The 275,372-nt window shown below is 45.2% G+C and overlaps 4 protein-coding genes across 11 annotated transcripts; 1 reads left to right on the top strand and 3 right to left on the bottom strand.

Moving 5' to 3' along the window:
• The first annotated feature begins 3,706 nt into the window (after positions 1-3,706).
• Positions 3,707-146,398, top strand: LOC140717373 (laminin subunit beta-3-like). Of its 2 annotated transcripts, none has more exons than XM_073030890.1 (23): positions 3,707-8,041; positions 99,259-99,337; positions 101,403-101,566; positions 108,836-108,962; positions 112,042-112,115; positions 114,258-114,443; positions 114,949-115,012; positions 117,438-117,637; positions 119,526-119,646; positions 120,981-121,169; positions 122,561-122,722; positions 125,124-125,320; positions 126,957-127,065; positions 129,936-130,305; positions 132,957-133,126; positions 133,916-134,124; positions 134,703-134,891; positions 135,967-136,111; positions 138,081-138,288; positions 139,467-139,608; positions 141,076-141,252; positions 144,403-144,553; positions 145,946-146,398. In XM_073030890.1, the coding sequence occupies exons 2-23, from the start codon at positions 99,313-99,315 to the stop codon at positions 146,083-146,085; spliced, it is 3,519 nt and encodes a 1,172-aa protein (XP_072886991.1). In that variant the 5' UTR covers positions 3,707-8,041; positions 99,259-99,312; the 3' UTR covers positions 146,086-146,398. The 2 variants fall into 2 exon arrangements, with proteins under 2 accessions (XP_072886991.1, XP_072886990.1); XM_073030889.1 differs by lacking the exon at positions 3,707-8,041 and adding an exon at positions 98,824-98,917.
• On the bottom strand, positions 7,976-48,669 carry LOC140717374 (TRAF3-interacting JNK-activating modulator-like). 2 transcript variants are annotated; one of them, XM_073030891.1, is made up of 15 exons: positions 47,329-48,669; positions 36,847-36,997; positions 34,418-34,490; positions 33,150-33,174; positions 31,606-31,635; positions 30,761-30,856; positions 29,692-29,763; positions 28,007-28,147; positions 23,936-24,073; positions 22,326-22,470; positions 20,509-20,571; positions 19,036-19,095; positions 18,620-18,732; positions 16,346-16,459; positions 7,976-9,736 (listed from the first exon to the last, which is right to left on the bottom strand). In XM_073030891.1, the coding sequence occupies exons 1-15, from the start codon at positions 47,677-47,679 to the stop codon at positions 9,641-9,643; spliced, it is 1,668 nt and encodes a 555-aa protein (XP_072886992.1). In that variant the 5' UTR covers positions 47,680-48,669; the 3' UTR covers positions 7,976-9,640. The 2 variants fall into 2 exon arrangements, with proteins under 2 accessions (XP_072886992.1, XP_072886993.1); XM_073030892.1 differs by having other exon boundaries at positions 16,310-16,459.
• Positions 137,041-182,308, bottom strand: LOC140717375 (calcium/calmodulin-dependent protein kinase type 1D-like). 4 transcript variants are annotated; one of them, XR_012096524.1, is made up of 13 exons: positions 182,065-182,305; positions 177,581-177,706; positions 176,466-176,540; positions 174,769-174,907; positions 170,495-170,618; positions 169,415-169,490; positions 167,862-167,974; positions 167,054-167,132; positions 164,525-164,612; positions 161,770-162,176; positions 158,320-158,450; positions 151,281-151,468; positions 137,041-137,175 (listed from the first exon to the last, which is right to left on the bottom strand). XR_012096524.1 is itself a non-coding variant. In XM_073030893.1 (12 exons), the coding sequence occupies exons 1-11, from the start codon at positions 182,148-182,150 to the stop codon at positions 158,360-158,362; spliced, it is 1,404 nt and encodes a 467-aa protein (XP_072886994.1). In that variant the 5' UTR covers positions 182,151-182,305; the 3' UTR covers positions 147,385-151,468; positions 158,320-158,359. The 4 variants fall into 4 exon arrangements, 3 of the variants coding, with proteins under 3 accessions (XP_072886994.1, XP_072886997.1, XP_072886996.1); XM_073030893.1 differs by lacking the exon at positions 137,041-137,175 and having other exon boundaries at positions 147,385-151,468; XM_073030896.1 differs by lacking the exons at positions 137,041-137,175; positions 158,320-158,450 and having other exon boundaries at positions 147,385-151,468; positions 182,065-182,308.
• A 50,107-nt stretch (positions 182,309-232,415) lies between these two features.
• LOC140717377 (uncharacterized) lies at positions 232,416-274,986 on the bottom strand. Of its 3 annotated transcripts, none has more exons than XM_073030900.1 (4): positions 274,945-274,986; positions 262,488-262,663; positions 245,947-246,118; positions 232,416-241,730 (listed from the first exon to the last, which is right to left on the bottom strand). In XM_073030900.1, exons 2-4 carry the CDS (start codon positions 262,554-262,556, stop codon positions 240,484-240,486), a joined length of 1,488 nt encoding a protein of 495 aa, XP_072887001.1. In that variant the 5' UTR covers positions 262,557-262,663; positions 274,945-274,986; the 3' UTR covers positions 232,416-240,483. The 3 variants fall into 3 exon arrangements, with proteins under 3 accessions (XP_072887001.1, XP_072886999.1, XP_072887000.1); XM_073030898.1 differs by lacking the exon at positions 274,945-274,986 and adding an exon at positions 271,056-271,108; XM_073030899.1 differs by lacking the exon at positions 274,945-274,986 and adding an exon at positions 270,976-271,092.
• Positions 274,987-275,372: the final 386 nt, after the last annotated feature.

Consider the following 275,372-nt stretch of genomic DNA (forward strand, 5'->3'; position numbering starts at 1 on the left):
CAGTTCCTCCATCTCCGCTGTATCTGCTCCCAAGATGAGGCTTTCCGTTCCAGGACGTCTCAAATGTACTCTTTCTTTAAGGGTCATGGTTTCCCTTCTGCCGTCATCAATGATGCCCTCACCCACATCTCCTCCATTTCCGGCACTTCAGCCCTCACCCCATCCTCCCGTCACAACAGGGACTGAGTTCCCCTTGTCCTCACCTACCACCCCACCAGCCTCTGTATCCAGCATATTATCCTCCGCATCTTCCGCCACCTTCAATAGGACCCCATCGCTAAGCGCATCTTTCCTTCTCTACCCCTCTCCACTTTCTGCAGGGATCGTTCCCTCCACGACTGCCTGGTCCACACGTCCCTCCCCACAGATCTCCCACCTGGCACTTAACCCTGCAAGCGTAAGTGCTACACCTGTCCCTACACCTCATCTCTTACCACCATTCAGGGCCCAAAACAGTCCTTTCAGGTGAGGCAACACTTCACTTGTGAGTCTGTTGGGGTCATCTATTGCATTCGTGCTCCCGGTACATCTTCCTTTACATCGGCGAGACCCGACGCAGATTGGGGGACCGCTTCGTCGAGCACCTCCGCTCCGTCCGCCACAACAGACAGGATCTCCCAGTCGCCACCCACTTCAACTCTGCTTCACATTCCCATTCGGATATGTCCATACATGGCCTCCTCCACTGCCATGATGAGGCCAAACTCAGGTTGGAGGAGCAACACCTCATATACCGTCTGGGTAGTCTCCAGCCCCTTGGTATGAACATCAAATTCTCCAACTTTCAGTAATTCCCTCCCTCTCCCCCCATCCCAGTTTCACTCTGCCTCCTCCTCCAGCTGCCTATCACCTCTCTCATGACTCTGCCGCCTTCTACTACACATAGTGCTTTCCCTTTACATTCCTTCTTCACCTTTCCTGCCTATCCCCTCCCCCACCCCTTGATCTTTCCTCTGATTGGTTTTTCACCTGGCACCGACCAGCCTGCTCCTTCCCACCCTCCCCCCACCTTCTTTATAGGGCCCATGCCCCCTCCCGCTTCAGTCCTGACAAAGGGTCTCGGCCCGAAACGTTGACTGCTTGTTTCCACAGATGCTGCCCGACCTACTGAGTTCCTCCAGCTTGTACGTGTTCCTTCAGCTGAATGACATCTTCCTGATCACTCTCAGTGTCTTTGGAAATGCAGAATTAGGCTGTTTGGCCCATTGAGTCTGCTCCGCCATTTCATCATGGCTGATCCGATCTCCTGCCTTCTCCTTGTATCCCTTTATGCCCTGACCAATAAAGAATCTATCAACCTCTGTCTTAAATATATAGAAAGACTTGGCCTCCATAGCTGCAAAGAATTCCGCAGGTTCACCATTCATGTCTGAAGAAATTCCTCATTTCCGTTCTGAAAGGAAACCCCTCTATTCTGAGACTGTGTCCTCTGGTTTTCCCCTTTCCCACCATAGGAAATATCCTCTCCACATCCACTCTATTAAGGCCTTTCACCATTTGATAGGTTTCAGTGAGGTCACTCCTCATTCTTCTGAATTCTCGTGAATACAGGCCCAGAGCCATTAAACACTCTTCATTTGGCAGGCCATTCAGATCTGGAATTGGCACATTCTTTCTAAGATAAAGGGCCGAAAACTGCTCACAATACTCCAAGTGAGGTTTCACCAGTGCTTTATAAAGTCTCAACATTACATCTTTGCTTTTATATTCTAGTCCTCTTGAAATAAAAACTAACATCACATTTGCCTTCCTTACCACAGTTTCAACCTGCAAGTTAACCTTTAGGGAATCCTGCAAAGGACTCCCAAATCCCTTTGTGCCTCATTTTTTTTTGCAGTTTCTCTCCATTTAGAAAAGAGTCAATCTTTTCATTTCTTCTACCAAAGTGCATGATCATACACTTCCTGACACTGTATTTCATCTGCCATTTCTTTGCCTTTTCTCCTAATCTGTCTGTCCTGCAGCCTTTCTGCTTCTTCAAAACTACCTGTCCCTCCACCTATCTGCATCATCTGCAAACTTTGCAATAAAGCCATCAATTCCATCATCCAAACATTGACATAAAACGCAAAAAGAATTGGCCCCAACACAGACCCCTGTGAAACACCACTACTCCCAACAGCCAACCAGAAAAGACTCCCTTCATTCCCGCTCTTTGCCTCCTGCCAATCAGTCACTGCTTTGTCCATGCTAGAATCTTTCCTGTAATACCATGGGCTCATAGCTTGTTAAGCAGCCTCATGCATGGCACTTTGCCAGAGGCCTTCTGAAAATTCAATTACACAATGTCACCCGATTCTTGTTTGTCTATCCCACTTGGCGTTTCTTCAAAGAATTTCAACTGATTTGTCAGGCAAGATTTTCCCTTGAGGAAACCATACTGACTATGGCCTATTTTATCATGTGCCTCCTGAGACCTCATCCTTAATAATCGACTCCAACATCTTCCCAAACATTGAGTCCAGATTAACTGGTCTACGGTTGAAGAGTGGAGTGACATTTGTAATTTTCTAGTCTTCCAGAACCTTTCCAGAATCTAGTGATCCTGAAAGGTTATTACTAATACCTCCACAATCTCTTCAGACAACTTTTAGAACACTGGGGCATACACAGCCTGGTCTGGGTGACTTACTTACCTTCAGACCTTTCAGTTTCCTAAGAAACTTCTCTCTAGTAATGGTAACTTCACACACTTCATGACCCCTGACACCTGGAACTTCCACCATACTGCTAATATCTCCCACAGTGAAGACTGATGCAAAATACTTATTCGGTTCATCTACCATTTCCTTGTCCCCATTAGTACCTCTCCGATATCAGTCCAATATCCACTCTTGCCTCTCTTTTTTACTTTATGTATCTGAAACTTTGGTATCCTCTTTAATATTATTGGCTTGCTTACTTTTGTGTTCCATCCTTACCTTCCTGATGACTTCTTAGTTGCTTTCTTTTGGTTTTTAGACCTTCACAACCCTCTAACTTCCCACTAATTTTTGCTCTGTTATATGCCCTCTCTTCAGCTTTTATGTTGGCTTTGACCTCTTGTTAGCTATGGTTGTGTCATCTTTCCTTTAGAATACTTCTTGCTGTTTGGGATGTATATATCCTGTGGCTTCCGAATTACTTCCAGAAATTCCAGCTATTGCTGCTCTGCCATCATCCTTGTCAGTGTTCTTTCCTGATCAATTCGGGCCACTCCTCTCTCATGCCTCTGTAATTCCCTTTACTCCACTGTAATACTGACACAACTGACTTCTGCTTTTCCATCTCAGATTTCAAGGTGAATTCGATCATATTATGACCACTTACCCCTAAGGGTTCTTTACCTTAAACTCTCTAATCAATTCCAGTTACTTGCACAACACCTAATTCAGAATAGCTTATACTCTAGTGGGCTCAACCGTGAGCTGATTTAAAAATCAGATCTAGAATCCTTAAGCATTCTAGAAATTCCTCTCTTGGAATCCAGCACCAACCTGATTTTCCCAATCTAACTGCATATTGAAATCCCCCATGACTACTGTATCACTGCCCTTTTGGCAGGCATTTCCCATCTCCTATTGTAACTTGTAGACCACATCCTTGCTACTGTTCGGGGGTCTGAATTCAACTCCCATCAGGGTCTTTTTACCCTTGCAGTTCCTTAGCTCTATCCACAAAGATTCAACAACTTCTGATCCTATGTCACCTATTTCTAACGATTTGATTTCATTTTTCTACCAACAGAGCAATGCCAATCCCTCTGCCTTCCTGCCTGCCCTTTCAATATAATGTGTATTCTTGGACATTAAGCTCCTAGCTGTAATCTTTTTTTCAGCCATGATTCAGTGATGTCTACAACATCATACCTGCCAATCTGCAACTGTGCTGCAAGTTCATCTACCTTATCCATATACTCAACAAGATGAGTAGAGGAACATGAAACTGAAACTGGGCCTTACTGCCCAAGTTCCTGCCCAAAAACACTACACCATTCATATCCCACACCAGCAAGTTTACCAAAACAAATTTATGGAATAATTAACTAGACACTTGCCATTATCTCAAAATATTGATTTTATTTGCACCTTACAAAAAATGTATTTTACAGCCCAAGTCAGTAAAGCTTGGTGTGAATACTTTAAATCCTTTTGCTGTTTTAACTATGAACAATGTGACATAATCTCAAGACTCTGTGAGTTTAATGATGCACTCTATTAAGTGAGAGTGTACCATAGTCATGAAATTACAGAGTTAGCTGTACAGCATAGAAACTCCGTCTCCATCCCAACTTTTTTTTCCCCATCTAGACGATTCCTAGTTGCCACATTAGAATCATATCCTGCCATGCCTTGCTTATTCAAGCAGAGGGTGGGGAGAGTGTGGGGAACGAGCTGGCAGTGGAAATGGTGGAAGCGGGTTTGATTTCAACACTTAAGAGGAACTTTGATGGGTACATGGATAGGAGGGCTATGTTCCAGTTCAGATCGATGGGACTAGGCAGCATTATAGTTCAGTATGGAATTAAGGGTTATGGGAAAAAGGCAGGTAAATGGAGCTGAGTTTATGGACAGATCATCCATGATCTTATTGAATGGTGGGTGGGGCAGGCTCGATGGGCCAGATGGCCTACTCCTGCTCCTATTTCTTATGTTCTCATTAGAGGGGCCAAAGGGTCTGTTATGTGCTGTAATGTTCTATGAGTCTATGACTCTGCTATGACGGACTCGAAGTGCTGGAGGAACTCAGCGTCTATGGAGGGGAATAAACAGTCAACATTTTGGGCTGAGAGTCATCAGGACTGTGGGTTGCTCAGGATTTGCAGCGTCTGCTGAATCTCTGGTGCTTAGCTTTAACTGTACCTGACTTTCAACTCCTTGGACAGTAAGTTCTAGATACAAATGACTTTCAACTTTACCCCTCAGATCCCTTTAAAACGCCTGACCTTAAAACAAATGTCTTCACGTTTTTAATACCCTTATGATAGGGAAAAGGTCATGGCTAGCTGCCCTATCTAAACCTTTCATCATCATATGTAACTATCTGGTTATTTTTCAGACTCTGTCACAAGTCCAGCCTGTCCATTCTCTTCCCATAACTAAAGTTCTCCAATGTAGGTAGCGTCATGGAGTCATAGAAAAGTACAGTCCAGAAACAGGCCCTTCAGCCCATCTAGTCCATGCCAAACTATTTAAACTGCCTACTCCCAACAACCAGCACTGGGACCAACCCCTACCATCTATGCATCTATCCAAACTTCTCTTAAATGTTGAAATTGAATTTGCATGCACCACTTGAGCTGGCAGCTCATTCCACACTCTCACCACCCTCTGAGTGAAGATGTTTCTCCTCATGTTTCCCTTAAACTTTTCATGTTCTGTATTTTTTCCAGTGCAGTCATATCCTTTCTACAGTAAGGTAATTAGAACCGAACACAGAATCCTAGCCAATGTTTTATAAAGTTGCAATATAACACCACATTAACGTCCTAAATTATGTGCCCTGACTTCTGAAGGCAAACATGCCTTGAGCCCTTTTCATCATCCCACTGAATGTAGTTGCCACTTTCAGGGAACTGTTGACTTGAATTTTCAGACCTCTCTGTTCATGTACATTCCCCAGTGCCCTACCATTTACCGGTTATGTCCTACCTCTATTTGATTTCCCAATGTGCGTCATCATGCACTCATTAGAATTAAATTTCATCTGTCAACAGTCTGCCCTACTTTCCATCTGACTAAATTCTGCTGCAGCAGTCCACAACCTTTCTCACTATTCATAAATTCACCAATTTTGTTTTCTTTTGTGTCATGCACAAGTCAAAGTCACTATATAATATCCAGGTCACTATATAAAGTTAACTTAATGACCACTTTATTAGGTATACCTGTACACCTACTTATCAATGCAAATATCTAATCAGCCAATCATGCGGTAGCAGCTCGATGCATAAAAGCACGCAGACATGGTCAAAAGGTTCAGTTGTTGTTCAGACTAAACAGCAAAATGGGGAAGAAATGTGATCGAAGTGATTTCAATTGTGGAATGATATTTGGTGCCAGATGGGGTGGTTTGAGTATCTCAGGAACTGAAAATACATTGGGGTTTTCACGCACTAAAGTCTCTAGAGTTTACAGAGTATGGTGTGATTAAAAAAAAAATCTAGTGCCCTGACTAGTGAACTGAGTAGCAGTTCTGTGGGCAAAAACACCTTATTAGGTACCTAATAAAGTGGCCACTGAGTGTATATCACAAACAGTAAAGGTCCAAGCATCAGTCCCTGAGATTCATCACTAGTCACAGACTTCTAATTCCTACCCCTACTATCTGCCTCCTGTCACCAAACCAGTTTTGAATCTTAAATGTAAATGTTTGTTCACACTGAAGAGAGTACACATAATGGTTATCAGACCCAAGAACTTTAAAAAAAACTTTCTGCCAGTTAATCATGCAAATTCCATCTGTTCCAAAACAGTCACAAGATATAGGAGCTGAATTAGGCCATTTCTCCCATTGAGTCTGCTCCACCATTTCATCGTAGCTGATCCAATTTTCCCTCCGCCTCAGTCTCTTACCTTCTCCCTGTATCTCTTCATGCCCTGACCAATAAAGTGTCTATCAACACCTGCCTTAAATATATATAAAATCTTGGCCTCGACACCTGCTTGTGGCAATTACCCAAGAAATTTCTCCTCATCTCCATTCTAAAAAGAGGCCCCTCTATTCTGAGGCTGTGTCCTCTGGTCCTAGACTCTCCCACCATAGAAAACATACTTTCTACATCCACTCTATCAAGGCCTTTCAACTTTCGGGAGGTGTCAATTAGGTCATTACAAAAATAACTTTACAAAGAGGTATTGAACTATTGTATGGGACTCCAGTGCAGATGAACCTAGTAATCAAAATGTTCAATTTTTTCCCAATACTTTGCAGCTATTCAGAAGGAAATTCTTATCAAATTGAGTTTGACACCTTGACCGATTCATGGGCCAGGCCTGTGTTCTTGCTAATACTGCCTGCTGCATTGAGCATCAAACAGTTTTTAATTGTTCTGGTCCCAAATGCTTGATACTCACAGTATAATGGTGGGGACCTGGAAGTATTCAGGAGAAAGGTTTTTAAGTTAGCTGGACGTTTTTTGTGGCAAGTACCTACACAGAACATAGAACATTTCATTAAAGGCCTATCGACCCATGATGTTGTGTCAACCTTTTAACCTACTCTTCTCTCCCACCTACAGCACTGTGCAAAAATATTAGGCACATAAATATAGCTAGAGTGCCCAAGACTTTTGCACAGTGCTGTGTTTGTCAACATGGAGTGGAGAGCGAGTTTGTAAATCTGGTGGGAGCAAAGGATGTTGGGAATGGTGAGGGTGGAGCGCCACGGGAAGGGTGCGGGACAGGTAGCAGAGGAGTGACAGAGGCAGGGGGTGGCATGGGTGCGACACACCCAGCCCTGAGACTCCAGGCAAGGTCATTTATTTCCAAACAATTGGTTTATTGATCATTACAGAATGTCTCTCTGGTGCTTCCTGCTCTCTCCCCTCTCCCTTCCCCTTTTCCCAACCATGATACCCCTCTTCCTACTCCCCACTTTCAGTCCACAATAAAGACCCATATCAGAATCAGGTTTATCATCCCTTGCCATGACTTAGACACCCTAGCTATACAGTATATACAGTATGTGCCTAAGACTTTTGCACAGTACTGCAGTCCTCCATTTTTCTATCATTCATGTGCCTATCTAAGAGTCTCTTAAATATCCCTGAAGTATCTGTCTCTACCACCACCCCTTGCAGGGCATTTTACACACTCACCTCTCTGGGTAAAAAAACTTGTCTCTGACATTCCCCCTTATATATTCCTCTAATCACTGTTAAATCATGCGCACATGAATTAGCCATTTCTGCCATGGGAAAAGGTCTCTGTTTGAACATATTTGATTGTTACAGATGCTCATGAGAAAATATATTTTATTCTATGTACAGGGAAGTGTGATAGGACTATGATACCCATTACAAGGTAATTGCCATCTCTGCCAGCCTTCGACATTGGGAAAGGTAAGGAGACTGTATCAGACACTGTTAAGAAAGCTGCATCTGATGATATTCTCTAATGAGAAATCAAATTATACACAACTTACTTACAACATTGACAAAAGTAGGCTTTGTTGTATTCAGTAAGGGGATGTGTCCAACACTGATTCGCTCACTCTTTGGGTTGTGACAATACAGAGGTGATTCTCCCTCTTGACAACTGAATCATTTGTTGTACCAAGTCAGAGTGTGTTTAAGAGTCACACAGGCCACATCAAATAAGGACAGCAGATATTGTTTCCTGAGAGCCTTAGTAAATCCTAACAATCCTAACAATCTCATAGGTTTAGATTTACCCTAACCTAGAGTCCTCGTCACCATCATCATCGTTATGTGCGATGCTGTATGACATGGGTGGTCATGGACTTGATCATGACTGTTCTTGGCAAACTTTTCTACAGGAGTGGTTTGCCATTGCCGTCTTCTGGGTAGCGTCTTTACAAGATGGGTGACCCCAGCCATTATCAATATTCCTCAGAGATTGTCTGCCTGGAGTCAGTGGTCACATAACCAGGACTTGTGATCTGCACCAGCTGCTCATACGACCATCCACCACCTGCTCCCATGGCTTCACGTGACCCTGATCGGGGAGCTAAGCAGGTGCTACACCTTGCCCAAGGGTGACCTACAGGCTAGTGGAGGGAAGAGCTGCCTTATGCTTCCTTTATCAGAAACATATCTCCACTCTGGGTAGATGGAACTCGTCAGCCTGGGAAGGAGTCCATCTGAGAGAGGGAAAACTGATTTCAAACCTCTGCTGCCTTGCGGCCATACCCGCTCATGGGAAAGGCTTCGGGAGTAAACCCTGAGGACAAATCTGGAGCTGGAGTCCCTAAGGCAGTCCGACGTTGCCTTCAACCTCGCTCTGGCAACTCCAGCGATGACACTGGTGCCAAGCTGTATCGGTCCTTGCCCTTCCCTTGGACAACATCGGTGGCATGGCGAGGGGAGACTTGCTGCATGGGCAACTGCTGGTCTTCCATACAACCTTGCCCAGGCCTGCGCCCTGGAGAGGACACTCCAATGGACTTTCCAGGCCCAGATCCATGGTCTCGCGAGACTAACTGATGCCACCATCTCCACTCTGCAACCCATTACCTAGAACAGGTATTCTAAAACATTTGAATTTGCTGGGTTAAGAGTTTAAATACTCCCGCTGTTACATTGATATCTGAACAACAAAGATTGTGAGTTAAGGTCGTGGGCCTGCTGGTTCCTGGCACAATTAATAAAATCCCATGCCCCAGCTGAACTGGACATAAAGTATTTCTTTCTGCTTTGAGGGAATTGGCCGTTGGAGATGCAGCTAATGTGAAATATAGTCATGTGGGTAAATATTTCAGATTTGATCAGATTGTGCTATTCAGCTTAGTATAGCAAGGATGTGCAAATGGTTAGTCTCTTTGGCACCTGACCATTCCCCAATATTCCACATGGCCAGTTCATTTTTTAAAATATTTTAAGATTTAAAAAAAAAATCAGTATTTCTGTTCTAATCGAAATTTGGTGTTCAAAGTCATTTGCAAATCTATGTCAGTGCCAAAATATTTCTCATTGAGTTTCTCAAAGAGGGATTTTGTCCAGATTTGCACAAAGTACAGCAAACCCTGCTACCATTGCTGCCATTAGGAGGAAGGTCACACATCGACAACAGCGCCTCTGGAAAAGAAGAAACAAATTCTCCATTAGTACAGTACCACATAATACATTTGCAGTTAAATACATGTATTTAAGGTGAGAGGGAAGTAAGGTTCTATCTTATTCAACCTTTCCCTAGAACGCGGATCCTCCAGTCCCGACAACATACTTGTAAATTTTCCCTGTACTCTTTCAATCTTACTGATATCTTTTCTATAAGACAGTGACCAGAACTGCACACAATACTCTCTAATGTCTTATACATCTCCAACATAACATTACAACTCCTGCACTCAGTACTCTGAATTATGATAGCCAATGTCCCAAAAGCTCTCTTTATGTTTCTATCTATATGTCATGCTACTTTTAAGGGATTATTGATCGGCATTCCCTGATACTGATGGAATAGGGGATGTGAAGAACTTGTGTGTGAAAATAGACTCACAATAAAAGGCCAGTCATGACTTACAAACCAACTCACAGACACTCTCATCCTGCCTTGGCCACCTTTCATCTTTTATTGCTACTATTTCACACATTTATATGACTGCTTGTTTTATAATAATAGTGCCAGTCTTACAAAAACATGCACCTCGCACTGTATGTCAGCTTTCAGGCCATGCCACTCAGGGGCTCTACTAATATTACCTTGTGACTTTATGTGCTTGATCATAAATACAGTGCCTTGAAAAAGTATTCAGCCCCCAACCCTTGGTTCACATAAATAAGTATTACAAGCAGAGATTTTGATCAATTTAACTGAGAATTTTTATTTGTGAACCACATGGTCCCTTTTTCACAGTAGAGCCCACAAAATCAGGAAAATCATAAAGCATGAAAAATTAAAAATAAAAAATTGGAAATATCAGCAGTTCAAAAGTATTCATCCCCATTCGCTCAGTAATTAGCTGAACGACCTCTCACAGCTATTTCAGCCAGTAGTCTTTTTGGATAAGTCTCTATTAGCTTTGTGCATTGTGATGGAGCAACATTTGCCCATTCCTCCTTGCAAAATTGCCCAAGCTGTGCCAGATTAGTCAGTGTCCAGTGGTAGACAGCAGTCTTGTGGCCTTGCCAGAGATATTTGATTGGGTTAGGGTCTGGAGTCTGACTGGGCTACTCAAGGATATCAATTTTCTTCATCTGAAGCCACTCTATGGTTGAGTTGGCAGTGCACTTTTGGTTATTGTCCTGCTGAAATCTGAACTTCCTCCCCAGTTTAAGCTTTCTGGCGGAAGCTAGCAGGTTTTTATCCAGAATCTCTCTGTATTTACCAGCATTCATCTTCTCATCAATTCTGACCAGATTTCTGTGCCTGCTGCTGAAAAGCATCTCCATAGCATGATGCTATCTCCACCATACTTTACAGTAGGGATGGTGTTACCTGGCTGATGCACAGTATTAGATTTACATCATACATACTGCTTAGTGTGGAGGCCAACAAGTTCCACTTTAGTCTCATACAACCACAAGACCTTCTTCCACATCATTACAGTATCTTGTAAGTGACCTTTTGCAAATCTTTACAGGCAAGGAAATCTTGCTCCATCACATTGTGCGAAGCTATTAGAGATTTATCCAAAAAGTCTTCTGGCTGTAATAGCTGCAAGAGGTGGTTCAAATAATTTCTGATCAAAAGGGAAGAATACTTCTGAACTGCTTAAATTTCAGTTTTTTGAATTTTTAGTTTTTCATGCTTTAAGATTTTCCCTGTTTTTGGAGTTTTCTGAAAAAAAAAGGAATATGATTCACAAATAAAAATGCTCAGTTAAATCCCTGCTTGTAATATTCATCTAGGTTAACAAAGGGTTGGGGGCTGTATACTTTTTTCAAGGCACTGTATACACATAAAACACAGAATAGTACAGCACAGGAACAGGCCCTTTGGCTGACAATGTTGTGCTGAACCAGTTAAATTTGTAATCAACCATCCTAACTAAACTTCTCTGCCTACACAATGCCCATTTTCCTCACGTTCATGTCCCTATCTAAACGCCTCATAAAGGTCTTTAACGTTTCTGTCTATACCACCACCCCAGGCAGTGCAATGCACTGGTGAGGCCTCACGTGGAACATTGTGAGTAGTTTTAAGGCACCTTATCTAAGAGGGGATGTGCTGACATCAGAGAAAGTTCAAAGAAATTTTGCGAGCATGATTCCAGGATTGAGTGGCTTATTGTATGAGGAGTGTTTGATGGATCTGGGCCTGTACTCACTGGAGTTCAAAAGAGTGAGGGGTGGGGGAACCTATCGAATATTGAAAGGCCTTGATGGAGTGGAAGCGGAGAGGTTGCTTGCTATGGTGGAGGAGTCCAAGGCCAGAGGGGACACAACCTCAGAATACAGGGATGTCCATTTAGAACGGAAATGAGAAGAAATTTCTTTAGCCAGAGAGTGGTGAACCTGTGGAATTCACTGTCACAGGCAGCTGTGGGGGCCAAGTCATTGGGTATATTTAACACAGAGGTAGATAAGTTCTTGCTTGGTCAGGGCATGAAGGCATACAGGGAGAAGGCAGGAGATTGGGTCTGAGAGGGAATTGGATCATCCATAATGAAATGGCAGAGCAGACTCGATGGGCCAAATGGCCTAATTCTGCTCCTGTATCTTGTGGTCTTATGTGCTGTGTGTGATTATATATACTGTGTTTTGCACCTTGGCCCCAAGGAACAATGTTCATTTAGCTGTGTTCATGTGTATGGTTGAATGACAATAAACTTGAACAGCAAAGCAAACTTGGAAGGCATGTAAGAAGTAGAAGTGATAGCCCTTACTCCACCAAATCCGCTGATCTTAGAGCCAGTGCTGCTTCTCTGCACTGATTCCATATTCTTTAATACAATTAATATCAGAATCTATCTGGGTTGAGCCTCCACAGAGAATTCCAGAGGTTCACTGCCAGCCAGCTCCATTTTCTCTGTCTTGTGTTTTTACAACCATCAAAGTTTGGAGGGCTTTCCTATTTGTTATTATCTGGATTAGTCAAAACCTACTCAAAATCAGACCCAATAACCCAAACTCCCGGTAAAGTAAGAATCTTTGCACTCTATATTACGTCACTCACTCTCATATTTTGCAGAGACTTTGGAGAAAATGTGATAACCAAAATACCAGAGATGACAAGGACAGCATTTAGAAAGCTGTATAAAGGTTTAGGAAGTATTCATTCGAGCTTCTAAAAAAACACAAATAGTGTGGTCTGATGATTCTTAACATGGAAATGTATTGGTCTATTCAGACGTTAACTGAATTTAATTCTGTTCTGGAAACAACAAAGTCTGACAGGATCAGGCGCATATAATTTTAGATTGGATAGAATTAAAAATACTTGGTGAGAATTGTTGATGCAGATAAAGGCTTTGTCACTTTGACTAGCAATGCTGGAGATGGAGATGTATGAAGTGGAAAAAGAATTTCTTTGACCGATAATGACCTAAAAGTCCACAGAATCTTCCAGCATGAAATAATGCAGTGGGATCCCGATGTACAAAGGCCCTCCATCATTTAACCGAAATACTAACATGCTAATTTATCATTTTTATTTTATTTAATCACAGGTGCAAGAAGCTTTCAGATGAAATCAATGTCAGGGGTTTTACTCCCAATGGTCCAGAGAGTAACATTAGCCAGATCATAGAGTCATACAGCACAGACAGAGGCCCTCCGGCCCAACTCACCCATGTTGCTGTTTCCCACTGAGGTAGTCCCACTTGCCCATGTTTAACCCATAGCCCTCTAAACATCTCCTATTCATTTATTTATCGAGGTGGCTTTTAAAGGCAAAGGGTGGCTTTATCGCCGTTGCTCTCAGAAACCACTGTTTCTGAGAGCAAAGTACAAATATACACCACCCTTTGCATTAAATGAAGGCAGTTTTCATATAAAAGTAGATAAACTCATGGAATATTATCTGTAAAACATGTCCAATTTCAGTTTGTCATACGATAAAATGAAGCTGTTGATGACAAACTATTAATTAGGAGCAGGTGGGTGCATACTATTCAGTATCAGTCACCACAATCCAAACCGTCCGAATCTGTTGCAAGCCAGTGTCCCTCAAACAGAAGTTGTTTAAATGCAGAACTGATGTAATTGGCTCAAAGAGACTCAAACATGAGAAATTCTGCAGATGATGAAAATCCCTTGCAACACACACAAAATGCTGCAGGAACTCAGCAGGTCAGGCAGCATCTATGAAAATGAATCAACAGTCGATGTTTCGGGCTGAGTCCCTTTTTCAGGACTGAAAAGGAAGGGGGAAGATGCCAGAATAAAAAGTTGGGGGGAGGGGTAGGTGAAGCCAGGTAGGTGGGAAAGGTAAAGGGCTCGAGAGGAAGGAATCTAATAAGAAAGGAAGAGGGGACCTAGGGGCAGGTGATAGGCAGGTGAGAAGGTATAAAAGGTCATAGTGGTGAATAGATGAAGGAGGGTGGGAAAATTTGTTTACCAGAAGAAGAAATCAATATTCATGCCATCAGGTTGGAGGCTACCCAGACAGAATATAAGGTGTGGTCTTCCACCCTGATGTTGGCCTCATCTTAGCACAAGAGGAGGCCGTAAACTGAAACATTGGAACGGAAATGGGAATTGGAATTTAAATGAGATCTATTCTGAAATGTTGCAGAAGTAATTTTCATTCCCCGTTTGCAGACTTCCTTGTAGTCTTTGTTCAAGTCGTGTTTTTCTCTAGTAGAAATTATGTATAAGGTACGTTTAGTTTATGTCTTTCTCGTGAATGCTATTTATATGATGCTATGTTCCTGTAATGCTGCTCCTGCCTCAGTAAAGCAGCCAGCATAGCCAAAGACCCCACCCACCCCACATATTTTCTCTTCTCTTCCATTGGGCTGAAGATACAAAAGCCTGAAAGCACCTACCACCAGGCTCAAGGACAGCTTCTATCCTGCTGTTAAAGGACATTTGATCAGTCCCATGATATGACAAAATGGACTCTTGATCCTACAATCTATCTCATCATGAATTTGCATGGCATTGTCTGCCTGCACTGTACTCTGTGTCACTGAAATATTTTATTCCATACTGTTATACTTTTACCTTGTACTACTTGTAATGAATTGATCTGTATGGACAGTATGTATTGTTTTCACTGTACCTCAGTGTACAGTTTGTGACCATCATAAACCTATTTTAAAGTGGTTTTTATATCACACCTGGACATGCGTGTACTTTTGCATCTGTCAGTAAACTTGACCTTGATTTTAAATGCTGTATTATGTGGACTCTGGGTGAAAAATAAATACAAATTGAGTTGGAACTTGATGGGCCAATAAAGATCTGACGGGAACTTGACACAAAGCCATTATCAATCCCTTTAAAATGCAGTGCAGTCTCAAGTTGGTTCTGGTTATGGCTGGCTGAAGTTTCTTCACAGTCTGAGCCCAGAGAAATTTGAGGGCTGGTAAAATGTTTGGTTTTCAACTATGTTACATCAGAGTATCACATTCAAAATGCTGGAGGAACTCAGTGGGTCAGCAGGGGTTCCCAGCCTCTGAGGACCCCTTGTTTAATGGTATAGGTCCATGGCATAAAAAAGGTTGGGTACCCCGATCTATAGGAAGGAACAGTAGCCAACGTTTCGTGCCAAGACTCTTCATTGCAACTCTTGATGGTCCTATTGAAGGTTCTCAGCTGAAAAAATCGGCTCTTTTTTCCTCTCCATAGATGCTGCCTGACCTACTGAGTTCCTCCAGCATTTTATATGTGTTACTCTGGATTTCCAGCATTTGTATAATCTCTTTTGTTGATGTTATTTGCGACAGTGCTTTCCAATGTTTGTAAAAAAAATTTTAAATAAATGTGCTGCTGAGTGTTTAGGGAGAGGTGGCAATAGCATTGGGTTTGTATTGCTCCAGCAAGAGCTACTACACATAGGCTGATCTTTAGAGGGACACACAAGAGGGAAGGAATTAGAAAGAGATACTGGAATGTTGATAGAATGGGAAAAGGGAAAAGAATATCGCAAGACATAGGAACAGAAATAAGGATAATTGTGTCTGTTCCACCATTCCACCATGACTGATTTATTATCCCTCTCAACCCCATTCTCCTGCCTTCTCCCCATAACCCTTGCTGCCCTGACTAACCAAAAACCTTCACCCTCTGCTTTAACTATACCCAATGACTTGGCCTCCATAGCTGTCTGTGGCAATGAATTCCAAAGATTCACCACGCTCTGGCTAAAGCAGGGGTTCCCAACCTGGAGTCCATGGACCCCTCAGTTAATGGTAAGGGTCCATGGCATAAAAAAGTTGAGATCCCCAGTGCTAAAGATTTATCACTTCTAGCACAAGTAGGTTTCTGGGCAGATAGGGTGCTGAATATTGAATGTAATTCCATGCAAACATCTTCAGAGTTTTTCATTTTTAAGTTAGTGAGTTAATTAGAAAGGCATTATTAATTTTTGTTGGGTTAGTTTGTGATTAAAATTGTCAATGATGACAAAAAAAAACATGCTAGTTCATGTAGTGTGCATTATTTATCAACCAATTTCGACAGTGGATTCATGCACATATCTCAGGCCTTGAAGTGGTTGATTAATTGTTAATCTCTGGTATTTGTCTGGCTATTTCTCACCTTGCTCTGAGTCTGGAGCTGCTTTCAGAACCTCACCTGGGAAGGTCTCTTCTGAACTCTTGCTGGCTCGTCCCGGAGGCCCTGCTGGTGTTTGAGGTGGGCCTGGCGCTCATTCTGCACAGCCGCGAGCGCTAAGTGAAGTCCAGTGCACTGGAGGGTTGATGAGGAAAAGAAGATTATACGATTTGAACAATCAACTACATCATAGACACAAGTAGAAGATAGAATTCACAGTTCAGTGCACTGGACAGTGATATCAGCAGAGCCAGTCATTTGGGTTTCTGATAATATTGAAGAAGATTCCAGAAGAGCATCTGAAATGCTTATTCGTAAAAGTTTGGGAGCTGGGATTAATACAGGAGTCGACTCTCAGACTGACATGGATCAGATGGGCTGAATAGCCAGAAGCCTTAATGTTCAGTTCTATGACGTCTAACATCTCACCAGAATGAGCCACACCTCTTCCCAAGAATTCTGCCACAGTTACAAACTCTGGCATCTGCAATGTCCAGCTCATAGGATCTAATCTGACCAATTATTACCCAGTTATCAGCCTAGGCCCAATGATTTTCCTTCCATTATGAGGTCAGAGTTGGGGATGTCCACAATGTTCAATCCCATCTGCATCACCTCAGTGAATTAAGGTCCTCTCCCCCCCCAACATGCCCGCATGCAGCAAGACCTTGATAAGAGACAGCACGCGAGTGTAACACCATTACAGCACCAGCAACCCCAGATTCAATTCCCATCGCTGTCTGAAAGGAGATTGTACGTTCTCCCTGTAACTGTTTTGGTTTCCTCCCACATTCTAAAGACGTACGCATTAGTAGGTTAATTGGTCACATAGGTGTAATTGAGTGGTGCGGTTTCGCTGGGCTAGAAGGGTCTGTTACTATGCTGTATCTTGAAATAGATTAAGTTGCAATTAATTTTCATGCCATCAAAGGTATTAGAGAATGATTATCAGAAAGAGAAAGTCCATATTGTATGACAAGGCTGATCATGATCTTTCCATGACCATGATTGTGCTTGGCAAATGTTTCTACAGAAGTGGTTTGCCATTGCCTTCTTCTAGGCAGTGTCTTTACAAGACGGGTGACCTCAGCCATTATCAATACTCTTCAGAGATTGTCAGCCTGGTGTCAGTGGTCACATAACCAGCACTTGTGATATGCACCAGCTGCTCAAACGACCATTCACCACCTGCTCCCATGGTTTAATGTGACCCTGATCAGGGGACTAAGCAGGTGCTACACCTTGTCCAAGGGTGACCTGCAGGCTAGCGGAGGGGAGGAGTGCCTTACACCTCCTTTGGTAGAGATGTATCTCCACCTTACCACCCAAGCCATATAAATACTGAGATTTAAAGAGCAGGTGGCAGATTGGTTATCCTGCATCAAGTGAAGCCCCTTCTGATATCCCACAGGCACCCTATCACTGACAAGGCACATGTCAGGAGTGTGATGATGAATTCTCCACTTGGCCGAATGACTGCACCTCCAACAAGTCACAAGAAGCTTGGTACTAGCCATGATGCATTAATAATGAGTTAAACTTCTACCACGTAAATCACTTTGCCTTAAACACAGTTGGCCCATCTTTCATGGAATGAGACAGGAGTGAAATATCCTCCTCATTATATGGCATAAAACATAATCAGGTTAAACTCACAAATCAATAAACCAGTTGTTTGGAATCAAATGACCTGCCTGGTGTCTCAAAGCTGGGTGTGCCTCCACCAACGTCATCTACCGCCCCAGCACTCCTTCTGTTCTTCCTCTCCCTCACCTTTCCCAACATCTTTTGCTCCCGCCAGATTTCAAACTCGCTCTCCGCTCCACGTTGACAAATACGGCACTGTGCAAACGTCTTAGGCACCCTAGCTATACATTTTTTAAAAATTGAGATACAGCATGAAGTAGGCCTTCCAGCCGTTTGATCTGCACCACCCAGCTATCCCAGATTTAACCCTAGCTTAATCATAGAACAATTCACAATGACCTATTAACCTACCAACTGGTACACCTTTGGACGGAGGGAGGAAAACGGAGCACCCCTGAGGCAGTCGCAGGGAGAACGTACAAACTCCTTACAGACAGCAGTGGGAATTGAACCTGGGTCGCTGTTACTGTAAAGTGTTGTGCTAACCGCTATGCTACTGTGCTGCTAACAGCAAAATGCTAATTTTCATAGCGTTTCTACCATGTGTAGGTATGCCTATCACACTAATAAACAAGTTTGAGTTTCTAAGGTGTGGGATTATTGATGAAATGTTTCTGTTCAGCATCTGGATAGGTATAATTTTCTCACCTCCTCCTGTTTAGCGTGGAGCTGATGTAATTGCCTTTCCAGTTGCTCATTCAGTTGTCTGATCTCCAGCTGAAGAGTGGCCTCACGCTGTTCCGTCCTGGCATGGAACTCGCCTGCAATGATTCAGAAACAAGAGAAAGTCTGCAGGGTGCTGGAAATCCAGAGCAACACACACAAAATGCTGGAGGAACTCTGCAGGTCAGGCAGCATCTATGGAAAAAAAATAACCATGGGTCCTGATGAAGGGTCTCGGCCCGAAATGTCGACTATTTACTCCTTTCCATAGATGTTGCCCGACCTGCTGAGTTCCTCCAGCATTTTGTGCCTGTTGCAGTGAATCAGAGTCTAGATTTGGAATTGAGAAGCAAAGAACAGCGGTTGAGATACCGGGGAGCTGGTGCAAAGGCTGGACTAACCATTCTGCAGCACAGTTTTCTCCTGCCCTGTGGCCTCAGTGACTTGCTTCTGTAACGTGCCTGCAGTTTGAAGAAAAGGATTAGTGTTGTCTTGGAGCATTTACAGCATGGATACAGCTCTTCAGTCCAATGGAAACACACAAATTCAACTCATTAATAGATTTCAGTTTTATTCCAGACATTTGTTCACCGTGCAAAATGTAACATTCTATAACATTGGCTCCCTGTTCTGTAAGATTATGATATCATTTAACATAGAACATACGCTCTTTTAGCCTACTCCAAGATCAATCTAACCCTTCCCTCACACATCATCTTCATCATTATGCGCTGTATCGTATGACATGGGCGATCATGGGTCTTCCTTCTCTATCCATGACTGAGATGGAAAATGAACAAGCCATGATTAAATGATGCAGCAGACTCAATGGGTCAAATGGCCTAATTCTGCTCCTATATCTTATTGTCTTATAACCATGATTGTTCCTGGCAAATTTTTCTATAGAAGTGGTTTCCCATTGGTTTCTCCTGCACACATGGCCCTCAATTTTCTATCATCTGTGTCTACCTAAAAGTTTCTTAAATGTTCTTAATGTATCTGCCTCTAGCACCACCTGATCCTGATAAAGAAATTCTCATTAACTTTTGCAAAAATTCTCCCAAGAAGTATTCAGATGACACTAACCAACATCCCAACTCCTAATAGTAACCATCAGATATCTCTGAGACCGTCAATCCAGGTCCCAACTAGCGATAAGTAACCCTCATCACCAAGACTAGCATTACAACTCCCAGCTGGCAGTAACCAGCAGTGATCATCGAGCTCACAGAGCAGCATTTGCTGGGCTCCTGAAGTACTGTAGTATCCAAGCTCTGAAATCTTTCCAAAGCAAGGCAAAAATGATCCAAGCCATGCATATTGTGTGTCACTGATATGATGCATTGGGTTGGTGAGTATCACCACAGGGGCCAGTCGCATTCGCATGGAAATTAATTCATCAGAAACCCAATGAATAAAGGGAAAATTGGTCTATCCTCCACCCCATTGTGTCCATCATGGACTGTGTGTATGGATTTAGGTTGGTATGAACATAAAACATAGAGCATTACAGACCCTTCATCCCACAATTTTGTGCCAACCCTCTAACCTACTCTAAGATCAATCTAACCCTTCCTATATAGCCCTCCATTTTTCTATCACCCTTGAGCCTATCTGAGAGCATCTGTGGAGGGAAATGGACACTCAATCTTTCAGGCCACAACCCTTCATCAAGTCCAAAATGTTGACAGATTGTTCCCTTCATAGATGCTGCGGATCACACTGAGCTCCTCCAGCATTTTGTGTGTGTTGCTCAAGATTTCCAGCATCTGCAGAATCTCTTGTGTCTCTGCTAGGTGTTGTGCCCCTTTTTTGGAAGGTTCTGCACATTTACTTGTTGATCACACTACTGTACAGAAGGTACCTGCACTTACTCTGAAGGTTCATTATTGTAGAAGCCATTCTTTGCTGTTGCTCCTCGGCTTTTTGTAGTTCGGCTGCAGGAAAGAACATCAATTGTTATTTACCCCACTCACAGTACAATAGTGTCAGCAGTTGTGTGTGCATTTAATGGTGTCAGTTGTGTGTGTTGTTAATGGTGTCAGCTGAGTGTACATTTTGTGTGTTGTTAACAGCGTCTGTTGTGTGCGCATTTTGTGTGTGTTAATGGTGTCAGGTGTGTGTTTTGTTAATGGTGTCAGGTGTGTGTTGTTAACAGTGTCAGTTATGTGTGCATTTTGTGTGTGTTAATGGTGTCAGGTGTGTGTGTGTTGTTAACAGCGTCTGTTGTGTGCGTATTGTGTGTGAATGGTGTCAGTTGTGTGTGTGAACAGTGTCAGTTATGTGTGCATTTTCTGTGTGTGTTGTTAATGGTGTCAGGTGTGTGTGCATTTTATGCATGTTGTTAACAGTGTCAGCTATCGCACACTGGGCAGCACTCAATGACTCACTAAATCAATAGTGCTGAGGTCAAGAGCTTCAAGTTCCTAAGTGTGAACATCACCAGTAGCCTGTCCTGGTCCAACCACTTCGATGCCACGGTCGAGAAAGCTCACCGATGCCTCTCCTTCCTCAGGAGACTAAAGAAGTATGGCATTTCCCCTCTGTCAATATCTCAGAAGATTTCTCCTGGACCGAGAACACTGATGCATTCAGGAAGAATGCACGCCTGCATTTCTATTATGAATTTGAGATTTGGTATGTCACTAAATTCTCCAGCAAGTTTCTACACTTGAAGTGTGGAGGGCATTCTGACCAGTTGCATTGCCACCTGGTATGGAGACTCCACTGCACAGGATCGCTAGAGACTGCAAAGGGTTTATAGACTCAGCCCACTATTCAGGACATCTTTAAAAAGGGAGGTTCTACTGCAGTTGTACAAGGTCTTGGTGAGACCGCATCTAGAGTATTGTGTGCAGTTTTGGTCCCCTAATCTGAGGAAAGACATTCTTGCCATAGAGGGAGTACAAAGAAGGTTCACCAGATTGATTCCTGGGATGGCAGGACTTTCACATGAAGAAAGACTGGATCGACTAGGCTTATACTCACTGGAATTTAGAAGATTGAGGGGGGATCTTATTGAAACATATAAAATTCTAAAGGGATTGGACAGGCTAGATGCAGGAAGATTGTTTCCGATGTTGGGGAAGTCCAGAATAAGGGGTCACAGTTTAAGGATAAAGGGGAAGCCTTTTAGGACCGAGATGAGGAAAAACTTCTTCACACAGAGAGTGGTGAATCTGTGGAATTCTCTGCCACAGGAAACAGTTGAGGCCAGTTCAGTGGCTATATTTAAGAGGGAGTTAGATATGGCCCTTGTGGCTAAAGGGATCGGGGGTATGGAGAGAAAGCAGGTACAGGGTTCTGAGTTGGATGATCAGCCATGATCATACTGAATGGCGGTGCAGGCTCGAAGGGCCTAATGGCCTATTCCTGCACCTATTTTCTATGTTTCTATGTTTCTATAAGGGTAGCATCAATCACTAAGAACTCTCACCATCCAGGACATGCCCTCTTTTCATTATTACAACCAGGGAGGAGGCTCAGCAGCCTGAACAACAATTGAAAAACATCTTCTTCTCCACCATCAGATTTCGGAACAGTCCATGAACACTAACTTACTAGTCATTTTCTCTGCACTATTTCTGTAATATGACTTTGTGTTGTGCTGCTGACACAAAAGAACAAATTTCATATCATATGTCAGTGATAATAAACCTGATTTTGATGCTGATTCCCAATCCAGGCATACCTCTGCTGATTAGAAGCTGCTTTTGCTTGAGTTCATTGTCTTCTTTCAAGGCTTCGATTTCGTTCAAGAGTTCCTGGGTTTGATTTTCCACGGTCTCCAATTTTCTCTGTAAATTCCTGAGTACCGTACCATCACTTTCTGCCCTCTGGGAAAAACAGTGATGAAGGGGTGAGGGAGAAAGATAAAAGAGTAAATATGAGAGATTCCGCAGATGCTGGAAATCTTGAATAAGACACAAAAAGTGCTAGAGGAACTCAGCAAGTCAGACAATATCTATGGAGGGGAAGAGTCCTGATGATGGGTCTGGGACCTCCAATGAAAAAGTAAGCAATGTTGTACAAGAATCTGGCTAATTATTTTAAAGTAATGTGAAAAGCGAACAAAAGACAATGGAGTAGCAAGCAATGTTCTGGAGCAATTCAGCAGGTCAAGCAGCATCACAGATGCTGAGTTCCTCCAGAATATTGTTGCTCCAGGTTCCAGTATTTCCGTGTCTGGTGTCTCCAAACACAAGGAGATGGCGGCAATCTGAAGTAAAACCAGAAGATGCTCAGGATACCCACCAGGCTGGGTAGCGTCTGTGGAGAATGAAACTGAGATTGATGGCTTTTCATCTTTGGCATATCTAGTTGAAGTGGTCCTTCACAGTTTTGTACTGGGCAGTGAGTTCAGCAATCCTGGGCTGGGAACTGGCCACAAGCAGTATGGATGGTTGTTGGAATCACTCCTGCACCCATCCAGTTACTTCCACTCAATACCACTCCTCCACAGTACCCACGACATCTTCAAGGAGTGGTGCCTCAAAGAGGCAGTGTCCATCATTAAGGACTCCCATCACCCAGGACATGCCCCCGTCTCATTGCTACCATCAGGGAGGAGGTACAGGAGCCCGAAGGCACACACTCAATGATTCAGGAACAGCCTTTCCCCTCTGCCATCAGATTTCTGAATGGACATTGAACCCGTGAACACCACCTCACTACTTTTTTATTTGTATTTTTATCCTACTTATTTATAGTAATTTAACTATTTTTATACTTTATATGTGCATGTACGTGTATACAAAATCAGGAGATTTTTGGACATGAGATTTGTCAGTGATTTTAGAAATGAAGTTACTGAGAAGCACATGAATTAAGAGAAGGATATAGGATATTTCGGGTCAAGATCCTCCATCAGAGGCTCTCAATGGCATTTAAAAAGCATGGGGATGGGCATTTGAATTGGCAAGACTCAATAGCCAGTAGAGCAAGTGGTGGTAAATAGTAGATGGTGCTGTAGGTACAGGTATGGATATGTGGATAATGGCATAGATAGTGGTATGAACATATGGATAATATAGATAGTGGTATGAACATATGGATAATATAGATAGTGGTATGGACATGTGGATTATGGTTTAGATAGTAGTTTTGTCATGTGGACAGTGCTACAGATGATAGAACAGACATGTGGATAGTGGTATAGATATTAGCATGGAAATGTTGGGCCAAAATGCCCTTTTCTGTGCTATACGACTGTATGACAATTTTGTTACTTTTCAATTATGTTTTCTTTAAGTTAGGCATGTTTCAGAGTGAAGGAGTCAGGGTCCACCGACAGAGCGTTACCTGCAGCTTGCTCTCTACGATGTGCAGTCGATCAGTAGTCTGTGAGCACTGGGCTGTCAGTTCAGCACACTCAGCCATTGCCCTGTGATACGATTCTTTCCAGTGGGCAGACTCCTGTTCCACTTCCGTCAGCGATCTCTGCAAACACAAACACTCAGTATTCACCCACCTCTACCAGCCAGTTAGACCACACTCGGAATATTGTGCCCAGTTCTAATTGCCTGATTAAAGGAAGGATGTAGAAACTTTAGAGAGGGTGTAGAGGAGATTTACCAGGATGCAGCCTGGATTACAGAGCATATCACAAGAGGACAGCTTGAGCAAGCTAGGGCTTTTTTCTTTCAAGCAAAGGAAGATGAGAGGAGACTTTATAGAGGTGTACAAGATATTAAGAGGACAGCCAGAGGCTTTTTTCTCAGGGTGGAAATGGCCAATACAAGGGAGCATAATTATTAAAGTGATTGGAGGAAAGTATAGGGGGGATGACAGAGGCTGAATCGCCCTGCTAGGGATGTTGGAGAGGCTCATATGAAAATGGCTTTTAAGAGACTCTTGATAGGCACAAGGATGAAAGAAAATTTGAGGGCTCTGTAGGACGGAAGCATTAGGTTGATCTTGGAGTAGATCTGGTCACCGAATTATAGGAAAGATGTCAACAAAATAGAGAGTACAGAGGAGATTTACTAGAATGTTACTTGGGTTTCAGCACCTAAGTTACAGAGAAAGGCTGAACAAGTTAGGTCTTTATTTTTTGGAGCGTAGAAGGTTGAGGGGGGACTTGTTAGAGGTATTTAAAATTATGATGGGGATAGATAGATTTAACGTGGATAGGCTTTTTCCATTGAGAGTAGGGGAGATTCAAACAAGAGGACATGAGTTGAGAGTTAGGGGGCAAAAGTTTAGTGGTAACACGAGGGGGAACTTCTTTACTTAGAGAGTGGTAGCTGTGTGGAACGAGCTTCCAGTAGAAGTGGTAGAGGCAGGTTCGATATTGTCATTTAAAAAAAATTTGGATAGGCATATGGACAGGAAATGAATGGAGGGTTATGGGCGGAGTGCAGGTCGGTGGGACTAGGTGAGAGTAAGCATTCGGCACGGACTAGAAGGGCTGAGATGGCCTGTTTCCATGCTGTAATTGTTATATGGTTATTACTAGTCGGTATTGTAAGGCCTGTGACGTGCTGTACTTTTCTATGTTCTAAATCTTTTGCTTTAATTAAAATTATCTGAAAATTCAAGCTCATACAGTTCCTTCAGCTTGGTGTGGCATTAGCATGAACTAGTGTTGTTTCTAGTTGCCCCTTTTTTATGCTATTTTGGTCAACTTTGACTGAGGCAGCTTGCAGATAACAAAAGGCACCGCACTAGATTGCACTGAATATGCCAGGGCTTTCCATTTTCGATTTCCTGCTTTGTATTACTTTTTTTGACCATCTTCCATAGATCAAGCCTTTTATTTATGGAAAACAAAAGGTATAACATGTTTTCGTGATCTGTTTTTGGATGATAACATTATGTCCTTCGAACAATTATCTAATAAATATAATTTATCTAAAACCCATTTTTTTAGATATCTACAAGTTAGAAATTTTTTATATAATGAACTAAAGTCTTTTTCGAAAGAATGTCCATTGGACATTACAGAAAGAATTTTAGCTCTTAATCCTTGTCAAAAGGGTCTTGTTGCTATCATTTATAATATGATTATGAATCTACAACCAGATATATCTGAAAAAATTAAGAAGGAATGGCAGGAAGAACTGCATTGCCCTATTTCTACTGAGCAATGGGAAAAAATTTTATTATTGGTAAACTCATCCTCTATATGTGCTAAACATACTCTAATACAATTTAAGGTCGTACACAGAGCTCATATGTCTAAAGATAAACTTGCTCGATTTTACTCGTATGTTAATTCAACCTGTGATAGATGTCATTCTGATATAGCTTCGTTGACTCATATGTTTTGGTCCTGTCCTTGCTTACAAAACTATTGGAAAGATATTTTTAATATTATTTCAAGAGTTTTAAATATTAATCTCCAACCACATCCTTTTACTGCAATTTTTGGCCTACCAATGATAGATAATAAGTGTTTATCCGCTTCATTCCAACGAATGATTGCATTTATTACACTAATGGCTAGAAGATCCATTTTACTGAATTGGAAAGAAGCCAATCCTCCAACAGTATTTCAGTGGTTTTCCCAAACTATTTCCTGTTTAAGTTTAGAAAAAATTAGAAGTGTGGTTTTCGATTCTTCAGTTAAATTTGAGGAAACTTGGAGACCATTTATTCAGCATTTTCATATGAATTAAACGGTCTGATCCTGAACCTTATTGTCACTATCCTGAATTGTGTGGATGGAGGTTGGGAGTCATAGGCACTACTGTATATATATAACATTATGCGATTGCCCATGTTGGTTAGTTTTTTTCTATTTAGTTGTTGTTTTTTTTTTTTGGGGGGGGTTTCTCTTAATCATTTATATTATTATATGAGTTTGAGAGATTCTATGTATGGATCAATATATATTTGAATGTTTATCAATCTATTATGTACTCTCAAATGTCTTGTAACAATATTTTTCTTCTGTTTTTTTTAAAAAACTAATAAAAAGATTTGAAAAGAAAGAAAAAAAATTTGGATAGGCATATGGACAGGAAATGAATGGAGGGTTATGGGCGGAGTGCAGGTCGGTGGGACTAGGTGAGAGTAAGCATTCGGCACGGACTAGAAGGGCTGAGATGGCCTGTTTCCATGCTGTAATTGTTATATGGTTATTACTAGTCGGTATTGTAAGGCCTGTGACGTGCTGTACTTTTCTATGTTCTAAATCTTTTGCTTTAATTAAAATTATCTGAAAATTCAAGCTCATACAGTTCCTTCAGCTTGGTGTGGCATTAGCATGAACTAGTGTTGTTTCTAGTTGCCCCTTTTTTATGCTATTTTGGTCAACTTTGACTGAGGCAGCTTGCAGATAACAAAAGGCACCGCACTAGATTGCACTGAATATGCCAGGGCTTTCCATTTTCGATTTCCTGCTTTGTATTCCGTGTTCTGTCATTCTTATTTTTTCGCTGTCTGTGCGATTTGTTTTTTTGTGTGGGTGGGGGGGGGGGGGGGGTTCCATGGCTTTCTTTGTTTTGTGGCTGTCTGTGGGAAGACGAGTCTCAGGGCTGTCTGCCGCAGACAAGTAATCAGATAGATAATAAATGTACTTTGACTTTAGAGTTGTGCTTTTGAAAAGTAATTTGGCTGCTGACTTTAGCAAATGCAACGTTGATGTGGCTAGTGAGATTCAATTAATTTGCATTGGCTGTTGGTGGAGAGCACTCTGACTGGTGTAGAGCCCCCACTGCACAGGATCGCAGAGGATTGTAGAGTCAGCCAGCTCCATCACAGGCACAACCCTCCCACCATTGAGGATCTTCAAGAGGTGCTATGTCAAGAAGGCAGCATCCATCGTTAAGGACCCCCAGAATCCCGGACATGCCTTTTTCTTATTGCTACTCCCTATGGGAGCCGGGGTGCAGATACTGTACATCTCTACCGAAGCGGGTCCTACCCCCCACTAGCCCGCAGGTCACCCTTGGGCAAGGTGTAGCACCGCCTTAGCCCCCCGATCAGGGTGACATGAAACCATGGGAGCAGGTGGTGGATATAATGATGATGCTGTTGACAATCAGGGAGGAGGTACAGGAGCCTGCAGACGTACATACACTCAGTGTTTTAGGTACAGCTTCTTCCCTTCTGCTAACAGATTTTGGTACAGTCCATAAATCCACGAAGACTCCCTTGTTATTGATTCTTTTTTGTTTGCAGTTTGTAGGAGTTTTAGTCTTTGCACCATACTATTGCTGCAAAACAACAAATTCCATGCTGGATAAGTCGGTGATGATAAACCTGACTCTGAGTCTAACGTGCAGGTGATTTTTCATCACGGTAGGAAATGCTTGCTCCTCTGTTGCAAGCTGAGCTCGGTCTGACTGCGGCTCTCTTTGCTGGGCCTTTCTCAGCATCACCAGCTGTACCTGAGCCCTCTACACCTGCCAGCTCTGTGCCACTCACCTTCACATTGTCCAGGCTTCGTTCCGCTGTACTTTTCTCCTCGATCGCTCTCTGGAGCGATTCCTTGGCCATGTTCTCATACTTGAGTTTCTGTTCCTGCATTTCGATCATGCTTTCCTTGACACTGTCTCTTGAGTGATTCTGTTGGAGAAAGACAGAGGTGTTCCATGTAGCACCAGAGAGGAGAAGTTTCAATGGATGGACGGGAAACAGACATTGTGAACACTGAAGGCCATTCATTTAGTCACTGGTCACCAGCACCATTGCTAAATTGTTGCTTATACTTACTAATTACACTATCTGAGTTATAGGGGAAGGTTGAATAGGTTAGGACTTTATTCCCTGGAATGTTGGAGATTGAGGGGAGATTGGACAGAGGTGTACAAAATTATGAGGGGTATAGATGGTGTAAATGCAAGCAGGCTTTTCCCACTGAGATTAGGTGAGACTAGAGCTCGAGGTCATAGGTTCAGGGTGAAGGGTGAAATATTTAAGGGGAAACTTCTTCACTCAGACGGTGGTGAGAGAGTGGAATGCGCTGCCAGTGAAAGTGGTGGACGTGGGTTCGATTTCAACATATAAGAGAAGTTCGGATAGATACGTAGACTGGGAGGGGGTAGTTTGTAGGGCTATGGTCCAGGTTGTAGGTTGATGGGATGAGGCAGAATAACAGTTCAGGGGGACTTAGATGAGCCAAAGGGCCTAGTTCTGTGCTGTATTGTTCCATGACATTCAGCCCATTAAATCCAAACTAGTCACCAGAAAAGCAATGGCTCTGACCCTTTGCCCTTCCCTTTCCCCTGTAAGCCTGTGATGTGCGTCCATAGACTCCCCCTTCTTCCTTTGGCACCTTCCTATGTGAAGGCTTAACTTTACAGGGGCCAACTAACTTTGAGATGTGGGAGGAAACCAGAGCACCCAGTGAAATCTCACACGGAGACAGGGTTAGAAAAGGACCTCGAAACTTACAAAACACAAACACAATCATAGAAAATGTAGACTCATGGAATTTGTTAGTTCTTTGATCTACATTCAGTCATGAGGTCTTATAAAAATAAAACAATATACAATATACTGAAGTATGGAATGATCTGATGATATACAGATATCATCCCTGTATCTTGGTACATGTGACAATAATAAACCAATATTCATTTCTTCTGAATAAAATCTACAGCTTGACAGTTGAACTCTCTACATTCACAGTTTGCTGTTAGTCTCATTTTATCCCTCTGTTGCATAGCGTCATAGAAAAGTACAAAAGTAGGCCCGTTAGCCCATCTAGTCCATGGTAAACCTGCACCAGGACCATAGCCCTCCATATCCCTACCATTCAAGCACCTGTCCAAACTTGTCTTAAATATTGAAATGAAGCTCGTATGGACCACTTGTGCTGCCAGCTCGTTCCACACTCTCATGACCTGAATGAAGAGGTTCCCCCTCATGTTCCCCTTAAATTTTTCATCTTTCACCCTTAACCCATGACCTTTGGTTGTAGTCTCAGTGGAAAAAGCCTGCTTGCATTTACCCTATCTGTCCCATTGTGCGTGATTTCCCATCGTTGTGGGAAACTGCACATTTTTTTTTGTTTTTATTTCCGGCTGTAGGGTACAACATTTCACACGCACACACTTTACACTCAACAACCTTAAAGAATGATCTTATTGAACAATGAATTCCCCTACCTGTGCCCAGGTGTGTAACTGAGTCTCCAGTGACTGCAGTTTGCAGCGCAACGAATCATCATTCAGTTGTACCTGAAATGAGGATTTACAGGTGAGCATAGACCAAGCGAAGCAGAGTGTGATGTCCAGCCCTGGGGAATTAATCTCAGCTACAGGCTGTGAGGATTCTGTCAGTGTTTACACCAGCATTGTAACAATGGGATGGGATTCCAGCAGAAATGCAACCCAGATTTTGGAGGTTGACATGGATTCAGTCTGATACTTGTGACACAGTGATTATCCATGGACCATCTACAGACCATCTTCAGATCATCTACAGACCACCTCAGACCATCTACAGACCATCCACACATCACCCACAGATCATCCACAGACCATCTATACACCATTCATGCACCATCTATGGACTATCCACAGACAATCCATGGCCCATCCACACATCATCCATAGACCAGCCAAAGACCATCCACAGACCATCCATGTACCATCAATGGACCCCTTATCTAAGAAAGGATTTGCTGACATTGGAGAAGGTTCAGAGGAGGTTCACAAGAATGAGTCCAGGATTGAAAGGCTTATCATATAAACATCATATGTTTGATGGCTCTGGCCCTGTATTAACAGGAATTCAGAAGAATGAGGGAGCGATTTCATTGAAACCTATCGAATGGTGAAAGGCCTCGATAGAGTGGATGTGGAGAGGATGCTTCCTATGGTGGCAGAGTCTAAGATCAGAAGACACAGCCTCATATTAGAGAGATGTCCATTTAGAACAGAGATGAGGAATTTCTTTGACCAAGGAGTGGTGAATCTGTGGAATTCAGATAGATGTGTTAGGACAAGTCATTGGGTATATGTAAATTGGAAGTTGGTAGGTTCTCGATTAGAAAGGGCATCAAAGATTACAGGGAGAAGGCAGGAGAATGGGGTTGCAACGGATAATAAATCAGCCATGGTGAAATGACAGAGCAGGTTCAGATGGACTGAATGGCCTAATTCTGATCCTATGCCTTATGGTCTTATGAGTCTTGGTTCGACAAGCAGCAAATGGCAACCACGTTATTCCTACCTTCCAGGATTTCTCTGCAGCCTGCAGGACCGTGGCAAGCAGCTGCTGGAGGACTGCCATCTTCTGTTTCAGCATCACCTCACGGTGCAGAGCTTCCTACGGGGGGGGGGGGGGGGGGGGGAGAGATGCCCGAGAGTCAGTACGAGCCCTCCAGCTCAATAATCAAACCGCATTGCATTTCAAACACACTTGATTACATCGAGCTACACCTTCAAACAGAGATCTACTAAATTAAAGAATTCACTCATAGTTGAAGATAGTTAAGTTTAGTTGTCCTTCAACTATACATGAATACAGCCAAATGAAACGGTGTTACTCCAGAGCCAAGGTGCAACACACAGTACCAACACAGTCATACACAGCTCAGAGCTCATATAGCACATATAAGATAGCAGTGAAGTACAGTCACACCAAAAAATGTAGTTCAGGACCCTGAGTCAATGAACGTTGCAGAAATCTGCACTCGAACACAATGCAGCTGGTCTTCTGCCCAGCCAACACTAGGGGGCAGCACTGACTCCTGCTTGAACCCCGTGCCACACCTTAGCTGATGGAGCACACCGACTCTGCTGCCTCCCTCCTAGGTGGCTGTAAACAGGCGACACCACGGTTTGAGGCCTAATCCTCTCTACGACGGAGGCCACACCTGCTTCCTCACTGTCCACCAATGAATCGGTGAATCAGACTTGCAGCATACCACATTAACAATGTCCAACAGGGTCTTGCAATCACAAAAAAAGTGACTAAAGCGATTACTCGCTGTTAGACATGTCAGCATTTACATTTTTAATGATATTATATCCAACTTTGCATTGCATTTCAGAGTTAGATTGCAGACGAATTACCTTCAGATACTCTGAGAGTTGCTGGATCTCCTGAAAAACATAAAATGCAGGAATTTCATGAAGGAGACAAAATTAAATTTTGATCTAAACCCATCAAGACCACACTGCTGGCAAGACTTCACCCCTAGTTTCCAACTAGGACCATGCGCTCTCCCATCCATCCACCTGAGAACTCACACCAGATAGTGTTCAGTTTGTCCCTCTAGCAACCAAAGTTGAGAAGTTTAATTTCCTCAGTTGTGTCTGCCACTTACAGTAGTTATTGGTGACTGGAGTGGCTTTATCCACTCACAGGTTATGAGGGTTGAGCCCAGTTGCTTCCGAACTGAGGATGGCCCCTTACCGAGGGCGGAGACGAGCCAACACTGAGTTTGGATGTGGACCTAGACAGAGACACAGACCAGGACAGGACTGCAGATCTATTTCCCTATGAGCCAGTGGATTTTTACAACAATGCAGAGGGACACATGCGACACTGGAGGAATTCAACGGGTCAGGGGGCATCTTTGGAAGAAGATGGACAATTGATGTTTCAGGTGGAGATTCTTCAGGACTGGAAGCACAGCTGGTATAAAGAGCTGGAGAGATGGGGCGGAGCGAGAGCTGGAAGGTGATGGGTGGATCAAGAGGGGTTGTGATAGGCAGATGAGGAAATGAAAGTATCAGATTAGTGTCAGAAGCTGGAAGGTGATGGGTGAATCAAGAGGGGTTGTGATAGGCAGATGAGGAAATGAAAGTATCAGATTAGTGTCAGAAGCTGGGAGGTGATGGGTGGATCTGGGGAAGAGGAGATGATAGGCAGATGAGGAAGTGAGAGTGTCAGATTAGTGTTTGAAGCTGGGAGATGATGGGTGGATCCAGGGGAGGTAGGGTGATAACGTTTCTGCCTCTACCACCACGCCTGACAGTGCATTCCATGCACCCACCACTCTGTGTAAAAAGAAACTTACCTCCAACAGTTGTCCCAGGGTGGAAATGGCTAATACCAGGGGGAATGTCAGAGGCAAGTTCTTTACACAGAGAGTGGTGGGTGCGTGGAACATACCGCCAGCACTGGTGGAAGACATAGATAAACTTGGGACATTTAAGAGACTCTTAGACAGGCATGTGGATGATTTAAAAATGGAGGATTATGTAGGAGGGAAGGGTTAGTTTGATCTTAGAGTAAGTTAAAAGGTCAGCACAACAATCTGAACCAAATGGCTTGAACTGTTCTGTAGTGTCCTACGTTCTAACATCTCCCCTAAACCTTCCTCCATTTAAATGGACGTCCTCTGGTTTTTGTCATTGATGCCCTGGGAAAAATCTCTGGCTGTCCACTCTGTCTATGCCTCTTATAATCTTATACACCTCTGTCAAGTTGTCTGTCATCCTCCTTTGCTCCAAAGAAAAAAGCCCCAGCTCGATCAACCTTTCCACATATCAGAGAGTGGGTGAAATATGCTCACTCTGTACCCGCAGTGACACCCAAAGCACAGGCACGTCACTGCAGCAGACAGAGATACCAAGCCCCATGGGCAACGACTGATGCAAATTTTCCTCACCTGATCCAGAACCGCAACTCCACATCTGTGAAGAAAAATACGACAAGAGCATTAAAGATGGGCAGAGAGTGAGTCACAGTACATGGTACACTGGCCCTGCAGGGAATGCTAAGCTGTAGACTGTGTACCAATATCAGCTACACATCAGGACCCTCTGTTAGGGTGCCGTCCCAACATAAACGGCATCCTGTTTCTGCATTCAGTTTTGTTGTTGAGATACATCCGAGGATGTGCTGGGACACATCATCAGCGATATAGCCTGGGGTCGGGTAGTTCAGCATCAGATACCCTTGCCCAGGCGACCCAGCAGGGAGACAGGCCCTGGCTTGTGTTAACGGGTCACACCTCTTGATCTAGACTTCCAGAGCCATCTGGAGGCTCGCTCTGCAGCCTGTGTGATGGTCCTCCGGCTCTTTTCTTTACAGCCCACGCAATGCCAAGGAGAGGGTAGTATTTACTACCTCAGTGTACATAAGTTATCTGCCCAAGTGGCACACAAACTTAGACTTTATACGGTAGCTCAAACTCAAAGTCAGGTTTGCGTAAATCCCTACATGCACAGTTGCAATGAAAAACTTACTTGTGGCAGCATCATAGGCATACAGTATTATAAAGTCAGCATTCACCAGAAAATCATAAATTGCACACACTCTTTACAAGAAAGAACACAATTAGAACAACATGAATTTAACTTTGATGAAATGTGGACATTGCGATTAGGTTCAAGAATGAAATGGCTGAAGGGAAGTAGCTGTTCTTGAACGTTGTGGTGTGGGACTTCACGCCTCAGTACCTCCTTCCTGACGGGAGCTGAGGGAAGATGGCATGGCCTGGATGCTGGGGTTCTGTGATGGTGGATGTTCCATCTTGAGGTGGGGATGGATGTATCGGGATGATCTTGGTACTGGTGACAATAATCAGCCCCTATGACCAGAATCTGACCTGCCTGGAGGTGCATTAATGGGGTGAGGGGGGGGGGGGCATCACGGGAGAGTAGTGAGTAGTGTAACATCTTAGAGCACCAGGGATGGGGGGGGGGGGGGTTCGATTCCCGCCACTGTCTGTAAGGAATTTGTACATTCTCCCTGTGACCGTGTGGATTTCCACAGAATGCTCTGGCTTCCCCTCACATTCCAAAGTCGTACAGGTTAGAGCTAGTTAGTTGTGGGCATGTTCCGTTGCTTTCTGAGGTGTTTTAACTGGAATACGTACTGGACACGAGGTAAATTAGCTGAGATCCAGCCCAAAATGGGGGAGTCGGTACTTACTCTGTCTGCTGGCTTGCTTCCTTCTGGGACACATTTCCGAATCCATCGCTGCCCGCTGGTGGAACCTGGGTTGCTGTTCACAAATGAAGTGAGAGACGGCGGTTCAGAGATGCACCCCCTTTCTGAAGATTCAGGTACAACAATCCCAACAGCTCATGTCGTGTCCCACACCAACCCAAACATCTACTCAATACCCCCCTCTCCCCCAGACCTCATTAAAACCTCCTCAATCCCCCACTCCCCAAACCTCTTCATCATCTCCTCAATCCCTCCCACTTCCCCAGACCTCATCAAAACCTCCTCAATCCCCCCACTCCCCAAACCTCCTCATCATCTCCTCAATCCCCTTCACTCCCCCAAACCTCCTCACCATCTCCTCAATCCCCCCCACTCCTCCAGACCTCATCAAAACCTCCTCAATCCCCCCACTCCCCCAGACCTCATCAAAGTCTTCTCAATCCCCCCATTCCCCCAAACATCCTCATCATCTCCTCAATCCCCCCTCCTCCAGACCTCATCAAAACCTCCTCAATCCCCCCACTCCCCAAATCTCCTCATCATCTCCTCAATCCCCCTCTCTCCCCAAACCTCATCAAAACCTCCTCAATCCCCCCACTCCCCAAACCTCCTCATCAAAGTCTTCTCAATCCCCCCTCACTCCCCCAAACATCCTCATCATCTCCTCAATCCCCCAAACCTCACTATCATCTCCTGAATCCCCCTCACTGCTGACCAACCCCCTCTTCATCTCCTCATTCCCCTACCCCTCATTCCCCCTTTCCCCATCATTTATCCCTCAGTACCACATCACCTTCCGTTACTTCCTTGCTCCCTGACACTCCATCATCTCTTCATCCGTCATTGCCCCTCCCTCACTCCCCTCTCACACAGGGGGTGGAGATTCAGAACCACCCCACACATTGACTGGAGTAGATCCAAGGCTGACAGATGTCTGTCAATGGGGGAGGTTGGTTACGGAGTGATCTAGGTCTCCTTTACTGATGGAACCGATCTGAGGAACGGAGTGAGATCATCCTGTTCCCGTGTTGCCGCTCTCAGGGCCTAACAGGTGGAAGTTAAAGACAGAAGTTCGGGAAGCATTGTGTCTGATGGCAGGGTCCCTGTCTGTTTTGATTTTCCTTTGTTCTATCAACACTTAATACAACGATCATGAAGCAACAAGCTCTGTGCCTCTGTCCTGACTTCTGAGAGAACCTTGGATTAAAAACGGCAGAATCCAACAGTGGGCTGGGATGCCCTCACCATGGCAGCGTGGTTGTGCCCATCTCTGTAACTGTGACTGTCCTTGTTAGGACAGGTCCCGTAACGAGATGTTGTGATTCTGTTGCCTCTTGGGTTTGATGGTAACACTAAGATAAATCAGAGAAGGCCACACGCCACCAAACCACGTTGCCACTTGGTATCTGCGTGCACTATGGCATTATTAATATGCAAAGTACAAATTCCTGATCTTCTAGACATAAATCTGTTCATTGATCAATAACAGAATGTAGCATTATAAAATAAATAATAATCGGACCCCCATCGCCCAGAACATGCCTTGTTCTCATTGCTCTCTTCAGGAAGGAGGTACACAAGCCTGAAGACACACACTCAACAATTCAGGAACAGCGTCTTCTCCGCTGCCATTCAATTTTAGAAAACCTAGCACATTTATTTCTCAACATATTCCCCTCCTACATTTACACACTTAGTCCAGTGGTCATGGAGCATACGGATCCTGGACCTCCAGAAAGTGGAGTTAATAACTCATCAGGGGTGATTGATAAGTTCCCGAGATGAGTTATTAACTTCAAACTTTCTGCACAATCACTCAAAGAGTTGACCTGCATGTGCATGTAACAAGAGCTGTATAAGTCATCTCCTTCTCCCCTAGGCCACGAACTTATCAGTCACCCCTGCTGTGTACACTTCCTGGAGGTCCAAGATCCGTATGCTCCACGACCATGCTGGAGAAACTCAAGCAACACTGGGATACAAGTCCTGATGAAGGCTCTCGGCCCAAAATGTTTATTCCTCTCCATGGACGTTCGCCTGTCCTCCAGCATTTTAGTGTGTGCTAGTCAGGACATCAACACCCTCCAACCTGAGGTCCAGCCTTCTACCCGTCACTACAGACAACGACCAAACCCCGAACATATACCTGCTTCACACACAAAATGCACCGGAGAAGGTCATGGACCGGCACGTTGGAACTGGAATGGGAATCAGAATTACAATGTTTGGTCAACTGGAAGTCCCACTTGAGGCTGATGATGCGGAGGTGCTCAATGAAGCTGTCCCCAAGCTTACAATGGGTCTCACCAATGCAGAAGAGGCTGCATCAGAAGCCCCGGACACAATAGACAACCCCAGCAGATTCACTGGTGAAGTGCCGCCTGACTAGCTTTACTGCTTCCAACTCTCACCTTTATCTCTTTTGGAGACCTTCTTAATGATGGCATCAGTCTGGTTGAGTGTGTTAGTAAGGAAAGTGAGAGTCGAGTCTTTTGCTCCCCTCTGACTGAGCTGGCTACTCAGTGACAAGCCACCATTAGTGAACCCGAACTGTGGAGAGACCTGAAGAGTGAGAGAGAGAGGCAGAGAGTGAAATCACTTGTATTGTCCGGTAGCAATTAAACTGGACCGAACGTGACTGAACATGGTGGCTTGCTATGTTAGCACTAGAATATGTGATGATACTTGTGGGCTGCCCCCAGCACATCCTTAGGTATTTCACTATGTTTTTCAATGTTCATTTGTTCATTATGTGCTGTGTCGTATGTCGTGGCTGATCATGGTCTTTCGATGACCCTGATTATTTTTAGCCAATCTTTCTACTGAAGTGGTTTGGCATTGCCTTCTTCCAGGCAGTGTCTTTACAAGACAGGTGAGACCAGCCATTATCTTCAGAGATTGTCTGTCTGGTGTCAGTGGTCACAGAACCAGGACTTGTGATATGCACCAGCTGTTCATACAACCATCCACCACCTGCTCCCATGGATCGGGGGCTAAGCAGGTGCTACACCTTGCCCAAGGGGGACCTTCAGGCTGGCAGAGGGAAGGAGCACCTTACACTTCCTTTGGTAGAGATATATCTCCACCTTGACACCCTGCTTTCAATGTATATATGATACATACATGAATTTGAATCAGATGGTCAGGACCCTTTGTCAAGACTGGAAAGGGAGGAGGAGGAGCAAAAATAAGAAAAGGGGTGGAGAGAGGAAGGACTAGAAGCTGGTAGGTGATAGGTGGAACCAGGTGAGGGGGAAAGATGGTGGGTGGGGGAGGGGGGATGAAGTAAGAAGCTGGGACATGGCCTAATTCTGCTCCTATGTCTTATGGTCTTATGATAGGTGGAAGAGGACTAAAGAAGACGGAATTCGATAGGACAGGACAGTGGACCACGAGGGAAAGTGAAGGAGGAAGGGCTCCAGAGGGAGGTGATGGGCAGGTGAGGAGAAAAGAGGGGTGAGAGGTGGGGTACCAGAATGGAGAATGGAAAAAGAGAGAAGGGAGGAAGGTTGGGGGGAATAAGTAACCGGAAGAGACTTGACTTGACTTGACACAACTGGCTGAGGCTCTGAAGGAATTTCCTGGGTACCATTTACACTAGAAATGCCTGTTAAATGCCTGGGGTTTGTTACGCTGACCTGTTGCTCCTGTATCTTTTTTCCGCACCGACTCAATACTGGTGTAAATCTCAATGGAAGTAAGCTTCTGTTGTTCAGACAGAATGTGGGCATGACTGGCAGAGACAACTTTCGCTATCAAATCTCTAATGCCTTCAGAAGCTGTCTTGCCTTCTAACCATTGACAGCACAGCTGAGAGTGAACCACTGCATTGCCACAGAGACTAACATGTGTCAGGAGGTGTACTCCTTTCCTGGGACAGGCCTTACAAAATAACCTGTCACAATAGAATTACCAGAGAACTACAACAGAGTAAACACTCAGCAAACAACAAAACACTAGAGGAACTCAACATACAGACAGCATGTGTGGAGGGAAATGAACAGTCAACATCAGCTAGCACAACCTCAGAGTACAAGGACAGAGATGAGGAGGAATTTCTTTAGCCAAAGGGTGGTGAATCTGTGGAATTAATTGTCACAGACAGCCGTGGAGACCATCATTGGATATATTTCAAGAGGAGGTTGATAGGTTCTTGATTAGTCATGGCATGAAAGGGAGAAGGCAGGAGAATGGGGTTGAGAGGGATAATAAATCAGCCGTGATAGAATGGCGGAGCAGACTCAATGGATCAAATGGCCTAATTCTGCTCCTATGTCTAATGGTTATGGTTTTATGAAATGAAAGAGTGGAGATAGAGAGGTGAGGTGTCAAGAGTTGGCAAGCAATGGGTAGATCCAGGTGAGGGGGGAAGTTGATATTTGTATTGCCCTGGTTCATATTTTTACTGTTATGCTGTACGTATTTCATTTTGCTAGTTCTGTAAGAGCTGCTTGTTTTCAGCTTGCTCCATCTCGGCTTGTTTGGGTTACTGTTGAAGATAAGGGAAGATGTGGAATGTGTGCCATCCAATTAGCAGGAGGTTTTCTTGGTGAGGGACAATAAGGTTGGGTTTGTTCTTTTTTGTGTTTGGCGGGAGATGAAGAGAGAAGATGCCAGAGAGAACCAGTCGTAGCAACATATGATCCGGTGGGAGACCCATTTGTTCGAGACAGATTGCAACCGGCGTTCGGAGGGTGGTGTGGGCGTTCACGCTGACAGGGGCCCAGCTTGCGAGTGACAGAGAGGTTCAAGATGAGCTCCAACTTGTGCACATTGGACTGTTCAGTTATAATGTGCCCTTTTCTTTTTGCTATTCTTTACTAACCCTTCAGTTAACTTAAGATTCATAAATGTAATTCCTTTAATTATATGCAATGCACCATCTGTTATTTCATGGCATTAATTTGTAACAGGGTAGCAAGTTACACAGCATCCACACAGACTGGGGTTTGGGATGGGATCGAGAGCGCTTCAATCTCACTACTGGGGGCCGGAGGTTGTCTTCCCTGGGCTTACACAGTCAAGGAAACCAAGGTATTTCATATTCAGCTCCTGCTGGGAATCGGATGTTCAATACATTAAGTAGCTAATGTCCGTGATGAGGCCAAAGGGAAAAAAACTACAACTTGAAAGTGGCTACTCAGGTCGATAAGGTAGGTAGGAAGGCTTATGGAATGCTTACTTTATTAGTTGAGGCATTGAGTTCAAAATCCAAGAGGCCATGTTGCAACTTTATGGAATTTTGGAATTCTGGAATATTGCGTACAGTTCTGGTCGCCCCACTAAAGGAAGGATATTGAGGCTTTGGAGAGGGTGCAGAAGAGGTTTACCAGGATGCTGCCTGATTTAGAGACCACGTGCGATCATTAGAAGCTGGATAAACTTGGATTGCTTTCTCTGGAGCGCCGGAGGCTAAGAGGAGATCTGATAGAAGTTTATAAGATTGTGAGAGGCATAGAAAGAGCAGACAAGGAGTATCTTTTTCTGAGGGTAGAAATGTCTAATAGCAGAGAAGATGCATTGAAGGTGAGAGGGGGTGGGTTCAAAGGGGATGGGAAGGGTAAGGTTTTTTACTCAAAGAGTGGTGGATGTCTGGAATGAGCTGCCTGGTGTGGTGGTAGAGGCAAGTACATTGGAGGCTTTTAAGAGATGTTTAGATTGATGCATGAATATGAGGGAGATGGAGGGATATGGACCTCGTGTAGGTAGGAAGGATTGGTTATTGGGGGTTGTTTAATTTACTTTCTAGCTGGTTCAGCACAACGTTGTGGGCCGAAGGGCCTGTTCTTGTGCTGTACTGTTCCATGTTCTATGTTCTAACTGTAGATGTCAGAATCTGAAATAAAAGCAGAAAAGGTTGAAAGATCTCAACCAGTTGGGCAGCAGCTACGGAAAGAGACACCAGTCAGTGTTTCAGGTCACTGCCTGAGTGTTGCTTTGAGATCCTTGTCCGCTCCTGACCCAGAATGTTAAGGTACTGTTTGAGTGGCTGGGTTGGCCCGTTGGCCTTCGTCAGTCGGGGGACTGAGTATAAACGTTGGGGTGGTATGATGTGGTTATCTAGAACAGTGTTGAGACCTCGATTGGAATATTGTGTTCAATGTAAGAAAGGTGTCCTTCATCTTGAAAGGATGCAAAAAAGATTTACAAGATTTTTGTCAGGGCTTCAGGGACTGAGTTATAGGGTTGGGCAGGATAGGAATTTATTCCTTGGGAGTGTAGGAGACTGAGAACTGGATATATAGAGGCCCCCCCCCCCCCCCGACTTTCCTCTATTACCCACAGTGACCTTTTAACTCTTATCAACTGCCTATCACCTGTCCCTGGGACCCTCCTTCTCCAGCCCTTGACTTTTCCCACACAGCTGGCTGCCTATCATCTTCCAGCTACCCTCCCTCCCCTCTGCCCACCCCACCTTTTTATTCTGGCATCCTTCCCCTTCCTTTTCAGTCCTGAAGAAGGGTCTCAGCCTGAAACGTCGCCCATTTATTCACTTCCATAGATCCTGCCTGACCTCCATCATTTTGTGTGTGTGTTACTACTGTAGAGGCATATAAAGTCATGAGGGGCACATATTGGGTGAATGTGCACTGTTTTTTTCCCCAAAGGTTGGAGAATCAAAAACTCAAGGGCACAGGGGAGAAAGATTTAAAAGGGACTTGAGGGGCAACTTTTTTACACAAAGGGTGATATATATGTGGAGTAAGCTGCCAGAGGAAGTCGTTGAGGCAGATAAAATAATAACTTATTAAAGAGAGTTGGACAGACATTAATTGGACGGGTGCCATGGTAGCGTAGTGGTTAGCACAACACTTTAGAGTACTGGTGACCTGGCTTCTATTCCCACCATTGCTGCCTGTAAGGAGTTTGTACGTACTCCCCATGACCACGTGGGTTTCCTCCGGGTGCTCCGGTTTCCTCCCACAGTCCAAAAATGTACCAGTTGGGGGGTTAATTGGCGATTGTAAATTGTCCCGTGATTAGGCTAGGATTAAATCAGGGATTGCTGGGCAGCGAGGCACAAAGGGTCGGAAGGGTCTGTTCTGTGTTGTATCTCAATCAATCAATCAATAAATAAACAAGCAAATAAATAAACAAACAAATAAATAAATAGACTTTATGTTATGGGCCAACACTGTCAAATATTGTAAGCACGCTACGTTGGTGCTGCAAAGTGTGGTGAATCTTGCTCCCAGCACATCCGTAGGTTGTGTTGGTTTTAACTCAAACAACGCACGTGATAAATAAACAAATTTGAATCTGAAAATTGGGACTCGCTTGGATGGGCACGGACCAGTTGGGCCCAAGGGGCTGATCCCCTGTGATACTGTGAGTTCTTCCTGTATTTTCCGTTTTTGTGTCAGCGCACAGTAGCGAAGTGGTTAGCGCAACGCTTGACAGTACAGGCGACCCGGCTCAATTCCGCCGCTGCCTTGTACATAAGTTTCCTCTGGGTGCTCCAGTTTCCTCCCATGGTCCAAGAACGTACTGGTTGGTAGGTTCATTGGGCTTTGTAAGTTGTCCTGTGATTAGGCTAGGGTTAAATCAGGGGTTGCTGGGTGGCCCAGCTCGAAGGGCCAGAAGGGTTTATTCTGCACTGTATCTCAATAAAATAAAATCAAATATAAAATAATTATTTACTTCACTAATGCCTTCCAGAGAAAGTTTATTGTTTCTGTCTGACCCAGTCTGTGTGTGACTACGGATACAGGTGAATTGCCCGATAACCCATTTGTTTTAAGGGTAACCAGAGGTAGATGCTGACGTGGACCCTCGATACTCATACTGAGACAAAGGTGTGGTTGCCCAGGATGGTGGGCTGCTGGCACGTGGTTCATTCCTTTCATCACCAGCAGCTTAGGAGGACGATGGCACCTAACAGCGACTCCTTTGCTTGCATCTTTGGAAACAGCTCTATTTCCATCTTGGATATCTCTTTATTCTCCTTTCAAGGTTTTTTTGAAGACTCTGACCTGGAGTTGCGCGCTGACTTTGGTTCTTTATGGAAATGGGTCCCGCTCTCGGCCGGCCGCTTTTCGATATGCCGAGGACGCGGCCTGGAAGACCAGCGCACCTTCAGGGTGCCGGATTTTCATGGCTCTGAAGGTGGGCGGATTCGAGGCCAGTGCCACCGCCTGATGTGTCGAGGGAGATGGAAGATCGTAAGCAGTGAGCTGGCTGCTCTCTGTGTGCCCAGAGACCCGAGTTCTTTGGGCACAGAACTTGGAAAAAGCGACGCAACAGACTTCTAACACCATAAACCAGTGAGTTGCTTTGTTACGTCTCCCCACTCGCTGCGAAACGGGGACACCTCTTTTCCTTTATTAGGGATAGAGAGAGCCTGTGGTATGTCAAATACTGGGTGAACGAGTAATCTTTGGGGTACTGCAACTCTGTGTCTTATTGGTGCTTTGCTGCACACTTGAGTGCTCGGGGGGGGTGCCAATGCTTTTTTGCTGGTAGGGGTGGGGGGTGTCATTGTTTTGCTGCTGTTTATGTGTGGGAGGGGGGAGTTGGGGGGACTTTGGGGTTCTAACATTTAACCGTCATTCATTCTTTGGGGCACTCCTCTGTTTTCGTGGATGTTTGTGAAGAAAAAGAATTTCAGGATATATATTGTATACATTTCTCTGACATTAAATGTACCTTTGAAACTATTGAATTACAGCAAGATCACTGACCGAGGAACAAAATACTACCATGTGTTAAAGATCTGGGAGTTCAGAAAGCATCAGAACTAATGCCACAAGCCTGATTTCCCAGTGCTCACTCTACTTCCCTATTCCCATGGCACATGTTGGTCCTTGGCCTCCTCTACTGCTGCGAAGAGCCCTCCTTCAGATGGGAGGAGCAACACCTCATATTCTGTCTGGGTAGCCTCCATCATCACAAGGTTAGGCTCTCTTCTTGCTGCTGTCATTGGGAAGGAAGTACAGGAGCCTCAGGACTCACACCGCCAGGTTCAACAACAGTTACAACCCCTCAACCATCAGGCTCCTGAACCAGAGTGGATAACTTCACATGCTCCATCAGTGAAATGTTCCCACAACCTATGGACTCACATTCAAAGACTCTTCATCTGAGATTTTTGATAGTTATTGTTTATTCATTTATTCTTACTATTTCTTCTTTTTGTATTTGCACTGTTTGTTGTCTTCTGCACACTGATTGAACACCCTAGTTGTGCAGTATTTCATTGATTCTGTTATGGTTATTACTCTATAGATTCATTGTGTATGCCCAGAAGAATCTCAGGGCTCTATATGGTAACATATGCTTTGATAATAAATTTACTTTGAACTTTGAACCTGATAGCATGAACATTGAAATCTCAAACTTCTGGTAATTTCTACCCCCTCCCCCTTCTCTCTCTTCCATTCCCCATTCTGGCTCCCCTCTTATCCCTTCTCTCACCTGCCCATCTCCTCCTGGATCCTCTGCTCCGTCCCTTTCTCCCATGGACGACTCTCCTCTCACATCAGATTCTTTTTTCTTCAGCCCTTTACCTTTTCAACCAGTCACCTCTCAGCTTTCACTTCACTCCCCTCCCCCACCCACACACCTTCCCTCTCACCTGGTCACACCGATCACCTGCCAACTTGTACTCCTTCCCCTCCCTCACCTTCTTATTCTCACTCTTTATCCCTTCCTTTCCAGTCCTGATGAAGGGTCTCGACCCAAAATGTGGACTCTTTATTCCTTTCCATAGATGCTGCCTAACCTGCTGAGTTCCTCCAGCAGTTTGTGTGTATTGCTGTGATAGCTGGTGCCCCGATAATGATCAAAGGACATGAATGTCAAATTTTGCATCGAACATGAGATCACGGGATCACATGAGACACAACAAAAATCTCAGTCTCCTGTTTTCTATTGTTCTTTTCAAAGTTGTAAAGTTAGTTTTCTGCTTGGATGCTAACATGAGAGTGACTTCAACTTTTAGCAGACATCAATCCCTATACAGCGAGCTATCAGGGAGAGCTCAGTGCATCGTAAGATGTCGAGAGAGGCAGTGAGAGGACAGAATCTGAAGGATGCAGACCCAGGAACGTGGTTCCAGAACGTCATCTGTTTCCTGAGGGGATGAGAAGCAATCTCTTTGGCCAGAGGGTAGTGAATCAGTAGAATTTATTGCTACAGAAGGCTGTCATTGGGTATATTTAAAGCAGAATGCCTGAAAGTATATTTAAAGTAGCTTCTTGAATTTTCAGGGCATCAAAGGTTACAGGGAGAAGGCAGGAGAGTGAGGTTGAGCCATGATGAAATGATGGACCAGACTCAATGGGCCAAATGGCCTAATTATCGTCTTATGGAAACTTCCCTCTCATGTAACTGATGGAAGGAATTAGCCATGTTCCACCCTGAGCGGCCACACCAGGATTCAGCTGAGCACACGTGCGCTTGTGAATATGACAATAAGCTTGACCTTGGCTTTGAGTACGTTAGCTGTGGGCCCCACAGTGGCGTAGCGGTTAGTGCGGCACTATTACAGCTCAGGACTTCGGAGTTGGGAGTTCGATCCCTGCGTCCTCTGGAAGGAGTTTCTGCGTTCTCCCCGTGCAACGCGCGGGTTTTCTCCGGGTGCTCTGGGTTCCTCGCACAGTCCAAAGACATGCGCCATTAGTCGGTTAATTGTTCATCGTAAATTGTCCCATGATTTAGGTTAGGGTTAAATCGGGGGTTGCTAGGCAGCATGGCTTGAAGGGTTGAAAGGGCTATTCCATACTATCACTAAATAAATAGATACTGGGCATTTTGAAACCAGGTCACTATTTTAATCCACGGGGCATGACCTACCAAAGACAAACAAGGATTTTAAAATCTCAGCAAGCTTGGGAACCTATGCCCAGCAAAGGGTGTTGAAGATGATTGATCGGAGATTTTTGCCTCTTGTTCCATTTTAATACACCTGCATTAATCTACCAGCTTCACAATGTTAAGTATGACAGGGGAGGGGGGTATCTGTACTATCTAATGGCTCTGTAAGGTCAGTCTCCCTGTGGCTTATTGCTATCATTTGGACTGCCCTCTTGCTTTCTCAAGTTCTGTTTCAAAGTTCAAAGTCAAAGTAATTTTATCATCAAAGTATGCGCATGTCACCACAGACTACCCTTAGATTCATTCTCTTTCAGGCGTTCATAGTAAAAACAAAAAAAAACACAGAACCAATGAAAAACCACACACAAACAACGACATAAAACCAACGTGCAAAAGACAACAAACTGTGCAAATACAAAAATAATAATGAATAAATAAGTAATAAAGAATATTGAGATCATGAGTTGTCGAGTTCTTGAAAGTGAGTCCCTACATTGCAGAATCAGTTCAGTACTGGGGTGAGTGAGGTTATCCATGCTGATTCAGGACCCTGATGGTTGAGAGTATTAGCTGTTCCTGAACCTGGAACTTTGGAAGATTTTCCTGGAACGTCCCAGCATTCACACTTTTCCTGCTTGTGCCCGGGTGTGATGGTGTGAGTACGATAGGTATAAAGATGGCTTTGAATGATGACTCATTCGATCTCTCTCCTTGAGGAGATCAGCCCTAACTAACTTCTATAAAATCAGTGATCCTTGTCTTACAAGGCTTATTTCTCGTAGGGTGACACGGGAGAGAGCCATTGGCCACCAGCAGTACAACTACACTATGTCCACCTTGTACTAAAACAGACCCATTCTTCTTCTGTGTTCGTTCTTGTTAATTATGCGCTTATTTTATACTTTTCCTGTATATGTTTAGTCTCTGATGTTAGGCCTCTGTGAGGCTCCATCTAATATTTTTATTTATTATTGTACTTGTGCACACACTGCACGTTTAATAACAGTAGCTAGACAGGTCTGTGGATAGGAAAGGTCTAGAGACAGACAGGCCAAATGGGACAGGCTTAGAAGGGAAATGGGCTGAAGGGCCTGATTCTGTGCGGTATGACTCTTTGAATCTATATGTGTGTCTGGGAGACTGTGAGCTTTTAGAAATCCTTCCAAAGAGGCTGAGCTATTGACTGTGTAGTAGGCCAGGGTGGGGAGGTTTCTCGTAGAGCTGGTGGGGGGGATCCATGCAGAGAATTGTGGTCTCTGAATCTGTGAACACCAACCCTCTCGTGTTCTGGTTTCTGGACTGTAGTTTGATTGTCTCTTGGTGCTTTTCCTGTTGCCTGCATGGTGGGGGTTTGGGGGCGGGGTCAGTGTTTCTGCCAGCGTGGGTGGGGGTGGGGGTCAATACTTTTTGCTGCTGGTGTGAAGGGAAGGGGGCTTTAGGCTTCGATGTTTCTGTTTGTTGTATGGGGTTTCTTTGTTTTGTGAATGTCTGTGAAGAGGACAAATTTCAGGATGTGTACTAAATAAATACTGTACCTTCAAATCTTCAAAATCTTTGAAGTTCAAAGTAAATTTATTATCAAAGAATGTATATGTTACCATCTACTGTACTTCCTTGAGATTAATTTTCTTTCAGGCATTTACAGGAAGAATTTTAATAAGTATATATAAACAAAACTGACTAACAACCAAAATGCAAAGGAAGACAAACTGTGCTTAAAGAAATGGATAAGTAAGCAGCAAGTAAATAAAACAATTAATACTGACAACAGGAATTGTAAGGAGTCATTGAAAGTGAATGTATGGAATCTGTTCGGAGTAATGGTGAGTGAAGCTACCCACACTGGTTCAGGAGTGAAAACGCTTACTGGTGTGAGCCCTGAGGCCCCTGTATCTCCTTCCTGGAGGGGTCCTTGATGTCGGGTGCTGCTGTCTTGCACTGTTTATTTTTAGATATATTTCTTATTGTAACTTACAGTAATTTATAACTATTGCACTCTCCTGCTGCTGCCAAACTAACAATTTTCACGAGGTGTAAACCTGACTCTGATTCTGATTCAGAAATGCAGACCGTCTTACCTGTGTTACTTTGATTAATGTTGGTGGTGATTGTTCTGGACTCCCAGTGTTGGCTCCTCCTACGCCCTTCCCCCTGCAGGGCGCCACAGCAGGTGTCTTTGTCTTCGCCTCATTATCATCCACCGTCAGGTTCCGCCGCTTCAAGAACTCCTCCTGCCGTGAGCTCTGCTCCGCGCCGCGCCGTTTCGGTGAACTGCGGCATGAGGTGACGTTGTTTCGGCCGAAGAGGCTCTGGCGGTTCTCGTGCCTGCGCTCAAGCTTCTCCTCGTAACTCTCGGTCACCAGCCTCCTCTTCTTGGCTGTGCCCACGCCACCCTGGCTGAGACCCCGCTTTGGAGAAAGACCCGTCATCCTGAGAGGTGGCACTGGCCTGGCAGACCTCCTGGCGCCAACGTCAGTAACAAAGTGTTGTGTCTGCCTGTATCTGTAATTGTAGTGAGCAACGTATCCCAAGGCCCACCACTGTTCCTGCAGGTGAAATTAGATCCAATATTTGCAAATAAAACAAATTAACCAGAGCAATTTCAGGTTACTGACTAAATTAGGGGCACCCAATGGTGATATCCAACAGAAATCATTATTTGGATTAGAAGCTGTTCTGTCGTGCGTAAGTAACTGAGGTTCCACAGCTGATTCAGACCAGTGCGATCAATTGCACACAAAAGCCATTGCTTCCCTTTCCAATGGAATCGTTCACGTGAAGTCATTCAAACCTTTCAGTTACCCCTCTCCCTCACCCCTGGAGGCGCTGCTGTCTGAAGCTCAGGTGTCCAACAGCATCTCAGCATCTCATGCCAGACCATGGAGGGTTAGTTGGGCCTCAGCCACACGTGTCTGCCTGTTGTTTGTAATCCGCACACTGGACAGAGTCGAGGGTAGATCTGGATACAGAGACACTCGGGTGAATGGAGTCAGTCTGTGGATGTTGTTTCCATCCCAGCCTCTCCTCCTGATCCCTACAAACTCCGGGCTGAATTGTCCTGGACAGCTTCAGGCTTCTCCTCAAAGTGGGAGCAACATTCTGCTGAGAAGATAGTTCTAGCTGTGGAGCTTGTCAGGTCTCCGTGCTCACACCACTCTGCAAAGTAAAACAGGAAATATAATTCTTTTTAAAATAAACCACCTCGCTTCTAACCTTTTTCCTGTCTCTCATCCAGCTGACAGTGTGGTTTCTTGCCCGCTCTGACAGTTAGTTCACCGTTAGCCGCTCTGCACAGAGTTGGGCTCCCAGCTGGAAAGCACCTCGGCACCGGGCAGTGGACAATTTCTTCTGTCCGAGCCTTGATGCAGTTGACCGAGTCCAGCTACTACAGTGTGGTGTGTTCTGCAGTTTCACCCTGGTTCTCGTTCCCGCTGACTCTGTTACACCCTTGTAGCAGACTCTATCTCAACCACACACTGCCAGAGATAAGCCAGTCACACCGGATATGGTTTGTCACAGGCCCCCGAGCCCTGTCAGATCTGTATCATTCTTTAGAAGACGGAAAGAATTTGCAGGAGAGCAACAAATGTAAAAACACAAAGAAATTAAAACAGCACACGTCCTCAAAAGAGGCCATATCTTAGACTCACCTCACACCAAACCCTAAATGCTTTATTATTACTTCCAGCCCTTGGGGACTGCCTTGGTTTCGTATCTTAAAACGAGCAGTTGCTTGCAAAATAGATTAAAAAAAAAACTTTTAAAATTAAGTGCAGCGAAGTGTGACGTCACCTTTTTGGTGTGGCTGAGAAAATTACATTTGCAAGAGGAAGAAGACGTTTCTGTTCCTACAGCGGTTCCACTAGGTGAGGGCCTTACAAAGAGCCACTCGAGGAGGTTCTGGTGGCACCTTGGGAAGTAATGCGGGCAACACAGTGGCCAGTTTGTGCACGGTGAGCTCCCTCAGATAGTGAGACCTCATTGGCTTTTATTTCTTTAATAGTCATTTCTCAGAACATGAGCATTGTTGGAAAGGCCAGGGTTTATTATTTATCACTTATTACCATTAGGGAGGTGACCATAAGTCACCATCTTGATGTGAATTAATATTTGTGGTGTTATTCAGTGCTATTGGGAAGGGTTTTGACCTGGATGAAAGACAAGCCTGGCTTCACTTATCACCTTCTTGCTTGTACTGTTTCCCCTCCCTCCCCACCTTCTCATTCTAGCTTCTTTCTCCCTTCCTTTCCAGTCTTGAAGCAGGGTGTTGGCCCGAAACGTTGGCGGTTTATGCATTTCTGTAGATGCCGCCTGAACTGCTGAGTTCCTCCGGCATTTTGTGTGTGTCTGTGTTCAAGTGCCAGTAAACAAGCTCTAAGTCAGGATGTTGTGTGACTCAGAGGGGAACCTGCAGATGGGGGCGGTCCCCTGGGCCTACTGCCCTTGTCCTTCCTGGTAGCAGATGTGGTGGGTCTGGCAGGTATTGTTGGAATAGCCTATAGGAGAAAGACAATGAGTTCCTCCTGCATTTTGTGTGTGTTCCCTTGATTCCAGGATTTGCAGAATTTCTCGTGTTTATGATGCATGTTTTGAAGTATGTGTAACCAATAAAGCTGATCTTTCTCTCTCTTTAGATTGATCTGAAAGTGGACACTTGCACTCTGCTTTTCACAGGTCTTGTCTTATGATATTAAAATCTGTGATGTTTATGATATTGAAGCTCCCCCTCAATTCAGGACAGTAAATCTAGCCCATTTTATCCCTTCCCAATACTATCTTGAAGCTTACAAAATTATGCTTCAAAATGCTCTCCCACTGACATTTTAATGACCTGCCAATGTAAATTCATAAGCATAGTTCCAGAACTACCCCTTGACTAGAATCTATGTACTGGCATCAAAGGCTTCCCTGAATAAACTTAAAATTCCTTTCATACTTAGTGATCCTGGTTATTGGGGAAATTTGAAACCCCCCCTCTAATTTCACAATGTCCATTACGTGCAACTTAGAACACAGAACATAAAAGAGTACATTACAGGAATTCGCTCCTCCATACACAGTTTCCATACCAACACACACAAAATGCTGGTGGAACGCAGCAGGCCAGGCAGCATCTATAGGAAGAAGTACAGTCAACATTTCAGGCCGAGACCCTTCATCAGGACTAACTGAAAGAAAAGATAGTGAGAGATTTGAAAGTGGGAGGGGGAGGGGGAGATCTGAAATGATGGAAGAAGACCGGAGGGGGTGGGGTGAAGCTAAGAGCTGGAAAGGTGATTAGCAAAAGGGATACACAGCTGGAGAAGGGAAAGGACCATGGGACAGGAGGCCTAAGGAGAAAGAAAGGGAGAGTGGAGCACCAGAGGGAGATGGTGAACAGGCAAGGAGTGATAGTGAGAGGGGCAGAGAGAGAGAAAAAAAGGGCGAGAGAAGAAAAAAAACAAAAAGGGGGATAAATAAATAAGGGATGGGGTAAGAAGGGGAGAAGGGGCATTAACAGGAGTTAGAGAAATCAATGTTCATGCCATCAGGTTGGAGGCTACCCAGACGGAATATAAGGTGTTGTTCCTCCAACCTGAGTGTGGCTTTATCTTGACAGTAGAGGAGGCCATAGATAGACATATCAGAATGGGAATGGGACGTGGAATTAAAATGTGTGACCACTGGGAGATCCTGCTTTCTCTGGCAGACAGAGCGTAGGTGTTCAGCCAAACGGTCTCCCAGTCTACGTCAGGTCTCATTCCTTGCCTGTTCTCCATCTCCCTCTGGTGCTCCCCTCCCCCTTACTTTCTCCCTAGGCCTCCCGTCCCACAATCCTTTCCCTTCTCCGGCTCTGTATCACTTTTGCCAATCACCTTTCCGGCTCTCAGCTTCACCCTTCCCTCTCCTGTCTTCCCCCATCACTTACCATCTTTCCTTTCAGTTTGTCCTGATGAAGGGTCTCAGCCCGAAACGTCGACTGTACTTCTTCCTATAGATGCTGCCTGGCCTGCTGCGTTCCACCAGCATTTTGTGTGTGTTGCTGGAATTTCCAGCATCTGCAGATTTCCTTGTGTTTACAATTTCTATAGCCATCCATTCTCTGCGGTCATCACCCCTACTGGAGTACAGGCAGACAACAGCAGATCACCAGTGCCCTCCGTCTCGGGCAACTTTTCTGCTCTTCTAAATAAAGCATTCTTCAGGTGGAGTCCATCTCATGCAAAAGCCAGTACCCATTATAGTACAGCTCTCCATCAATATTCAGTCTAGATCAGAGATTTCTAACCTTCTTATGCTATAGACACTTTTGTCAGCCCGGGGAAGCCTATGAACCCCTTTGTCAGTCCGGTGAAGCCTCTGGGCCTCTTTGTCAGTCCAGTGAAACCTATGGACCCTTTCTCAGAATAATGTCTTTAAATATATAAAATACCTATAATTACAGAAGAAACCATTTATGCAGCCAGACCATTCTGACTGGCTGCATCACTGTCTGCTATAGGGTGAGTGACTACTGCACAAGAGTGAAGCAAATTGCATTGTCCATCATTAAAGATCCCCACCACCCAGGACATGCCCTCTTCATACTGTTACCATCGGAAGGAGGTACAGAAACCTGAAGGCACACAGTCAGTGATTCAGGAACAGCTTCTTCCTCTCTGCCATCAGATTTCTGAATGGACATTAAACCCATTAAACACTACCTCACTACTTTTTTATTTCTGTTTTTTTTGCACTATTATTTTAATAGACTTACTGTAATTCAGTGTTTCCTCTATATTTATTTCTCATTGAACTGCTGCCATAAAGTTAACAAATTTCACAACATATGTCGGTAATATTAAACCTGACTCTCTGATACTGAAATATAGTTATCAAAATATTAAATAAATACAAATTTGTGATATGGTAATATATGTGCTTCTTCATTAACATGTTAAATAACAAGATTATACATTTAAAATATAGGCAAGTTAAAATTAAATTTTATTTTTAAAGACATGTCAGTGTGAAGGCTGTTGTAGCTTAGCTTGATTAGAATATTCAACCGTGGGGTGGTCTTTGACAAAGTGATACACACGTCCTGTTGGACGTCCAATGGCAGGGCTGCCCGTTAGTTGGTCAGCTATGTCGCACGTACGTCTGCAGACAGGAAGGCTGTGATCATGTTCAACCTAGCAACAGGCCTAATACTTTCTTAATTTGAAGTAACGATGATTGTGCTGTAAACAATATTTTGAGAAATCTGTAACATCTGTAATATGTGAAAATATCTGTGATTTCTATTGGTGACAAAGTCACAGGTATGGCTAATACTGCAATGGTTTGTTGTCTGTGTTCATAATGGAAGGAAATGCTAAATTTCAGCTCAAGGTTAGTGAGAGTAAAGATCCAGTATTCAGGGAACATGAATAATCCTCAAAATGATCAACAGGTCAGGCAGTATCTGTGAAGAAAGAAACAGTGGTAAAGTTTCAGGGGCAAGTCCTTTAATCAGAAGTGGATTTATTATATATTTTATACAAATTTAGAAACTTACAGCATGGCCCAACGAGACCATGCCACCCCATGATATCCACAAGAAGTATTAATCAATACACCTTTGCAGTGTGGGAGGAGGTACAGGAGACCAGCGACACACACTCAACATTTTAAGAATAGCTTCTTCCCTTCCACCAACAGACTTCTGACTGGGCCATGATGCTGGGATACATCCTAGGATCCGCTGGGACACATTATCAGTGACGTAACCTGGGGGGGGGGGGGGGGTCATCGAATGTTTCAGATCTTTCAACATCAGACTCCCTCACCCAGGCAATCCAGCCACGGTTGATCAGACCCTGGCTTGTGTCCCAGCAGCATTGGTCCAAGGGTCACACCTCTTGATCCACGGCCATCTGGAGGCTCGCTCAGCAGCCTCTGTGACAGTCCTGACGGCTCTTTCCTTTGCAGCCTCATAATGTCAAGGAGAGGGTAAGTTCTGCAGAGCAAGCAGCCAGCAGAACCTCTACACCCCTCCTCTATAGGCTCACATCTCGCCTTCTACCACTGTCTCTGGCAGTGCTCGACCAGCCCCTGGTAATCAACTTTCTTACACTCAAACGCCTCCTCAATCCAGTCTTCCCAATGCACTGTCAGTTCACCCATGACCCCCTGCTTCGAGGTTTCTGACAGAATAGCCATGTCAGGTCTCAGGGATGAAGATGTGATGAAGTCTGGGAAGATCTTGCCAAGATCGACTTCAGCTGCCAGTCAGACGTTGTGGTGAGCTAGCCTGCTGGTGATCTGGTCTGAGACTGTGGCCGGTCTCCAGCTTTGACAAAGGCTATGGGCTTTCTGGGTTGGCAGAGGTGCCTACTGTTGTTAATAGCTGGGGTGATACTTTCTGCCACATGAACCCCAGAATACTACCTCGCCAGTCCTGACGAAGGGTCTCGGCCCGAAACGTCGACAGTGCTTCTCCCTATAGATGCTGCCTGGCCTGCTGTGTTCCTCCAGCTTTTTGTGTGTGATACTACCTCGCCATTCCACTTTTGCAATATTTATTTATATTATTCTTTATTGTAACTTAAAGTATTTTTAATGTCTTTTGTATTGTACTGCTGCCGCAAACCAACAAGTTATCACAGCAATGTCAGTGATTCAGATTCGGAGGCAGAGTGCAACCATGAGGTGGCGCTGTGGACACAGTCTGGCTCTGGCTCTGCCTGGCTCTGCACCCAGTCAAAGTTAATACATCAAGCGAAGTTTTTAAAAATAAATGGACATTGGCTACTTTAAAATATGAAAGAAGCACTATCAAAAAACTATTTAATACAGGACAACACACACAAAACGCTGGTCAGGCAGCATCTATGGAAAACAGTAACCAGTCGACATTTCGGGCTGAAATCCTTCATTAGGACACTGCAGTACAGGGACAGACTTCTGGTCCCTGACCCTCAAGCCAAATTAAACTAACTTGAAGCAAAGATTACACTAATTGATCTCTTTATGTTTTCATATTTTTATTTTTTAAAGTATTTAAATAAAATATTTAAATTTAAATTTATAATGTATCATTTATATATTAACATAAACAGAGGTTCCACAATCTACAGACTCACTTTCAAGGACTCTTCATCTCATGTTCTCCATATTTATTGTTTGTTTATTTATTATTATTATTGTATTTGCAAGGCTCTTGTGTTTTGCACACTGGTTGTCCATACCGTTGGTGTGGTCTTTCATTGATTCTGTTATGGTTATTGGATTTATTGAGTATGCCCACGAGAAAGGTAAGCTGCTGGTTGTATGTGTGCTTTAATAATAAACTTACTTTATAACTTTGGAAACAAGATTGAATATGAACCAAGCATCGCATGTAGGTAGAGGTCAAGTGAATGGCAGCCCACTCTTTGAGTGACTGCAGTGTGGCAGCGTGCAGGCTCCAGGAATGCATTGGAGCTGGCGTGCATTTCTCTCAGCAGCCACCCTCTGCTGCAAGACAGTGAAGTCCCTCAGTCCAGTCCGTGCGATGCAGGGTCTCTGTTCAGGGACACCACCGGCTGCGGCCCAGTGGGGGCAGAGAGTGGGCCAGCAGGACAATGGGTGTTATAATTTTACATAAACCAGCACGATTATGGGCCATTCTGGCCCAACAAGCCCAGGTAACCAATTAGCCTACTAACCCACACATCTTTGGAACGTGGGAGGAAACCAGAGCCCCAGAGGAAGCCCGGTGCAGTCACGGGGTATTGGAGTGGTCACCCGGAGACAGGCCTTTATTTTGTTTTATTTACAGGTACAATGTGGAACAAACCCTTCCTGAACAACCAGCTACACCACTCAGCAAAGCACCTATCTGACCCGAGGCTAGTCAGGGGACAATCTACAATGACCAATTAACCTACTAACTGGTACATCCTTGCACTGTGGGAGAAAACCCAGAGAAAACCCTCACGGTCACGGGGAGAATGTACAAACTCCTTATAGAAGGCACCGGAATTGAACTCCGAACTGCGACTCCCTGAGCTGTAACAGCGCTGCGCTAACCGCTACATTACTGCGGCACCCCGCCAAATGTGGACAATTAAATCCTCTGAAAGAAAAGCCATTCTTGGCAATACTGATGGTGAAACTTCTTCCCCCTTTTGACCTCACTGTCGACCTCATTATGATCTGCACCTTACGGTGTGCCTGCACGGCGCTTTCTCTGTAGCTGTTACACTCTGGAGATTTGAGATTAGCTTTACCTGTCACAGGCACATCAGAACAATGACCAACACAGTCCAAGAGAGGCCACAAGTGCCCCCACGCTTCTGGAACCAGCATAGCATGCCCACGACTCACTAACCACAGCCTCTATATCTATTGGAATGTGGGAGGACACCCACAAGGCCACAGGGAGAGCATACGGTGCAAACTCCTTACAGACAGAAATGGGAATTGAACCCCAGTTACTGGAGCTGTAAAGCTGATACTATACAATATTTATTCTGTATTGTGTTTTCCCTTGTTCTGTCTCAATGCACTGTGTAGTGATTTGATCTGTATAAACATTGTGCAAAGTTCAAAGCACATTTATTATCCAAGTACGTATACTTTATACAAACTTGAGATTCAGCTCCTCACAGGCAGCCATGATACAAAGAACCCCAATAGAACCCATTTAAAGCAAAAGAAGATTGTCCAACGCCCAACGTGCAGAGAGGAAAAACAGATTGTACAAACGTTAAAGCCAGCAAGCAGCATTCAGAACTGAAGTTCACAACACCAGGCATCATAGCAACCAACTCAGAAGTCCACAGAAGGCCTCAGTCTTAGCACAGAATTGAACAAATCCCGCGAGCATCGAGCCAAACCAGGACAAGCTTTTCCCTGGTTTCAAATCAAATTAACTTCCTCAGATAGATTCAGTGATCAGGGGCAAAAGATCAGATCAGGGGCAGGAGAATGTGACTTGCAAAAGAGGCAGGTGGAGGGAATTCAAAGGAAAATTCGGAAGGAGGCTTGGCCCTTACCCAATAGGAAGGCAGTTCTTGCTCCCTGGTTGGATGAGGAACAGTTTGCACGAACTGTCAGTGACACCAGGACAGAGAGGGGCATTCAGGTGGGGGGGGGGGGGGAGTGAGAAAGGTAGGAGGTAGAGAGAGTAGAGTTGGGGGAAGGACACTGTTCTCTGCAGTAGAGACAGAGAGTCCTGAACGACATGGTGCCTTCTGGTGCTTGGGTTGAGGGCCTCACCTAGGCTGCAGAATAACTTGGGGTGGGTGGGGGAGGATCGGCTTGTGCTGGTGAGTGTAAAGATAAAATAAAGAGTAGCTTTATTTGTCAGATGTACATCGAAACATCGAAATATGCAGTGAACGCCTTGTTGTGTCAATGACCAACACAACCTGAGAAAGTGCAAGGGGCAGCCTACAAATCAGCATGCTGCTGTCGCCGAAGTATCATATGCAGAACTTACTAACCCGTACATCTTTAGAACGTGGGAGGAAAACCAGGCGGTCAAAGGGGTGAATGCACAAACCCTCTACAGACAGCGACAGGAGTTGAACCCTACTCACTGGTACTGTAAAGCGTTACAGAAACAGCTACACTACAGTACCACCCTAACAGGATGGAGACAGAGGTCCGCTCGGGAATTATGAGGGGCTCAGAGCTAAACGGAAAAGCAGAGCCACAAGATGATTACCTCCGGGTTGATACCTGGGGGCACATGCGGATTAGGAGGAACATTTGACGGCTCTGGAGTTTGGGAGAATGAGGAGGAACTTATCGTATATTGAAAGGCTTAGATAGACAGGCATAGAGAGGATGTTCCTATTTACTGGGAGAGTGAAGGACTAGAGGGCACACCTCAACACCCCTTTGGAACAGAGATGAGGAGGAATTTCTTTAGACAGAGGGTGGTGAATCTGTGGAATTCATTTTCAGAGGCAGATGTGGAGGACAAGTCATTGGGTACATCAAAAGCAGAGATCGATAGAGATTGGTCAGGCTGTCACAGGGAGAAGGCAGGAGAATGGGACTGAGAAGGAAAATAAATCAGCTATGATGGAATGGCAGAGCAGACATGATGGGCCAAATGGCCTAATTCTGCTCCTATGTCTAATGGAATTATCTAGTCACTGAACATTTTAATTAACACCATGCCGTGAAGGTCACTCTCTTGCCCAAGATCAGACGACAGACATTGAGCTGCTGTAGTTTTTGATATCGCCTTGATCTTCCTTGCCCTTGTCAGTGCCAGAATTTACCAATCGTTACTGCCAACTTGAAGGGAATTGTACACACAGTGTTACATAAACAGCAAAGGTTGTTGTGGCCGGACTCACGGCCAGTGTTCCAACAGCATAAGTGAACCTCATTCTGTAAAGGTCCAAGTGCTCTCCTGGCTTGGTGCCAGTGACCGCTGTTTCACCAGACGAATGGGCTATGGAAACTTTTTACTCTCACACCACCATTAACCACCCAGTCCTGTGAACTAAAAAAAATGAGAACTGTATTGGGTTGACCCACGAGGAGACATCTGAAAGGCCTAGATGGTGTGGATGTGGGGAGGATGTTTCTTATAGTGGGGGAATCTAGCACTGGAGAGCACAGCCTCAGAATAGAAGGACAACCCTTTAGAACAGAGAAGAGGAGGAATTGCTTTAGCCAGAGGGTGGAATTCATTGCCACAGATAGCTTTGGAGGGCAAGTACTTGAATTCGTGATTAGTAAGGGTGTCAAAGCTTAGGGGAGAATGCTGGGGAATGGGGTTGAGAGGGACAATAAATCAGCCATGATGGAATGGCGGAGCAGACTCGATGGGCCGACTGGCCTAACTCTTCTCTGTCTTATGGTCTAAGACATGTAGCTTCTGGATTTTGACCTTTCCTGAAACTATGACCTCTGCACCCAAGAAGATGGTTGACATGTTTCAAGCATATAAAACCACGAAGTGCAACATGTCACTAAAGATCTGTTTTCTGCATTCCCATTTAGACTTCTTCCCTGCAAATCTTGGTGCTGTCAGTGACGAGCACGGTGAAAGGTTTCACCAGGACATTGTGGTCATGGAGAGATGGTATCAGGACAACTGGATTCCCTCAATGCTGGATGATTATTGTTGGACACTTAAGCGAGAAGCCTCAGACACTGAGTACAAATGAAAATCACCAATGAAACATTTTTTTAGTTTAGTTGAACTATTGCAAAGCATCGCCACCATTTTGCAATTAAATAAAAGTTAAGTGTATTCAATAAAAGTTAGTTTCTTGGTTCTCCAAATTCCCAAGTGATACAAGTCATCTGAAATTGTATTTGTGTTGAGCTTCAAGCGGGCTCTCATATACAAAAGGAAATTCTGAGGAAGCCACACTCTGCTGTGATATCAGTGCAGTAGTTGTGCAGAACATTATCACCATCAGATCCCCAAGCAGATCACCCACCATCCCAACTGGGAGATATATACCATCCTGTTCCATCGCTGGGTGTAAGTTACAGACCCCTCTCTCACCTGACAGTACAGAACAGACAACATAGAATGTCCTGCTCCAAGAACAGGCACTTCATGCCTGTACTGATTATGATGCCAAATTCAAATAATTCCTTCCACTGGCACATGATTCATATCTCTCCACTCTTTACATATCCGTGCATCTGTTGAACAGCCTCTTGAACGCCAGATGATGTTTATTTCCACCACGTCCCCGGCATCAAACTACAGGAACCTATTATTCTTTGCGTAAAAACTTGCCCAACATCCCTTTAAATTCCACCATCCCCCCACTACAGCTTCTCCAGTAGATATGCCCTCAAGTATTCAAACTTTTGAGGTAGTTCCACTCGAAGATGCTCCTCCCACCGGCATTTTCTCAAGAACCAACAGGGGTTAGGAACTTCTTGTCACCACCCACGTCTCATCACGTATGAAGCGCTAGTAGTGTTATACCATTTACATTTTGCACCTTATGATAAATGTCAATCTTCTGGAATATATTTCATTATTTGTTAATTTATTTGTCGTAATATTACTTCATGTGTTTTGTGTGATTAGGTGGAGATATGTTTCTACCAAAGGAGGTGTAAGGCACTCTTTCCCTCCACTAACCTGCAGGTCACCCTTGGGCAAGGGGTAGCACCTGCTTAGACCCCGATCAGGGTCACGTAAAGCCAAGGGAGCAGGTGGGGGATGGTTGTATGAGCAGCTGACGCAGATCACAAGTCCTGGTTATGTGACCACTGACACCAGGCAGACAATCTCTGAAGAGTATTGATAATGACTGGGGTTACCCGTCTTGTAAAGACACTGCCCAGAAGAAGGCAATGGCAGGTCATTTCTACGGAAAAATTTGGGAAGAATAATCATGGTGATAAAGACTGTGATCACCCACATCATACAACATGACACATAATGATGATGACGATGTTGTGTGTGAGTTATATGTACTGTGCTGTGCACCTTGGTCTGGGGTAATGTTTCATTTGGCAGTATACATGTATACAGTTAATTGGCAATACTCTGACTTGACGAGCAATGAATGAGGGCTTTGTCAGTCTTCAACCCAGCCTACAAAATCTGGCAGAATTTGGCTTTTTCAGTCAGAGAACCTTAGGGAAATGATGCAACAATAGTCACTTTAAGGTACAACTAAAATAAAATTGGTAGCAATAACAACTTATGGCCACCCTAATCAGGCTAGGATTTAGCCACCCCACTGAGTCCTGATCACCATCACATCAAAGGCTACTACACAGGTTGAGAAGGCATATGGTGCATTGGCCTTCATCAACCATGGGACTAAGTTCAAAAGCCGAGAGGTAATGTTGCAGCTATGTAGGACCCTGGTCAGACCCCACTTGGAGTACTGTGCTCAGTTCTGGTCGCCTCACTACAGGAAGGACGTGGAAACCATAGAAAGGGTGCAGAGGAGATTTACAAGGATGTTGCCTGGATTGGGGAGCATGCCTTATGAGAATAGATTAAGTGAACTGGGCCTTTTCTCCTTGGAGCGACGGAGGATGAGAGGTGACTTGACAGAGGTGTATAAGATGATGAGAGGCATTGATCGTGTGGATAGTCGGAGGCTTTTTCCCCAAGGTTGAGATGGCTAACACGAGAGGGCACAGGTTTAAGGTGCTTGGATGTAGGTACAGAGGAGATGTCAGGGGTGTTTTTTATGCAGAGAGTGGTGAGTGCATGGAGTGGGCTGCCGGTGACAGTGGTGGAGTTGGATACGATAGGGTCTTTTAAGAGACTACTGGATAGGTACATGGAGCTTAGAAAAATAGAGGACTATGGGTAACCCTAGGTAATTTCTATAGTAAGGACATGTTTGGCACAGGTTTGTGGGCCGAAGGGCCTATATTGTGCCGTAGGTTTTCTATGTTTCTAAAGACTCTTCATCTCAGGTTCTCAATATTTATTGCTTATTTATATTATTTCTTTCTTTTTGTATTTGCACCATTTGTTGTCTTCTGCACTCTGGTTGAACACCAAAGTTGGGCAGTCTTTCATGGATTCTGTTATGGTTATTATTCTATAGGTTTACTGAGGATGCCTACAAGAAAATTAATCTCAAGGTTGTATATGGTGACATACATGTACTTTGATAAAAATTCACTTTGAACCACTGACCAGACCATCCCACTGACATCCTTAAAACAAAAGCACTGAAGATCATTGATATTTATTGCCGGTAAGAGTTCTGTCACTGAAAACAGAAGCAGAGTAGCCTCTTGGCCATTGGCTCAGTGATATTCTGGGTGTCATGGCAGTGTAATGCTTTATGGTGCCAGCTATAAGGTTAGGTTCAATACCCGCTGCTGTCTGCAAGGGGTTTGTACGTTCTCCCCGTGACCGTGTGGGTTTCTTCCGGATGCGCCAGTTCCCTCGCAGTTCCAAAGCCGTGTGGTTAGGGTTACTTATTTATTGAGATAGAGTGCAGAACAGACCCCAGTCCTTCGAGCTACACCGCTGGAAACCCCCATTTACCTCACGAGGCAACTTACAATGACCAATTAACCTACCAACTGCTACGTCTTTGGACTGTGGGAGGAAACCACAGCACCCGGAGGAAACCCACGTGGTGTCTGGGAGAACATACACACTCCTTACAGGCAGCTGCAGGAAGTTGTGAGCTTGGAATAGATAAATCCGAATCCGTGCTGTCTGGCTCTTCTGTTTTCTGCTGAACGGAGGACAGGGTGGAGGGGGCAGTTCTGTGAATGTCTGGTGTGGGTGGGGCCGTTAAAGTCAGGGGAAGGAGGTAAGTGGCACCGGAATATGTTCAATCACGAGGGGGTGAGCAGCCCAATCATTATGTTTCTGATTCCGCCGTGCATTGCATATCTTTACATTTTTTAGCTTCTCATTGGAGCAGTTTTCATCTGAGCTGATGCAAGAGCATGCCAAAGTTTCAAGGAGAGGTTTGCAGATCCGAGAGTAAATGCCAAGCGTTGCGTGTGCCGGTGCTCTGATAAGAACTGGATGAGACATAAGCTTGAGGTTGTCTGTCTGAACTGTGATCTATGAACAGGGTGTTGAACAAAAAGTCAACACAGTCTCGGTGGCCAGTTAGCTTTCCTGCAGCCAGCTGGCTCAGAAAACTTCGACTTTTCCCCATCAGTGGGACTGAGGATGGTCCTCGAAATTCCTCATTGGGGTGAGGGTTTAGGGGAAGGGTAGTCCTCGTTTCTCATTGGGGTGGGGATTTTGGGGGAGAATGGTCCTCATTTCCCCTTGTCAGGGTGGGGGTTGTGGAAAAGATAGTCCTCGTATTTCCTCATCGGGGACGGGTATGGGGGAAGGATAGTTCTCGAATTTCCTCATCGAGGAGGGGGTTTGGGGGATGGGTGGTTCTCGAAATTCCTCACCGGAGAGGGGGTTTGAGGAAAGGACAGTCCTCATTCTCCCTCATCAGGGTGGGGGTTTGGGGGAATGATGATCGTCAGTTTTCCTCACCGGGGCGGAGAGGTAGGATGGTTCACAGATTTCCTCATCCGGGGGGAGGGGGTTGACAGGGGTTGGAGGAAGATTTACCTCTTTCTACCTCATGGGGAGGAGGGAAGAGGATTATCTTCATTCCACTGACTGAACTTCACTGCGACTCCACCTTGTACCTTGCTCCTGAAGAAAGCCTGAAAAGTTTAATATTTTGGGACTGGGAAGTGGGACTGGGACAAGACAGAGCTGAGAACTTCCTGCACTCTCCGCATAGGCGGCATATTTTTTAACCCCTGCAGTTTAATTTAGTCACAACGTGAAACCCTTTGATCACGTACAAGTGTTAAAACTCAGAGCAACACCCTCAATGCTAGAGGGACTCAGCAGGTCAGGCGGCATCCACGGAGGAGAATAAACAGTCGACCAGTCATCAATGCTGGACAGGAAGGGATAAGGCACAAACAATGGAGATTCTGCAGATGCTGGAAATCCAAAGCAACACACACAAAGTGCTGGAGGAACTCAGCAGGCCAGGCAGCATCTAATGAGGCTGGTGGGGTGGTAGGTGAGGACAAGAGGAACCCTATCTCTGGTAGGGTGGAGGGAAGATGGGGTAAGAGCAGGTAAGCACGTGATTGAAGGAAGGGATAAGAAGCCAGATTAAGATGGGGGTAGGGGGAGGAGTACTGACTAACAGGTGATAGGTGAGACCAAGTGAAGTGAGAAGCTGGGCTGGGATAGGTGCAAAAGGTAAAGGGTTGAAGAAGAAATCCATGCTAAAGGCTCTGCACCCTCAAATGGTATTTTCAGCTGACTTAAGCAAACTTTACCCAAATTGTCAACTTTCTGTCCGTCAAATAGTAAGTGTCCTAAAGAAGGGTCTCGGGCCGAAATGTCGACTGTTTATTCATTTCCATAGATGCTGCCTGACCTGCTGAGTTCCTCCAGCATTTTGTCTGTGTTGCTTATTTTCCATTTTGTGTTTGTGTTTATTAAAAAATTATTTCTAGCATTTTTAAAATCAATTTCAGCGCCATTTTCCAATGGGAACCCAAATTGATTTCGCGTTTGCGTGTGAGACCCCCGCGCACTCTGCGTGGTGTAGAAGTTGGTGCAGAGTCTCCTGCCTTCTTCTGACATTTAAACCTCGCAATCCGACATCTCATTATTATTCACGCTCTCTGCCAACTACAGAAAGATGTGGAAAGAACTCTGTAAAGTGCAGAGCACAGCAAATGTTGTTTGTGTAAGTGGGTGGTGAGAACTTAGTGTCTGATTCAGAAGAGTGCTCTAAATTTGGCATTCTTGTCAATAATCAATACCTTGCAATTATTAGACAAATATGTTTCTTCCACCATTCATTTAGACATTTATTATAGTTTAAGTCCCTTGTTAATTTGTATTTTGCTCGTTTGACCACCCACCCCCTGTACTGTCATACAGAAGAAACACAGCAATGAAATTTTTTTTTAAATTGCAGACACTGGAAATTTAAAATTGAATGAAAGAATGCTGGATATGTACAGCAGGTCAGGCAGTATCTGTGGAAGTAAAAAAAAGTGTAAATGGAGAGATAATGAATGGTTTCAAATTGCAGTGAACGTGGTGGAAATCAGACTCTCTCTCCCTCAGTGCCAGAGTCCTGGGACAAGGTTTAATCGACGCAGTGAAGGCTGGACTCTGAAGCTCACGTTATGATGTGTTTCTGGGTTCCTGGTTGATCCTTTTTTGTTGCTATTTAGTGTGATTTTGATCCGGGTGGTCTGGCTCTGTGGCCTGCAGTCAGTGAACAACACAGCACTAGATTGAACTGAGCTGAGCTGAAACTGAATACTCCTAGATTGTTTTGATGACTGAGTCATTTAATGTTTCATATCCTGTGTTTTTCCACTTCTTTTTGACATTTGCACAATTTGTTCACCCCCCGGGGGGGGGGGGGGGTGGTGTTTATCATTGAATGGGTTACAAGGTTTTCTTTGTTTCATGTCCGTGGGAGGATGAATCTCAGGGTTGTATACTGCATACATACTTTGATAATAAATGTTCTTTGGATCATCACTATGAGCTGTGTCATACTACATAGGCAGTCGTGGGCTCATGACTGTGATTGTTCTTGGCAATTCGTCCTCAGAAGTGGTTTGTCATTGCCTTTTTCTGGGCAGCGTCTTTACAAGACGGGTGACCCCAGCCAGAGATTGTCTGCCTGCCATAACCAGGACTTGTGATATACACCAGCTGCTCATACGACCATCCACCCCCTGCTCCCAGGTGGGGTGAGGGGGGGCTAAGCAGGTGCTACACCTTCCCCAAGGGTGACCTGCAGGCTAGTGGAGGGAAGGAGTGTCTTACACCTCCTTCAGTAGGCATAGTTCCACCCTGCCACCCAGTGGTGGAGATGGGCAGGACAGAAGGAAATATCTTTGTTATCAAAGTCCAGGACAGATGGGGGAAGTTGGAGACTAGTTATATTTCCAAAACAAGAGAAAATCTGCAGATGCTGGAAATCCAAGTAACTCACACAAAATGCTGGAGGAACTCAGCAGGCCAGGCAGCATCTATGGGAAAGGGTACAGTTGACGTTTCGGGCTGAGACCCTTCAGCAGTACAGGGGAGAAAAAAGAGGTAAGGTGCCATAGTTAGAAGATGGAGGGGAGGGGAGGGGAGGAAGAAACACAAGGGAGTGATTATCTTTCATTAGTTAGCACAGTGTAGTGGGCAAGGTAAACCCACAGAACAGTGATTCTGCAGAAATCATAAGCCATTTATACCTTGCTAATTTTAGCTTGGATATAAGTAAATCCAACTTTATTGCAGGCCTGGGTATGGCGACTGCTCCACCCTCATCCTCAAGAAATTTGAGAGTGCTGTAGATACAGCTCAGCATGTCACAGAATCCAGCCTCACCACCGCGCACTCTGTCGACTTTGCTCACTGCCTCGGTAAAGCAACCAACATAATCAAAGACTCCCTGCCCCCACTCCATGTAGACTCCCTTGTCCCTTCTCCCATCAGTCAGAAGATACAAGAACCTGAAAGCAGGCACAAGGCTCAATGACAGCTTCTCTCCTGCTGTTAGCAGACACTTAAAGAGATCTCAAGTCAAGTCACTTTTATTGTCATTTCAACCATAACTGCTGGTACAGTACACAGTAAAAACAAAACAATGTTCCTCCAGGACCCTGGTGCTACATGAAACAACACAAAACTACACTAGACTTCAGACTTACATGGGACTACATAAAGTGCACAAAACAGTGCAAGACAGTACAATAATTAATAAACATGACAATAGGCACAGTAAAGGGCAAATTACAATATAATAATAAATGTAAATGTAAACAATGTTTCAGCAGGAATTGAGAAAGAAATGAGCAAAAATTGCAAAGGGAGTGGAGTGGTGTTCAGTTGAGAGAGAGAGAGAGAGTGTGTGTGTGTGTGAGACTAGGCTCTGGGAATTGAGAAGTCTAATGGCTTGGGGGAAGAAACTGTTACACAGTCTGGTCGTGAGAGCCCGAATGCTTCGGTCCCTTTTGCCAGATGGCAGGAGGGAGAAGAGTTTGTACGAGGGGTGCGTGGGGTCTTTCACAATGCTGTTAGCTTTGTGGATGCAGCATGTAGTGTAAATGTCTGTAATGGCGGGAAGAGAGACCCTGATGATCCCTTCAGCTGACCTCACTATCCGCTGCAGGGCCTTACGATCCAAAACAGTGCAATTTCTGAACCAGGCAGTGACGCAGCTGCTCAGGATACTCTCGATACATCCTCTGTAGAATGTGGTGAGGATGGGGGGTGGGAGATGGACTTTTCTCAGCCTTCACAGATCTCTTATGACAAGATCGATTCTTGGCCTCGATCACCTCGTTATGATCTTGCACTCCATTGCTTATCTGCACTGCGCTTTCTCCAGTGCTTTTGCACTTCATTCACTGTATATCATTTTCCCTTATTCCAAGCTCAATGCTCTGTGTAATGAACTGATATTTTATAAACAAACTTCACTGTACCTAGGTAGATGTGAATGATAAATGAATTCCAATAGTTTCTAGGGTGGTGACTGACTGGAACGCAAATTCTAATAGTTTCTGCACAGAATGGTGACTGACTGGAACAGGTCACTAGGGGAGCTGGTGGAAGGAGGTGTGACAGCAACATACAGACACATGAAAAGGCAGGGAATTGGAGGATGCTGCCAATGAGCAGGCAGATGGGAATTAGTTTAGATCAGCATCCTGGTCAGCACAGACATGATGGCCTGAAGAACCTGCTCCTGGGCTGTACTGTTCTGTGTCAACAATATTTAACCAGGACTCTGGCTGCACTTGGGCTGGCTAAAGTGCAAGTTCAAGTTGACCATGGAATTTGTTCCCCGATCAATGTTAATCTCTCAACAGCTAGGAACAAGTTATCTGGCCAGGGGTAGGGTGCTCAGTGCATCTTCTACAGATAGCTCACTTGCTTCCTGAAGCACTCAAAGCAATACTTAAGAACAAACAGCAACAAACATTATGCTGATCTAATTCAATTAGTAATTAAATGTCTGATTAAGCCAATTCTTTCTGCCTAAGCAATGTCCATATTTCACAATTCTCTGTACTTCTATGTGCCTGTCTGAGTCTCTTAAATGCCACTTCTGTACTTGCCTTCACTGCCACCCACTGCTATTATAAACTTACCCCTCATTTCCTTAGAGCTTTTACCCAACCAGTGACCGTTTTCCCAAGTCTAACTATAGTTAATCAAAAGATTTGTCACGTACATCGAAACACAGTGAGAGGCATCATTTCTGTCAAAGACTAACGCAGTCCGATGATAAGCTGGGGGCAGACCGCAGGCCCACGGCTTACTGACCCTAACCCATGCACATTTGTAGTGTGGGAGGAAACTGGGGGGAGCCAGAGGAAGCCCACAGAGGTGGGAATTTGACCCCAATCGGATATCAGTTATCACTCCTGATAACATTACAGTCACTGCTATGTCCCTGTGCTGACCACACTGTAAAGAACCTCACTCCACTCAGTACTTTGGGTGGGGGGGGGCATCACCGTGACTGACTGCAAAATTTTAAATAATACCAGGTGCTCCAGCTTCCAAAGATGTACTGGTTAGTGGGTTCTACTGACCTAGCTTGTACTTCACCCCTCCCTCTGTCCTCCCACCTTCTTACCCCTTCCTAATGAAGGGCCTCAGCCCAAAACGCACTGTTTATTCATTTCCATAGGTGCTGCCTGGCCTGCTGAGTTCCTCCAGCACTTTGTGTGTGTTTCTCTGGATTTCCCACATCTTCAGAATTTCCTGCGTTTCGGGATAGTAGGTTAACTGGTCACATGGGTGTAATGGATGGTATGGCTTGTTGGGCAGGAGGACAGTGACTAAAACTACCTCTAACTAAAATAAAACAAGATCAAATAAATTAGACAGGTTCACATATTTATATCTTATTAAAAATGCCAGTTTATTGAATGCAAAAATGCAAAGTATAAAAAATTGTTTACAGGGTACCAGGATGGTACAACGATACAACTCTGCTGCACAGCAGCAAACTGAAGACTAACCAAAGCTCCTACAAGGAGCAGCTGGCAGATCATTATCCAAGTCTATTGAGGCCGCTCTGCAGCCCAGCTCTCTCCTGCCTCACCAGGAGGTTCATAACGCAGGCTTGCGATACCGCTTTGGGCTCAGCTTCTCCTTGTCGTTCAGCTTCTGCTGGTCCTTGCACTGGGCTTGGGGTGATGGGACTTCCTGCGTCCACTCCTCCGCCTCGCCGGAGGTGAACGGGGAGCACACCGTCTCCACCAGCCCCACCACCACCCCGAAGAATGCCAGCGCCGTGCCAATCGCATAGATCTTCAGCATCTTCCTGTTGGGCCGTTGGCCGAGCATCTCCTGGGCAAAAGGGATCAACTCATTCATCATCTCCATCAGGGTTCTGGAATAAAATGCAAGGACATTGATAATCCTCAAACATCACAAAATTAAAAACCTAGACCTTGTAACTGTCCTAGACTCTGATTTCCAAGCAATGTGAACCCATCAACATTAACTCATTTTTACAACTTTTTGTAACTTATATTTTCACCTTTCACACTGTACTGCTGTAAAACAGTGGAGGCCAGACTCAGGTTCATGGACCAGGAACACAGAGGTACAGGGTGAGGGGACAGAAAGTAACACCTCACAAAGTAACTCCTGTGATATCCACTCCTCCCTCACCAGATACCTCAGAACCAGAGCAAGAGCAGGTCAGCTTGACTGCTCCCACAGCAAGGCGCCACCGAACAAAGGGTGTGCAGTGAGGTGGGATGTTCATCGGCCAAGTCAGCCAGCATTGTCCGAGTAACTGACCCTCTGGACTGGGCTGGAGGCTTGTGATGACAGTCAGCAAGGTACGAGGCATTCAGTTCACCGTTCATACTACCAACTGTCCATCTACACCAGCAATCTCACTTATTCTCCCAACTCCACCCGGCCTTTCCCCTCACTCCGGGAGGTGGGGGGACCCCCGCAGTCACAGAGCGAGAGCCCGCAGACTCCACTCTGACAGCGCCCGGGATGGCGACCGAACACGGGCTGGGCACTGCCCACTGCAAAACGAGGGTGGCCCTTCGGCCCCTCAACCCGTAGGTTCACCATCTCGGGGAGAAAGAAGGTCGGTCCCCAGAACCCGCATGCTGGGATCTTGCTGTGTCACCTGTGCGGCTGAAGCGCGGGGGCGGCGGACAGGTGCCGGCGTGGGGGGGTAGACTCGGCCGAGAGCTCGGGCTCACCTGCTCGATGCCTCTGGCGGACACGGTGCGTCTGCAACTCAGTAACGTTTCGCGCTCCAGAGCATCTTGTCCTTCACGGCCCGGCATCGCTGCTTTTATACCGGGCAGCAGGGTCCGCGTGCCCGCGGCGGGAACGCCCAACCTGACGCAATGCCCGCGCCGCTCGCGCCCGCCCACGCTGGCGCAATGCCCGAGCCTTGTACGTGCACGCTGTCTCGATCCCGCTGCTCCCCTCCCCGGGCTAAGTCCCCACTCTCGCCATCTCCTTCTCTCTCAGGGTCCACTATCCATCCTCCTTCCCTCACCCTCCCCAAACTCTCTCTCCCTCAAGGTCCACCTCCCATCTTCCCTTACCTTCTCCCACAACTCCTTAACCTTCTCACCCTCCCCACTCCTTCCAACTCTCTCTCCCTCAACGTCCACCTCCCATCCTCCCTCACTTACTCGCTGACACTCCCCTCACCCTTTCCCACTCCTCTACTCCCCTCATTCACTCTCAACAATTCCCATTCCCTCCTCCACTCACCCTTCCCCTCCCCATTCCCTCATTTCATCCTCACCCTCCTCCTCTACCCACTATTTCCCTGCCTCTCTCTCCCCCTCCCTCCCCTACCCCATCCTTGTTCTTCCCTCCCCCAATTCTTCCCCCCACTCCCTGTTCTCATTCTCTCTCCTCCCACTCTCCCTCGCTACCCCTCCACTTCCCACATGCCCTGTCCCAGCTCTCCTCCTCCCACTCCTGTTCCCTCACTCCCCATCTCTCTGCCTCCCACTCCCTGTACCTCACTCTCCTCCTCTCCCATTCTCTTCTCTTGCACCACTTCCCTCCAGCATCCCCTCCCCTCCTTCCCTCAGCCCCCACTCCCACTCCCTTGCCCTGTGCCCTCCTGCACCCCACACCTTCCCCCACCCAGGGGAGAGGAGCTTCCACCCCCCCCCCCACCCACACTGAAGTGCGAGACAGTGATGTTGAGGAAGTCCCCGGGTTACAACAGGTCTGTGCCTGAGAACTGACGTTCCCCGAACTGTGGGTGAGGAGGAAGTGAACAGAAACCGTGGTGACGGGACAACGAGCAGGGCCCAGGAAGAGTGCGCCTCACTGACTCGACAAGTGTTTGAATCAGCTGGGCTCCACCCAGCCGCCCCGACTGATGTGGCTTGGGTTGGGGTGGAGAGAGAGAGGCAGGTGGGACTGTCCTGTTCCCACCAGAGAAAAGATACCTGGAGTCTCACAGCAGCCGGAAAACCCCCCTCCTCGTGCTTCCCGATCACTGACCGGTCACCAACACGAAAATTAGATTTATTTGTCACGCGTACATCGAAATATCGAAACGACGACCACAGTCCGAGGATGTGCTGGGGGCAGTCCGCACATGTGCAGGTTTCCAGCACCAACGTAGCAAGCCCACAGCTTGCTCACCCTAACCTGTACTTCTCCGGAATGTGGGAGGAGACCAGAGCACCCTTGAGGAAACCCACACAGTCACAGGGAGAACGTACAAACTCCTTACAGACAGTGGCAGGAATTGAACCCCGGTCAGAAGCTGGGTTTCCTGTAGAGACTGACTCAGCCCCTGACCTCTCCCCCACCCCCCAAACCCACATAGCACAGGTCAAGAGTGTGAATGGGACACTCTCCAGTTATCTGGAAAACACAATGTCAACAGCTCTAATGAAGGTGGATGCCCTCCAAGAAAACCATCTTACTTGATGGGCTATGCTGAACTCAGCGGGCCAGGCAGCATTTATAGAAAAGAGCAGTCGACGTTTCGGGCCAAGCCCCTTCATGAGTTCTGATGAAGGGTCTTGGCCCAAAATATTGACTGTTTACTCTTTTCCACAGATTATGCCTAACCTGCTGAGTTCCTCCAACATTTTGTGTGTGTTGCTTTGGATTTCCAGCATCTGCAAATTTGTGATTCTTAATGGGGACACCCATTTACCACCCTGAACATCCCTCCACCACCAGCGTGCACTGATTGCAGTGTGTACCTTTTACAAAATGTCCCACAGTTACTCTGCCATCTCCTCTCTAACCCACTGCCAAGGACAAGGGGTGTAGGGGAATACCATCACCACGGAAAATGGTGCATAAGTTCCAATCCATCACCATTATCAAAGTTCAAAATGCATTTATGTCACCATATACTACCTTGAGATTCATTTTCTTGCAGCCATTTACAAGAAAATGAAGAAATTATTTATTTCTTTGGTGGAGAGTGGTATTCATTGTTGAGGAAGGCTTTGCCTACAGCCATCAGACTCCTGAACCAGTGTGGATAACTTCACTCCCCAGGGGTTCCCAGCCTTGTTATGCCACGGACCCCAGGTGGGGAACCCCTGGTCAGTCCATCAATAAGGCGAGTGAAATTATCCATGCTAGTTCACGAGCCTGCTGGTTGTGGGCAAAGCCCTCCCCACTACTGAACACATTTACAAGGAGTGCTACCATAAGAAAGCAGAAGCCGTCATTAAGAACCCCCACCATCCAGACTACCCCACCAGTCCTAATGCTGCCATTGGGAAGGAGACACAGGAGCCTTGGGGCCCACACCACCATGTTCAGGAACAGTATTCACCCTACAACCATCAGTGTGGGTAACTTCACTCACTCCAACTCTGAACTGATTCCACAGCCTATGGACTCACAGCCAAGGACTCTACAACTCATGTTCTCAGTATTATTTATTTATCATTTGAACAACCTATCCTCTTTTGGACATTAATTGTTTGTTCAATCTTTATGTGTACTATTTCATAAATTGTATTGTATTTCTGCCGAAGGGTCTCAACCCGAAAAGTCGACTTTACTCTTTTCCGTAGATGCTTGTGTGTTGCTTGGATTTCCAGCATCTGCTGATTTTCTCTTGTTTCTATTGTATTTCTCTGTAAATACCTGAAAGAAAATTAATCTCAGGATTGTATATGATAACATATACATATACTGTACATATAAGCTGTGCAGGAACAACTTCCTCCCCTCTGCCATCTGATTTCTGAATGGGCATTGAACCCATGAACACTACCTCACTACTTGTTTATTTCTATTTTTTGTTCAGTTAATTGAACTATTTACTATATATATACTTACCATTATTCACAGTTTTTTCTCTATTATTATGTATTGCATTGTACTGCTGCCACAAAGACAACACGTTTCATGACATGTGCGGATGATTAAATCTGATTCTGATTTTTTGATAATAAATTTTCTTTGATGTGACTGTGCTGGTTCTCGTCCCTGATTTGGAAACGTTTAATCATTCCATCACCGTCGCTGGGTCGAAGTCCTGGAGCTCCCTCCCAATAGCACTGTGAAGCACATTCAGCAGAAGGACTGTAGCGCTGGGGTGGAGATACGTCTCTACCAAAGGAGGTGTAAGGCACTCCTTCCTTCCACTAGCCTGCAGATCACCCTTGGGCAAGGTGTGGCACCTGCTTAGCACTCCCCCCCCCCCCCCCACCACTGGTCAGGGTCACATGAAGCCATGGGAGCAGGTGGGGCATATCACAAGCCCTGGTTATGCTCCCACTGTTGCCAGGCATTCAGTCTCTGAAGAGTGTTGATAATGGCTGAGGTCAGCCATCTTGTAAAGACAAGATGACAAACCACTTCTGTAGAAAAAATTGCCAAGAACAATCACAGTCATGGAAAGACCATGATTACCGACATCATACAACACGGCATTCCATGAAAAACACTGCACAGGATCGGAAAAAGCTGCAGAAAGTTGTAAACTCAGTCAGCTCCATCAGCATTGAGAACACCTTCAGAAGGCGATGCCTCAACAAGGCAGTATCCAACATTGTTGTGTATTTAATAATTCAATAATATTTGAGTAATCTTGTATATATACATTGCTTGATTAACCATTCTTGTTCCTTTAAATAATTCAATATGGTTTATGTACAAAAATGTGTGAATTTCATACGTCATCACGCTACCACGTGATACGTACGTGCCTCGCCTAAAGTAGAGGCAAAGTTAGACCCACATCTGAGACTCCTGTCTCTTCCTATGAACTAGTTTAATGTTCTGAAGTTACAAAACATACTAATCATTAAGGACCCCCATCACCCAAGACATGTCTGTTTCTCATTGCTAATATAAAGGAGGAGGTACAGGAGCCTGAAGACACACGCTCAATGTTCCAGGAACAAATTCTTCCCCTCCACCATCAGATTTCTAAATTGGCCATGAACCCTTGTTTTCTTTCTTTTTCTTTCTGTTTTTTTACCCTTTGCACTACTTGTTCAATTTAATTTATATATACTCTGTGTGTTTGTGTGTATTTTATCGTTATTTATATTTTTTTAATACAGTGCACTCTACTGCTGCAATACAACATATTTCACAACATATGCCAGTGATACTAAACCTGATTCTGGATTCAGCTTGACAGAAAAAAATATTGAAAACAGTTAAGTTAATTTTTTACTTGCATTTATCCATGAAAATCTGTGAGCAATGTGCCCCTAAGCTTGGTAAACAGTTTAGTCATATAGCCTTTCACAGCACAGAACTGCCACATTCTGTAAATTAGAGCAGTTCCCTGGTACAGTGGCAATCAATACACAATGTCCTTGTTCTTTTCCAAGCTGTGTACGTGAAAGTGTGCCAGTTCATCAGGCAGGAGGGAGGGAGGGAGACAGATGCAGATGTCCTAGACAAGGATAGTTTGTCAAGAATGTCCCTCCTGTTGCTTTACGTGGTAAATACATTCTCCAGAGGCCAAGGGTAGATCTGGTAGAAGTTCACAAGAATATGAGAGGTATCGATAGAGTGGAGGGCTGGTATCTTTTTCCTAGGGTTGTAATGTCTCATATTGATTCCTTGTACAGCCAGGGTGGTAATGGCAACAAGCTTCCACTACCTATTAAATGCTTCCAATGACTTGGGTCTCAAATAGCTTCAGACAACCAAGTCCACACCTGACCTTCATGTGTGGCTTAGCTACTAAGATCAGCAGAACAGTTTCTACTGACGGGAGAAGGGGCAAAAGTGGGTTACTGGCACCTTAAAACCAATTGCTTCAGGCAGATGGACTTATCTGCCATGGTTGGCAGCTCATCTAGAAGGAAATCTCTGACTTCAAAACTCTGCTGCCTTGCAGTGATACTCACTCAGGGGAAAGGCTTTGGGAGTAAACCCCGAGGGAAAAATCTGGAGCTGGAGTGCTTATGACAGTCTTACATGGAGTTCAATGCTGACTGGTGCCAAACTGCATTGGTCTCCATTGTTCATCAGATGCGTGGAGAGGGGCAGCTCGCTACGTGGGCAACAGCTTGCTGTCCATATCATGGCTTACATATCTAGACAGCTAGGACATAACATCCACAGTCAACCCTGACTAACAGAGGACTGAATAACAATGTTTAATATTAGAGAGCATGTACTTAAGGTGGGGGGGGGGGAGTTTTAATTACCCAGTGGGTATCAGGAATACACTGCCAGGGGTGGTAGTGGAGTTGTTGGCACATTATCTAAGAAAAGATGTGCTAGGACATCCCAGAAAAGAGGAAGAATTTCTTCAGCCAGAGGGTGATGAATCTGTGGAATTCATTGCCACAGTTGGCTATGTCATTGGGTATATTTGATAGATTCGTGATTCATAAGGGCATCAAAGGCAGGAGAAAGGGGCTAAGTGGGAAATAAATCAGGCATGATGAAATGGGGGAGCAGACTCAATGGGCTGAATGGCTGAATTCTGCTTCTATTTCTGATGGTCAAGTATGAAAGAGGTGTTAAAGAGGCTCTTAGATAGGCACATGAATTGCAGCGAATGGAGGGATATGGATGGTGTAGATAGAATGAATTAGTTTAGTTAGATATTTCATTGCTAATTCAATGAGTATGGTGGAACATCGTGGGCCTGTTACTGTGCAGTACTCTATTCTGTGCAGTGGGAGGAAGGGGGCAGGGGTGTTGCTGTAGGATCTCCATCTATGTACATCTCAAGTATCAGAAAGCAGGTGGTGACTACCAGCAGATCAAAAGGGGTCTCACTCTCTAGAGATCTCTAGCCAGTGTTCACCTCAAGGGCAGCTGGATAGTTCCAATGCCTAGGGGTCAGGGTTCTCACTCTCTGGACATCCCTAGCCAGTGTTCACCTCAAGTTACTGCTGGGGAGGGAGAGCTCCACTGGCTTCCACAGCATTAGCAGATTCACACTGTGAATTGAGGCCACTTGGTTCATTGAGACTGTACTGACCACATGTAGGAGCCGTCCATCATCCATTACAGTACTGCAGATGCTAGTTGTTCAAATACTTATCTATTAAAGGCAATAGGTGAACCTGCCTCCATTTCCCAGTAATACACCTTGTATGGTAACACCTTTATCTCACAATGTGTACAAAGGAGTTGGAGGAACTCAGCAGTATCCATGGAGAGAAATAAACGGTCGGTGTTTCACAGGGAGACCCTTCATCAGGGCTGGAAAGGAATGGGGCAGATATCAGAATAAGAAGGTGGGTGGGTGGGGGTTGTAGTAAAAAGCTGGGAGAGGATAGGTCAAAGATATAAAGGCCTGAAGCATTATTCCTTCAACCTTTGGACTCAATTTCAAAGACTCTTCATCTCATGTTCTCAATACTTATTGCTTATTTATTGATTATTGTTATTTCTTTCTTTTTGTATTTGCACAGTTGCTGTTAGTCTGTCTTTCATTGATTCTATTGTGTTTCTTTGTATTTTCTCTGAATGCCCGCAGGAAAATGAATCTCAGGGTAGTATATTTTGATAATGAATTTCCTTTGAACTTTGAACTTTTTAAATTTTGTAATCTGATAGGAGAGGAGCGTGGACCATGGGAGAAAGGGAAAGAGGAGGGGAATCAGAGGGAGGTGATGGGAAAGTGAGGAGAAGTGAAGGGGTACAATATTCCTTTATCTCACGCTAGCTTGGGTAGCTTTGCTGATCGATGGCATTCTCTGCGGTGGGACAGATTTGAACCTCCTCTCTATGATCTGCTCAAAAACTTCTCTAAACATTCCTGTCTTCCCCAGAGAGTGGCTCGCAGGACTGGACACAATGGTCCAGCTTTGGCATACTCATCCTCCCCGTCACTGACTGTTCGTGCTGCCTCAGGAAAGCAACTGATATGATCAAATGTTCCACCCATGTACAGAGATAGAGTGAAAGGTTTACGTATGCTATGACAAATCATTCCATACATAACGATAGAAGCTGCTCTTGACCCTGTTGGTACGTGTATTCTGGATTTTGTATCATCTACCCAAGGGCGGGTGGACAGAAGGAAGAATGTTTGGAGAGTAGAGTCCTTGACTATGTTTGTTGTTCTCCCAAGGCACAGGGAAGCGTAGATGAAATGAACGGAGAGCAGATTATTTTTCTGATGCACTCACAACTCGCTGCAGTTTCTTGTGGTCACGGGCACAGTATTTGCCACCCTAAGGAGGGATGCGTGGTGTACCATCTCTGCTGGAACTGCGATGGATCAGCCGGGCTCGTTGTCCGTCAGGTTAGGTTCTGTGAGGAAGGCTGTGGCTGGTCTGACCTGTGAGATCCCTCTCCCAATGTAGACATAGTCAGGGGATTGAGTTCAAGAGCTATGAGGTAAGGGTGCTATGGTAAAACCCTTGTTAGATCACACTTGAAATATTGAATCCAGTTCTAGTCACTTCATTATAGGAAGGATGTGGAAGCTTTAAAGAGGGTGCAGAGGAGACTTACCAGGATTAGAGAGCTTGGCTTAAGAGGAAAGGTTGAGTGGTCTGGGACTTTTCTCTTTGGACTGAAGAGAGATGGGAGGTGACAACGGACATGTAAAGGTGATAAGAGGCATGGATAGAGTGGACAGACAGAACCTTTTACCCAGGGCTACAATGGACAATACCTCACAACATGTATTTAACATGAGTGCAGAACGTTTAGCAGAGATGTCAGAGATAAGTTTTTTACACAGTGTGTAAAATGGGCTGCCAAGGGTGGTGGTAAGAGGCAGATACAATAGAGACATTTAAGAGGCTCTTAGATAGGCACATGGATGAAAGAGAAATGGAGGGTTATGGCTGTGTAGGATTGATCGCGAAGTAGGTTTATATAGGTCAGCACAGCATCATGGGCCAAATGGCCCGCACTGTGTTGTACTGTTCTGAGTTTCAATGTTTCTACCCAGTTATTGGCATTTCAGAATCAACCAGTGAGAAGCTGGGAGGTGATAGGTGGAAATAGTCAAGTGCTGAAGAAGAAGGAATCTGACAGGAAAGTATCTGAGGGGAGAAAGAGAGGAAGAAAGGGCACCAGGGGGAGGTGATGGGCAGCTGAGAAGAAGAAAAACTTGGACGTAAGAGATTCTCAAGATGCTGGAAATCGTGAGCGATACACAAAAAACTGGAGGAACTCAGCAGTTCAGTCAGCCTCTATGCAGGGAAATAAGGGTTGATGTTTTGGGCCGAGACCCTTCCTCAGGACTGGGTTAAAAATTGATTTAAAAACTTGTTTTAAAAAAAAGGACAGATAATTTTGTGTGCCAGTCACAAGGAAGTAACAACTATTCATTGCTACCTGATGTATATCATGTTTTTTTCAGTATTTTATTTTCCTCTGCAGTTTGTTGGAAGCTTCTTGTGGTGGAGTTCCACACAGCCTCCAGCACAAAGTTTACCGCAGTGAAATGCCTGCTACCGTGGCATGTTTGTTCACCATAAACAAACCCTTCACCCCAGCTGGGAGACACAGCCTGCTCTTTGAACCACACTTGTTGTTCCGCACCTGGCAGATGCCCTGGGTCGCACTGCAGGAAGGTTGAAGTATGTGGAAACTGATGGAGGTTTACTGAAATGCTCCCACAAAAAGGGCTTCAGTCCCATCTCTGAGCACGGTAGTCAACAGTCTCAGCACCATGACACCAAATCTATGACATCCACTCCTTGTGCTTTATTGTGGAGTATTGAACAACAGGCATACTAAAAATAACAAAATCAAAATTATCAATAATTAGCAGGAGACACTGAAATAGAAACATAGAAAACCTACAGCACAATACAGGCCCTTCGGCCCATAATGCTGTGCCGAACATGTACGTACTTTAGAAATTACTAGGCTTGCCCATAGCCCTCTATTTTTATAAGATCCATGTACCTATCCAAAAGTCTCTTAAAAGACCCTATTGTATCCACTGCCACCGGCAATCCATTCCACGGCCTCACCACTCCCTGCATAAAAAATTTACCCCTGACATCTCCTCTTTACCTACTTCCAAGCACCTTAAAACTGTGCCCTCTCATGCTAGCCATTAAAGGCCTTTAAAAAAGCCTCTGACTATTCACATGATCAATGCCTCTTGGCATCTAATACACCTCTATCTGGTCATCTCTTATCCTTAGTTGCTCTAAGGAGAAAAGGCCGAGTTCACTCAACCTATTCTGATAAGTCATGCTCCCCAATCCAGGCGATATCCTTGTAAATCTCCTCTGCACTCTTTCTATAGTTTCTACATCCTGTAGGTGGTATTGTACTCAATGAACACAGTTTTTGTACTGTGTCATGTAACACCATGGTCCTGAAAAACATTGTCTCATTTTTACTATGTACTGTACCAGCAGTTATGGTCGAAATGACAATAAAAGTGACTTGACTTGACTTGACTTGAATGAAGAAGGTTGTCAAAAATTGCTAGTGGATCTTGATTTGCTGGGTAAGTGGGCCAAGGAATGGCCTATAGAGCTTAATGAGGGTAAGTTTGAGGTGTTGCACTTTGGAAAGTCACATCCAGATAGGACTTTCACAGAAAATGACAGGGCCCTGATAAACATTGTGGAATGGAGGGACCTTAGCATACAAGTACACAGTGTCCTGAAAGTGGAGTCACTGGTAGGTGGTGAAGAAGGTATTAGGTATGCTGGCCTTCATCAATCAGGGCTTTGAGTATGAAAGTTGGGAGGTCATGGTGCACCTCCAAGAGGACCGCTCTTTGTAGGGTCACCCATGCCAAAAAGGTCAAAGGGTAGAGGCTAGACTAAGAGTGGTCCACCAGTCCTCCAGGTTCAGGGGTTCAACTCAGGGCTAACAACCCTGACTGGTAAAACATAACTGTTACTGAACCAGGAATGAAAAATCCTTCTACGCCTGAGCAGGACGGTATTTCAGAGCCTCCACCTGGGATTTGCATGATTGACAGGAAGGAAAACCAAGAGGAAGCTACTGACATGAGGAAGGAAGCCTTGAACTCCACCAGAGATGGAGGACCTTCATTGCTGCCCTAAACACCGGCGACACAATGGGAAGTAAGTAAGTCATGGTGCAATTGTACACGATATGGTGAGGCTACACTTAGAGCAGGGATACCCAATCTGTTTTATGCCATGGATCAATACCATTAAGCAAGTACCCCAAGTTGGGAACCCCTAATTTAGAGTATTGTGTTTAGGCTTGATCACCTTGGAAAGGTGTTACTAAACTGGAAAAAGTGCAGAAAAGATTTACAAAGATGTTACCAGAACATGAGAGACTGAGTTATAGGGAGATGTTGGACTCTATTCCTTGAAGTGTAGAAGGCTGAGGTGATCTGAAAGAGGTGCATAAAATCATGAGGAGTATAGATCATGCGAATGTACACAGTCTGTTTTCCAGGATTGTGAAATCAAACTAGATGACTTAGGTTTAAGGTGAGGGGGGAAAGATCTAATAGAAAATTCAGGGGCAACTTTTTGCTCAAAGGATGGCATCTACATGGTTGAGACATTAACAACTTTGAAAGACAGTTGGACAGGTATTGGAAAGATATATAGGGTTATAGGCCAAAAGTAGAAAAAAATGGGACTCTGTAAATGGGGCATTTTGGTCAGCATAGACTAGTTGGGATGAAAGGCCTGTTTCTGATCAAATACACTTAGTGTCTGCTTCATTAGGTACATGTGCACACTTGCACGTTTATGTAAATATCTAATTAGCCTATTATTTGACAGTAATTCAATAAGGTTGTTATATCCAGGGGTGGTAATGGGGATAAGCTCTCACTACCTATTAAATGCTCCCAATGGCGTGCACCTCAAATAGCCTCTGACAAGCAAGTCCAACTCCTGGCCTTCACGTGTAGCTTACCTAAACATTTCTTCAGACAGAAGAAGGAGCAAAGGCAGGTTACTAGCACCATAAAACCAGTCGCTTCGGGCAGATGGGGCTTGTCAGCCATGGTTGACAGCTCATCTAGGAGAAGGAATACTCTGATTTCAAACCTCCACTGCTTTGCAGCGACACCCAGTCATTGGGAAGGTTTGGGAGTAAACCCCGAAGGAAAAATCCAGAGCTGGAGTCCCTAAGGCAGTCCTATACTGAGCTCAATGCTGACAGGCAACTCCTGCGATGCCTCTGCTACCAAACTGTATCGGTCTCTGCCGTTCCTTTAGATTAATCAGATGCATGGAAATGGAGAGCTTGCTACACGGGCAACAGCTTGCTCTCCATATCGTACTGTCCGGGCTTGGGTATCTAGACAGCTAGGACCCGATATCCATGGTCAGCTCTGACCGACAGAGGCCCTCTCCTCACCTCACAATGTGTAAACTCATGCAGGCATGGTCAAGAGGTTCAGTTGTTGTTCAGACCAAACATCAAAATGAGGAAGAATGTGAGCTAATAGACTTTGACACTGGAATGATGGTTGGTGGCAGACAGGGTGGTTTGAGTATCTAAGAAACTGCTGATCTCTTGAGATTTTCATACCCAACAAGCTCTAGGACTTGCAGAAAATGGTGCAAAAAACAAAATAAAGCATCCAGTAGTTCTGTGGGCAAAAATGCCCTGTTAATGAGAGAGGCCAGAGGAGATTGGTCAGTCCGGTTCAAACTGACAGGAAGGAATCAGTAACTCAAGGAACTCTGTGTTACAGCAGTGGTGTGCATAAGAGCATCTCTGAATGCACATCACATTGAACCTTGAAGTGGATGGGCTACAGCAGCAGAAGATCACACCAAGCTTCACTCCTGTACGTAATAAAATGGACACTGACTGTATACAGTATCTAAACCTGGTATATAGCATTAGATCTTCTATTTATAAAAGGACCTGCTTCCTGAATTTTTATTTTCAACTTCATATTCTTAGATAGTAGAGATGTATTTAATTTAGTTTTACCACTATATTTGTTCCTAGCCCAGAGAAAGCAGGATTACACATCTCAGTGAAAGTGTGGAGAAGTAGGTGAAAGTTCACACATATCTGAAGTGAAACAAGATCCTACTGTGAATTTCCATTCCCAACTAGTGACAAGTAAATAAACTCATTCACCCCTCATCGCTGACAAACCACCTCTTGCACAACAATGCAGATAAATGTTTTCATCCTGTTTTTCACCTGGTCCTGAGACCCTAGCCTCTTCCACAGAAAACCCCTCCCAAATCCATAGCCAGCAGTTTGGACTTTATCCGAACATTGTTCCAATAACCAGTAAAACACTGATGTCTTTTTACTTTGATGAAGAGAGATTCAGACAACCACACCAGGATTCTGGAAAATTTCTCACACGGATCACTGAATGGAAACAATGGCATCACAAGTGACATTTACTGAGACTGAAAGAATAGAATCAGATCTATTATCACTGCTTTGTATGATATGAAATTTGTCGTTTGGAGGCAACAGTACAAGGCAAAGGCATAAAATTGCTATACTTTGTAAAAGACCATAAGTCTCCCAAGGACCTTCCTAGTATGGCAACTTCACACATTTCTGCCCCCTGACACTTTCGAATTTCCGGCATACTGCTAGTGTCTTCCACTGTGAAGACTGATGTAAAATACTTATTCAGTTCATCCATTATTTCCTTGTTCCCCATTACTACCTCTCCAGCATCATTTTCCAGAGGTCCAATATCTATTCTCACCTCTCTTTTACACTTCATACATCTGATGAAAAAGTAAATAAGTAGTGTAATAAAAAGGGAATAATGAGATGATACACACAAAATACTGCAGGAACTCGTCAGGTCAGGCAGCTTCTATGTAGAGGAATAAACAGTCAAGGTTTCTGAGTCGTCTGAATTCAGCTTTCTGGACGTCGTTGTTGACCAAAATCTCAACTGGTCCTTTGAATGAAGACTTGGGTCAGAATCAGGTTTCATATCACTGGCATATGTTGTGAGATTTGTTGTTTTTACATTGCGATACATAATAATAACAAAACTATAAATTACAATAAGAAATATATATATAGTATATATATATATATATATATAAAATTCAGTAAGTTGTGCAAAAAGAGAGCAAGAAAAAAGAAAGAAGAAATAATGTTGTAGTGTTCATGAGTTTATCGTCCATTAAGGAATCTGATGGCAGTGGAGAAGAAGCTGTTCTTAAAATATTGAGTGTATGTCTTTGGGCTCCCTAATGGTAGCAATGAGAAGAGGGCATGTCCTGGGTGTTGGGGGTCCTTAAGGACGGATTCTGCCTTTTTGAAGAATGGCCTTTTGAAAATGTCCTCGATGCTGGGGAGGCTAGTGCCCATGATGGAAATGGCTGTCTTTGCAACTTTTTCTGATTCTGTGCAGCGGCACCTCCGTATCACTTGGTGATGCAACCAGTTAGAATGCTCTCCACGGTACATCCATAGAACTTTGTGAGTGTCTTTGGTGACATATCAAATCTTCTCAAACTCATAATGAAATATAGCCACTGTCGTGCCTTCTTTGTAATTGTGTCAGTATGTTGGGCCCTGGATAGATCCTCGGAGATGCTGATACCCAGTGAGGTGAGGACAAGAAGAACTCAGATCTTGCTCTGACCAGGACAGAGGAGAGGTGTGGGAATTAGATGAAGTGGGTCAATGGCTGACTATCCCAATGGCAAACTGTGGGATAGGGGAATACCAGCTGAACATTTCACAGCTAATGACAACTTCGCAATGCACCACAAATCAATCATTTGTAAATCTTTTCCACTCTTCATGGCGAAACAGGATTTCAGTCTGTTAACTCTAAACGTGCATTGCTACTGCCTCTGCAATCAAAATGGGTTTGAAAAGTAGAAAATGTCTGGCTTTCACTGTGAACACCAATTCAAACACCTGCCTACCACGTGGGTGTGTGTGATCCCATGGCCTTGTGTTAGAGTCATTATTCCCTCTAATTTGCGGGGGTGCACGGTTGTGCAGTGACTGAAATGCTCCTGTGTACGTACCCTTTGTTGCCGCGCAGCTGGGATTGAACGCAGCTAGAAAAAGTTTACGAAACTTGAAAGATTTCCTTTGTTGTATGTGGTTTTTCAAATTTCATTCTAAATATTCATAGTATACATATTGAACAAAAGAAATTAGTGTTGCGCAGTTTTCAGGCCATGTAAAAATTTCCTCCTCAGAGCAATAGTTGGTCTGCGCAGTTGTAGAAAAAGATAAGTGGGAACGTTGCTTAAAACAGAGAACTGACAAGAGACGTCTTTACCCAAGAGGGTGGGGAGAGTGTGGCACTCTGTCTGCCAGAGAGTGGTTGAGCTGAATGGTGTTGATGTCTTTAAGAGGAGACTGGATGAGCATCCGAAAAAAAATTTGTCTTATGAGCTGGGGCTTTTCTCTTCGAAGTGAAGAAGGATGAGAGGTGACTTGACAGACATGTACAAGATAGAGCTAGTGGAGAACCAGAGACTTCTACCCAGCCATAACTTTAAGGTGATTGGGGGAAAGTATATGGGGGGGGAGGGGAGGTGAGAGGCAGGTTTTTCACTCTGAGAGTGGTGGGTGCATGGAACACTGTGCTGGAAGTGATAGTAAATGTAGATAGATCAGCGGTATTTAAGAAATTTTTAGATAGGCACATGGATGATAGAAAAATGGAGGGCTATATGGGAGGGAGGAGTTAGATTGATCTTCGAGCAGGTTAAACGGTCGGCACAAAATCAAGGGCTGAAGGGCCTGTTCTGTGCTGTAATATTCTGTGGTTCTAAGGGTAACAGAGTGAAGGGAATAGGGGGTTACACCAATACATCTAGATGTGAGGAAAGAGGGGAGGAGACCGAAGTGGAATATAAATGCAAGTACAGACTAGTTGGGCTGAAGGGTCTAGTTCTGTAACCTTGTTGCGATCTTGGGAATACAGTCACAAACCTGGAAACAGAAAGCTCCTACCAGCAGAAATGTGATGCTGGAAACATGCACTGACTTGGCGATCATAACTGAGGTATGATCCTCTCTCTCCCCACAGTGCCACGTCACAAAGTTTGAGGAGAAAGGTCACTTCAAGTGGGACAAGTAACATCAAAACAAGCAACCTGTTTGGAAAAGCTTGATCTGTGGTTCTCGTCTAAAAATAGATTTCAACTTTATCATCAACAGATGTATCCAAGAGAAATGGTCCAGGGTCCCTCTCTGTAAGGTGCCAAATAACACAATGTCAAAGTGAGTTAAGGGCATCTTCATTGCTTTTGCCCCTTAAATCCAGAATCATTTATACCAAATAAATGCAAGTCTTTCTGCAATACTTGTTTAATTTATAAATTATGTTTATATGTACATTCAGTGGTCACTTTATTAGTTACCTCCTGTGTTTAATAAATTGGCTCCTGAGTGTGTGTTTGTGGTATTTTGCTGCTATAGTCGATTCATATCAAGGTTTAATATGTCGTGCATTCAGAGTTGCTCTACTGCACACCACTGTTGTAATGCGTGTCAGCTTGAACCAATCTGGCGGCTCGCCTCTCACCAATCTCACTCACGGCATTTTTGCACTGGGTGTTTTCTTTTTAATTTTTTGCACCATTGTCTGTGAACTCTAGAAGCTGTGGTGTGTAAAAATCCCAGGAGATCAGCATTAACAAGCGTGTATACAGGTGTATTTAATAAAGTGGCCTTTGAGTGTAGATTAATGTATCAAAAAGACAGGTAGGTAGGCAGACGGAGTGGGATGGCTCTGCTGATAAAAATCAAATCCTTAGAAAGAGGTGATATGTTGTGTATAGAGTTAAGAAACTGCAAGGGTAAAAAGACCCTAATGGGAGTTATGTGCAGCTCTCTAAATAGGTAGCCAGAATATGAGATACAAATTACAACAGAAGATAGAAAAGGTATGTAAAAAGGACAATGTAATGTTGTGATACTCATGGGAGATTTCAATATGCAAGTAGATTGGGAAAATCCAGTTGGTTTGGGATCCCAAGTGAGGGAATTTGTAGAATGGCTTTTTAGAGCAACTGGTGACTAGAAGAAAGGCAATTTTGCATTGGGTGTTGTGTAATGAACCAGATTTGATTAGGAAGTTTAAGGTAAAGGAATCCTTAGGAGGCAGTGATTATAATGTGATAGAATTCAGCCTGCAGTTTGAAAGGGAGAAGATAAGGTCAGATGTATTGGTATGTTACATTGGAGTGAAGGGAATTTCAGAAGCATGAGGGAGAAGCTGCCCAATGTTGATTGGAAGGGAACACTAGCAGGGATGATGGCAGAACAGCAATGGCTAGAGATTCTGTGTGTAGTTTGGAAGGCACATTTGGATTTGGATGCATACCAAAGATGAAGAAGTATTTGGAAGGCAAGATGAGGCAACCATGGCTGATAACTGAAGATAAAGACAGCATGAAAGTAAAAGAGGGCATATAATACAGCAAAAATTAGTGGGAAGTTAGAGGATTGGAAAGCTTTTAAAAACCAACAGAGGCAACTAAGAAGAAATGTAGAGAGAAAAGATGAAATCTGAAGGTAAGCTAGCCAAAAAGATTATTTTTTTCAGATATATAAATATCAAAAGAGAGGCACGAGTGGATATTGGACCACTAGAAAATGATGGTGGAGAGGTAGTAAAGGGGGACAACCAAATGGCAGGAGAACATAAAAAGTACTTCTCATCAGTCTTCACTGTGGAAGACACCATGGGTATACCCAAAATTTGAGAGTGTCGCGGGGTAGAAGTGAGTGTAGTTGCTATCACTAAGGAGAAGGTGCTTGGGAAGCTGAATGGTCTGAAGTTCTGGTGAATGAGTCACCTGGAGCAGATGAACTACACCCCAAGATATTGAAAGAGGTAGCTGAAGAGACTGTGGAGACATTAGTAATTATCTTTCAAGAATCAGTAGATTCTGGAATGGTTCTGGAGGACTGGAAAATTGCAAATGTCACTCCACTCTTCAAGAAGGGAGAGAGGCAGAAGAAAGGAAATTATAGGCCACCAGGCCTGACTTCAATGGTTGGAAAGATGTTGGAGTCCATTATTAAGGATGAGGTTTCAAGGTACATGATAAAGCAGGCCAAAGTCAGCAATGTTTACTTAAGGGGAGTTAACAATTCTTTGATGAAATACCAAGCAGATTAGACAAAGGAGAGTCAGTGGATATTGTTTACTTGCATTTTCAGGCCTTTGACAAGGTGCTGTGAGTGAGCCTGCTTAACGAGATTAGAGTCAATGGTGTTACAGGAAGGATACTAACATGGATGGAAGATTGGCTTACTGACAGGGGCAAAGAGATGGAATAAAAGGGGCATTTACTGGTTGCCTGCTGATGATTGGTGCTGTACATCAGGGGTTGGTATTGAGACAGTTTCTTTTCATATTATATGTCAATGATTTGAATGACAGAATTGGTGGCTCTTTGGCCAAGTTTGCATTGGTCAGACTGCACTTGGAGTATTGTGTGAAGTCTTCGTACCTTACCTAAGAAAAGATGTGGTGGCATTGGACAGAGACCAAAGGAGGTTCATGAGAATGATTCAAAGAATGAAAGGGTTAATGTATGGAGAGCATTTGATATCTCTAGACCTGTACTTACTGGAGTTTAGAAGATGAAGGGGATATAATTGAAATCTGTTGAAGATTTAAAGACCTAGATAGAGTGGATGTGGAGAGGGTGTTTCCATTAGTGAGGAAATCTAGGACCAGAGGGCACAGCCTTAGAATATAGTGACACCCATTTAGGACAGAGATGAGAAAGAATTCCTGTAGCTGGAAGATAGTGAATCTGTGGACTTCATTGCTATAGGCAGCTGTAGAGGCCAAGTCATTGGATGTATTTAAAGCTGAAGTTGATAGGTTCTTGATTAGTCAGGGCATCAAAGGTTACAGGGAGAAGGCAGGAGAATGGGGTTCAGAGGGATGATTAATCAGCCATGATGGAATGATGGAGCAAACTTGATGAGTCAAGTGGCCTAATTCTTATGGACTTATGGTCTGATAACACCCTACAGCACCAGCAATCAGAGTTCAATTCCCGCTGCTGACTATAAGGAGTTTGTACACTCTCCCCATGACTGTGTGGATTCCCTCTGGGAGTTCCATGTTCTTCCCACAGTCCAAAGACATATTGGTTAGGGTTAGTGAGCTGTGGTGTGCTAGGTTGGCACAGGACACATGGCGATAGTTGTAGCTTGTCCCTAACACATTCTTAGATTGTGTTGGTCATTGACGCAGAATGATGAGTTGCAATGCATGTTTCGATGTCCTTGTGGTAAATAAAGCTAACCTTTACAAAGCTGGAGAGTCAGGCCTTGCAGGGATGCAAGGGGAGCTCATCTGGGGATTTGACGCTTCACGTGGGCAAGACAAGACAGAATGTACCCCTGCCACTGTCCACCCTACTGAGCAATTGACATTGTACTCAGTCTCAGTCTGTTTGTCCATTTTTGTGTGCAGTTTTTCACTGATTCTATTGTATTTCTCTGTACTGCTGTGAATCATCATCACTACGTGCCCTGTTGTATGATGTGAGCAATCACGGTTTTCCCATGACCATGATTGTTCTTGGCAAATGTTTCTACAGAAGTGGTTTGCCATTGCCTTCTTCTAGGCAGTGTCTTTACAAGACGGGTGACCCCAGCCATTATCAATACTCTTCAGAGATTGTCTGCCTGGTGTCAGTGGTCACATAACCAGGACTTGTGATCTGCACCAGTTGCTCATACGACCATCCACCACCTGCTCCCATGGCTTCACGTGACCCTGATCGGGGGCTAAGCAGGTGCTACACCTTGCCCAATGGTGACCTGCAGGCTAGCAGATGGAAGGAGCACCTTACACCTCCTTTGGTGCAGATACATCTCTATTGTGAATGCCTGCAGGAAAAGGAATCTCAGGGTAGTGTATCCACACTTTGATAATAAGTTTCTTGGAACTCCCATAACAGTGTATCCCTGTCCTGAGTTACTGGATGTAAGGGAATAAACACATTCAGAAAAAAGGTGGCCTGTGATGTCGTGGCATCCACACCAGACTTCGAGGCACATTGTTCTGGGTACACTCCTTACATGCTTTCCATCAGTGCTAGGTTGAGCATTGAGCTAGCAACTTAGCCTTGTAAAAAAAACAGACACAAATGCTAAATGAAATAGCAAGGTTGCTGCCTGATGCACCACAAGGCATGGAGAGGAAGAACAACATTCAGAAAAGTAACTTGCCTGTTCTTGCATAAATATAGAGGAAGTAACTTTGAATGACACAATTTGAATCACGACAGACTTCAACTCTGACACAAATACATTTGTGATACTTTGATTTCAATTTGCCCAGCACCATACTTTCTCATCTGAAACAGGAAGACTGGATCCCCAGTGATTTCTGCAGATTGTTATCTTCTATGAGTTGTTTGCAATCCAGAACAACCTTATCTTTGTCAATCCCAAACCATTCTAACTGATAAGTAGGTACTTTGACCCCCCTCACCTTTCACCTAGTTTCCTCATTTGTAAACTATTTTGAGTCAGGGTGGACAATCACAAAAAAAATTAAGCAACTTGAAGCTTGTATTTCTGTTGCCAAACCCAATTCCAGTAAGTGATATGTGCCTTTATCTAGAGTGCCAGTAAATGTACACTGGGTGAATGTGCAGCCAGTGGCAGACCTTCTCGTCTTTGTGATACTACAGCTACTGCAAACTCTTCGAGGGATGCCCGTCCTGAAGAAATTTAAATCTTTCTGACCCTGTCTCACTGCTCCCCCTCTGTGATTTCTGCTGCCCTCCAACTCTTTGACCATGTGCTCCCTCAGCCATGGTCACACTACCACGGCCATGTATCCTTCCTGGGAACTTGTCTTTGCTGCCATCTTGTGCCACCTGGCTTCCAGATCTGTTTTCAGGGTTCTCGGTTTGGAGTCCTGACGAAGGGTCTCGGCCTGAGATGTCGACTGCTTACACTTGTCCGTGGGTGCTGTCTAGCCTGCTGAGTTCCTCCAGCGATTTGTGTGTGCCATTTCACAAGGTACCTTCTCTAGCTGATAAAGTGGCCAAGGAGTGTATGTTTGTGACCTTCTGCTGCTGTAGCCCACCCACTTCAAGGTTCAAAATGTTGTGCATTCAGAGATGCTCTTCTGCACACCACTGTTGTAACACATGGTTATTTGTCAGTTTGAACCAGTCTGGCTATGCTCCTCTGACCTCTCTCATTAACAAGACGTTTTCACCCACAGAACTACCACCCACTGGATTTTTTGTTTTGTTTATCAGATCATTTTCTGTAAACTCTAGAGACCGTGTGCGTGAAAATCGCCGGAGACCAGCAGTTTCTGAGATACCCAAACCACCCTGCCTGGCACCAACAAACATTCCAGGGTCAAGGTCACTCAGATCACATTTCTTCCCCATTCTGATGTTTGGTCTGAACCACAAGTGAACCCTTTGACCAAGCCTGCATGCTTTTAATGCATCGAGTCGCTGCCACGTGATTGGCTGATTCGATACTTGCATTCACGGGCAGGTGGATAGGTGTACTTGTATCATGGCCACTGATTGTAGAGTCTGTCCAACTACCTCACTGCACTTTGGTTGACGGGCAATACTCAGCCCAATGGAGGAGTCATATGTCAGGTGGAGGCAGCTGGGATCAACCGTCCCTGGGGTAGTAGGCTTCCCCCTCTACGTAAGGGATATATTTATATATTTATTGAGATAGAGTGCAAACTGGGCCCTTCCTGGCCTTCGAGCCATGCCACCCAGCAATCCCATCCCAACTTAATCCTAGCCTAATCCGGGACAATTTATAATATCCAATTGACCTACCAACTGGTACGTCTTTGGACTGTGGGAGGAAACTGGAGCACCCGGAGGAAATCCACGCGGGAGACCATCCAAACTCCTTACAGGCAGCACCAGGAACTGAACCTGTCGCTTGTACTCTAAAGCGTTGTGCTAACCACTATGCTACCCTGCCAGACGTAGGAGTACTTTTAAAAAGTAAATTAGGAGGAAACAGGGGATAATTAAATACTCTGGGCAGATAAGGTAACAAAGCATACACTAAAACCTAAAAGATTCTATAGTACACTAAGAGCAAAAGGATTCCTGGGAAAAGAGTAGATTCCCTTAAGGTAATTGATGTGTGGAGCCGCAGGAAATGGGAGGTTCTGATGTTGTGTGAATTGAGGGGAAGGGAACAGTGTTCTCCTGAAGCATGTCAACAGGGGTTCAATTCCGACACTGGTTTTAAGGAGTTTGTATGTTCTCCCCTTCACCCTATGGGTTTCCTCCAGTGTTCTGGTTTCCTCCCACAGTCCAAAGACGTACGTGTTAGCAGGTTAATTGGTCACACGGGTGTAATAGGGCAGTGCGGATTTGGTAGATTTTCTGGGTTACTGGATATTATTCTGATTAATACCAAAACCCGCCTTTACATTTTTTACATATTAGAAAGTAGTGACACAGTAGTGTAGCAGTTAGGGCCTTGCTGTTACAGCTGGGAGCGTTCCAGAATTCAGGGTTCAATTCTGGCTTCCTCTGTAAGGAGCTTGTACATTCCTCCCCAAGAATATTTGTCTTTCCTCTGGGTGCTCTGGTTTACTCCCACAGTTAGTAGGCTAATTGGTCATTGGTAAATTGTCCTGTGATTATGATTATTACTGCCAATTACACTGCTGGCATTTAGGACAGAAATGAAGGTCCTCCAATTCTGGTGGTGTCCAGGGCTTCCTTCGTCATGGCTGTTGCTTCATCTCGATTTTCACTACTGTCCGTCATACTGTCCCGAATGGAGACTCTGAAAGGCCATTGCACTCAGATACAGAAGGATCCTTCATTGCTGTTTCCATAACAATTTTGTTTCACCAGTCAGGGTTGTTAGCCTTGAGCTGAACCCCCCGCCCCCCCGCCAAACCTGGAGGACCAGTGGACCACTCTTAGTCTGTCCTCTACCCTTTGACCTGTTTGACATGGGTGACCCCACCAAGAGCCAAAGCATAAAGCTCTGACTCCGGCCAGCATAGTTCACTGGGTCATTGAGGCATGCAAGCCTCCAAACCCAATGACAAGGCTGTGGTCCTCTTGAAGGTGTCCTGTGATTAGGATATAGTTAAATAGGTGGGTTTCTGAGTGTATGGCTCGTTGGGCCAGAAGGGCTTGTTCTGTGCTCAATCTCTAAAACAAATAAATAAAAATTATGAACGAATCGCTGTTGGTGATCTTGAGACTCATTAACAACACACACACAAAATTTTCATCAGGACTGGGTCTCAGCACGAAACGTCAACTATTTATTCCTCTTTGTAGATGTTGCCTGACCTGTTGAATTCCTCCAGCATTTTGTGTGTGTTGCTCTGGATTTCCAGCATTTGCACAACCTCTTGTGTTTATTAAGGTAAATGATTCCCCTGGGTGTGACTCGGTGTATCCTCAGATGTTGTGAGAAACAACGGAGAAGATGGTAAACACAAGAGATGCTAGAAATCCAGAATACATCAGAAGAGAACATCCTCACTGTGCATGTTATGTACAAACATGAAAAAGTGTTCTGGGATCATCTGTCTGTCTTCAGCCCATTGCCCCAGCTGGGGCATAGACCCTAACTGCAGCTCTTCAGAGATCCCAGTCCTGGGCCAGTCTTCCAAATTGTCCCAGGTGTAGCCCATTTCACATCTTCTAGGCAAAGATCCTTCCTAACTGAGGGATGAGGTCTATGGAGCTTCTGTTGGCATTTCTGTAGCACTGGGCTTTTACGGGATGGTGTTGCTAGCCCCATGTCCACCCCCATGTCCACCCCTCCTCTTTGGCAGCTGGGCTCGGGACCGTCCATGGCGGAGTTTATAGACAATAGGTGCAGAAGTAGACCATTCGGCCCTTCGAGCCTGCACCACCATTCTGAGATCATGGCTGATCATCTACTATCAATACGCAGTTCCTGTCTTGTCCCCATATCCCTTGATTCCCCTATCCATAAGATACCTATCTAGCTCCTTCTTGAAAGCATCCAGAGAATGGGCCTCCACTGTCTTCCGAGACAGTGCATTCCAGACCCCCACAACTCTCTGGGAGAAGAAGTTTTTCCTTAACTCTGTCCTAAATGACCTACCCCTTATTCTTAAACCATGCCTTCTGGTACTGGACTCTCCCAGCATCTGGAACATATTTCCTGCCTCTATCTTGTCCAATCCCTTAATAATCTTATATGTTGCAATCAGATCCCCTCTCAATCTCCTTAATTCCAGTGTGTACAAGCCCAGTCTCTCTAACCTCTTTGCGTAAGACAATCCGGACATCCCAGGAATTAACCTCGTGAATCTATGCTGCACTTCCTCTACAGCCAGGATGTTCTTCCTTAACCTTGGAGACCAAAACTGTACATAATACTCCAGGTGTGGTCTCACCAGGGCCCTGTACAAATGCAAAAGGATTTCCTTGCTCTTGTACTCAATTCCCTTTGTAATAAAGGCCAACATTCCATTAGCCTTCTTCACTGCCTGCTGCACTTGCTTATTCACCTTCAGTGACTGATGAACAAGGACTCCTAGATCTCTTTGTATTTCTCCCTTACCTAACTCTACACCGTTCAGATAATAATCTGCCTTCCTGTTCTTACTCCCAAAGTGGATAACCTCATACTTATTCACATTAAACGTCATCTGCCAAGTATCTGCCCACTCACCCAGCCTATCCAAGTCACCCTGAATTCTCCTAACATCCTCATCACATGTCACACTGCCACTCAGCTTAGTATCATCGGCAAACTTGCTGATGTTATTCTCAATGCCTTCATCTAAATCGTTGATGTAAATCGTAAACAGCTGTGGTCCCAATACCGAGCCCTGTGGCACCCCACTGGTCACCACCTGCCATTCTGAGAAACACCCATTCACCGCTACCCTTTGCTTTCTATCTGCCAACCAGTTTTCTATCCATGTCAATATCTTCCCCCCAATGCCATGAGCTCTGATTTTACCCACCAATCTCCTATGTGGGACCTTATCAAATGCCTTCTGAAAATCGAGGTACACTACATCCACTGGATCTCCCTTGTCTAACTTCCTGGTTACATCCTTGAAAAACTCCAATAGATTAGTCAAGCATGATTTGCCCTTGGTAAATCCATGCTGGCTCGGCCCCAATCCTATCACTGCTATCTAGATATGCCACTATTTCATCTTTAATAATGGACTCTACCATCTTCCCCACTACTGATGTTAGGCTGACAGGTCGATAGTTCTCTGTTTTCTCCCTCCCTCCTTTCTTAAAAAGTGGGATAACATTAGCCATTCTCCAATCCTCAGGAACTGATCCTGAATCTAAGAAACATTGGAAAAAGTTTAGGTGACTCATGCTTAAGTGACTGGATTTGCAACACTGACTCATCGGTGAGGTGGCTATGTCTGTCAGTCTAGCCTCAATCAGCTGGCGGTAAAGTTCAGCTGCACCATTTCATCTACAGGTCTTGGCAAAACTGAACAGTGAAGAAGTACGCAGGGTGTGAAATACCAGCCCTGGGGGAAGCAAAATTATAAACCAGAGTTGCCAAGGAATTTGAATCAGAATCAGGTTTATTATCACTGACATGTTGTAAACTTCGTTGTTTTGCAGCAGCAGTACAGTGCGAGACGTAATAAAAACATCACTATGTTACAATATCATCATCATTATGTGCCGTTTGTATGACATAGGCAATCAAATGATCGTGATTATGCGCTCGGCAAGTTTTCCTACAGAAGTGGTTTGCCATTGCCTTCTTCTGGGCAGTGTCTTTACAAGACGGGTGACCCCAGCCATTGCCAATACGCTTCAGAGATTGTCTGCCTGGTGTCAGTGGTCGCATAACCAGGACTTGAGATCTGCACCGGCTGCTCATACGACCATCCACCACCTGCTCCCTTGGCTTCATGTGACGTGATCGGGGGGATAAGCAGGTGCTACATCTTGCCCAAGGGGGACCTGAAGGCTAGTGGAGGGAAGGAGTGCCTTACACCTCTTTTGGTAGAAATGTATCTCCACCCTGACACCCAAGTTACAATAAGAAATATATAAAATAAAAAGAAAAGCAAAATAGTGAGCTCACATTAATGGACCATTCAGAAATCTGATAGTGGAGCTGTTCCTAAACTTTGAGTGTGTGATTAGTGATGGCTGCCGGCTTGTTGAGGGATCACCATTTGAAGTCGTCCTTTGCTGGGGGGAGTCTTGAACCCATGATGGCGCTGACAGAGTCCACTGTCCTCCGCAGCCTCTTTCAATCCTGCGCATTGGAGCCTCCACACCAGGCCGTGTTACAACCAGGGAGATTTCCCTCCATCATACATCTGGAGAAATTAGCAAGCGTCTTCGGTGATGCACCAAATCTCCTCAAACTCATAACGAGGTCTCGCCATGGGGATGAAGTGGTGTCGATATTTCAGGCTATTGTGGAGAGCTGCTTAAGGAAAACAGGAGTGAGTGAGACAGTGAAGATTAATTCTGCCTCCCCGTGTTGTGTGTTCAATCTGATCCTCACTCTCTGGACTGAGCCTAAGTTGGCTCAGATGTAGCTGCAGCTCAGCCCCGCATCTTCCATTTTCTTTCCTCTTTGTCTGCTCACTTTCACCAGATTTATCCTGGTCTAAACGGAGGTATTACGCCAGATGAAATCCATTCTTCTAGCAAGCAGATAGCCATATCTTACAAGTATGCTTTCAGGTTTCTGCGGTAACTTTTCCCAGACGGGTTTTAACACCTGACTATTGCCTCATCGAACAGGGAGGGGAGGGTGGCAGCGTGTTTACTTATGAGATAAGTATTAACCTGACCCATATCCGGGGAGCTTGTCTGGACAGATTAATCAGAATGTGATCAGCAGTAAATGATCAAAATGATTCAGATTTGGGCTTATTTATCACACGTGCGTCAAAACAAACAGCGAAATGCTTCGCTAGTGTTAACAACTAACATACTCTAAGGACGCACTGGGGCCAGTCTACAAGTGTTGCCACATATTCAGTGCCAACCTAGTTTACCCACAATGCTTGGCAGAACAACATAATACAACAATGAAACAACTACAGCAAAACAAGACCCATTGCTCCCTCCCAACCAGATCCAGCTAACCGTGGTGCCAATTTTCCTTGCCCAGTCCATATCTCTCCAAGCCCTGCCCCAAGTGCTTCTTAAATGATACTATTGCACCTGATCAGCCACTTCCTCTGGCAGCTCGTTCCCAATACTCACCCTCCTCTGGGTGAAACGCTGTTCCTCAGGTCCTTTCTCAACCTTTCACTTCTCAGCCTAAATCCATGCCCCCCCCCCTGTTTTAGACTCCCTACCCTAGAGAAAATACTGTTACCATCAAACTTAACCCTGCCTCTCATAACTTTAAACCTTTCTATAAGGTTGCTTCTCATTTTTCTACATTCTAAGGAGTAAATTCCTGGTCTGGCCAATCGCTTCCTAAAACTCAGGCTCTCTAGTCCTGGTAACTTCCTCGTTAATCTTTTCTGAACTCTTTTCCAGTTTAAACACATCTTTCCTACAACATGGCAACCAAAACTGTACTCCAAGTGCAGCCTCACCAGCTGCAGCCTAAACTCTCTTTCTTTACCTAATGCTTGGTCTGATAAAGGCCAGTGAGCTAAACACCGTTTTCACCACTCTGTCTACCTGCCACACGGTTTTAAACAAACTTTTTACTTGTATTCCTAGGCCCTTGTGTTCCATTATACGATTTGTTCATAGTACTAATCCTATACTAGTTTGACTTTCCAGGATTGTCACCTCACAATTATCTGTATCGAAATCCATTTCCCATTCCTTGCCCATAACCGATTAAGATCCATTTTCATCTGAAAATTCATCTTTACTTCCGGTGAGGTTTGGTCCGACATGGCTGGAAATCCCAGTGAGGAAGACGGGATAGGGACACACATCCAGTAGAACAGCGCAGAAACAGGCCCCTTGGCCTACCACATCCTTACCAACCATCGTGCCTATCTCAGCTGATCCCATCTGTCCCTGCATGGTCGGGAATCCCTTTGAAATAATAAACTAATTTTAAAAATATAACATTGTTTCCTTTCAGATTATAAACATGTTTATTAGAATCTCAGTTCTAACTAGTTTAGGTAAAGTTGCCCTGGACCCTGTGTTCCGGTGGATTCTGTGCACTTCGACCTCTTGAGGTCAAGTATGCAGATGGCAGAATGGAGCCTAATCTCCCAAAACCCAGTGGAGTGATTGCTTTCTTAGAGTATTGTTTAGGCTGGGTTTGTGGGATGGAGATGAGTTGACCTTGAGTATTCTGTTCAGATCCTGACCTGGGACTGGTCACCTCACTATAGGCAGGCTGTGGAAGCTTTAGAGAGGGTGCTGAGGAGATTTACCAGGATGCTGCCTGGATTAGAGAGCATGGATTATGAGGATGGGTGAGCGAGCTACGGCTCTTCTCTTTGGAGTGAAAGAAGATGAGAGGTGACTTGACAGAGATGTGCTAGAAAAGAGGCATACTGTAGATCAAGTGGACAGGCAGATACGTTCTCCTAGGACAGGCGGCTAATACAAGAGGGCATTATTTTAAGGTGATTGAAGGAAAGTATAGTGGGATATCAGAGATAGTTTTTTTACACAGAGAACAGTGGGTACATGGAATACACAGATGGGGGGGGGGTGTGGTGCAGGCAGATACATTAGAACAGAGAACACTGAAATCTACAGCACATTACAGGCCCTTCAGCCCACAATGTTGTGCTGACCATGTAACTGACTCAGGAAACTGTCTAGAATTTCCCTACTGCATAATCCTCTATTTTTCTAAGCTCCATGTACCTATCTAAGAGTCTCTTAAAAGACCCTATTGTATCTGCCTCTACCATTGTCACCGGCAGTGCATTCCACACACCCACCACTCTCTGTGTGAAAAAATTAACCCCAACATCCCCTTTGTACCTGTTTCCAAACACCTTAAAACTGTGCCCCCTCGTGCAAGCCCCCTGGGAAAAAGCCTCTGACTATCCACAAGATCAATGCCTCTCATCATCTTATACACCTCTATCAAGTCACCTCTCTTCCTCCGTCACTCCAAGGAGAAAAGGCCGAGTTCACTCAACCTATTCTCATAAGGCATGCTCTCCAATCCAGGCAACATCCTTGTAAATCTCCTCTGTACCCTTTCAGTAGGTGCATATAAGAGAGTCTTTCTCTGGTTTTCTCCTCTCTCTCTCTCCCCCACCACTCTTTTTCCAGAGCACCAGATCAGAAAGCTGGATGGACCAAGAAGGAGGTAGATGTCAGGGTCAGTAAAAACAGGCAGGAGGAAAGTAATAGATAGGACTGGATGGATGGTTTGAAGTGTGTGTATTTTAATGGGTAAACATGGAGAGAGGGCATAATTTCACAGGAGATGTGAGGGACAGGTTTTGTACAGAGAGTGGCTGGGTGCCTGGAATGTGCCGTCTTCTCATCTCTCTCTTCTCTTTCCAATCTCTCTGTCTCTATTGCAGACACACATTGATGTACGTATATCAATATAAGGGTCATGTTATACGAATCTTTTATCTGTCTTCCGTCCACTGCTTTCTCTGGGAGAATTTCCCCACTGCTCAGGTTAAACCTCGGCAGTAGTTACCCGTCTACGCCGGCTGTCGGAGCCCCACCTGAGGTGTGTCATCTGTTGTACTTGAGGCTGAGGCGTGCGGATCTGTTGTTACAGGCCTGCCATTCCCGGAACAGAGAGCACATTTAATCCTGAACACACAATCATCAAACACGGCCCAAGCAGCCCCGGTCGGAGCCCTGACGTGAATATTCTGATGCCCGTGTGTTAGCAAGCTGCCTTATCCTCGGCGTTCCTGCTGAGTTCCTTCGTCACCCCGGTCGTCAAACACCCTTCTCTGTAAAGAAAAAACATTTGATCAAAACCCTTTGTTTAAAAGCTCCCCGAGCACTGCTTGGAGTCAAAGTTCAAAGTAAATTTATTATCAAAATACGTATATGTTACCATAAGCTACCTTCCATTCATTTTCTTCAGAATCAGATTTAATATCACCGACATATGTGGTGAAACTTGTTAGTGTTGCTGCAGCAATACATTACAATGCATGCAAATATGGGAATTATCAAACAGTCAAACTAAATAAGTCCTGCGAAAATATAGCAATAAAAAAAGTTTTCACGGGTTCAATGTCCATTCAGGAATCAGATGGCAGAAGGGAAGAAGCAGTTCCTGAATCACTGAGTGTGTGCCTTCAGGCTCCTGTGCCTCCTCTCTGTTGAGAAGAGAGCATGTCCTGGGTGGTGGGGGTCCTAACTGATGGACACCGCCTTTCCGAGGCATCGCTCCTTGAAGATGTCCTGCATACCATGATGGAGTTGACTAAGTTTACAACTCCCTGCAGTTTATTTCGATCCTGAGCGATGTTTCTCCCCACCCCTATACCAGGCGGGATTTTCTTGCAGGCATTTCGAGAGAAGTAAAGAAATGCAATAGAGGTTGGAACAATCTGACGGCCAATGTACAAAAGACTGAGATAGTAATGCTGAAATATAAGCTGTAAAAAGTTCTTGAAAGTGTGGGTGCTAATTAAAAAAACATGAACGCAACGAAACATACGGGAACATTTTAATTATCTTTCTTACAAAAGAAAAGAAACACGCGTGATTTAGTTAATATTTTGGAAAGACCAGAGAGATCTGATCAATGTTTGAGTGTTAGACCCAAGGGTAGGGACAACACAGGGCGTGTGCGTGAATAATCCTGAGACATTCCTTCATCACCGGCAGACTCAGTTCACCTGAGACACTCCCAGACAGGAGAGTCAGTTAAAAACAGGAGCTCGCACATGTAGAGGCAGAGACGGGACTGTGCCAGGTGGGAACACATCACTAGACCGACAACCATTGGAACAGGAGCTTTTACCATCGGTAATGTAGCAGTCAGACTTTCGGGATTAATGGGAGAGTTTTTTTCTGAGTAAACACTTCCCAATAAATTACGGAAAATTCAATTTTCAAAATGTTGTTGACTTGAAGTATCTTATTGGATTGAAAAATTTCAATGATCTGGAAACGTTCAAGAGCACGGAATTGTTCAGTACTTGAAATCAAGAACATACATTCTGACATGACTGTGTCTTGATTTCAGTTGCCAAAGCTGACTTTATTTTTAAAGTAATTCCGTATTTGAAGATGGTTCTCCAAATGTTTGAATGAAGTCCGAATGTTTCTTTAAAAATATTGATGGTTTTGTGTTTTTCTTCTTGCAGGGTGTATACTTTAAGAAGTCTGAGAACTATAAGAAGCCGCCTTTGAGTGTGAAGATGCTGCTGCTGTTCCTGAGCCTGGGTGAGTTTAAAAGCTCAAACGCTGAGCATGAAGTAGACCAATTGTTAAATACGTTGCGCTGTTGTGATTCTATTTCTCGAAAACCTTTATTATGCTTCAACTTGTAAATGAAGATGTCTCAGGAACTCAGGAGTGAATGAGTCTGACAAATGTGTTGGTTTTGAGAGAGTTGTAAAATGAGTCAGCCTCATTATAGGTACTAGCTTCAGAAAGGTGGCGTCCATTATTCGAGTCCCCCACTACCCAGGTCATGCCCTGTTCTCATCAGGAAGGTGGTTCAGGAGCCGGAAGGCACACACTCAACGAATCAAAAAGTAGCTTCTTCCCCTCTGCCATCAGATTTCCGATTGGACATTGAACCCTTAAGTACTAGCTCACCACTTATTTATTCCTGTTTTTGTACTAATTATTAATTTAACTATTTAATGTACATTTATGTACTTATACTAAATTCAGTTTTTTTTCTATATTTATCATGTATTGCATTATACTGCTGCCACAAAATTAGCAAATTTCACAATGATGTTAAATCTGAATCTGATTCTGAAGGTACCTACATCTTACCTGAAGAAGTACTGATACTTTGAGACTATCACCGACATCTATTAACTGATTCTCCCACTAGGTCCCACACCTGACCATTAATGTTCCTCGTAAACTACAAATATAGCAAAGAATGGTGAGAAGATGTTTGAGATCTCAGGCATTCTCCACCATAAAGAGGAATCTGAATTTGAACAGGAATAGTAGAAGTTTCATATAGAGGGAAAACTAAGTAGAAAGGACCGGCCAGGGAGAAGGACAGGTGGCTGTGATACTGGTGACAAACCATTGACCCATTCTGTCAGCAACAGGCAGTAATCTTCTCACATGTTTCACTTCGGTAGGACCAGCCAGGGTAGGACTTACACAGTGAATGGTAGGGCACTGAGGAGTGTCATAGAACAGAGAGATCTAGGAATACAGGTCCATAATTAATTGAAAGTGGCGACACAGGTAGTTAGGATCGTAAAGAAAGCTTTTGGCACATTGGCCATTAAATCAAAGTGCTGAGTACAGGCGATGGGATGTATTGTTGAAGTTGCACAAGACATTGGTAAGGCCTAATTTGGAGTACTGTGTGCAGTTTTGGTCACCTACCTACAGGAAGAATGTAAATAAGATTGAAAGACTATAGAGAAAATTTACAGGAATGTTGCTGGGACTGGATGACCTGAGTTATAAGGAAAGATTGAATAGGTTAGGAATTTATTTCATGGGAAGTAGAAAATTGAGGAGAGATTTGATAGAGATATACAAAATTATGAATGGTATAGATAGGTAAATGCAAGCAGGCTTTTTTCCACTGAGGTCAGGTGGGATTACAACCAGAGGGCATGGGTTAAGGGTGAAAGGTGAAAAGTTTAAGGGGAGCATGAGGGGAAGCTTCTTCACTGCAAGGGTGGTAGGAGTGTGGAATGAGCTGCCAGTGCAAATGATGCATACGAGCTCGATTTCAATACTTTAGACAGGTATATCGATGATGGGGGTATGGATGGCTATGGTGCAGGTCGATGGGACTAGGCAACCTAAATGGTTTGGCATGGACTAAATGGGCCGAGGGGCCTGTTTCTGTGTTGTACTGTTCTATGACTCTATGTACCTGTCTAACTGTCTTTTGCAAGTTAGTATTTTACCTGGCCCAACCACTTCCTCAGGCACTTCAAATTTGGGACACCCTCTGTGTAAAAGAGGTTGCTCCTTGTTCTTATTAAATCTGGTATTATTCAAGGGTGTTTTGTGACTTCAAGTTGGCACAGTGACTATCTTACAGAAAGAAAGATTTGCTTTTTTTTGGTAATTTTTTATTGAAATTCATCATCAAACAAACATTTCCATAAGATGTATTTCAGATACTGTACATATATATATCATATAGACGTGACTTTGCTGGATCTCCCTAAGTATTTCACAGACACAGAAAATTCTCTCACTGTGCTCACTATCGCAAGGCAGCAAATGCCTACACAGCAAGATCCATGCAGACAGCTGGAGTATTGTAAATTTGTTGTTTCTGTGTTGTCAGCATTGGCCAGCTGTGTATCCGCGGAGGGGGACTGCTCCAGACAAGCGTGCTATCCCCAACTCCGAGATCTAACTGTCGGACCAGCCAGTAAACTTCAAGCTTCATCGACGTGTGGCCTCCAAGCATCTGAGAAATACTGCAGTGCAAAGATGTTATATGGGCGGGTAAGTAATGTTAACCAGTCTCGATAACCTGCACACTTTGATCAACCTCGTACCTGTGCTGCCTAATAGTTCACAATGCATTAACTCTGGCTCACTTGACCAAGTTCACCATTGAAATGGCAGATACTGGAAACACTCAGCAAAGAATCAGTATCAGATTTGTTATAGTTGGTGTAGCACGGTACTGTAGTGGTTAGTACAATGCTTTACAGTACCAGTGATCCTCACTGCTGACTGTGAGGAGTTTATACGTTCTCTCCATAACCGCGTGAGTTTCCTCCGGGTGCTCTGGTTTCCTCCCACAGTCCAAAGACCCACCTGTGGTGGGTTAACTAGTCATTGTGAATTGTCCTGTGATTAGGCTAGGATTAAATCGGGGGTTGCTGGGCAATGCAGCTTACTCCGTATCTCAATAGAATAAATAAGTCATTGTACTTTCTTGACAGCCATGTTGCCAAATAGATAAGGCATCTGACTTCAGATCAGAGGGTCGCAGGTTCAAATCCTGCTGCGGTCGCTTTGGGGCGTCGCAGTAGTGTGGAGGTTAGTGCAACGTTATTACAGCTCGGGTTGTTCCAGAGTTCAGAGTTTGCACGTGCTTCAGATGTGTGGGCTTTTTTCCTTCCACATTCAAAAGATGTACCGTCAGTGAATTGGTCATTGTAAATTGTGAGTAGGCTGCTGGGTGATGCGGTTAGTGGGGACAGAAGGGCCTGTTCTGCACTGTGAATAAGTAAATAAGTCATTCAGACATTTGAGAGACAAAGCCTGCTGGAGAAGCTCAGCAGGTCGAGCAGCAGGGGAAAGAAACTGTCGACGTGGTGTTTCAATCTGAAAACCCCTTTCCACCCCAGATACCACTCGACCCCTCGTGTACCTCCAGCTGATCGTGTGTTGCTCCAGATTCCCAATTCCTCTGTGTGGTATCTTGAGTCTGCCTGTGTGGTGTCAAAGTAAATCAGGACGAGTGTCTGTCAGGCGATATTAGAAAGATTAACTTGATTGATCACACGTGCGTCAAAGCATACGGTGAAACGTGTCACTTGTGTAAACAACAACACAGTGGTGGGATGTGTGAGGGGCAGCCCGTAAGCGAGCGCCAACGTAGCATACCCACAACTCACCAACCCTAACCCTTTCTCTGTGGGTTTGGTGAGGAGCTCAGGGTTGGTCTGAACTAAGCAGGGTGCAGAATGGATTATTTTTTAAACCTATTTAGAGACACAGCAGGCTAACAGGCCCTTCTGGCCTAACGAGCCCGCGCCACCCAATTCCACCCTTGTGACCACTTAACCTACTAACCCGTACGTCTCTGGAATGTGGGAGGAAACCAGAGCCCCCGGAGGAAACCCATGAAGGTACAAACTCCGTACGGGCAGCAGCAGTGGCGGAAATTGAGCCCGGGTCGCTGCTGGTGTAATAATGTTGGTCACACTAACTGCTAATGCTGCCACGCCACCCAAATTGTCTTTAAAATATAGATATAAATGATATTGTTTTCTGGTTCAGACTTTGCCCCTCCCCACATGCCAGGCTCCCCGTGAAATAGTTCCTCTCAATCCAATATCCTCAAAATGCAATCGGATCGTTCCTTGAATTCCCACATTCCAGTGTCAACAGACTGACCAGTTCACCCTCTCAGAGCCTGAGTATTACAGTACAGCATCATTAACATCAAAATGTTCACATATAATACTGTCTATACAGCAGTATATGTATCAACTAATATATTCTTCCCTTATGGGAGGAGCTCACTCCAGAAAAGATCTGTGGAATCCTCCGCAATCAGAATGTGTCATGGTGAATCGGGAAGTGAGGAGAGTCTGGCCGGGGTTATTCCACCTGACCCTGGGTTGTGATTCCCCTCCTAGTGCGACTGCTCTGCAAGCACCAGCTCCTCCTCGATCACTGCCTCGCCCGCTTTAATCACCCTCTCCCTCCTGAGTCAACGTCGAGTTACTTATTGGCAGCAGACACTTTGCTGGGACTTCCCGTTTAATCAGACAGGGTGGGTCCCGGTTCAGTTTTCCCTTGTGTTCCATATGGCAGGTTAACCCACAGAATGCTGGAGGAGCTCAGCAGGTCAGGCAGCATCCATAGGAATGAATATACGGTCAATGTTACAGGCTGGAACCCTTCTTCAGGACTGGAAAATGAGGGGGAAGATGCCAGAATAGAGGGGCATCCGTTTAGAATGGAAATGAGGAGGAACTTCTTTATTCAGAGAGTGGTGAATCTGTGGCATTCTTTGCCACAGGCAGGTGTGTGTGTGTGTGTGTGTGTGTGTGTGTGTGTGTGTGTGTGTGTGTGTGTGTGTGTGTGTGTGTGTGTGTGTGTGTGTGTGTGTGAGTGTGTGTGTGAGTGTGTGTGTGAGTGTGTGTGTGAGTGTGTGTGAGAGTGTGTGTGTGAGTGTGTGTGTGAGTGTGTGTGAGTGTGTGTGAGTGTGTGTGAGTGTGTGTGTGTGTGTGTGTGTGTGTGTGGTGTGTGTGTGGTGTGTGTGTGTGTGTGTGTGTGTGTGTGGGGTGTGTGTGTGTGTGGTGTGTGTGTGTGTGTGTATGTGTGTGTGTGTGTGGGGTGTGTGTGTGTGTGGTGTGTGTGTGGGGTGTGTGTGTGTGTGTGTGTGTGTGTGTGTGTGTGTGTGTGTGTGTGTGTGTGTGTGTGTGTGTGTGTGTGTGTGTGTGTGTGTGCTTCTTCATTGGTCAGAACATGAAAAGATTTTGGGGGGTGGGAGTGGTGGTAGAGGGAGGAGGATAGCTAAAAGTTGATGGGTGAGGCCAGGTGGGTTGGAAAGGCAAAGGGCTGGAGGGAACAGAATCTGATCGGAGAAGAGAGTGGACCACAGGAGAAAGGGAAGGAGGAGGGGCACCAGGAGGAGGTGATAGGTGAGAAAAGGCACACTCTACAAGGGCATTTTTGAGCATTGAGATGTTTTTGAGATAATGGAGAAATGCAACCATTCTGAAGCATTGACAAGGAACATGGCAAATTTTGCACTGCTCTGATAAGGATGGTGAACAGTGAACAAAACAGGGTCTGACTCTGATGGGAGCTCTCTAAAATACTGACACAAAAAAACCTGTCAACTAGGGATGTCCAGTGATCCAATACTCTGTGCCAGTGATGTTACCTGAGAAATAAACATTGGCTGTGCGGGAGTATAATGGGGACAGCTCCTGTTTAGTTTGCACTATAGACTTGCCTGATGATACAAAAATGTATTGTAATGCAACAAAGAAGGACTTGATGCTGACAATTTTGGAACTATTAATAATTTGAATAAGTTTTCAGATGAGTTAAAGATGTTCCCAACCTGGGTCCACAGACTTCTCGGTTGATGGTAAGGCTCCATGGCATAAAAAAGGACTGGGAACCACTGATCTATAATATATTTCCATATTATTGATTATATTCAAAACATAAGGGCTTAAGATTAGGCCACTTGGCCTATCAAGTCTGCTCCACCATTTGATCATGGTTGATCCAATTTTCCTCTCGGGCCCGATCTCCTGCCTTCTCCACCTCCCCCCCCCCCCCCCCCCCCCCCCACCACCATCCCTTCATGCCCTGACCAACCAAGAATCTGTCAACCTCTGCCTTAAATATACATAAAGATTTGGCCTCCACAGCTGCCTGTAGCAAAGAATTCCATAAATTCACCATTCTGACTAAAGAAATTCCTCCTAATCTCCATTCTAAAAGGATGCCCCTCTATTCTGAGGCTGTGTCCTCTGGTCTTAGACTGTCCCACCATGCATCCTCTCTACATCCACTCTATCAAGGCCTTTCACCATTTAATAGGTTTCAATTAGGTTTCACCCGTCTTTCTTCAGAATTCTCGTGAATACAGGCCCCAGAGCCATCAAACATTCTTTATGTGTCAAGCTGTTCAAACGTGGCATCCTATTGAAAGGCCTAAATACAGTGAAAGTAGAGAGGATCTTTCCTATAACTGAATCAGAGACACAGCCTCAGAATGGAAGGCATCCAATTAGAACAGAGATGAGGAGGAATTTCTTAGCCAGGGAGTGGTGAATCTGTGGAATCCATTGCCACAGACGGCTGTGGAGGCCAAGTCTTTGGGTATATTTAAAATGGATGTCGATAGATTCTTGATTAGTAAGGATTTCAAAGGATACGGGGAGAAGGCAGGAAAATGGGTTTGAGAGGGATAATAAATCTGTCATGATGGAATGGTGGAACAGGGCCGGTGGGCTGAATAGTCTAATTCTACAAGGTCTTATTTCAATTATTTCAATAATTTAGTTGGGCAGTGCAATAGCATAATGGTTAGCTCAAGGCTTTACAGCACAAGTGATTGGAATTCATTTCCCGTAACTTTCTGTAAGGAGTTTCTATGTTGTCCCTGTGGCCGTGTGGGTTTCCTCAGGGTGCTCCAGTTTCCTCCCACATTCCAAAGATGAGCGTGTTAGGATTAGTAAATTGTAGTCATCCTGTGATGTTGCGCCAGAAGTGTAGTAACACTTGCAGGCTGCCCCCAGTGCAGACTCAGACTGTGTTGGTCAATGATGTAACAGCACATTTCACTGTATGTTGTATGACATCATCATTATGTGCCATGTCATATCACATGGGCAATCATGGTCTTTCCATGAGCATGATTGTTCTTGGCAAATTTTTCTACAGAAGTGGTTGGCCATTGCCTTCTTCTGGGTAGTGTCTTTACAAGACGGGTGACCCCAGTCATTATCAATACTCTTCAGAGATTGTCTACCTGGTGTCAGTGGTCACATAACCAGGACTTGTGATCTGCACCGGCTGCTCATACGACCATCCCCCACCAGCTCCCATGACTTCACATGACCCTGATTGGGGGCTAAGCAGGTGCTACGCCTTGCCCAAGGGTGACCAGCAGGCTATTGGAGGGAAGGAGCACCTTACACCTCCTTTGGTAGAGATGTATCTCCACTTCGCCACTCGGTTAATTGATCATGGTTGTAATAAAGTGGCACTGGCTTGTTTGGTGAGATGGGCCTGTTACAGTGCTGTATCTTGAAAAGGACAATTTCTGAATGGTTAATGAACCTGTGACTTGCTATTTATTGCAATGTACTGCTGCAAAGCATCAAATTTCCAGACATATGCCACTGATATTAAATCTGATTATGAAACATTTTGTCAGTCTGGAAAGCCCCCTTTTTTTTTGCTGAATATTTAGTAGTCCATGGCTTCCCTCAGCCTGCATTTCCTAACTTAAGCTGTGAATCCTGTCATTGCCAACAGGGGAATCAGGGTGATCAGAGATAGTCCCATAATTAGATGTTTAAAGTTTGTGGTTTGAGTTAGCAGCTCATAGTCAGATCAGCTGCATCTATGCAAAGACAGAAAATTCCGACAGCTGCTTCACGGGAGGAGAAGTTGACACAGTTGCTAAACTGTTGGCACTGGATTCACCCAGAAGATCTGCCAAACATTTGCAAAATTAGCTTTGAGCAGCAGAAAGTAAATGATTCTTATGGCCATGACTACATGAGGAGTATTAAGGACATTGCCTCCCAATGATGTGTACTTAGGATAAATCAGTCACGGTTTCATCAGAGCATAATGTTACACAACAGTTGGCATTGGAACCTCAATAACTCAGCTGTCAGGTTATGGTAGAACTAGGGCAAGTTTGGAGAAAGAGATGCTGCTTTGCGTCCATTTTAGTGTTGTAACTTTAAAACACAAAGCCTTGATTGGCCGTATCAGAGAAACCAGAATGAAAATGTAACATGCCTCTTACCAAATGTAAAGGACTTTTACACTGTTAACGACAGTGTTGCTGTACAAGGGGACTTTGGGGTCTAAGTCCACTGCCCCTGAAAGTGGTTATGCAGTTTGATAAGGTGGTAAATTTATTTATTTAGCAATTCAGCACAGAACAGGCCCTTTCAGCCTCACTGCCCCAGCAACACCTGCCAAATCCAATTAACCCTAACCTGATCACGGGACGCTTTACACTGACCAGTTAGCCTGTCTGATATGTCTTTGGACTGTGGGAGGAAACCAGGGGACTGGGGGGAAGCTCCATGCATTCCACGGGGAGTGCAGAGACTCCTCACAGGATGGCACCACCATGCTCTGAGCTGTAATAACATCGCACTAACCGCTACGCTAAGAAGGCATCTTGCATTCCTCCCTTTTCTAGTCGAAGAGCAAGCTGAGTGGAAAACAAGTGATATTTGTTTTAAAACAAAAAGCCCTGATCACTCATTTCAGTGAAGCCCAGACTGGCTGTGTAACAGGCACCAGCAGAAGGTATTTCACCTCTTTGACAGCCTACAAGATATTCGGCTGAGATACTGATCTCACTGACTGATGACTGACAAGGAAACATTCCATATTACATTGATACTGCATCTGAAGTGCCAGTCTTGCCAGTGACATACCCTTTCTGTGAACGAATACATTTGAAACAATCTCCTATGGATGGGAGTGGAACCCAAAGGGATTAGGGGAATTCTCAATGTGACATTGGATGAGGATGGGTTGGCTTTGAACATCCTCTTCAGATCCTGACCTGAAACTGTTCAACTCCTTATAGGAAAGATGCTGCCTGGATTAGAGAGGGTGCAGAGGAGATTTACCAGGATGCTGCCTGGATTAGAGAGGGTGCAGAGGAGATTTACCAGGATGCTGCCTGGATTAGAGAGGGTGCAGAGGAGATTTACCAGGATGCTGCCTGGATTAGAGAGGGTGCAGAGGAGATTTACCAGGATGCTGCCTGGATTAGAGAGCATGTCTTGTGAGGAAAGGTTGAGCAAACTGGGGCTTTTCTCTTTGGAGTGAAGGAGGTTGAAGGGTGACTTGATAGAGGTGTTTAAGATGATAAGAAGCATGGGTAGTGTGAACAGCCAGAGAATTGTTGCCAGGGTTAATACAATATAATGTAAAAGTGATTGTAGGAAAATATAGGGAGGTGTCTTAGGTAGATTTTTTTACAGAGTGAGTGGTAGGTGCACGGAACACATTGCCTGCAGTAGTGGTGTAGACAGATACATTAGGGACATTGAAGAGACCCTTAGATAGGCACATGGATGATAGAAAAATGGAGGGCTATGTGGAAGGGAAGGGTTAAATTAATCAAAGGAGCATGTTAAAAGGTCAACACAACATCTTAGTTCAAAGATTCTGTACTGTACTGTTCTATGAAAAAAAAATTGTGGTTATGTACAGCTGTGAGCCAGAGAACTGAATAATGGGGTTGAATAAAGACATTGGAGGAGGGAGCAGTTGCTTTGTGTTCACGGCGAGTGATTCTTCCCACAGGAATTACTGCAGTGCTGTATCTGTGACTCCAGGAATGAATACAATCCCGTGTACTTCACCAACAGCCACCGTATCACCAACGTCATTCCCTCAGACTCCCTGAGGAGCTGGTGGCAATCAGAAAATGGTAAGATCCAGGAGTGTGGGTGAATGAGGGGAAATCTGATGGAGGTATTCAACATTAGGAGGGGTACAAATAGGGTAAATGCGAGCAGGCTTTTTCCACTGCGGTTGGGGGAGACCAGAGCTAGAAGTTAAAGGTTAAGGGTGAAAGGTGATATATTTAAGCAGAACATGAGAGGGCACTTCTCCTCATGGAGGATGGTGAGAGAGTGTGGAATGCGTTGCCAGCAGAAGTGATGAATATGGGTTCAATTACAACATTTAGGAGAAGTTTGGACAGGTACATAGGTGAGAGTGGTATGGAGAGGTACAGGTCAATGGGAACAGGCAGATTAATAGTTTGGCATGGACTGAACGGGACAGAGGACCCATTTCTCTGCTGTGGAACTCTGACTCTATCAGAATTCCTCTTCTTGAAAATTCCACAGAAAGATGGGTATCCGCTATCTTATAACTGAGCCACCTAAAGAACTTTTGTAAGACGTTTTACTAGACTTCACTCAGTTGTGTTCAGATTTGGTCACCCATCCTCTAGTACCAGGGTTCCCAACTTTTTTTTAAGCCATGGACCCCTACCATTAACCAAGGGGTCCGTAGATCCCAGGTTGGGAACCCCTGCTCTAGCGAGGGTGTCATTGAACTGCAAAGATTGCAGAGAAAATTTACAAGAATACTACCATGACTTGAGGAACTGAGTTATAGAGAGAGGTTAGACAGACTTGGACATTTTTCATTGGCGTGTAGCAGACTGTATCACATCACGAGGGACATAGACAGGGTGAATGCACCCAAGGTTGGGGAATCGACAGCTAGAGGGCATAGGTTTAACATGGGAGTGGAGAGATTTAATAGGAAGAGGGCCAACATTTTTACATGAGGGTTGTATCAACGTGGAGAAGAGTACAGTTATAAAGAACAATCTACCCATCCCTTGTCATTATATTTCGATGTCAATGTAACAGAGTAAAGAGCTCCTCACTTTCCAACACTGGAGCTGTAGTTTTCAGGGGATGGATCTTCGAGTACTGTCTGAATGCGGTGAGGATTTCCACCTGCACTAGCCATTCTGACAATGGTAGATAAAGTTTCTTTCCCTAGGGTGGAGGAATCTGACACTAAAGGATATAGATTTAAGACTTGCTAGGATGCTGCACAGATTTGAGATATTGATTTACAGGAAGAGGTTGAGCAGACTAGGGTTTTATTCCTTAGAGCAAAAGAGAATGAGAGATGATCATATAGCAGTGTCCTATTATTCAAGAAGGGAAATTGGAAAAATCCTGGAAATCCGGTGAGTCTCACGTCAATTGTAGGGAAGCTAATGGAGAGGATTCTTAGGGATAGGATTTATGTGCATTTGGAGAATCATGGATTTGGAGATCTTAGGGACAGTCGACATGATTTTGTAGAGGACAATTCATTTGTTACTAACTGGATTGGGTTTTTGAGGAGATGACAAAAGTGATTGATGAAGGTAGAGCTGTGGACATTGTCTGTGTGGATTTTAGTAAAGTGTCTGACAAGGTCCCTCATGGAACATTCATCCAGCAGATTAAGGTGCATGGGATCCATGGTGAATTGGCTTGTCCATAGAAGACAGGCTAGTGGTCAATGGGACTTATTCTGGCTGGAGGTCTGTGATCAGTGGTGTTCCACAGGGAATACCAGGGCCTCTGTAGTTTGTGATGAACATAAATGACCTGGATGAAGCGGAGATGGGTGGGTTAGTAAGTTTGCAGATTGTAGTGTAGAGGATAGAGTAAAACTCTGGCATAGAATACAATAGGAAATGGGTCATTTGCAGAAACAGGTGGAGTTTAACCTGACCAAATGTGAAATGTTCGCTTTGGTGAATCAAATGTAAAGGGTCAGAATAGAGTTAATGGCAGTGTTGTCCACAGAGGGATCTTTGGGTCCAAGTTCATATCTCCCTCAAAGTGGCTACACAGATGGTAAATAAGGTACATAGCAAGCTTGACTTTATTGGTCAAGGAGTTGAGTTCAAGAGCTTGGCAGGTTTATAAAACTCTAGTTAGGCTGTGTCTGGAGTATTGCGTTCATTTTGGGCCACCCCATTACAGGAAGGATGTCAAGGCTTTAGAGAGGTTTACTGGGGTGTTGCTCTGGATTAGAGGACACTGGCTATAGTGAGAGGTTGTTTGGGTTGTTTTCTCGGAGCAGCAGAGGCTGACGGAGATCTGATAACATTGAGAGGCATAAATAGAGTGGACAGCCAGTACACTTTTTGCAGGGTTGAAATGTCTAATACCAGAGGGCATACATAAGATGTAGGGGCAGAAGGTGAAAGAATGTAAATTCAAAGGAGATGTGAGGGGCAAGATTTTTTTTACACAGTGAGTGCTGAGTGCCTGGAATGTGCTACCAGAAGTGGTGTAGAGGCAGACAGGATAGAGCTGTTTAAGAGGTTCTTAGATGGGCAGATAGATGTACAGGCAATGGGGGAAGATGGGCAATGTGTAAGCAGAAGGGATTAATTTAGCTGTATTGTCCTATATATTGGTGTATAAAATCTGTACCTGATGGGTATAGATGGGATGAATGTACTCACCATTTTCCCCATGGCTGGGGAATGAAGAACTAGAGGCACAGGTTTAAGGTGAGAGGGTAGAGATTTAAGAGAAACTTGAGAGACAACTTCTTCACACAAAGGGTGATATCTCTAAGGAATGAGCTGCCAGAGGAAGTGGTTGAGGCAGGAACAATAAGAACTTAAAAGACTCATGAATTGGAAAGGTTTAGAGCAGGGGTCCATCGACTCCTCAGTTAATGGTCGGGGTCCATGGTGTAAATAAGGTTGGGAAGCCCCCGGTTTAAAGGGATATTGGCCAAACACTGGCAAATGAGATTAGCTTGGATGAGGCATCCTGCTCAGCATGGGCCAGTTGGACCAAAGGGCCATTTCCCCTGCTCTATAACTCTCACAAAAAGGCTAGTCCTAATATCTGGGCACTGGGCAAAGGAAATAACTTCCCTTTATCTACCTTAGTTCCATAGCTTGAAAATTGACAGAATCCTACCAAATGTTTTTGATCTTTTATTCTTCTCTGTCCTTGTGTTTGCAGATCAGGATCAAGTCTTCATACAGTTAGACATGGTTGGGAAGTTCCAACTGAATGAAGTCATGCTCAGATTTAAGGTGAGAGACACCTTTTGAAAAGCAGGTAATTTAGATGATGTTTTCCAGACTGTCTACACCATTTGCTTCCTTCTTGTCCTCAATGGGAGTGCAAACCGGATCAAGGCAAGTACACAAGAGTCGCCAGAGATCCAGCAGATGTAAAAGGGTCCTTACTTACTTGCCATCCCACTGCCAACCTGGACCAAGCAATGTGGGGGGGGGGGGGGGGGGCGGGGGGAAGCTTTGAAATTGGGATTCACCTTATTGTTTACCTGTACTGCTCTTCCTCTGTAGTTGTTACACTTTATTCTGCATTGTTACTCGTTTATCTTGTACTACCACAATGCACCGTGAAATGAATTGATCTGTGTGGGCATTATGCAAGACAGGTTTTTCACTGTATCTGTGACAATAATAATCCAATTCCAGTCTCAGATATTCAAGAATCCTGAGACCTGAGTCACCACTGCCCCATCTTCAAACACAAGAAAATCTGTGGGTGCTGGAAATCCAAAGCAACACACAGAAAATGCTGGAGGAACTCAGCAGGTCAGGAGGCATCTATAGAAAAGAGTAAACAGCCAATGCTTCATATTGAGTCCTGATGAAGGGTCTCAGCCCGAAATGTCGACTGTTTACTCTTTTCCAAAGATGCTGCCTGACTTGCTGAGTTCCTCCAGCATTTTGGATGTGCTAACTGATCTTCAAAGGATATTTCTTCCAGAAATCCAGTAGGATATTATTTTCATGAAAATGGCTAAACACAAAAATACTAACTTCTACTATTTGGATTAATTACTTAGAGAGTGACATGTAAAGATCTTGAACTTTCTGATTTGATTGGAAAGAAATATTATTATTATTAATACAGTGGATTCCAGTTAATTGGGACACATCACGACCAGTACATTTTGACACAATTAAACAGCTATCCCCAACTAGTCAAAGTTCAATGGAAATGGTTTAAAAAGGTATTAGAAAGGCAATCTACCATTTAACTTGAGTGACAAATTTTGTATTTAAATGAAATATGGCACAAACTAGAAAACTACCAGTACTATGAAACTGTATTAGTTCCTAACAGTTATCAATGGAGCAACTTATCCAGTGTACACTGCCGTGTTCTTTTGATTCGCTGTAAATGAACAAAATCAGCGCAGTCGCCTAGTGTAGATTATGGACTGCCTTCAGACAATGCTATCGACAATTATATCCTCTAAATCTTCATTTTTTGTTGTAACATTCAAGACGATTGTTGATACTCTTAAATTCTTTGTAGTTTCTAACTTGCTGAAGTAGTAAAATCATTTCATTTTCACTCCCTGCCATTTCTGGCATCTCCAAGCCTGAATGACAGGAGACCTTTTGTGGGAGAAGTCCGGTGGTATGAACAAGTGTCACAAACTGCCGTCTTCCTAGGTTGCAGTGAATGACCGCAACATCCTCTGTGCCTTGCCGTGCCCTTCGCTCTCCACACAGCGTTACAATAGCGCCTTCCTGCCCATTCGATCTTACTGTGGATCTCATCTGCCCTGCCCTCCGGATCTGACTTTGAATGCTAGGACAGGCATGTCCCGCTAGACCTTTATAGTTAACTAGATCACCGGTGCTTAGCTAAACAATTTGTAATTAGCCAGATGACTTAAAGTCTTTGCAGTTAAGTGGATCTCTTGTAGACCAACCGTAGCTGACTAGAGCACTCGCAGTTAGCAACACTGAACAACAGTACTAGTTGGGGTGTTGGTGTACAGGCAGTGGGAAATTGAACTCTTGTGTTTGATCTTTGTTACTGGAGATTCAGTATCACTGGACGCTGTCACTTAGATCTGGCCCACACCTTCATTGACCTGGTCCAGTTCCATTGCCTTTCTTGGGATCAATGTTTATTTATCATCTATTTGAAGGGTTTGCCAGGTATTGTCACAGGTTTGTGTGTGCAAGGTGGGGGAGGGGTAAAAGGGATGGGGGTAGAGGGATTGTTTAGAATCGTGTATGTGGGGCAGGGATGGCTTTTTGCTTTGGGTCAGGGGTGTTTGGTGGGAGTGATCAGTGTTGGGGTTGGAGGGGGCGGGGGTAATGGCTGACTTTGTTTCTCTTGGGTCACTGCCTCCGCTCTGAGTGATCTTGGATCTGAAACCTCCTCCTTCCCGCTCCCTGCAGTCTCCTCGCCCGGCTGCTATGATGATCGAGCGCTCAGAGGACAACGGCCAGACCTGGAAACCCTACCAGTATTTCGCTGACGACTGTGGCGCCACCTTCCCTCACATCGTGACTGGCCAGCCACGAAGCTTTGATGATGTCCGTTGCCAGGAGCAACCCAGGACAAATGATCCGTCGGATCAGGAGGTACTCATCGAAGCCATCCACACCTCGGTGACCTTACCCTCCTGATAAAGTGTCAGGAAACTGGCTGCTGTTGTACTAACCAGAACGCGTTCAAAGGGGGTGCTAACATCAGAAAGACAGCCTGTAGTTCAATCTGCAACAGAGCAACACCCAGGTCTATTTATTTATTTAGAGAGATGGGGTAGAAAAAGCTCTTCCGGCCCAGTAAGTTGCACCGCGCTGCCCAGTAACGCACCTATTTAACCCTAGCCTAATCCCAGGGCAATTTACAAAGACCAATTAACATACTAACTGGTGTGTCTTCGGACTGTGGGAGGACACCAACATGTTCAGGGGGAGGAGATACAATGCCCTTACAGAGGGCATCAGAATTGAGCTCTGACACCCCGCGCTGTAATAGTGTCGTGCTAACCACCGGACTACCGTAGCAGCCAGGTAAACTCTCAATTACTCCAGTGAAAGGAGTCTTCCCCACTGATCCTCCTCTCTCTCTATTGCCTTCCAGGTTACATTTAACCCTCTCAGCCTGGCTGACTACATCAGCGCCACAAAGGGCAACAAGATTAACAGTAAGGTTTTCTTCAATCTAATAAATTATACGTGGCCTGAATGATCTTGTAAACAAACACTGAGCTTTTGAAATGGTTAAACCTTCACAGAGGCCCTGTGGAGATTTATTCGCGAGGTTTACTAGTCTCTGTGCTGAACTGAGGCTGTGGGTCCAGTGATGACCGGCTTCGTGCTTGTGGACTCACTTTCGTGAGCTTCAGTTCTGAGTGCTGGAAACTTTTATTGTTTGCATGATTTGGTTTTTGTCTCCCTGCACATCAGTTGTCTGGCAGTTTTTTAAAATCGGTTTTATTGGGTTTATTTGTGGCTGCCTGCAAGGAGACAACTCTCAAGGTTGTATAAAATACACATACTTTATAACAAATGTATTTTGAACTTTGATGGGTAATGCGGACCATTACAGCACAGGACCCTTTGGCCCATGATGTGCCAGGCAGATGTGGGCATGGTGAACGTGTGCCAGGCCCATCCCTCAGGGTCATGATCTGGCACAGAGGCAGGAGGGTCTCACACAAGAGATCAAAACATCCGTGAAGGGTGAAGGTTTTCATCGAGGTGACGCACCAAAATGCTGCAGCACTCGGCAGGTCAGGCAGCGTCTATGGAGGGGAGTGTATAGTTGTCATTCTTGGTCAAGACCCTTCATCGGGACACGTCCTAAAGGCAAAACAAGACACAAAGAGAAAGCAAGGGAATCCCAGAGCTCGGTAACGTAGCAGTGAGTGAAACACTATTACAGTGCTGGCGACCTGGGTTCAGTTCCGCCACTGTCCGTAAAGAGTTTGTACACTCTTGTAAAGAGTGTGTAGCTGTGTAGGGGTCAGTGTTCATGGTGCTCTGGTTACAGCCAATGTGGGCAGCTCAGGGACTGTCATTTCCTCATGGCTCCTTGGCTCTCTCAAAAGGTCTTTAGAGTAATAAATTCCTCTGCTCAGATTTTAGTGAGGGGACAGAACAGGGTATAAACCACACACGGAGTCCTAGGCCAAAACATTGGTAGTTCCTTTCTCCCTATCTTGCTTGACTCAAATTGTGTTCCTCCTTCTGGTTGACTGTTGTGTATAATATAGATTTTTCCAGTAAGAGCAGACAGGAGTAACTATTAAACCCTGAACACAGAGAGTTTCAAAAGATTATAGAACAGTACAACACGGAACAGGCCCATAATGTAATGCAAACCTTTTAACTTACTCTAAGATCAATCTAACCCTTCCCTCCCACATAGCTCTCCACTTTTCTATCATCCATGTGCCTATTTATGAGTCTCTTAAATGTCCCAAATATATCTACCTGTACTAGTACTTCTGGAAATGTGTTCTGCACACTCACCACTGCGTGTTTAAAAAAAAATAACCTACCTCTGATATTTCCCCCACCCCCATACTTCCCTTCAATCACTTTAAAACTATGCCCCCTCGTGTTAGCCATCGACACCCTGGGGGAAGGTCTCTGGCTGTCAACACCATAATGAAAGTACAGAGTTCTTTTTCAGAAATGGGCATAATAAAGAATTTTTTTAAAAAAAAGGTATACTGTAGAAGAAATGGTGCAGAACTTTTGCCTTCATGGTCCTTGCATTGAGTGAAATTCTTAGAAGAAAGAAACTGTAGCACCATTGCCTCTCATCTGGCCCCTGGATTGATAAACGTTACATAGATATTACTTAAATATTAAATAGTTTGAGGGACTTCCCCACCCAACTGGGCCCCCTCCCCTATCACGTGCTTTAGTGGAAGGAGCCCTCCTCCACAGAGCCTTTACACTGAGATTCGGCACGTCCTCCAGCAGCCCGGATGATGCCGGTCGGCAGCATTCCCTGATGGACATGCTGTTGTGTTGGGAGGCTAACAGGTTCCGGGCCGACCGAAGGGAGGGGATACCAAACGCAACTCTGTAAAGAGAGTGAAAACACAGAATAATGACGGATTGTCTCAGGGTTTGTACCCAGTGGGTCGGGCCTGGGAATTGTCTTCAAATGGCTCCACTCGCTTTAGCCTCCAGGCCTCATTCAAGGGGCGCCGCGGCAAGGTGGAAGTTGGGCCGGCGCTATTACAGCTCGGGGCATTCCCGAGTTCGGAGTTCAATTCCGACACTGACTGGAAGGAGTTTGTACATTTCTTCCCAGTGAGCATGTGGGTCTCCTGTAGGTGCTCCAGTTTCCTCCCATGGTCCAGTGATGTACTGGGTCATTACAAATTGTCCCACGATTAGGCTAGGGTTAAACTGGTAGGTCGCTGGGTAGCGAGTAGGCCAGGGGGCCCTGTTCTGCTCTGTATCTCTAAGTAAAAGTCTATGAAGACTAATATGCTGTTACTGTTGTAATTATACAAATCACATTCAACAAAAGGTTCTGATAAATCACCATGAGAAGAATCAGAGTTTCACTGTAATTGCCACTAAATGAACATTTTTAATGTTTTTTAGATTTAACACCATTTACAAACCTAAGGATTAATTTTATCAAACCCTACAAGTCGCCCTCATCTCAGCAACTCAGCAACGTCAACACCTTCTACGCTGTGTATGAGCTCAAGGTGCAGGGCAGCTGTTTCTGTCACGGCCACGCCTCCGGATGTGCGTCAGGAAGCAAATCCTCGATCACCCCGCGGGGCCCCAGGCCAAGGGTAAGCATCGCCCTGCCATTCCGGCTCACGGGCTGACTGTCTGCATTGGCAGAGCGTGGACGGAAGCTCTGACTCCGCGATGAAATGCAACGTTATCCCACGACCCTCGCGGAGTTCCCGACAGCAGAAAGTCACATTTCGCGGCAATAAGCACAGGTCAAGTCTGACGGAAACGGGGGCTGATTATCACAGTCTGCAAAAGCCAGCCTCAGCCTTCGAGGTCATTAATCGCATCTGGCGGTCCTGATGCTGCCTCCTCCAACACCAATTGGGGGAACTGCTTTGCTCCATTCCCTGTGTCAGTCAGGTGGCTAGCCATTTCAAATCTACTTCCCTTTGCTGTATTGACATCCCTGTCCACAGCCTCCTCCACAGGCGAGTTGAGGCTCAGTATCAATTGGAGGAACAGCGCCTCGTATTCCACCTCATCATCTCTAACTTGACAGCATGAGCATCAATTTCCCTCATTTCCAGTAAACACTCCCCTCCTCTCACCTCCGAATCCACCTGGTCCCATCACCCCTTCTCTTCGTTCTGCCCCATTCGCCACACTCCACTCACTGCTTCCCCTCCTCGCCTCCCTCTTTAATTACCTGCTCCACCATCCTCTCCTCTCAGATTCCATCACCTTCAGCCCTCTGTCACTGATCACCTGCAGCCCCCCACATCATTCCTGCCCTCATGTGCCTATCACCCCTCATCTATCACCCTCCAACTCTTGTTCCAACCCTCCTCCCACTTACTCTTACTGGCTGTCTTCCCTCTCTCTTTCCAGTCCTGACGAAGGGTCTCAGCCCGAAACATCGACTGTCTATTTCCCTCCACGGATGCTGCCTGACCCGCTCAGTTCCTCCAGTTGCTTTGTGTGTTGCCCTTCACAGTGGCAGTCATTATAAAAGCCATTTATCAGAGCCACGTCCTGCCTTGGTGTTACAGCCGCACTGTCAGTGCTGGTGTTCAGTGTTGCAATCTGTAATTCACTTTACCCCAGCACTTGCCCTGAACCGTGATGTGTCACATTTTCAACCCCAGTTCCCAGGTGTAACGTCTCTGCCATAAGATCCACCTTCTCCATTCTTGCTCCACATCCCATAAGACTTAGGAGCAGAATTAGGCCATTTGGCCCATCAAGTCTGTAACATGGCTGATTTTATTTTTATTATTTTCTTACTCAATCCACTAACCAAGAACCTATCAACCTCCACTTTAAATACACCAGTGACTGGGGCAATGAATTCCACAGATTCACCACCCTCCTGCTGAAGAAATTGCTTCTTATCTCTTTCTAAAAGGATATCTTTCTATTCTGTGGCTGTGCCTTCCTGTCCTATACTGCCCCAATATAGGAAACATGCTCCCCACATCCACTTTACCTAGGAAACATTCTCTCCATGTCCATCTATCCAGGCCTTAAAATATTCAGTGAGTTCCCCCCACTCATTCTTCTAAATTCCATCAGGTACAGACCAGGAGCCATCAAATGTGTTTTAACCCTTTCACTCCTGGGATCATTCCCATAAGCCTCCTCTGAATCCTCTCCAGTGCAGTCACTTTCAGAGAACTGTGGGCTTGGATCTGCCGATCCCTCTGCTTATCAACACCGTTAAAGATCGCCATTAACGGTGTACGGTCTTTTACATTTGGCTTACCAACTCTGAGTGCAACCCTTCAGATTTGTCTGGGTTAAACTCCACGTGCCATTTCTCTGCCCATATAGGCAGCTGACCTATATCCCAATCATTCCTTTGGCAATCTTCTACAGGATCCACAACACCGTCAATCTTTGTAGCATTTGCAAACTTATCAGCCCACCCACCTACCCTTCCATCCAGGTCGTTTATAATTATCTCTACGTGTAACTTTAGCTTTTCTTGGCCATTTCTTTCAGACTCATGGACAGTGTGCCTGTGAGCACAATACCATAGGCAAGAACTGTGAGATGTGTGCAAGCTTCTACAATGACCAGCCATGGAGGCCGGCAGATGAACACAGTCCCAACGTGTGTAAGAGTGAGTAACATTGCATTCTGTTCCTCTCCATGGGCCTCGGTTTGCAATTAGGGTCTAGTTATAAAAGACTAAAGTGAATTTCTGAGTGAATGATTACAGGGAACCTGGTGTTCCTTGGTCACATTTTGTCGCTAACTGTCTTACCACCACCGTAAATAGCTGGGTTTACCAACTTGTATTTTCTATCAGTTTCTTGGCTGAGGGCATGCACGTGCACCAACTGTTTAACTTGCAACAGCATGAGAGGAGGCCATTTGATCCATCTGGTTCCTGCCAGCTTCCAAGGGAGCTTTCCCATCAGTCCCCTTTCCCTTATTTCCCAATATCTCTGCAATGCGTCCTATCCAACACTCGTTTATCAGCTCCCTTTGGAGTTTTTTTTTCATTAAACTACACTCCTGGTAGTCTACAGTGCTTGGTTAACTTATTGGTACCATGTGTAGCATGGATATTAAACATGGAACAGTACAGCACAGGAACAGGCCAATGTATTTGCCTCTACCACCATTGCAGGAATCCACCACTCTCTTGAGTAAAAAAAACTTAACCCTCGCATCCTCTTTGAACCTACTCCCTCTCACCTTCAATGCATGCCGTCTGGTATTAGACATTCAACCCTGGGAAACAGATACTCCCTGTCTACTCTGTCTAGGCCTCTCATAATCTTATCAATCTGTATCAGTTCTCCCCTGCTCCAGAGAAAACAGCCCCTTTGTGGGCCAAAGGGCCTATTCCTATGCCAATCACATTTTTTTATATAGAAAGCAAAACTTCTCCCTCAAATCCCCTCTAATACTCCTTTCTTTTGGCATAACATTATTGCAACACCAGCAATCCAGGTTCAATTCCTACCGCCGTCTGTAAGGATTTTGAATGTTCTGTGTGTGACTGTGTGGGTCTCTTCCAGGTGCTCTGGTTTCCTCCCACAGTCCAAAGACGTACCGGCTGGTAGGTTAATTGGTCATTGTAAATTGTCCCATTATTAGGCTGCGGTTAAATTGGGATTGTTGGGCGACAAGGCTCGAAGGCCAGAAGTGCTTACTTTGTGCTGTACCTCAATCAATCAATCAATCAATCAATATATTACACACACAAAGAACAGTTTTATATTCTATAGTATTGTTCATGGGACATTCAGAAATCTGATGGCGGAGAGGAAGAAGCTGATGGTGCTATACTTCGGCCCTGATGGGTGTAATGTGAAGAGGCCTAGGACAGGTGTAAGGAATGTGAATAGAATTCACCTTTACCATGGAAGAGTTCTGTTTAACTGCCTAACTGCCTGTTGGTATATGTTCCCGGGTTTTTCTCATTTTGCTTTCCATTCCCTGCAGAGTGCAACTGTAACAACCACTCACAGAAGTGCCACTTTGACCCTGCGGTGTACCGGGCCAACGGGGGGACCAGCGGAGGAGTTTGTGATGACTGTCAGCACAACACCATGGGGAAGAACTGTGAGATGTGCAAGCCCCACTTCTACCGACACCCTCAGCGAGATATCAGTGCCGTGGATGCCTGTGTGGGTGAGTGAACTCTCTTTGATCTCAGGTTGCTCAGGGAATTTGAGACCAGCGTAAAACACCCCACCACATCCTGCCTTCCCACCGTACATCAAACCCTTCCACTCCCAGACAGATCTGTATTCAGTCGTGCCAATTTCCCTGCAATAACACAAAAAAATTATTTGCTGGGGTAACACACACAAAATGTTGGAAATACTGAGCAGGTCGTGTATCACCTATGGCAGGAATAAGCAGTCGGCGTTCCAGGCCTCCAGGTGACGAATTCCAGACTTCTGATTGATTTTTGACTTCAGTCTTCGGTATTGAGCCTGGATTAGCCATCGTCCACCAACTGGCCTTTGCTCGTGCGGACGTACACTGACCTGGGCTAGCCACCCTGAGTTCTGAAAAGCCGCTGAGCTAGTCCCTCTCCTCGTTCTTTCCCTGTGCTCTGCAGTTTTTTCCAGCTGTTTCCCAAGGCCCTTCAGAAAGCTTTGATTTAATCATAATGTACACACAAAGTGGTTCCAGATCCTGAGCTTTCCTCAGACTGACCAGCATCTCTCGGCCCTCCCCGGAACTCTGGCCCAGCCAAAGACACGTGTCCCGCATCTCTCGGCCCTCCCCGGAACTCTGGCCCAGCAGAAGACACGTGTCCTGCATCTCGCAGCCCTCCCCGGAACTCTGGCCCAGCAGAAGACATGTGTCCCGCATCTCTCGGCCCTCCCCGGAACTCTGGCCCAGCAGAAGACACGTGTCCTGCATCTCTCGGCCCTCCCCGGAACTCTGGCCCAGCAGAAGACATGTGTCCCGCATCTCTCGGCCCTCCCCGGAACTCTGGCCCAGCAGAAGACACGTGTCCTGCATCTCTCGGCCCTCCCCGGAACTCTGGCCCAGCAGAAGACACGTGTCCCGCATCTCTCGGCCCTCCCCGGAACTCTGGCCCAGCAGAAGACACGTGTCCTGCATCTCTCGGCCCTCCCCGGAACTCTGGCCCAGCAGAAGACATGTGTCCCGCATCTCTCGGCCCTCCCCGGAACTCTGGCCCAGCAGAAGACACGTGTCCTGCATCTCGCAGCCCTCCCCGGAACTCTGGCCCAGCAGAAGACATGTGTCCCGCATCTCTCGGCCCTCCCCGGAACTCTGGCCCAGCCAAAGACACGTGTCCCGCATCTCTCGGCCCTCCCCGGAACTCTGGCCCAGCAGAAGACACGTGTCCCGCATCTCTCGGCCCTCCCCGGAACTCTGGCCCAGCAGAAGACACGTGTCCTGCATCTCTCAGCCCTCCCCGGAACTCTGGCCCAGCAGAAGACATGTGTCCCGCATCTCTCGGCCCTCCCCGGAACTCTGGCCCAGCAGAAGACACATGCAGCACTAACCTCTCCGTTGCTTTTATTATTATTTTTTATTAGCGTTAGCTTGTGACTGTGATCCCTCGGGCTCGGTTGACGGCGGGACGTGCGACCCCGTGACACAACAGTGCAGGTGCAAGGAGAATGTGGAGGGAGCTCGGTGTGACCGTTGCAAAGCTGGTTTCTACAGATTGGACGCCAGTGACCCTGCGGGCTGTCGAAGTAAGTACTCTGAGGTTCTGTGCCATGTCAGGGGCTGTAACAAAGACGCACTGGCTCCTCCTGATAGATCCGTGTCCCAGCCTGAACTGTAGTGGAATACTTTACCACATATAGCTGCAGAAGCCAAGTCATTGGGCATATTTAAAGCGGAGGTTGATAGACTCTTCATTACTCAGAGCATCGAAGGTTATGGGGAGAAGTCAGGAGAACTGGGTCGATAGGGATAATAAATCAGCCATGATCGAATGGTAGAGAAGACTTGATGGGCCAAATGGCCCAGTTCTGCTTCAATGTCTTGTGGCCTTTATAACAAATGTTCATTGTGGTTTATAGTGCTGAAATTAGATAACCATGTTCCAAATGATCTCAGGCACAAGTGGTGTGTGCTGGATTAATGGCTCCCTGTGATCGACCTTTCCCCTTGTCCAAACTCACCCTGACGTCTGTCACCTGAACGGAGGGAACCAGGAAACAGAAGGAATGAATGGAAGAGAGAAAGGGGGAAAATGGAGAAAACATTTAAATGTAAATCCCTGAGAGATGTTTGTGACCCGGGTGACGAGACATCACAGTTGGGCTGAAGGACTTGTTTGCTTGTTGAGTTATTCAAAGTACATAGAGCATGGAGGCACACCATAGTGTAGTGGTTAGCTCGATGCTGCTACAGCCTGAGGCGTTCTGGAGTTTGGAGTTCAGTTCTGGCACCGCCTGTCAGGAGTTTGTACATCTTCCCCGTGAATGCATAGATTTGCTCCGGTTTCTCCAGTTTCCTCACCCCTTCCAAAGGCGTACGGGTTAGTAGGTCGTTTGGTCACATGGTGTAACTGGGCAGCGCTGACTCTTTGGGCTGGAAGGGCCTGTTACCGTGTTGTACCTCTAAATTTAAAAAAATTATAGAGGAACACTTTACCAGACTGGAAGGCTCCCATTTATGTTAACTGGTCATTGTAAATTGCCCTGTGATTAGAATATGGGTGTCCCCTGCTTTACGAAAGTTCGCTTTACGCCACTTTGCTTTTACGAAAGACCTACATTAGTACCTATTTTCGCTAACCGAAAGAAATCAGAAGAGGATTTTCGCTTTTATGGAAAAAGGCACCTGCTTTAAACTTGTGTTTACCCTGAGAAAGACTACCATGACCGTGAAGCCTTGCTCGGGCCCGTGAGTGAGCACGCATATATGAGCTGAGTTTCTAGGTTTTATGTGCTATTTGGTAGGTTATTTTTTGGGTCTGGGAGCGCTCAAAATTTTTTCCCATATAAATTAATGTTAATTGCTTCTTCGCTTTATGTTATTTCGGCTTACGAAAGGTTTCATAGGAACACTCTACTTTTGGATAGAGGGGGAAACCTGTAGTGTTAAATTGGTGGGTTGCTAATTGGGCCAAAAGGACCTGTTCTGTGTTGTATCTATAAATAAGTAGACCATTTACCAATACAGCACAGTATTTATAGCCCTTCTTTATAGGGCCCCTGCCCCCCTCCCTCTTCAGTCCTGATGAAGGGTCTCGGCCTGAAACATTGACTGCTCATTTCTATGGATACTGACCGACCTGCTGATTTCCTCTAGCTTGTTTGTACGTGTTGCTTTGACAACAGCATCTGCAGTGTGCTTTGTGTTTACCCTTTGGTCAAATTTGTAACCTTCTCTAAGATCAGTCTAACCCTTCCTTCCCACACAACCCTCCATTTCTCTTTCATCCATGTGCCTATCTAAGAGTCTCTTAAATGTCTCTAATGTATCAGCCTCTATCGCCGCCACTGGCAGGGTGTTCCACACACCCACCGCTCTCTGCACTTTCTTCCAATCTCCTTAAAGTTATGTCCCCTCGTATTAGTCTCTGGCTGTTTGCTTAACTCATACTTCTTATCATCTTGACCACCTCTTAAGTCACCTCTCATCCTCCTTTGCTCCAAAGAGCTTGTTCAATGAATCCTCGTAAGACGTGCTCTCTAAACCAAGCAGCATCCTGGCAAATCTCTAAAGCTTCCAAATCCTTCCTCCAGTAAGTATCTACACAAGCAGTTTCAGTGAGTATCATTAAGGCAGAGAAAGCAATGGACCAACCGTAGGAATTGGGTTTATTGTAGATGTTGTACCACCACTAAAAGGTAAAGTGTTCTCAGGATGGTTAGTACAGACATGATGGGCTGAACAGCCTGTGTTTTTTGCTGTAGCACTGTATGGCTCTATAAGCTGTTTTACCAGAAAAGGCCACCTTTGGGCAGAATGGACTCAAACTCCACCTCAAGCTGAAAACATTCTGTCTAAGCAGCTCCTGCCGACTACCCCAAACACCTCCCCCATTCATTTCCACTAGATGTTCATGAACTGCCCATGGGCTGAGGGAACGGGATATTCCCCGTGATGGATCCAACTGGAGTTTGTGTTATGTTTCAGGGTGCACGTGCAGTGGGCAAGGTTCTCAGTCGGGTGGACTCTGCAACCAGACAACGGGCCAGTGCGCCTGCCTCCCCAACGTGGTGGGTTCCAACTGCGACCGGTGTGCCGAGGGCTTCTGGAACCTGAGGAGTGGAGTTGGTTGCACTCCCTGCAACTGTGATCCTACAAACTCCTACAGTCAGCGCTGCGATGAGGTACGATGTAACTCCCGTCACACTCCAGAGCGCAGGGCGTCCCCTCACAAAAGGCGGCATGCTTGAAATGTCAATGTTAAAGAAAGAGAATGTGCTGGAATGTTTGAAAAGGCATTAAGATAGATCAGTCCCTGGACCCAGAGGGATATACCCACATTACAGAGGGAAGAGAATGCTGCACCTTTGACAATGATCTTTCCATCCTCACTGGCTACAAGAGTACCACCAGATGTTTGGAGGGTGGCAAATAATATTGCTTTGTCCAAGAAAGGGAATAGGGATAACTGTGGGAATTATCAGCCAGTGAGTCTTTCTTCAGTGGTGGGCAAATTATTGGCAAATTCTTAGACAGAGCTGGGCAAGGATCCTTTCCAACTCCCCAAATGGACACCATCATGTTCCCGATGATTCCAGGAACATCACTGATGCTGTGTCCAGAAGCATCAGTAGATGTATGCACACAGCAGACTCTTACAAGCATTTTGAGAAGCTTTGTCTGATTCAGGATGGTCGGCTTGGCTTTGTGAGGGGCAGGTCATGCTTCACAATCCTGACCGGATTCTTTGAGGATGTGACAAAGCACATTGAAGGTAGAGCAGCGGACATAAGACATGAATTTTGTTGTTCTGTGGATTGAAGATACATCTAATTACTAAAAAATTACAAAAAAAGTACAAAAGAGGAATAATCATCATCATTGTGTGCTATATTGCATGATGTAGGTGATCATGGTCTTTCTATGACCATGATTGTTCTTGGCAAATTTTTCTACAGAAGTCATTTGCAATTGCCTTCTGGGCAGTGTCTTTACTAGTCGGGTGACCACAGCCATTATCAATACTGTTCAGAGATTGTCTGCCTGGCATCAGTGGTGGCCTAACCAGGGTTTGTGATCTCCACCAGCTGCTCATACGACCAACCACCACCTGCTCCCATGACTTCATGTGACCCTGATTGGGGGGGTTAAGCAGGTGTTACACCTTTCCCAAGGGTGACCTGCAGGCTGGCAGAGGGAAGGAGCACCTTACACCTCCTTTGGTAGAGATGAATCCCCACCCCACCACCCACAAAAAGAGGAATAGTGAGGTGGTGTTCATGGATAATTCAGAATTCTTTTTTGGCTAGTAATGCTTACTCTGGGTGGCAGGATGGAGATGCATTTCTACCAAAGGAGGTGTAAGTCATTCCTTCCTTCCATTAGCGGCAGGTCAGCCTTGGGTAAGGTGTAGCATCTGCTTAGCTCCCTCCCCATAAGCTCGTGTGGAACCGTGGGGCCAGGTGGTCGTATGAGCAGCTGGTGCATGTCGTCTTGGTTATGCGATCACTGACACCAGGCAGACAATCTCTGAAGAGTATTGATAATAACTGGGGTCACCCGTCTTGTAAAGGCACTGCCCAGAAGAAGGCAATGGCAAAATACTTCTACAGAAAATTTTGCCAAGAATAATCATGGTCATGGAAAGATCATGATCGCCCTTGTCATATGACATGGCACATAACGAACACATGAATGTTTACGCGGTGACAAAAGGATGGTAATGTTCAGTTAACAGAGTTTAATTGCTGGACTGAGAGGGTGCACATTGGGAAGTCCTTACTTGCCTTGTGTATTTTAATTGTTTGTTGTGTTGTCCAGGTTACAGGTCAATGCGCTTGCCGAACAGCCAATAGTGAAAGGACTTGCAGCTGGTCAGATCTGCAGAAATGTCCAGATTACTACTACCGTCTGGGTACAGAATGTATGCGTGAGTACTCGGTCATTACTATCCAGTTGACTGGCACTGAACCTGGGGATTCTTCATTCCTCCAGAAGCCCTTTGGGGAAACATTTCTGTCCATTGGCAACAATTGAGAAAGTCCAGGTCTCAGACGTAGAGAAGAATGTTCTGCTGCACAGAATTGGAACAACTGTCTGTGCCTTTACTCCAGTCGACAGCCTTTGTCAGAAAGAAGTTCTTTGAGTTATGAAAGAATTCCTCGCTAAAGGTTACTAAATGGGAAAACTATGTTCTGTTGTTATCACCAAAGACATCACAAGTAGCATCTAGAAGAGAAGTCTGGATAAATGGATTTATGAGTCACATGGAGTCCCGTGGTCTGGGTGCATGTAGATGAGGTTGAAAGGGAAAATAAATCAGACATGGTGGAGCAGACTCAATGGGTCAAGTGGCCTAATTCTACTTCTATATCTTATGATATTATGGACTAAGCAGAAAGCCAGTCCCAGCACAGACTAGATGGGCCAAAGGGCCTGTTTCTGTGCTGTAATGCTCTATGACATGAAACAGTGCCGCACAGGAAGAGGCCGTTTGGCCCACAATGTCTGTGCTGAGCATGATGCTCAGTTGCTGCTCAATATTCCTTGCTGGATGTACTTTCTGGTCTCTGCTTTGGAATCTCCTTTGCAGCCACTCTGCTAGTGACCAAATGGACCACAATATCATCCAATCAAGGTGATGTGAGCTGAACAAATTGTGTTTGTTAACAAACTGTCATGATGAAAGGTCGCTGCCCGAAGTGTCGACTGTTTTTCATCTCCATAGATGCTGCCTGACCCACTGAGTTCCTCCAGTATTTTCTGTGTGTTGCTCTGGATTTCCAGCTTCTGTAGAATCTGTTAGATTAACAAATTTTCTGTCTTAGAATGACCTCCAGTTCCAAGTTCTCTGGGTTCAGTGACCCACCTTATCACATTTTATGATTTTGCTTCCTTCTATTCCTCTATGATACTAATTTTCCAAGTATTCCAGACCTTCCAGCTTGCTCACATTTACCCGTGCTGAACTTGAGAGGTGTGAGCTCCCACAGCTAAGTTGCTGTCCACAGCTCGTCACAGCGGTGTCTCTGCTGCCACACCCAGGGGTAAACCCCACCGGTGGTGTCAGGGGCTAAGTCTGGTACACCAGCCTCCCATAAGTCCCTCTCCTGAGCCCAGAATAGAGAACAGAAGGGTAAAGGGGGGCAACGAGATGAAAACTTCTGGCTTGCTGCCTACGTTTAGCTGCTGAGGAACATTGATATTAGTTTATTATTGTCATGTACTGAGATACAGTGAAAATCTTGTCTTGCATTCAGATCAAATCATTGCAGAGTGCTCTGAGGTAGAACAAGGTAAAACAATAACAGAATGCAGAGTGAAGTGTAACAGTTACAGAGAAGGTGTAGGCAGACAATAAGGTGCAAGGTTGATTGTGAGGTCGCGAGTTTCATCTCTGTAATGAAAATGGGCAGTGCTGGAAACACTCAGCAGGTAGAGCAGTTTCCTTTGAGTCGAGATCGATGCCCCTTCATCAGAAGCTTAATTTCAATTTAATGACATTATTGACCTGGAGACTCCTTTGAAGTGAACTTGAATCCAGAGTAACTTTAGCTTCATAATATGTTAGTCCAATGTCATGGAATGTAGGGGCCTCTGGTTCCTGATTCCAAGGGTCAGGGAAATCAGGAATTGAATTGAATTGACTTGACTTTGTTACTTGCATGAGGGGTAAAAATCTTTGTTATGTCTCCATCTAACTGTGCAATTTATAGTAATTTATAATAAATAGTGTATACAACAGGATAGTCAATATAACAAAGAAATACAATTGTGTCAGCATGAATTAATCAGTCTGATGGCCTGGTGGGGGAAGCTGTCCCAGAGCCTGTTGATCCCGGCTTTTATGCTGCGGTACCGTTTCCCAGATGGTAGCAGCTGGAATAGGTTGTGGTTGGGGTGACTTGGGTCCCCAATAATCCGTCGGGCCCTTTTTACACACCTGTCCTTGTAAATGTCCTGAATCATGGAAAGTTCACATCTACAGATGCACTGGGCTGTCCACACCACTCTCTGCAGAGTCCAGCGATTGAGGGAAGTACAGTTCCCATATCAGGCAGTGACGCAGCCAGTCAGGATGCTCTCAATTGTGCCCCTGTAGAAAGTTCTTAGGATTTGGGGGCCTATGCCAAACTTCTTCAACCATCTGAGGTAAAAGAGGGTAGAGGGCACAGGTTTAAGGCGAGAGCAGAAAGATTTAATAGGAACCAGAGGGGCAACTTTTTCAGCCAGAGGGTGGCCAGTATATAGAATGAGATGCCAGAGGAAGTGATTGAGACAGATACGTTAATGATATTTTTGGGCTTGTGCATGTTTAGGAAAGGCTTAAAAAGATTCATAACCACTGTTTTGAGTGTGTGCCCAAATTGGTGATACCTTCTAAAACATGCCATGCCATGGCAATTTTGAGCAGAGATTATCATTGATTAAGAAATGAGTAATTATGGACTTTTTGAGGAAAAAGGCTGAGTCCTCTTATTTATTTGTGTATATTTAATGTTTTATTATTAACAGAAGAATGACAGACAGATTGAAATGGGTGGGATTTAAAGAACTGAGGGGCATCACTTCATGCCATGGGCCAACAAAACTTTTGCGTGTGCAGTCTTGGGCACGCATGCCATATGTTCACCATCCCTGGGTAGAAGGCGATGGGCCAGCCTAGCTTTGACGGATGTTGATCAGAATGGACCAGTTGAGCCAAAGCTCCTGTTTCTGTGCAGTATGACTCTATGACTACAAAGGGCAGATGTTATGGCAACAGTAACTGAATTTTCTTTGAACTTCCATCCCGCACAGGATGTGACTGTGACCGCCATGGCTCTGAGAGTTTCGTGTGTGACAGGAGCACAGGTCAGTGCCTGTGTCAGCCAGGGATCACGGGCAGACGTTGCAACGAGTGTCCGCGGGTCCGTGGTTACTGCTCTGACTTCCCGAACTGCCAGCAGTGCCACCCCTGCTTCCAGATGATGGACAACGAGCTGGGCGCGATCACCACGCGGCATAAAGCCCTGCTGAACGTAAAGCTGCCAGGCCAGGCGAGCAGTCAGTACGACGGTGAGATCAGTGTGCTGGATAACAAGCTGCGGCAAATCCAGGCAATCATCAGCAACCCGGCCGTGACAAACAGCACCATCGACGAAGTGTACGACAACCTTCAGCGACTCAGGTACTGGCCCGCTGTTAGGGCTTGCTTATCACTGTAGTGCCTAGTGGCATCACAGATGCAGGGTGGTGAAAAAGGCGTTGCTTTCATTAGTCCGGGCACGGAGTACAGGAACTGGGATGTTACAATGCAGTTCTGCTACACCAACAATCCTCTGGTGCTCCTCATGTGGCCTCCTTCTATATCAGTGAAACCCGCCGGAAACGGGGGGGACCGCTTCATCGAGCACCCCCACAACATCCGCCACAAGCAGGATTTGCCAGTGGCCAAACAATTTAATTCTGATTCCCATTCCCATCACGACGTGCAGATACATGGCCTCCTCTTGGGCCAAGATGAGGCCACCGTCAGGGTGGAGGAATAACACCATGTATTCCACCTGGATAGCCTCCAAACTGATAGCATGAATGTTAATTTCAACTTACTCTGACTTTTTACCTCTTCTCACAAGGCTATTGAGACAACAACTCCTTCCCTTTCATCCATGGTCCACTCTCCTTTCCGATCAGATTCCTTCCTCTCTGGCCCTTTACCTTTCCCAGCCACTTTCCAGCTAACCTCCTTCCTCTCCCTCCACCCTTCTATTCTGGCATCTTCCCAGCCCTAAACGTTGACTGTTTATTACTTTCTGTGAATGCTGCCCAACCTGCTGAGTTCCTCCAGCATTTTGTGTGTGTTGCCTTAGAACACTGTGTAGGCTTGGTCACCCTGTTGTAGGGATGATGTGGTTAAACTGGAAAGAGAGCAGAGGAACTTTACGAGAACGTTGCCAGGACTAGTTACAACCTGACTTACAGGGAGAGGTTTCCCAAGCTAGTTCTCTATTCCTTGGAGCATGGGAGGATTGGGTGTGACTTTAAAACTGCTTAGAATTGAGGGTCGTAGGTAAGGTGGGCAGTAACAATTTTTCCCCCAGGATAGGGGAGATCAAAACTAGGGAGTATGATCTAGGGGAAAGACTTAGAAGGGGATGAGAGAGACAACCTTTTCATGCAGAAGGTAAGGAACGAGCTGCCCGATGGAGTGGTTGAGGCAGGTACGACAGTATCGTTTAAGAAACACTTGGACGCGTACATGGAGGGGGTGGTTCTTTGGAGGGGTGTGGATTGTACGCAGGAAATTGGGATTAGCTGGGTCAGCACGGTCTGGTGGGACTGCAGGGCCTGTATCTATGCTGTTTTACTCTGCCAATAGAATCTTCGTAAATTAACTCTCTGCAATCTCTCACTTCATCCCTGTGTGGTTTTCCGATAACCCTCCTCAGACACCAGGCAGGGCCCTCTTGTTGTCAGCCATGGTGTGAGCTGTGAGGTGATAGAGTCACCCAGAGACGGCAGAGCCAAGTCTAAGCTGAAGCACACAGAATGGCCGAGGTGGCGTCTCAGTTCCCTCTGCTGGTAGAAATGAACCAGCTGCAAAGAGCATGTATTTTCTTAAACCACACCAGTGTTTCCTCTTTGAAAACTTTAAAAATAACACAATTGATACATTTATTTTGTACTGTATTATCTTCATTTTGCTGTTGGGTTTTTGCTTGTAGTGGTTGTAGAAATGCATAAAAAAATTTAAATGACACATCTGGAGGAATTTATGGACTTTGACACAAAACAAGGGGTAGATCAGACTCATTATTGGACAAAGGGACGCCCATTTAGAACGGCAATGAGGAGGAATTTCTTTAACCAGAGGATTGTGAACCTGTAGCATTCATTGCCACAGACGGCTGTGGAGGCCAAGTCATTGGGTATATTTAAGGCAGAGTTTGATAGATTCTTGATTAGTCAGGGAATGAAGGATCACGGTCAGAGGGCAGGAGACTGGGACTGAAAGGGAAATTGATCAGCCTTGATAAAATGGCAGAGCAAGCTTGATGGGCCAAAATGGCCTAATTCTGCTCCTATATCTTGTGGTCACGTTCTCTCCTATTTGCTGTATGCAAGGTGAGATTAGAGAGGGAAAAGTGAGACTTGTTTGTGGTGACATTCAACACCAGCTGCGGACTAGGAACAGACCCTTATTCCAAAACCTAGTCATCTACGTGCATTCGGGGGATACGTCGGGGGATTGAGTTTGAGCCACAAGGTAATGTTGCAGCTCTATGAAAACCTGGTTAGACCACACTTGGAGTATTATTTAATTCTGGTTGGCTCATCATAGGAAGGATGTGGAAGCTTTAGAGAGAGTGCAGAGGAGATTCACCAGCTGCCTGGATTAGAGAGCATGTTCTATGAGGAACGGTTGAGTGAGCTAGGGATTTTTTCTTTGGAGCATAGGAGGATGAGAGGTGACTTGATAGAAGTGTTCAAGATTATAAGAGGCACAGATTGAGTGCATAGACAGAGACTTTTTTCCCCAGGGCAAAAATGACTAATATGAGTGGTCATAATTTTAAGGAGATTTGAGGAAGGTATAAGGGAGATATCAGAGGCAAGTTTTTTTTTTTTTTACACAGATGGTGATGGGTATGTGGGACACCCTGCCAGGGATGGTGGTGGAGGCAGATACATTGAGGACATTTAAGAAAATTGGAAGGCTAAGTGGGAGGGGAGGGTTAAATGGATCTTGGAGTGGTTTAAAAGGTCTGCACAGCATTGTGGGCTGAAGGGCCTGTACTGCGCTGTGTTGTTCTATGATTTTGTTTCATGTATCCACAGAGTGGTGTCAAACAACATCAACGCTGACTTCAGTAATGGGGATCAGAGTTTCCGGCTGCAGAGAGAACTGGATGAGCTGATGAGTGACGTGAGAAGCATGGAGAGCCAAGTGCAGATGAAGAGAGAGCAGGTGGACCGCTACATTGCTGAAGGGTCTGAGGGCAATCAAGGTACGACCAGCGGGTGTGGGTTAGATTTCAGTGAGTGATCAGTTCCTCTCTCTAGTAAAACCCCAGAGATACTCATCAGCTCAGGTAACACGAGGACCGCGATGCAGAGAAAACATTTCAGGTTGGCTGTTAATCCTGATAAGACAGGCTCTCTATTCCAGGCAGCATCCTGGTAAATCTCCTCTGCACCCGCTCTAAAGCTTCCACATCCTTCCAATAATGAGGCGATCAGAACCTGTTGGGATGGTCCGAGAGAAGAGGGATTTGGGTTCCTGGGTCAAATTGCAGGAGCTCGGATCATTCTCCTCAGCACACCGGCTGGGAGGGGATCGGATCAGGGTAGATGAGACTGTGGCAAGTGTAGAGAAGGTGTCTGCTTCCAATGGTTCAGTCCCTGGCTCAGAAATTTCAGATTCTGTGCAAATCTACAAGGAAGAGTGGGGGAAATGTATTTTGTGTAGAGTGAAAGTTAATGCTCTGGAACTTGTAAACAGTATGGTGGAGACGGGGTCAGGTAAAGCTTTTGAAAGGAAGTTGGGAAGGCATTTGATGGAAATAATTTGCGGGGGGTAAAACATGGGGCAGTTCTGCCAGAAGATCGATAGGCTGATTGGCCTCGTTCTGCTCTGTAACAACTCCATTGTTTCATGTTCTGTGACGGATCTCGTGGTTAAGAGGCTGCTTGAAGCAGCCAATTACTCCGTGAGGGAAATCGATGTTAGTATCTGCGCAACATCAGGCAGCCTCGGGGTCACTCTCAACCCACCGTGGTAACTTCTATTTTCTCAGGCACCTTCACAAGCATTCTCTCCTCGTACCAACGCTCCCAGGAAGCCAAAGACCGAGTCACTGCCATCGAACCCACTATCCTGAAAGCTCGAGATGCGCGCTTCACCACAAAGAACCTTGAGGGGCGACTGAGCTTGGACAACACGGTCAAGCTGCAGATGCTGAAGAATGGCCTGAAGACCCCAGATGTCTTGCCGCTCATCCACAAGGTAAGGCATCATTTCCACAGGAGGACCAGCTGTCCTCCTCGTGTGCACTGTTGTAATTAGTTATAAGACCATAAGAGATTGGAGGTGAATTAGGCCATTCAGCCCATCAAGTCTGTTCCATCATCATTCATGGCTGATTAATTTTCCCTTTCATCCCCATTCTCCTGCCTCCTCCCCATAACGTTTAATCCCCTGACTAATCAAGAAACCTTCACCTCTGCTTTAAGTATACCCAATGACTTGTCCTCCACAGCCATCTGTGGCAATGAATTCCACAGATTCACCACCTTCTGGCCAAAGAAATTTGTTGGGTATTTAATATTTCAACAATACTTGAGTAATCTTGAGCATGTGTGTTGTATATTCTCTCTCGCTTTCCTTTGAATTAGTTTAATATTTTGAAGTTATAAAACCTAACCAAATTCATCTCCATCTCTGTTCTAAAGGGATGCCGTGCTCTCTGTTCCTAGCATTTCCCACTATTGGAAAGATTCTCTCCATGTCTGCTCAATATTCGGTAGGTGACCATTTGAACCATGATAGCAGTGTGTAAAATACATGTCTGACCTTTCCTGTAGGTCTGTGGTGGCTCCAGGAAAGAGCCCTGCACTGCAGAGCAATGCGTGGGAGAGCTATGCCCGGAGTTCTGTGAGGGCCGTGGCTGCCAGGGTGCTCTTCAGCTGGCACGGAAAGCGATTGAAGACGCTGAGAGAGGAAGTACCTCCATCCCAGGTGTCACCAACAGGATTGCAGAACTCTCTCGGAAGGTAAGCTGGGTTTGTAGATTGTTTGGAACTGACATTGCTCAGTAAACCATTTTGTTCAATGCTCTCTTAGTTCTTCGGTGCAAGTCATTTGGTGTAAAATCACAGAGGCCTGGAGCCCTAAAACTGGCCCTTTTGCTCAACTGATTCATTCCAAGCAAGGAGTCCATCTCAGCTAGTCTTGTTGGGTCACATTTGGCCCCTATCCCTCTAAGCCAGGTGTTCCCAACCTTATTTATGCCATGGACCAATACCATTAAGAACCCTTGCTCTGGAGAGTGAGACCCCCCTACAACCCCCAGAAATCTGAACCATCCAGCTGCCCTTTTGATCTGTTGTGGTTACCACCTGCTTTCTGAAACTTGATATGTACATGAGGCTCTCCACAGCGCAGGACGGAGATCCCACAGTAAACACCCTGCCCCCCCACCCAGCATGGAATAGAGTAGAGCACAGAAACCAGCCCTTCAGCCCTTTCCTGTCCGTGCGTCTTTCAAATGTTGTTAATGTACCTGCCTCAACTATTTCAGCGGGCAGCTCGTTCCACATACCCACCACCCTCTGGGTGAACGTTGTCCCTTTTTAAAACATCTTCCCCTTCGCTTCGGGGATTCCAAGCCTTTTTTATGCCATGGAACAATATCATTAAGCAAGTGGACCCCAAATTACCTGCCCTAAATGTTTGCAACTAATTTTTGATTCCCTTTCCCTGGAGAAAAAGACTGAGTAGATTTGCCCTTTCCATAATCCTGTTGCTTCTGTAAGATCACTTCAGACTCCTGCACACCAAGGAATAAAGTTCTAGCCTTCCCAACCCCTCCCTGTATCTCAGTACCTGAAGTCCTGGCAACATTCTTGTAATTCCTTCCTGTTTAATATCATCTTTCCTATAACGAGGTGACCAAAACTGTACGCAATATTCCAGTACAGTTTCACCAGTGTCTTGTACAATGCTTTCACTGACTGAATCTACCTAACAATTCTGAGGGCTGGATGTGACTAGCTGTCTTTAAGTATAGTGGTCTGAACACTGATACTAGGCTGTGTGTGAACCAAGATATCCTGTGCTTTATTTCAGCTCGAAGATACTGAACAAATGGCTCAAGAGATTAAGGACACTGCCTTAGGTCTGACAAATCGAGTTGTCTCTGCCAAGGATCAGATGCAAAATAACCTCGCAAACATCAAGAACCTCATCGGTCAAATCAAAGACTTTCTGACAAGTGAGCAGTTTCTTAAAATTTTAGTCAATTTTAACTAATTATTCTTGTCTGTAAAAGGCACATGATGAGGTCTATGCAGGTGGGAAGGGTTAGGTTGTTCTTGGAGTAGGTTTAAAAAGTCAGCACCATATTGTGGGTCGAAGGGCCTGTATGGGGCTGTAGTGTTCTGCGTTCGAGGCAGAACTCTATTGACAGGGGCATAGGCAGTGTGCATACAAACTCATCCACCAACCACGATACCTATTTGTGTGTCTGGCACAGGAAGAGCTAATATAACAAAACTACGTAGGTAGCTGGTAGAAAGACATTTCTCTTGCAAGTATTGGAGTTTTGCTTTCTATACATGGTGCTGGGGATTGTCTTCATGTTGTGTAGAATACTTCACCACCCGCTCCCATGGCTTCACGTGACCCAATCGGAGGCTAAGCGGGTGCTACACCTTCCCCAAGGGTGACCTGCAGGCTGGCGGAGGAAAGGAGTGCCTTACACCTCCTTTGGTAGAGCCTTACACCTCCACTGCACCACCCTGATAAGGATAGGGAACTATTTAAACAAGCGGATAAGAATTTTGCAAATATATGGTCCCACATTTTATCTGCTTGTACCATAATAAAGACAATATCTATGATATTTAAGCAAATAAAGATGCAAAGTACATTTATTTATTATACTGGATGGACTGCAAATTTTTTTGAAAGTGTTGCTTCCTCAGAATTTTTATTTGCTTATGATAGACCACTTGTAGCTGAACACAAATATAATTTCAGACTAATTGTATCATGTAGGAATTTGGAGAAACAAGAAATTAACTTTTACTGAATATAATGCATTTAATTGCATACCAGATGTGACGCTTTGCAAGAGTTCGACTAAACTAAAAATGTTTCGTTGATGATTTTCATTTGTACTCGGTGTCTGAGGTTTCTTGCTTAAGTGCCCAACAATAATCAGCCGACATTGATGGATTCTAGTTGTCCTGATACTGTTTCTCCATGACCGCAATGTCCTGGTGAAACCTTTCACCGTGCTCATCACTAACAGCACCAAGGTTTGCAGGGAAGAGTCTAAATGGGAATGCAGAAAATGAATCTTTAGTGACATGTTACACTTCATGGTTTCAGTTTACATTGTGTGCAACATTTGAATTGACATGAATCATGAATTGAAATAACAAATATAAGCAATTTTTAATGGTGCGTGATAGAGAAATTCAATGGTAATTTTAATGATCAGCAGCCTAAAATCCATAAGATACACCCAAAAGTATTCAGGAAGCATAATCTTTGTTGTCCAGTACACAGTACGTATGTAGTATTCAACCCTGAGATTCGTCCTTCCGCATATAGTTACCACTGAAGTAGATTATTATGTCACAGGAATAAGTCAGTGATCCAGTGTTGATTTCAATTAAAGACATAGTGGTTAATAGGTTAATTGGTCATTGTAAATTGTCCCGTGATTAGGCGGTTATTAAATCAGTTAAATTAGGCTGGACGACATAGCTCACTGGGCAAGAAGGGCCTGTTCCGCCCTAAATCTCTAAATAAATAAAGTAATTAATAAAATAAATTATTACACCACATGAATGAGTTTGTGATCCAATGTCGGTTTCCATTGGACCAGGCTGGTTTGGGCTAAAGGAAGCTGGTGAACAATTTTTGACAATTATTGACTTTTTAAAAAAAAATTCTGATTATCAACCGAATTTAAACAATATCTGCTAAAAGGAATTTGAACTGGTGTGTCTCAGGACCCTAACCATAGGCACTAGTTCCGTACCCCCATCACTCGAGTCACACAGTGACCTTCTCAGAAAGTTCTGCCTCTGAGGCAGTGACAATTGATTTTGTGACCATATTTTAACGTATTTATATTAAAATCAAGAATGCCACTGTAGGCATCCTTGTCAGGTGGTCCAGTTTACTTCCTCGAACCTTTTAATAAGTCGCACACAACTTGAATCTTACAGCAGCCCAGGCCGACCCAGATGAAATTCAGAGGATCAGTGAGAGCGTTCTGTCGCTCAGGCTGCCCACGGACGCCGCCACAATCCGAAGCAAGATCAACACCTTGCGCAACATTGCAGCCAGCCTTCCTGACGTCACCGACATCCTGGCGGATACCCAGGAGGATGTTGAAATAGCCAAGGCCCTGCTTAATGAAGCACAGAGAGCCAGGTAGTGGGACTGTGTGGTGGGGAACAACCCTTTCAGTCTGATATCAGCCAATGAGTTCCTGCATCAAAGTCGTTGTGAATGTTCCTGTGTTTCCAACCATCTCTCTTTTAGAGGAGTATTTAGGAACATTGCTCTTGTCCCAATTTATAAGTGATCTGAAATGAATTAAGATGTGGTTGTAGAAACACCACGCTAGTGTAGCGGTTAACTCAGAGTTCGGAGTTCAATTCTGGTGCCCTCTGTAGAGAGTTCTCCCTGTGACCGCGTGGGTTTCCTCTGGGTTTTCTAAAGGCATACAGGTTTGGTCATTGTAAATTGTCCTGTGGTTAGGCTAGGGTTAAATCGGGAGGTGCTGGGCAGTGTGGTTTGAAGGGCCAGAAAGACCCATTCCACGCTGTATCTCCATAAAATAAATAATGTTGCATCTAAAGTTAAGTCCATTGTCAAATATATTACCCCCTTCGCCCATGGAAATGGCCCTTTGGGCCAACTTTATTCATGCTGACAGGGTACCTGTCTTGTAGTTCTTCCAGCAGTTTGTGTGTGTTCTAGTTGTCCCATTTGGCCCACAACCTCCCCCCACCCCCCAAATCTTTCCCATCCATTTACCGTCACTGTATTGTGGGGATATTTAGAAAAGGCCTTTCTATCCTGCTGTCCCAACAGATCGGTTCAGCAGTTTACCAGGACTAGAAAGCACATCTTACGAGGAAAGGCTGAGCGAGTTTGGGCTTCCTCCTTGGAGTAAAGGAGGGTGAGAGATGACTTGATAGAAGTGTACAGGATGATAAGAGGCATAGATCAGGTGGACAGTCAGGGACTTTTCCCCAGGGTGGAAGTGGCTGATACCAGAGGGAATAATTTTAAGGAAAGCACAGGCTTGGAGATAAGTTATTTTACACAGAGAGTGGCGGGTGTGTGGACCATATGCTAGAGGTGGTTGTATTGGCAGATACATTAGGGAGATGTAAGAAACTCTCAGACAGGCACATCCAGGATAGGAAAATGGAGGGCTATGTGGGAGGGAAGGCTTAGATTGACCTTGGAGTAGGTTAAAAGGCTGGCGTAACATCATGGGATGAAGAACCTGTACTTTTCTGTGTTCAGTTCTCTCTTTGAATGAAGCTGCAGTCGATTTAAATTGGTCCTTTTCTGTGACCCCTTGTGCTGTGCCGCAGGGAACGAGCTAATGAAGTGAAGGATAATGTCGGTGAAGCTCGCAATGCTCTGCAAGATGCTGACAATGCCCTGAGCAAGGTGAACAACAAGATCGATGACATCACAGAGGCCATCACCTCTACGCAGGATCGCGTCAGAGAGGTGAGTTAATTCCAACTCCTTCAGTCAGTGAATCGTACAAATCGGACTGTACAGTATCTCACCAGGCCAGTCTCCTTTGACTTAAGGAGGTCCCCTGTCAGTGCAATAGATAGCCCATTCAGAGCAGGGGGTTCTATTGACAACCGACCTTTAATCTGCATACTACACAGAACAGCACAGGAACAAGCCTTTCAGCCCACCGTGTCTGTGCTGAACACAATGCCAAATTGAGCTCTCTGTGTGACGCATATCTATCCATCCCCTGAATATTCCGGTGCCAATCCAAAAACTTCTGAAACACGCCTATCGTATTTGTTTCTACCACCAACCTTGGCAGCGCATAACACGTTCCAAGCGCCCACCACTCTGCGTGTATCTGTATGCGTCTAATAATAAAAAAAACTTGACCCACATATCACTTTCAAAATTTTTCTCTTCTGATCTTAAACTTGTATCCTCTAATGCCTGATATTTGTGCCCTGGGGGATAAAAATTCTGACTGTCTACCCCATTGTAATTTTATAAAATTCTGTCAGGTCTCCCCTCAGCCTCTGACGGTCCAGGGGAAGTTTGTCCTGCTCCCTGTTTAGCTCACGCTCTCTAATCCAGGCAGCATCCTGGTGAACCTCTTCGGGACCCTCTCCCAAGCCTCCACATCACTCCTGTAATGTGACTGTCAGAATTGCAATGTTCAAGGTACAGCTGCCATAGGTAGCTCGGCGTGGTAGTGTCCTGGTTAGCACAACGCTTTACAGTATAGGCGACCAGGGTTCAATTCCCACTGCTGGTTGGTAGTTAATTGATCATTTTAAATTGTCCCATGGTTAGGCTAGGATTAAATCGGGATTGCTGTATCTCAATAAAATAAAACATGAAAATGAAATGTATTACTGCAATTTGAACCTCAAAACATCTTCCTACTTCATTCCTCCCCTCCCCTAACTGGAGCCACAATGGCTGTCATCTTGTCTCACCGCTCCCCCTTTCCAGTCCTTTCTCCCTGCCCCACTCTCAGTCCTGATGTGGGGGTGTAACCCAGAAAGTTGACAATTTCTCCCCTCTCTCCCCCCACCATTCCACACACATAGATGCTACCTGACCTGCTGATTTCCTTCGACAGATTGTCTCTTAAAAATTTATAATTGTACTCACCTCTCCCACGTCCTCTGGTATCTTGTTCCACATACCCACCAGTCCTTTTAGAATCTTTCCCCTCTCACCCTAAGTCTGTTCCCTCTGGTTTTTGCTTCCTTTTCGCTGGGATAAAGATGGTGCACTGCAAGAAATGTGTGGGTGTATATTTGGGAGTTAGTTGACACCCAAAGCTTTCTGTGTGCTGTGACGATCTGATTATCCGATTACAACAAATCTGACAGGTTTACTGTCACTATTCATTGTTGTGCTCAGTAATACATAAAATAAAGTACATTACTGCCTATCGTGGTAACGGTTTGCTGTGTTCTACAGACCGACGACAAGCTGGTGGGTACAGAGACCAGCCTGCAGGACATGACTGCACGACTGAGAGGCCTCACTGGTCAGATCAACGGCCTGCTGACACAGAACAAGGCAAATAGGCGGAAGGCCCAGGAGCTGGACAGGAGTGCTAATAATGCACATGACACAGGGGAGGAGGCACAGCGGGTAGGTGTTCATAAAAACTAATCAGCTTTCAAACAACAGAGAACATTACAGCACAGGCCCTTCAGCCCACAATGCTGGGCCTGGCCATATAAACCTTCTCCAGGAGCAGTCTGACACTTCATTCCTGCACAGCCCATAACCTGTTTTCATCTCTATAACTCTCCATACCCATCTTGAGACTATCTAAGAGTCTCTTAAATGTCTCTGTTGTGTCAGCCTGTATCTCCATCCCCGGCAGTGTGTTCTAGGATCTGTTGTCCGATGTAAACCTACTCCAGGACTAGTCTAACGGGCCTGCTGAGTTCCTCCAGCATCTTGTGTGTGTTGTCGTAGTCTAACACTCTCTTCGACAAACATGAGAAAAGTCTGCAGATGCAGGAAATCCAGAGCAACACACACAAAATACTGGAGCAACTCTGCAGGCCAGGCAGGATCTATGGAAAACGGTAAGCAGTCAATGTATCGGGTCGAGACCCTTCTTCAGGACTGAGAAGGAAGGTGGGGGGGGGGGGGGGGGGAGGGAGGATGCCTTTTTTAAATTCGGACATCTTTCCCCCACCCCCACACCTTTATATTCGGACATCTTCTCACTTCCTTCCTACACAGCCCATTACCTAGTTTCATCTCTATATCCTGCCGTGACTGTCAGAATCTCTTAGAAGTCTCTGTTTTATCAGCTACTACCAGTGTGTTCCAGAAACCCACCACTGTGTGTGTGTTTAAAAAGAAATTACTGTTGGTAGTTCTCTACTATATCATCATGACTGATCCATTTCCCTCTCAGCGCCAGTCTCCCGCCTTCTCCCCTCATCCCTTCATACCCTGACCAATCAAGAATCTATCCGCCTTTGCCTTAAAAATACCCAAATTAGGTTCAGCTGGTGGTGCAGTGACATCAATGCCGGACTCCGGAACGGAGGTTCCCGGGTTTGAATCCAGTCAGGCCATTCCCAAGTACGTTTTCCATCCGTGCCGGGTTGAGTGTTGAGCTCGTAAAATAAAGAAAATTACTGCATAGTGTCTGTGTGTGGAGTGGCGTGCCACACAGTCTTTCGTTCCGCGCCTTGTAAGGCGTGAAAATACCCGGCGCTGGCCTCTCCGGCCTGAGTCAACATCATCACAGCCAAAGACTCGGCCTCCACAGCCGCCTGTGGCAACGAATTCCACAGACTCACCAGTCTCTGGCTAAAGAAATCCCTCCTCATCTCCACTCTAATTGGACGTCCTGTGTTCTGAGGCTCTGCCTTTGGTCCGAGACTCCCCCACTATAGGAAACAACCTCTCCACATCCATTCTTTCGAGGCCTTTCAACATTCGATAGGTTTCAATTGTAACTGCTCTGTCAAAGCCATCTTGCATTTCAAAAGTGCTTTTTGAATCCATTCTAACAGCTCTGTTGCTGTGAAGTATTCATGACGTGTTGTCGTAATGTCATCAGACACTTTTGCACTGCAAAATCCCACAGCCAGCTGATTTGTCATCAGCTGCCAGTCTGTTGTCTTCTGGAGATGTTACTTTGAAGTTGTATAAGACATTGTTGAGGCCTGATTTGGAGGATTGTGTGCAGTTCTACAGGAAAGGTGTAAATAATGTTGAAATAGTGCAGAGAGAATGTACAAGGATGTTGCTGGACTTGAGGACCTGAGTTATGGGGAAAGGTTGAATAGGTTAGGACTTTATTCCCTAGAGTGTAGGAGAATGAGGGGAGATCTTATAGAGGTAAACAAAATAATGAGGGTTATAGATAGGGTAAATGGGTCACTGGGTGGAGATACATCCCTACCAAAGGAAGTGTAAGGTGCTCTTTCCCTCCGCTAGCCTGCAGGTCACCCTTGGGCAAAGTGTTGCACCTGCTTAACCCCTGATCAGGGTCACATGAAGCCACAGGAGCAGGCAGTGGATGGTCGTATGAGCAGCCGGTGCAGATCACAAGTCCTGGTTATGTGACCACTGACACCAGGCAGACAATCTCTGAAGAGTATTGATAATGACTGGGGTCACCCGTCTTGTAAAGACACTGCCCAGAAGGCGGCAATGACAAACCATTTCTGTAGAAAAATTTGCCAAGAACACGGTCATGAAAAGACCTTGTTCACCCATGTCATATGACACGGCACATGATAACGAAATACAAGCAGACTGAGGTTGGGAGAGACTAGATCTAGAGGTCATAGTTTAGGGGGGAGAAGGAGAAGTATTTAAGGGGAGCCTAAGGAGAACTTGTTTACTCAGAGGGTGGTAAGAGAGTTGCAACAAGCTGGCGGCAGATGTTGGATGTGGGTTTGATTGCGACGTTTAAGAGAAGTTTGGATAGGTACATGGATGGAAGGAATGGGACGTGGTCCAGGTGCAGTTCAATTGGACTAGGCAGAACACAAGTTCTCTCACGGTCCCAGAACACATTCTATACAGTCAAGAAAGGTCACTGGTGCCTCTGCTTTCTGAGGAGGCTGAAGCGAGCTGGACTATGTACACCAGTACTCGCAACCTTCTACAAAGGCACAGTGGAGAACATCCTAACAAGCAGCACCACAGCATGGTGTGGAAACTGCACTGTGACAGGCAGGAAGGCTTTATAATGGGTAGTTTAAACTGCCCAACACTACACCTGCACCACCCTACCCTCCATCAAGGACATAGATACAGAAAGGTGCCAGAAAAAGGCCAGCAACATCATGAAGGATCATGGACTGGTTGTCCCACTCCCATCAGGGCTCAGAGACTATGTAGCATCCACACCAGGATCACCAGACTCAAAAACAGTTCCTTCCACCAAGCTGTCAGGCTAATTCACCCATCCCACCAGCCCAACCACCACTACATACACGGTGTCACTTTACCAGTCTGTGTACAGTATATAAGTTACTTGTACAATGTTTTATAGGATTGCTTTTATCTTTAAATTTATTGTTTCTTATTGTATTCTATATGCTAATTGTGTTTTTGTGGCTCTGGCTAAAGAAATTCCTCCTCATTGTCACTGTAAGTGGATGTCCCTGTATTCTGAGGCTGTGCTTTTGTGGATCTGGAGTAACAATCAATTTGTTCTCCTGTGTGCTGGAGAATGACAAAAGAACTGTCTTGCACAAATGTGTCGTGTGCGACCCAGTACGGCAGCGTGTCACCGTTTCCAATGTGTTCCTTCCCCAGGATCTGAAACTTCTCCTTGCTGAGTATGAAAAACTTCGAAATAAGGTTCCGGAAGCTCTCCCGAAGGACCTAATGGAGCGAGTCAACCGGATTAAAGTTGAGGCTGGACAGAACCTTAAAAAGTATGAGGAGTTCATGGCAATGATTAAAAGTAAGTAACTGCCTTGAAATCACGAAATTGGATGAATATTTACAGAGGGGATGTGTCAGGAGAGACTCCAATGGTGGAGAAAGTCTGTGTTGTTGCAAATTCCACTCTAGTGTACTTGGAAGCAATGGCAGAGTTCAGTTTGTTCCAAGCTCTTGTCTGTTGAAGCCACCTCTCCTCTTCGGAGGCAGGTCAGTACTAATGCACTCCTGTTCTAATTCCAACAAGTTCCTAGGAGGGGCAGAAGATCCAGAGAGAGGAGATCAGCCTCTCCTCTTAATATGGGAGGGGCAGAATGTCAAATGGGCTTCGGCAGACTGAGTGTGGGTGGCAAATGGTCACTGAGATCTCACCATTGGGAGGGGCATCACAAAGGGCAATCTCATGTCTCTCACTCTCACCTTTCGTTGGTGTCTCAAGTTTTTTCATGCCACCTTTGGTGCCAAGGAGGTTTTGAATGGAGAATGTGTGATGCTGAGGCTTTATTAAGGCATTGGTCAGACTACACTTGGGAGTATTGGAGAATTTTGGGTCCTTATCTAAGAAAGGATGTGCTGGCATTGGGGAGGGGTGCAGAGAAAGTTCACAAAACTTGTCCCAGAACTGAAAGGGTTAATGTATAAGGCCCATTTGATGGCTCACTGGAGTTTAGAAGAACGGCTGATTTATATTCCCCCCTCAACCCAATTCTCCTGCCTTCTGCCCGTAACCTCTGATGCCCTTACTAATCAAGAACTTAGGGGCAGCACAGTAGTGTAGTGGTTAGCACAAAACTGTATAGTAACAGCGACCCAGGTTCAATTCCCACTGCTGTCTGTGAGGAGTTTGTACATTCTCCTTGTGACTGTATGGTTTCCTCCGGGTGCTCCGGTCTCCTCCCACTGTCCACTGGTTTGTAAGTTAATTGGTGATTGTAAATTGTCCCGTGTTTAGGCTAAGGTTAAATCAGGGGTTGCTGGGTGCTGCAGCTTAAAGGGCTCAATCTGCACTGTATCTCTGTAAATAAGTAAATATACCCGATAACTTGGCCTCCACAGCTGTCTGTGGCAATGAATTCCACAGATTCACCAACCTCTGGCTAAAGAAATTCCTCCTTGCCTCAGTTCACATAAACACAGGAACCTGAAGGGGTGTGGATCATGTGCAAGCAGAAGATTAGTTTAACTTGCACTGTGGTCAGCACAGATGTTGTGGGCTGAGGGGCTTGGCACTGTACTGTTCTGAGTTTTATGAAATTAAGTTGGGTTCCATACTGTGAAGCAGCGAATTGTATGGTCAGTAAAGTGAAGGCCATGTTTACACTGGTTTACCTCATCCAGTTGACATTGCAGTGTCTCATACAATGGCCCTTGTTCGGGATCTTTTGATGACGCTGTGAATGTGCTTTCATTTTAGCAACTGAACAGAAACTTGCACTGGGAACCAAGCAACTGGAGAGCAAGTCTGCACAGCTAGAAGACTATCAGAGTAAAGTAGCCAAGATCAAGGATTATATTGAATCTCAAGCACGGTACTACAGACAATGCACACCGTAATGCTACACGGGCATCGTGTGAGGCTTGCTGAAGAGCATCTTTGTTTCTGAAGATTCAAAATTTATATTGGGATTTGGAGTACAAGACTCTAACTCTGCTTTATTCAAAAACAACTTTGTCCCAAGCAGTTTTTTTAAAAAAACAATCATCGTGAATATTTTCATTCTCACTTTCATTTCTCCACTTTTTTAACCAGAATGTGTTCAATTTTGTTCTATGGATAGCAAATGAAAAGCTTTCCATAGGAAGCTAATTACAGTGTTGTATTAACTTATTAAAATGCAATAAATTTAAAACAATCAGCTTTTCAGTAGATGAAGCAAAAGCCCTGGTTTACTTATCGAGCTCACTTCCTGATTCAGCAGTGGTGTTTGGGGGTCATCATCTCGTGCTGTGATTGTTCCTGGCAAATCTTTCTACAGAAGTGGTTTGCCATTGCCACCTTCTGGGCAGTGCGGGGTAACTGGGCGATATTTCCATGTTGAATCACTGCTTCCCATTTGATGTTGGGTGATGGCAGAGGATCAGGTGAGTCAGTCGGTCTGAATTAATTCCTATGCCTGTGTACACGTCGGTGTCTAACACCCTCTCCACAGAACATTAGGGACTGCTTATGAATGTTGATCATGTGGTGGGAATTGGTCAGCAGTTTTCATGGAGAAAGTATTACACTAGTCCCACCTTCTCTGAGAGAATAAGTGCTAATTTATTGTCACTCAGCCATGCACATATATACAGCCAAACAAAACACCGTACCTTCAGGGCCAAGATGCAAAAAGCAGTACAGATAGTCACACACACCATACAACACAATACCACATACTGTCACAGAGTAATATTATCACAAGTCCCTGAGTGTCATGGTCTGCAGCGTGAAGGTGAAGGTCTTGTAAACCTGACCTGGCATTCAAAGGGCAAAAGAATATTCAATATAACCTTCCTCCTTCAAACAATAAATGGTGTCCAGAAGCAAGCAGAATGACTTGCCATGGCATAGGGATTAGGGCAATGCTTACAGTGATCAGCGATTCAATTCTGGCTGCTGTCTGTAAGGAGTTTGCATGTTCTCCCTATGACCATGTGGGTTCCCTCCAGTTGCTCTGGTTTCCTCCCACATTCCAAAGGCATATGGAGTAGGGTTAGTAAGTTGTGGGCATGCTATGTTGGTGCCAGAAGTGTGGTAACATTTGTGGGCTGCCCCCAGCACATCCTTGGACTGTGTTGGTCATCGATGAAAATAATGAATGTTTCAATGTACGTGTAATCTAATCCAATGAACACATGAAAACTTGAAACAAATGTTGTCACAGAGATTTTAATCTTTATATCTACAGAAACATTTCTCAGAAGCGATTTTGGTCATTTTGTTCAACACAATGTAAATGGAAGGCGAAACATATTTCACTTTGAGTTTTCAAATGCAGTTTTAAGAGAAAATTAAAACTGATGCTCAGACTTAAAGAGCAGCACCAGGCAGAGACAACCCCAGGGTCTCTCAACCATGCACCATCACCAGTTCAGAAGCTGAGCACTTCGATTAGCGAGGGTTTGATTTATTGTTAACTGGAGCAGGTGAATGCCTCCATGATGAATGGAGACATTCACAATATGCAACACTTGGTGTTGAGGCCAATACAGTCCACCTTAGTCTCATCCAACCACAAGACTTTCTTCCACATATTTACAGTATCTTCTAAATGATACTTTGCAAAGTCCTTACAGGCAAAGATGTGCTTTTTTTTTTTAGTAATGTGTGATGTAAATCTAATTCTGCACATAAGCTGGGTAATGCCATCCCTACTGTAAATCATGGTAGAGGTAACATCGTGCTATGGGGATGCTGTTCAACAGATTGGACTGGAAATCTGGTCAGGATTGATGGGAAGATGAATGCCGCTAAATACAGAAAGATCCTGAATAAAAACTGATAGTCTCTGCCAGAAAGCTTAAACTGGGGAATAAGTTTGTCTTTCAGCAGGGCAATGACCCAAAGCACACTGCCAGAGAAACCGCAGAGTGGCTTAAAATGAAGAAAATTGATGTCCTTGAGTGGCCCAGTCAGAGTCCAAATCTTAACCTAATCGAACACTTCTGGCAAGTCATCAGATTGCTGTCCACTGCTGCTCCCCAACTAACCTGGCCCAGTTTGAGCAATTTAGCAAGGAGGAATTAGCAAATCTTGCTCCAGCATATTGTGCAAAGCTAATTGAGATTTATCCAAAAAGACTACTGGCAGTAGTAGATGCAAGAGGAGGTTCAACTACTCACTGGGGGAGGGGGTGAATACTTTTGAACTGCTGACATCTCCTGTGGAAAAAAGTAGCATGTGATTTGCAAATAAAAATTCTCAGTTAAATCCCTGATTGTAATGGGGTCTGGATACTGTATGCAAGACACTGTATGCAAAACCTTCTAGCTGAATCCAAATACAAGTTACATGAGGAGCCTCTACACAGCTATTCACCCACCAAATTAATGCATAGCTTTAAAAACCAAACAGATAGCACAAAATCCTTTGACTTTTAGAAATTCTGATGTGGAGCAAAGATCTGCCATTCCTGGAAACCTGATGTCAAAAACTGAATACAAATCAAAGTCTGCAGATTCTGAAAACCTGAAATAAAACCAGAGAATACAAGTAAAGTGTCTGCAGATTCTGGAAACCTGAGACAAAAACTGTGAATACAACTCAAAGTCTGCAGATTCTGGAAACCTGAAATAAAAACAATACAAATAAATAAACTGCAGTTTCTAGTAACCGGAAGCAAAAACAGAGGGTACATATAAAAAGCTGCATATTCTAGAAACCTGAAACAGAAATGGTGCTGGAAGCACACAGACAGACAGGCAGCATCTCGTAAATAAAAACAATTAACACTTCGGGGCCAGGATCATGGTGAATCATCAACTCAAGTTTCCCTTTCCATAATAAAAAGCAAAGCTGGGAACACTGAGCATTTTGGACAGAACCTAAAGTGAAACAGTCAACATTTCAGGTCAACGGCCATTGTCAGAATGGTGGTCTATTCCGAGTTCCTCTCTAAATTTGAATTTATTAACTGGAAGCTAGGGCTTTTCTCTTTGGAGTGAAAGCGAATGAAAGGTGACTTGATAGAGGTGTATAAGATAAGAAGCATAGATTGAGTGGACAGCCAAAGACCTTTTCCCAGGGGAAATGGCTAATGAAAGAGGGCATAATATTAAGGAATGTTTGGTTGGGGGGGGGGGGGGGTACCAGAGGCAGGCTTTTCACACAGAGAGAGTTGGGTGTGTGGAATGTAGTGCCGGGGTGGTGTTAGAGGCAGATACATTAGAGGCATTTAGCAGAATTTTAGATAGGTACATGGATGATAGAAACGTGGAGTGCTATACCAGAGGGAGGGCTTAGTTTGATTTAAAGACTGGCAGAACATGGTGCACCAAAGGACCTGTATTGTGCTGTAATGTTCTATGTACAACAGAAGCTGAGGGAGGAAGCAGAAGCTGTTGGCCACACAGTCGATTCTCTTCCTCAGATCCACCGCTGGTCCAATCCCCGTGTTGCCTACCTGACTACCTTACAAAGCAATGCAGGAACATGAGCTAGCTCTTAAACTTGCAGAACAGTTTTCCTACAGGAAAGATGTAAATAAGATTGAAAGAGTTCAGAGAAAATTTGCAACCTTGTTGTTGGGGCTGGAGGACCTGAGTTACAAGCAAAAATTGAATAGGTTAGAACTTTATTCCTTCAGACATAGAAGACTGAGGGGAGATTTGACAGAAGTATACAAAATTATGAGAGGTGTAAATAGGGTAAATGCAAGCAGGCTTTTTCCACTGAGGTTGGGTGGGACTGCAACTTGAGGTGAAAAGTTTAAGCAGAACATGAGGGAAAATTTCTTCACTCAGAGGATCGTGACTGCATGCTAGCTCAATTTCATTTTTAAAGAAATGTTTGGATAGGTACCTAGATGGGAGGGCTATGGAGGGGTGCAGGCCATGGTTCGGCATGGACTAGAAGGGCCAAAGGGCCTGTTTCTGTGCTGAACTTTTCTAGGACTATGATGCTAGGAGCCTCTACACAGCTATTCACCAACCAAATTAATGCACAACTTTGAAAGCCAACAAGATAGGACAAAATCCTTTGAGTTGTACAAATGGAGCCTGCCAGTGTGAAGCAAAATGCTGCAGATTCTGGAAACTTGAAACAAAAACAGAATACAAACAAATATCTTCAGATATTGGAAACGTGAAATAAAAACAGAAAATACAAAGAAAAAAATCTGCAGATTCTGGAAACCTGAAATATAAACATGGTGTACAGGTAAAAATCTGCAGATTCCGAAAACTGAAGATGAAAACAAAAAACAAATAAATAAACCGCAGATTCTGAAAACCTGAAATAAAAAAGGTGCTGGAAACACTGAGAGGGACAGGCAGCATTTCGGCTTTAGGTTCTATGGAAGCAGAGAGAGAGGAAGCAGGAATACTTGGCCAATGGCTGATTCTCTTCCTCAGATCCACTGCTGGTCCAATCCCCATGTTGCCTGCCTGACCACAGTTCCAAAGCAATGCCGAAACATGAATCAGCTCTTAAACTCACAGAACAAACACAGGTTATATCATTTAACAGATCCTTACCAGAGCCAAATGTAGGGATTCACAAAGTTAGTCCACAAAACCTACAAGCATCTCCTGTGATTATACTAGATAGCTGAGGCGCACCTGTCAGTCCTGCTTTGCATTTCCACTTCATAGTTATGACAGTACGGCAATTCTGTTGTGTGGAAGGAACATGATCCCTGAAACAGCTTTCTGTGTAAAGTGTGCAGCCCTGACATTCTCTCAAGCTGTGATCACGAGCTCAAGGACAGAGTTTAGAGGAGAGTTGAAGGTCAGGGTCCCAGTAATCACCTAAAGACATAAGGAGATGGACCTATTCTACCCATAATATTACCTCTGCAAAGGCCAGCAAGTCTGAGTCCCTGATTAAACCAAACCTCTCAATAGTTGTGGGAGGCTATACAAATCTCTCGGCATTCATTAGCTTATACAGAATTCCACGTAAACTGACTATGTTATTAATTAAAAACAACCTACAAAAGCCTAACATGTTACTTGAGCATAAATATTCATTTCTGCCATTTAATAATTTGAAAATCTAAAACCATACTGCCTAAGGTCAACAATAAGTTCAAATGGACTTAAGTATTTACATTGAGTCCAGTCTTGTCTGTTGTCTGTCCTCTCCAATCCAATCCTTACTTCCACGGTGCAGGTCTCTCACTCAGACCAGGAGGATCAGTAACAATGAGGACCCCAAGGTGTTGTTAAATTTCTCGTCCCTCAGTTCTGGTCAGTTCTCCATGTCAACCAGATGTTATCGAGCATCTGTTCATTCAGCCTGAAATAGGGAATAATCTTTGCTTACTGAATAAAGCATCAGTGTGTTCACACAAAAGTTCAAAGTAAAGTTTTATTACCAGAGTACATACATGCCACCACATACAACCCTGAGATTCTTTCTCTGCAGGCATACAGTACTTAGCAAATCTATAGAACAGTAACTGCAAACATCAGGAACTGGTAACTGTAAATAAACTGTGCAAATGGAGATATAAATAAACAGTAATAAATAACAAGCATGAAAAAACAATATAACTGAGTCCTTAACGGAGTGGAGTTATTCCCTTTTGTTCAAGAACCTGATGGTTGAGAGGTAGTAACTATTCCTCAACCTGGTGGTGTGAGTCCTGAGGCACTTGTTCCTTCTACCTGATGGCAGCAGCGAGAAAAGAGCATGGCCTGGGTGATGAGGATCTCTGATGATGGATGCTGCTTTCCTACGGCAACATTTCATGTAGATGTGCTCAATGGTTGGGAGGGCTTTACCTGTGGTATACAGGGCCGAATCCACTACCTTTTGTAGGATTTTCCATTCAAAGACATTGGTGTTTCCATACCAGGCCATAACGCAGCCAGTCAGCACACTTTCCACCACAGATCTATAGAAGTTTGCCAAGGTTTTCGATGACATGCTGAGTCTCCGCAGACTTCTGAGGAAGTAGAGGCACTGTTGTGCTTTCTTTGCTATTATATTTATATGACGGGTCCAGGACAGGTCCTCTGGGATAGTGACCTCCATGAATTTAAAGATACTGACCCTCTCCACCCCTGATCCTCCAATGATTACTGGTTCATGGACCTCTGGATTCCCTCTCCTGAAATCTATAATCACTTCCTTGGTCTTGTTGACATTGAGTGAGAGATGGCAAGTGGATGACTTGGCATTAAAGAGAAATGTTTCCAGTTCAAGGAACTGGGGCCCTTCAAGTTCAGGTTCAGGTTCGTTGTAAACTCATTGTACATATACAACCAAATAAACCAGTGATCCTGCAGACCACAGTGCAACACTAAATGTACATCACACACAGCACATAAAACAAATTACCAGAAATAATCCAATATAATTCAAAATGCACGTAGTGCACAGCACAGGTAAACAGCTCGTTGTCCTAGTGACGAGACCCCGGTGATGGCAGGGTATTCATTAGTCTCACAACCTGAGGGAAGAAGCTGTTACCCAGTCTGGCAGTCCTAGTCCTGATGCTCCTGTACCTCCTTCCTGATGGTAGTGGGTCAAAGAGATTGTGGGATGGGTGGTAGGGATCCTCAACAGTGGGGTATGGATCCTTACCTTCGTGCCCTTTGTATACAACACCCAGTAAATGTCACAACTAGTGGGGAGGGAGACCCCTGTAATCCGCTCAGCAGTTTTTACTATCCTCTGTAGGGTCTTGCACGATGCCTTGCAGTTTCTGTACCACGCCAGACAGGACACTCTCAACAAAGTGCCCAATTTACCACCTTTCCCAACAGAAAGGCTATGTCTTTAAATAAGATCAGCTGAATTCAGAGCCACCTTGTGATGTAGCATTGGGTCCGAACTGACAGAGAGTGGCAAAGCAACCCCTTAGTTACTGATTAACAAGAGTATTGGCCAGGAAGGTCACCTCCTTCTGGAGGGCATGTAAGGACGGATGATAGATACAGATTTGGACAGAGACAGCCAGATACCAAATAATAAACCAATGTGTCCCACTGTGCCTCTGTTCCCTCTGGTGTTCTGTCCTCCGTGTCTCTCTTCCCCCTGGTGTTGTGTCCGACTCTCTCTCTCTCTGTTCCCCCGGTGTTGTGTCCCACTGTCTCTCTGTTCCTCTTGGTGCTGTGTCCCACTGAGTCTCCGTTACCCCTGGTGTTGTGTCCCACTGTCTCTCTGTTATCCCTGGTGTTGTGTCTGACTCTCTCTCTCTTCCCCCGGTGTTATGTCCCACTGTCTCTCTGTTCCTCTTGGTGCTGTGTCCCACTGAGTCTCCGTTACCCCTGGTGTTGTGTCCCACTGTCTCTCTGTTATCCCTGGTGTTGTGTCTGACTCTCTCTCTCTCTCGTCTCTTCCCCCGGTGTTATGTCCCACTGTCTCTCTGTTCCTCTTGGTGTTGTGTCTAACTCTCTCTGTTCCCCCGGTGTTGTGTCCGACTGTCTCTCTGTTCCTCTTGGTGTTGTGTCCCACTGAGTCTCCGTTATCCCTGGTGTTGTGTCCGACTCTCTCTCTTCCCCCGGTGTTGTGTCCCACTGTCTCCCTGTTACCCCTGGTGTTGTGTCTAACTCTCTCTGTTCCCCCGGTGTTAGTTCCCACTCTCTCTCTGTTACCCCTGGTGTTGTGTCCGACTCTCTCTCTTCCCCCTGGTGTTGTGTCTGACTCTCTCTGTTCCCCCGGTGTTGGGTCCCACTGTCTCTCTGTTCCCCCTGGTGTTGTGTCCTACAGTGTCTCTGTTTCCCCCCTGGTGTTGTGTCCCACAGTGTCTCTGTTCCTCTTGGTGTTGTGTCCCACAGTGTCTCTGTTTCCCCCCTGGTGTTGTGGTGAACTACATATACCTGTCTGGACACGCCCCTCTGCTGACTGCTCCTGTGGCTCCTCCCACTGACCCCTGTATAAAGGCGGTTGGTGTGCTTCCCCCCCACACGCCCCCCCCCCCAGTCTCCAGGATGTTGTGTGGTGGTTTCTTGCAGCTAATAAAAGCCTATCGTTTGCCTCCCGTCTCCGAGAGTTATTGATGGTGCATCAGTTGTGTCCCACAGTGTCTCTGTTCCCCCTGGTGTTGTGTCCGACTGTCTCTCTGTACCCCCCTGGTGTGTCCCACAGTGTCTCTGTTCCTCCTGGTGTTGTGTCCGACTGTCTCTCTGTACCCCCCTGGTGTTGTGTCCGACTGTCTCTCTGTACCCCCCTGGTGTGTCCCACAGTGTCTCTGTTCCTCCTGGTGTTGTGTCCCACTGTCTCTCTGTTCCCCCTGGTGTTGTGTCCGACTGTCTCTCTGTACCCCCCTGGTGTTGTGTCCGACTGTCTCTCTGTTCCTCCTGGTGTTGTGTCCGACTGTCTCTCTGTTCCCCCTGGTGTTGTGTCCGACTGTCTCTCTGTACCCCCCTGGTGTTGTGTCCGACTGTCTCTCTGTTCCTCCTGGTGTTGTGTCCCACTGTCTCTGTTCCCCCTGGTGTTGTGTCCGACTGTCTCTCTGTTCCTCCTGGTGTTGTGTCCCACTGTCTCTGTTCCCCCTGGTGTTGTGTCTGACTGTCTCTCTGTTCCCCCTGGTGTTGTGTCCGACTGTCTCTCTGTACCCCCCTGGTGTGTCCCACAGTGTCTCTGTTCCTCCTGGTGTTGTGTCCGACTGTCTCTCTGTACCCCCCTGGTGTGTCCCACAGTGTCTCTGTTCCTCCTGGTGTTGTGTCCGACTGTCTCTCTGTACCCCCCTGGTGTGTCCCACAGTGTCTCTGTTCCTCCTGGTGTTGTGTCCGACTGTCTCTCTGTTCCCCTGGTGTTGTGTCCCACAGTGTCTCTGTTTCCCCCCTGGTGTTGTGTCCCACAGTGTCTCTGTTCCTCTTGGTGTTGTGTCCCACAGTGTCTCTGTTTCTCCCCTGGTGTGGCGAACTACATATACCTGTCTGGACACGCCCCTCTGCTGACTGCTCCTGTGGCTCCTCCCACTGACTGTGGCTCCTCCCACAGACCCCGGTATAAAGGCGGTTGGAGGCACTGCTCCCCCCCACCCCCCAAGTCTCCAGGATGTTGTGTGGTGGTTTCTTGCAGCTAATAAAAGCCTATCGTTTGCCTCCCGTCTCCGAGAGTTATTGATGGTGCATCAGTTGTGTCCCACAGTGTCTCTGTTCCTCCTGGTGTTGTGTCCGACTGTCTCTCTGTACCCCCCTGGTGTGTCCCACAGTGTCTCTGTTCCTACTGTCTCTCTGTTCCCCCTGGTGTTGTGTCCGACTGTCTCTCTGTTCCTCCTGGTGTTGTGTCCCACTGTCTCTGTTCCCCCTGGTGTTGTGTCCGACTGTCTCTCTGTTCCCCCTGGTGTTGTGTTCCCCCCATGTCTCTGTTCGCCCTGGTGTTATGAAAGGACTAAATAAAATGGATGTGGAGAGGATGTTTCTAATAATAGGGGAATTTATCACCAGAGGACACAGCCTCAGAATACACGGACATCCCTTTACTGCCGAGCTGAGGTGCAATTTCTTTACCTAGAAGGTGGTAAGTCTGTGGAATCCATTACCACAGATTGTTGCGGAAGCCAAATCACTGGGTGGCACAGTAACACAGTCGGTAGCACAACATTTTACAATACAGGCAGCCCTGGTTCAATTCCCGTCACTGCCTATAAGGGGTTTGTCTGTTCTCCCTGTGACCATATGGGTTTCCTCCGGGTGCTCCGGTTTCCTCCCACTGTCCAGACATACCAACTGGTAAGTTAATTGGTCATTGTAAATTGTACCATGATTAGGCTAAGAGTTAAATCAGAGGATGGCTGGTCAGTGTGGCCTTGGGGGCCCCAATAAATTTCACTATCTCATTAAATACATAAATATTTCAAACAGAGATTGATAGGTTCTTGATTAGTAAGGGTGACAACAATTATAGGGAGAAGGCAGGAGAATGGGAAAATGAATCAGCCAGGAAATGCTCTAATTCTGCTTCAATGTATTATGATGTCGTCCCCTGTGTCTCTGTTCACCTTGTTGTTCACCTCTCCCCTTTCTGGCATCGTGTTGTCCTCTCATTAATTAAGCCAATTATTATGTTAATGGACTCTCTCAGGAAACAAACAATAAAGACAAATACAAATATATGACTTCTGAATAGAGGTCAAAGTTGGGGTGAAAGTTGAAATATCTAGAAATAAATATTATCCATCAGAGGCTGAAATGTTTATACAGGGAACTGTACCTCACAAATACAACATGATCTATTTTACGTACAGATACAATTAAGCAGGGATTGTGGCTTAACACGCTGAAGACTCACAAGCATTGCATGTAATCAATTGACAGATATTCTGTCAGTCCATGGCCTCCTCTACCGTCAAGATGAGCCACACTCAGGTTGGAGGAGCAACACCTTATATACCATCTGGCTAGCCTCCAACCTGATGGCATGAACATTGATTTCTCGAACTTCCAGTAACTGCCCCTCTCCTTCATTATTCCCCATTCCTGTTTCCCTCTCTCATCTTATTTCCTTACCTGCCCACCACCTCGATCTGGTGATCCCCTTCTTCCAGTCTTCTGTCCTCTCCTGTCAGATTCCCCCTCCTCCAGCCCTTTGTTTCTTTTATCGATCAAACCCCAACTCTTTACTTTTCCCCTCCCTGGTTTCACCTATCACCTATTTTTCCTCCCCTCCCCTTCTGATTCTGACTTCTCCCCTTCTTGTCCAGTCTTAGACTGAAATGTCAACTGTTTACTCTTTTCCACATATGCTAGCTGACCCGCTGAGTTCCTCCAGCATTTTGTGTGTGTTGCTATGGAATTCCAGCACCTGCAGATTTACTTGTGTTTGCGGAAGATATTCTGAGTGGATGTCGTTTGCAGTTTGTAGCCATGTGATGCTTTCATCGCCTAACTGAATGGAGACCGCAGAAGTGTGCAGGAACTCTGGAGAAACTCAGCAGGTCAAGCAGCAGTGGGGGAAGAAGCTCAATGCTTCAGGTTGAGACCCTGCTCCAGATTACAGAGTCAGTCATCTCTCACTTCTCCAATTGTGCAGGGGTACCGGATCACAGACAGCAGCTTCCACGAGCAGAGACACACATGCGGAAATTATGAAGTTCCTGCTGGTTTCACAACGTAATGACGGTGATGGTTTCACCGACATTTCAGTTACAAAACCCAGGCCCTCGGTTCTCAGCACTGTTATTGGGAATAACTGCAGCAAGGAACTGTAGACAGATCACATCACCAGTGTTAAAATAACTCTTCCCCTTAATGAGGTGAAACTCAACCATTGAAAGACAGAACGGTGGACTGTAATCCCAGCATACATTGAGAAACTGGCTCAGTGTGGTAAGTAGATTGCTCCACAAAATTTCCTTTACATAAACCCATTTGAACCAGGAATTAAAAACAGACTCCCTACTGTTGACATCAATATAGTCAAGAGGTCTATCACTGAGGACATCCTCAAGAGGCAGAGCCTATCACCAAGGACCCTCACCAACCAGGACATGCCCTCTTCTCATTACTACCATCGGGGAAGAGGTACAGGAGCCTGAAGACACACACTCAATAATTTAGGAACAGCTTCTTCCTCTCCGCCATTAATTTTCTGAAATGTCCCTGAACCCATCCACACAAACTCCTTATTCCTTTTTTATTGAACTAATTATTTATTTTTGCCATTTATAGTAATTTCAATGCCTTTGCACCATACTGCTGCCACAGAAGAGATTTCAGATCAAACAAGTCAATGTTTCAACTTGTCAGAGATGTTTGGATTGGTACGTGGATGGGAGGGGTATGGAGGGCTATGGTCACAGTACAGGTCAGTGGGAGTAGGCAGTTTAAATGGTTTGGCATGGACTAGATGGGCTGAAGGGCCTGCTTCTGTGCTGTACTTTTCCACTTCAGAAACTTTCCCATAAAGATTTCAACCTATCATCATTGGATTTAACAGAGAAAGTATAGAGTAAAATATAGAATAATACATCTGACTACATGTGGGCCAGTGTCCTCCAACACCAGCCTCAGGGAAGATGAAGCGAGGAAAAGCTTCACTGAGGAGCGTTGGTCAGTCCTGGTGTCCAAGCTGAAGCGGCCTACGGGGAGGCCAGGTACTCTCGCTACAGTTGAACCGTCCTTTCCCACTCATTCCGCTGGCTTCAGCAATGAGGCAGTTGTGTTTGCCCTCTCTCACGCACCACGTCTCACCTTCGATCACTCACTGGTCCGTGAAGCCACCGCGTCCGAGTTACATCAGTAAGCACACTCCAGTCTGCCTGACCTCAACACGCTCGATGCTGTTCCAACCCTTCAGCTTCGTTACTTGGCAAGGAGCTGACCTGTTTGAAAGGCGAAGCTGTAAGTGATTCTCGAAAACAGTTCCAACTACTCCATAGTTTGTGCCTTTTGCGCACCGGCTGAACACCCAAGTTGGTGTGATCGTTCATTGATTCTGTTATGGTTATTATTCTATTATGGATTTATTGAGTTTGCCCACAAGAAATGAATCTCAGGGTTGTATATGGAGACGTATATATACTTTAGTAATAAATTTACTTTGAACATTTCAGTTTACCTTGTCCTTAGCTTAGTTATAAGGAAACGGCGGATAAACTCGGGGTGATTTTCTCTGGAGCTTCAGAGGCAGAGGCTCTGATTTCCAACTTGGGAAAAAGTCTCTGACTCTTACTCTGTACCTCTCATACTTATATAAATTAGTAAACAGTCTCTTTCCCAGGGTAGAAATGCCAAATACTAGAGGCAATAGCTTTAAGGTGAGAGGGAGAAAGCTTAAATAAGATATTTATAACAACCTGTATCCCCCCCTCCTCACTGAGAGTGGTGGGTTGGGGTTGGGGTTGAAGCTGATCAGGATTTCTCACAAAAAATAACAGAACTATTTTACAGAAGCACAATTGAAACCACCCTGACCAACAGTGCCACCGTGTGGTATGCCAGCTGCACAGCCGCTGAGCGACAAGACCTGCATCGTGTGGTGAAGGCGGCCCAGCGAATTGTCAGGATGGAGCTCCCAGGATTGGACACCATCTATTCCAGCAGACTCAGGAGGAAAGCAATCAGCATAACCAGAGACACCACACACACCGGCCACTCCCTGTCTGACCCGCTGCCGTCCAGCAAAAGGTTCAGGACACTAAAAGCCAGAACAAATAGACTGAGGAACAGCTTCTACCCCAGAGCTGTGGCCTCCATCACACCACTCCCACAGAACAGTGACTGAAACTGTGAGCGCACACAAGGACTCAAATACTTGCACTAATGGCACTTTGTGCATTACTGGGATATTCTGGTGCTGCTGCAAATTATTTTCTGCTACTTATCTATTTAATACTGTTTTTTTTAATTAATGTCTACCACTTTATTTAATTGCCTGAGTGGAAGCTAAACAGAGTTTCATTGTACCTATGTATAATGACAATAAAGATCATTCAGTTCAATTCAATTCAACAAGGTATACAACATTATGAAGGGTATAGGTAGGGGTAAAATGCAAGCAGGCTTTTTCCACTGAGGTTGGGCAGGACTGCAGCTAAGAGGTCATGGGTTAAGGGTGAAAGGTGAGAAGTTTAAGGGGAGCATGAGAGGAAACTTCTTCACTCAGAGGACTGCGAGAGTGTGGTATGAGCAGCTAGCTTAAGTGGTGCATGCGAGCTCGATTTCAATGTTTAAGAAAATCTTTGACAGGTACATGGATAGGAACATAGAAAACCTACAGCACAATACAGGTCCTTCAGCCCACAAAGTTGTGCCAAACACGTCCTTACCTGAGAAATTACTAGGCTTACCTATAGCCCTCTATTTTACTAAGCTCCATGTACCTATCGAAAAGTCTCTTAAATGACCCTATTGTATCCTCCTCCACCACCGTTGCCGACAGCCCATTCCACACACTCACCACTCTCTGAGTAAAAAACTTACCCCTGACATCTCCTCTGTACCTACTCCCCAGCACCTTAAACCTATGTCCTCTTGTAGCAACCATTTCAGCCCTGGGAAAAAGCCTCTGACTATCCACACAATCAATGCTTCTCATCATCTTATACACCTCTATCAGGTCACCTCTCATCCTCCATCACTCCAAGGAGAAAAGGCTGAGTTCACTCAACCTGTTTTCATAAAGCATGCTCCCCAATCCAGGCAACATTCTTGTAAATCTCCTCTGCACCCTTTCTATGACTTCCGCATCCCTCCTGTAGTGAGACGACCAGAACTGAGCACAGTACTCCAAGCTGGGTCTGACCAGGGTCCTATTTAGCTGCAACATTACCTCTCGGCTCCTAAATTTAAATCCATGATTGATGAAGGCCAATATATCACACGCCTTCTTAACCACAGTGTCAACCTGCGCAGCTGCTTTGAGCATCCTATGGACTCGAAGCCCAAGATCCCTCTGATCCTCCACACTGCCAAGAGTCCTACCATGATGGTCGGGATATGGAGGGCTATGGTTCTGGTGCAGCTTAAATGGTTTGGCATGTACTAGATGGGGTAAAGGGCCTGTTTCTATGCTGTACTTTTCGAGACTCTAATTTACCATGACCAATTAACTGACTAACTGGTACATCTTTGGAATGTAGGAGGAAAGCAGAGCACCTGGTTTACAATTTACAATGATCAATCAAACACAATCTTCCACCATTAAAAATAAATTCTGCCTTCCTATTTCTTGAACAAAGTGGAGAGCATCAACCTTTCCCCCTTTTATCTTCTATGTTCTATCTCCTTTGTTTCTCATTCACTCACAGAGTCACACTGCACAGAAAGAGGCCCTTCGGCCCAGCTGGACCATGATGACCCAATCCCCTCGCCGCTTCCGTACAACCTCTGGACTCACAATCCCACCCAGCTCAAGTATAACTAATATTCTGAAAACATCTGAATAATTACTGAACAGTCCACACTTTGCTTTATTTCCTCAAATCCCACGCCAGAACTTAAAGTTATAGAGTCATAGCGAAGTACAGCACAGAAACAGGCCCTTTGGTCCATCTAGTCCGTGACAAATTATATAATCAGCCTCGTCCCATAGTCCTCCACACCCCTCCCATCCACGTACCTATCCAAACTTCTCTTAAATGTTCAAATCAAAATCACTTCCTCCACTTGTGCTGACAACTTGTTCCACACTCTCACCACCCTCTGCGTGAAATTTTCCCTCATGTTCCCCTCAAACTTTTCATCTTTCACCCCTAACCCATGACCTCTAGCTGCGGTCCCACCCAACCTCAGTGGAAAAAGCCTGCTTCCATTTACCCTATCGGTAGCCCTCATAACTTTGCATACCTCGATCAAATCTCCAGTCGTTCTTCTATGCTCCAGGGAATAAAGTCCTAACCCGTTCAACCGTTCCCTATAACAGGTCAAGTCCTGGAAACACGCTTGTGAGTTCTGTCTGTACTCTTTCAATGAGAAGTGACACCACGCTGCTATCTCTCTGGGCTGAGGGGAAAGGTGACCAGCGGGGTGCAGAAACCGCCTCAGGAGAAACAGACCCACCAAACTGCCAGCACACAAGTTGGACTTTGTGCCTCAGGCCAGGACCAGGTGATCTCACACACTTCTACAATAATGAGAGAAATTGACCTCAAATAGCCCCTCCAAATTCCAAGTGATGACCTCAATGCGGCAGCTACGTACGTGTCTCCAGCACTGGCTTCAGTTGGCCCAGGAGATCCGGCCGCACGATCTCTGTCCTCGAGCGCTCCCGTCAGCAGGTCCTCATGTGCTACACAGCTGAAGGGTGTATCCTCCTCGGGTGAGACGTTTGGCTCCCACCCTGCGACCCGTGCCTCCTCACTCATTCGCCGATGAAGAGGTGCTTTTGGAGCAAGGTCTGCAGTAGAGCTCTCGCTGTCTGTCTGGCTGCTGGTCAGAAGGCTCGGAGCAGAATGCTGTCTGACTCTTGTCTGCTGCAACTCCTTGGAGGTGTCTGCAGAAGCCAGTTTGGAGTCTCCTCGACTGCAGTTGGAATTGGCCACCCTCTGATCTGAAGGTAAATGCAGTTTCTGCATGTGGTGAACTATTAGGGTAGCATTGATTACCCGCTGTATAAGAGAGAGAGAGAGAGAGAGGGAGAGAGAGAGGGAGAGAGAGGGGGAGAGAGAGGGGGAGAGAGAGGGGGAGAGAGAGGGAGAGAGAGAGGGAGAGGGAGAGAGAGAGGGAGAGAGAGAGGGAGAGAGAGGGAGAGAGAGAGGGAGAGAGAGAGGGAGAGAGAGAGGGAGAGAGAGAGGGAGAGAGAGGGAGAGAGAGGGAGAGAGAGAGGGAGAGAGAGGGAGAGAGAGAGGGAGAGAGAGGGAGAGAGAGGGAGAGAGAGAGGGAGAGAGGGAGAGAGAGAGGGAGAGAGAGAGGGAGAGAGAGAGGGAGAGAGAGAGGGAGAGAGAGAGGGAGAGAGAGAGGGGGAGAGAGAGAGAGAGAATGTATTGATTTGATCTGCATGAACAGTAGATCCAAGTTATACACTCTACCTCAGTACATATGATAATAAAAAAGCAATTCCAATTTCTTGTCCAACTCCAGTCTTTGAGAAAGGTCACACCAGGTCATGTGTGGGACAGTACAAGTTTGGGGCCGAGGGAGGGATGGGACGAGGCCAGTCACCCCCTGGGTCACACGATGGTACTGAGGGTCACAGAAAGGGTGGAGTCAAGGATGTGTCCAGTCCAGGGTATATTGGTAGAATATCTGTGGCAAAGGGGTGGGAATGTTTGTTAGACCATCAGATAAACGAGCAGAATTAGGAACATCAAGTCTGCTTCTCCAGTCAGTCATGGCTGAGTGAGTGATGGCGACATTGTAATGTAGCAGTCAACGTCACTCACTACAGCGGCTCCTATCACCAATCAGGGATCCATTCCCATGACTGTGTCCAAAGAGTCTGTCTGCTTTCCCTGTGACAGCGCAGATTTCCTCCGGGTGCTCCAGTTTCCTCCCACATTCCAAAGTGGTACGGGTCAGGGTACTAAGCTGTGAGCACGCTACGTTACGTTGGCTCTGCAACTCTTGCAGACTGCCCCCAGCACGTCCTCAGACAGCGGACAGCACATTTCAACTCATGACATTTCACTGGGTGACAAATAAAGCTCATCTTTAATACTTAATTTTTTTAACCCCATTCTCCTGCCTTCTCCTTGTAACCCTTAATCCACTTGCCATCAGGAACCTATCAAACTCCGCTCTGAATATATCCAATGACTTGGCCTCCACAGCTGTAAGTGACAATAAACTCCACTTCGACGCCCTCTGGCTGAAGAAATTCCTCCTCGTCTCTGTTCCATAGGGACGTCCTTTTATTTTGAGGCTCTGCCCTTGGATCGTAGACCACCCCCGCTGATGGAAATATCCTCTCCATGTCTATTCTTTCCAGGTTTGTCAGTGAATGGCAGATTTCACTGAGATCCTCCAGAACCCGACTGTAGAAGGGGGCTGGCTCATGTCCTAGGGATGACAACAGCTCTGTCTTCCCCTGGCCTGATGGAGCGTTGCAGCTCTCCCTTCTCCTGAAGACCTGTTGATGGGCGAATGACCCCTGGCACTCCCAGTCACAGCTCTATGGCCCCCACCCAATCCCACAACAATCCAAAAGAGACACGAGGGCAAGACATGGCTCAGGGTACAGCTGATAACAATTCACTGAGGCCAACCCTGGCCAAATGTCCTGCAGATTCCAGCTTCCCATGCCCACACTGTACCTTCAAGGGACTGTGCTCCACTGGGAGCTAAGGGCTCAAGGAGACCCACACTCAAGTATCTCCCATCAACGCAGAGCATGTCTGTCTCCAGCACACCTTCTGGCAGAGGTTCCTGACTCAAAACTCTGGGAAAACAAGCACACTTCCTCAACCACCCTCTAATTCAACTACCTTCTAATTTTTCCCCATTCTCTTCTGGTAATTTAACTTCCCCTCACCCTCCTTTTCTCTTTTTGCATTCTCCACTCTGGTTCCCCTATTTCCCCCTTCCCTTCTCCGCACCTGCCCATCACCTCCCTCTGATGCCCCTCCTTTCCTTTCTCCTATGGTCCACTCTCCTCTCCAGATTCCTCCTTCTTCTTTAGCCCTTTACGTTTTTCACCTATCACCTCCCAGCTTCTCACTTCATCCTCCCTCCCTCACCCACCTACCTTCTACCTCAACTGGTCTTACCTGTCAGCTGCCAGTTTGAACTCCTTTCCCCCCCTCTCCCACCTCCTTATTCCGGCTTCTTCCCCTTCCTTCCCAGTCCTGATGAACATTCTCAGCCTGAAACGTCGACTGTTGATTCCCCTCCATAGATGCTGCCTGGCCTGCTGTGTTGTGTACGTTGCTCTGGATCATTTACCGTTACACGAAGCCCCGGTCACTGCCAGCGTCAGCAGGACCAACACCAGTTCTGAAAGATGCACAGGAAGACTCACCTTCCACGTCCTCTTGGCAAAGTTCTTTGAGATCTGCATACTGACGGAGCGGTAGATATTGCGCAGTGGGGCGCTGTACTCTGAGATCCTGAGCAGACAGAGATTAAAGGCAAGTCCACAGAGCAGCAGGTTAATAAAAGCTTCCAAGAAGTGCTAGCAACTACGGATTTAGATTCAGAAGTATTTATCACACATACGTTAAACTATATAGCAAGATGTCTCTTTGCGTTAACAACCATGGCACCTACAGGTGTGCTGAGATCAGCCCGAAAGTGTTGCCACACGTTCCAACACCTGGTAATCGGACAGAGAACTTAGCCACATGCTGCCATAGCAACAACCCTTTAATCATTGTCAATAAAACAAAAGATTGGGCATTGACTTCAGGAAGGGGTGGGGGAGGAGTGGTGCGTGTGCTTCCTGTCTACATCAATGGTATTGAACTTGAGCCAGTTGAGAGCTTTGAATTCCTATGTGTGAACACCACCATTTACCCGTCCTGGTCCAACCCTTGCAAACCACAGTTAAGAAAGCCCACCAACAACTCTACTTCTTCAGGAGGTTAAAGAAATTTGGCATGCCCCCCGCCGGCCTTGCCCATTTTTATCGATGCACCCCATCTGGATGCAACGTGAGAAGGTGGCACTGTGGAGCAGTGGGTAGAGACGCTGCCTCACAGCCCCAGAGACCAGGTTCAATCCCAACCTCCAGCACCGTCTGGGTGTGTGGAGTTTGCATGTTCTCCCTGTGACCACATGCTCTGGTTTCCTCCTATGTCCCAATGACATGCTGGTCAGTAAGTTTGTTGACTGTTTTAAGTTGTCCCCTAATGTGTAGGGTGAGGGGTAGGTTCTGTGGGAGTGTGGGGAGAATAAGTTGAGGGCGACTGTCAGTGGATGGGTGATGTTCATTATGAATCTGTCTTGTCTCTGCTCTAACTAACTGTGTGAGAACTGGAGACTGTATTTTAAAATAAAAGTCTACACTGTTGAAATAACCATAGACTATTTTCTAAATGGGGGAGGGGGAATTCAAAACTCCGGGCTGCAGAGACTTGGGAGTCTGTGTGTAGGATTCCCTACAGGTCAATTCGCAGGTTGAGTCGGTGGTGAGAAAGGTGGTGAGAAATGTTAGCATTTATTTTGCGACAACTAGAGTATGGAAGCAAGGAGCTATGGGCGTGTCACGTAGGTATAACAACCCCGTGGCAGCCACAGGCACTGGCAGTTGTTTGGTTTGAATTTCAGATTTGTTTTTGCCGCTACACATTGTGATGCGTTTTCTGTGTTAACAACCAACACACCCACCCAAGGACATGCTGGGGACAGCCCACAAGGGCTGCCTCATATTCCAGCGCCAAAGATGCTCAGCAGAACAACACAGAGCACAATGAGCAACAAGCAAACAAAAGCCCCATTCCTCCCTCTCACCCACACACTTACACCATCCTCTAACACCAGCTCCATATCACTTTATGAACTGTAGATCAACAGGATTACATTTACATGGAAGTGCTTAGGGAAGCAGTTGGACATGTAAAAGAGTCATCGAAAAATACAGCACAGGAACAGGCCTTTTGGCCCATCTAGTCCATGCCAAAACCAGCTCAACTGCCTTCTCCCATCAACCTGCACCAGGAACAGAGCCCTACCATCTGTGTACCTATCATACTTTGCTTAAACACTGGAATCACCACTTGTGCTGGCAGCTCGTTCCACCCTCTGAGTGAAGAAGTTTCCCCTCATGTTCCCCTTAAACATTTTACATTTCACCTTAACCCATGACCTCTAGTGTAGTCCCACCCAATCTTTGTGGAAAAGGCCTGCTTGCATTTACCTATTTACACCTCCATCAAATGTCCTCTCAATCTTCTAAGGAATAAATCTATTCAACCTTTCCTTCCAACTCAGATCCTCCAGACCCAGCAACATCCTTGTAAATTTTCTCTATACTCTTTCAAACCTTACTTACATCTTTCCTCTAGGTAGGTGACCAAAACTGCACACAACACTCCAAATTAGGCCTCACCAAAGTCTTATACAACTTCAACCTAACATCCCATCTCTTGTAGTCAATACTTTGACTTATGAAGGCCAATGTGTCAAAAGCTTTCTTTACGGCCCTCCCTACCTGTGACACCATTTCAATGAATTATGGGTCTGTATTCCTTGATCCCTCTGTCCCACCTCACTCCTCAGTGCCCTCCTTTCACAGTGACTACTTACCATAATAAACACAATAAACACGCAACACAGAACTCACCGCTCCCATACCTTGATGTACACGTAACAAATAAACTTGAATCTTGAATTTTGAGTTAATTTATTTAGTCTTCCCCAACAAGTTTCTAATTCCTTCCAGAGACGAAGAGACTGCAGATGCTGGAATCCAGAGTGAAAGAACAGTGGATCTCACCAGAGACCAGGTAACATCTGTAGAGCTCACCCTGCAGTTTGGTTTTTGACCTTTCCCTCTGAATGTTAGTGACCTCTGACACTGAGAGAGTCCTGGTCTGACCGAGGTACTCACCAGGGGTGGCACAGAGCTTGCTCACAAGTGAACCGTTTCTTCGGGTCTTTCTCCAGCAAGTGACGGATAAAACTTTTTGCTGTTTCAGGAAAAGAGGAAAAAAACAGAGCAAGTTTAAAATGAGCAAACACGAGGAAATCTGCAGATGTTGGAAATTCAAACAACCACACACACACAAAATGCTGGTGGAACACAGCAGGCCAGGCAGCATCTATAGGGAGAAGCGCTGTCGACGTTTCGGGCCGAGACCCTTCGTCAGGAAGTTTAAAAAAGTATTTTCACGCAGACTTCACATTCACTTTTGAGGTTAATTTGGGAAAACCCTTCACCAGCTGGAAGCCCCTGGTAAACCGCTCCTGAGAGCAGCGGGAGTGGGGGGGGGGGGGGTGGGATTCAGAATTCCCGTGCATGTAAAGAGCAAGCTGTTCTGGAATTACATAAAGATTTGAATCGGGAAATGGCAGTTCAAACAAAAACACGCTGTTGTTAATTTTAAACACAAGAGACTCTGCAGATGCTGGAAATCCAAAGTAACACACGCAAAATGCTGGAGGAACTCAGCCGGTCAGGCAGCATCTGTGGAGAGGAATAAACAGTCAACGTTTTGAGCCAAAACCCATCATTAAGATAAGGGTCTCGGCCTAAAAGGTCGGCTATCTATTCCTTTCCATAGATGCTTGTCTGGACCAATGAGCTCCTCCAGCGTTTTGTGTGCTGCTCTGTTAGTAACCTGTGAGCTTGGCTCTGAACGCTGGTGTAAGAGAAGTTTTGCAAGCGCAGAGATTTGATCAATGCTCCAGTGCATTACCCTGATCCGAGATATCGTCCCAAAACGGAGAGTCAAATTCATAGTCAGCCTTCGAAATCCTAGCAAAGAGCCTTGAGTCGGTGTCCTCATAGAAAGGAGGGTAACCACATAGCCTGCAGGAGTAAAACATGAGTATTATTACAGGTCCTTGGGGGGGGGGGGCGGGGGTGACCAACGACAGATACACGTCAGGTTCTGCACATTGTGTCAGGCTGCCATAAGCTTTGATGTCCTGACTAATCAAGAACCTATCAACCTCCACTTTAAATATACCCAATGATTTGGCCTCCACAGCCATTTGTAGCAATGAATTCCACAGATTCACCACCCTCTGGCTAAATAAACTCCTCATCTCTGTTATAAAGGGGCATTCTTATATCCTGATGCTGTGCCCTCTAGTCCCAATGATTGGAAACGTCCTCTCCACATCCACTCTGTCTAGGCCTTTCAATATTTGATAAATGTTAATGAGGTCATGGAGTCGTAGAAAGGTACAGCACAGAAACAGGCCCTTCAGCCCATCTAGTTCATGCTGAATTATTTAAACAGCCTACTCCCATCAACCTGCACCGGGACCATAGCCCTCCCTACCCCTACCACCTATGTACCTATCCAAACTTCTCTTAAACATTGAAATTGAGCTTCCATGCACCACTTGTGCTGGCAGCTCGTTCCACATTCTGCCCTCTGAGTGAAGAAATTTCCCCTCAGACATTTCACCTTTCTCCCTTAAACCATGAGCTCTGGTTGTAATCCCACCCAACTTCTGTGAAAAAAACCAGCTTGCATTTACCCTGTCTCTACCCTGCCCCCCCTGTAATTCTGTATATCCCTATCACATCTCCTCTCTGCCTTCTATATTCCAAGCAAACCAGTCCTAACCTATTCAGTCTTTCCTTATAACTCAGGTCCTCCTGACCCAGCAACATCCTTGCAAATATTCTCTGCACTTTTCCAACCTTATTTACATCTTTCCTGCAGGTAGGTGGCCAAAACTGCTCACAGTACTCCAAATTAAGCCTCACCAACACTCCAAATTAGGCCTCACCAACACTCCAAATTAGGCCTCACCAACACTCCAAATTAGGTCGTCCCTTGTTCTTCTAAACTCCAGTGAGTACAGACCCGTATATTAACCCCTTTCATTCCTATGAGCATTTTCATGAACCTCTTCTTGACTCTCTCCAATGCCAGCACAGCCTTTCTTAGGCGTAGGGCCAAAATGGATCACAATACTTCAAATACGCTCTGGCCAGTGCCTAATGAAGCCTCAGAATTACATCCTTGCTTTTTTATTCTTGTACTCTAGAGATTAATTTATCAGGACTGCAACCTGCTATCCCTATCCAGTTGGGCTTAAGAAAGATATCTTCATTAGAATGAGTTTAGTTTCCATATTGCTGACAGTTATGTGATTTATTGGCTCCGTTCTATAGTTTGTTTGAGACTCCTGTGTTTTAATTGGCTGCTTGCACAGCTGATAAAGTGAATCACAGTTCGGGGCTACATCACTGTCTTCTAACGTAATGTTCCAAGCTCTGCGTTATACTCACAGGATGTATGCAATGACTCCAATAGACCAGCAATCCACTGCTTTGTCATAGGGTTTCTGATGGAGAACCTCAGGAGCTTGGGAGAGAAGAAAGGGTTAGTTGCTTAGAAAACAGTCGTCGTGGCCATTCACATAGAGACAAGCCAGAGAGACAGGATTCAGGGTGAAAGGTGGGAAGTTTAAGGGGAACATGAGGGGAAATTTCTTCACTCAGAGGGTCGTGAAAGTGTGGAATGAACTGTCAACACAAGTAAGCTCGATTTCGATGTTTAAGGGAAGTTTGGGTAGGCACATGGATGGTAGGGCTATGGTCCTGGTGCCAGTCGATGGGAGTAGGCAATTTAAATGTGTTCGGCACGGACTAGATGGGCTGAAGGGCCTGTTTCTGTTCTGTACTTCTCTATGGCTATATGAGACAGATTGGTTATTGTCACCCAGGAGCAACTTCACACTCAGTGGCCAGTTTATTACATACCCCCTGTACCTGATGAAGTAGCCACTGAGTGTATGTTTGTGGTCTTCTGCTGCTGTAGTCCATCCACTTCCACGTTCAACGTGTTGTGCGTTCAGAGATGCTTCCCTGCACACCGCTGTTGTAACGTGTGTTTATTTGAGTTACTGTTGATTTCCTGTCATCTTGAACCAGTCTGACCACTCTCCTCCGACCTCTCTCATTAACAAGGCACTTTGGCCGCTCACTGGATGTTTTTTTAGTTTTTCTCACCAATCTCCAACAGCCTGCCTTGGTCCAACCAGGTTGATGCAACAGCCGAGAAAGCTAATTAACACCTCTACTTCCTCAGCTGGCATGGCTGCCTTGAACACCACCAATATTTGTTGGTGCCTCCCGGAAAGAATCCTACCTGGATGAATCACGGCTTGGTAGAGCACGCAAGGAAGCGATGAGAAAAGCTGAGCTCTTCCCTCTAAAGATAACTCAACGCTCGAGACAAGGTTAGTCACAAAAGGTTAAATGTCAGTGGTACTCTTCCTTCCTAATGCTTCACCGCCGTTCACGTGCGCCTTAGTGGATGTTAATGAGAATTAATTCATGATTCAGTGCGTAACCACAGAGACCTACCCACATAGCCAGGAGTGCCACATGCCGTGGACATCACCCCCATGTCCTGCATCTTGGAGAGGCCAAAGTCACTGATCATGATTTTGGAGTTTTCATCAGAGTTGTAGTATAACAGGTTTTCAGGCTGAAAGTAGAAAGGCAACATTAAAACGGCCAAGACAAGAAAAGCTGCGGATGCTGGAAATCCCGAGCAACACACACAAAACGCTGGAGGAACTCAGCAGGCCAGGCAGCATCCGGATGAAGTGTCTCGGCTCAAGACGTCCACTGTTTACACTTTCCCATAGATGCTGCCTGGCCTACTGAGTTCCTCCAGCATTTTGTGCGTGTAACATTAATACTGTTATGTTTTATAACTTCAAAACATTAAACTAATTCAAAAGAAGACACACACGTCTGGGAACGTGGTCTAACTTCGTGTTTACTTTAAGCAAAGTGCGCACATAACACATGGTAGCATGATGACGTATGCAAATCACGTATTTATACATATAACTTGTAATGAATTATTTAAATAAACAGGAATGCTTAATCTATATATATATATATATATATACACACACAACATTAGAATAGGTTGAGTGAACTTGGGCTTTTCCCCTTGGAGTGACGGAGGATGAGAGGTGATCTGGTAGAGCTGTATAAGATGATGAGAGGCATTGATCGTGTGGATAGTCAGAGGGTTTTTCCCAGGGCTGAAATGGTTGCCACAAGAGGACACAGGTTTAAGATGCTGGGGAGTAGGTACAGAGGAGATGTCAGGGGTAAGTTTTTTACTCAGAGAGTGGTGAGTGCGTGGAATGGGCTGCTGGCAACAATGGTGGAGGCAGATACAATAGGGTCTTTTAAGAGGCTTTTAGATAGGTACATGGAGCTTAGTAAAATAGAGGGCTATAGGCAAGCCTAGTAATTTCTAAGGTAGGGACATGTTTGGCACAACTTTTTGGGCCGAAGAGCCTGTATTGTGCTGTAGGTTTTCTATGTTTCTATTACTCAAATATTAAATACACAACAAATACAACACACACAAAATGCTGGAGGAACTCGGTCAGCATCCATGGAGAGGATAAACAGTTGCCGTTTTGGGCCGAGACTCTTCGTCAGGACTGGAAAGGATGGGGGAAGAAGCCAGAACAAGAAGGTGGTGGGAAGGGGAGTACAAGCTGGCAGGTGATAGGTGAGAACCAGGTGAGGGGGAGATGTGGATGGGTGGGGGAGTGGGGGAATGAAGTAAGAAGCTGGGAGGTGATAGGTGGAAAAGATAAAGGGCTGAAGAAGGAGGAATCTGATAGGAGAGGAGAGTGGACCATGGAGAAAGGGAAGGAGGAGGGGCACCTGAGGGAGGTAATGGACAAGTGAGGAGAAGAGAAGGGGTGAGAAGGGAACCAGATGGGGAATGGAAAAAGAGAGAAGGGGAGGAGGGAGAGAAATTACCAGAAATTAGAGAAATTAATGATCACGTGATCAGGTTGGAAGCTGTCTAGACGGAATATGAGGTGTTGCTCCTCCAACCTGATTCTGCCCTCATTGAGACAGAAGAGGAGGAAACTCTCATGATACAACACTAATATTTACTTAATGTACCCATGTAAAGTCCTGAATGTGATTTCCAGCCCTTCTGCTTCAGTAGTTGTGAAACTGGAGCAGGCCAGCCTGCCCCAGTACCTGACCCAGCCTACCTAACCTTTAACCTCAGCAACACTCTCCGGACTAAGCGTTTAATAGCACAAATCTATCAGTCCCTATCCATTTAAAGCAGACAGCAACGCCCATACCAGAGGACATCAATTTAAGGTAAGTGGAGGAAAGTATAGGGGGGTGTCAGAGGAACTTTTTTTATATATACACACAGGAAGTGTTGGGTGTGTGGAATGTGCTAGCAGGGGTGGTGTCAGACACAGATATATTACAGACATTTAAGAAACTCTTTGATAGGCACATGGATGAATGAAAGGCACATGTAAGGCAAGAAAGATAGGAACATGAATGAAGGATTATGGCCTGCATAGCAGGGAAGGCACAGATTACTCATGGAGTAGGTTTATATACATACTGGAGCGAAGGGCCTGTACTGTGATATACTGTCCTACATTGCATGTCAAGGAAGTACCCCGTCATTGAAATGTTCCCACCGCCAATGGACTCACTTTCAAGGACTCTCCATCTCATGTTCTCGTTATTTATTGCTATTTGTTTATATTTGCATTGGCGCAGTTCGTTGTCTACTGCACTCCGGTTGATCTTTCACTGAACCTGTAATAGTTACTTTTCTCTAGATTTGTTGAGTATGCCCACAGGAAAATGAATCCCAGGATTGTATGTGGTGACACAGACGTAATTTGATGATAAAATTTACTTTGAACTCTGACTGAACTTTTCCCTGGGTGGAAGATTCCAAAGATTCACTCCTGTTTGTGAAGAACTTCTTTCTCTCAACTCTGTCCTGAATAGCAGGCCCTTTATTTTAAGACTGTGACCTCTGGTTCCAAGTAACCCAGTCTGAGAAGCTATCCACCCTGCATGAACCCAGAGAAGCTCAGCAAAATTGCATCCAGAGCACTGTAATAATGATTAGGCTTAACTTTGCAGTTCCAAGTGATCGCAGAGAGAGTGGAGGAGATCGAGGGAACCAGGATGTTCTGTGTCTTCAGAAGTCACTGGGATGGATTTATGAACAGAATTGGAGACATAATCTGGAATATTTTAACGATTTGTTCACCTTGTCATTTCTCTTCTTAGCAATGGAATCAAGGAAAATGGGAACAGCTAGGTTAGGCAACTTGGTGAGGCATGGACAAGATGGACTAAGTGGGGTGTTTTCAATCCATTCCACAGATTGGCTGGCACGATAGCGTAGCAGTTAGTGCATCACTTTACAGCACCAGTAACCCGGGTTTAATTCCCACCACTGTCTCTCAGGAGTTTGTACGTTCTCTCCGTGACCTCCAGGTGCTCCGGTTTCCTCCCACAACCTAGTCAGTAAGTTAATTAGTTACATGAGTGAAATTGGGCAATGCAAGTTCATTGGGCTGTAAGAGCCTGTTACCGTGCTGTATCTCTAAATAAATAAAGTTGCAAGTGAATATATAAACAAAAGTAAATAGCTCTATGTCTCTATGAGATGAAACCTAATAAGTTTAACACAGTGGGGTAGCTAACGTTAACTATCAAAGTTCAAGGTAAGTTTATTATCGAAGTACATAAATGTCTCTATATAAAATCCCGAGATTCACTTTCTTGCAGGCATCAATAGAATGATAATCATAATAGAATCAATGAAAGACTGCACCAACTTGAGCGTTCAACCAGAGTGCAGAAGACACCAAAATGTGCAAATGCAAATGAAAATAATAATAATAAATTAATAATCAGTAAATGTCAAGAACATGGGCTGAAGAGTCCATATTGTATTCAGAAGTGTGAAAATGTTCAGTAACCACCCATAGCTTCCTGTCCCAGATGCTTCTGCACACAAGGTTACATTCAAATCCAAGCGTTCTAGATTAGTTGAAATATGCTTATCGTGTTTTTTTATGCTGCATCAATCCAGAGTAACAATCATTTTGTTCTCCTTTACACTCATGTACTGAAGAATGACAACAAACTATCGTGAATCTTGAAAACTGCACCATTCACCTTGATGTTACAAGAGATGGACACCAGTTCACCAGAGAGGCTCTAGTGCCTTCTGGATAGAGATGGTTGTGTTATCATTTGAAATTACAAATAGTGTGCATCATGGAATAGAGTAATATTGTAATGTAATAACTGGATAAACTTCCTATGGATTCATGTTGTATTCATCATTATCATCATCATCGTCATCATCATCATCACGTTCCATGTTGCATGACATAGATGATCTCTGACCATGATTGTTCTTGGCAAATTTTTCTACAGAAGTGGTTTGCCATTGCCTTCTTCTGGGCAGTGTCTTTACCAGACGGGTGACCCCAGTCATTATCAATACTCTTCAGAGATTGCCTGCCTGGTGTCAGTGGTCATATAATCAGGACTTGTGATCTGCACCGGTTGCTCATACGACCATCCACCACCTGCTCCCATGGCTTCACGTGACCCTGATCGGGGGCTAAGCAGGTGCTTCACCTTGCCCAAGGGTGACCTGCAGGCTAGCGGAGGGAAGGAACGCCTTACACTTTCTTTGGTAAAGACCATCACCCATGTGATAATATAGGTGTACAAAATTCATCCTGTGAACTTTAACCTTGTTTATTTATGGTTAGTGGTTCAAATATTTTGAAATGATTTCACACCTTTAAGTCTCGATGTACCACTCCGTTTTCATGGAGATACCTTACTGCCTCGAGAATCTGTCGTATCAGACAGCTGGCATCTTTCTCCGTGTAAACTCCGCGATCCAGAATCCTGTCGAAAAGTTCTCCTCCAGACACCCTGGGGAGAAAGGTGAACCAGCATGTTTCATCTAGAATGGAGTTCCTTCAGCTAACAAGCGTGTCCACGTGGAAAAGTACGCAGACATTGTACTGAGGCAGACGTGACACAGAGCACAGGTCATACTTCCATTCAGCATTGCTGCAAAAATCACTGGCACTATGGCACGTGTGAAACTTACAAACTAATTACCACAATGTGTAGGGAATAAAATGCCTGGAATTCACATCAACTGTGTCAGGGCCACCCCACCCCACAACCACAAATCAAAATGTTATTATGAGCTGTGTTGCATGACATGGGCGATCATGAGCTCATCACCAAGATTGCTCGTGGTAAATTTTTCTACAGAAGTGGTTTGCCATTGCCTTTTTCTGGGCAGTGTCTTTACAAGATGGGTGACCCCAGCCATTATCAATACTCTTCAGAGATTGTCTGCCTGGTGTCAGTGGTTGCATAACCAGGATTTGTGATCTGCACCAGCTGCTCCCATGGGTTCAAGTGACCCTGATCTGGGGCTAAGCAGGTGCTACACTTTGCCCAATGGTAACTTTCAGGCTAGCAGAAGGAAGAAGTGTCTTACACCTCCTTTGATAGAGACGTATCTCCACCCACCACCTGCCAAAATGTACAGCTCCATTAGCAGGAGTTCTGCCACCGGAGAACTGTGTTGATAAAATAGTTCTGGTGTAATTTTCTACATGGATTCTTCTAATTTCCCAATATAACTTCAGCAGAAACCTTAAGAGACACAGCAGAAAGGAGAAGTGTTCCCCATTTTCTGGCTTCATCCCCCTTTCTTTCCAGTCCTGATTGTTAATTCCTCTTCATAGAGGAACAACCTTGGGTCGTTTTCTCTGGAGTGGCGGAGGCTGAGGGGAGATCTGAGAGAGGTTTATAACATTATGAGAGGCACAGATAGAGTAGACAGTATCTTTTTACCAGGCTGAAATGTCTAATACCAGAGGGCATGTATTTAATATGAGAGGGGGAATTTCAAAGGAGATGTAAGGGGCAAGACTTTTCTTTTTTACACAGGGAGTAGGTGAGTGCCTGGATTGTGCTGCCTTGGGTGCTGGTAGAGCCCAATACCCAGGAGATTTTTAAGAGATGTTTAGACAGGCACATGAGTGCGAGGAAAATGGAACGATATCAACATCTACAGGAACACTGTCACTGGAAAACAGCATCCGTCATCAGGGCCCCCACCACCCAGGACATCCACTCGTCTCACTGCTGTCACCGGGAAGAAGGGACAGGAACCTCAGGACCCACATCACCAGGTCCAGGCACAGTTATTACCCCTCAATCATTGCTCTTGAACCAAAGGGGTATCTTCACTTGCCTCATCATTGAACTGTTCCTACAACCAATGGACTCACTTCCAAGGATTCCAGTTTCTGGTCATTTCTCCTAACACCTCCTTACATAACTCCTGTAAAACACGTCAGGACGTGGCCAGGCAGTATATAAATGCAATCTAGTGATCTCCATACTAGGCTGTGGCCGTAACGGAACCGAGGAGTTCTATAACTAGTGGATCAGAGGGGGCACTCACAGCTGCATGACCAGGTAGTAGTGGGTGGGGCTCTCGTAGATGTCCTCCAGGGCAATGATGTTTTCGTGTTTGATCCTGAAATCCAAAGTCAGAAGTGAATGAATGGTAGAGTCTACATATGAACCAACGGACAATGAACATTACAGCTCCACTCTGTTTGTGCTACTTATTTAATTAAAAATATTCATTCATCCATTCATTCTCTCTCACACACACACACAATGCTGGAGGAACTCAGGTCAGGCAGCATCTACGGAAATGAACAAGCCTCAACGTTTTGGGCAGAGACCCTTCTTCAGGACTGTAGAATATATACAGTATTGTGCAAAGAGCTTAGGCACATATATAGGGTGCATACGTTTCTCGCACGATAATTTTATGTATTGCACTGTCCTGATGCCACAAAAAAAGCCACATTTCATGTTGTATGTGAGTGATGATGAACCTGATTCTCATATGGGTCTCTATTGTGGACTGAGAGTGGGAAGGGGGCAGGAAGAGGGGAATCATAGTTTGGAAAAGGGGAAAGGAGTGGGGAGGGAGTGGGAAGCATCAGAGAGACATTCTGAAATGATCAATAAACCAATTGAATGGAATCAAATGACCTTGCCCGGTGTCTTTGGGGGGGGGGGTCTGTACCCGCACCAAACTCCCCCCCACCCCCCCAACCCTGGCACTCCTTCTCTGCCACCTGTCTCACACTCCTCCCTTAGCGCTCCAATCTTGCCATTCCCAGCAACCTTTGCTCCTGTCAGACGTACAAATCCACTCTTTTCGACAGGGTTGAAATGGCTAATAGCTGAGAGCAAGCATTTAAAGTGAGAAGGGGTAATTTCAAAGAAGTTGTGAGGGGCATTTGTTTTTACACAGACAGCAGTGGCAGTGTGCTGGAACGTGCTGCCTGGGATGGTGGTAGAGATAGATACATTAGGGACTTTCAAGAGATGTTTAGATAGGCACATGGATATGAGGAAAATGGAAGGATGGGCATTGTGTAGGCATAAGGGATTAGTTTAGCTGACCATATGATAACTATTTGAATTGGTTAGGCAGTACATTGTGGGCTGAAGGGCTTGTTCCTGTGGCTGTAAAGTTACACATTCTACCTTACTCACTTTCTCAAAACAGCAATTTCATTTTCCAACACAACAGCATCCTTCTTCTTTTTCTGAAGACACTTCAGTGCTACCAGTTTGTCCGTCGCCCTCTCCTTAGCCAAATACACTTCTGAAAAGGCTCCTCTGCAAAGGAAAGGAACAATTCTGTTACACACATCATTTGTAATTGGCAACAGTGAGGCCTTAACATGAAATCCACAGGTGTGGAGCTGCCAGTTGTTCTGCACGCCCACTCAGTAACAGGGAGCTACCTCGTTGGACTCCAGTTTCCTTAATCCACAGGCTAAGAGTATTTAAAAACATTCAAAATAAATAAAACTGCAGATGCAGGAACTGGAACCAAAAACAGAAGTATTGGAAGAACCCAGGTAGTCAAGCCGCATCTGTGGAAAGAGAAACCAGTCAGTGCTTCAGAACAGGGTTCCCTTTCATCAGATGCTGTTTGAATGGACAAGCTCTGTGACCGACAGCACTCGGTAAACACACCCCTTACACACACGCATTCACTCACACAAACATTGCCCTGTCATTCTGCTGTCATGGTGCTGAGGGTACACACTTCAATGTCTTCCCCGGTATATTCTCATAATAGGCCCTACATGACAGAATATTCTATTTCTTTAGTAATGGGGATATGTAAATGTGAATATGTTGTTGTATGCTGTAGTTATTTATTTTGTAATATGATTGAAACTACATTGTGGGGCACATCATATTCTAATTCATGTGTAGTCTTAAGTTAACTTTGTTGGTAATTTAAAATGGTACATCCTAAAAGGAGCTGATCACCGTCAGTAGGGGAGAGAGATCAGGGCTGCCAGGAATTCACACTGGACAAAATAGTCTAGATCCATTATTGTGATTTCTGGTAGATATCTTTTTATAAATATTGGCAGTTTTCTTCTCACTATTTTTGTAAGTTTGAATTTTGACACACCTAATAAAATCCCTTGCACTAAAGTGCTAAGCAACTCCAGCCATTTTTCCTTTGGTCATAGCCCGCGTAGCTAATAAGCTCTTCCAATGTTTTCTGGTTTTTCCAGTTGCTCTACTGGTAACATGAGGGTTTCTTGTTTCTGTATAACCAGCAGCATCCACCATCCAGGCCATGTTCTCTTCTTGCTGCTGCATCAGGCAGGAGGTACAGGCCTCAAGCCCCACACCACCAGCTTCAGGAACAGTTACTACCCTACAACAACCAAGCTCTTGAACTGGTGTGGAAAACTCCAGGCAACATCTGTGGAGAGAAATGAACAATCGATGGTTCGCCTGTCAGGGGTTCCCAATCTTTTTTATGCCGTGGACCAACACCACTAAGCAAGAGGACCACTCACCCCAGACTGGCAACCCCTGAATGAAGGATCTTGACCCACAACACCAACTGTCCAATCCGCTCCATCAATGCCACATGAGCCACTGACTTCCTCCGGCATTTTGTGTGTGGCTCTGAAATTAAATTGCCTACTAATTGTCCTTGACAAATGCAATTTGGAAATAAAGCAGTTGCCTACAGCACCTGCAGCCTCTTGGGTCTCCTGCTCGAAAATAAAGTATTTGTGCCTGAATTCTTTATAATTCAAATTAGTTTATTGCCATTTCTAAGTGACACAGTTGGTGATTTAATTCCAATCTTGCGGTGTCAGAGTGATTGGTAAGTAGCCAGGAGCACAAATAGTACCTGATGTCACTAATACAGATTTATCAGGTTAATCTACAAGTAATTCACATCCTCGCTCCCCGTACATTAAACAGTTACACTTTAAGATGCTCTAATATTAACACAACTCCCAGAGAAAGGAACTAATCAGATTAAAAGGAAAGGAATCTCAGGTTTTCGATCGTTTTAATCTCACTTCACACAGCCAGCACTGGGTATCGCTCACCTAAAGGGATTGCTTACAGCTGGCAGAGCAGTGTAGCAGTGAACGTTGCAGGTTCACACGGTGAAACACGTGCCTCGCATGTGAGAGACAGGCACAGACAAACCGAGCACAGAACGAATTAAAGAAATCTACAACACGTTAAAAGCCCTTCGGCCCACCATGTAACCCTCTCCAGGACCTGCCTAGAATTACCCTACTGCATAGCCCTCTATTTTTCTAAGCTTCATGTACCTATTTAAGAGTCTCTTAAAAGACACATTGTATCCAACACTATCACCTTTGCTGTTAGTGCATTCCACACGCCCACCACTCTCTGTGTGAAAAACTTACCCCCGACTTTCCCTCTGTACCTATTTCCAAGCACCTTGAAACTATGCCCTCTCGTGTTAGCCTCTGACTATACACACAATCAATGCCTCTCATCATCTTATACTCCTCTGTCAGGTCACCTCTCGTCCTCCGTCAATCTAAGGAGAAAAGACCAAGTTCATAGAAACATAGAAAACCTACAGCACAATACAGGTCCTTCAGCCCACAAAGTTGTGCCGAACACATCCCTACCTTAGAAATTACTAGGCTTACCCATAGCCCTCTATTTTACTAAGCTCCATGTACCTATCTAAAAGCCTCTTAAAAGACCTTATCATATCCGTCTCCACCACAGTTGCCGGCAGCCCATTCCACGCACTCACCACTCTCCGAGTAAAAAACTTACCCCTGAGATCTCTTCTGTACCTACTCCCCAGCACCTTAAACCTGTGTCCACTTGTGGCAACCATTTCAGCCCTGGGAAAAAGCCTCTGACTATCCACACGATCAATGCCTCTCATCATCTTGTACACCTCTATCAGGTCACCTCTCATCCTCCTTCACTCCAAGGAGAGAAGGCAGAGTTCACTCAACCTGTTTTCATAAGGCATGCTCCCCAATCCAGGCAACATCTTTGTAAATCTCCTCTGCATCCTTTCTATGGTTTCCACATCCTTCCTGTAGTGAGGCGACCAGAACTGAGCACAGTACTCCAAGTGGGGTCAGACCAGGGTCCTATATAGCTGCAACATTACCTCTTGGCTCCTAAATTCAATTCCATGATTGATGAAGGCCAATACACCATATGCCTTCTTGGACCCCAAGATCCCTCTGATCCTCCACACTGCCAAGAGTCTTACCATTAATACTATATTCTGCCATCATATTTGACCTACCAAAATGAACCACTTCACTCAACCTATTCTCATAAGGCATGCTCTCCAATCCAGGCAACATCCTTGTAAATCTCCTCTGCACTCTCTCCATAGTATTCACATCCTTCCTGGAGTGAGGCGACCAGAACTGAACACTGTACTCCAAGTGCAGTCTGACCAAAGCCAAACCAAACAGAATCTAAATAACTACAACTGCCAACTATCTGATCCTGCAGTCAACTGTTCTAATAAGTTATTATAATTACAGTACATTTGCTATGTATATGAGGCAAATATGGGTGGCACAGTAGTGTAGTAGTTAGCAGAACACTTTACCGGTGACCTGGGTTCAATTCTCGCCACTGCCTGCAAGGAGTTTGTCCCCATGACCGCATGGGTTTCCTCCGGGTGCTCTGGTTTCCTCCCACAGTTCAAAAACATACTGGTTGGTAGGTTAATTAGTCACTGTAAATCGTCCTGTGATTAGGATAGGATTAAATTGGAGGTTGCCAGGTGGCGTGGCTCGAAGGGAAAGTCAAAGTGGAAGTTGATTAGTAAGGGTTATGGGGAGAAGGCAGGAGAGGGATAGTAAATTGGCCAATCGAATGGCAGAGGCTGCTTGACAGGCTGAATAGCCTAACTTTGCTCCTATGTCTTGTGGTCTGCTGAACCATCTTGGTCCAAAATACCAACTGTTTAATGCTGTGCGACTGTAACGAAACCCAATTTCCCTCGGGATCAATGTATGTCTGTCTGTGGACCAGCTGGGCCACAGGACCAGTTTCCATGCTGACCCTGGGGGGGTCGGGGGTGAGGGACGGGAAGGAATTGTCGGTATTTCGGGTTGAAACGCTCCATCAGACTCTCAGTCGCTGCTCAACCCTCTGATTCCCCGGCAGATTGCTTCCGGAACCTGCAGTTTCTTGTGTCTCTGTTGTGTTCTCTCTATCACAGTTCCAACCAATAAGTTTTAACCTGAAACTTCAGCTGTTTCTCCTCCAGAGATGCTGACTGACCTGCTGTTCCAGCACTTTCTCCTATGATATTTATGTGCTATATTTTGTAGAGGGTTACAGCCAAACTCATAGAATTCTTGCCTTACCTCCTCACATTCCTCCAACCCTTAGTCATCCCTGCCCCTCCCACCCCTCCCTTCTGCCTCATCCCTCCCCTATCCCCATCCTCATCCCTCCTCTCTCCCACACCCCACCTCCCTTCCCTCTCGCACCTCGCCATCAACCCTCCCCTTCCTCCTCTCTCCCTCTCTACAACCCTTCCTATCCATTCATTGCCACCTTTCTTCTTATAGCGCCACTTCCTCCAACCCTCCCCTTCCTCCTCCTCACTCCCATTCCCTCCACTCTTCCCTTCCCCTCCCTCCCATTATCCCTCCCCCTCCGTAGTGACTACTCACGAGCCCAGGAGTTCCATTAGCTGGAAGATGTTGGTGATGTTGTTCGTTTGCTTTTTCCAGCACTCGCTCCCTTCCTTGCGACCCATGGCGGGGTTCCCACAGCCGAAACCTCAGGGAACGCACCGCCCTGGACCATCAATCGGTGCCCGGGGACACGGCACCGGGGATCAGCCTGGCCGGGCACCGCTCGCAATCCCCGCCGGAGGCTGAGTCCGAACCGGCTGTGAGCAGCGCGGATTAGAGTCAAATCCTCGGCAGGGGATTACAACAGGGGGAGAGCGGGGCGGGGGAGGGGGAGAGGGGTGAAACAGGGAGGAGGCGGAGAGAGGGGCAGAAGGAGGGAGAGAGACTGCATAGAGGGGGAGGGAGAGTGAGAGGGGGACAGTGGGGGAGACAGAGAGGGTAGAGGGGGAAGAGAGGATAGCGGATAGAGGGAGGGAGTAGGGGTGGGGAAGGGTGGGAGCGGGGAGGGTCCAGATTTTTGCAGTTCTACATTTCCAATATCATTTGTTCTATTACCACTTAATAAAATTATAATAGAATCATAGCAAAGTACAGCACAGAAACAGGCCATTGGGCCCATCTAGTCTGTGCTGAACCATTTAAACTGACTACTCCCTTCAACCTGCTCAGGGACAATAGTCCTCCATACCTCGACTATCCATGTACCTATACAAACTTCTCTTAAACTTTGAAATCAAGCTCACATGTACCACTTGTAATGGCAGCTCATCCCACTCTCCCACCGCCTTCTGAGAAGTTTTTTGAACTTTTCACCTTTCACCCATGACCTCTGGTTGTAGTCCCACCCGACCTCAGTGGAAAAAAAACCTGTTTGCATTTACCCTATCTATACCCCTCAAGATTTTGTACACCCCTATCAAATCTCCCCTCAGTCTTCTACGTCCCAAGGAATGAAGCCCTAACCTGTTCAATCTTTCTTTATAACTCAGGTCCTCCAGACCTGGCAACACACTTGAAAAGTTTCCCTGTACTCTTTCAACATTGTTGATCTCTTCCCTGTAGGTAGGTGACTGGAAATGCAAACAATACTCCAAATTGGTCCCCACCAATGTTTTATACAACTTCAACATAACATCCTATCTTCTGTACCCAACACGTTGATTTATGAAGGCCAGGGTGCCAAAAGCTTTCTTTACAAACCCTGTCTACATCACTTTCACGGAATTAAGAACCTGTATTCCCGGCTACTCCTCAGTGCCCTGCCTTTCACTGTGTAAGACCTATCCTGGTTGGTCCTACTGAAGTGCAACACCTTGCTTTTGTCTGCATTAAATTCCATCTGCCATTTCTCAGCCCATTTTCCAGCTGGTCCAGATCCCCCTACAAGCCATGACAGCCATCCTCACTGTCCACTACACCCCCAACCTTGGTGTCATCCACAAATTTGCCGATCCAGTTAACCGCATTATCATCCACACTATTGATTTTGATGACAAACAAAGGACACAGCACCGATCCCTGCTGTACACCCCTAGTCACAGGCAGTAGTCACTCATAAAGCAATATGTTTTAAGCCTCGTTCTTGACTTCGGAAAGAACTTTCAATCAGAAACCTTAGAATCCAATACCACCATGACCTCTGTAAAATTCATTTGCAAATAGCTTATACTTCGGATTAGAATTAGATAACTAAAGCTGACTGACCCGGCCTAGAATTCGATCACATAAAGAGCTGTGGGATTAGCCATTTATCCTTGGTACAGCTACTATGGAACGTGAAGCAAACAGGAGTTCAGCTGTTGCATATTAAGGAAGACATTGGGAATTCATATGAAGCAAAATAATATTATATTTTTGCTGGATTAGTGGCCATGTGTTAATTTATGTAATGTTCTGCCATGGAGAGCTATTTGGGAAAGATGGGTTAGATTGATCTTGGAGTAGGTAAAGGGTCTCCACTATATTGTGGGCCGAAGGGGCAGTACTGTGCTGTAGTATTCAATGTTCCATTTAATGACTGGAAAGGTTGTGTGTAACCTGAGAGGAAGGATGTTCAGCCTGAGAGAACCAGACGTGCAACTGTCCCCAGCTTGAAAAAGATTCTTTAATCATCTGTAGATTCAGATTCAGATTTATTTAATGCATGTATATCAAAACATACAGTGAAACACATTGTTTATGTTAACAATCAACACAACCTAACACTGTGCTGGGCACAAGTGTTGTCACGCATTCCAATGCCAACAGCATAACTACAATGCTCAGCAGGAAAGGCCAAGACAGAGTGGATGTGACGAGGACATTTCCTTCAGTGCAGGAGTCTAGGACCAGGGAGCACAAGCTCAAAATAGAAGGACATCCATTTAGGAGAGAGATGAGGAGGGATTTCTTTAGCCAGAGGGAGGTGAATCCGAGGAATTCATTAATAACGATGGCCGTGGAGGCTAAGTCATTGGGAACATTTAAGGGAGAGGTTGATAGATTCTTGATTAGTCAGGGGTGAAAGGTTATGGGGAGAAGGCAGGAGATTGAGCATGGGAGGGAAACTGATCAGCCATGGTGGAGAAATGGCCTAATCCTGCTCCTATATCTTGAGGTCTTATGGACAACACAGAACACAACAATACATAAGCAAAGCAAGACATGCTCTCCTCTCTCTCTCTCTCTCTCTCTCTCTCACACACACACACACACACACACACACACACACACACACACACACACACACACACACACACACACACACACACACACACACACACACACACACACACACACACACACACACACACACACACACACACACACAATCTCTGGCCTAAAGCTGTCCAAATATATGACCAGAGTACAATATATTTTTGGCAGAAAGGAATAGAACAGTGTATAGTGAGATGCTGAAAGTGTTGGTGTACAGAGAGACCTTGGTGTAATGAAACCTAGTGAAAGTAAACATGTCAGGCCAGCCACATTGAGGAGGTACAATTCTGTGCTGATGTATTAGGTACTCTCGATTTTTACATGGCCTCTGATGGTACGGCTCCACAGAGCCCTGATCTCAACATTATTGAGGCTCTCTGGGATTACCTGAGAGACAGAAGCAAGCGAGACAGTGAAAGTTTGCAGAACACCTGCGGCAAGTTCACCAAGATGCTCGAAACAACCTACCAGCCGATTTCCTTATAAAACTGCATGACAGTGTACCTAAGAGAAATGATGCAGTTTTAAAGGCAAAAGGTGGTCACACGAGATATTGATTTGATTTAGAGTTTTACTATTTACTGCTCTTTACAGTAATTTTTTGATATAAAGAAATTACTGATTTCATTATTTTTGAGAGCATCTTCACTTTACATAGCCTCAAGACTCAGGGAGTAGATTTAGGACGGAGATGAGGAGGAACTGTTTTTACCAGAGAGTGGTGAATCTGTGGAATTCTCTGCCCAGTGAAACAGTGGAGGCTACCTCAGTAAATATATTTAAGACAAGGTTGGATAGGTTTTTGCATAATGGGGGAATTAAGGGTTATGGGGAAAAGGCAGGTAGATGGAGCTGAGTTTATGGCCAGATCAGCCATGATTTTATTGAATGGCGGGGCAGGCTCGACGGGCCAGATGGCCGACTCCTGCTCCTCTTTCTTGTGTTTCTTATGCTTACAGTATTTTTTACATGTGCCTAAGACTTTTACAATATACTGCAAATATAAGGCTGCAAGCAATATGCTGGTGTGTAATGTAAGAGGTTTTTGCAATGTATGGATCTATTTCATTTAGCACGTGACTCCTTCTAGCACTAGTTATTGACTGATACCTTACCCATGTACATTGATCTGTTGTCCCCTCTCTCCAAAGTGGATATACCAGTTAACCTCTCCTCCTTGTGCATGCTTTTATTTAATTGATACGTAGCTGTACATCCACAACAAGTTGGCGATGAGTACAAACCTAAATGTCAGTGGATACCACCAACTACACCGACAGGTACAAGATGACAGAAATCGGAGAGAGGCACAGAGAGGAAAGAGGAAATCAGTGTGGAGAAGGCCGGCACAGACACTAACAAAGGGATGTATGAGTAATAGTGCACAGAACACAGTGAGAGATGCACAACTAGCAAAGTTAAAGTGAAAATAACACGACGGTCGTCTTAGTCGGGAAATTTGATAGTGCTAATGAGGAATGGGAATCTTATATTGAGAGGCTTGAACTGTATTCTAATGCATATGACGTGAATGAGGAAAAGAAAGTCTCCACACTTTCTTAGCTCTTGCACAAATTAGTAACTCCTGAAAAAGCAGCAAGCAAGACATTTGACGAAACTGTTGCAATTTTCCAAAATCACTTGAGCCCTAAACTACTAGTAATAGCTGAGAGATCTGCCGGACGATGCTGAGGATTTTCTACGGGTCTGTGGTGGCCGGTGCTATCATGTTTGCTGTTGTGTGCTGGGACAGCAGGTTGAGGGTAGCAGACATCAACAGAATCAACAAACTCATTTGTAAGGCCAGTGATGTTGTGGGGGTGGAACTGGACTCTCTGACGGTGGTGTCTGAAAAGAGGATGCTGTCCAAGTTGCATGCCATCTTGGACACAACCCCCATCCACTCCATAATGTACCGGTTAGGCACAGGAGTACATTCAGCCAGAGACTCATTCCACCGAGATGTAACACTGAACGTTATAGGAAGTCATTCCTACCTGTGGCCATCAAACATTACAACTCCTCCCTCGGAGTGTCAGACACCCTGAGCCAATAGGCTGGTCCTGGACTTATTTCCACTTGGCATAATTTACTTATTATTATTTATGGTTTTATATTGCTATATTTCTACACTATTCTTGGTTGGTGCGACTGTAACGAAACCCAATTTCCCTTGGGATCAATAAAGTATGTCTGTCTGTCTGTCTGTCTGTCTGAGATTTAGATTTCACAAAAGGAATCAGGCAAAGGATGAAAACATTTCTGAATACATTGCAGAAATGTGCAAACTTTCCCAATACTGTGACTTTGGAGATGGACTTTCTGAACATTAAGGGACAGGCTTGTACCTGGCATGCATAGTCAAAGCACTTGAAGGAGACAACTGTTAGAAAGAGACCTCACCTCGGAATGGGCATTGACCATTGTAATATCATTGGAGACGGCAAAAAAAGATGCATCAGAACTACAGAAAAAAAGTTTAGAGTGTGTTCCTGAAAAGTGCAAAAAGCCAAAATGTTATCGATGTGGTAAATCCTCCTATGAAGCAAATGACTATCGGTTCACAGAAAAAAAGTTTTGAAGTCCCATAGAGAGAGTGTGCAAATCTTATAAAAAGCGAAAAACCACACCGAGTGAAAAGTTTCAAACACAAACCAAACAAATGCACAAAGTGACTGAATGTGACACTGAATCAGACAACACAGAGTCTGACAAAGGTGAGCTGTCATGCCTAGCATTATTGAAGCAGATCACAAAATCATATGGATCACAACAGATATGTTTGGTGTAGAACTGAAAATGGAGCTGGATACAGGGTTAGCTTTTTCTGTTATTTCAGAGACTAACTACAACAGACTGTTTTCTAAGCTACCATTAGAAAAGACCTCAGTGATGCTAAAGACTTACACAAGACGAACAAGTGTCTCCCAAAGGCAACTGAAAGTAAATATAATGTACGAGGACAAGACATAGAACTTAGAGCTTTATGGGTCAAAATGTGGAGAGCCAGCACCTTTTGGATGTGAATAGTTGAGAAAAATCTAACTAGACTGGCACACAATCAAATCCGTCAAAGTGTCATCAATAGGCAACTGCATCTCAAATGGTAGTACCGACCAGAGACTATCACAGCTGCTTAATGCTAATGAGAAGATGTTTGAGAAGGGGATTGGTAACCTCAAAGGCATGAAGGCCAGAATTGAACTGGATGAAGCAGCAACACCAGGATTCCATTAAGCGTGTCCAGTGCCTTACGCACTACATCCTAAAGTGGATGGTGAACTTCAGAGCTCGGAGGTGTCTGGCAGTTTTTCCAAGGTTGAACGCAGCAGTTGGGCTACACCCATTGCCTAGTAATCAAAAAAGTGAAGGCCAAAGCTGTTAGTATATGCTGGGGTTTGAAAGCGAATATCATCCCTGTGCAATATCTCCTACCACAAATAGAAAGCAGTTTTACATCTTTGGCAGGCGGGGAAAGATTTTCAAAGATTGACTTGTTGCAAGCCTATCTGCAAATGGAGATTGAGTCAAGCAGGAAGTTCCTCACAATCAACCCTCACAAGGGATTGTTCCAGTATAATCGTCTCGACTTTGGCGTCACATTAGCTCCAGCAATTTGGCAAAGAGCAATGGACCAAGTGCTCCCAGAAATCCCAGGAACACAATGTTACCTTAATGGCATCAACATAACTGGCAAAAATGATGGAAAGCACCTCCAGACCCTTGGTAGAGTGCTTACCAGGCTGAGTGGGTATTGTCCGTGCACAAAGAGAGAGAGAAGTATGAGTTTTTCAAGAATGAAATCTCATATTGTGGACGTGTCATTGACAAGAAGGGCTTATGTAAGTCACAAGAGAAGAATGAAGCAGTGCTACAGGCACCCAAACCGGAAAATGTGTCACAACTCAGGTCATTCTTGGGCCTTGTAAACTACTACTGCCGGTTTCTCCCAAACATTGCTACAGAGCTGCACCCATTGAATGCACTGTTGCAGACATGGGCAAAGTGGGAATGGTCAGAAAGATGTGAAAGAGTATTCAAGGAAACAAAGAGACTAATAATATTAGATGAACTGCTCACCCATTATGACCCATCTCTGCCCATCAGACTGGCATCGCCTTATGCCATTGGAACCATTTTGTCACACATTATGAAAGATGGATCTGAATGTCCAATTGCATTTGCTTCAAGATTACTGATGATCAGAGAGTGCAACCACACACAGGTTGACTGAGAAGCCCATAGTCTAGTATGTGGAATAAAGTTCCATCACTACCTCTACAAATAAAAGTTTACTCTAGTGACAGATCACCAACCCCTTGTGTTTACATTCAATCCCAGGAAGGGAATCTCAGTGATGTCTGCTTCCTGCTTGCAATATTGGGCACTTTTCATAGGAGTCCACTCTTACAACATAGAGTTCAAGGGTACCAAACAACACAGCAACACTGAAGGCTTGTCATGTCTTCCACTGTTGGCAACTGAAGAAGAAAAGTCTTCATACTGTGACCCAGCAGAAGTGTTCCACGCTGCATTGGTGGACCAGTTGCTGGCAACAAGTTCTGAAATACAAAGAGAAAAAGGAATGACCGGACATTGTCATAAGTCAATGACATCACCTTGTAAGTGTGGCCAGCTCATGGTAATCTTATGTTTCCAGAGTTCTCAGTGAAACAAAACCAACTGTCTGTACGTCAAAGAATGCTGATGTGTGGATCTTGTGTTGTGGTTCCCTCTAGACTGCACACCAGAGTGTTAGAAAATCTGCATGAAGATCACCTGAGTACGGTCAAGATGCGGACTCTCACCTGGAGCTATGTGTGGTGGCCAGGAATCGATAGACACTCAAGACTTGACCAAAAGTTGTTCAAGATGCCAAGAAGTTCAAAATGCACCCCCACAGGCACCTTCACAGCCATAGGAGTGGCCATCATCGCCATGGCAAAGAGAACATATTGACTTTGCTGGGCCATTCATGGACTCCATGTTTCTGATTACTGTAGATGCTCATTTGAAGTGACCAGAGATCATACCAACCACTTCAGAGAAGATTCTGAGGACTACCTTCTCCTGAAATGGCTTACCAGAACAAATTGTGCATGACAACAGACCACAATACACGTCAGAAGAATTCAGAGTATTTATGAAGAAAAATGGCATCAAACATTTTGAGTCATCTCCTCACCACCCAGCGACGAATGGGTTAGCTGAAAGGTTTGTCCAAACCTTCAAGAACTCCATTAAAGCAATGGATAAGGAGAACATTTCTCTACAGCACAAGGTGGACAACTTTCTTTTTGTGTTCATGCAATGACAAATCAAACACCTGCAATGCTGTTCACGAGCAGGAATCTGAGATCTTGCATGGACCTCCTGAAACCAGACCTCTGGAGGGAAGTACAAGGAGCTTCGAGCTTGGACAGGAAGTCCTAGCACATGATTACCAAGAAGACAAGTGGACACCTGGTAGGATAGCTACATGAACTGTACACAGTGGATGTTGGAAATTATACACGGAGACGTCATGTGGACCAGACACTGGATGTTCAGCACCTGAGCTGACTGCGTCCATCAAGACAAACACATTACAGCCACTGGAGTTGCCTCTCAGTGATGATCATGTCACTAATGGCAATATGACACCTGCAATAGAGAAAGTTGTCTTTGACAAGACACCTGCCAAACCTGATGCCACGCCAAAGGTCCAGAGGCACTGTTCTGAAAGAAACAGATTACAACCCAGAAGACTGAAACTTTAGTGTAGTGAAGAACTGTTATTGTAAAAGCATGTGTATTGGAATATGGTTTGTTAAAGGGAAATTGAACATTTTGTTACATATACAGCTTTATGTTACATTAATCTAAAGGGCGAGGAAGTGTGATGTATGGATCTATTTGTTTTAGTGCTATGACTCCCCTTAGCACTATTTATAGACTGATATCTTACCCATGTGCATTGATCTGTTGTCCTCGCTCTCCAAAGTGAATACACCACTTAACCTCTCTGCGTGTGTGCTTTTGTTTAATTGATATGTAGTTGTACAGACACAACAGTTTTGAATGTTTTTTTAGTTGTAATTGTGTTTTTTCCTGTATAACTCTGTACAATCTTCCCAGTATCCACTGTCGGGGAATTTCAACATCCAGGTCACACTCACTTCTCACTGCTGCCATCAGGAAGAAGGTACAGGAGCCTCAACCATCAGGCTCTTGAACCAGAGGGATAACTTCACTTACCCCAACACGGACCTGTTCCCACAACCTATAGACTCACCTTCAAGGACTCTTCATCTCATGTTCTCAATATTTATTGCATATTTGTTTATTATTATTACTTCTTTCTTTTTGTCCTTGCACAGTTTGTCTTTTGCACACCTGTTGGTGCAGTCTTTCATTGATTCTGTTATAATTATTGGATTTATAGAGTATACCTGCAATAAAATGAATCTCAGGATTTTATATGAAGACAGATATGTATGTACTTTGAACTTCGATTTATAGCTAATTGATGGTATTTTTTCTTGTGAACATTCAGTCTCTAATCTGATATGCCTGTGATGCTGCAGCAGGTAAGTTTTCATTGAAATTGTTTTATTGTTGTCACGTGTACCGAGATACAGCTTGTCTTACTTCTGTTAATAGAGTTCAGATCATGACCCAGTACAGTGAGGTGGAACAAGGTAAAGCAATAACAGCCACTGGGAAAGTCCAGTGCAGGTAATTGATAACGTGCAAGATTTGTGCATATGGGAATAAACTCCACTTGATGTGAGTGTGAGAGCAGGTGCTGAAAATCCAAGCAGCACACACAAAATGCTGGAGGAACTCAGCAGGCCAGGCAGCATCTATGGAAAAGAGTAAACAGTCGATGTTTCGGGCCGAGAACCTTCAGCAGGACTGGTGAAAAAAGATGAGGAGTCAGAGTAAGAAGTCGGAGGGAGGGGAGGAAGAAACACGAGGTGATCGGTGAAACCGGGAGAGGGGGAGGCTTGAAGTAAAAAGCTGGATGTTGCTTGGTAGAAGAGATACAGGCTAGAGAAAGGGGAGTCTGATAGGAGAAGGTAGAAGGCCACAGAAGAAAGAAAAGGGGGAGGAGCACCAGAGGAAAGTGATGGGCAGGTAAGGAGATGAGGTGAGAGAGGGAAAAGGGGATGGGAGATGTTGAGGGGAGGGTGGATTACTGGAAGTTGGAGAAATCGATATTCATGCCATCAGCTTGGAGGTTACCCAGATGGAGTACAAGGTGTTGCTCCTCCAACCTGAGTGTGGTCTCATTGCAACAGTAGAGGAGGTCATGGACTGACATGTTGGAATGGGAAGCAGAATTAAAATGGGTGTCCACTGGGAGATCCCGCTTTCTCTGATGGAAAAAGCGGGATGGTGCTGAGAGAAGCGGTCTACGAATCTACGTTGGGTCTCACTGATATACAGGAGGCCGCACTGGGAGCACCAGATACAGTAGATGACCCCAACAGACTCACAGGTGAAGCGTCGCCTCACCTGGAAGGACAGTTTGGGGTGTTGAAATGTTGCACACAGGTCTGGCCTCCAAGTCGAAGACTTGAGAGAGGGGGAGCTTGCTGCAGTACGTGGGAAAAGCTTGCTCTCCATATTGTACTGCCCTGGCTCGTGTATAACCATATAGCCATATAACAATCACAGCACAGAAACAGGCCATTCCGGCCCTCCTAGTCCGTGCCGAACTCTTAATCTCACCTAATCCCACCTACCCGCGCTCAGCCCATAACCCTCCACTCCTTTCCTGTCCATATACCTATCCAATTTTATCTTAAATGACACAACTGAACTGGCCTCTACTACTTCTACAGGAAGCTCATTCCACACAGCTATCACTCTCTGAGTAAAGAAATACCCCCTCGTGTTTCCCTTAAACTTTTGCCCCCTAACTCTCAAATCATGTCCTCTCGTTTGAATAAATATCTCGACAGCTAGGACACAACATCCATGGTTGATCCTGACCAACAGAGGCCTCTGGTAATTTCAACCCAGACACACCAACAGGTGCTCCGATGCACCAAACACGTATCACCCACTTAACAGACAGTGAGGAGGAAGGTGAGTCCCTGTCAGCTCTGGTGCTCATGGTATTTTGAAAGAACACACTCAGTTTTACATAGTTCACTAATAGGAAATGGTCAGAAAAAATATGTCCAAGGTTTCTGAATTAACGAGGTCTGAAACAGAGATGCTTTAACACTAACGCGACAAGCAGCTGATGTTAAGCTTGTAAATCCTCTTTAATCTTTAATGACCTTCTGCTGCAGAGGGTACATGAGTGGTGGGAGTGGTCCTTTCACCAACGTCAGCAGGCTCCAGCCTTCCCCTCACGTTTCTGCAGGCCTGACTGTGCTGTGCCTACACACCAAAGGCACACGGGACGGGGATCGGCTGCACATGTCCGCGGGCCGAGGTTCTCGGAGAGAGGTCACCCATTCGTCACCAGACCTCAGATATCCCAGGCACCTGAAGGCTGATGTTAATAGCATTTAGGGGATAAGACACAGGAGTAGAATTAGGCCACTCAGCCCATTGAGTCTGCTCTGCTATTCCATCATGGCTGATTTATTATCTCTCTCAACCCATTCTCTTGCCTTCTCCCTGTAACTTTTGACACCCTGACTAATCAAGAACTTATCAACCTCCACTTTAAATATACCCAATGACTTGGACTCCACAGCTGTCTGTGGCCATGAATTCCATAGATTCACCACCCTCTGGTGCAGCAGCAACACTATATATTCTGTCTGTCTAGACTCCAACCTGATGACATGAATATTAATTTTCCCTCGGTTAAAAAAAATCCCCTCCCCTCCTTTCTTCTTTTACTCCCCACTCTATTCTCTTGCCTCGTCTCTCCTGCCTATCACCTCCCCCTGGATCCCATCCTCCTTCCCTTCCTCCTACAGTCCACTCTCCTCTCCCATCAGACTCCTTCTTCTCCAGCCCTTTACCTTTCCCATCCACCCGGCTTCACCTCTCACCTTCCACCTAGTTTCCCTTCCCCACCCCCCACCTTTTTATTCTGGTGTCTGCCCCCTTTCTTTCCAGTCCTGAAGAAGGGTATCGACCCGAAACATCGATTATTAGTTCATTTCCATAGACGCTGCCTGATCTGCTGAGTTCCTCCAGCATTTTGTGTGCATTCCTTTCAATATTCAATAGGTTTCAATGAGATCCCTCCTCTTTATAATAAACTCCAGCGAGTACAGGCCCAGAGCCATCAAACACTCCTCATATGTCAAGTTTTCATTGCTGGAATCATTCTTGCGAACCTCCTCTGGACTCTCTCCAATGCCAGCCCATCCTTTCTCAGATAAGGGGCCCGAAACTGCTCACAATACTCCAAACATGGTCTGACCAAACGTGATCTAGCACCAGTGAGCAACAAGCTATTTGGCAGGAGAACAGGGCAGGTTACACCTGTTTCAACCCCTGGTAGAGTGTTGGGCTGGGGTTGGTGTGAGAGGCAGAGGACTGCTGGCAGGGAAAGAGAGAGCGAGTCTCAAGGAGGAATTCCTCAGGAATAAAGCTGTGCAGAGCAGGTTTGGCATCTACAGAAGCCCGTGTTGAGGAGAAGAAGGGAGAACCCAGACAGCCGGTTGCCCACTTACCCTCTGAAGGAAATTTTTCCTGTCGACCTAGTCGACTGGATCTCAACAGCTTTCAGAGTTAAAATTACAGCCCAAGGCTCAATGACTTCCAGGTTCAGGTGAGTTTCGTCTGTCACGTGTACAGCGAAGCATCGAAACATACAGTGAAATGCATTGGTTTGTGTTAACAGCCAACAGTGTGAGGATGTGCTGGGGGCCGCCCGCAAGTGTCACCGTGCTTCTGACACCAACATAACACACCCACGACTCACTAACCCCAAACCATACGTCTTTGGACCATGGGAAGAAACCAGAGCACCCGGAGGTGACACATATGTTCACGGGGAGAACGTACAAACTCCTTGCAGACAGCGGCAGAATTGGACCAGGCCGTTGATGTTATGCAGCGTTACACAGGCCCCAGTACGCTGTCGTGCTGCCATGCAGGACAACAAAGTACAAACATCCCCTTTCACTATCTCCACCCCTCCCACAGCCATCTGCTCCCTCACTTCCACACGCCGACTATCTGCTCTCTACGCTCTCAGTTCTGATCCAGGGACTCAACCCCACCGTCCCTTTCCCTCCACTGATGCTGCTCCAGCTGTTGGGTTCCTTCAGCATCTGGGCTCCAGATGCAGCTCCTGCAGACTCTTGTGTCTGCAAAATGGACTGATGATGCTGCAAAGCCTCCAAGTGCCAACAGGGGGCAGGCTTGACAAAATGGTGAACTGACTGCCTGGCGGGATCTCCTCCAAGCCAACAGAACACTTCACACAGAAAATGACCTGCTACACCACAGGACTCCGGCTCGATTGTGGGGGGAAGAGGGGTGGGGAACAATCTTCAGAAATATTTCCTGGCCACATCTACAGCTCAGAATCCAAACCATCAGCAGCCAGACAGTAAAAGTGCAGAGAATCAGAATCAGGTTTACTATCAAAGTTCAATGTAAGTTTATTAGCAAAGTACATATATGTCACCATATAGAACCCTGAGATTCATTTTCTTGCAGGCATACTCAGTAAATCCAAAAAACATAATGGAATCAATGAAAGACCGCACCCTACAGGATGGACAACCAACCAGCGTGCTAAAGACAACAAACTGCAAATATGGAAGAAGTAATAACAATAAATAAGCAATAAGTATCGAGAACATGAGGTAAAGCGCCATTGAAAGTGAGTCCATAGGTTGTAGGAACAATTCAGTGTTGGGGTGAGTGAAGTTGAGAGGAGTTAACCCCTCTGGTTCAAGAACCTGACAGTTGAGGGGTAATGACTGTCCCTGAACCTAGTCATGAACTGTTCCTGAGACTCCTGTACCTTCTTCCTGATGGCAGCGGCAAGAAGAGAGCATGACCCGAATGGTGGGGGTCTCTGATGATGGGTGCTGCTTTTCTGAGTCATTAAGACGAAAGAGCTGATTGTGGACTTCAGGAAGGGTAAGAGGAAGGAACACATACCAATCCTCATAGAGGGATCAGAAGTGGAGAGAGTGAGCAGTTTCAAGTTCCTGGGTGTCAAGATCTCTGAGGATCTAACCTGGTCCCAACATATCGATGTAGTTATAAAGAAGGCAAGACGGCAGCTATACTTTATTAGGAGTTTGAAGAGATTTGGCATGTCAACAAATACACTCAAAAACTTCTATAGTTGTACTGTGGAGAGCATTCTGACAGGCTCATCTCTGTCTGGTATGGAGGGGCTACTGCACAGGCCCGAAAGAAGCTGCAGAAAGTTGTAAATCTAGTCAACTCCATCTTGGGTACCAGCCTACAAAGTACCCAGGACATCTTTGGGGAGCGGTGTCTCAGAAAGGCAGCATCCATTATTAAGGACCTCCAGCATCCAGGGCATGGCTTTTTCTCACTGTCACCATTAGGTAGGGGGTACAGAAGCCTGAAGGCACACACTCAGTGATTCAGGAACAGCTTCTTCCCCTCCACTGTCCGATTCCTAAATGGACATTGAATCTTTTACACTATCTCTCTTTTTTAAAAATATACAGTATTTCTGTTTTTGCACATTTTTAAAATCTATTCACTATACTTAATTGATTTACTTGTTTTTATTGTTAGTATTATTTTTATTTTTTCTCTCTGCTAGATTACGTATTACATTGAACCGCTGCTGCTAAGTTAACAAATTTCACATCACATGCTGGTGATAATAAACCTGATTCTGATTCTGATTTGTATGGATGAGCTCAGTGGTGGAGAGGGCTTTACCTGCGATGGATTGGGTCATAAACACAACCTTGTAGGATTTTCTGTTCAAGGGTATTGGTGTTTCCATAACAGGCTGTGATCCAGCCTGTCAATATTCTCTCTACCACACATCTATACAAGTTTGTCAAAGTTTTAGATGTCATGCCAAGTCTCTGCAGAGGAAGTGACACCGCCGTGTTATCTTCATTGTTGCACTTACATGCTGGCTCAGTTCAGATCCTCTGAAATAGTAACAACTAGGAATTTAAAGTTGCGATCCCTCTCCGCCTCTGATCCCCCGATGAGGACTGGCTCATGGACTTCCAGTTTCCTCCTCCTGAAGCCAATAATCAGCTCCTTGGTCTTGCTGACACTGAGTAAGAAGTTGTTGTTGTGCCACCACTCAGCCAGGTTTTCAATCTCCCTCCTATATACTGATTCAGCCAGTGATTGTGATTTCATCAGCAAACCTAAATATGACATTGGAGCTGTGCTCAGCCACACAGTGTAAAGTGAGTAGAACAGGAAGCTAAGTACACAGTCTTGTGGTTCACCTGTGCTCATGGAGATAGTGGAGAAGATGTTGCCAATCCAAACAGACTGGGGTGTACAACTTCAGAAATCGAGGCTCCAATTACACAAGGAGGTATTGCAGCGGCATAGGTCTTGAAGCTTATTGGTTTTGAGGGGATGCTGATATCGAATGCCAAGCTGTAGTCGATAAAGGGCATCCTGATGTATGCAAATTTGCTGTCCAGATGTCCCAGGATTGAGAGAAGAGCCAATGAGATGGCATCTGCTGTGGAACCTGTTGCTTCGGTAGGCAAATTGGAGTAGATCCAAATCACTTCTCAGGCGGGGGTTGATATGTTTCATCACCAACCTCTCAAAGCCCTTCATCCCAGTTGATGGAAGTGCTGCTGGGCAGCAGCCATTGAAGCAGGTTACCATGTTCTTCTTAGACACCGGCACGATTGAAGCCTGCTTGAAGCAGGTGGAGTGAGAGGTTAAAGATATCAGTGAACACTCCTGCCAGCTGATCAGTGCAGGTCTTCAGTTCTAGCTCGGGTATCTGTCTGGGCCAGATGCTTTCCGTGGGTTCACCCTCCTGAATGCTGCTTTTATGTCGGCCTCAGAGACTGAAGTCACAGGGTCATCAGGGACTATGGGCATTCACGATGGTTCCTCCATGTTTTGATAGTCAAGGTGAGCACAGAAGGCCTGGAGCTTGTCTGGAAGTTCAGCCCCGTTGTCACTTTGTTTAACTTTATAAGAGGTGATAGCATTCAAGCCTTACCACAACTGCTGACCACCCTTCAAGTTTACTGTGGAATTGCCACGTTGCCTGTGAGACGGCTTCCCAGAGATCCTACCTGGACCTCCTGTACCCTTCTTGGTCACCAGACCTGAATGCCTCTGATCTGACCCTCAGCAGGTTGTGGATCTCATGTTTCATCCAGGGCTTCCGATTGGGGAGGACACTGAATGATTTTGCGAGGACACACTCACCTACAACTGTTTTAATAACGTTCGTGACAACCATGGTATAAGTTCAGATCCACAGATGAGTCCTTGAGCACAACCCAGCCGACTGAATCAGAGGAATCCCATAGCCGTTCCTCTGCCTCCCACGACCACCTCTTTGTTCCCCTAATCTCTGGAGCCTTGCTCTTTAGCCTCTGCCTGTCCACAGGTTGGAGAAAGACAGCCAAGTGATCAGATTTCCTGAAGTGTGATCTGGGCATGGAACTGCAGGCATTCCTTACTGTAGTATTGCAGTGGTCCAGTGTGTTTGGACCCCTGGTGCTACAGGTGATATGCTGATGATAAATGGGCAGCAATTTCTTCAAACAACCCTGACTAAAGTCCACAACTATGATGTGAAATGCGCACGGGTGGACTGTTTCTTGTTTGGTGACAGCAGTATTCAATATGACCTGCCGTGTAATCTCTTGTTTTAGAGCAGCAGTACAGTGCGTTACATAAACTTCACCATAAAGATTTTAAAGATTAGCTTTATTTGTCACATGTACATCAAAATATACAAGCAACTGTGTTGTTTGTGTCAAATCAAATCAGCAAGGAATGTGCTGGGCAGTCCACCAGGGTCACCATGTTTCCAGTGCCAACCTAGCATGCCCACAGCTTTCTAACTCTAACCCACATGTCATTGGAATGTGAGGGGGAACTGGAGAACCCACACAGTCACAGGGAGAATGTACAAACTCCTTACAGGCTGCAGTGGAAATTGAACCCTAATCCGTGGGTGCTGATGTTGTAATAGTGTTACACCAGCCACTAGGCTACTAGGCTAAGTTACAAAAATAAAGAAACAGTGCAAAAGAAGAATACTTGAGGTGGTGTTTATGGGTTCTGTTCAGAAATCTGATGGTGCAGGGGAAGAAACTGTTCCTAAATCAATGAGTGTGGGCCGTCGGTCTCCTGTATCTACACTGTAGTTATAAATGGGGAAAAAAATTCAAAAATCTGAGGTGCAAAGGGATTTGAGAGTCCTCGAGCAGGACTCCCTAAAGGGTAACTTGTAGGTTGAGTTGGTATCAGTACTGTAATTCCAGGTGAACTGATCTCCCAACTCCTAGACCTGAGATTCAACACTTCTCTTTGTAACTGGACCATTGACTTCCTGACAAACAGACGTAAATCAGTATGACCAGGGAGCAACACCTCCACCATGGTTATCCTCAACACCGATGTCCAGGAGATTACATCCTTAACCCTCTACCCTACTCCCTATATACTCACAACTCCATCTACAAATTGCAGACGACACCACCGTAGTGGGTTGCATTTGAAATATCGAATAGATGGAGGGAGAGAGAGAGAAATTTTGCCTCAATGTCATCAGAACAGAAAAAGGAAAGGTTAATGCATGAGCCTCTGTCTACATCAGCAGTGTTGAGGTTGAGGGGGTTAAGAGCTTCAAGTTCCTAGGTGTGAACATCACCAATAGCCTGCCCTGGTCCAACCACATTGATGCCACAGCCAAGAAAGCTCGCCAAAGCCTCTACTTCCTTAGGAAGTAAAGAAATCTGGCCTATCCCCTTTGACCCTTACCATTTCGTATCGTTACGCCATAGAAAGCATCCTCTGCAGATACACCACGGCTTGGCATGACAGCTACCTTGTCCATGACTGCAAGCAGCTGCAACATGGTGATACAGCTCAGCACATCGCGGAAACCATCCTCCCTTCCATGGAATCTGACTACGCTTCCTTCTGTCTCACAAAGCAATCAATGTAATCAATGGCCCACTCTTCTTCCATCTCCCATTGGGCAGAAGATACAAAGAGTCTGAAAACACGTACCACCAGGCACAGAGACAGCTTCTACCCCGCTACTGTAAGACTATTGTAAGGTTCACTTCTACAATAAGATGGATTCCTGAGCTCATGATGTTCCTCATTTTGAGTTTGCACCTTATTGTCTACCGACGCTGCTCTTTCTCTGTAATTGTAATATTTTATAAACACAGGAGGTTCTGCAAATGCTGGTCAGGGAGCATCTATGGAAAGGAATCTTTGAAGTTTCCAGCCGAGGCCCTTCATCAGGTCTGGAAAGGAAGGGGGAAGAAGCCGAATGAGAAGGTGCAGTACATGCTGGGAGGTGATCAGTGAGACCAGGGGATGGGGATGAAGTAAGAAGGTGGGAGGTGATTGGTGGAAGAAGTAAAGGGCTGAGAAAGAAGGAATCTGATAGGAGAGGAGAGAGGACCATGGGAGAAAGGGAAGGGGGAAGAGCATCAGAGAGAGGTGATGGGCAGGTGAGGAGAAGGGGTGAGAGTGGGGAATGGAAAAAGAGATGGGGGGGTGGAGAGAAATTACTGGAAGTTAGAGAGATCAGTGCTCATGCTTTCAGGTTGATGGCTGTCCAAACAGAATATGAGGTGTTTCTCCTTCAATCTGAGAGTGGTCTTATCATGGCAGAACATGATACCTGACTTACTGAGTTCCTCAGGCAAATAACTTTGAAAAGTTTCTCAGCTTTATCTTGGAGAACCCATTGACAACGTAACTCAGGTCTGGGCAGTCTGGGCCCTGGTTTAAGTGAACACTCAGCTTCCAACCACGCAGTTAGTCCCTAGCCACTCAACCCACGCCGGGCCCACTATAACCTCTTCAGAATCAAATCCCAAGTGCCGCTTCTCCTTTTTTAATTGAAGCCACATTCGTTAGAAGCAGTTCATTTAATTACTGATTGGCAATACTTTCCACAAGACAGGCTTAAAAGTCTAAAAAAAAGATCTTGTTATGTTTATTCCAAAGCAGCCACTGAAAACCAAATATCTTTAATTAGATTAGATGTAATTATCCAGGGAGTTTCCAGCTCAGATCTGTTTATCCAGCTGAACCTTCTGGGATGTGTGGCCGGCCATTTTAATTCCATGAGTTGACAGAGAAGCACATGGAAATGAGTTGCCATTTGAAAGAGTCACTGTTGGTTTTGTCACTCTTTTTGACATAGATTTGCAGCAACAATAACAGATATGAAGGTCAAAGGGCAAGTGGGTGATTAATTGGATGACACACACACAGAATATCGGGAGGAACCCAGCAGGTCAGGCAGCATCTATGGAAGGGAATAAAGAGTCAATGTTTGAGACCGAGACCCTTCATCAGGACCAAAATGTCCAACTACTTAAACCTCTCCACTGCCTGACCTGCTGAGTTCCTCCCACATTCTATGTGTGTGTGTGTTTTGTTCTGGATTTCCAGCATCTGCAGAATCTCTTTTGTTGATGATTAACTGGCTGAGTCAGACGGTTCAAAGATTTGCTGGGGGAGCAAGATTAACTCTGAGTGATCATTACAGCAACCACTGATACCTTTATTGTATCTAATTGTGATAAGATATACAAAGCTGAAATTGTCACCGAAACCAACAGTGGGAAAACAGCATCCAACATATTGATGTAGTTATAAAGAAGGCAAGACAGCAACTATACTTCATTAGGAGTTTGAAGATGTCAACAAATACACACAAAAACTTCTATAGATGTACCATGAACTTCTATAGATGTTCTGACAAGCTGTGTCACTGTCTGGTATGGTGGGGGGGGGGGGGGGGGCTACTGCACAGGACTGAAAGAAGCTGCAGAATGTTGTAAATCTAGTCAGCTCCATCTTGGGTACTAGCCTACAAAGTACCCAGGACACCTTCAAGGAGTGGTGTCTTGGGCAGCGTCCATTATTAAGGACTTCCAGCACCAGGGGCATGCCCTTTTCTCACTGTTACCATCAGGTAGAAGGTACACACTCGGTGATTCAGGAACAGCCTCTTCCCCCCTACCATCCGATTCCTAAATGGATATTGAACCCGTGAACACTACCTGATTAAAATTTTTTGTTTCCATTTTTGCACAGTGTTTTATCTATTCAATATACATATACTGTAATCGATTTATGTATTTATTTTTACTTTTTTTCTTCTATATTATGTATTGCATTGAACTGCTGCTGCTAAGTTAACAAATTTCACGACACATGCCGGTGATGATAAACCTGATTCTGATTCTGTTCCTAAGGAAGTGAGCCAGCCAGTGCCAGAGTGAGCTAATGCCAGAACCATGGCAGGGTTAGACTTTTCCGAACACAAAAATAACCAGGGATCTCAGAAAGAACTAAATGAATCTGGAGAGAAAGCTGTGGGAGTTACCTGAGACAGGCGTCATCAGCTTGCATTATGAATGGTCCATGAACCCACGAATACAGCTCGCACTATTCCTCTTCTGCAAAATTTATTTATTTTTGTAATTTACAGTAAATTTTATGTTTTCCACTGCACTGTTGTGTGACATTCATTCAGTGGGTACACTGTACCTAATAAAGGAGGTATATGGTTGTGATTTTCTGCTGCTGTAGCCCGTCCACTCCCAGGTTTGACGTGTTGTGCATTCAGAGATGCTCTTCTGCACATCACTGTTGTAACGCATGGTTATTTGAGTTACTGTCACCTTCCTGTCAGCTTGAACCAGTCTGGCCATTCTCCTCTGACCTATTAATTTATCGGAATACATCACGGAATAGACCTTCTCAGCCCTTCGAGCCATGCCACCCAGTGACTCCTGATTTAACCCTGGCCTAATCACAGGACCATTTACAGTGACCAATTAATCTGCCGCCCAGTGTGCCATTGGACTGTGAGAGGAAACTGGAGCATCCGGAGGAAACCCACGTGATCACGGGGAGAACGTACAAACTCCTTACAGGTAGGGGCAGGAATTGAACCCGGGTCACTGGTACTGTAAAGCGTTGTGCTAACCACTACACTACCGTGCGATGGGAATTGAACCCGGTCACTGGTACTGTAAAATGTTGTGCTAACCACTACACTACCGTGTGATGGGAATTGAACCCGGGTCACTGGTACTGTAAAATGTTGTGCTAACCACTACACTACCGTGTGATGGGAATTGAACCCGGGTCACTGGTACTGTAAAATGTTGTGCTAACCACTACACTACCGTGTGATGGGAATTGAACCCGGGTCACTGGTACTGTAAAATGTTGTGCTAACCACTACACTACCGTGTGATGGGAATTGAACCCGGTCACTGGTACTGTAAAGTGTTGTGTTAACCACTACACTACCGTGTGATGGGAATTGAACCCGGGTCACTGGTACTGTAAAACGTTGTGCTAACCACTACACTACCGTGTGATGGGAATTGAACCCGGTCACTGGTACTGTAAAACGTTGTGCTAACCACTACACTACCGTGTGATGGGAATTGAACCCGGGTCACTGGTACTGTAAAGTGTTGTGTTAACCACTACACTACCGTGTGATGGGAATTGAACCCGGGTCACTGGTACTGTAAAGTGTTGTGTTAACCACTACACTACCGTGTGATGGGAATTGAACCCGGGTCACTGGTACTGTAAAACGTTGTGCTAACCACTACACTACCGTGTGATGGGAATTGAACCCGGTCACTGGTACTGTAAACATTGTGCTAACCACTACACTACCGTGTGATGGGAATTGAACCCGGGTCACTGGTACTGTAAAATGTTGTGTTAACCACTACACTACCGTGTGATGGGAATTGAACCCGGTCACTGGTACTGTAAAATGTTGTGCTAACCACTACACTACCGTGTGATGGGAATTGAACCCGGTCACTGGTACTGTAAAATGTTGTGCTAACCACTACACTACCGTGTGATGGGAATTGAACCCGGTCACTGGTACTGTAAAATGTTGTGCTAACCACTACACTACCGTGTGATGGGAATTGAACCCGGTCACTGGTACTGTAAAATGTTGTGTTAACCACTACACTACCGTGTGATGGGAATTGAACCCGGTCACTGGTACTGTAAAGTGTTGTGCTAACCACTACACTACCGTGTGATGGGAATTGAACCCGGTCACTGGTACTGTAAAATGTTGTGTTAACCACTACACTACCGTGTGATGGGAATTGAACCCGGTCACTGGTACTGTAAAGTGTTGTGCTAACCACTACACTACCGTGTGATGGGAATTGAACCCGGTCACTGGTACCGTAAAATGTTGTGCTAACCACTACACTACCGTGTGATGGGAATTGAACCCGGTCACTGGTACCGTAAAATGTTGTGCTAACCACTACACTACCGTGTGATGGGAATTGAACCCGGTCACTGGTACCGTAAAATGTTGTGCTAACCACTACACTACTGTGTGATGGGAATTGAACCCGGTCACTGGTACTGTAAAATGTTGTGTTAACCACTACACTACCGTGCGATGGGAATTGAACCCGGGTCACTGGTACTGTAAAGTGTTGTGCTAACCACTACACTACCGTGCTGATCTCTCTCATTAACTGCTGATCACTGGATTTTTTTTTTTTGTTTTTCACACACATTCTCTGTAAACTCTGGAGACTGTTGTGTGTGAAAATCCCAGGAGATCAGCAGTTTCTGAGATACTCAAACCACACTGTCTGGCACCAACAATCATTCCAGGGTCAAGGTAACTTAGGTCACAGTTCTTCCCCATTCTGATATTTGCTCTGAACAACAACTGAACCTCGTGACATGTCTGCATGGTTTTATGCCTTGAGTTGCTGCCATGTGATTGGCTGATTAGATATCTACATTAATGAGCAGGTGTACAGGTGTAACTGATAAAGCGGTCACTGAGTGTAAGTCAGAGATAATAAACCTGATTCTGATCTCTCTCCACTCTACATTTCCAAAATCCTTAACAAGAGAAACTGTCAAAGCACTCTGCACTTGTTACCTTGTTTGAAACAACTGCTCAAAGTATCATATTGTGTGCTTCAGAGAAGAGTGCGATTAACGATCTGCCTAGTTAGAGTGAGGAAATCTGGGGTGTTGAGGAGTATACTTCAAGAAAGAGCCACCTCGAGTCTCATGCAATAAACGCAGGACGATGGAGGAACTCAGCAAGCCAGACAGCATCTACGAGAGGAATAAACAGTTGCAAACATTTCGGTGGCCCATTCCTGTTCCAGCGTGCCGAGATGAGGCCACCCTCAAGGTGGAGGAGCAACACCTTATGTTCCATCTGGGTAGCCTCCAACCTGATGGCATGAATATCAATTTCTCCTTCCAGTGAAAACATTTCCCCCACCCTTCCTCTATTCCCCACTCTGACCTTTCACTTCTTCTCACTTGCCTATTACTTCCCCAGTTGTCCCTCCTCCTTCCCTTTCTCCACTCTCCTCTCCAATCAGGTTCTTCCTTCTCCAGCCCTTCACCTTTCCCACCCACCTGGTTTCACCTATCACCTTCCAGCTATCCCTCTTTCCCCTCCCCACACCTATTAATTCTGGCATCTCCCCCCTTCCCTCCGAGTCCTGAAGAAGGGCCTCAGCCCGAAACATGGACTGTTTACTCTTTTCCATAGACGCTGCCTGGCCTGCTGAGCTCCTCCAGCATTTTGTGTGTGTTGCAATAAACAGTTGACGTTTCGGGCCGAGAGCCTTCTTTAGGTCTGGGTCCTCAAGACTGAAGAGGTGAGAGGAAGTTTGCTGTGAATGGTGGCTGGAACCTCCATGACAATGATACTCAGGGCTATGACCACAGCTCCCGACAGGTGCTCCCACCATCACTCCCTGGATTATTTCATCAGAACCTTTGTGACGTGCATATTATAACAGCTCAGGGAACCATTCATGTTGACACTGTGTTCCTGGGGACATTAACCCGATGAACAACCATTTCTTTGACTTGTGAATCAACAGTCCAAGCTGCAGAACCTTCAAACGGAGCTGGCACTGAGGTGTTAATTACTGCAGTAACAAGAGAGTAATTAGGGTCATTGGAGTAAAGCACTTAAAAACAAAAAAGGGATGATTATGTTTCTGGGGGAGTACTTTAGACGTAACAATCAGAAGGAGACAGAGGAGCAAGCCTTCAACCATCAGGCTGCTGAACCAGTGTGGCTAACTACACTCAGCTCAACTCAGAACTGATTCCACAACCAATGGAGTAGGGCACAGAGGGGGCACGATATACCACTGGCAGACAAAATGAAGGTGAGTCCCAAATCATTCTGTATGTATAATAAAGGCAGGAGGGTAACGAGGCCACTGTTCCCTCTAAGCTGTGCGGGTCACAGTAACTGCAGTGCTCCCACACACGTAGCCTTCATTGCCACACAGCTGGCACAAAGGCAGATGAGAAAAAGTTCATGAAATGTGAAAGATATTCTTTGATGCACTGTGTTTCATTAAATCCTGCAATTAATTATTAAAAAGTATGTGATTTTCCAATTTTCATTCTAAATATTCACCGTATACATATTACAAGAAAAATACTTAAAGTGCCACTGGGTTTTCAGGCCATGTAAAAACTTCCTGCTCAGAGCAACGGTTGGTCTGCGCAGCTGTATAAAAAATTAGAGGGAATGTTGTCTCTAGGGAAAGAGTTGGAACCATTCAAGACAAAAGGCGTAGAGTACTTAGTTGAGATCTTACCATCTGTGTTCACTAAGAAGGAGAAGGAGGGTGGTGATGTCCTGGAAGGAGAGATATGCTAGACATCTGAGAGAAAGGTAAATGCCCAGATGCCCTGGGAGGTGATTGCCGGGGCCCTGGCAGAGATCTGTAATTCTTCACTAGCCACAGGTCCTAGCAGATAACTGAAGCACAGTAAACAGGCCGATGAGGATGATGTGGGATCAGAACCAGCAGCATCGAGGATAGAAGGGTCACAACCCAGCAGAGAGAATGGAGTCAATCTCTGGAGCGCAGAACCCTATCGCTCTGCACGGACTCAGACAGAAGTCAGACCTGGAGTGCACACAGCTGTCTCCCAAATGGCTGCATGTATCTGCAATCATCGTTCTGCATAGAACATAAAATATGGGACAGTGCAGGCCCTTCAGCCCACAATGTTGTGCTGGCCATTTAACCGACTCCAAGATCAATCTAACCCTTCTGTCCTACACAGTCCTCCATTTTTTCTATCATCCATGTGCTTCATAAATGTCCCTGATGTATCTGCCTCTACCTCCAACCCTAGCCGCACATTCCATACGCTCACCACTCTCAGTGTGAAAAACACCAACCTACAGAGAAACAAGGCTTCCAGTTTCAAATCAACTTCTAGCACCTTCGAGGAAATCTGCAGATGCTGGAAATTCAAATAACAACACACACAAAATGCTGCCTGGCCTGCTGTGTTCCACCAGCATTTTGTGTGTGTTGTTGTTCTAGCGGCCTCTGGCTAAAATCAGCTGTGATACGATCTCCCTCCCTCTTCAGGGCTTTCCGTTTACAATTCCACACCACTGATTGCTTTAAACAATTCTGTCCAGCAGTTCAGTTCCGTTCAAACAACGCAGTTCAAGCATATCTAGAAGTGTATGCAGAACATCCCCGATTCCGTGCCCCTGCACACACCCGGATCGAGTGTCTCTCTGAGCTGACCGAGCTTGCTCACTGCCACCGCCTGTAGAATGTGGGGCGTGCCAAATTCCATTCTCTCTACAGCAGCGTCCTATTCAACACGCACAAAATGCTGGAGGAAATCAGCACATCAGGCAGCATCCGTGGAAATGAAGTCCATAGATACACACAACATGATAGCTGACATTTCAGCCTGATACCCTTCTTCAGGGCCCATCCTACATTGTGTAACATTCCACGCAGCTCCGCACGATAGGGTTCTTCCACTACTAGAGAGGGAGGGGCTGGGTTGCATGAGGAAGCCCCTCAATTACCACCCCAGGGGGCACATGAGTGTCAACAGGCCAGGGAGTGCCTGTGGAGAGGAATAAACAGTCAACAGTTCAATCTGAGACCCCTCTTCATAATGTGACTGAATGTAAGAACGAGGCTTTGCACAGTTTATTCTTCTAAATATTTTTTATTATTATGAATAAAATTTATTTTGATCTCAGGCTTTAAACAGCTCTATAGACAGGGGCACGCAGTCAAAGAGAGGGCAAGAGTATCCAATCAAAATTATTTAAAACATTTCAAAGAGCAGGAATTCATGCAAATTTGGCCACTTTTCTTCCCTATTTACTCCCTGCCTGCAGCAATGTAACTCCTTCACCATGTCAGTAGATTCCCCTCAGTTTTCACCACTGTCCATGATGCGAGTCCCGAGTGGAGACTCGGGAATACTGTTGCATTCAGAGGTAGAAGGATTCTTCATTCCTGTTTCCCTAACAGTTTTGTTTTACCAGTCAGGGTTGTTGGCCCTGAGCTGAACCCCCGAACCTGGAGGACCAATGGTCCACTCTTAATCCGGCCTCCGTCCTTTGACCTGTTTGGCACGGGTGACCCTACCAAGAGCCAAAGCACAAAGCCCTGAGTCCAGCCAACAGAGCTCTCCGGGTCATTGAGGCACGCAGGCCACCAAACCCTGACAAAGTTGTGATCCTCTTGGAAGACTTTTCTTCCTTATTTCACAGATATTCTGAGGTGTGTTCCAATTTACCATAAGATCACTGGCTATTTATGAATGGCAAAAGTATAATTAACTTAATGAGGGGCATACATTTGTCCTACCTGTCTTTTCCCCATTGACTTCTTCCGCCCAGTCTGAGTTCTGACAAGTGATTTCCCTCATGTCTGCCACTTCCAGCTGATGCAGATCCCTCTGCAGGCGATGATAGACTTCCTCACTGTCCACTACACCCCCAATCTTGGTGTCATCCACAAACTTGCTGCTCCAGTTAACCACATTATCGTCCAGATCATTGATATAGATGACAAAAAACAACAGACCCGGCACTGTTCCCTGTGGCACTCCACTAGTCACAGGCCTCCAGTCAGAAAGGCGACCACCTACTACCTCTGTCTGGCTTTTCCCACAAAGCCAATTTCTAATCCAATTTATTACCTATCCTGAATGGATAAGGTCATTGGATGGGAAATTGGCTGAACATGGGCAAACAGGGCTAGCTTTGAAGGAAATCTTTGCCAGCATGGGCAGAAAGCCAGTTTCTGGGCTGCATTACACCATGACACTAATTTCACCATACCTTCTGCTGCATCTCACCATCCTGCCTATGGGTGCTTTCTGCCATTGCAAACGAGCTTGAGGGACATTGGAAATATCTCTAGCCAACCCTGTCCTGACTTGGTTGTTTTACCTAACTGAGAAACGGGCTAAGCAGTTTCAAAAGCTTCCTGAGAGCGGAAACGAAACACCCTGGTCAGAAATAAAATTAAACTTGTGGCCAGGAGTATTTGAGGAACTCAGCAAGTCACACAGCATCTGTCGGAGGCCTCCACTGGTCAGGCTCGACCATGGATATTGGGTCCTAGCTGTCTAAATAAGCAAGTCTGGAGAGTACGATATGGAGAGCAAGCTGTTGGCCATGTAGCAGGCTCTCACTCTCCACACATCTGATGAACCCAAAGGAATGGCAGAGACCATCACAGTTTGGTCGCAGGAGTTACCAGTCAGCAATGAATGCAAGATAGGGACTCCAGCTCCGGATTTTTCCCTCGGGGTTTACTCCCGAAGCCTTCCCCATGAGTGGGTGTAGCTGCAAGGCAGCAGAGGTTTGAGATCAGAGTTTGCCTTCTCCTAGATGAACTGCAAATAAGCCCCATCTGTCCAAAGTGACTGGTGTTAAGGTGCCAGTGACCCACCTTTGCCCTTTCTCCTGTCAGTAGAAATGGTTCCACTGGGCTTACAAATATGAGAAAATCTGTAGATGTTCCACTGGGCTTAGTAGCTAAGTCACATGTGGAGGCCAGGAACTGGGCTTGGTTGTCAAAGACTGTTTGAGAGGTACGCCATTGGGAGCATTGAATAGGCAGTGGGAGCTCCTCACCACTCCCCCCCCAGGCTATAACAACCTTAAGGAGACAGGCAGCATCTCTGAGGGAAATAAATAGTCAATGTGTCAGTCCTGATGAAGAATCTCAATTCTAATTATACTAACTCACTATTTGTTTTTTTTAAATTATTTTTTTTTGCACTGCTTGTTTAATAGAGAGAATGTAGAGAGAGGAGGAACCACTGCTCTACTCTCTCTACAGCCATGACTGTATGACCAGGCATAGCTCAAATGCCATCTATAATTTTACTGACAACACTACTATTGTTGGCAGAATCTCAATTGGTGATGAGAAGGCGTACTGGAGCGAGACAGATCAGCTGGTTGAGTGGTGCCGCAGCAACAACCTTTCACTCAACGTCAGTAAGGCCAGGGAATTGATTATGACTTCAGAAAGGGTAAAAAGAGGGAAGACACACCAGACCTCATCGAAGGATCAGAAGTGGAAATACAACTTCTTCCACCAGACCGTCAGACTGAATAATTCATGCTGACACAATTGTATTTCTATGTTATATTGACTGTCCTGTTGTACATACTATTTATGATAAATTACTATAAATTGCACATTTAGACGGAGACGTAACATAAAGAATTTTACTCCTCATGTGTATGAAGGATGTAAGTAATAAAGTCAGTTCAATTCAGTTCTTCCCCTCTGCCATCAGAAGTCTGAATGGACATTGAACCCATGAACACTACCTCAGTGCTTTCTATTCTCCTTATGCACTACTTCTTTATTTTAACTTTTTAAATACTTCTTTAATACTTTTTAATATATGCTTCCTCCTGTAAAATACAGTTTTTATTACAATGTAATGCAAGGTCCTGCTGTCACTTTAACAACAAATTTCACGGTGATACGCCAGTGATGATAAACCTGTTCCTGATTCTTCTCGATCAGCATTATTTCAGTGTTACACAATACACCCCACACCCCCTCCCACCAACCCCACCCCCATCGTCACAACACTCAATTTCACTCATTCATTGTTCCAGGATTAAAATCCCACATCCCACCATCGAGAGGCAGTATGGTACCACAGTGGTCAGCACAACGCTTTACAGTACAGGTGAGCTGAGTTCAATTCCCGCCGCTGCCTGTAAGGAGTTTGTACGTTCTCCCCTTGACCGCGTGGGTTTCCTCCGGGTGCTCCGGTTTCCTCCCACAGTCTAAAGACCTACTGGTTGGTAGGTGGATTGGTCTTTGTGATTAGGCTGGGGTTAAATCAGGGATTGCTGCGTGGCATGGCTTGAAGGGCCGGAAGCCACAATGTATCTCAATAAATAAATCCGCCCTCTGGTTCGCCGTGGTTCAAACACATCGTGTGGTGATGGAAGACATCCGGCTCCCGAGTCCCTGGTTCAATTCTGATCCCGGGTGCTGTTTGCGTGGAGTTTGCCCCTTCTCGCTGTTCCCCGAGCTCCCCCATCCCAATGATGTGATGGTTGGTAGACAAATGGGTGCCCATTAGGTGTGAATGGGGAAGCGTTAAGGGACAGAGAAGAGATTCCGGGCACCGTACAGAAATGTCAAAGTTCAAAGTACATTTATTAGCAAAGTATGTATGCAGTATACAACCCTGAGATTCGTCTTCTCCAGACGGCCACAGAACAAAGAAAAGCCTGGAGCCCATTCAAAGAAAAACATGAACCCATCCCCCTCCATGCACAAAAAAAACAAATTGTCCAAACAGCAAAGAAACACAAAAATGAAGGAGTCCAGACATATTCAGTTCAGTCCATTCTAGCGCTGTCTCTCACTATCCACAGGCCAGGCCAATCTAAATTGCCCAAAATTCCTCCAGCACCTTGTCTGTGCAGCAACAGAGCTTTGACTTGGGATGAAAGTAACAAAAATTGCAGATCCTGTAAACCTGAATTAAACAGAATATGCTGGAGAAACATGGCAGATCAGGCAGCATCTGTGGAGAGAGAAACCATTTTGTTGGAGGGACAGAGAGGACAAAGGCTTTGATGGTGGGAACAGGGAGGCTATTGCATCTGCTGTGGGAAGATGCACAACTTCTCTCCTCCCCAGACTTATTGCTGCCCCTCACCAAATCTGGGACCCCTCACTCACTGTACCTTTTTCAAATCAGCATATGGTAGCTCTACCCCGATCCATGGGTGATATTTCCAAGTTCTTTTTGCACTGGCACAGTCTTGGTCACGCTCCACAGCCCTTCCATCAGCAGCTCAAAACACACCCTCTGAACGCCTCAGGCCTTGCCCTGTCACAGATACTCCCTTTGTCCTATACATACACGCCCACCTTCTCTACAATTTAAAATTACCTTGTTTATCTGCTTGCCCTGGTTCTGACATCCCAAACACTAAGCTTGTTTGAATTCACTAACTCTGCCTTCACCGCTGTGGGCACCAACCTCCCCACAGTCGAAGAAATCTTCAACAGGCAATGCCTCAAGGAGACAGTATCCATCATTAAGGACCTCCACCACCCATTGCTACCATCAGAGAGGAGATACAGGAACCTGAAGGCACACACTCAAAGTTCTAGGAAGAGCTTCTTCCCCTCTGCCATCAGATTTCTGAACAGACATTGAATCCATGATTGATAAGTTTGTGTCCTAAGGATGAAGGAGATGAGTTACACAGCTCCCGTTACCTGCACATGCAGTTCAACTCTTTGAGTGATTATGCTGAAACTTTGAAGTTAATATAACTCATCTCCTTCATCCTTAGGCCACGAGCTTATCAATCACCCCTGCTGTAGACCATTCCGGAGGTCCAAGATGCCAACTTCTACAAAGAAGGGATCCGTATGCTCCACGACCGCTGGGCTAAGTGTGTAAATGTAGGAGGGGACTGTGTTGAAAGATAAATGTGCTAGGTTTTCTAAAATTGACTCCTTCTACATTAGGCCACGAACTTATCAATCACCCCTCGTAAATTTCTTATTGTATCTCATATCAATGTTTGTGTGTTGCACTGTCCAGCTGCTGTAAAACAATAAATTTCTTGGCATGCGTCAGTTGTTGATTCATTTATTTATTTATTGAGATACAGCAGGGAACAGGCCTGTTCCAGCCCTTTGAGCCAGGCCTCTCAGCAAACCCCCTGACTGAATTACAGCCTAGTCACAGGGCAATTAACCTACCAATTGTGTGTGTATGGGTTTCTCTGGGAGCGCCCATGCGGTCATGGGGAGGAGGTACAAAGTCCTTACAGGAGGCGGCGGGAATTGAACCCATGTCGCTTGTACCGTAAAGCTGTGTGCTAACCACTACGCTACTGTGCCACCTCTGTCATAATAAACCTGATTCTGATCCTTTACACTGTTGCTGTCTGACCTGCCGACTGTTTTTTGCTGCCGTTTGTGGCCCTGATTTGTTTTTCTCATCTGTACACCTCTGGAGTCAGAGTGTCCTCGTGTGTAGATGGTGCCCGGGAGGAGGCTATAATCTGCAGGTCCACGGTACAGAGAGGTGGGAGACCCTGCTGGCAAACATTTCCAGCATTTCCACAGATCCTGTTTTAGTTGGCATGAAGTACCTCCTCCTGTGCACACATTTCCATGATTCTAAATTTAACTACCAGTACTTACAAGCTAATCCACACACCCATATGACATTGCTTCATCGAATGTAATTGCATTATTGAGACGGTTTGGCAGGGTGGAGGTCACATATTTTAGCTCATGTTTATGGGTTTCTCTGGGAGTGTCAGGTGCGTCTGCACTGACAGTGCGTGTGAACTGAGTACAAGCAATCTCACACAAATCAAACTTACAAAACACAAACAAGGCTTGACAGGGTAGAGGACTTCACCCCTCAATGGTGTGTCAAAAACCAAGGGGTTTGTCGTTTGTTCATTCATTATGAGCCATGGGCAGTTATGGTCTTTCCCTGACCATGATTGTTCTTGGCAAATTTTTCTACAGAAGTGGTTTGCCATTGCTTTCTTCTGGGCAGTGTCTTTACAAGACAGGTGTCCCCAGCCATTATCAATACACTTCAGAGATTGTCTGCCTGATGTCAGTGGTCACATAACCAGGACTTGTGATCTGCACCGGCTGCTCATACGACCGTCCACCACCTGCTCCCATGGTTTCTCGTGACCCTGATCGGGGGGCTAAGCAGGTGCTACACCTTGCCCAAGGGTGACATAGAAACATAGAAAATAGGTGCAGGAGTAGGCCATTCGGCCCTTTGAGCCTGCACAGCCATTCAGTATGATCATGGCTGATCATCCAACTCAGAACCCTGTACCTGCTTTCTCTCCATACCCCCTGATCCCTTTAGCCACAAGGGCCATATCTAACTTCCTCTTAAATATAGCCAATGAACTGGCCTCAACTGTTTCCTGTGGCAGAGAATTCCACAGATTCACCACTCTCTGTGTGAAGAAGTTTTTCCTCATCTCGGTCCTAAAAGGCTTCCCCTTTATCCTTAAACTGTGACCCCTCGTTCTGGACTTCTCCAACATCTTCAAACAATCTTCCTGCATCTTCTTCCATCATCTAGCATGACCTGCAGGCTAGTGGAGGGAAGGGGTGCTTACACCTCCTTTGGTAGAAATGTATCCCCACCCCACCACCCACATGATGGTGTCTCAAAATATAGGGTTGGCCATTCAAGGAGGAAGAGGGGATAATGTCTTCACTCAGAGGCTAAGGGACCTTTGGAATTCTCTGCCCAGGTGCTTAAGGCAGGGATTGATTCAATAATAAAGTGGATGATAGATCATTCCAATTTTCACCTCTGTTACTTGTCTGATTTTTTGTGGTTCAGCTTGTCTCCCTCCAGCAGCGATCTCTGACCTTCACCCTCCCTCCCTCTGTCTGCCTCTCACTTCCTCCAGTCTCCGGATGGACCTCCAGCCCTGGCACAACTCGCCTCTCACCTTAAACCCTTCATTAGATTTCAGTGTCACCCCTCCCAATCCCAACTCTACACCGCCCATCTCCCTTCTCCAATTCGGAATCAGAATCAGGTTTATTATCACTGACATAATCACGAAACTTGTTGTTTTGCAGCAGGAGTACAGTGCAGCTCGTAAAATATTAATATAAATTACAGTAAGAATATACTGTATATACTGTAAGTGGTGCAGAAAAAGAGCCAAGCATTGAGGCAGTGTTCCTGGGTTCATGGGGCTTTCAGAAGCCTGATGGCAGAGGACAAGAGGTCCTGGTCCAGGGTTTCAACCCACAATGTCATTAGTTCCTCCTTCCCCCACAGACGCTGCTCAGCCCACCGAGTTCTTCCAGCAGACTGTGTGTTCGTCCATTTGCCTACAGTCTCTATGGATAGAATTATGTCCAGTCCGGAATAAACCAATAGTTAGTGCAGGAGAGTGGTGCTGAGGCAGAGGTCAGCCATGATCTTGGTGATTAGTGAATGAACGTGAGGGACCGAATGGCCTACTCCTTCCTCTATACTTGGAGAATTGCCTCCTATCGAAGCTGTGGTAGTTCCATTCACTCTAGAGTCATTGCTCGGTCTTACAAACCTCTCCTTCAAACTCACCTCCTTTGGTTGGGGTCAAGCATGGAAGTTTTTAAAATGAATGAATGAATTGTCTGTTTGTTTGTTTATTTATTTATTGAGATACAACACAGAATGGGTCCTTCTGGCCCTTTGCGCCATGCCGCCCGGCAATCCCCCAATTTAACCCTAGCCTAATTGCGGGACAATCTACCATGACCAATTAACCTACTAACCGGTGTGTCATTAGACCATGGGAGGAAACCCACGCAGTCACAGAGAGAACGTACAAACTCCTTACAGACAGCAGTAAGAATTGTACCCGGGTCGCTGGTACTGTAAAGCGTTGTGCTACCCTCTACACTACCACTCCCCATGTTGCATCCTAGCTGTCTAGATACACAAGCCAGGGCAGTACGATATGGAGAGCAAGCTGTTGCCCATGCAGCAGGCTCCCCCTCTCCACACAGCTGATGAATCCAAAGGAACGGCAAAGACCGACACAGCTTGGCACAGGAGTTGCCAGTCAGCGTTCAATTCAATACAGGACAGCATTGGAGACTCCAGCTCCGGATTTTCCCTTGGGGTTTATTCCCAAAGCCTTGCCCATAAGTGGGTATAGCTTCCAGGCAGCGGATATCAGAGATCAGTTTTCCTTCTCCGCGGCCGATGAGCCCCGTCTGCCCGGTTTTAAGGTGTCAGTATTCCACCTTTGCCCCTTGAACTGTCAGGAGAAACAGTTCTGCCAGGCTTAGTAGCTAAGGAGCAGGTGAAGGCCAGGAACTGGACTTGGATGTAACAGTCTGTTTGAAATGCACACCATTAAATGTTCCCAAATTAACACACGGCATCATTAACCCTTTCCCTGCCTTTGCTCTGCTGCCTAAATTTATATACATTCCCCCCAACCCCGCCCCACCCCTACATCCCTCAGTGATTTTCCAACCCAGGACTTCCAGGTCTTGTTATCATGCATCGACTTTCCTCTCTCATTTGCATTCACCCACCGGGTCCTGCTTCTCCCCCTCCCCAACTCTTTATTCTGGCTTCTGACCCCCCCCCCCCAACCAACTCTTCATTTGCTGTCCCGATGAAGGGTCTTGGCCCGAAACAGCTACTGATCATTTCCCTCCACAGAAGCTGCTTGACCTGGCGAGCTCCTCCAGCATCTTGTGTGTGGTACACAATTTCAAGTGGCAAAGGCAGTGGTGGAGGGGTTGAGGAAACAACGGGGATATTTCTGAAAGGGTGAGACCAGCATTGCCATGGTGATCATCATCATCATCATCATTGTGTGCCACGTCACATGACGTGGGTGATCACTGTCTTCCATCTGTCTTTAATCTGCTTATTCTTTTCTCCATCCACGACCATGCTTGTTCTTGGCAAAGTTTTCTACAGAAGTGGTTTGCCATTGCCTTCTCCTGGGCAGTGTCTTTACAAAACAGGTGACTCTAGCCTTTATCAATGCTCTTCAGAGATTGTCTGCCTGGTGTCAGTGGCCGCATAACCAAGACTTGTGATCTGCACCGGCTGCTCATACGACCATCCACCACCTGCTCCTGTGGCTTCATGTTACCCTGACCGGGGGGCTAAGCAGGTGCCACACCTTGTCCAAGGGTGACCTGCAGGCTAGTGGAGGGAAGGAGCACCTTACACCTCCTTTGGTAGAGATGTGTCTCCACTCTGCCTCCCTTATGCCATGGGGAAAAACTATTGATAAAGTTATTGCTCGCTACTGAGAGCAGTTAGGGAGGGAGCAGAGGATCGTAACAGGTGTGGCATGAGGGCGGAGAGATGGAAACAAAAGCTGAAATACCAAGCAGCAAGAAATAAGTAGAACAGGCTGTGGTAGTGGAGAGGCAGTCTGAGCCAATACTTCAGGGATACGTCCCACAACAGAGAAAGCCACCTCTGATACCCATATACAGAAAGCCACCAGACTTTGAACTCAGCATTAAGTCTTAAGAAAAGTTTTAAGTTAAATAAAATTGTCACTTTGTGCCTCTTTAGACCCCACCTAATTTCCCTTCTTGTTTGGCTTTGTGGTGGATCATCTACCATGATTGCCAAACCCAAAAATGACATCTTGTACAGACAGACATACTTTATTGATCCTGAGGGAAATTGGGTTTTGTTACAGTCGCACCAACCAAGAACAGTGTAGAAATATAGCAATATAAAACCATAAATAATTAAATAATAATAAGTAAAATTATTCCAAGTGGAAATAAGTCCAGGACCACCAGCCTATTGACTCAGGGTGTCTGACACTCCTGGGAGGAGTTGTAAAGTTTGATGGCCACAGGCAGGAATGACTTCCTATAACGCTCATTGTTGCAAATCGGTGGAATGAGGTAAGGATACTACAACAAGATGACCTGTTTATAGGGATTGGGTAGGTTTTCATCAGGATTAGAGTTCACAGTTCAAAGTACATTTATTATTGAAGTACATATATGCCATGATGTATAACCCTGAGATTCATTTTCTTGTGGGCATACTCAATAAACCGAGAATAATAACCAGAACAGAATCAATGGAAGACAATGGGTTCAGGTCACAACGGCCAGCTCTATGACTCAGGAGATTTTTCATTGGCTTCCTGCCCAATTTGTGGCATTCATTTTTAACGAGTCCCTGCGATAAATGGGCTTCACATCAGACCACAGGACGGTGCTTCACTCCTGCCGTAGAGGATGCAATAGCCACATGGGGGGACTGGTGTGAGGAATTGTACTCTCCTGCGAATGACTCTGCTTGCAGATTCAGTGGGGGAGAAACAGTACAGTTTACAGCCATGAGCTATTAATGACTAATCATTTCGCCAGCTTGGAGACATGAAACCAGTTAGAACCTGGGCCCAGCTTCCTCAGGCAAGTTAAGCACATCCAGAAAAACAAGTTCCTTTACTGACATAGTTCAGCCCTAGCATCCCCTCCTGCACTACAGGTTAAACGTTGCTGAGATGTTTGTGTTAATGTACCGGATTATACCAGATCTAAAACAACCCTCACATTGACTGGCTCCTGCTCGCTTCCCCATGTCCCCTGCAATCACGCTGACCTGCAGTGTCTGTCCCCCCACAGTCACAGAAACTTCTGGAGTCTGACCCCCTATAGTCACGCTAACTTGTGGAGTCTGCCCCCTACAGTCTCACTAACCTGTGGAATCTGTCCCCCTATAGTCACACTAACCTGTGGAGTCTGATCCTGTACAGTCACACTAACTGATGGAGTCTGTCCCCCTACAGTCACACTAACCTGTGGAGTCTGACCCTGTACAGTCACACTAACTGATGGAGTCTGTCCCCCTACAGTCACACTAACCTGTGGAGTCTGACCCTGTACAGTCACACTAACTGATGGAGTCTGTCCCCCTACAGTCACACTAACCTGTGGAGTCTGACCCTGTACAGTCACACTAACCTGTGGAGTCTGATCCCCTACAGTCACACTCACCTGTCGAGTCTGTCCCCCTAGAGTCACACTAACCTGTGGAGTCTGTCCCCCTACAGTCACACTAACTGATGGAGTCTGTCCCCCTACAGTCACACTAACCTGTGGAATCTGTCCCCCTAGAGTCACACTAACTGATGGAGTCTGTCCTCCTAGAGTCACACTCACCTGTGGAATCTGATCCCCTACAGTCACTCTCACCTGTCAAGTCTGTCCCCCTATAGTCACACTAACCTGTGGAGTCTGTCCCCCTACAGTCACACTAACCGATGGAGTCTGTCCCCCTATAGTCACACTAACCTGTCGAGTCTGTCCCCCTACAGTCACACTAACCTGTGGAATCTGTCCCCCTACAGTCACACTAACCTGTGGAGTCTGATCCCCTACAGTCACACTAACCTGTGGAATCTGTCCCCCTAGAGTCACACTCACCTGTCGAGTCTGTCCCCCTGGAGTCACACTAACTGATGGAGTCTGTCCCCCTAGAGTCACACTCACCTGTGGAATCTGATCCCCTACAGTCACTCTCACCTGTCGAGTCTGTCCCCCTACAGTCACACTAACCGATGGAGTCTGTCCCCCTATAGTCACACTAACCTGTCGAGTCTGTCCCCCTAGAGTCACACTAACCTGTGGAGTCTGTCCCCCTACAGTCACACTAACCTGTGGAGTCTGATCCCCTACAGTCACACTAACCGATGGAGTCTGTCCCCCTATAGTCACACTAACCTGTGGAGTCTGATCCCCTACAGTCACACTCACCTGTCGAGTCTGATCCCCTACAGTCACACTAACCTGTGGAGTCTGTCCCCCTACAGTCACACTAACCTGTGGAGTCTGATCCCCTACAGTCACACTAACCGATGGAGTCTGTCCCCCTATAGTCACACTAACCTGTGGAGTCTGATCCCCTACAGTCACACTCACCTGTTGAGTCTGATCCCCTACAGTCACACTAACCTGTGGAGTCTGTCCCCCTATAGTCACACTAACCTGTGGCGTCTGTCCCCCTAGAGTCACACTCACCTGTCGAGTCTGATCCCCTACAGTCACACTAACCTGTGGAGTCTGACCCTGTATAGTCACACTAACTGATGGAGTCTGTCCCCCTACAGTCACACTAACCTGTGGAGTCTGACCCTGTACAGTCACACTAACCTGTGGAGTCTGTCCCCCTAGAGTCACACTCAACTGATGGAGTCTGTCCCCCTAGATTCACACTCACCTGTCGAGTCTGATCCCCTAGAGTCACACTCACCTGTCGAGTCTGTCCTCCTACAGTCACACTCACCTGTCGAGTCTGATCCCCTATAGTCACACTAACCTGTGGAATCTGTCCCCTATAGTCACACTAACTTGTGGAGTCTGATCCCCTATAGTCACACTAACCTGTGGAGTCTGATCCCCTACAGTCACACTAACCGATGGAGTCTGTCCCCCTATAGTCACACTAACCTGTGGAGTCTGATCCCCTACAGTCACACTCACCTGTCGAGTCTGATCCCCTACAGTCACACTAACCTGTGGAATCTGATCCCCTACAGTCACACTAACCGATGGAGTCTGTCCCCCTACAGTCACACTAACCTGTGGAGTCTGATCCCCTACAGTCACACTAACCGATGTAGTCTGTCCCCCTATAGTCACACTAACCTGTGGAGTCTGATCCCCTACAGTCACACTCACCTGTCGAGTCTGATCCCCTACAGTCACACTAACCGATGGAGTCTGTCCCCCTACAGTCACACTAACCTGTGGAGTCTGATCCCCTACAGTCACACTAACCTGTCGAGTCTGTCCCCCTACAGTCACACTAACCGATGGTGTCTGTCCCCCTACAGTCACACTAACCTGTGGAATCTGATCCACATTACAGTCAAGATAGCATAACAACATTCAGTAACAAAAAATACAAAAAATAATAATAATTACAAATCACAATAATTACTGTAATGATGACATAGCCCAAATCCCTGTGTGGTATGGCCTGAACATTGATGGTGCATGGAAGTTGTCCTGGAGCCATTTTTCTGCAAGAACAAGCACACAGCATTTCCTCATCTTGCACAAGTGGAGCTGTAGACAAACTGTACACAATCCTGTTTGTCTTCCACTGAGTGAACACTGGAGAGCAATGCCAGTGGGTGGGGGCAGCCCCCAAGCCAGCAGCACCCAGCTGGCTCCAGCAGCCCTGAGGCACGAGGGACTTGTTCCTTGCGCAACATGGTGCACAACTTGTTCAGCTCCGCCACGATCCAGCGTCTCACTGATGGGGCAGGCCTGCAGTACCTGATGTCCTTAATATCCAGCAGGGTCGTGCGGTTGATAACTAGACATCAAGGACGAACAATTATACCTTTGCTCAGACCCATTTGGACCTGCATCCGAGCGTGCCACTGCCTTACCAGAACCATATCCCCAGTAAGCATAACCCGTATAACTATCATCATAACCCGTATAACTATAAGCATAACTATCATCACACCCCTCCGTTCCCCAGTACCCCTCAAGGAAGCACTTCTGTCATCCTCACCCAGTCTGGAGAGGTTAAAAATTTTCAGCACTTTCCCAGCACAGACAGGCATGGACAGTAAAAGGGGGTGACAACTTTACATCTTCACCACTTGTCTGGGGTTGGGGTACGGGTTGAGTGGGATCCGGGATCAGCCATGATGGAATGGAGGATCAGACTTGATGGACCGAATGGCCTAATTCTCCATCTATGTCATGGTCTTATGGACTATTCTTATTTCCTTATTCTTATTTTTTTTAATGTCTTTGACAATTTTCTTAGCCTGCAAAGGAGATGTGCGGGGCAAGTTTTCTACCCAGAGAGCGGTAGGGATCTGCAATGGGCTGCCTGGTGCTGTTAAACAGACACGGCAGTGGTGTTTCAAACACACTTAGATGAGCAAGTGAATAGACAGGGAAAGGAGGGATATGGATCATGTGCAGGCAGTAGAGGCATGGCTTAATTTTGCATCATGTTCAGCACAGGCATTGTGGGCTGAAGGGCCTGTACTGTTCCGTGTTCTGTGTATGATATCAGTGCAGCTGATGGCAGAAAACTGCGTGTGTGTGTGTGTGTGTGTGTGTGTGTGTCTGAAAGAGAGAAGAGAGAGACAGAGAGAGTACATGGGTGTGTGTGTGAGTGGGAGAGGGAGACAGAGCGTGGAGAAGTATGGGATTCAGAAGTGAATTTGTATCTGGTTTTGATGGTGGTGATTTTGTAGAACATTGAACACTACAGCAAAGTACAGGCCCTTCGGCTCATGATGCTGTGCCAACCTTTTAACCCACTCTCATATCAATCGAAGCCTTTCCCCCCACTGTAGCCCTCCATTTTTCTATAATCTTTGTGCCTATCTAAGCATCTCCTGAATGCCCCTAACGTATCTGCCCCTACCACCAGCCCATCAGCACATTCCACACACCCACCACTCTCTGTGTCAAGAAGCCTGCCTGTGACATCCCCCTCATACTTTCATCCAATCCCCTTAAATTTACACCAGCTCCTCTTATTAGCCATTTCTGCCCTAGGAAGTGTCTCCGGCTGCCCATTCAATCTATGCCTCTTATCACCTTGTACACCTCTAACTTTCCTAAATTTCCTGCTGACTTGAGGAAGGCTGACTGATTTCCAACTTCAATTTCTCAACTACCGGTAATTGAATTTAATTTGCTGCAGTTGGCCAAACCATGGACGTTCGCTTTGTGCATTCTTCAGTCAACCTGCCGATACATTAAATATTTACAGTACTTTCAACACAATAAAGCAAACTCATTTCCACCCCATTCTCAGAATGCTGTCTGTGTGGAGTTTGCATGCTCTCTCTCTGATGGCATGGGTTTCCCTTGGGTATTCCAAAATCCCAAAGATTTTAAAAAAATTGATTTATTGAGATACAGTGCAAAACAGGCCCACCCAGCCCTTCGAGCTAAGTTACAAGGATACAGGGACTTCGGACAGGGGGTGACTCCTCTGCTGGGAGCTAGCCTCCTCTTGTGTTGTAGTTTGCAACATTGCCCTCCTCCTCTCATCACGAGTGGACAGAGATTACTGGAGTAACCCATTGGTTAAAGAAAGATTTACACAGCCAACAAAAAAGCATCAATAACCAAGCCTGTTTTTCAAAAATGAACCTATCTTTCCTGGTCCACGGAACAACAGAACACGATCGGATGTGACGTCAGGGTTTCCTGTCTGGAATGGGCCCAAGTCTGTACTACTTATGCATGACAGTGTGTCAGGGAGCTTAATTGATTATTAATAGCATGTCAGCTTTGGGCAACACAAATATCATGTACATACCACAGATAACTGAAGCAACACCCATTGCCTTATCAGCAGCGTTCAATGGAACACAAATATTGACTCCAACTGGCCTGGATGTTTTTGCTGAAGTAGACAGGAGTTATTTTGGACAATCTGTCTACAATTTTACTTCCTCTCGGCCCATTTTCTGGTTTCATTACCTCCTGTCCCTGCCCAGTTCTCCCAATTAATCTCACCAAGTCCAGTCTTCTGAATTCAGACTTGCTTTCTTCATAATTCTTCTTCATTGGTTGGAATCATCGTTACGTGCCATGTCGTATGATGTGGACGAATATAGTCTTGACCATGATTGTTCTGGGCAAAATTTTCTACAGAGCTGGTTTGCCTTTGCCTTCTTCTGGGCAGGGTCTTTACAAGACGGGTGACCCCAGCATTCAGAGACCGTCTGCTTGGTGATCGTGGTGGCATAACCAGGACTTGTGATATGCACCAGCTGCTCCCATGGCTTCACGTGACCCTGACCGGGGGGCGAAGCTGGTGCTACATCTTGCCCAAGAGTGACCCGCAGGCTAGCGGAGGGAACAACTCCCTGACCTTTACTATCGTCTTGGAGAGGGGTAGGAGCAGATATTACGGGAAAGCGTTTAATTGGGGGAAAGCGAATTATAATATTATTAGGCAGAAACTGGGAGAATAAATCGGGAACAGATTACACTGGGAAACGCACAACAGACATGTGGAGGTGTTTAGGAAGCACTTGTTGGGGGTTCTGGATGGGGTTGTCTCATTGAGGCAGGGAAAGGCGGGTAGGATGATGGAACCACGAGCGGAGTGGAACATCCAGTCGAGAGGAAGAAGGAAGAATGTGTAAGGTTTGGGAAAGTTACCCTGTTAAATTCAGCCAAAAATTCAAGGTCAGCTTTCTTTAGCAATTAGTTACTTCAGTAACCTCGGTGGGTTACATCAGTTAACCTCTGTTAACTGGTGAGAGGAAGGGAATGATGCTAACTGTGTCACAAGAGGAGGCCATTTGGCCCACAAGACATGCCAGTTACCAGCAGAACAATTCACCCCATTCTGACTGCCCTTAAACATAGAACAGTACAGGCCCACAATGTTGTGCCCACCTTTTAACTCCTAAATCAACCTAACCCTTCACTTCTGCATGGCCCTCCCTTTTTCTACCATCCACATGCTTATCTAAGAGTCTCTTAACTATCCCAATATTTCCTTCAGGAGAAGGAAATCAGTGGTCCTCATTGGAGAGGGTCAGCAACTTTAAATTCCTTGGTGCAATTACTTTGGGGGACTTGCCCTGAGCCCAGCACGTACGAAGAAAGCACAGCAGCACCTCTACTTACTTAGGAGTTTGTGGAGATTCGGCAACATCTAAAACTTTTTTTTAATTCTTTTTTTTAATAGGGATGTTAGGGGGGAGGGGTTAAGGGGAGGGGGGCTGGGTAACATTTTTTTTCTCATACACATTTATTCTGTAACATCTAAAACTTTGACAAACTTCCGTTGATGTGTACTCTGAGAGAGCATATTGACTGGCTACAGCACAACCTGGATTGGAAACACCAGTGCCCTCGAATGAAAATCCTGTAAAATGTAAGTGGTACGGCCCAGTTCATCACGGGTAAAGTCCTCCTCACCATTGAGCACGTGTAAATAAAAAGACATCACAGGAAATCAGCATCCATTGTCAGGGAGCCTCACCACCCAGTATGCACTTTCTGCTCATTGTTACCGTTGGGAAGGAGGTATAGAAGCCTGAAGGCACATACTCAAAAATTCAGGAACAGCTTCTTCCCCTCTGCCATCTGACTTCTGAATGGATATTGAACCCACGAACACTACCTCCCTACTTTGTTATTATTTCTGTTTTTGTACTACTGTTCTTAATTTAACTATTCAATATGCATCTACCATGTATGATTACTGTAGTTTATCTCTGTGGTATATTATCGTGCATTGCATGGTACTGCTACTGCTGTGTTTCACGACATAAGCCGGTGACGATAAGCCCAATTCTGAGTTCCGAATTTCACTCAGCTTTCCTTGTTCCATCACCGAACTGTTCCCACAACCTGTGGACTCACTTTCAAGAATTCTTCATCTCCTGTTCTTGATATTTATAGCTTCTTTATTTACTTAGTATTATTATTATTTTTTAGTTTTCTTTTTGTATTTGTGCATTTTGTTGTCTTTTGCACTCTGATTGAATGCCCACATTGGTGCAGTCTTTCATTGATTCTGTTATGGTTATTATTCTATAGATTTATTGAGTATGCCCACAAGAAAATGAATTTCCAGGTTGTATATGACTTTGATAATAAATTTACTTTGAACTGTGAAATGTCCCTACTTGCATGTGCTTCTACCACAACCTCGAATAGCTCAACACACCCCCACCATTGTGTAAAAAGCCTACCTCTGACATCCCACCCCCCCATACTTTCCTCCAATCACCATGTTTTGTTGTTTTGTTCCAGTAAAGTATGTCTGCACATTCTGTCCATCTAAACTGTGAATGATGGTTATTGAAAGAGCAGGGCTGAGATTGTGTTAAACTGAACAAGCCCCTGATGAAGACAGAAAATAACTATTCAAACCCAATTAATGCAAAAATTACTACTACTTAGACAGTAAAACCATAAGACATAGGAGCAGAATTGGGCCATTCGGCCCATTGAGTCTGGTCCACCATTCCATCATAGCTGATTTATTATCCCGCACAAACCCATTCTCCTGCCTTCTCACCATAACCTTTGGTGCCCTGACCAATCTCAAACTTATCATCATCCACTTTAAATATACAGCCTCCACAGCTGCCTGTGGCAGATTCACCACCTTCCGGCTGAAGAAAACTCCTCAATATATCGATGCAGCTACAAAGAAGGCACGACAGCAGCTTTATTTCATTAGGAGTTTGAGGAGATTTGGTTTGTCACCAAAGACAATCGCAAATTTCTACAGATGTACCATGGAGAGCACTTTAACTGGCTGTATCACTATCTGGTATGGGAAGCAGCAACTGCACAGGGTTGAAATAAGTTGCAGAGAGTTGTAAACTTTGTCACCTCCATCATGAGCACTAGCTTCCATAGTATCCAGGACATCTTGAAGGAGTGATGCCTCAGAAAGGCGGTGCCCATCGTTAAGGATCCCCATCACCCGGGACAAGCCCCCTTCTCATTGCTACCATCAGGAAGGAGGTACAGAAGCCTGAAAGCACACACTCAATGTTTCAGGAACAGCTTCTTCCCCTCTGCCATTAGATTTCTGAATGGACATTGAACCGATGAACAGTACCATGAACAATTTAATAAACTATTTAATATATAAACCAACTGTAATTCAGTTTTCTTTCTCTCTATGATTAGGTATTGCAATGTACTGCTGCCGCAAAGACAACAAATTTCACGACTTATGCTGGGGATATTAATCCCGATTCTGATTCCTCATCTCTGTTCTAAATGGACATCCCTCTAATCTAAGGCTGTGGCCTCTGTGCCGAGACTCTCCTACCCTAACACTACACTGCATTCTGTTATCGCTTTTCCTTCGTACTACCTTGGGAGTACAAAATAAATGGGCCGAGCTTTGCTGAAGCACCTTGGCCAGCATGGAACAGATGGGCCAAAGGGCCTGTTTCTGTACTGTATAACTCTATGAACTCTACCTTGATGGACTGGTGCAGTGAAGCGATCTGTTTAGATGGCACGCAAAACAAAGTTTCTCACTGAACCGCAGTACAGGTGGTAGTGGTGTAGTGGCTAGCACAGTGCTTTACAACACCACCTCTAAGATCAGAGTTCAACCCCACTGCAGTCTGTAAGGAGTTTGTACACTCTCTCCTTGACCGTGTGGGTTTCCTCTGATGATCTGGTTTCCAAGCCCATTGAGGGCTAACCCCCAGAACAGCTTGCGACTGTGTCCGTCATCAACACAAACTATGCATTTCACCTCATGATTGAACGTGCATGTGATAAATTTAATCTTGTTGGACAAAACTGGAGCATACGACAAACCCACACCATGGCCGAGAGAATGTGCAAACTCCACAAAGGCAACACCCGAATTCAGCACTGAGGCTCGGAGGCTGTGAGAATGTGCGGCCCAGTTTTACAAGGGCCTTTAACTCCAAGGTTATTTCTCAGTCCGGACGTTGGATGGTTGCAGTATATTCACACTGGGCCACGAGTTCCAGAAATCTTAATGAAACCAAGTAAAAGTATTTATTGAAGGATCAAGTTACAAATCTGGCTGACCGTCCATAACCACTGCTTATCTGCAGAAATGCCAGCTCATGCTCAGTCGATGGCCCCCCAAGAGCCAACGAGGGAGGGGTGGGAGAGAACAAACATTCAGTGGAATGATGCACTTGCTTAAGAGCATTCTCTGCCTGATGAGGAAGAAGATATCAGTGTGACAACAACCAATTATAATTGAAAACAAAATACCCCTGTCGCTCCTGAAAGCTCGTGTCTCCCGTCTCTCACGAAGCATTTTACTTGTGATTCCCTGGATTATCTGCATTCTCTGTTGCTCTTTGGCTGCAGAAAGCATTTGTAATTTCATCTGTGGTTCATTTCTTCATCTGTATGTTTAGACCTTGGAGTCCTACTCTTCGATGATGCAGTAATCCTCTCAGCGATGTTGCTGAATAGTAACCTCCCGGACTTGGGGAGATTTCTTCTCCTCAGTAACTTCTTATTCATCTCTTAGCTTCTCTCTCTGAAGCTCACACAAAACTAGCTTTTGCTGCAAGAGTTTAACTTTATAAATAAACAGGAAGAACAGCATTATAAAGGACAAATAGACTATGACCATTGCACTGACTGAGTGACGGTCAGCTCAGGAATGGACAGTCAGCTGTGTAGAATGCTCATTTAGTTCCCTTGACGACGGTCATTAATATTTGTTCCATTTTGGTTTGTAACTGACATGAGACTGTTGAGTCACAGTAAACAGATGTCATTTCAAAAAGTGGGCATCAGAACAAAGAACTGAAACCTTAGCTATAGAATATTGAATTCAACTTTTTATATGACTCCCTGATTTTTATTTTCAGATAACCAGAGCTCAGTTTTTTTTTGCTTTGAATGTCTCTGAGATTTAGGTTTAAGAAAATCAGCAGAGAATTCCTAGCATGAAAAGATTTGCTGACACTGGAGAGACTTCAAAGGAGGTTCATGAAAATGACTTTAGGATTGAACAGCTTCTCATATGAAGAGCGTTTGATAGCTCTGGGCCTGTATTCACTGGAATTCAGAAGACTAAGGGGTGACCTCTTAGAAACCTATTAAATGGTGAAAGGCCTTGATAGAGTGCAGAGAATATTTCCTACAGTGGGAGAGTCTAGGACACAGCCTCAGAATAGAGAGGCGTCCCTTTAGAATGAAGATGAGGAGGAATTTCTTTAGCCAGAGAGTGATGAATCTGAGGAATTCATTGCCAAAGGCAGCTGTAGAGACCAAATCTTTATGTATATTTAGGGCAGAGGTTGATAGAGTTTTGATTGTTCAGGGCATGAAGAGATATGGAGAGAAGGCAGGAGAATTGGGGCTGAGAGGGAAAATGGATCAGCCATGATGAAATGGCGGAGCAGACTCGATGGGCCAATGTCCTTGTTCTATTCCTATACCTTATGGACTAACCAGCTTAATTTAAAAACACTACACAGGCTACACATTCCAAAGACTATTGTAAACTCAGTCATCTTCATGTTATAGAGAGACATCTCTTTCCCTGCCTCACACAGAATAAAATACTCTCACAGGTCCAATGCCCCCATTGCCCATTCACACAGGGAGAGTTACATCCATTCCTATTCTGTTGTTTCAGAAGTGACCACTGAGGTCAACCATGGACCCTAAAGACTTTATCTCAGCAAAGTTAGAGAGTGTTTGACGGGATGGCTGGCTGCTTTGAATTGTTCTGTAATCGATTTACACTCTACACTCAGATACCTGAATGGCGGGGTGGAGATAGGTCTCTACCAAAGGAGGTGTAAGGTGCTCCTTCCCTCCGCTAGCCTGCAGGTCACCCTTGGGCAAGGTGTAGCACCTGCTTAACTCCCCGATCAGGGTCACGTGAAGCCATGGGAGCAGGTGGTGGATGGTCGTATGAGCAGCCGGTGCAGATCACAAGTCCTGGTTATGTGACCACTGACACCAGGCAGACAATCTCTGAAGAGCATTGATAAAGGCTAGAGTCACCTGTTTTGTAAAGACACTGCCCAGGAGAAAGAAATGGCAAAGCACTTCAGAAGAAAAATTTGCCAAGAGCAAACATGGTCATACAACACAGCACATAGTGATGATGATGATGCTCAGAAGGAGGTTCCTATGGCAATCGCTCTCCCTGGAATGTTCTCCTCATCACAATGACTCCTGGGAGGCCCAGGCCCAGGGCCAACGAGGGTGTTACAGGTTTTCCAAGGAAGCTTGGGGTGCCACGGTAGGGTAGCAGTTAGCATAATAACTTTGGTTCAATTCCCACCACTATCTGTAAGGAGAGTCAGTTTCCTCAGAGTGTCCCATATTCCAAAGGTGTACGGGTTGGGAGGTCATTTGGTTACACTGATCTAATTGGTGGTGTAGTCTCATTGGGCTGGAGCATTAGTTACTATTCTGTACGTTTAAATAAATATCTGAGGTCACCTTAGAAGGATTCCTTGCTGTGACAGACCAGACAGGACTCACATCTCCAGATTCAGGCATGGGACACAGAGGTAAAGACCCACTTAGACTGGTCAGGAGAAATCAGAGCCTTTGATGGCTGCCACAGTAGCCTAGTGGTTAGTATGACACTATTACAGCTTGGCGTGTCAGAGTTCAGAGTTCAATTCCAACGCCATCTGTAAGAAGTTTGTACATCCTTGCCGTGAGTATGTGGGTTTCCTCTGGGTGCTCCAGTTTCCTCCCACAGTCCAAAGGTGTTCTGGTTGGTAGGTTAATTGGGCATTGTTAAACGTCCTGTAATTAGGCTAGGGTTAAATTGGTAGGTTGCTGGGCAGTGCTGTTCACTGGGCCAGAGGGCCTGTTCTGCACTGTATCTCTAAATAAATTAATTAAATATTGGCCCAGGAGAGGACACTGACAGTGGGTTTACTTATTCTGCCATTGAATTTGACCAATCTGTGAAACTGGCCGTGGTGATCTTTCCGTGGTCCCTCTCTCAAGTGAAGCTCAAATCAGCTCTAGTTAGGCCAGCACCCTGAGCACTGTGTTGTAGAGGAGATGCAATTCATGTGAGGAGGCCCATGGAGTTACCAGGGTTAGGAAAGTTTGGGCTGTTTTCGTTAGAGCAGAGGATGAGGAGAGATTTAGGTAACATCTTCAAAATAGTGGGGGACTAGCAAATAGGCAGGGGCCATTCCTGTTAGAGGTGTCAAAAAGCAGGTCTAGAGAGATTTGAAGTAATTGGCAGAAAAGAGAGATCAGATACAAAGAAAGTGGATTTTCCCACCTTCCCAGTGAGACACCGCATCGATCTCTACTCCCGATTTCCCACCTGCCCAGTCAGACACCGCATCGATCTCTACTCCTGATTTCCCACCTGCCCAGTGAGACACCGCATCGAAAGCTTTCAGCTGCAGCCCCAACACTGAACAGCTGCAACACAATGGGCCAAGAGGTCTCTTTGTCATTACTACTCAGTTTTGTCAACTGCTCCTGCAGGGTTCTCGCAGGAGATGGGGATCATTCACATTTGCAGACTGAGCTTGAAGCTAGGCTTGTGGTTTTGGTTTATAAACACTTTCCCTCAGGCTGCCGGAGGCTGTGCGAACACATGGTAGGGGGAGCTCGATGCCACCCACTGCTGCCTGTTCTCCTGGAGACCCAGAAACTTACAGACAACTACAAAAATGCAGGTTTACCTCAGGGCTGTCAGGACCAGCTGCACTCAGACCTACGAGGATGCATTTTGGTGCTCTACACAATACCTGGACTCAGATACTGCCCAGCCAGTGACACAGGCCCACACTTTGCAGATAACTGTGTGATCAGCTGCCCCTCTACAGAAAGGATGAAGTGCGGCCAAGAACTGTGTGAATGGTCTGACCTGTCTAGTATCACCAACTGCAGGAACAAAATACTGCAGCAAGTAATTCTCCTCATTTCAGTATTAACTCTAACACCTGGCAGACAGAAATCTTCTCAAAACAAGGTAAAGTAATTTTTCCCAGTTCAAAGACCCTCTTTCTCCATTCCCCCCTACAGTGTCCTGTGCTGTTTGTATCAAAGTTCTACAGATAAGACCATAAGACGTAGGAATAGAATTAGGCCATTTGGCCCATTGAGTCTGCCCCACCATTCCATCATGGCTGATTTATTATCCCTCTCAACCCCATTCTCCTGTCTTCTCCCCTCAACTTTTGATGCCCTGACTAATCAAGAATTTCTCAACCTTCACTTTAAATATACCTAATGACTTGGCCTCTGGCTAAAGAAATTCCTCCTCAAGGATGAAAGCTAAAGGAATTTAAAGTATTCCAAGTTTATTTCAGAACATAACTTTTTAATCTGCAGTTTTTAAAATTCTCGGGCAGGTTTTATACGATACCAGTTGTGAACTCCTACATGCAAAGCATTGGATTAATAATTGAAGTACTTGACACAGCTCAGCCCAAGACATGGAGAGCAGCTGAGGGAGAGGCTTGGCTTTGCTAATTACTCCTAACTGTGTCCTTTCTTTTACCTGCCTTTCTGTAAATATTGATCTTGGGTTAAAGTTTAAACAAGTATCAGTGGCAGGGGAAATTCATTCAAGATAATCTCTTTAATTCTCTTCTTAAGTCATAGTACCAGTGACTGAAAGAGAAGTGTGATGAATCAATTGTCTGCTGACTATAAACAGGACAGAAGAGGAAGCTACATGCGTCTCTGGGGATCACACACCACAAAGCAATCGCTGTCAGGGTTAACCGTTCACTTCCCCTTTCTCCAGTCCTGTCAGCATGAACATTCCTCAGAGTAGGCTGCACAGATAAGAAAAGACTCCGAACAGTTACAGCACAACTGGGGCCATTTGGCCAATCGTGTGTCTACTCGCCCCGGAACAAGTAATTCAGCCAGTCCTGATCCACTCAGTACCAAAGATTCTGTCCTAACAGATCCCCACCCAGCTGTCAAAAAGCAGCTCCATTCCTCCCACAAAGATGCATCTGAGACCCAAACTACTCACCTCCCGTTTGCTCCCATCACCTCTGGCCATTTTGCCAATGACATTCATGTTGTTCTCACATTCTCAAATGTCCTCAGTAAACTGTGTTCAAGATTGTTCGACTGTTTAATGCTATTCCCAGCACACAAGTGTGAAGGAGAACAAAGTAATTGTTATTCTCCAGCCCATACAGCACCAACAAAAAAACCACAATAATAAAAAAAACAACAAGATTTAAATAAATATATATATTTATACACATAAAATAGCTTATATACATTGATACATACAGCCTGATATGGAAACACCAATGCCCTTGTATGGGAAATGGCCCCATCCATCATTGATAAAGCCCTTCCAACCATTGAGCATGTCTACACAGAGCGTTGTCCCAGGAAAGCGGTATCTATCATCAGGGATCCCCACCACCCAGGCCATGCTCTCTTCTTGTCGCTGCCATCAGGAAGAAGGTACAAGAGCCTCAGGACCCACACCACCAGATTCAGGAACAGTATTACCCTTCAACCATCAGGCTCTTGAACCAAAGGGGATAACTTCACTCGCCCTATCACTGAAGTGTTCCCACAACCTATGGACTCACTTCCAAGGAGTCTTCATCTCATGCTCTTGCTACTTATTGCTAGTTTATTTATTATTAATATTTTTTCTGTTCTCATCTGCACAGTTTGTTGTCTTCTGCACTCTGGCTGAACGCCCCAGTGGGACAGTCTTTCATTATTCTGTTATGGTTATTATTCTATAGATATATAGACTACGTCCACAAGAAAATGAATCTCAGGGTTGTATATGATGACATATATGCACTTTGATAATAAATTTACTTTGAAGTTACTTTGAATGTCCATAAAGTGATGCTAGGCTTTGGTCGTACAAAAAGTGATTGACAGGACATGATAAGGTAATGGCTTTGAGGCCGGTCGGTGGAGGTCATTTACTGCTTGCGGAAGGTAAGTGCTTTTGAGCCTGGTAGTCGTGTCGTGGATGCTACGTAGCCTCTGGGACAACTAGTCCACAACCATAGCAGTTGGTGTCAAAAACGTAGTGACATTCGCGAGATGCCCCCCCTCCCCCCCGGCATGTCCTCAGACTGTTGGAGGACACAAACTGGTGCATTTCACTGTATGCTTCGATTCTCGATATACTTGTGACAAATAAAGCTAATCTTTATCAAACTCCTCACCCTTCCTCCAATGGGAGCAGACAATCTCTGAAGGGTATTGATAAAGGCTGGAGTCACCCGTCTTGTAAAAGCACTGCCCAGTAGGAAGTCGCAAACTACTTCTGTAGAAAACTTTGCCAAGAACAACCATGGTTAAGGAAAGCCCACGATCGCCCACGTGATACAACATGGCACATAACGAACAAACAAACAAAGGTGACCAACAGTGCAAGGATGTGGGCGACAGCCCACAAGTGTCACCACACTTTTGGTGCCAACGTATCATGCCCACAGCTCCAGCCTGTGGATCTTTGGACTGTGGGAAGAATATCAACAGTCACAGGGGGATCAAACAAACTCCTAACAGACAGCAGCAGGAATTGAACCCCCACTGATGCTGTAAAGCATTACTCTAGCCACTAGTACATTAATTAGAAAAAAAATCAGTTAATAATCTATCTGAAGCTTTTAAAATGCATCAGATTATCAGTAAAATTTATCAGGGTTGGAAGAGAGCTGCTGCTTTGTGGGTCAGGCCTCAGGGGTAGGGTGGTGCAGACCCAGAGGGCTTTTCTCATCGCAGAGCTCCCTCCACCTCACAGAATGCCCGCTGTGTACAGGGTACAGATGCACCAGAACAGGTGGCTACTGAGCCCAAGAATAAACAGCATCCAGAACCAATCAGCCCAGAGTGTTTCCCAGCCCACACAAATGAGATAACCCCACGTTCCTCCCAGTGATGATCACGTGGAAAACCCAAATGCCATTTGCCTATAGATTTAAAATGTGAACAAACGTCTTGCCTTGGATGGGAAATGAGAGGGCGCCAGGTTAGTTACCGCCTTATTGTTCACAGATTGCAGCTCCGTTCTTGTTTAATGCCAACAGGCAGTATTTACATTACTCATAACCAAACACACAAGGAAACACTGAGAAAATCAAATTTATAAAAGGCTCTGACACTTTCAACATGAGTGAGGAAGAAAAGAAATTAGCCAACTAAGCTTTCAATGATAATGGGGAACAGGTTCAAAAGTTCAAAGTAAATTTGAAATTTGAATTGCTTTTTCCACTAAGGTTGGGTGGGACTACAACCAGAGGTCATGGGTTAAAGGTAAAGGTGAGAAATTTAAGGGCAACATGAGGGGAAACGTCATCAGTCAGGGGGTCGTGGGAATGTGGAATGAGCTGCCAGAACAAGTGGTGCGTGGGAGCTTGATTTCATGCTGAAGAGACGTTTGGATAGGTACATGATATGGTCCTGCTGCAGGTCGATGGGAGTAGGCAGTTTAAATGGCTTTGGCATGGACTAGATGGGCTGAAGGGCCTGCTTATGTGCTGGACTTCTCTATGACTCTGTGTTTGTGCATATATCTCAGCATACACTAGTCAGAGGTTGGGCATCTGAAAGACCATCCCCAACACTAGGGAGCCTGGGGCCAGACAGATGTGTTCAGGAATTGGAGCAAAGGTTTTCGGCGCATAGCCTCTCAATATCTTCCCATTTATTGTGTATTTGTTGCACACCCACGCACTTGTGGATTATAGTTAATCTCCAAGCCTCTGTCTGACTGAATTGACCCATGTCCTCTAGTCTGAAACATTCCTTCTCACTCTCTACCACATCATTAATGCTTGTGTCATCATCATGTACAAATTCTATCATGCCCAACTTTTAATGTTTTAATGAATATAACATTATTTTTAATGTTATTTTGAATATAACATTATATTTGAATACAACATTAAATCCCAACTATTAATATCACAAAGAATAAGAAGCGTGTGGAATCTCTAATGGTGACCCTGGAATTTATCCATTTTTGTGCAGGTTTGCATCACAGCAGTTTGTTCGTCTAGGGGGTATGATTCTTGCTTTGGGATGCAAGAGGAAGATGTTCAAATTCCAGACCAGCCCTCCTTTTATTGTGAGCAGCTTTGAGAAAGGATGTGGCAGCATTGGAGAGAGTTCAGTGAAGATGAACAACAGGGCTCCCAACCTAGGGAGCATGGACTCTGTGCAATGGTATTGGTCCCTGGCATAGAAAAGGTTGGGAACCCCTGGTAAATAAGAAACATTCCTGGAATGAAGGACTAAACATATGAGATGCATTTGAAGGCTCTGGGTCAGTAGTCACTGCAGAACAAAGTGGGATCTCAATGAAACCTATCAAATATTGAAAAGCCTAGATAGAGAGCATATTTCCAATAGCGACCAGAAGGCACAGCCTCAGAATAGAAGGACTCCCCTTTAGGACAGAGATGAGAACCAGAGGGTGGTGATTCTGTGGAATTTGTTGCCACAGACAGCTGTGGAGGCTGTCATTGGGTATATTTAAAATGCAGGCTAATAGGTTCTTGATCAGTAAGGACATCAAAGATTACAGGGAGAAGGCAGAAGAATGGGGTTGAAAGAGATAATAAATCAGCCATGATCAAATAGTGGAGCAGACTCGATGGGCTGAGTGGTCTAATTCTGCTCCCGTGTCTTATGGTCACAGAGCTCTGACAGATATTTCAACTTTATACAATTCTAATCAAGCTTTACCCAAGAGAATGCTGCCTTAACTTCAGGATCTCCGCTGAGATATTGTATAAACAAAACTCACATGATGCTAGTTTACCTAAAAATAAATGCGCTGCTAGCACTGTTTCACTCTGAACAAACTCCCAATCTCTCAGTGTTGGGGGATACTCCTGCTCCACGTCCAATAGGTACAGCTTTGGGTGACAGGGTGGAGTGACATCTCAACGTAGGAGGTGTGAGGCACTCTTTCCCCCCACTAGCCTGCAGGTCGCTTTGGGCAAATTGCCTGCTTGGCAGACAATCTCTGAAGAGATTTGATAACGGTTGGGGTCACCCGTCTTGTAAACACACTGCCCAGAAGGCGGCAGTGGTAAACCACTCTTGTAGAAAAATTTGCCAAGAACAATCATAGTCATGGAAAGACCTTGATCACGTACATCATACGACATGGCACAAAATGATGATGACAGTTTGGCAGTGAGGTGCCCCATGGTGGGGGGGCACCAACTCAGCTAACGTGGGGGCTTGGAGCAGAAGTCTAAAACCCCAGCAACTTGGTCGTCACACCTCATTGGATAAATACTCAGACCAATGCACACACACACAAAATGCTGGAGGAACTCTGCAGGCCAGTCAGCATTCATGGAAATGAACAAACAGTCGATGTTTTGGGCTGAAACCCTTTTTCAGGACTGGAAAGGAAGGGGGAAGATGCCAGAATAAAAAGGTGGGGGGGGGCGGAACAGAAGAAGGAGATGGGTGAAGCAAAGTGGTTTAAAAAGGAAAAGGAAAGGGGCTGGAGATGAAGGAATCTGAGAGTGGACCACGGGAGAAAGGGAAGGAGGAGGGGCACCATGGGGAGAAAAGACACACTCTACAAGGGTATTTTTGAGCATTGAGATGTTTGTGAGATAATGTAGAAATGCAACCATTCTGAAGCATTGACAAGGAACATGGCAAATTTTGCACTGCCCTGATAAGAATGGGAGCGGAAGAAGATGGGTGAAGCCAAGTGGTTTAGAAAGGTAAAGAGCTGGAGATGAAGGAATCTGATAGGAGAGGAGAGTGGCCTGTAGGAGAAAGGGAAGGAGGAGGGGCAGAGTGAGGTGACAGGCAGCTGAGAAGATGCAAGGGGCCAGAGTGGGGAGTAGAAGAAGAGGGGAGTGGGAGGAACAACTTGTTTTACTGGAAGGAGAATCTATATTCATGTCATCAGATTGGAGGGTATGCAGAAGAAAGATTAAGTATTGCTCCTTCACCCCAAGGGTGGCCTCATTGTGGACGGGTTGGAACGGGAAAGGGAGTGAGAATTAAAATGTCGGGCCATCAGGACATTCCGCTTTTGGGAGATGAAGCTGCGGTGGTTATTGTGCCATCAGTTTGGAGGCTACCCAGGCAGAATAGTTTTCATGCCATCAGACTGATAATGATCAGCCTTCATATTGAATTTTTTTTCAGCATCTGCTCATTGCAAGCAAGAGCAAAAGCTGTTGTCCTCAAGAAAATGGTGGGGAGCTGCCTTCTCAAACCGAATCCTTCCGGTGAAGGTGCTCCCACAGTGAATAGGGGTGTTGTTCTAGGATCCAGACCCAATGACAGCTCGAAGGGGAAAATCAGGATACGATGGTGGTCTTCATGCTCACGATAGAGGTCTGAGGCTTGGAAGTGCAGCTAAGACAGTCCAGGTAAAATAAGATAAGCTTGATTTGTCACATGTACATCACAGCACACAGTGAAATGCGTCATTTGCGTCAATGGCCAACACAGTCTGATGATGTGCTGGGGGCCAACAAGAAGTTCCACCAACACAGCATGCCCACCACTTCCCAACCCTATACTGTAGGTCTTTGGACTGTGGGAGGAAACCAAAGCGATCATGGGGAGAACATACAAACTCCTTACAGACAGACGTGGCAATTGAACTCTGGTTGTTGGCACCGTAAAGCGTTACGCCAACCGCTGCACTACTGCGCCACTCCGCGCAAGTACAATCTGAAACTGGTTCACATAGCAGCCACTACGTGCGAGTGTCGGAGGATCGGGAGGTCATTCGAGTGGCTGCAGAGTCCTGCGTGGTGTTGAGTTTGAGAGACATCCAGGTAGGTGCGGGGCATTCCCTCTCGCTCCCAAAGTGCCTCGTGGGCCAGTGATTCGCTGCCCCAGGATACCCCGCTTCTGACCTACTTCTCAATAATATTTATGAATCCTTCCCCCAACACAAAATTTTACTGCTGAAGCTTCAGCCAGCTCTTCCTCACACAGCCAGCCTCTGCTGTTCACCCACCCTGCAGAAAGAAGCCAGCCACGAGAGCAGAAGTGAGTGCTGAAACACAGCCAGCTGGTATTGGCCAGTTCTGGCTGTAATTCAGCTTTCAGAGTTCCCTCTGCTCAGGCAGTGCGCAGTCAGCTTGGTTAAATATTCACTCAGGCCTCAAAACACCATGTATTGCCCAGAGAAAACAGCATTACATCAATGTACAACGGAAACACGGCTATTAAGAACAGAAACCAGAACAAGGAATACAAAGAGAAAATAAACAGAAGATTTTCTGCAGATGTTGGAAATTAAAAGTAACACACACAAACTGCTGGAGGAACTTAGCAGATCAGGCAGCATCTATGAAGGGGAATAACTAGTCTATGTTTTGGGCTGAGACCCTTCATCAGGACTGGGAAGGAAGGGCAGAAGCTAGAATAAATTGGGGGAGGAGAAGTGCAAGGTGATGGATGAGACCAGGTGAGAGGGAAGGCTGGTGGGTGGATGGGGGAAGGAGTGTGAAGTGAAATGCTGGGAGGCGAGAGGTGGAAGAGGGCTGGAAAAGGTTGTATCTAATTGGAGAGGAGAGTGGAACATGTGAGATAGGGAACGAGGGGGGCAAGGAGCGGTAATGGGTGGGTGAGGAGAGAAGGTCAGAGGGGAGCCAGAACAGGAGACAGAAAAGAGAGAAAGGGGCGGGATTACTGAAAGTTCGAGAAACCAATATTCATGCCATCAGGTTGGGGGCTATCCAGAAAGAATACGAGGTGTTGCTCCTCCAACCTGAGTGTAGCCTCAATGTGGCATTATATATGTAAATTATGTATTTTTGCTTATTTAAGTAATTACAGGTTATAGGCAAACATACATTAACTGCTTATGTCATCACACTAACACCTTATATGGGGGTGCCACATTTAAAGTAAACTCCCAATAGCTTCTTTGAATTAATTTACTGCTTTGAAGTTACAACACTTTAACAGTATCCAGTTCAGATGAAGGGTCTTGACATGACTGCTGAGTTCCTCCAACAGAGAGAGAGAGTGTCTGTGTTAGTTACTCCAGATTCCAGTGTCACTCACCTCAGTGAAAAGAGAAGTAACTAGACCTTCCCTGGCAGTCAGGTTCAGACAACAGGTGAGGGAATCTGGAGAAATTACAGCAGACATTCCATTCACTCTGCTTCTAACGTTTATACAATTTAACTGCTGATCATACTATAGGGATAAGTTTATTAGAAATATAAACATGGTCTAAATCAATACACAGTTTTAAATATACTCCAGATCAACACAAGCTCCAAATAGTTTTGTGACCAAACCAGAGGGTTAGTTAACAATTTTTTTTAGTTCTTAACCTTGCCGTTTCTTTAGCACTCTTGCCTGTTTTTAAAAATGAGGCAGAGTTGCTAGCTCGCCACTCAGCTCAGCATGGGTGGAAGGAAGGAGCTGGCCAGATTCAAACCCGGGGTCACACGCAGATGCCACTACACCACCGGCAAGCTACAACTCAACATTCGCAGTGGGTATAGCTCTCAGTACAACCACAAAAGAGAACAATCGCCAAGATAGTGTAAATGGTCCGCCGTTTATAAAAAGGTCAACGACTAGAATTAAAGCCAACTCTTAAATAGGTTTGTTGTGGTATGGATTTAAATATAAAACATTGTAAACTAAAGCTGATAGCATTACAATATAGGTTTAGCTTAAATTCCTTTACAAGATAACAATGTGTAGAAACAGCTGTTTAATTCCATGTATTAGTTACATATTTAAAGTACAATTAAAACAGTATTTTCAATAACTAAAATCCTGTTACGTGGTCTTATACCTGAAAGATCTAGGTTTCTTTCCCCTCCTTCGCTGCCTAACGTGCTTTAGTACTTTTAGAATTTTTGTTACTGTTTTACGAGTGTTCCCTTTTGCAAGTCTAGTCAGAAGACATGACAAGAGAGCAAATTCTCTCCCAGTAGCAACATGATGGGGGACGTCCAGGCAGTGACTGACCACTCACAGCTTCCAGATGCACTGGTGGGGCAGCAGGAACGTGGCCACCCACACAAAAGCTCACCAGCAAGTCATGTAGCAAAAATGGCACTCCAGCAGCAGAATATCAAATTAAATCCAAGACAATTAAACTGACATTTCACATCAGCATCATAAAACAACGGCCTTTCTGCTGCCAATCCTAAACCGGAGGCCTCCCAGTGTCCACTATGGCTTTTGCGGTGTGGCAATTAAACACGTTATTCCCTGTTGTGTGTGGGCGACGTTCCTCCATTGCAATTGGTAGATACCATGTAGTCCATAAATACCTGGTACACCCCAAGGCAGTGGGTTACTCTTTCAGAAGACCAAGTTTTTTCAAAGCCTCTTTGTGGTCCTTGTTGGAGGGCCCTGGTGGGACTGCTTGCACGTTCAGTCCCTTGGGCGGAGATTTGGCCGAGATGTGCCGTATTCTTATTGGGAAAAATTTCCCAGATGGCTTCTCGGATGGCACCTTATCCAGAGGGGCTCCGTGCCGGGCAGACAGATCGATCTCTGAGCAGATTGACATGGGCCTTGGTTTAGAGACTTTTTTCTGACCTGGAACACCGGCAGTGCCAATGATGGAGCCAGCCTGCGTCAGGTCAGGGTACGGATTCACCTGGTTATCACCTGATGCACCAAACCGCTTCAGGCTGCTGGATTTACCGGAGCCCAGTGGCCAGTGCGGTAAGCTGACATTTCTCACGTGGCCTTCATTTAAATTTGTGGATCTTTTGACAGTGGGCAATGTCTTGCTGGTGCCAGCGCTCAGGGCAGTGTTGGATGGCATCAGATGTGGGCTGGGTAGAATGCTCTCATTGGAGGCACTAAACCTCTTCAAGTTGTTTGATTTGGCAGCTGGCAGCTGCCAGTGTAGCCTTTTCCCATTATCTGGGCCCTTGCTTGGTTTCTCAGCTGCCAGCCTCATGCCAGGACCCGCAGCGCTGGCAACTGGGTGGCTGGTATCAACACGCAGACCTCTTGGACTGTGATGCTTGCTTTGTGTCACATCTGTCTCGGGGTGACTGCCTTTCTCCCCGTCGTCCCCGGCGCCCAACTGACCATTGGCTGCTCTCACGAAGTCCGAATGGCCCCACTTGCAGCTTCCTGTCTCCGTTAGCAACCCCAGTTTGGCCAAAGCCTCCATCCGGATCTGCTGCGCCTCGCCCTCACTGACACCGTCCTTGGATACCCCGTTGTTTCGCTGAGCATCTTTTGGACCTTTCAGAAGACCCGGAGGATGCAGCCCAGGGTCACTTCTCTTGAAGCTTTTCAGTATGATGTTGGGGGGAAGTTTCCCAGGTTTCGGAGCAGTCGGAGGGCCCAACTTCACCTTGTCATTCCTGGATTCCACCGACAGATGAACTGGTGTCGGGAGGGACCTTTGCCAAATTTCTTCAGTGCTGGTCTCCGGACCAAGGCTGTCACCACTAGGCTCCAAGCTGTACTTGGGAAGTGAATTCAATCCAGAATTTCCCTCTTCCACCTGTGGGGACGGTGAATTGCTGCTATCCTCGTGGAACGGTGAAACTGCCCGTGGAAATTTTCCAGCAGCCTCTGTTCAGGAACAAACAAGATTGTTAGAAATGCTCCAATAATTACAGATTGTGAATTAAAATTCATCAAGTCCAAGTTTAATTATCATTCAACTGTACATGAATACAACTGATCAAAACAGCAAAACAATTCAAAAGCACGGATCCTAATGTAACCTCTGAAAAGTAATTATCATCAAGCCTCGTCACACACTAATTATACACTCAGTGGCCACTTTATTAGGTAACCCCTGTACCTAATAAAGTAGCCACTGGGTGTATGTTTGTGGTCTTCTGCTGTTGTAGCCCGTCCACCTCAAGGTTCAACATGTTGTGCATTCAGAGATGCTCTTCTGCACGCCACTGTTGTAACGCGTGGTTACTTGAGTTACTGTCGGCTTGAACCAGTCTGTCCATTCTCCTCGGACCTCTCGCATTAACAAAGTGCTTTCATCCGCAGAACTGCCGCTCACCGGATTTTTTTTTTTGTTTTTCGCACCATTCTCTGTAAACTCCGGTGACTGTTGTGTGTGAAAATCCCAGGAGATTTGCTGTTTCTGAGATACTCAAACCACCCCGTCTGGCACCAACAGTCATTCTCCAGTCATCATCACTTAGATCAAGTCACTTCCTTCCTCATTCTGATGTTTGGTCTGAGCAACAACTGAACCTCTTGAGCTTGCCTGCATGCTTTTCTGCATTGAGTTGCTGCCACACCATTGGTTGACTGGGTATTTGTATCAACAAGCAGGCATAGAGGTGTTCCTAATAAAGTGGCCACTCAGTGTTGTTTGGACAATATTTTGGTTGTTTTTATTCACGTACATTCTATCAAATGATTCCGTAAGATAACAAGTAGGATTATATTAAAAAAACAGGATGTTATGCAATTCACCCACAATTGAGAGCACAGCTCTTTATAAGCAAACATGCAGTGGAGTGAAGTTGACAAATGAAGAAGAACTTGTTTTAAAGTATTCTGAATACTTTCAGTCATTGCTTCAGACACTGGAATTGAGATCACCTGCTGAATTATTCAAACCTCAATGGCCTTGCACCTTATTGTTTGCCTACAGTGCACTTTCCCTGTAACTTTCACACTTCATTCTGCTCTTGTACGTTTTCCTTTGTACTAACGCAGTGAGAATGAACGGCATACAAGTTTTTCCTCTGTACCTCGACTATAATCCTCCAAGAGGACCACAACCTTGTCGGAGGGCTTGCTTGCCTCAATGACCCGCCATGGTGGCTGGAGTCAGGGCTTTATGCTTTGGTAGGGTCACCCATGCCAAACAGGTCAAAGGGTAGAGGTCAGTGGTCCACCGATGCTCTGGGTTTGGGGGTTCAGCTCAGGTTGACCCTGACTGGTCAAACAAAACAACAAAGAAGAATCCTTCTTTATCTGTGTGCAACAGTATCTTCTTCTTCAGCTGTCCATCAATTTTGGATGATAACTGAGGCCTGGGCAAGGTTGTATGGAAGACCAGTAGTTGCCCATGCTGCAAGTCTCCCCTCTCCACACCACCGATGTTGTCCAAGGGAAGGGCAAGAGCCGATACAGCTTGGCACCAGTGTCGTCGTAGAGCAATGTGTGGTTAAGTGCCTTGCTCAAGGACACAACTCGCTGCCTCAGCTGAGGGCGAACTAGCAACCTTCAGATCACTAGACTGATGCCTTAACCACTTGGCCATGCAACAGCATGGGCAATCAGAGATAGAGGACCTTCATTGGTGCCCTAAACGCACCTGCATAACAGGCAGTAAGTGGCAATAATAAACCAATTTACCTATTAGTCTGTTATACTGCATGGCTCTTCTGCCCAACTCATACGCTGACCACAGCATCCTCCCAGTTAGGCAGTTGCCCACATTTGGCACATAACCCTCCAAGTCCCTCCCCTCCTTATACCTATCCATATGCCACTTAAGCTTGCAATTCCTACCAGCCTCAATCACTTCCTCTGGCAGCTCATTCCAGGAACTCACCTCTGTGTAAAGTAGTTAACTCGCAGGTCTCTTTTGAATTTCACCCCTCCTACCTGGTGCCTGTGCCTTCAAGCTTTGGAATCTCCAGCCCTGGGGAAAAGACTGACTGCCCACTTTGTCCACAGCCCCCCGTGAGGTCAGTCCTCATTCTCCTGAGCTCCAGGGAGTAAAGACCTAGCAAGGCTAACCCAGTACACAGGCCTCACCAATGACTCATAAGCTGCAATATAATGCCCCCCGGTTTCAAACTCAGTCCCCTGACTGACGAAGGCCAGCATGCTAAATGACTTCTTCACCACCTTGTCCAGAAAACTTCAATTATTTCTCCTACTTCATTCCCCAAGAGGAACAGTTAAACTCTTACCCCTGTTCAATGCAACTCACCAGCAGTGAGCTTCCGATTTAACAATCTACAAACATCAGGAATAACTTGAACAAAACTGTTCCTTATTTCAATTTACCTTTTGTTTTGCCAAAGTTATTAATTGTACCATTTCTCTACATTTCTATTATATCATTTTGTTGCTGTTCCTCTCCACACCTCGCAGTGCATGAGGCAGCAACCTTGCCATTACTTTAGCATTTCTGTCCGTGTTTTTTATGAGGCCGAGTTGCCAGGTCAATGCTCAACCCAAAACAGATGGGAAGTGTGCAAGGAGTGGGCTGGACTTGAACCCAGGACCGCTCGCCTCGAAGTTTGGTGTGGATGCCACTATACCACCAGCTGGCCAATAATATAAAACACTATTCTATAATAATGGCAGGTTATGGGGAGATGGCAGAGGAATGGGGTTGGGGGAAAATAAATCAACCATGATCATACAGCAGAGCAGACTTGATGGACCAAATGGCCTAATTCTGCTCCTATCTCTTATGGTCATTTAATAGTTAGGGAACTCCTATTTAGCACAGTGCCTGAGATCCATTATTGCCATTCATTCTTTTGCGTTGAAAGTGTTCACCAGTGAAAATTCACACTGTTAGTTAACCTGAAATAAGGTCATCTTCAGAAGCACAACAAAACAAAAACACCAACAACAATCATGACCAGGACAGTGAGAGGGCTCTGAATGGAAACGTTGGTCAATCATGTTTGGGGAAGAAAAGGTCAGGGAGTGGGTCACTGAGAAATGAATTATTTTACAGGCACACAACTTCCCTTTGCATCAGGGAGGACCGATTCCCCAAGGCACTGAGGAAATCGAACAGCCCGCTGATTTCTCCAGTGCTCAGGTGTTTATAGTAGGAAAACTCTACCTTGTGGCCAAACAACCAAACCCAGCCACCGTCTCACTGCCGTCACGAACCGGGCTGGACACTTCCAACCAATGTAGCAACTTGCAGAAGAACTCCACTGATTGAAAGGGCCTTGACCCAAAATCCTGTTTATCCCCCTCCACAGATGATGCCTGACCTGTTGAGTTCCTTCAGCATTTTGTATGGGTTACAGAGGAGCACCCAAGTTTATCGTCTCCAATTACTACCATCAGTGAGGAGGTATAGGAGCCAGAAGGCCCACACTCAGTGCTTCAGGAACAGCTTTTTCCCCTCTGCCATCAGATTCCCGAATAGTCCATGAACACGACCTCACTGGTTTTGCTCTCTTTTTGCGTGACTTGTATAATTTATTTAATATATACACTCCGTAGCCTACTCATTAATGAAAATATCCAATCAGCCAATCATGTGGCAGCAACACAATATACAAAAGCAAGCAGCCGTGGTCAAGAGGTTCAGTTGTTGTTCAGATCAAACATCAGAATGGGGAAGAAATGTGATTTAAGTGACTTTGACTGTGGTGCCAGACGGGGTGGTTTGAGTATCTCAGAAACTGCTGATCTCCTGGACCTTTCATGCACAACTGTCTCTAGGGTTTACAAAGAATGGTCAAAGAAACAAAAAAAACATCCTGTGAGTGGCAGAGCAAAAATGGCCTGTTAATGAGAGAGGTCAGAGGAGAATAACCAGACTGGTTCAACCCGATAGGAAGGCGACAGTAACTCAAATAACCATGTGTTACAACCATACACAGAAGAGCAGCTCTGAAGGCACAACGTGTTGGATCTTGAAGTGGATGGGCTACAGCAGCAGGGGACTACACGGGGCTCCCTTCCGTTACCAAACAAAGTGGCTACTGACTGGATTTCTTATTATCATCTATATTATACTTCATGTACTGCTGCCACAAAAGAACAAGCTTCACGTCATGTCAGTGATAATAAACCTGACTCTGATCTCTAAGCAAAGCCTTACCTGCAGTTTGGAAATAGGGGTTTTCAGGACGAGGTGGGGGATGATTCCCGTTCTCAGTGGATACAGTTTCAGTTTCTCCCAATTCCTCCACATAAAAGGAATCAATCGTCTCTTCAAAGAACATCAAACATTCCTTCTCTTCCACCGAAAGGTCATTCCAAGAATCATCGCTCTGTTAACAGAAAATGCAGACCTTTAGCTCACTGGCATGAGTCAAAGGAGGTAAAATTTATTTGTTCATTTAGTTATTGAGGCACAATGCGAAATAGGCCCCTCCAGCCCTACGAGACACATTGGCCAGCAATCCACAATTTAATCCCAGCCTAATTGTGGGACAATTTACAACGACAAATTAACCTACCAACTGCTATGTCTTTGACCACACAGCCACAGGGAGAAGGTACAGACTCCTGACAGGCAGCAGTGGCAGGAATTGAACCCAGGTTGCCTGTACTGTAATGCATTGTGCCACCCCGGAATTCACCCAGATGGGCAATTGATGAGGCTTGAAATTTTGCAAGTCATAAATCAGAGAATCTTCCCCAGTCTGATCAAACTGGCTTAACACACAACCACCTCCCACACCACTCTGTAGACTCTGACTACACTTCCCACAGCCTCCGTAAAGCTGCACTCATATGGGTACTGTGCAAAAATCTTTTATATATAGCCCTAGTTGGATACATGTCTGTAAGACTTTTGCACAGTATGGTAAACAAAGACCCCACCCATCCCAGACAGTCTCTCATAGAAACATAGAAAACCTACAGCACAATACAGGCTCTTTGGCCCACAAAGTTGTCCCTAACTTAGAACTACCTAGGCTTCCTCATAGCCCTTCTAAGCTTTTCTAAGAAGCCTTTCTAAGTTTCTGGTATCCATCCAGGAGTGTCTTAAAAGACCCTTTCACTTCCGCCTTCACCACTGCTGCCGGCAGCCCATTCCACGCACTCACCGCTCTCTACGTAAAAAACCTACCCCTGACATCTCCTCTGTACCTACTTCCAAGCACCTTAAAACTACGCCCTCTCGTGCTAGCCATTTCAGCCCTGGGAAAAAGCCTCTGGCTATCCACACGATCAAAGCCTCTCATCATCTTGTACTCCTCTATCAGGTCACCTCTCATCCTCCAACACTCTAAGGAGAAAAGGCTGAGTTCACTCAACCTATTCTCATAAGGCATGCTCCCCAATCCAGGCAACATCCTTGTAAATCTCCTCTGCACCCTTTCTATGGTTTCCACATCCTTCCTGTAGTGAGGCAACTAGAACTGAGCACAGTACTCCAAGTGGGGTCTGACCAGGGTCCTATAAAGCTCCAACATTACCTCTCAGTTCTAAAACTCAATCCCATGATTGATGAAGGCCAATGCACCATATGCCTTCTTAACTACAGAGTCAACCTGCGAAGCAGCTTTGAGTGTCCTATGGACTTTGATCCTCCACACTGCCAAGAGTCTTGCCATTAATTCTATATTCCCCCATCATATTTGACCTACCTATATTCTCCCATCATATTTGACATATCTTTAACTGGGCCTGCAAGCAGATACCACCAGGTGCAAGCACAGCTTCTACCCTGCTGTTAGAAAATTACTAAATGGTGCCCTATAGAAGATGTTCTATAGGTCAGTTGTGGAGAGTGCCCTCTTCTTTGTGGTGGCGTGTTGGGGAGGAAGCATTAAGAAGAGGGATGCCTCGCGTCTTAATAAGCTGGTAAGGAAGGCGGGCTCTGTCGTGGGCAAAGTGCTGGAGAGTTTAACATCGGTAGCTGAGCGAAGGGCGCTGAGTAGGCTACGGTCAATTATGGAAAACTCTGAACATCCTCTACATAGCACCATCCAGAGACAGAGAAGCAGTTTCAGCGACAGGTTACTATCGATGCAATGCTCCTCAGACAGGATGAAGAAGTCAATACTCCCCAATGCCATTAGGCTTTACAATTCAACCGCCAGGACTTAAGAACTTTTTAAAAGCTATTATTAATGCTTTTTGAGATAGTGATTTAGATGCATATCATATTTTTTACTGAGTTAAGTATTGTATGTAATTAGTTTTGCTACAACAAGTGTATGGGACATTGGAAAAAAAAAGTTGAATTTCCCCATGGGGATGAATAAAGTATCTATCCATCTATCTATCTATCTATCTGTGCTATAGGGTACCCACCTCATTGTGATCTTGCACCTTATAGTGCATGTGCACTGCACTTTGCATAACTGTGACACTTTATTCCGCATTGAGTTGTTGATTTTCCTTCTACTGTGTCAGAGAACTGTTGCAATAAATTGATGTAGATCAAGGAAAGACAAACAGGTTTGTCCACAGTACTTTGATACACGTGACAGTAATAAACCAACTGACCCACCTCTGAATAACCTGCCTGAGCCATCACTCAGACTTAAATATTCCCCCTCAGCACAAAAGTTGAGCAGAACTCAGATTTTTACTTATTTGAGATACAGCACAGAATAGACCCTTCTGATCCTTCGAGTCTCATGGCCCCCGATTTAACCCTAGCCTAATCACGGGGCAACTTACAATGACCAATTAACCTACCAAATGGTAGGTCTTTGGATTATGGGAGGAAATGCATGCAAGAACATACAAACGCAGGGAGAACATACAAGCTGGAATTGAACCCGGGTCGCTGGTACAGTACTATAAAATGTTGTGCTAACCACTATGTTACCATGTCTCCCCTGTATCCAATTTTACCCCTTGCAATTGAAATGATCCTTAAATCCCTTTCCTGCTCTTTGTTTCACTGGCCTCAGTCCCTTCAAACAAGTGGGCAAACTGAAATGCCTCCCACTCACCTCTCTGAACTATGTCCAGTTTATCAACGTCAGCAACACAAAGTCCACCCCTCACGATGGCAAGAATAACAATATGCCCACAAATCAGAAGAGAACGGAGAACCATATTCATATAGATAATATTCATGGACTAGCACAGCAGCTAGGAGGTCACTTGGTCTATCTAGTGTGCACTTCCCTTTTAAAATGAGATCACAGCAGCCCCCTTCCTCCAAGGACTGATCTCAACCCCTGTCATTGCTGATTAACTTGACTCTGAAAACTCATACTTGTGCACAAATAAAATATGATTCAAGAACAAGAACAGCTCAGCCCCAGAACCAAAATGTTCTGAAGTTTGAACAAAGAAATGGCTTTGTTTTAAAATACAGATATTCACTTGTTAAATACAGGTAGTGACCAATTGGTAACTTTGTGACCTACAAGTATCTGGGAGTACAGTTGGACGAGAAGCTAGACTGGACTGCCAACACAGATGCCTTGTGCAGGAAGGCACAGAGTCGACTGTACTTCCTTAGAAGGTTGGCGTCATTCAATGTCTGCAGTGAGATGCTGAAGATGTTCTATAGGTCAGTTGTTGAGAGCGCCCTCTTCTTTGTGGTGGCGTGTTGGGGAGGAAGCATTAAGAAGAAGGACGCCTCACGTCTTAATAAGCTGATAAGGAAGGCGGGCTCTGTCGTGGGCAAAGTACTGGAGAGTTTAACATCGGTAGCTGGGCGAAGGGCGCTGAGTAGGCTACGGTCAATTATGGAAAACCCTGAACATCCTCTACATAGCACCATCCAGAGACAGAGAAGCAGTTTCAGCGACAGGTTACTGTCGATGCAATGCTCCTCAGACAGGATGAAGAGGTCAATACTCCCCAGTGCCATTAGGCTTTACAATTCAACTGCCAGGACCTAAGAACTTTTTTTTTTTTTTTTAAAGCTATTATTAATGCTTTTTGAGTTAGTGATTTAGATGCATATCATATTATTACTGAGTTAAGTATTGTATGTAATGAGTTTTTGCTACAACAAGTGTATGGGACATTGGAAAAAATGTTGAATTTCCCCATGGGGATGAATAAAGTATCTATCTATCTATCTATCTATCTATTCCTTACTTGCATGATCAATCACACATCAGTAATACCAGTACAAATAGCCAACAGAATATAAACGTTAGAGGCCAATAATACTTCAGTACAGTGACTGACCCAGGAATCCTTTGTTTGCATCCTTATTTTGTTTTGGTGTGACAAATGGCTCTGTTCCCCTGCTGTGCAAAGGGAATCTATGTTCTTCAAAGACTGCACACTATCTGTAAGTTATCCTTGCGTGGACATTGTCTTAACCCTTGCCTTGCTGCAACTTCCACAAAGGAGTCCAGATGCTGTTAGAGTGCACAGAGCAGCGGATAGCAGTTTCAACCAAACTCTAGCTCTTTGAAACAACAGATGTCCATTGCCAAAACCAGACGACTTCCACATCATTTTAATACATTGTCATTTCTGAAATGTGGTAAACAAGGTTAAAAAATTGTATCAATCTGGGAATTCCAGTCAATGCTTCCAGGGAATTAGTTTTACATTAGTTCCAAGTCTATTTCTACAGCTCCCTGAAATTTGCACATGTAGGGTGGATAAAGCAGACATCGTGCGTTAAGTACAAAGCAAAAAGTTGGGAAGTCGTGTTGCAGTTTTGTAAGACTTTGGTTGGGCTAGATTTAGAGTATCAGCTGCGGCTCCACTCTGCACATTACAGAAAAAATGCGGAGGATTTGGAGAGGGTTCAGAAGATGTTTAACCGTATGTTGTCTGGATTGAAGGGCATGGACTACAAGAAGAGGTTGGACACCTTGAGTTGTTTCCTCTGGAGTGGAGCCCGGGGGTGGGAGGACAGGGTTGACTTGTATCCTTCAATGTACATATGATAAGTATACGAATCTGAAAGTTTAGTTATGGAGATGGGGATGGAAGGAGTGTACAGGAATTGGTGAGCTTCAATTACAAAGAGTAACAGTCCCTACCAGTAACAGCAGGTTTGACTTAAAAAGGCCAGTACTCCAGTTTCAATACTTCTGCAGGAACTGGGAATGGCCACACTCTAAAAAGCCTGTTCCACTATTTGTGGCTGATCTGCAGTTTAAATACTCCTTGATTTCATATCCCTTACCACTCTCACATCAAAAATAAATTCAGAGATTTTGCAGTTTGCAAGTCTTTTGGCAACAGTAACACTCAAAATGCTAGAGGAACTCAGGCAGCGCCTATGGAATAAACAGTCGATGTTTATGTTCAGGCCAAGACCCCTCATCAGAATGGAGGGTTTATTCCCCTCCATAGATGTTACTTGACCTGCTGAGTTCCTCCAGTATTTTTGTGTGTGTTGCTCTGGATTGCCAGCACCTCAAAATTCAAGATTGTTTATTGTTATTCTTTAGTACAGGAGAACACAATTTTACTCTGGATCCGATCCAGCATGAGGGAAAAAAGCACAATAACCATAACAAACTCGAGAAAATCTGCAGATGCTGGAAGTCTAGAGCAACACACACAAAATGTGGGAGGAACTCAGCAGTTCAGGCAGCATCTCTGGAAAAGAGCAAAGGGCGGAGACCCTTCTTTGGGACAATAAGCATAAAGAACTCAATTAAAAAAAGGACAAAAACAGAATCCTCTGTGTTTATATTTCTTAGACATTTTTATTATTCCTTGGTATCTCTGGGGAAGAGCAACATTAGACTGTTACAACATTCCAGATGGTTCCTTTGGTCACCCCAAACGCTGACTCCATTTCTTTGTCCCCACCCTGGGAACAAGAAGTTCTTCAGTCAGACCATCCCTTATCTCATACTTAAGGAAATACCAACCTAACCAACAAGCTCAGTTAACAATGCCTCATATTGTTTGAGAACGTCAAGTGGCTTTGGAGATGCAGCAAGTCACCACCTGGATCTGGGGCCTCACCCACTGAGAATCTCTCGTTGCTATTGCTAGCATCTAGTTACATGAAGACAATTTTAAAATACAGATAAACATGAAAGACTGCCTCATAACAAGCCTATTCTTTCATTTTTTTCTCCCCCTCAAAGCAAAGTTCAGAGAAAATGTATTATCTAAGTATACACTGTACATGTCCCATATACTACCCTGAGATTCATTTTCTTGCTGGCATTTGCAGGAAAATAAAGAAATACAATATTATTTTATGGAAAATTACAAAGACTGACTAACAATGTGCAAAGGTGACAAACTGCGCAAACAAAAATACTGAAATTAAGAGTTGTAATGAGTTCTTGAAAGTTGTTTGTAGAACCAGTTCATGGTAGTGTTGAGTGAAGCTATCCACACTGGTTCAGGACCCTGATGGCTGTTGGGTAATAACTGTTCCTGAACCTGGTGGTGTGGGACCTGAGGCTCATTGTGGTGACTGAAGTTATCCACACTGGTTCAGGACCCTGATGGCTGTAGGGTAATAACTGTTCCTGAACCTGGTGGTGTGGGACCTGAGGCTCATTGTGCTGAGTGAAGTTACCCATGCCGGTTCAGGAGCCTGATGGCTGTAGGGTAATAACTGTTCCTGAACCTGGTGGTGTGGGACCTGAGGCTCATTGTGGTGGGTGAAGCTATCCACACTGGTTCAGGACCCTGATGGCTGTAGGGTAATAACGGTTCCTGAACCTGGTGGTGAGTGAAGTTATCCATTCTGGTTCAGGAGCCTGATTGCTGTAGGGTAATAACTGTTCCTGAACCTGGTGGTGTGGGAACTGCGGTTCATTGTGGTGACTGAAGTTATCCACACTGGTTCAGGACCCTGATGGCTGTAGGGTAATAACTGTTCCTGAACCTGGTGGTGAGTGAAGTTATCCATTCTGGTTCAGGAGCCTGATGGCTGTAGGGTAATAACTGTTCCTGAACCTGGTGGTGAGTGAAGTTATCCACACTGGTTCAGGACCCTGATGGCTGTGGGGTAATAACTGTTCCTGAACCTGGTGCTGTGGGACCTGAGGCTCCTGTACCCTCCTGCCAGTGGTAGTAGTGAGAAGAGAGCATGGCCTTGATAAAGGTCCTCGATAATGGATACTGCTTTCCTGTAGCAGAGCTCCATGTAAATATGCTCAGTGGTGGGGAGGACTTTGTCTGAGATGGGCTGGGCTGCAACCACCACCTTCTGTAGCCTTTCCCATTCCCGGATATCGGTGTTTCCATACCGGACCATGATGCACTGAGTCAGGATACACTCCACTGTGCATCTACAGAAGCTTGTCAAAGTTTTTGGTGACATGGCAAATCTCTGCAAACCTCAAAAAAGTAGGGGCTGCTTCTTTGTCACTCAGTCTTTCTTACACGTTCCAGAATACTTCATATTCTATACAATACTGCAATAATTAGACTGCAATTTTCAGACTACTACTTGAATTTTCCAGAATTCTTCACAGGATTTCTGCAACAGGTACAGTATACTTGCTGTTTGTTATAAAAGCCAGCGCCAATTTGATCAAACCGATAATCTTCTCTTGGCTGCAAATCGGTGAAATGTTTTCCACCAGGATTGGGAATCAGCAAATGGACTGGAGTGGTCTTCATTGATTACAGTGTCCTCCACCACAAACAGGTTATAATCCATTATCCACCCACATAAGTAGCTTGACACCCCATCCTCAACTGTTCAGACTGATCTCGCCCTCTCTGCAAGTGCTTCCACCCCCCTTAGACAATGCCAACCAACCTCTCACCTCATGGATCGAAGGTTGGTGAGCTTCAGCAGTAGAGTCTGGAGAAGCAACTGACTGTTTATTCTCCCCCAAAGATGGTACCTGACCTGCCCATTTCCTCCAGCATTTTGTGTGTACTGCACCTCAGCCAGTGACCAGTGAACCTACAGGAGATACCTAATGCGTCACTGACAGCACCAGAGGAACAGGTTCTTCCACATTCTCAGAATAGAGAGAAAAAGATCACTGTTTTCCAAAACAACATATCTATTATGAAATATTTGGAAGTGCCGTCACAGCAGGAGATTGCAACAAGAGATTATGGGGAGCTGAGCTGTGAATACAGCCTAGTCCATCAAGTAAATTTACCACACCTTCATTGAGTATTGTTAACACTTTCCAGCAGCTAATTTAAACAAGCATCCCCTCACACCCTTCACAATCCCCTCTCCCCACCCCCATCAGGCAGAAGATTGAGAACGTTTACCATCGGAATCGGGTTTAATAGCACTGGCGTATGTGAATTATTTACTGTAATTCACAACTTTTTTCTCTCTATTATCATGTATTGCATTTGTACTACTGCTACGAAGTTAACTAAATTCACAAGATGTGCTGGTGATATACCATGGCATATATTGCTTATATGTATTAATCAGTTAAATTAAATAAGTACTGCAAAAAAATAGGAAATAAAAAGTAGTGAGGTAGTGTTCGTGGGTTCAATGTCCATTCAGAAATTGGATGACAGAGATGAAGAAGCTGTTCCTGAATTTGAGTGGGTGCCTTTAGGCTCCTGTACCTACTTCCTGATGGCAGCATGTCCTGGGTAATGGAGGTCTTTAATGACAGACACTGCCTTGCTGAGGCATTGCTTGCTGAAGGTGACCTGGATACCAGGCTCAAGGACAGCTATTATCCCACTATTATCAGACCTTAGAATGGATATCTTCTTGTGAAAGAAAAACTCTTCATCTCCTCATCATGGCCCTTTAACATTGTCTACCTGCACCACACTTTCTTTGTATTAATACTATATTGTGGACTCTGTTGTTTTTCATAACCACCGCAAGTTTTTTTTTGCTTAACCCTCTCTTCTCATTGCCGCCATCAGGAAGGTGGTACAGGAGCCTTAGGACTCACACCACCAGGTTATTACCCCTCAACCATTAGGCTCTTGAACCAGAGGCGATAATGTCACTCAATTTCACTTGCCCCATCACTGAAATGCTCCCACAACCAAAGATTCACTTCCAAGGACTCTTCAACTCATGCTCTCGATATTTATTGAATTGCTTGAATTTCCAGCATCTGCAGATTTCCTCATGTTCTCAATATTTATTGCTTATTTATTAATTATTTTTATTATTTCTTTCTTTTTGCATTTGCTCAGTTTGGTGTCTTTTACACTTGGGTTGAACATCCTAGTTGGGCAGTCTTTCATTGATTCTGTTATGGTTATTATTCCATGAATTTATTATGTATGCCCACAAAAAGGTGAATCTCAGGGTTGTATATGGTGACATGTATGGACTTCGTTAATAAATTTACTTTGATGTACGTACATGGCCATCTGACGTCACCTTTCTGAAAGGTCTGTGAATACTGCCTATTCATTTGTATTATTTATGTTTATAATTTAAAGTGGTTTTATATATTTGCATTGCACTGCTGCAGCAAGACGATTTTCACATCATCTGTGTCCATGATAATAAATCTGATTCTGATGTTGTGGAATTCAGCAGGTCAGGCAGCATCTATGGAGGAGACGTTCCAGGCCGAGACATTTCATCAGGAAAGGAAGGAGAGATGTCAGAGTAAGGTGAGTGAGGGGAGGAAGATGTACAAGGTGTAAGGTGATAGGTGAATTTTTTTGGGGGGGGAAGAGGGATGAAGTCTATTGGTGAAAGATAAAGGGTTGGAGAAAGGTAAATCTGATTGGAGAGAACAGAAGACTATGGAAGAAAGGGAAGGGGGAGGAGCCCCAGTGGGAAGTGATGGGCTGGTAAGGGGATAAGGTGAGAGAGAAAAATGGGAATGGGGTATGGTGAAGGAGAGAAGGGGGGCATTTACCAGACGTTTGAGAAATTGATGTTCATGCCATCAGGTTTTAGGCTACCCAGACAGAATACAAAGTGTTGCTCCTCCAACCTGAGTGTGGCATCATCCTAGCAGTAGAGGCGGCCATGGGTTGACATGTCGGAATGGGAATGGGAAGTAGAATTGAAATGGGTGGCTACTAGGAGATCCTGCTTTTTGTGTCGGACAGAGTGAAGGCACTTGGTGAAGCTGTCACCAACTCTCAAGGGCAATCGCAAGGTGGCCATTTCAATTCTTACTTCCACTCCCCCCACCTTCTTACTCTGATTTCTCCTGTTCCTTCCCGGTTCCAAAGAAGGCTCTTGGCCCAAAACATTAACTGTTTATTCATTTCTATAAATGCTGCCTGACCTGCTGAGTTCCTCCAGCATTTGTTTGTGTTGCTTTGGATCTCCAGCATCTGCAGAATCTCGTGTTTGTGATTCTGATCCGTCTGATTGGCCAGATTCAGATTTAATATCAATGGCGTATGTCATGAAATTCACTGTGTTACGGCAGCAGTAGATTGCAATGCACAAGAAAGCTGTAACTTACAGTAAGAAATATATAACTATTAACCAACAATTGTTGTGTCATCAGCTAACTTATAGATGGAATTTGAGCTATGTCTGGTCACACAATCATAGGTGTAGAGAGAGAAAGGCAATGGGATAAGCACACATCCTTGAGGTGCACCAGTGCCAATTGGCAGTGAGGAGATGTTATTTCTGATCTACAGTCCTGATGAGGAAGTTAGGATCCAGCTGCAGAGCCCCAGGTTTTGGAGCTTGTTGCTCAGTATTGAGGGTAAGATGGTGTTGAATGCTGAACTGTATTCAATGAACAGCAAGCTTAATGTAGGTATTGCTAATGTCCAGGTGATCCAATGACATGTGGAGAGCAAGTGAGATTGCATCTGCTGAGGATCTATTGTGGCGAAAGGCAAAAGGTAGTGGATGGTGGTCCTTGCTCAGGCAGGACTTGATTGTGGTGAGACAAGGTTTCTCCACTGTATCTCAGATATGTCTCAACTTTAAACCAATTGCCAATCCAGAACACGAATGTCTGGGGCAAAGTCAGAAATTCAAACACTGACTTGTTAATTTCAAGATCCATTCAGGAAGGAGAACTTCCATTCCACCCACTTCTCTCTGCTAGCAGCCCCATTCAGGACCACTTTGCCATTCTCTTGTTTGAACCAATACAATATTTGCATTTAAAACTCCTTGCACACAGACTGATCTGTAACTGGACCTTGGACTTTTTGACCGAAAGTCCACAGTCAGTCCGTGTTGATTGAAACATCTCTAGCTCCATCACTCTGAGCACCAGCACTCCCCAGGACTGCCTTCAACCCATTGTTGATCACAGTGCTGACACATGACTACACTGCTGAATCCAGTACAAACGGAATCATCAAGTTCACTGATGACACAACAGTAGGTGGCCTCATCAACAGCGACGACAAGATGGCATACAGAGAGGAGGAGGAGCGGCTGGTAAAACAGTGCAAGCACAACAGTTTGAGTCTCAACGTGGACAAGACCAAAAAGATGATTGTGGACTTTAGGAAGGTGCAGTCTGATCATTCCTCACTGCACTGCACATTGTCTCCCCCTCTCACTCTCCCTCTGTTACTCACACACACGTTGTCTCCCTCTCTCTGTTACACACACACACACACACACACACCCCCCGTCTCCCTCTCTGTTACACACACGCACATTGCCTCCCTCTCTCACTCTCCCCTCTGCTGCACACACACTACTCCTCCGTGGAGAGAATTAGGGGAACTAAGCTTCTGGAAGCATACATAACAGACCATCTCACCTAGTCCCCGAACATCACCCCTTTGGACAGCAGCATCTCCACTTCCTGAGGAGATTGAAGCCACATCCCCTCCCCCACATTTTAAGCGATTTTTACGGGAGCGCCATTGAGAGTTTATCACGTCACCATCTGGTATGGGAATAGATAGATAGATAGATAGATAGATAGATAGATAGATACTTTATTCATCCCCATGGGGAAATTCAACTTTTTTCCAATGTCCCATACACTTGTTGTAGCAAAACTAATTACATACAATACTTAACTCAGTAAAAAATATGATATACATCTAAATCACCATCTCAAAAAGCATTAATAATAGCTTTTAAAAAGTTCTTAAGTCCTGGCGGTTGAATTGTAAAGCCTAATGGCATTGGGGAGTATTGACCTCTTCATCCTGTCTGAGGAGCATTGCATCGATAGTAACCTGTCGCTGAAACTGCTTCTCTGTCTCTGGATGGTGCTATGTAGAGGATGTTCAGAGTTATCCATAATTGACCGTAGCCTACTCAGCGCCCTTCGCTCAGCTACCGATGTTAAACTCTCCAGTACTTTGCCCACGACAGAGCCCGCCTTCCTTACCAGCTTATTAAGACATGAGGCGTCCCTCTTCTTAATGCTTCCTCCCCAACACGCCACCACAAAGAAGAGGGCACTCTCCACAACTGACCTATAGAACATCTTCAGCATCTCACTACAGACATTGAATGATGCCAACCTTCTAAGGAAGTACAGTCGACTCTGTGCCTTCCTGCACAAGGCATCTGTGTTGGCAGTCCAGTCTAGCTTCTCGTCTAACTGTACTCCCAGATACTTGTAGGTCTTAACCTGCTCCACACATTCTCCATTAATGATCACTGGCTCCATATGAGGCCTAGATCTCCTAAAGTCCACCACCATCTCCTTGGTCTTGGTGATATTGAGACGCAGGTAGTTTGAGTTGCACCATATCACAAAGTCCTGTATCAGTTTCCTATACTCCTCCTCCTGTCCATTCCTGACACACTCCACTATGGCCGTGTCATCAGCGAACTTCTGCACATGGCAGGACTCCGAGTTATATTGGAAGTCTGATGTGTACAGGGTGAACAGGACCGGAGAGAGTACGGTTCCCTGCAGCGCCCCTGTGCTGCTGACCACCGTGTCAGACCTACAGTCTCCCAACCGCACATACTGAGGTCTATCTGTCAAGGCGCCTGCCGGTATGTCCCTACAAAGGACTGCAAGCACTGCTGAGAGGATCTTCGGGGTCTCTCTTCTCAGAGATATTTATCAGGAGAGCTGAATACACAGAGCCCTTAGCACTATCAATGACCCCTCCCACCCATCCAACAATCTCTTTGACTCCCTACCATCAGGCAGGAGGTACCGTATCATTAGGACAAGAACTGTTAGGATGGAAACAGCTTCTTCCCTCAGGACACAAGACTACTGAACTCCCTGCCACCTCCAGGTCTCATCATGTACAAGCACCGGTAGTGTTACATGGTTTACTTTTAAAACTTGTATTGAATATGCACATTATTTGTTGTTGTAATGTTACTATGCATTGTGTGTGTGTGAATTATATGTACAATGCTCTGCACCTTGGTCCAGACTATGATTGTTTTGTTTGACAGTATACAGGTACAGTTGGATGACAATAAACTGAACTTGAACTTGGTGCACACAAGATGCTGGAGGAATTCAGCAGGTCAGGCAACATCCATAGAGAAGAATAGACAGTCAATATGTGCCGAGACCCTTTATTCCTCTCCACAGATGCTGCCCGATCTGCTGAGTTCCTCCAGCATTTTGTGTGTGTTGCTCTGGATTTACAGCATCTGCAGAATCTTCCATGTTTATGATTTGCACCCAGACCAAACATACACTGTGCACAGATCTAACCAGAGGGGGAGGGGTCCTAAAGGGAACCAAACAGAGGAAATAAAACCACTGTGGTACTTTTGACTTGATTCTCCCAGAATTGGGATTCATGATCCTGCACACTGATCAGAAAATAACACATAGTGTGAACATTTATTATCAAAGTATGTATACTTTGATAACTTTGAGATTCGCCCTCCTTACAGGCAGCCACAAAACAAAGAAACCCAAAAGAACCCATTAAAAAAGACTGTCATAAACCCAGTGTGCAGAAAAAAAGCACGCAAACAATAAACACAAGCGAATAGCACCCTGAACTGAGGTCCACAAAGAGAGTCAAAGGAATTATCTGACTGTAATCCAACATCAGGATGTCATTGTCCCAACTAAACAACTTAGATTCAGCTCAACATTCATGCATTCAGTGGTGGGTCCTGGATATTGCTTACGACAAATAGATGTTTCACAATGCTAGAAATCTTATGTCATCGGAATTATAGTATTACCATACACATTTCCTGTAATGCCCAAGAGTCACAAGTTAACAATGAAGAATTGGGTGTACCGCGTTGGATTTAATTCGGAAACACAGGACGAAGCTCGGTGCAAAACATTCTAACCGCTGCAGCGCACTACAGAGTCTCCAATGCAGAGGATCGCAGGAGGCTGCACAGGGTTGTAGACTGACTTTGATCAAGAGCCTTTATGCCAGGGATTCCCAACCTGAAATATCAGCTGTCCATTTCCCTCCAGAGATGTTGCTTGAGCCAATGAGTTCCTCCAGCATTTTGCACGTTGCTCCAGACTCCAGCAACTGGAATCTCTTACGGCTTCAGTTCATTGCCCATTAACCTATAGTGTTAATTCTACCATGCAGTTCCATTCAGAGCCCCAGGGACAGGTTTTAAATTTCAAACCACAATAACCTTTACAGATTGGTGCTGCATTAAACAACAGTTTTATCTGGCACTGGGGAAGTGAGATTCCAATGACATTCAGAACCAACTTGGACTTCTGTGATTCAGAATAAATAATGCTTGTACTTCAGTGATGGACAGAATCAAGTTTATCATTGCTTTTAATGAGTGTAAATTTAATGTTTTGCAACAGCAGTATATTGAAAGCAGCAGTCCTGGGTTTGTTGGACTGTCTGTGTACGAGCGGGAGTGAGGAAGAGAAAGGGGTTTGTCTGGCTGTTGTACTTCAGTTGTTATTGTTGCTTTGCTGAACATGGTGGACGTGCAACGTTGGTGTCAGAATGTGTGGTGACCCTTGTAGGCTGCCCCAAGCACATCCACAGGTTGCATTTGCTGTCCAAACTGCTATACAGTACAATCTCCAATCAGATGGAGGTTGGGAGGTACAGGAGCCTCAGGACTCACACTACCAGGTTCAGGAGCACTTATCACTCCTCAACCATCAGGCTCTTGAACCAGAGGGGACAACCTACATCACTTAACTGTTCCCACAACCTGTAGACTCACATTCAACGAGTCTTCATCTCACACTCTCGGTATCTATTGCTTACTTGTTTTTTCCCCCTCTTTTATACTTGCTCAGTTTGCTTCCTTTTACACACTGATTGTCTGCCCTTTTGGGTGCAGTCTTTCACTGATTCTACCATGGTTCTTGGACCTACTGAGTTATCCCCACAAGAAAACGAATTTATGGGCTTTATATGGTGAAATATATGTACTTTGATAATAAATTTACTTTGAGTTTTGAAGTCACTTCTCATCTTTTGTCTTTCCAAAGAGAAAAGCCCTAGCTTGCTCAACCTTTCCTCATAAGACACTGAACTTGCACAGCTTGTAGCCTTTTGAACCCTGATCGTCCACCCTGTTGGTGCAGCCTTTCATTGATTCTATTATGGTTATTGAATTCATTGAGTTTGTCCACAGGAAAATGACTCTCAGGGTTCTATGTGGTAACATATATGTACTTTGATAATAAATTTTATTTTGAACTTTGGACGGATACAATTTGGTTTCAAGGTAGGTTTGTTTTTAAAGCAACACCCACAAAACAAACAATTTCACTGCATGTTTCAGTGTACTTGTGATGAATAAATCTCAATCTGAATTACAAAATAAATAATGTAAAAACAAGAACAGTACGCACATCCCTTGCATTTCTCCAAAAGTGGAAGCGAATTTACATTGAGGAACTAACTTAGTTTCACGCTGGCTGGGAGCTCACTAAGCCCATCTGTGCCACAAAGCTAGAATCAAAATCTGTGTGGCCGGACTAGGCAGAGGACACTGCAGGGAAGGAAAGGAGACAGAGGAAAGGCATCACAGACTGCCAGTAATGACTAGGCAGCCCTTATAGATTTCCTAACACCGGGTCCAGCACAGAGTTCAAAGCGTTCAGCGAATGAATGGCTAGATATCACTGCACCCAGAGACATAGTTCGGCAATACAACAGGTTCAGATTACAGTCCAACGAAACTGATAGTGCAATTAAGCTTTCACAAAAACCAAATTACTAATTAAATTCAGTGTAAGCCTTCATTAACCAAATACATGGTTTAAATTAATCAAACGCAAAAAGTTAAATGATTCAACCAAGATAATATAACTAAGTCAACAATAGAGGAGATAAGTTATCATTAACATCTCACCCTTGGCTCAGCAAGTGCTCACAATATTGTTGGTTCTGTCACTGTACTTATTATACCCCTTAATTATTCTTCAATAACTCCACATTAGTATTGCCAGCTTATCAAGAAAAACATTTTTAATAACTAACCATAAACTCAAGAGATTCTGCAGATGCTGGAAATCCAGAGAAACACATACACAATACTGGAGGAACTCAGCAGGTTGGGCAGCATCTATGGAAAAGAAGAGATGACATTTCCTGCCAAGACCTTTCATCAGGACTGAAAAGGAAATGGGAAGAAGCCAGAATAAGTATACTTAATAACTCTTAATCTGCCTTCTTCTCCTTCCTTTTCAGTCCTGATGAAGGGACCCTGTCCAAAATGGTGACTGCTTATTCCCTCTTCATAGATGCTGCCTGACCTGTTGAGTTCATCCAGCATTTTCCTTGTGTTGCTTTAAAAACTAACCTACCTTAAAAATAAACTATAGCCTTTGCATCTGACTGGAGATTGAACAGTAATATGCACAGCAATGTACGGAATTTATCCTTAAATGTTGAAAGGGCGCACCAGATGAATACCCCACTCAGTTCACCAACACAACTTATCTGCAAAGCTCCTCCCTCATAACACAAAACACTTACATAACTGGAGTCATGGCTGGTTTCGTTATTGTAGTTCCCGACATGACCGACACTGGCAATGGAATCCATGAGAGATGATCAGGTCGCAGGAAACTTAGGGCATTGCACTAGGACCTTGTTATTGGGCTTGCTTGAAGGAGTCACATCAGGAAGAACCAAATAAAAACCAACTGTAGCTGTAAATCAGAAAAGTAATTAGCAAACAAGAAAGGATATATTTTTTAATATTATATTTGGTCCTTAACACCCATCAAATTCCTGAAGGTTTCCTGTAAAAAAAAGGATTGGCATCCATTGAGATACGTAGCAACCATCCACATGGCAAACTTCATCCTGAGCAAGTCTCACTCCAATAACGAAGGAGCCCAGTGGGAAGCTCCCAGTGCAATTGGGTGAAATTAACGGTACTGGCACAGAAAAGGAATCGCTGCATAAGGGACTCGAGCGAGCAGAGCCGGCAAGCTTTGCAATGTACACAAGGATAGATCGCTTCAGAAACAACTAGTTGATACTTTCAGTGTTTGGAATACAGGAATCACTGGCAAGGCTGAGATTTATATCCATCCATAAATACCATTGAACCAGCTGCTACCTAGGCTGCTGTAAAAAGATTAAAATTTAACCAGATGAGAATCCTAAAGAGCAACAGAGAATTCTTCGATTTTTTTTTTTGCCTCCCCTGACAATTGGGCAGCCTAATACTCTCTATTAATGGCACACCTATCATGTCCCAGCTTCTCTCTTCATTCCCACTCCTTCATCTGCCTACCTCCGTCCTCAGCTGGGCTCACCTATCACTTGCCAGTGTGTACTCCTTCCCCTCCCCCACCTTCTTCCCCCTCCCTTTGCAGTCCTGACGAAACAGCCCGAAACGTCAACTGTTTATTCCTTTCCAAAGATGCTGCCTGCTCCTCCAGCATTTTGTACATGTTGCTATTAATGGCACAAGCATGTTATTCCAGATTTAATTAACAGGATTGAGTTTACCAGCTGCCAGTGTGGGTGAGATGTGAACACACCTCCCACCAAATCCTTGGAAAGGCTGAATGATTTAAATCTCACATTCAAGCCCTCCAAAAAATCCAAAAAATCACACGAATCATACTGCCACCATTGCAATAGACAAGTACTGGAGCCAAGAAAGTTCACTCCAAATTATTAAAAGCAGGAAAAACCAAAGAACCACTTGGCTGTGGATTAATTAATTAATTAATTAACTTATTTATTGAGAAACAGCGTGGAGTAGGCCATTCGAGCCTCACTGGCCAGCAACCCCCAATTTAATCTGAGCCTAATCACAGGACAATTTACAATGACCAATTAATCTACCAACTGACTCATCTTTGGATTGTGGGAGGAAACCAGAGCACGTGGAGGAAACCCACACAGAGAACATACAAACCCCTTGCAGGCAGCAGCGGAATTTGAACTGTGATTACCTGCATTGTAAAGCACTGTGCTAACCACTACACTACGTTCCTGCCAGCTGTTTCCTCCAAAATCAGATCTCTGAACAGTCCACGAACACTACCTTGCTATTCCTTGTTGCACTATTTGGTTTAAACAATTTATGATACATTTATGCCTTTACACTGTCCTGTTGCCACAGAACAGATTTCCCTTAATTTCAGCCAGTGATAATAATTCTTAATATAACATTACAATTGCAAGGCAATAGGTATCTGTAACCAGAGTCTAAAACATCCTCCCCTGACATGCAATGGCACAAGAATCACGAGGTCCTCACCACCAGCACATAGATAAAACTGTAAAATATAGCAGCAGAATTAGGCAATTTGGACCATCGAGTCTGCTCCACCATTTCATCGATCTACTTCCCCTCTCAGCCCCAATCTCATGCCTCCTCCCCATAACCCTATGTGCTCCAACTAATCAACCTCTTTAAATATTTAAATTTAGCCTCCACAGCCTCCCATGGCAATGAATTCCACAGATTCACTACTCTGTCATGGCAGTTCATCAGGTCAGAGATGGGGAGATACTAGCTCACTTCCTGACCATCCCATAGCTTCTCCTCCACCAACAAGTCACCAAGACATAGGAGCCGAACTACACCATTTGACCCATTGAATCTGCTCCATGGTTGATTTATTTTCCCTCTCAATCCCATTTTCCTGCCTTCTCCCCGCAACCTTGACACCCTTAATAATCAAGAACCTATCAACTTCTACTTTAAATATACCTAATAACTAGTCCCTCCACCGTCATCCCTGGAAATGAATTCCAGAGATTCACCACCCCTGGCTGAAAAAGCCACCTCATCTCTGCGCTAAAGAAACCACCCTTGTATTCTGAGGCTGTGCCTTTTAATCCCAGACTCTCTCACTATTGGAACTACCCTCTCCACGTCCACTCGATCTAGGCACAAATCGGGAGGTGGGGGCACACGTAAGAAAGAATTCACTGATCTGTTAATCCCAGGGCTAATGTATGAAGAGTGTTTGGTGGAGTTTAGAAAAATAAGGGGGGGGGGGGTATCTCATTGAAACATATTGATATTGAAAGGCCTAGATAGAGTGAACATGGAGAGGATATTTCTAATAGTGAGGGTATTGGAGTGATTTTTGGGTTTACATGTAAGCTTAGCAAATGACTTCAGCCTCCAGTCTTCAAGTCTGACTACAAATTGAGGATTTAATTTGGAGTGCAGCTCTGAATGCTGGGTTCCAAAACGCCATGAATCCCAGACCAGACAATGCTGATTAAGATTAATTTGGATGTCTGTGGGTGCCAATTGGGATGTGTGAAATTTGTGTAAATATGGAATTGTCCTTTGATGTTTGGCACATAAAAAATATCGAGCCCCACATTGGGCTAGCCAGTCTTTGTATGATGCTTGCTGTATCTTGTTCTGTTGAATAAAGAAGCTGCTTCATATCTGCCAGTACTTTTCTCTGGCGAGTACATTCACACAAGGGAGTCTCGGACCAGAGGGCACAGCCTTAGAATACAAGGATGGTTCACTTAGAACAGAGATGAGGAGGAATTTCTTAAGACAGAGGATGGTGAATCTGTGGAATTCACTGCAACAGACAACTGTGGAGGCCAGGTCATTGGGAATATTTAAAGTGAAAGTTGATAAGTTCTTGATTAATCAGGTTGTCCAAGGTTATAGGCAGGTCAATGGGGTTGAGAGGGATAATAAATCAGCCTTAATGGAATGGCAGAGTGACTCTATGGGCCGCATGGGTTAATTCTGCTATGTCTTATGGATCAATAGTCCTTGATGAGGTCTATAGTAAACAGTTGCATAACGCAGAACTCTTCTCTATTGGTAGTTCCCAGGGACACACCGTGAGACAAATAAACCAACATTAAGGGCTTCCGGCATATCAGCTCAGTGAGAGACACATTCTGGTTTGCCTGAAGCTTGCTGCTCATCTGGCGTTAGATGTCCACAAGGGAATGCTGATGGCTGGCACATTCCAAGAGGCAGGAGTATGCACTGAAGGATGCAGCCAAGCCCGGTGTAACCATTGCAAAGGCTCTGCGGGCAAGGAGGGCAGTCTAAGACCCTGCAGCCACTGGACATTGAGAATCTGGGCTCCGTACAACAACCTCTCAAACACTAAGTGTATTGTTTAAGGAATACAGGTTGCGTGGTGCTAACTCACTGTAAGATCACGTAATGGACTGATGCTGCAGCAATTGTCAAGAAAGTAGTGTGTTAGCATTTATACTGCACATATTATAAATAAAGTATAATTTTGAAATATAAAATCCTGGCCTTGCCAACAACACCCACATTCTGAAAAATTAATTCTGACAGATGGGGTTTAATTAAATGAGCGTGAATCTTAAATAGCTTCAAAATACGGTTGCAACAGCTCAGATTGGCTCACATCTGACACGTCTTATCCATTACAAAACACAAGTAGTCCAATGGAATCTGTGTGCAGTTTTCATTGATTCTACTGTGAACCTCTTCAAGAAAAAGAACCACAAGATAGTATATGGTGACATATACATACACTGATATTAAATTCACTTTGAACCTTTGAGTCATTTCAATCATGTGCATGACACATTTTGCAGATTCTATCTCATGAAACCATCAGTAAAGACACTACCTTTAGATTCCTCTGATTAACAACACACCCTCAGGCAGGAAGTTACTGAACAATCTTGGATCAGAGAACCACTGAAGAGCTCAAACCCCACCCACAATTCAAATTCTGTTAAATAAATCTACAGCCAGAGTTGAAGTTGTATAACTCCATGCCAAAATATCATTCTCTCTAGTGCCATCGACCAGCATACACCTCCCATCTAGTTACCTATCCACATTTCTCTAAAATGCTGAAATTGAACCCACGTTCGTCACATCAGCTGGCAACTCATTGCACACTCACACCATCCTCTAAGTGAAGAAGCTCCCCTTCATGTTTCCCATAAAAATTTCACCTTTCACCCACAACCTCTAGTTCTAGTCTCACCCAACCTCAGTACAAAAAGTCTGTTTATTGAAAAGTCCCTATTGAAACACCTCATTATTTTGGTAACGTCGACAAATCTCCGCTCATTCCCCAGTGCTCCAACAAATAAAGTCCTAACCAATTCAACCTTTCCCTGTAACTCAGTTTCTCAAATCCCAGCAACATCCTTGTAATTGTTCCCTGCATTCATTCAAGCTTGTTGGTACCATTCCTGTAGTTAGGTGGTCAGAAATGCACACAATACTCCAAATTAGGCTCACCAACATCTTATACAACTTAAACATAATATCCCAACTCCTGTACTCAATACTTTGATTTATGAATGTCAATATGCCAAAAGTTCTCTTTACAGCCCCATCTACATGTGACACCACTTCCAAGGAATTCTGGATCTATATTCCCCACTGCCTTTCCATGCAACTTCTTAGAAAAATTCCAAAAGAATGGTTCCTTTGGTATCTGGGACATGTCCCATCAAGTCATGGGGACTTAGCCAACTTACCTCAAAACACTCAACACCACTACTTTCTCCTCTTTAATATCAACATGCCCCACAACATTAGCATATGACCATAAGGTAGAGGAGTAGAATTAGGTCATTTGGCCCATCGAGTCTGCTGCACCATTCCATCATGGCTGATTTATTATCCCTCTCAACCCCATTCTCCTGTCTTCTCCCGATAACATTTGATGCCTTACTAATCGAGAACCTATCATTTATATATACACCTATCCAATGACTTGGCCTCCACAGATATCCGTAGCAATGAATTCCACAAATTCAGTACCCTCATTTGTTCTAAACAGCTGTCTCTCTATTCGGAGGCTGTGCTCTGTGGTCCTAGACTCCCCTGCTATTGGAAACACTGGCCAAGCTTTTCAATATTCAGAGAAATAGCTACTTTATTGACTCCAAAGGAAATTACAGTTTCATAGATGCATTACAAATGCACAGATATACAAACATTAGAAGAGAAAATAGAAAGAATTAAAAATAAGTTATCTCAAACAGTCTTACAGGACAGGGGAGGGGGTCATCACTTCCCTGGTTATTGGTTGACTCATTATAGAGCCTAATGGCTGAGGGTAACAATGACCTCATATATTGCTCTTTGGAGCAGCGCTGTTATCTTAGTCTATTACTGAAAGTGCTCCTCTGTTCAACCACAGTGGCACGAAAAGGGTGAGAAACATTGTCCAGAATTGCCAGGACTTTCCGTAGGGTCCTTTGTTCTACCACAGCCTCCAGTGTGCCCAGTTTGACTCATATAATCGAACTTACCTTTCCTAATCAGTTTACTAAGCCTGTTGGTGTCACCCGTGTTGATGCCATTGCCTTGGCACACCACCACATAGAAGATTGCATTGGTGACAGCAGACTGGTAGAACATGTGAAGGAGAGGCCTACATACTCCTAAGGACCTTATCCTTCTCAGGAAGTAGAGGCGACTCTGGCCCTACTTGTACTCAGCCTCTGTGTTGTTGCTTCACTCAAGTGCACCTCCAAGTACTTGTAGGTCCTCAACACACCCACGTCCTCACCATCAATAGTAATAGGGAGCAGTGCAGGCTCAGTCTTCCTGAAGTCCATCACCATCTCCTTTGTCTTACTGATGTTGAGCTGCAGATGATTCAGCTTGCACCATTTGACAAAGTCCTCCACCAGGGCCCTGTATTCATCCTCCCGTCCTCCCTTTATACACTCATTGCTGAGTCATCAGAGAATTTGTGTGGATGACATGACTCAGTGTTGTATCTAAAGTCTAAGGTATGCAGGCTAAAAAGAAAGGGAGACAATACAGTTCTCTGTGGGGCCCCAGTGCTGCTTATAACCCTGCCTAACACAGAGCTCTGAAACTGCATAAACTGTGCTCTGCCAATCAGGTAGCCCATTATCCAGGATTCAATGGAAGTGCCAACCTGCATTGAAGAGAGCTTTGCCCCCAGCAATGAGGGCTGTATGGTATTGGAGGCACTTGAGGAATCAAAAAAAAAAACATGATCCTCACAGTGCTGGCCTGTTTATCCAAATATCTGAATATCTGCTCAGCAAGTACATGACAACACTGTTAACCCCAATGTGCTCCCGGTAGGCAAACTGCAGGGGATCAAGGGCTGATCTGACCAGGGGTCAGAGGTGAGTCAAGACCAACCTTTCTAGGGTCTTCATGATGAATGATGTAGGAGGTCAGGGCCTCAAGACTTCTGGTTGGCCCTTCTTGGGCGCTGAGAACCCAAGGAGGGCCAACCGAAACTTCAGTGGATTTTAATGAGATTCCCCTCATTTTTCTCAAACCAGCAAGTGGAGGCCCAGAGCCATCAAATACTCCTCATAGTTAACCCTTTCATTCCCAGGATCATTCTCATGGATCTCCACTGGACCATCTCCAATGACAGCACATCCTTTCTTACCTCTCCTCTCTGATCGGGAGAGAATATCAATGCTCATTAAGGACCCCACCCTTCCATGAATGCTCTTTCTTGTCCCGGGCTGGACCTACTCCTATCTCCCCTACCTTCCTGCTCCTATGGTATCCTCTTTTATCCTCCCCGACAAAGATATTTCATGGTCTATTTTAGCTCCCCCCCCCAACCATTCTTGCGTCCTTTCTGTTCCTCTAGCGCCCGTCTGATCGATCTCAGCTTCCCAAGCCTTCCTCTTTCTTTTTGACTAAACTTACAATGTACGTATTTTTAAACACAAAACACAAAATGTCAGCTAAGCTAGGCTGCAAGGAGAAATTGCAAATTCAATGCAATTTTAATAAAAGGCTCGAAGTATTCTTGTTCAAAAGTCAGAAACAATATTTTGAATAGCTAACGATGGTTTTAACATTCAAAGTTCAAAAATAATGTATCTTTAAAAGAAAAATAGAAAGGAAATGAATCCGATTTAAAAGGGAGACCTGAGGCGGGTCATTTACAACATTTTAAAGGCAGTTGGACAGGTAACACACACAGTTCTGGAGAAACTCAGCAGGCCAGGCGGCTTCTATGAAAAAAAATTAAACAGTCGACGTTCTATGAAGGGTTTCGGCCGGAAACGTGGATTGATTACTCTTTTCCATCATGCTGTCTGACCTGCTGAGTTCCTCCAGCAATTTTGTGTGTGTTACTTTGGATTGCCAGCATCTGCAGATTTTCTCCTTTTTGTGATTGGGACAGGTAGATGGTTAGGTTTTAGAGGAGCTTGGGCCAGACGTAGGCAGATGGGACTAGCTTTGATAGAAACATTGATCGGCAACAACAAGAAGGACCTTTTTCAAACTGACCCTAATTTGAAAAATCCTGAACGCATCTAAACCTCCTTCAGACAGCAGTAACAGGAACTATCCAGACACAAGTGGGATTTTCTGCCGGGAGCTGCTCGCTATTACACCTGCCTTCACTCTCAGTTTCCAGCGTGAGCACACACTCCGCGGGCAGGGCAGCAGCCGACAATGGGAAGCGGGGAATGTACCGGGCCGGTATGGCCCGTCACCCCAGGTACACTACAGATCGCATCGGCTGATGCTGCACACCCAAGGCTGTTCGCGGAACCAGTTTACCGACCCCCAATCCCACAGCCTGGGAACCCATGTCAGTCTCGGGGAGACTCCATCACAAAGTCCAACAGTACGGACAATCCGCTGGACGGGACCGGGTCAAAGATCCCAACCAGCCCGGTCCGCAAGGTCTGAAGGTCGGCGTGAGCCGCCAGATCTTTCCCATCTTTACTTGGGATAGTCTGGTTCCGTTCCCTGACGGTCCGCCTTTTGCTATCGTAATCCTTCAGTTTACATCCTGCGACTCTGCCCGTAACCCCTTCCCGCAATTCTTCCTGCCGCTGTCCTGATCCGGCAACCTCTCCTGCCCCCGGCTCACTCCCACACCCCACATTCTCTACCTCCGTTCACCTCCCACACTTCGCACCTCTGACTCCCCTCCGAGTCTGTCCCAGTCCCTCTATGTCTTCGCTCGCTTCCAGCCTGTCACCCTGTCCTTTTTCCTCACCTATTACAATGGCCCTCTCCCAGCCCCCTCCTCCTTACCCTTCTCGAATAGGGACTCAGATCCCTCACCTCCGATCTGCACCGCCGGGTGCCCTGCCGACTCTAATTCAGCGACTCACCTGCCACTCCAACTCCGCGCGCACACCACACTGTCTCTCTCGCTTTCTCCCGCCCGCCCCGCTCCCACTCCCTTTATAGGTTTGGATACGCCCGCTCCATCCCAGCCAATCAGCTTTCATATACCTGCAACAGACCAATCAGCTTCTCGTCCTTCTTCACAACAGACCAATCAGATAGCGAGCCTCTTACCTGTCGCCCTGACAGAAACCACCCCCAAACAGGTGCGGGTGCCCTCCCCTCAGCCAATCAGACGGATTCATATCTTTCCCTTTGTTCCTATTGGTGAAGATGAAGCCACGCCCGATTCTTCCCTCCCGTAACTCTCCATTCAACGTGTAAAAGGGCTCCCGAGGTTTCCGGAACTTCAGTGGGTATAAATTTAGGAAGGACAACATAATTCAAGGGGCGTAAAGCCCGATAGGAGTTCGGGGAGCTGGGTTAAGCACAATAGGCAGTGATTTAAACAGAGAAAGGAGAAATGGGCTAAAAACTCTATATCTGAATGCATGAAGTGTCAGAAATAAGACGGATGAGCTTGAAGCTCAGGTGCGAATGGGTAACTATGATGTTGTTGGGATAACGGAGACATGGCTGCAGGGAGATCAGACCTGGGAAATGAATGTACAAGGGACTATCCCTATACGTACGTACTATCGTAGGGACAGAAATGTGGGCAGAGGGGGTGGGGTGGCCCTGCTGGTGAGGAATGAGATTCAGTCCTTTGCAAGGGGGGACATAGGATCAGGAGAAGTAGAGTCTGTGTGGATAGAACTGAGGAACAGTAAGGGCAAAAAGACCCTAATGGGTGTTGTCTACAGGCCACCAAATAGTAGCATGGATATTGGGTGCAAGTTGAATAGGGAGTTAACATTGGCATGTGGCAAAGGTAATGTCGCAGTAGTTATGGGGGATTTCAACATGCAGGTGAATTGGGAAAATCAGGTTGGTGCTGGACCACAGGATAGGGAGTTTGTGGAGTGCCTACGGGACGCATTCTTGGAACAGCTTATGTGAGAGCCGACCAGGGACAAGACTATTCTGGATTTAGTCTTGTGTAATGAACAGGATTTGATAAGCGATCTTGAAGTAAAGGAGCCATTAGGAGGTAGTGACCACAATATGATAAGTTTTTATTTGCAATTTGGGAAGGATAAGGGCAGATCGGAGGTGTCAGTGTTGCAGTTGAACAGGGGAGACTATGGAGCCATGAGGGAGGAGCTGGCCAAAGTTAACTGGACGGATATCCTAGCAGAAAAGACAGTGGAACAGCAATGGCAGGTATTCTTGGGAATAATGCACAAGGTGCAAAATCAGTTCATCCCCTGGAGAAGGAAGGATTCAAAGGGGGGAAAGGGGCCACAGTGGGTGACAAAGGAAGTCAGAGATTGCATAGCATTAAAAAAAAAGAAAGTATGACAGAGCTAAGGTGAGTGGGAGGACAGATGATTGGGAAATTTTTAAGGAACAACAGAACTTAACTAAAAAGGCAATACGGGGAGAAAAAATGAGGTACGAACGCAAGCTAGCCAGGAATATAAAGGAGGATAGCAAAAGCTTTTTTAGGTATGTGAAGAGAAAGAAGATAGTTAAGAACAATGTTGGGCCCTTGAAGAATGAATTGGGTAAAATTGTTATGGGAAACAGAGAAATGGCAGAAGAATTTAATAAGTACTTTAGATCTGTCTTCACTAGGGAAGACGCAAGCAATCTCCCAGATATATGGATGGGCCAAGGACATAGGGTAACAGAGGAAATGAAACAGATTGACATTAGGAAGGAAACGGTGATGAGTAGACTGATGGGACTGAAGGCTGACAAATCCCCAGGTCCAGATGGTCTGCATCCTAGGGTACTAAAGGAGGTGGCCCTGGAAATTGCAGATGCATTGGTAATCATTTTCCAATGTTCCTTAGATTCAGGATCAGTTCCTGAGGATTGGAGAATGGCTAATGTTATCCCACTTTTTAAGAAAGGAGGGAGGGAGAAAACAGAGAACTATCGACCTGTCAGCCTGACATCGGTGGTGGGGAAGATGCTAGAATCCATTATTAAAGATGAAATAGTGGCATATCTAGATAGCAGTGATAGGATTGGGCCAAGCCAGCATGGATTTACCAAGGGCAAATCATGTTTGACTAATCTATTGGAGTTTTTCGAGGATGTAACCAGGAAGTTAGACCAGGGAGATCCAGTGGATGTAGTGTACCTCGATTTTCAGAAGGCATTTGATAAGGTTCCACATAGGAGATTGGTGGGTAAAATCAGAGCTCATGGCATTGGGGGGAAGATATTGACATGGATAGAAAACTGGTTGGCAGATAGAAAGCAAAGGGTAACAGTGAATGGGTGTTTCTCGGAATGGCAGGTGGTGACTAGTGGGGTGCCACAGGGCTCGGTATTGGGACCACAGCTGTTTACGATTTACATAAAGATTTAGATGAAGGGATTGAGAATAACATCAGCAAGTTTGCTGATGATACTAAGCTGGATGGCAGTGTGATGAGGACATGTGATGAGGATGTTAGGAGAATTCAGGGTGACTTGGATAGGCTGAGTGAGTGGGTAGATACTTGGCAGATGATGTTTAATGTGAATAAGTGTGAGGTGATCCACTTTGGGAGTAAGAACAGGAAGGCAGATTATTATCTGAATGGTGTAGAGTTGGGTAAGGGAGAAATACAAAGAGATCTAGGAGTACTTGTTCATCAGTCACTGAAGGTGAATGAGCAAGTGCAGCAGGCAGTGAAGGTGGCTAATGGAATGTTGGCCTTTATTACAAAGGAAATTGAGTACAAGAGCAAGGAAATTCTTTTGCATTTGTACAGGGCCCTGGTGAGACAACACCTGGAGTATTGTGTACAGTTTTGGTCTCCAGGGTTAAGGAAGGACATCCTGGCTATAGAGGAAGTGCAGCGTAGATTCACGAGGTTAATTCCTGGGATGTCCGGACTGTCTTACGCAGAGAGGTTAGAGAGACTGGGCTTGTACACACTGGAATTAAGGAGATTGAGAGGGGATCTGATTGCAACATATAAGATTATTAAGGGATTGGACAAGATAGAGGCAGGAAATATGTTCCAGATGCTGGGAGAGTCCAGTACCAGAGGGCATGGTTTGAGAATAAGGGGTAGGTCATTTAGGACAGAGTTAAGGAAAAACTTCTTCTCCCAGAGAGTTGTGGGGATCTGGAATGCACTGCCTCGGAAGGCAGTGGAGGCTAATTCTCTGGATGCTTTCAAGAAGGAGCTAGATGGGTATCTTATGGATAGAGGAATCAAGGGATATGGGGACAAGGCAGGAACCAGGTATTGATAGTAGATGATCAGCCATGATCTCAGAATGGCGGTGCAGGCTCGAAGGGCCGAATGGTCTACTTCTGCACCTATTGTCTATAACCGGGATCACCCAGGGAGAGGCACTGCTCGAGGCTGGGACAGGCAGACCCTATCCTGTCCCAAACGGGGAGTCTGCTCTGCTGAATGTGGGACGGTCTTGTATCAAAGATCATAAGACATAGGAGCAGAATTAGGCCATTCAGCCCATCGAGTCTGCTCCGCAAAAGAACCACAACACTCTCCACACAGATCATTCATACATCATGACAGTACTACCCAGGAATGGGTGTGGTGTAAATGAACAAAGTGTTGCAGGAACTCAGATTCATTTATCTTATGTACATTGAAATGCTCTGTTTCTGTTCACAATAAACGCATCTAAGGATGTGCTGGGGGCAGCCCACAAGTGTCGCCACACTTTCCAGGACCAACATAGCATGCCCACAATGTTCAGCAGAACAATACAAGCAGCAAAAACAAAACAAAATACCAACAGTAAAACAAGCCCATTTGCCCATCACTTATACCCTCCCCTCTCCCCCTACCCACTCACCAGACAGGCCTTCAACACCAGGACAGGCCACCTCTGGACTCGTAGACATCGGCTCTCAATTTCGGACTTCTCTGGGTAAGGAGCGATAGACCAGGGTCCACACTGAATGGCAGCTGTCCAATCTCCTCCACAGATGCTTGTCAGCTCCCTTGTTCATGGGCCAGGGTTCTCTGAGGATCATCTACGTCCAGTTTAAATGTGATGAGGGTCTTTGTTTACTCCAGCAACAGAAATAAGTCTAAAGATGCTGGAAATCCAAAGTAACACACACAGATTGCTGGAGGAACTCAACAGGTTAGGCAGCGTCTATGGAGAGGAATAAACAGCCGACATTTTGATTTGAGACCCTTCTTCAGGACTGGAAAGGAAGGGAGAAGCCACTATAATAAAAAGGTGTGGGGGAGGAAACTGAGAGGTAAACCTAGTTG

This window comes from Hemitrygon akajei, chromosome 27 (assembly GCF_048418815.1).
Source record: "Hemitrygon akajei chromosome 27, sHemAka1.3, whole genome shotgun sequence".
Taxonomy (NCBI): domain Eukaryota; kingdom Metazoa; phylum Chordata; class Chondrichthyes; order Myliobatiformes; family Dasyatidae; genus Hemitrygon; species Hemitrygon akajei.

Excerpts from the sequence above, each read along its gene's own strand:
- LOC140717373 (XM_073030890.1), top strand. The coding sequence starts at position 99,313 with ATGCTGCTGCTGTTCCTGAGCCTGG. Across the intron at positions 141,253-144,402 it reads CAGGGGAGGAGGCACAGCGG|GATCTGAAACTTCTCCTTGC; the intron begins GTAGGTGTTCAT and ends TTCCTTCCCCAG. Across the intron at positions 144,554-145,945 it reads GTTCATGGCAATGATTAAAA|CAACTGAACAGAAACTTGCA; the intron begins GTAAGTAACTGC and ends CTTTCATTTTAG.
- LOC140717377 (XM_073030900.1), bottom strand. The coding sequence starts at position 262,556 with ATGGATTCCATTGCCAGTGTCGGTCATGTCGGGAACTACAATAACGAA. Across the intron at positions 246,119-262,487 it reads CCAGCCATGACTCCAGTTAT|AGCGATGATTCTTGGAATGA; the intron begins GTAAGTGTTTTG and ends TTCTGTTAACAG. Across the intron at positions 241,731-245,946 it reads CCCCTATTTCCAAACTGCAG|AGGCTGCTGGAAAATTTCCA; the intron begins GTAAGGCTTTGC and ends GTTCCTGAACAG.
- LOC140717375 (XM_073030893.1), bottom strand. The coding sequence starts at position 182,150 with ATGGGTCGCAAGGAAGGGAGCGAGTGCTGGAAAAAGCAAACGAACAAC. Across the intron at positions 167,975-169,414 it reads GGAGTCATTGCATACATCCT|GCTATGTGGTTACCCTCCTT; the intron begins GTGAGTATAACG and ends TTACTCCTGCAG. Across the intron at positions 158,451-161,769 it reads GAAGCCAGTGCTGGAGACAC|GTCAGCTCCTTGCCAAGTAA; the intron begins GTACGTAGCTGC and ends CCTTTCAAACAG.
- LOC140717374 (XM_073030891.1), bottom strand. The coding sequence starts at position 47,679 with ATGACGGGTCTTTCTCCAAAGCGGGGTCTCAGCCAGGGTGGCGTGGGC. Across the intron at positions 24,074-28,006 it reads GAAGCCTGGACAATGTGAAG|AGATCGCTGACGGAAGTGGA; the intron begins GTGAGTGGCACA and ends TTGTGTTTGCAG. Across the intron at positions 9,737-16,345 it reads TTCAGAAGAGACCTTCCCAG|AGGCGCTGTTGTCGATGTGT; the intron begins GTGAGGTTCTGA and ends CTTCTTTTCCAG.